The sequence below is a fragment of the Nyctibius grandis genome, chromosome 15 (genome assembly GCF_013368605.1).
Source record: "Nyctibius grandis isolate bNycGra1 chromosome 15, bNycGra1.pri, whole genome shotgun sequence".
Classification (NCBI taxonomy): Eukaryota; Metazoa; Chordata; class Aves; order Nyctibiiformes; family Nyctibiidae; genus Nyctibius; species Nyctibius grandis.
The window spans coordinates 6,501,715-6,781,231 of record NC_090672.1 but is presented as its reverse complement, the minus strand read 5'-3'; the positions used below and the strand labels follow the sequence as shown (position 1 = coordinate 6,781,231).

At 47.0% G+C, this 279,517-nt stretch overlaps 18 protein-coding genes and 5 non-coding genes across 25 annotated transcripts; 10 read left to right on the top strand and 13 right to left on the bottom strand.

Moving 5' to 3' along the window:
- Positions 1 to 5,716: 5,716 nt before the first annotated feature.
- On the top strand, positions 5,717 to 11,207 carry OTOP3 (otopetrin 3). Its single transcript, XM_068413442.1, has 6 exons — positions 5,717 to 6,107; positions 7,200 to 7,336; positions 8,092 to 8,150; positions 8,619 to 8,737; positions 9,372 to 10,300; positions 11,037 to 11,207. Exons 1-6 carry the CDS (start codon positions 5,717 to 5,719, stop codon positions 11,205 to 11,207), a joined length of 1,806 nt encoding a protein of 601 aa, XP_068269543.1.
- A 3,411-nt stretch (positions 11,208 to 14,618) lies between these two features.
- HID1 (HID1 domain containing) lies at positions 14,619 to 44,553 on the bottom strand. Its single transcript, XM_068413265.1, has 19 exons — positions 44,474 to 44,553; positions 35,209 to 35,358; positions 32,714 to 32,884; positions 29,900 to 30,013; positions 29,092 to 29,198; positions 28,498 to 28,614; positions 27,457 to 27,679; positions 26,999 to 27,055; positions 26,766 to 26,906; positions 26,261 to 26,351; positions 25,449 to 25,600; positions 24,255 to 24,333; positions 23,428 to 23,592; positions 21,991 to 22,218; positions 21,359 to 21,492; positions 18,172 to 18,252; positions 17,694 to 17,785; positions 17,203 to 17,361; positions 14,619 to 16,720 (listed from the first exon to the last, which is right to left on the bottom strand). The coding sequence occupies exons 1-19, from the start codon at positions 44,537 to 44,539 to the stop codon at positions 16,657 to 16,659; spliced, it is 2,391 nt and encodes a 796-aa protein (XP_068269366.1). The 5' UTR covers positions 44,540 to 44,553; the 3' UTR covers positions 14,619 to 16,656.
- A 2,691-nt stretch (positions 44,554 to 47,244) lies between these two features.
- Positions 47,245 to 67,178, top strand: CDR2L (cerebellar degeneration related protein 2 like). The gene is made up of 5 exons (XM_068413264.1): positions 47,245 to 47,658; positions 60,179 to 60,291; positions 61,554 to 61,702; positions 62,683 to 62,847; positions 64,418 to 67,178. The coding sequence occupies exons 1-5, from the start codon at positions 47,580 to 47,582 to the stop codon at positions 65,301 to 65,303; spliced, it is 1,392 nt and encodes a 463-aa protein (XP_068269365.1). The 5' UTR covers positions 47,245 to 47,579; the 3' UTR covers positions 65,304 to 67,178.
- A 3,435-nt stretch (positions 67,179 to 70,613) lies between these two features.
- Positions 70,614 to 72,889, top strand: MRPL58 (mitochondrial ribosomal protein L58). Its single transcript, XM_068413366.1, has 6 exons — positions 70,614 to 70,798; positions 71,042 to 71,078; positions 71,293 to 71,352; positions 71,998 to 72,080; positions 72,189 to 72,358; positions 72,657 to 72,889. Exons 1-6 carry the CDS (start codon positions 70,631 to 70,633, stop codon positions 72,739 to 72,741), a joined length of 603 nt encoding a protein of 200 aa, XP_068269467.1. The 5' UTR covers positions 70,614 to 70,630; the 3' UTR covers positions 72,742 to 72,889.
- A 585-nt stretch (positions 72,890 to 73,474) lies between these two features.
- On the top strand, positions 73,475 to 73,547 carry TRNAR-UCU (transfer RNA arginine (anticodon UCU)). Its single transcript has one exon. It is a non-coding gene; the product is annotated as a tRNA-Arg (tRNA).
- A 779-nt stretch (positions 73,548 to 74,326) lies between these two features.
- On the bottom strand, positions 74,327 to 74,399 carry TRNAR-CCU (transfer RNA arginine (anticodon CCU)). Its single transcript has one exon. It is a non-coding gene; the product is annotated as a tRNA-Arg (tRNA).
- A 956-nt stretch (positions 74,400 to 75,355) lies between these two features.
- Positions 75,356 to 75,428, bottom strand: TRNAR-UCG (transfer RNA arginine (anticodon UCG)). The gene has a single exon. It is a non-coding gene; the product is annotated as a tRNA-Arg (tRNA).
- A 2,443-nt stretch (positions 75,429 to 77,871) lies between these two features.
- On the bottom strand, positions 77,872 to 77,944 carry TRNAR-CCU (transfer RNA arginine (anticodon CCU)). Its single transcript has one exon. It is a non-coding gene; the product is annotated as a tRNA-Arg (tRNA).
- A 255-nt stretch (positions 77,945 to 78,199) lies between these two features.
- Positions 78,200 to 78,272, bottom strand: TRNAR-UCG (transfer RNA arginine (anticodon UCG)). The gene has a single exon. It is a non-coding gene; the product is annotated as a tRNA-Arg (tRNA).
- Positions 78,273 to 79,819: 1,547 nt separating this feature from the next.
- Positions 79,820 to 83,793, top strand: LOC137670631 (5-hydroxytryptamine receptor 3A-like). The gene is made up of 9 exons (XM_068413560.1): positions 79,820 to 79,865; positions 80,056 to 80,216; positions 80,709 to 80,753; positions 80,850 to 80,959; positions 81,624 to 81,796; positions 82,504 to 82,664; positions 82,816 to 83,026; positions 83,280 to 83,384; positions 83,549 to 83,793. Exons 1-9 carry the CDS (start codon positions 79,820 to 79,822, stop codon positions 83,791 to 83,793), a joined length of 1,257 nt encoding a protein of 418 aa, XP_068269661.1.
- Positions 83,794 to 84,798: 1,005 nt separating this feature from the next.
- Positions 84,799 to 87,873, bottom strand: ATP5PD (ATP synthase peripheral stalk subunit d). Of its 2 annotated transcripts, none has more exons than XM_068413330.1 (6): positions 87,779 to 87,873; positions 87,317 to 87,439; positions 86,534 to 86,630; positions 85,572 to 85,643; positions 85,167 to 85,229; positions 84,799 to 85,032 (listed from the first exon to the last, which is right to left on the bottom strand). In XM_068413330.1, exons 2-6 carry the CDS (start codon positions 87,436 to 87,438, stop codon positions 84,901 to 84,903), a joined length of 486 nt encoding a protein of 161 aa, XP_068269431.1. In that variant the 5' UTR covers position 87,439; positions 87,779 to 87,873; the 3' UTR covers positions 84,799 to 84,900. The 2 variants fall into 2 exon arrangements, with proteins under 2 accessions (XP_068269431.1, XP_068269432.1); XM_068413331.1 differs by having other exon boundaries at positions 87,317 to 87,471; positions 87,779 to 87,834.
- Positions 87,874 to 87,938: 65 nt separating this feature from the next.
- On the top strand, positions 87,939 to 97,894 carry KCTD2 (potassium channel tetramerization domain containing 2). Its single transcript, XM_068413178.1, has 6 exons — positions 87,939 to 88,280; positions 89,779 to 89,887; positions 90,566 to 90,657; positions 91,367 to 91,462; positions 93,728 to 93,853; positions 94,445 to 97,894. Exons 1-6 carry the CDS (start codon positions 87,990 to 87,992, stop codon positions 94,472 to 94,474), a joined length of 744 nt encoding a protein of 247 aa, XP_068269279.1. The 5' UTR covers positions 87,939 to 87,989; the 3' UTR covers positions 94,475 to 97,894.
- An 8,402-nt stretch (positions 97,895 to 106,296) lies between these two features.
- On the top strand, positions 106,297 to 114,217 carry SLC16A5 (solute carrier family 16 member 5). The gene is made up of 4 exons (XM_068413521.1): positions 106,297 to 106,516; positions 110,300 to 110,443; positions 111,446 to 112,312; positions 113,976 to 114,217. The coding sequence occupies exons 1-4, from the start codon at positions 106,297 to 106,299 to the stop codon at positions 114,215 to 114,217; spliced, it is 1,473 nt and encodes a 490-aa protein (XP_068269622.1).
- A 5,915-nt stretch (positions 114,218 to 120,132) lies between these two features.
- Positions 120,133 to 122,696, top strand: ARMC7 (armadillo repeat containing 7). Its single transcript, XM_068413386.1, has 3 exons — positions 120,133 to 120,422; positions 120,504 to 120,647; positions 121,642 to 122,696. Exons 1-3 carry the CDS (start codon positions 120,356 to 120,358, stop codon positions 121,977 to 121,979), a joined length of 549 nt encoding a protein of 182 aa, XP_068269487.1. The 5' UTR covers positions 120,133 to 120,355; the 3' UTR covers positions 121,980 to 122,696.
- Positions 122,697 to 123,090: 394 nt separating this feature from the next.
- Positions 123,091 to 129,468, bottom strand: NT5C (5', 3'-nucleotidase, cytosolic). The gene is made up of 5 exons (XM_068413456.1): positions 129,249 to 129,468; positions 124,636 to 124,736; positions 124,490 to 124,550; positions 123,557 to 123,671; positions 123,091 to 123,471 (listed from the first exon to the last, which is right to left on the bottom strand). Exons 1-5 carry the CDS (start codon positions 129,429 to 129,431, stop codon positions 123,329 to 123,331), a joined length of 603 nt encoding a protein of 200 aa, XP_068269557.1. The 5' UTR covers positions 129,432 to 129,468; the 3' UTR covers positions 123,091 to 123,328.
- Positions 129,469 to 131,040: 1,572 nt separating this feature from the next.
- On the bottom strand, positions 131,041 to 141,274 carry JPT1 (Jupiter microtubule associated homolog 1). The gene is made up of 5 exons (XM_068413365.1): positions 141,103 to 141,274; positions 138,343 to 138,485; positions 137,595 to 137,692; positions 135,616 to 135,643; positions 131,041 to 131,311 (listed from the first exon to the last, which is right to left on the bottom strand). Exons 1-5 carry the CDS (start codon positions 141,156 to 141,158, stop codon positions 131,169 to 131,171), a joined length of 468 nt encoding a protein of 155 aa, XP_068269466.1. The 5' UTR covers positions 141,159 to 141,274; the 3' UTR covers positions 131,041 to 131,168.
- Positions 141,275 to 148,753: 7,479 nt separating this feature from the next.
- On the bottom strand, positions 148,754 to 156,211 carry SUMO2 (small ubiquitin like modifier 2). Its single transcript, XM_068413162.1, has 4 exons — positions 156,005 to 156,211; positions 154,172 to 154,303; positions 150,980 to 151,051; positions 148,754 to 149,410 (listed from the first exon to the last, which is right to left on the bottom strand). The coding sequence occupies exons 1-4, from the start codon at positions 156,023 to 156,025 to the stop codon at positions 149,348 to 149,350; spliced, it is 288 nt and encodes a 95-aa protein (XP_068269263.1). The 5' UTR covers positions 156,026 to 156,211; the 3' UTR covers positions 148,754 to 149,347.
- Positions 156,212 to 162,792: 6,581 nt separating this feature from the next.
- NUP85 (nucleoporin 85) lies at positions 162,793 to 175,134 on the top strand. The gene is made up of 19 exons (XM_068413498.1): positions 162,793 to 162,877; positions 162,976 to 163,069; positions 163,150 to 163,312; positions 163,698 to 163,768; positions 164,294 to 164,337; positions 165,135 to 165,204; positions 166,059 to 166,180; positions 166,576 to 166,710; positions 167,224 to 167,346; positions 167,723 to 167,854; positions 168,256 to 168,362; positions 168,641 to 168,724; positions 169,345 to 169,410; positions 169,887 to 170,038; positions 170,131 to 170,248; positions 171,604 to 171,704; positions 173,473 to 173,624; positions 174,257 to 174,343; positions 174,946 to 175,134. Exons 1-19 carry the CDS (start codon positions 162,845 to 162,847, stop codon positions 175,042 to 175,044), a joined length of 1,953 nt encoding a protein of 650 aa, XP_068269599.1. The 5' UTR covers positions 162,793 to 162,844; the 3' UTR covers positions 175,045 to 175,134.
- Positions 175,135 to 175,478: 344 nt separating this feature from the next.
- Positions 175,479 to 196,363, bottom strand: GGA3 (golgi associated, gamma adaptin ear containing, ARF binding protein 3). The gene is made up of 17 exons (XM_068413415.1): positions 196,303 to 196,363; positions 190,734 to 190,818; positions 189,905 to 189,980; positions 189,288 to 189,386; positions 188,371 to 188,494; positions 187,333 to 187,436; positions 186,699 to 186,779; positions 185,396 to 185,533; positions 184,281 to 184,362; positions 183,667 to 183,783; positions 182,386 to 182,655; positions 181,666 to 181,733; positions 180,961 to 181,283; positions 180,176 to 180,441; positions 179,843 to 180,012; positions 179,010 to 179,120; positions 175,479 to 177,831 (listed from the first exon to the last, which is right to left on the bottom strand). The coding sequence occupies exons 1-17, from the start codon at positions 196,340 to 196,342 to the stop codon at positions 177,721 to 177,723; spliced, it is 2,265 nt and encodes a 754-aa protein (XP_068269516.1). The 5' UTR covers positions 196,343 to 196,363; the 3' UTR covers positions 175,479 to 177,720.
- Positions 196,364 to 196,446: 83 nt separating this feature from the next.
- Positions 196,447 to 201,055, top strand: MRPS7 (mitochondrial ribosomal protein S7). The gene is made up of 5 exons (XM_068413371.1): positions 196,447 to 196,531; positions 197,798 to 197,989; positions 198,303 to 198,366; positions 199,300 to 199,467; positions 200,286 to 201,055. Exons 1-5 carry the CDS (start codon positions 196,476 to 196,478, stop codon positions 200,505 to 200,507), a joined length of 702 nt encoding a protein of 233 aa, XP_068269472.1. The 5' UTR covers positions 196,447 to 196,475; the 3' UTR covers positions 200,508 to 201,055.
- Positions 201,056 to 201,166: 111 nt separating this feature from the next.
- MIF4GD (MIF4G domain containing) lies at positions 201,167 to 208,052 on the bottom strand. 2 transcript variants are annotated; one of them, XM_068413369.1, is made up of 6 exons: positions 207,961 to 208,052; positions 205,668 to 205,804; positions 204,772 to 204,881; positions 204,303 to 204,458; positions 203,471 to 203,563; positions 201,167 to 202,223 (listed from the first exon to the last, which is right to left on the bottom strand). In XM_068413369.1, exons 2-6 carry the CDS (start codon positions 205,747 to 205,749, stop codon positions 201,996 to 201,998), a joined length of 669 nt encoding a protein of 222 aa, XP_068269470.1. In that variant the 5' UTR covers positions 205,750 to 205,804; positions 207,961 to 208,052; the 3' UTR covers positions 201,167 to 201,995. The 2 variants fall into 2 exon arrangements, with proteins under 2 accessions (XP_068269470.1, XP_068269471.1); XM_068413370.1 differs by lacking the exon at positions 207,961 to 208,052 and adding an exon at positions 207,676 to 207,711.
- A 1,028-nt stretch (positions 208,053 to 209,080) lies between these two features.
- Positions 209,081 to 218,014, bottom strand: SLC25A19 (solute carrier family 25 member 19). Its single transcript, XM_068413468.1, has 7 exons — positions 217,868 to 218,014; positions 217,335 to 217,485; positions 216,671 to 216,826; positions 215,714 to 215,884; positions 214,576 to 214,759; positions 214,162 to 214,292; positions 209,081 to 212,945 (listed from the first exon to the last, which is right to left on the bottom strand). The coding sequence occupies exons 2-7, from the start codon at positions 217,461 to 217,463 to the stop codon at positions 212,745 to 212,747; spliced, it is 972 nt and encodes a 323-aa protein (XP_068269569.1). The 5' UTR covers positions 217,464 to 217,485; positions 217,868 to 218,014; the 3' UTR covers positions 209,081 to 212,744.
- A 1,359-nt stretch (positions 218,015 to 219,373) lies between these two features.
- On the bottom strand, positions 219,374 to 272,622 carry GRB2 (growth factor receptor bound protein 2). The gene is made up of 6 exons (XM_068413443.1): positions 272,533 to 272,622; positions 267,063 to 267,277; positions 231,643 to 231,740; positions 225,754 to 225,876; positions 223,076 to 223,244; positions 219,374 to 221,669 (listed from the first exon to the last, which is right to left on the bottom strand). Exons 2-6 carry the CDS (start codon positions 267,138 to 267,140, stop codon positions 221,484 to 221,486), a joined length of 654 nt encoding a protein of 217 aa, XP_068269544.1. The 5' UTR covers positions 267,141 to 267,277; positions 272,533 to 272,622; the 3' UTR covers positions 219,374 to 221,483.
- Positions 272,623 to 279,517: the final 6,895 nt, after the last annotated feature.

Here is a 279,517-nt window from a genome sequence, read left to right as displayed (position 1 = left end):
CCCACGATACAAGCAGCACTGATACAGGCAATAACCCCGAATCAACCTCTCCAGGGTGCTGGGTTAGCAGGAACTACAACATCCAACCACAAGCCATCACTTTGGGATAAACCAAACTGCTGTGGGGACACCACAAGTTCTGCAAGGACCCCTTACTAACCTGAGGCATCTCCACGCTGCAAGTACAGGGACAGCAGGGGTTTCCAGACGAGGGCTGCGGTGTTCTTCTGTCCTCCAGCCGCATACGTGCATCTTGGGAGAGGCAGCAGAGAGGGAAACGGCCATCATTGAACCCTATCTATATACCCAAGAAAGGGGACAGAGGGAAAGTGAGCACCCAGAAGTCCAAAAAGCAAAAAAACCTCCAAAACCCAAACCCTAAGAGAACTCCACTGTAACCACGGGCCCTGCTGTACGCTCAAGGATTGTCTCCTAGAAGGTATCAGCTCGTGGTCAGTTAATGTGCAAAGGGGTGATCTCCAAGGCCGATGGAGATCGGCCAAAGGTCCCTGGGCAGCTCCTTCGGTGCAGCCAGCATCCCAGGTGTGTCACCCAAACCCGGGTGCACCCCTGGAGAAGGTGCTGCCGCATCCTAGTCCCACAGATCCATGTCCTTCCCTGGGACCCCGCACTGCCAGGCGATGCAGCCGCCTGCTCCATCGCTACCCCATCACCACGGACCCGGGACACCCCTCCTCACAGCCCAGTTAAAGAGGGGGACGTCTCTCCCTGATGGAGAGTTTTATGTAAGGGGAGAATGTCCAAACACGGAGTACCTGAGTAACATGAAGGGGTCCCACTTGGTCCTTTGTACACACGTCCTCGTGACAGATCCCTGCAGACAAGCACTGCTGTTAGCTCCGTCTTCCACACCTGGAAGGAGGGAAACTGAGGCATGGGAGCTGGCTGAACAGAAAGCCTGTACTGGAGCAGAGAATGAGGCTGGTCCCCGAGGCCACCGGCAGCATGCTGCTGACTGCTCATGGCATTGCATCAGTCACGATCTGCTTTAGGGGATGAGGAATGGGGACAACAACGTGCCTCGGGGTGACAGTTTAAATGGCAGCCGTTGCAAATGAATGGCTACAGGAAAGCAAAGGGCTGCCCTGGGGCTCTCACATCTTGCCAGGGGCTTCCAGCCTTGCTGGCTTTGGTATAAAAGCCCCCTTGGCCTGGCAGGGAGCTGAGGACCTACTGTGCTGCGGGGGTTTGGTGGGAGCACTGATAAAAATCACTCATCAAGGGATGCCAGGGTTAAGAGCTCAGCTCTGGCTGAGCTCAAGGACCTGCAGATCCAGCGCCCGGACTTGAGCCACTGCATGAGTGCGAGAAGGTGCTGATGCAGACCCCGGCCTGAGGCATGCGGTGCCAGAGCCAGCAAGGGACAGCAGCAAGAAGGGGAAGAGACAAAGAGCAGGAGATCAGAAATCACTGCTCAGACAAAAGCAGGGAAGGCCACAGCCAAGGTCAGAACTGAGTCATCATCCCACTGCTACCAGGGTTTTGCATCCCTTCCTCTGCTTCTTAATCATCTGTTATTTGAGGGCGAGTTTTGTTTTATTAGGAAAAAAAAAAATAAGCCTTTTATCTGTGTGATTTGCTCTGAGGTGTGTCAGGGACAGGGGAGGAATCCAAGTTAATTATTACCTGCCAATGCAGCAGCTGGAAAGCTGATGCACTGAGGAGGTCACCAGGCTGGAGATGAGGGATGGGTTTGCAGGCCAAGGCAAGGCGCAGCCTAGGAGCAGGACTGGCTCTGGGGCGTGCTGGGAGCCAGGGACGGAGCTGGTGGTGGAGGAGGTGATTCCCAGCGACCAAGGCAGTGGTCCTTGCCAGCAAGGAGCAACTCAAGGCTGGCAGGAGGTCAAAGCAACCTGCCCCAAGGGCCAGCAGGGAAAAAGCAGAGCCGTGCTTCACAAGTGGAGCCAGCACACACCCACGGAGCCCACCCGCTCCCACAGCGAGGGGATGGAGCTGGGGCGGTACGGCACGGCCCACCCTCCCCCGTGTCGGTGACGCCGCTCTTTGCGGTCACCCCCAAAAGGCGCTCACTCACCAGCCGCACGGGAGACGTCACCGGCGCAGTTATCGGCAGAGGAGGAGGAAGGGTGTGGGTGAGCCGGGGAGTCGCAAGGCGCACGGCATTCCTGGGGCGGCCTTTAGGCAAACAGGGCAGCTGGGCACCAACCTCCTTCCTCCCCGGGTCCTGTTTACAGATCCGCTTAGCCCAGCCTGGGTGTTATTACTGCTAATGCACAGATAACGCCATTAATAAGCACACTGCTGATAGCAGGGGAGCAAACATCGCTCCTAACGTTCAGCAGCTTTCGCTCAGCCTCCGAGCAAAGGCAGCTTCTCCAGGGCAGTGATTTATGGGATCGATCCAGTCAGTTCAACTCATCCTCTCCCTTCCTGCCCCTCTCCTGCACGCTTGCTGACTTAATGACTTGGTTAAACTTGTGTCAATTCATTGCGGTTAAACAGCTGCTCTTCTTCAACATGAAGGCCGAATTAGGAGGATTAACTAGTCTCCCAGGGCTTTACAGCTCCTCTGGGTTCAATCTGAGCTCCAAAGCCAGGGGAGGGCAAGTCAGGCTGGGAAGGATGCCTCATCTTTGCAGCCCAGATGCACAGTCCCTTTGGCAAAACCCCTGGGGCACAGCAGGCCCCAGCATTTTATTTCAGGCCCATCTTTAAAGGAAAAACCTCCAGTTTCACTCAAACTTATTTACTCCAGGATATATTCAGACTCCTGGCCTCCATTTCCCAGTTCTGCTGTCACCCCAATTTAGGACCATGTGCACTGAAAACCAGCCAGGTTTGTTAATGTCTTGCACGTAAATTGTTGGCTTTGTTCAAGAAAGAGGCCGACCAAATAGCTCTTGGAATATCCCAGTTCCCTGCTGAGCTCTAGAATGGGGTCCAGAGAAAAGCCAGGCACCGCAAGGAGAGCCTGAGTGCACTCAGGGCATCCCAGAGCATCGAAGTGAGGAGCAAGGACATGGTCCTATGAGCAGGCTAGAGATGTGGATGCTTTGGGGGAAGGCAAAACAAATCTAGCCATGGGTATTCATCAAAACCTGCCCAGATCAAAGCGTCTGGGCTCCCCCACAGCAGTGCAAGGGTTTGGTCAGACATTAAACACGACTGTTTTACTGGCAGACATTAAACACAATGGCTGCACCAGCACACACTGGGTGTTCTCGCCCGGGACCAATGGGCCCCTTTCACTCTTGTTTTCCATCCCTTTCGTCACATCCTCACGCACGATAACCTGTGCTCCCTCACCCACTCCTACCCCTAATCAGCTTCTTGGGAAGTGTTTCATGGCTCTGAACTCCCAACTCACATATTTGCCAGCTGCAGGAACCCCAGGGTTTAGGGGGTTCATCCTGGGACACACGAACATCTCCTCTCCTTCCATGGAGAGGTCCATCCTCTCCTGATGGACCCTCTGGGCTCACCAGCTCCGGCAGAAATGCCAAATCCTCATTGCCAGCCACAAAACTAGAGGGATCGGCTCACCACAGGGTTCCGAGAGAGAAATCACTTTGCCCCGCAACAGGAGAGGGAACGGGGACAGCACAGCTTGGACCTAAAGCATCCCTGACCCCGCATGGCTGAGCCTGTGGGGTTTGCACGTGAGGGTCCGGTGCTGAAGTCAGCATTAACGGGTCATAGCCAGCACCCCCCAGAGAAGCAACCAAGAAGCGTCAAACTGGAGTAGTCCATGCACATGGGCTGGACTGTGAGTTTTGCCTTTTGGGTCAGTCCAAGTATCTGTGCGCTGGAAAAAGGCACAAAGTAATGGTACATTTGAGAAAAAAAACAATCTTAGGATCTACCTAAAAACAAGGGAGTGGGGAACTCCAGTGCATTTTAGCCAAAGCAGCATGGCTAAGCACTCCCAGCACAAGCCGGTGCCAGGAGATTAGCTCCACACTCGCCTGAGCCGTGGCACAAATTAGTCACCGCTGCTTGTGGTTTCACCAGTTTACCATCCTGTGCCAAGGCCTTTCACATGGGGCAACCCAGCAGGTGCATAAAGGAGCCAATCCCCATTGGCTGCCCTCGGCAGAGCCGGGAGCTTCTCACTGAGTAATTAATGTAATGACAATAATAGACCCAAAGTAAACAAGGCGGGAAAAAAAAAAATCAATGGTCTGGGAGCAGAGGCCGCATTCAGCGGGGAGCAGTCCTGACGGCCTCTGCCCGCGCCGTGGTCCCTCGGAGAGACTCACGCGCATCCTGGTGGCACTCCAGCAAGGGGCTTCGTCATCCGGCATCTGATCCCCCTCGTTAGGCAGCAGGAGGCTGCGGGCAGGTAAGGGCTGGGGCTCAGCTGCTCTCTGCAGCACACAGCTACGGGGTCGAGGGCTTGCGTCCGCGGCGGGAGCTGCTGCGTGCAGCCTCGTCCAGGCGCTCGGGTAACTCCTGACGCAGCATGTTTCCATCTGATCCTTCTGATTTTAGGGCCTCTCCCCTCCCTCCCCTGGCCCCGAAGCGGAGTAGTTACAGCCCTAGGTGAAGGGAGGGCATCTGCTCCTGCACTACTAAGTTAGGAGAGTTTTGGAGCCAAACGGGGAAGAGTTTGGGATCAGTCTCCACTCACAGAAGTGCACTGAATCCTGAGAGACTCCGGGGAGACAGAGCACCTCAGTGCACATGCAAAGGAAGAGGGAAGCACTGAAATTTCAACCCCTTCGCAGGCAACTTCTCCCCCAGAGCCCCAAGACAACTACGGATAATTACCCCCACCCTCAAGCACATCTCAGGGCTGTGCTTCCACTCCAGCCACCCCCACCGCAGCCGCACCCTGGAGTGAAAGCACTTTTCCATACACTGAATCTATAAAGAGGCTGATCTTGCCTGATTGCTGTACAGGGGCAAGGAGATTTCTCTCTCCTGGGAAATACAGTCCTACTGAGGGTTTCCAAAAAGCTCCCACTCTCTGAATGTCTATCTGGGCCAATCCCTCAAACTCCTCTGTCCGTGTGCTCACGGCTCTGTGCTTTGTCCTCTATGCTATAAGTAGAAAAAGAAAGAAAACCAGGTGTTAACGCTGTCCGTTCTCAGCCCTCCTGGGTGGGAAGCTGGATCTTTTCCCAGCAGCTTGGATCAAAACTTACAGACCCTCTTTTATTCTCTCCAGCTCTGCCACAACCGGTGTGACCGTACGAGGAGTTTGGTGCAACTCTCATAGCCCAAAAACACAAGGAAGAGATTGGACCCATCAACCAAAATCAAACAGCTCTGAATTTCAGAGCAGGTTTGAGCTTGCTCTGTATTTCCACCTAATCCTTACAGCAACAAAGGGAAAGGAGGAAACCTGAATCCAGGGCTGTACGCAGAGGAGGTGCGAAAGGTGAGGATGGGAAGGATTTGGTCACCGCTGGTCCCAGCAGCTCCAAGTACCAGTGGAGCAGGGCAGAGACATCAAATACCCGTTTTAATGCAGGTGTCTCTGGACAGCTTTGGGCAAAAGGTCCTTTTCCCAGTGTCCCACAATGTCTCTGTCCAATGGGGAAATTTAATGCCTAACCTGGGCTAAACACCAATCTCTTTTTGCCTTCATCCAGCTTCTGGAGAGGGAAGGGTAAGCTGCAAAGTGAGGGAGGTCACCACAGAGCACATCCCAGCATGCCTCCCCCCCATCCTTTTTACTTTTAACCTCCCCTTTGTTCAATGTGGCAGGTCACCCCCAGGCAGATGAGCCATGTCGGGCAATAAAGTCTCGAGGCAAAAGCCCTGCCACCACTGCAAGAGCAGGTTGGCCTCAGCCCCAACAGACACCTCCACGATCCACTATGAGAAGTTCTGGCTGTACCGTCACTGCTCTTCACTGCAGCAGAGCGACAGGCAAGCCCAGAAAGCTGGGCAGCTCTTCTCGGGGCTGCTGGCCATGAACGTGGTGTTTCTGGGCAGCGCCTTCATCAGCAGTATGATTTTCAACCATGTGGCCATCACGCTGGCAGACGTCTGGATCCTGCTCTCCATCCTCAAGGTCTTGTGCCTGTGCTGGATCATCTTCTACCTGGTGGGCACCAGCCGGCAGCCGCACGCAGTGCTGCACCGGGATGCCCACGCTGGGCCGATCTGGATTAGGGGTAAGTTCTGCTTTTACCTATCACCTCATGCCTTTCCCCTTCTTCCCACTGCTTGGATGATAAAGAAATTCTTCCCCTACTGCTGAAAGAGCTAGAAGGCACAGGAGATGTAGTTAGAGCATTAGGAATCTCCCAGTGCCCTGTCAGCTTGGGGCGTGAGGCTGGGGGAAGACAGAGCCATAGTAGATATCACAGAGAGGAACCAGAGCAGCCAGGAAAGCCTTGAACTTGGCTTCCCTTCAGCCTCCAGCCCAACCTCACTCTGTGGTCCCTTCCCAAAGCATAACACAGGCACCTCCCACCTGCAGCCCAGCAACTGAGCACGGTGGGAGAGATGTAGGAAAGGTTTTAGGCATGACCACTTTGCAAAGTGAGAGGAGAACTACCACGTTGACCCTCCAAGGGTGTCAGCAGCCCCATGCCACCTTCGTCCTTGTTTAACATCACAGCAGTCCTGTTTCCAGGGGAAGATTCCTGGCCAGTGAGTCACATCCCAGTGACACCCAGGCTTTCCTGGGAGATTTCCCATCGATAGTTGCCTCGCTTTGTGCAATGACAGTTCTCCAAGCAGCCCTGCCTCTGGTCTGTTATAGTTTCTAATTAGCACATGGTCTTGTTAACTAAGCATGGAGAATTAAAGGGAAGAAAGCTGCAAGATACCCGAGTATCTAAAGCTGCAGAGAGATGTCAAAGGCAAAAGGGAAAAGCAATTAAAGGGTCCTAACTTCTGCTAACTTTGGTGTTGCCAAAAGCCTCAGCAGACCTGTGTTCGTCTTAGGTTTTCTCCACAAGGCAGAAACCATCACCTGCCATTAGCTTACCTCTGTCACTCCAGATTGCAGAGAAAAGGCCAAAAACCCTGTTCCCACCTTGTCGCCAGGCACAATACCTTGCACTGTCTCAACACCTTAAATCAGCTGAAGCACGCAACCAGGTTCAGGAATCAGGCTCCTCTTTGTCCCCTTCTCTCAAAATCATGAGACTTCCAAACACCCAAACCCAAGAGGCACAAGGTCTCCAGTCCCCAGCTGGGCCCAGATGCTCCACAGACATGTCTTCATTTATTTACTGGTGCTTTTGCTGTTCGCCCAGGGTCAGTGCTGCTGTTCGGCAGTTTCAGCGTCCTCCTGAATGTGTTTCAGATCGGCTACAGCGCAATTCTCATCCACTGCAAATCCAGGGTGGATATTGTGTTCCCCAGCATTGAAATCCTTTTTATTTGTGCCCAGGTACTGCATGTTACCCTTCTGGAAGCTTGCTTGTCCTCTCTGTCCTATTCCCGGGAGCCCAAGGGGTGCGGGGAAGTGGGGAGACTTGGGAAAGTGGGTGCACGTGAGGCATTCTCATGAGCATTGCAGGCATTGAAGTATCACACACCATTTCAAATACCACCCACCCACACTCCTGATGTGCCAGATTGAGAGACAAAGTAGTAAGGTTTAGAAAGAAATCCCTCTAGCAATACCTGACATGCTGTAGGATCCAGAAGAGTTTGTTTTGAAGCATCAAAGCAGGGAGGGAGGAGAGGAAATGTCAGATTTTGTCAGCGAGGTGTCTGAGACAGCCTCTATTTGCTAATGCACCCCTCCAACAAAATCCTTCGTGCACAAAAGTATCTCGCACCCTTTGCAACTTGTTACTCTGATACCAAGCCTCTTCTTTCCAGACCCAAAGCTATATTTGAAAAGCAAACTAGCTCCCATCTCAGCAGCAAACACCCACATATACACAAGACAGAGAAGAGCAGATCTCCCAGACCTCCTCTGGCACTAGGTGCAGGCACACACATGCTGCGGTCACCTAAGGATGCCGGCACGTGCCTCAGCACCGAGATGCGGGTACACACATGCCCCTCCACCACTCGCATAGAAGCAGGTTTGTTCCTGCTCAGACATGTCTTCTTGCCTGCCTGTCCCTTTCCACCGTGTGTGGGGCAGGCTGCCAGCTGCACCCTGTTCAGGGCATTATTGTTATCCACTTGCAGGCTTTTCTGCTGTGGCATCACTCCAAGGACTGCATTCAAGTCCAGCACAACTTCACCAGGTACAAAAAGGGGGCCGGGGGGAAACTGCATTCCACTCCTCTAAAGAAACCCGTCCTTTCTGCTTACCATCTCCCTTATTCCTGCTAGAACTGTCTTCCTCTGGTCTCACACAGACTCTATATTCTGCATCACACAAGAACCAAGCTGTGGCTTGACCAGACCCATCCTCCTTCCATTGCTCCCTTCGGTTTTCACTTCTGCCTTGCACTACTGCAAAGCTGGTTTCTTCCTTCTAACCCCAAACACCTTCCCGCTGCATGGCTTAGGGACCAATTCATTGACTGCAGGATGAGGTGGGGTGGCCTCCCCATTCCTATCACTGGGAGATGTCTCAGCCTCCCCTCCCTCAACTGCACCCAGACCTAGGCCAGTCTCACCAGCAAGTCTGGCAGTGCCTGCCCTGCTCCTTTGCAAATGGCCAAACTCAGCCATATTCGTGTGTTCCAAGTCACATTCTCTTCTCCCAGGTGTGGGCTGATGCTGACCATAGCCACTAACCTCCTCCTCTGGCTCTTGGCCGTGACCAACGACACCATCCACATGGAGGTTGAGTCTCAGCTGCGCGAGGTGGAGCAGCGATTTTCAGGCAAGGCTCCTTTTCACGTCCCTCCTTGTGTTAGGCTGACACGGGTGACTTCTGGGGGGACAACAGTTCTTGATCTCAGCGATTCAGATATCACAACCAGTTCTCCCAAACACTGTGACTTCCCTATTATTAGAGGTTGTCTTGAGGAGACGGGCTGCAAGGGGAGGACCTGATATGAAACCCCAGAACTGAGGGCTAGGAAAGGAAAAGCCCACCGTAAATTAGCACTTTTACTCATATTTACCTGGCAATTGCAAGCGAAAGATTGCCAGACTAGAAGAGACTCACGTAATTGCTGTGCTTTTCTGTCTGAGGATATGGGGGGGAAAAAAAAAGGGGAGACTAATATTCCAAGGGTAGAGAGAGAGGCGGCTTCGCTGTGAAGGAAGGGGTGTCCCCCTTATCCAGCACCAACAGTGTTGACCAGAAGGAACGCTCTGTATTTGGGAAAAGACATTTACTAAACCCTGTTATTCTGAACCCTCACAGTGGTAATCACTTCACTTCCTACTGATCACTGTTTCTGAGATCCATAGAGACAGATGTTGTGCCTGCACACAAGAAACTCCCAAAGATAACCATGAATCCAGGCCATCTCCCTCTTAATTGTTGCCTTCCTCTTCTCATGCTCCAGGCAACGAGACTGTCTTGTGCACGTGCCCAAACACGACCGACTGCAAAGTCTTCCAGAAGGGCTACATCTTGCTCTACCCCTTCAACACTGAGTACTGCCTCATCTGCTGCTCCATGCTGTACGTCATGTGGAAGAACGTGGGGAGACGCATCAGCCACCACGTTCCCCACATTAAGCCCAAGTTCAAGCTCCAGGGGGTGGTCTTTGGGCCACTGCTGGGCACCATTGCCGTAATCATCGGGATCTGTGTCTTCATGATGTACCAGATCCAGGCCACTGGCTCAGCTCCCAACCACGGGGTCTTTGTGATGTATTACTGCTACTACATTGTGCTCCTGCCCCTGATGAGCGTGAGTGCAGTGATTGGGACAATCATCCACGCTTTGGAAAAAAAGGAGCTAGACACGCTAAAGAACCCGACCCGCAGCCTGGATGTGATCCTGTTGATGGGGGCAGCCCTTGGCCAAATTGGCATGGCCTACTTCTCCATTGTTGCCATTGTGGCCACTGACCCCAGGGACCTGTTGAACAGTCTCATCCTGTCCCATGCTGTCCTCCTCATCTTTCAGAACATCACCCAAAACGTCTTCATCATTGATGGGCTTCACCGGCAGCCCTTTGTAGCTGCAACTGAGGCCAGACGTACAGACCATGCTGGGCAGCGTGCAGCAGCTTCAGAGCTACCTGGTGAAGAGGAAGCCACAACAAGCAGCAAACAGGAGCACATACAGATCTCTCCCAGCAGAGAGGAAGAAATGAAAGAAGAACCGAATCATGAAGCCTACGACCAGAGACGAGTGAGCATGCTGGAGCTGGGACAAGAGATCCGGAAAGTTTCACTGTCCTATATCCATAGCTACTCTCACCTGAGTTGGAAGAGGAAGGCATTAAGAGAGATCTCATTCTTCTTGGTTTTGTGCAACATCATAGTAAGTATTGCTCTCTCTGCTACGTCACAGCTTGGCCGAGACATGATGACCTGTGATATAGACATGCTCTTGGTCTTTCTCTTGGGCCACTATTCCAGACAAGAAACCTTTGCTCACCAAGTTTCAACCCAGTGGTGAGGCAAGACAAGACTGCTTTTTCTGTTAATAGCCCACTCCCATAATAAGGTCTCTCTTTTAACCTAAGAGTCAAATATGGCTAGGCTTCCTGGGTGCAGGAAGGAGACAGCTAATAAATCCTTATGTGCCAAAATTTTAGCCTCTGAAAAGGTTATCAAACTCATTAAGGGTGTTTCATGAGATAGGTGGAGAAACATGAGGCACCAGCAGTGAGTCTTTGTAAATATGAGTCTCCAGGATTGAAACTCACCCAATAAAGTACACTGTGCTCTGGGATCTTGAATCAACATGGATCTTCACTGCAGCCTTAATCCAGTGCAAACAAATTGGCCGAGGAACCAGTGAGAGTCTGTAGAAAGAGGAAGCTGACTGGGGCAGAATGAGGCCATCACTGGGTTTCCAGGAATTCGACAGGATTTGGATTATAGCAGTGAGTCAGCAGCATAACTAAGGAATTTGCCTTCTCTTCCCTGGCAGTGAGACTCCTCTGATACTCTTGAAATATTCCTACAACCACTTGAGTCAGCACTGAGATTAGAGTGCAGGTAGGAGACAGTGTCATCCTCTGACTTCTGCTCTTTTTTCCTTACACCTCTAGCTGTGGATCATGCCCACATTTGGGGCTCACCCTGTCTTCGAGAACGGACTGGAAAGGTCATTTTACGGCTACTCCACCTGGTTTGCGATCGTGAACTTTGGCCTCCCCTTGAGCGTGTTCTACCGAATGCACTCCGTCGGGGGACTCCTGGAGGTCTACGTCACAGCCTGAACCAAGCTGACTCCCCTCCCCAGAGGCTGGGGTGAACCAGTGATGCTGAACAAAGACGCAGTAAACAGCAGATATGCACATGGAACCTTTTAAGCTTTTTTCCTCCAGCTTCTGCTTTGACTTCTCCTTGCACAACACCTCCGCAAGTTTCAGAAGAAAAGGAGGTTGTTTCATATTATCGTTTTTTTCTCCACAGAGAACAGACTCAAAGCCCATAAACAAACTGTCTTAGTGCTCTAAGGAAGGAAGCATGCCGGTACTTTTCAGTAGCCTTGCCAGGGGATGCTGTACGGTAGCAAGTAGGACTTTACCAGCTCCTATTGAAATCTTCCAGACAAAAGAACACAAGAGCAACCTTTAGCAAAAGCAACAAAGATTGACCTACACTCCACAGAACCTCAAAAATCCACAGTCTAGGACCCCCAGCCCCACCACTGCTCACCAACCCACCATCCTGCAGCACAGAAGAGACCTATCAGTACTAGTCACACTAGAAGCACAAACACCCACAGTCATTCAGAAACACACCAAACATACACTTTTTACATGTAATTTTCAAAAGTATCATTATGCTGGTAGCTGCTGTAATGGTCAAAACAGGGGCTATTTCTGTTTGTTCCTGGTGCTGACATGTGGCACATCAACTTGTGCGAGGCCCATAGGACCCAGCCCCACGGAAGCGCGAAGCTCTTGCAGCTCTCGGTACTGAAGCGCAGGGCAGGCCTTCAGGCTTGCACCGGCTCAGTGCACCTTTTCCCATTATCAAAACCAGAAGCTACAGCATTACCTTCCCTTACCGAGAATAAACACTGTTTCTCCTTACAGGCACTCACAGAGCCTCAAGTGAGAAGCACTAGAGAAGTACTATGGCTGATCATTACTTGACGTTACTCGTGCACGATGTTATCACCAGCGTGTACTAGCAAAGGTCCCACCCTTGCACACAGAGCTAGTTCAAGAAGGAGCTACTGCCAAATCTACTGTGAATCACAGACTGGTTTGGGTTGGAAGGGACCTTAAAGACCATCTAGTTCCAACCCCCCCGCCACAGGCAGGGACACCTTCCACTAGACCAGGTTGCTCCAAGGCCCATCCAACCTGGCCTTGAACACTGCCAGGGAGCGGGCAGCCACAGCTTCTCTGGGCAACCTGGGCCAGTGTCTCACTACCCTCACAGTAAAGAATTTCTTCCTAATATCTAATCTAAATCTCCCCTCTTTCAGTTTAAAACCATTCCCCCTCATCCTGTCACTACTTGCCCTTGTAAAAAGCCCCTCTCCCACTTTCCTGTAGCCCCTTCAGGTACTGGAAGGCTGCTATGAGGTCTCCCCGGAGCCTTCCCTTCTCCAGGCTGAAGAGAATCCCTCCCTACCCCAACACTTCAATCCTCACTGCTGCTTTGCACATCCACAAACATTTCGCAAGGTGCGCTGCGCACGAGGGAACACGGTTGCACAGTGTGCACTGCTCACAGACCCGTTAGTGCTTGTTCCGTAGGAGACGCGTGCTTTGAAAAAACAGGGGAGAGCAAGGGGCTTGCGGCTATGGGTCCCAAACACAGAGCCTGATGAATGGAAATAAAGAGATTGAATTTTCACGTGTATCTTGTGAAATCTCTGGGTCTGCTCTGCATTCACCACAGACCAGACTCAAAGTCAACTGACACTGACTTATTTGCGTTCAGAGGTTATATGAGATCTAAGGGCAGGCCTTGTTATACAATCAATCCATTTTTCACTATCAAAAGTTTTCATGACTCTTCACCAAGGCCAAACTAGCACGGTACAAAAGGTATCTACGTTATTGCTTCTGTTTCTCTATAAATCAATCCCAGCAGCAGTGTGGGTTTAGGAACAGAGCCTGTTTATGGGTTTTTTTTTTTTTGTGATCCCCTAGAAAACAAACTCCCCCAAGACAGTAACAGTGATGGGAGCTAGAAGCTCCTGACCACACACATCCCGCTCTCCTTAGGACTCAGCGTTGAGGCAATGACAGCACCTTTCTGTGAAACTAAAAGTGCGAATGACTGCACGAGCACGAACTTTGCCCAATAAGCCTTTTTACTTAGGCCTGTGTCAACAGAAATATGTCATGAGAAATAACAGCTGGATAAATTAGGCTCCAATAAAGTTAATTATTATTCTCATTTCACAGTTTGTACCAAGGGATGTACATGAGATCCATACCAAGGTCTGGCCCTTTCAAATGATGAACAGGATCTCAAACCTTCTTCCTAGTTACTGACAGCCTGGGGACAAGCAATGATGTACTTCATGGGCAAACCCATGACCTGGATTTTATCTGCGGTGTAATAGATAAAACACTGTTTAAATTACTGAGCCTCCACTGAGCAGGTGACTTTGGAGGTCTCCCACTGAGACAGAAATACTAAGTCACATACGTACTACACACAGGTAGGGACTGAAAGCAAAGACGGCTTGTGATTTCTTGCTGGTAAACAGTACGGACTACCTGAATACATGATTAGCATGAAGAGGAATGAAGCGCACCAGCTCCAACTCTTACACACAGCCACTGTAGATCAGGTAAGTAGTGAAGACCCTCTATGCCCTTTCCTAACAACACCCAGTTCTAACACTGCAAATGAAGGTAGGAAATCCCACAACAGGCAACAGTAAAAGCACTCTTCCAGGCCAAAGAGAAATGTGGGGTCCAAGGTTTCAGCCCTTTCACTTTGGAGGGTTCTAGTTCTACATGACTCAAGCTGTGGACTGATTTGTGTCTACCTCCAGGAGGGGTAAAACCATGAACACACAGTTTGCATGAAATTAAAACCGCCTTCAGCTCCTTCATGAGACTGACAGTAGGGCTGGGTGCAGTGATCTGAAAGCCTAGTGAGAAGTGAGGTAGCCATGACTCCTGAATCCGACACAGCCATGACATGTCAGTGGCCCACTTGCTCCTTTGTCATCTGCTTCACCATCCTTTGTCATCTGCCATCCATGAATGACTTCCAGAGCTCTCCCAGGGCCAGGGTGCCTGTTTTATGGGTCTCAACTGCACATAGGTTTTAGTACACGGTTCACAAAGTCAGGAGACTTGATCCTGTTTGACCTAGTTCCTTTTTGGTACCCTTTGAGGCAGTTACCTTGGGTGGTGTCTCATGCCATAAGCACAGAAATGGCCAAAAATGCAGAGTTCAGGTTCATTTTCCAGAGTTCAGTCTTCATTTCTGATTACAAAAAAGTCCACACACTGAAGAGGAAGCCAGCACATGGTCTCCTAGTAGCACAAATCACTCCAGCACAGGACAAACAAGATTATAAACCTCTCTCTGGGGAAAAAAAAATAAGCAACCAACTGCATGTTTCAGATAATCTTTATCTTTCTCTCTGTAAGTAAGCAAATAGTTTACAGTGCAAGTTGATTTCCACAAAACAAGGATCAGACTCCAAACACCAAGAAACAAACAAAAGTTTCCAGAGGAATTCACAAAGAAACAAAGCAGAAAAGAGAGGACAGAAGAGATCATGAGAACCAGCAGATCCATGGGAGGGAAGAGGCAAGTGCATGGGACACCAGATGCCCCATTGCAGCTGTGAGGTGTAAGTGCCATACAATCAGAGGCTGGCCCCACCAAATCACATTCTTATATACGAGAGAGATTCCAAGTAAAACAGAGACCTCACTCCGTTGACATCTGAACAGAGATGGGGTCAGGATGGGAGTAGTGCTAGATGGCAAAGTGGGTTGGAGATGGGGGTTGGGTGGGGAAATAAACCTCGCTCTATTTCACATATTTCTTATCCTTCAGAAAATCATCCAGGCTTTATTTCAGCTTTCAGCTGGCCTGGGACTCCAGTCCCCTTTCAGTGTCCAAAGGGGGAAAACCACCTGACTATAAGCCAGCAGTACACTAGAGCAGCACTCTCTCCAGGAGAGGATGGTCATGTTGCTATCACTCTAGCTTCAAAACTTAGCGAAGGGTTACAAGACACAGAAGCGTGTGCCATATCTGTCCCGTTACTCAAATATGTGAGACCAGCTTCCACAGAGTGATCTCACTGGTTCTAAACTGTGGCAAATAGCTCAGGGCCAGTGATCCTCCTGAGAGCCTGAATACCAGAGCACCAAGGACTAAGCTTTGTTAGAGAGGAAAAGGTCTTAGTTCACGACAGGACCCCTCACATTTCATTGTCTAAAGACCATGCAGGTCTAAGACAGCAGTCCCTCCCAGCAGAACACAAAATCTGACTCAAACCCCAGGATGTCTCCACCTACCAGTGTGCAACTCCATGCAGCTGAACCAAGCCAGCCACAGCAGGTCTCCCATCAATCCTAATTCTGGCTTCCCAGACTTCACATGCTTGGGACCCAATACATTCAAGATCTGATAACTTGGTCACCAGCGAAACGCCCTGAAGAACTGAACTTTGCCACAGCTCTCTCCACTCCCTAGTGACATGGAGATGCTTTTCCTCCTACAACTTCCGAATTCCTCCCGCAGCGTCCTGAGTGCCTCCCTCAATCCCCTGCCTTAGACAGTAGTGTGCAAAAGACTCTTCCACTCCCTGCATTGCATCAGCCTGCCAGGCGAAGATGGAAGGATATGGTTCCTTTCAAACCCAGGTGACACTGCCCTTTCAGTCAGTGGGAGAACACTAAAAGAGTTTAACAGCCACATCTCTTCTCCTTGCTCTCACTGAGCCAGTCCCTTCCTCCCCGTGTACTCACATGATTAAGCAGGGCTTTCCAAAGCAACACACACTCCATTGCAACAGCCCACCATGAAGGACAGGCTGCTGGGCCTGGAAGCCAAGGAAAAACTTCTCACGCCACACCAAAGCACCAGCTACTACAAAACTTCCTAAGCAGCTTTCCAGGAAAGGAGTAGAGAGATTCAGAACTGAGGCACAAAGTTTTCCTTCAGCAACTTCTCCTTTCATCTGGATGGGAAAGACTTCCCTACCAATGTGCAACTGAGACACCAGGGAGACACCTGCAGCCAGAAGGGATGCCCCAGAAACTTCATGGAGCCATATGAAAGTAACTGCAGTTTCCAAACCCCATCTCCTGCAGGAATAGCAGCTTCTCCCTTGCACCCAATTTACAGCTACTCTTTTTCAATTAAATGCTGACTCTGACAAGGGCAAGGACAGGGTCAGATTGGTTTCCAAACCACTTCCAGGAGCAAAAGAGTAACAGAAGAGCTAAGAACAGTCTGATTTCTAGTGCAACCACAACAATGGACAATCCCTTAGACATCTTTCACTCAAGGTTCATGGTGAAGGGTGAGGGAAGAGAAGTGAGCTGGAGGGAGGGATGTCCAAGCAGGTCCCAATTAAAGCTTTAAATGAGAGGGAGGTAAATGAAGTGATTGTCCTTTTGGTCTCTCAGCTGGATGTGAGACGCAGGAATAGCTGTGACAAAGCAGCACACAGCAGTCCTTAGATCCAGTGTATTTCTCTTAGTAGAGGTAAGTGCTTTCTTAGACCCGTTGAATTTCAAACAGCTTCACATCTGTGTCATACCAGATAGGGGGATCCACATTCCTGAGAGAGAAAGACAAGAGCCACTTTACTCTTTGTGGCCAGGTACATGGAATTCACATCTCACAGCCAAGATCACAGGAGCCGGCTACACAGAACGCCTTCAAAAAGAGGACACCTTCTTTGCAAAAGAGGAAACTGATGGTTGAGAGACAACGGGCCTTAAAGGCATGACAGTATCTGCAACATCCCCCAAAGCCAGAGCTTTGCGTGAACTCTCTGCACCAGCCCCTCTAAGCAGCAGCCGGGAATAGAAAAGCTGCCAGTTCCAAAACAAGCAGCACTCCCAGAACAACTCCCTTCACGTCACCTGCTCAAACAAAGTTTTGGAGCAGCTGATTCACCCTAGTCTCTTCCAAGGGAACACCACCTTTCTATCCTGTAAATACGAGACAATCCAGAGCTGGCCAAGTACTTGCAATTCTCTCTACCTGCCCCCCAAAAGTTTGGTAAAGACCAAGTTAGACCACACCCAGCTGATTTACCTCAAATAAATAACTCCCCACATGTAGGTCCGGAACCACATGGCAGTGCCCGAGTTAGCCTGGTACTTGCGAATGAGGATGGGGTGAGGGACAGGTAGCAGCCCCACCAGTGTGCCATGCTGCAGGAACTTGAGGATCTCTGATTCATCAGTGAGACCCCTGCAAAGAGACAGATCAGGAACATCCTTAGCATGTCCCACAGACACCCCCAAAACTGCTGCAGCACAAAGTATCAGTCTAAACAAACACAGACACAGAGCCAGCAACCGTGGCCACCAAGAACATGCACTCTCTCCACCGAAAAAAAGAGAAGGGACCAGACAAACAAGAAGCTTGGCAAGCAAAATAACATCTCCTCTGCCGAGACCATGATGCTTTCAATTATACTTCAGAAGGTTTCCCCCAGAGACCCTCCAAATTCATCAAACTCTGCCAGCCTCACAGAGCTCTCTACACACTGCACAGCCCTTTCTCTCCCCAAATGTACTTACTTGTCAATGCAGATCTTCTCCACCTGAGGGACCAGCACCTGTAAAAGCCGCATGATTGTCTGCAGGGGAAGCTTTGACTTCCAAGACATCACCTGTAAGTAGGAAAGCCCACAGGGAAATCAGTGCATGAGTAGTTTTTCTACAGTTATCTCCACTATCTCTACAACAAATGAGGTTTACAAAAACCACAAAGGTGGTGGATGAACTGAGTGCACAACAGCAATACAACAAATCCTGAAGCACTAGAATTATGAGCTACTCAATGAAACTAGCAGGGCACTGGTTTACAACAGGTAAACCAAAAATACTTCTTTGCAGATGGTAGTAAACTTCTGCAGCTCTGACCACAAGTCAAAGACATTCCCCACAGGGAAATCCTGCTCTGGAGGAGTCTCTCCTTTGGGGTGGGGGGTAAGGAAGGCATTTCTGCCACAACTCTTTTTCTCATTATTTATTTCCTCTGTCCACATTCCCTTACCCAATCAGGAGTTGGGGTCCACTGTCCAGTAGAGGATGCACTAGAGAGACGCCTTCGATCCCGTCGGGGATGTGATGCCTCCTATCAATAAACATTATTTTAAAAAAAACCCAACAGAACAATACAAAAAGCAAATCACACCACAGCAGAAATACAACCCATTTTCTGTTGACTTCCCCCCTAGGTTTTCCAGAGCACTGCCGGGAAAGACATCTCAGCCTGTTCCGAGAACAGATCAAACCCACCAGACCTTCATTCACTGAAACCATGTGCTTTGCCTCAGTGAGTGGCAATATTTGATGGTGTTAAGTTGTAGGACCTTGTGGCAAGGCCACAAGTCCAGCCACCACTGCTGACTCTGTTGGAACAATCCACAGTGGGAGAGTTAAAAGGAGACTGACAAAAGACTGTTTAGGCATGCTTCTTTCTCCTAGTACAGAGATTAAACAGCTAAAGGCCACAGCTTTTCAGGCCTCTGCCTACTGAGTATCTCTGGGATTTTTGGTGCCCATCTTGGAATATCTTAAAGAGCATTTTTTCAAGGGCGGGCTGTCAGCAACTTCTACCTAACAATCCCTGCCCCTTGAAGAACAATACACTCATGTGCCCAAACATGACCACCACCACTAGTCACTTGTTGGAAAGCTCTGGTCAAAAGTCCAAGACCCAATTCTCTCTTATTATTATTCTCACCATCACTCTGTTTTAATTTCTCTTATACTGCAGACATTACTATCACCCTGGCTTTCCAGGTCCACCAAGGAAAGCTCCAAATATTCATGGTGGGAAGGAAGGAAATAACCCTTTAAAATCACTATCAGTCTCTCCACGAGGCAAAAATGGAGAGGCTTTTTCCTTTTGCAATGCACCCTGACCATTCGTTACTACAGCCTAGAGCTGACTTCTCTACGAAAAAAACAGGAGCAGCACTTCCTTCCAACAGCCCTCCTGCACTTCCACGTGCACAGACCCAATTCACACATCACCTTTGCAACCAGAAACAGCAGGCTTGGGACAGAGCTGTGCTGCAATCCACTGGAACCTGACAGTGCTGTACCAGTCCTTTTCTGACTGGGGAACAGCACAAGCCAGCCACTGGACACAAATGTAATGACCCATGATTATGTTTCACTGATTGCTGGAAGAAGAAAACCTTTCTTCTGCAGGTTCTCAGCAAAGATCTCACTTAATGGCAACTTAATTGTGTGCTTAAGACATCCTGCTGACCACGGGCCTTCATGTCATACCAGGGAAGGCCAGGAAGGATAAGTAAAACTGGTCCTGGGATATTCAGGCATTCTATTCATTCCAGTTTGTTCAAAGACTAATCAGCAGTATTATTTTGCAATGTTGGCAGCTACAACCTTATCATTCAGCCTGTTCAGCTTCAGTGCCATATCCTCATCAAGCTTCTAAAAATAAAATTCATAAAAACATAAAACCCCCTGATTTCCTTCAGATGACTCCACCTTCTTCCTCTTTCCTCCCCACTCTCCCACAGCCCTTGCCCCCTCACAGCTGCCATCCAAACGCTGGCAGCCAGCTGACACATTTAGGAGAGGTGAGATGGAATTACACTGAAATGTGAAGGCTCTTTAACATTTCACGAGATACTTTTGAAAGGGTTATGACAGATAAGGGGAGAACATTACAACAGATAAAGGACGGAAATTAAATCAGTCATAAGGGTGGCTATGCTACAATTTACCTAGTAGGTCTTATTAACGTCTTAACTCAGCAGGTTGGAACCAGGTTGGTGCACAGAAAGAAGACAATGTTCAGATAGTCTAGAACACCACAACCCCTGGAGACAGGTGTGTGCTACCCCAAGCACCATGTGATAGCAGCGATGATTCTCCCCACAGCATATCCCACACCCAGTGCTTTACTGCCCTTCACCTCCTGTCTGCTTTTTGGCCCCCACCCCACAAACATTCAGACATGCAAATAGCATTGCTGGAGCCAGGTGGGGCAGCTAATGGGCAACTGTCTGGCTGAGACCAAAGGCCCACATGGGCACACACACAAGCAGAACCAGCAGAGAGGATCTGGACATAAGGGTAGAACATAGTAGTCTTCAGCCTGCTCTGTTAGATCGCGATGCCTTTGCAAACATCCCCCGTTGCACCCCGGTTGTGCAGTACTGTCTCAGCCAAAAGCATGTCGAGAGCAAACCAGACTGAAAGGCTCTTGTAGCACCACCACAGTCCATAGCAGCCCATGATAAAATGCATCGTCCCATCCCAACTCATCACCTCCTGCCCAGTTTGCTCCACACCTGGTGAGAGCTGGTGTGTCAATTTGGCCATTCCAGAGAAAACTAAGAGAGGAAAAAGCTGGGAAAGTTATGTCTTTCACCACGGGGCAGCCATGCCTCCCTGATGCAATGTCCTCACCGCAATGAAATGGCTCAGTGGACAGTGACCGCTCAGAGTGCGAGGCGGCGCGAGGTGTATAAATGTGGCCTTGCTGAAGGAGGAGAGGACGGGCAGGACAGCCCTCGTAACACACTTCCTACAAAACAGCCTGGAGGTTTTGATACTGGACAGGAAAGGACGTGGACTGAGGAGTTAACAGAGAACAATAAAAGACTACTGCTCCACTGAATTTGGAAGATAGCTGGGTTTTAGCTCTTGATGGGCAAAACTAGCAAATGCCACAAGGCTGACATTGCCACCAGAGCCGAGGAGGCCAGCGCAGCCTTGATTCATAGACCACAAAGCCTCTGTCTCATCTACATGGCCAAGCAGCCACCACAGTGAGGGCAGCATCTCAGCCAAGCCCTCATGGGAACACATTTTTCACAACACCAGCTAGCCAGAAGATTCTGGTAGAGCTTGCCATCGCAGAAAGGAGGGAGGAAAAAGAAGCAGCAGTCAGAAGCCTCTGGATCTGGAATACGTCCCTTTGCAATTACGCACTTGGTGCTCTATCAGTAGCTTTCAAGGTGGAGAAAGCTCACTCCTCTAGTGTCTTAGCTCTTGTGTCACTAGCACAAACATGAAACACCCAAGTTGACGCAACAGTACTTCTGAACCACAGCGTTTTCCAGCACAGCCTGCATGTGCATACTGCCTCTAATATGATGCCTTTCTTCAGGGGGGCAACCAGACCTCTCCTTCTAAGTCTCCCACTTTAGTTCACTTCACTCCCTAGACTTTCCCTACACATCAGTGTCTGGCCTTACCCCGCTCCAGGGCTCCCCATCACTCACAGCTGAGGGCGGGTTACCCTCTGGTGCAGGCTGTGATGACTCGGGTTCCAGCGAACGCATGGTCCCATCCTCTGACACCTGTGACTTCTCTGTGAGCTTGTCAATTCCTGTGTTCAAAAGAGAAAAAGCTCAGAAACACAAGTGAATTAAATATGCTTAAAAGCAGGGGGTTCTTCTCTGCCCTACCACGCAGACACACCCTATGCATCTGCTGACATCTAGAATGCTCTCCTTTCAACAGAAGAAGCAAGATCTAGCCTTGATTTCACCACCCCAAAGGAGTTTGTTTGTCTCTAGAAAAATGCTCCCTGATATAAGAGGAACACGGGTTCACATGGGTATAGTTAACTGAGGCAAAAGGTCAAGATTAGGACAAATGGCCACGTGGACACTAAGTCTGAGAGGAGAGAAACTCAAGGCAGTTTACTTTGACTTGTTTGTGATCAGGTTGGGCAAACTGATCTGCAACTGAGACTGAGAGGCAGTAAGTTATTCACAGATGTAAACTCCTAATCTCTCCCACGCCCAGTGAAAGGGTGAGTCCACACCATATCTCACAGAGAAAACAAACCTCTCTCCTGTTACAAAGGTAAACTAAAGCTGACCTGGAGTAGCCACCAAACTTGTCTTCAGCGTCCCCGGTTCAGCAGGGGCAGCAGGACGTGACCCCTCCATGGAGACTCCATCCTGGGAGTTGGTGCGAGAAATAGGCTCAGGCGTTTTCTTCTTGCGCTGCAGACCCTTCTGGATGGCCTGCGAGTCCGTGGGTAAGTTGGCCAGCTGGTGAAATACATTCCGCTTGCGGATAACAGCATAGACCAAATTTGAGTTCCCTGGGAATCACAGCAACAAAATGAGCAGAGAAGTAAGACTCAAAGAGCTCTGCCAACACAGTACAGCTCACTGGGTACACAAAGCACGGATCGTGGAGACCCCACGAGCTCACAGAACCATGCTTCCACCCACAGAGGCAATGGTACAAGGAAGAGCGAGCAGAATTTGGTATCATCTTATCCATTACAACACAGTACAGGAAATTCAGTGAAATCCTTTCCAGGCTGGAAGGCTGACAAGAAATGGCTTAGAGGCTGACATTCAAATGATTGAGAAGAAAAAGGACCATTTGAACCACATACTAGCACCTATTTTGGAGGAAAAGGTTTTTAGCCAAGATTCAACATTTCTCCATCTTCAGAAGAGCTCACAAAACAAATCAGGGGCATTCCATTTGGGGAGAAACAGGCTTGAAATAGGAAAGCCTAAAGGTCAGAATTCTTACTGTCTGCAAGGTGGCAGAGAACAGAATGAAACCATTCCCCAAAGCAAAAGACAAATCACAGCCACAAAGGCTGTTTTAGGATCTGGCAACCACCACTTGCGAGATTTCAGTTAGGTGAGCAGAATGGCCACTCGTGATTTGCAGTTTTAAAGGAAAACATCAGATTTTGAGCAGGGAGAAATAAGAGCTCCCAACAGGTTAAGGGATCTCACTGTATTATTTCCTTGAGGTAAAAGACTGTCACGCTTTTAAGAGGGAAAGGATAAGGCATTTCCTGGGAAGGCAGCAAGTGCCAGAACTTTATTTGGATGGGCCTGTTTGGTCTTCAGCTCCAGTGACCTGCCAGAGCAGAACTGAGAGGCAATTTTAGATGTTTAAGGAGATGGAAGTTGTTTTGTCCCCTCACCTCCATTGCTGAGCAACATGAGCAGTTTCACAGCAGCATCCAGACAGTCACAACTTAAGTGTTACACACTCACTTTCCCTTCTTCTTCCCCTCTACCCATCTCATCTTCTGGTCTGCAGGAGGCTGAGGTTGTGCTGATAATTAGCTGCCATCTCATTTTGCTCTAACCCAGCCTGTCTGGGTCACAACCCAACACTGATTACCTACTAACCCAACTTCTCAATCCTAGGCAACTCTCCATGTAGCTGGTTTCTACACTTCTCCCCTTCTCTCATCTGTTTGGACTTTCTCTGAACTTCCATCTCATGTTTTCTTGGACTAGTGTAAATCCACTAAATACAGCAGTCAGTCTCTCACCATCAAACTGGTACTGAATGATGTTGTTGAAAACTTCCAGCAAGAAGAAAACGAGATGGTGGTTCTGGACAGCGGAGAACAGGAACCAGGTGGTAGAAAAAGCCTCCAGGAGATGCAGTAACTTGTTAGCAGCCACCATGGAGAGAGACTTCAGATATGGAGACACTGTGGAAGGCAAACAAATGAAAACTGGAAAAAGAACCAAGGTGTATTTATTAACATAAATACACCACTAAAAATGTTGCTCTTACCACCTTCCCACCCTGTACTTCTGGGAAAGCCTCATGGAATAGCTGAGCCCAACAGGGTTCCACAGAAACATTTCCAAATATAAAAGAAGTTAAACAGAGATACTGCCTACTAAAAGTACACATTTCTGCTTTTAGAGAGTCTTGTGTAGTTTTACACTAATAACATCATCTCTGGCTCACCTCCTGGAAAGCTTACACAACTGGAGCCACCCAGACGCTCACTAAGCCCAAGGGAAGCCACTGCCACCGTGGGGAGGTGGCACTCCCTGCTGGAGAGGGACAGCACTGCCAACTACCCTCACCAGGCCCTCTGGCACATGCCCTTCTGCCACCTCAGAGGGACTTTGCTGTCCCTCCCTCTGCCCCATTTGACTGAGTCCAGGCAACAACCCTGCAGGCAGGTCTGATCTGCAGCAGGCACCTCCAGCACGGACTAGAAAAGATCAGTTTCCAGCAGCAGTCACTGACACTGGTCAGTGTTAGGGGGCACAGGCAGGTGCACAGGGAGAGGGGATTGGGAGCAGCCAGAGCTGTCCCCTCCACGGGCTGTGGTTTCACACCGTGCACAGCGCTTACCGTTCACAACGATGGTGAGCAGGCAGTCGAAGAGAGGCTGCAGCCGCTGATGCCCGCTGGTTATGATCTTGTGAAAGACCTATGGTAAGGAAGGAGTTCTTGAGCAAGGTAGTACCTTACTGAAAGTACCTTCTCAACCAAAACCAGTGCCACCCCCACACTAATCGCTTCCTGACACCATTCCTTCCTAGGCAGGGCCCTGCACACTCCACAATTACACAGGTGGGGAAGGCTGCTCTCACTGCAGACTTGCGCTCCAGGAGTACAAGCTTTTATTTACAAGGAATCCTTTGGGGACGTGATTAGGGCTCTACAACACTGCAAACAGAAACTGACTGTGAGCTGTTCCAAAATGCACAGGCAGCCCGAGACAAAAATAAACCACCAGGAAGTAAGAAATATCTTCACCTCCAATGGATTTTGACTCTGAACCCTAATGATAGCTGCTTGAAATGCCACAGAACTAACCATTTCACATTTGATTTCAGTGCAAACTTCTAACTCAAATGTTTGTCCTATTTTTCTGAACTATAGCCTCAGACATGGAAAGATTCAACTGCCTCGCAACCAGTTCAGACATTACCAATCTTGGCCTTCCCACCTCTAGCTGGCATACCTGTAGAGAAGACCTGAAGCATAATGAAAATACAGAGATGATCTAAAATTAATGGAATGTAATAGCAAAACACATAGCGTCAAGAACTGTTCTGGTGGGCACATTTTTTCCTAATTCTAACTGGAATCTCATTTTGGAGGTTTATCAGAAGCTGCTGAGAGATTCCTCTCTGGCAAACAAGCACTAACATGCCAGGAGGGTACCACAAAACACACAGCTGTTTGTAGGCAGTATTGCGGCCCTCAGCACTACAGACTGAAAGAGGAACGAAATCTTGCATTATCCCAAAGCTGTAGGGTTGAGCTTGGTATCACTGGTGTTCCCGTTATGACAGACATGCTCCACACAACTCTGGTTACTTGGGACAGAGTCAGCAATGCAGTCAGGTCTCCTGCCTTCCCCCCCACCTGCAATCAAGTCTGGTAGAGACCCTGCACCCACCCCACTCATGCCAGTCCCAGAGTCCTTCAGACACTAGTCCAGCGCCACCTGGGATCCTGTTCTTTGGGATCATCTCTTGTGGAGGTATGAAAGAGGAGTTAGGAGGGACAGAAAAGAACTGCTGGAGCTATACTCACTATGATGAGCAGATCTGCATGTGTCCCTGTGAAGACAGGGATGTCCATAGGCACTCGTACAGAATACGGCTTGTTCAGTCGAACCCCAAAGTTACGCTCCCCACTGAGAAGCAGGAGGATAAAGACCCCAATGTGCATCAAGCCCACTCGTGCTGCAGGAAAAAAAAAGGCAAAAAAACAAAACCAAAAAATCATACATCACAGTGAGGCCAGTAGACTCCTGAAGACAGAAGGGCAGTAAGGAGGGAAGAGAAACACCATGGGACTGAAAGAAAAACTGCACAGACCAGACCATCCTGATAAGGGACATCCCACACAGAGCTCCCTCCGTTGCCAGTACCAGTGTCCTTCCCAAGAACATCTATGGGGCCAGTACAAGGTTAAGTCTTGGATAGGTCATGCTTTTCTTCATTATGTTCTTCATGTAAACCCATCACTGTAGCAGAAAAGATCCAACTTCTTCTTTCCACTACCCAGTGATGGAGTTATGCCTGATTTACACCCAATGCAGGAGGAGACTGCTCATTTCTCCATCTTCATGGGATCAGTTTTCAACAAAAGGACTCAAAACAAGTTAACATATGCTAAGGACCAGCCTTCCCCGCGTTGCAGTATAGACCGTGTCCTGCTTCTAGTCAGTTAAAACCATTAACACCCAGCTAACTGAGCCACTCTACTCCATGCCTGCAGAAGGCTAGGAACAGCACTCGAGATGCTATAGCGTCTCAGTGGTAAGGAGGAAGCATCTTAAAAACATTCTAGCTCAACTGTCAAGCACAAATCATTCCACATATTGAAAATAACCAACTTACACTGGTCTGCTCTGGCATCATTGAGAAAATACAAGACTGGGACAAGGATGTCCAGAACATCGCTGCTCTTCAGCACAAAGAAGAGGAATTTCTGGAAGAAAGGGGAGGATTTCAGACAATCACAAGCATATTTGGTTTTCTGCACCATCTGAAGGACTTAGGCCAGGCAGCCTCAAGCTAATTGGTCCCTCAAGAACGTTAGAAAGGCTGGTGTATGCACCAGCTCTTCAAGTCCACCGTTATTTGCAGAGTTATTATAATACCTGCTCCTGCATTTACCTCAAGCACTGACCTTCTGAAGCTGCAGCCTCTCTCACAAGCTCTCCCTGGAGCCAGACCCCACCAACCCACCCAGCAGGGAGCAGTGCTTCTGACCAGAGCACTGCAGAGTCACTGCTAACTACCTGCCCACAGCTCTTCACCAGGGCTCAGTCCAGCCAGAGCCACACCAGGCTCTGGGCAACAGGCAAGGTGTGGCAAAGCTCAACAAGAAGCAGATCCACACCTTGTTGAAGTCACAGAGTTTCCAGAAGAGGACGAGGAGTTCCTGATGGAATTGGATCTTCTTGGCAGAGTTTGGCAGGTAGGTCTGGACCAGCGGGTTTGATAACAAGCGGGCCACTCCTTTCAGGATGAACTGGAAATCCTGCCAACACACCAGGAAAGAGACTGTGGTGGGCCCAGGGCTAGTGCAACCAGCATGAAATCAGGAAATAGTTCAGGATAGGAGCACATTACCTCCTCTCGGTGTATTCTTGAGAGGTAATTCACAAACAGATTGTCTGGTCCGGGAGGCTGTGTTCAAAGACAAGGAGTGAAATGCTTACTGGCAACAAGGTTTACTCAGGAAGTCAAAGCATAACCACTGGCTCTGGGGGCTAATGTCTCTCATTTCAGCTTTCCTCTCTGAATGATCCAGTTTTAAATGCTAGGAGACAGAGCACCTCAGGGAACAGTAAAGTCAGAGGCTTTTCACTTACATGGTCCTGATTCAAGTCAGTGACCAAAACCTAATGGTTTGGTCATCTACAGCTGTTTAGTGACCAACATGAAAGGAGCAGGACTGGGCCAGAGATAGCAGACTGCAAGGAGAGGAGTGGTGCTAGGCCCTGCAGGTCAACTTTCAATGTAAGCTGGTACAAGAGGACCACAGGGAGTTCAGGAGAGCAGCAAATACAGATCCCAGTATCACTCACATCCACATCATCCATGGCCGTGCCAGTGGTCGTGCCATCCACAGTGGGACTTGAACTGGTGGAGCTGTCATAGTCCAAAGTGACAATCAGCACCTGGGCTGCCTCCTCCACCAGTGGCTCACGGTAGTCAGAGAAAAGCAGGTGATTGTAAGGAATCCCATAACCCACCGGGTCGTAGGCACAAACGACGTTCAGGAGCGAGGTGAAGAGTGGGAGCGCGTGTCTGGGGAGGAGAAAACATTCTCAGAAGGCAGAATCAGGAGGTAAAAGGTGCTGCCTTGGAGAGGGACAGGCTTCTCTCTCCTCAAGGGTCTGGGGTCATGACAAAACACTAGCATCTTCTCTAACCTATGACAGTGGCCCATGACTGAACAGCCCAGAGACAAGAAAAGACTGGATATGGCACTTAGTGCCATGGTCTAGTTGACAGGGTGGTGTCAGGGCAACGGTTGGACTCGATGATCCCTGAGGTCTCTTCCAACCTGGTTGATTCTGTGATTCTGTGTGTGACACTCCAGCTCCCAGCTAGTCTCCTAGACCACAGCTGAGAAGGAAGGGGAGGTGAAAAAGGCATGTGGCCTCTCAGAGGAATCCTGTGCAGCAATGTGAAAAAGGGGACAGGACCTCAAAGCTCTCTAGACTAGAAAGACAAAACTGTCTGCCTCCAGCCAGGACTGAGACAACGTCACTAGAGGGCAGCATTCAGCCGCCACCAACACCACAAACCACCCGCTGCAGTGCCACCCCACCACACCCACCGGGGAACAGGGTCTACAGCAGGGAAGAGGAGCCATTTCCCACAGGACAGGGATCCGTCCTGCATCAGACTCCAACGAGCAGCATTCTGAGGCTCTCCTTTTGCTGCTGAGGAACAATTCTCACTAATTCTCACTAATACGTAAGACAGGGACAAAGGAAAATGACAACAGCCCCTAGATGTTGGAGGTAGCGAACCCTATGGTCTCCCATAATCAACACATTCCATGGAAAAGATAAGGTATTTCTCCCCCTGGCACCCAGTCCCTCACCCTTCACCCTCACCTGTTCTCCGTAGAGCAGAAGAACTGCACCCAGGGGTTGGCATTGCTGCTGTCCGAGGAGGGAGGCAGATACATGGCCTCAGAGAAACAGGTCAGCAGCAGCTTAAGCAGCTCTGTTCTGAAAGAAGGGAAGAAGCAGCCAAGGCCTGGAGCCATTCAGGAGCAGGGACCGGGCACAGGAGGCACAATCGCTTACCACAACACCACATAAGTCCCATCTAAAAAGTCCTCCCCACAGAGAACTAAGCCCGTTTCGTTTCATAAGCAACACTGGTGTCACTGGTGCAAAGCTCAGCAGAATTGCTGCCTTATGAAAAAGAAACACAGCCCAGAGCTCCTAGGTATTTTCAAAGCAGCAATGTTTTGCCAGCTCCTGTTGCAGACCCTCCGACTCCCGTATCATACTACAAAAAGCTGTTTGAAAGGACAGTTTGGTTTTTTCCTGTGTTGCCAATCCTGTTAGCTCAGAAAGGAGCAAGGAGAAAGCCCCTTGGGAATCAGAGACACCCAAGGAGGCAAGGAGAGCCCATCTCCCTCAGATCTCCCTCTCCTGAGCCCAGTTTCTTTCCATCCTGCCTTTGCAGACCCCTCTTACCTATTCAAGTCATGGATGTAGTTAGGCTGTGGAGAATGAGCAAAGCCCACTCCTGCCTCCCAGATGTACTCACAGCTGTCGATGGAGTGGATATCTTCTGCTGTGTCCTGTGGGAGAAATAAGAGGTTGGACCACAAAAGACAAGAGCCAGAGCTGACAGCACTAGTGGTATCCAAGAGAGTTCAGCTCCTCTCTAGCAGTAGCAAAGAAACCAGCAGAGAAACATCCAGAGAAGGAGGGAGACGCACTAGAATCTGTCCTTAGTACACCTGGGAGGAGATCTCTGCTTCAGGGAACTCCTCTGAAGCAAAGACAGTCACTATAAAGATAAGAACACATTTGTCTTTGCTGCAATGATACAAAGAGGGAGAGGAGGTGGAAAGACAAGAGAGACCATCTACTCATTCACACCACAGCACCTACGATCAGGCCAATAGCTGCTTCCTGCCCTGGACTGCACCAAACTGTCAGTGAAAGGAACAAGGGGCTAAAGGTCTCTGCTCTGACGGCAACAGAAGAGCAGTTGTTTGCCAGCACAACTACATTTTCCTGAGGGGCGAGCTGTAGCGGGGGAGTGCCAGCCACTCCAGCTGAAACTTACCCAGCTGTCTCAGAACATCTGGTTTAGAAGGCACAAACATCACAGTGAACCCAAAGTGTTCATCAATATTAGTCACTGTGTGTTCAAACTCAGTGACTCCATATTTTCCTGCCTGCAGGTTTGCAGAAAGCTGCTGGGGTCTTCCAGGGTACCCGCCAGCATGCAGCTAATCTACCTCTATGCAGATAATCTCATGAGTCAACTTACCACCGTGCTCCTCCGGTGGCTCTGCACAGTGAAATCAGGACAGAAGAGCAGATCTGCGACAGCAAGGAGCAACGACTCAGCCAGTGGCCGGGCGTTTTCATCATCTTCATCTCCCTAAAAGCGAGAAACATGGAAGAGTACTGTCAGCCTAGGGTTAGCAAAAAGCACGCAGTAACACTGGTGTAACACAGCAAGAGAAGATACACTCCCCAAGAACACGCAGGGAGGCAAGAAGTTGCAAAGGAACAAGAGGGAGAGACACACAAAACCCAGCCAGCAGAGGAAAGGAATTCCCCCCTCGAAGGTAATGACTAAATATGAACAAGCTCTTTAATGACACTAAACCGGGCAGACAAAGGCCTAGAGATGTTGGGGAGACACTGGACCTTGCCAGATGGAGATGCTTGACTTACTGAAGACAAAAGGAAAGGGGACTATTTACACAGAAAAGGGTTTTACAGTCACGGAGGGTGATTTGGATGGTGCACAGGGGCAGCAAGAGGAAGAAGCCAGCCAGCAGCGATACGGTGTAAAACCTCTCAAAGTCCTGCACGGGCTGCTCAGAACTGGAGGTGACAGAACTGCAAGAGGCTACACGCACCATGCTCAGCAAGGGGCCACCTCGGCCTGCCATGGCAGAGCAAGCATGACAGCAGAGAGGATTTTGCCGTCTTCAGCGTTCAAAGCAATCACTCGAATCACGCATGGCTGCTCCTCCGCAGCCGTTGCCACGGGAAACCTTGCCTGTCAAAGAGCATCCTGGATGGGAGGCCTTCCTCACCACACACCGGTGCTGAAGGGAAAGGCAGGGAGCAGGAATGGCAGGAGCTTATCTATCTCAGCCAGGCCTCCATCAGCCTGCGCACGACACACGGCTCTTAAATCACAGCAGGCAGCTAATGGAGATAATTGCCTTGTCTCAGCAACAGCAGGAAGACTGCTGTCAAACAGACCCCGGATGTACAGCAAAGATGCTTTTACCTGGGCTCACAGTCAGAGATGACATGACAAGCGTCAGGGTCCAAGGGGGTTTCTTTTCCAAGAATGATCTTTGCTAACATCACCTCAGCTGCCAGAAAAACTCCCTGTGGGCTCTGGGTACCAGCACATCCAAACTGGGTGCCACACAACAAACCAATGGATCTGTACACAATACAGACTCCCTTACAGGAGGGAGGCACCCATGCTGCAGGAGCTCTGCCATCCATCACTGCAGCATGCAGCAGGCAAAGCATAATCGCAGAGATATTTACTAATGGTCCAGGCATACCATCATCTTCCCTTTCAGTTCCCAGAGAGAAATCAGCCTTCAGACAGTAAAGCTGTTGCCCCTAGATTAGACATGACCCCAGCTTCCCTAACATCTCAGGGCTGTATCTGTTATCCCCTGCCAGGCAGCTCAGCCAGCCTTACAGCTGCTTCGGCACATGGTTAAATGGTGGAGCACAGGGAACCACAACAGCCCCACTGACATTCAGGAGGCACAACACAGCAGGAAGGCTCCCCAAACCAGCACACCTGCACCGGGCTGGATCGCCTTGGGTGACCCCACCACTCTAAGGCTGAGAAACTCTCTCCTCCAACTACTGAACAAGGTGAAAAAACAGTTGTAACAGCAGCCTGGCTGGATCAGGCCACCAGGCACCCCGCGTGTTCTTTCCCAAAGCAAGCTCCTCCATTGTTAAGCCTCTCCAGCACTCCCTGGCCCCTGCAGGGATGAAAGGATGGACAACCACCACCCTCCCAATCACACAGATCACAAAACAGAGCAGGGCTAGCAAAGACTTCCCTTTCCACCACCCAGAACTTCCCCTTGAAGTGGCCTCAGGTGAAACAGATTAGAGGTGACAGGCAGAGACAGCGCAAGGTGCAAGGTTGGTACTGTACCAACCACTGCCAATCCTTTATCACCTTCCCCAAAAACACTGCAGTACACTTAACGCTCAGGGGAAACCACACTCTTCAGCACAGCCATGCTGACCTGCAGGTTCAGCAACGCATAGGAGTGTGCTCTCTATGCACAGAGCAGGCAGCTGCTCAGGGAGCAAGCAGGCAAATTCCTGGCCTAATTCAACTGTGGTTTCAACACCATTTCTCCTATTGGCAGCAGATCCTAAAGCACTTTCACCCTGTTGCTCTGAGACACAGAAGAGCACTATTGTGCCCACTCTCCAGACAGAGAAATGTATGGAGGTTCAAAGACTCCCCTGAGATTATACACATCACTGACAGAGCCAGAAACAATACCTAATTCTTTAACCACTCTTGCTCAGCTGTGGGCTTCACCCACCAGGCTAGGCCCCTGGTTAAAGCTGCATCACTCAGCTCACAAGCGGTGTATTGAGTCATGATGCTGAGAGCTTCTCTGGCACTATTTGCTTTAAATGTGACATTGTAAAATCAGTGGAAATGACACCCTGTTTCAGTTTGACTTGAATCTTAAATCAACTTTAGTTAATGGAATAAGGTCATTTCAGTTTAAGAGAGTCATACAGCCTTCAGTACCGCTCTCATGTTCATTTCGATTCACACCTTCAGTTATACAGGAGGAGCCTTCCCTCACAGCTCTCTCCTACAGCTACACACCCAAGTGAAATATTCAGATGATGCAGCAACCAGTGCTAAACAAAGCAGCTGAGGGCAAGAGGAAGAGCAGCAAGAATTAAAGGAAGGAAAAGAACTTAGAAGGTACCATCTAATTTCTGACCAAATAGAAAAAACTGGAATAAAATTGCCCCCAAAAGTATACAGGGTGTCCTCACTGCAGCCTCCCCTTCACCCTCCAGAAAGAAGAATAAGTGCCAAGAGACAGACCCCTCCTCGGCCAGCCCCAGGGACAGTTGACCAGAAGAAACCTCTCCAGTCTGGGTCCTCGAAGATGTAAGGCAGGATACGGGTGAGGAGCCGGCAGCAGTTCAAGATGATTTGCCTCTCCTTCTCCGTGTGGCAGCCGCTCTCTGCTCCCTGCACCAGCTTCTCCACAGCCTGAAGGAAACAAACCCAAGGCAGGCAGCATTAGCCAGGACACAAGTTAGCGAGAGCTGGGCAGGTCTCTCCTGCTGGTGACGCCCTCGCATAGAGTTATAAGCAGTTCTTGGAGCCCATTTTCTCCAAGTTCAACGGTACAGGTACTGCTGCTGTTTGAAACACTGCAGAAATAGGGTTAATGATCTTAAACAGACTTTCTTGAATTGCTACTGTCCCACTGCAAGAGACCTCACATGCTAGGGCTTAATCCATGTAGCACACATGTTGTGCCACGTGAGACAGAGAGCCACAGCACCAGAAGGCTCCTTCCAGCACTGCTCCATGACAACACACACTGCAAAGAGCAGATCAGATTAATCAGCCGCATCAGGTACAGGAGACACAGGCAGAACCAAGGCAGCAGCACTGTGCTGCACGGTGTGAGGCACTGGCAGAGGGAGACTGCACAGAAACACATAAAGTCTGACAGATCTGTATGTGCTGTCGTGAATACAGCAGGGACCTCTCCTGACTCGGGAGGCGGGAGCTAAGCTGCTGCCTGTGACTATTAAGGGTACGGATACGGCCTCCAGCAGAGTCTGTCAAGGTCCTGCTGCAGAGGAGGGTGGTAGCCCAGGTTTCGCCCACTCACCCCATGAATAGGACAGCTGCTCTGTCCTATCCTGCAGTCCATCCACTCACTACTGAAACAGTCACACTGGGTTTTTCAGAATAGGATGTGGGTCTTGCCAGAGAGCAACCACAGCCCCAGATTTTACCCACGGACAGAAAAGGGTGGCTCCTTCCCCCAGCAGCTGCACCCACTTGCTCTTACTCCCTGATCCCAAGGGGAAACAGAGGGGGGACGAAAGCCAAAACATTTACCAAGGATTCACCTTGCTGCTTTTTAATTCATGAGGTCATGTGTCCCTGCTTATTTTCATCGCAGACTGTCTGGGTCACTGACTCTGCCAGCCTGCGTCATTGCCTTAATGGGTATTCAAATATTGTTTGTGCAGTCTCAGCCTGTCCACACGCTGCTCTGGGAGCTTAACTATTTTTTCAGGCACATTTATGACTCTGTACAGTCTGAGTCTCCCACCATGACTGCAAATGACATTTCAGCCATGCTGTTGTGCTCTCCACAAACACACGCAGCGTTGCTAAGTCCAGTGGCACACTGCATGTGGCACAGGTCAAGGCCCCCAGCCTGGCAAAAGCACCGCAGGAGTCTGCAGGCTCCTCTAGCCCTGATACCCCAAGATCTCAGGCTCCTGGATAAACAGCCCTGCAATGACCAAGTCTCCCAAGACATCTGTTTCCAGTAAGCAGAACAGCCCATATTTTAGTCTTAGTTTTAGGGGAAGAGGAGACAGAGTCCAAGGGGTTATGCAGTCAGTACAGGTCTCCTCTGTCTTTCTTGATTCCCAAGCTGCTGATTGCCAGGAGACAGCACTAGGGAAGAACCATTCAATTTTTCCTCATTTTTGTATTCTTTCTCAAGTATCCACTACAGGCATCTGTCTGAGGCACAATTCCCAGACAGAGGTACCTTCAGTATGATTCAGTAGGTCTCATTCACATTTTGTAGAGCAGGAAAGAAAAACAGGATGGCAACAACCATTTAAAACTGGGAAAATGTCATTCCAAATGTTTCCAATACTACAAATTCAAGGCTACTCTTGCATGGCTCAAATCAGGAGCATTATTAACACCTGCACTTTCCCAGGCAGAGTAAGTCTCAGGCTGTTGCTCACCAGCTTGACAATTTGCCAACCCTGGCAGGGTAGGAAACATGAGTCAATGTCCCCTGTGCTCCACACAAGGACATGGCAACACCAGAAGCAGCATCAGAGATGTTCTGATGTCACAGCAGAAGGAAGAAAAGTCTTAAGATCTCCCTCAAAATTCATCCAGGCACTCGTACAGTGACAATCTCCACATCCCTCTGGGATCTATCAGCTTGAAGCCAGACTGATGCATGGTGAGGAGCAATTAGATGCAGACAAAGATGTACCAGCCTCGCCACAAATATGCAGCCTTGGTACACAGTCCCCTAAGCAGGAAGCAGTTTATACAGCAGGCAACACCCAAGAGGGCAGAGTGAAACACAGGAAGGGGACAAGAGGAAAAAGGCTCCAAAGTGAGCAAATGCCAGCTGTGGTCTGTGCTAAACCAAGAGAGGAAGGGTTGAGAGTTACCATCAGGAGGAGACAGGGACAAGCAAGCACATCATGTGGTACAAGGAAATAATATGGTACCTGTCTCCTCCTGGGAGTCTATTGACTGAGGGACAGCCCATACTAGCACAGCACCGAGGAATAAGACAGCACCAACCTTACCTTATAACACAAAGTCGCCAAGTTTGAAGGTGATTCTTCTCTCACTGCTCGGATCTCTGCAGCTGGTACAAGGGCAAAGACATCCTGCACTGAAGTAGCCGTGTCTGCCCAGAACTGGTCCCAAAAGGCATCATCTGTTGCCTCCACAGGCTGTGGAGAGACAAACATGGTTACAGATGCAAAACTACCATTCTATGAGGTCCAAACATCAGCGATTATGCCTGGCTTGGGGGTGGGACCAAGCACAGAAGAGGTTCAACAAAACATACAGGCACTAGTTTTATACCTCAGCCTCTTTGGTTATCAGTGCTTGGGCCAATTTGATCTCCCAAATAGAGCATTCCCTCAGCAAGGGCGTGAGCAGCAACACATTTATGTGACAAACAGCATCAGACTGGGACTCCTCAAGTCTTTCATGGCGTCACAATATACATGAGGCCTCCTGCTTGCCTGCAACCTATGGCATGTATTACAAGATCTTTACCAAGGCACACAGGCCAGGCTGCTCTCATGCGTTCTGTCACCTTCAGAGCAAGCCAAGGGTGCCCTGAGCATGCACGGGTGTTACTTCTGTTGTAACCAAAGTCTCGAGGAAGCAATCAGGGACATCTCACACTAGAACCACGGAACTGACAGACCCACCTCAAAGCACTTACGGACACAACAGAATTGATCTTTCTGAATCAAATATTTATAGGGAACTGGACTCAGTGCAGCTGGCTGCTGCCAAGGCTGTGTTCTTAAAAAGCACTAAGTGTGCAGTTCAAAGAGGAAGATGGAAGGACAAGACTGATTTACCGAAAAAAACCAATCCATTTCAGACCTGTGGTTTGAGAAGCCCACCCCCCCACATTCCTGGGTACACACCTCTTCTCATGTTCTTTTCTGGCTCTGCAGGTGCAGACAACCTCCTCTTTTACCAGCACTGTTGTCCACTTTTCACAGTGAGAGAATAAATATTCTCCTTGAGCCCATCCTGAAAGCCCACTGCTGGGGATGCTGGCCATAAGGGTGGTCTGTTTGCCAGACCACAGCTGGAAAGGCAGCTCCTACAGCTGGCTGCAGTCCCAATACTATTTCCCCCAGCTTCTTCCTGACAGTGTGGCATCTACTTAGAAATCAAAACAACAATGATGACAACCTGGGTGTCGGGTTATGTGTGGCTGAACTAAGCAGGCTGGATCTTGTTTTGCCCTTTATGGCTTCGTAGAGCCAGAGAGCAGCGCTGGTGAAGTAGAGGCTCAGACACACAGGGCCAGTGGTGCCTCCAACCCTGCGGAAGCACAGCGATGACCTGCCACTCCCCAAAAGGTGAAAATGCCAGCACTGTTTGCTGAACAAGAAGGCATCTCCATTACACAACATCTCAGGCATCCAAAGCCTGGGAGCTCTGAATAATCAGGACTTAACTTTTCAGCCAGTCTAAAACTGAGCACAGCTCTTCCCATCTAAATGCTAATACTTGCCAAGAGATAGGCATCACCCAAACGAGGCTGGGAGCCCTCACCCAGCCTAAGGGGCCACCTACAGGCGTGGGATAAATACACGCCTATTTATGCCAAGCAGCGTGAAAGAGATGGATCCACGATTTCCATCAGAAGAGCAAAACTGAAGCTTTTCCAGAGGAGTTTCCCCAGCCATGCTGAGGTGTGGTGGCACACTCGGCAGGTCAAAAGAGCCACCCATCTGAGCACAGAATCACAGAATCAATCAGGTTGGAAGAGCCCTCTGGGATCATCGAGTCCAACCATTGCCCTGACACCACCATGTCAACTAGATCATGGCACTAAGTGCGATGTCCAGTCTTTTCTTAAACCCCTCCAGAGATGGTGACTCCACCACCTCCCTGGGCAGCCCCTTCCAATGTCTAATGACCCTTTCTGAGAAGAAATGCTTCCTAATGCCCAACCCGAACCTCCCCTGGTGAAGCTTGAGGCTGTGTCCTCTTGTCCTATCGCTAGTTGCCTGGGAGAAGAGGCTGACTCCCACTCAGCTACAACCTCTACAACAATGCTACAGAATATTTTTGTGTGATACTATGTTAAAGAGCAGCTGAGAACAGACTTCTAGAACAATTTCTATGTCCTGCAGCACTTTCTTTATCCACAACTCAGAGTGGACTGGGAAAAAGAAAAGCAGAGCAGTCTGGTGACTGAATGGATGGTTCAGATGGCCCAGACAGATCCTGCAAGACTTAGGGTCAGGGATTGTCTCTATTTTTTGCCCTGTAGAGCACTTAATACAGTGGAGTTGTAGTTTGTGATAGCTAATGGAGTATTATAAAAATAAAAATCTTCATACTATGAAACCTTTGTATATCACAAATACTTCCTTTCCTAATATATTACCTTTCAAAGGGCTTCTGCCAGACTTCTCCAGAAGCAGCAGAAATACTAACTTGTACCTTTGCAGGTGTAATTGCTTACTAAAGGTGCACAAAATTTTATATAATGTTACTAGGTCATGTAAGTCCAGCTATCCTAATTTTCCCTGCAACCCCATCCTCAGCTTGGGGCAAGGGGGAGCCTCCTGCCTGCGACATGCGCCGGCTCTAGAGCAAACAGCAGCTCTCCCTGACTGCGATAATCAGCACCGTGGGTGAGTCTACCATGTCAGATGGGAAAGGGGCAAAAATATGAATCTGTGTTTAACAACTCCTGCCCACCCCCAGCTCTGCGGTAGTAGGCAGAACACTTGCTCAGCTCTATGCTGTTTCTAAACGCAGCTAAGACACGACTCCGGGGAGAACAGCTCATTCACAGCTCTGACATTGAGAAGTGCTGCATTTCCCCTTTGCTATCACCTCCTGAATTAACAAGCCACAGTCTGGGAGCAGGTGATGTGTCCCTACCACCCAAAGGCATAAAAGCGAGAGGGGCAGGCAGGCCGGCCGCCCCCAAACTGGTATAGCAGGTTACTGCCCCGCAGCTCTCTGCCTTAACGCTCCAGTGCCGTAGAGGCTGCTTATGGCTTGTCCTGATCCTTCCAGCCATGCAATGACCAGCCCAAGTGACTCTCCAGTCTTTAAAAACAAACCCAGAAAAAAACCCACACGTGTTTAGGCATCTTAAACTCTGCTCTAGTGCTGAAACCCTCTTCATTTTATCACCTGGTCACCAAAGCAAGTTCCCACCAAACCTCTTCCCAAGGGAAGAGCAACTTTTTCCACATGGTTCAAGATCGCAGCTCCTCAGAGGGGATCTGTAGGAACAGCCAAGTGCTTACAGCCTGACTTTCAGCTTCCCAAGTGTGTGAAGGAGCTGTGCTCTTTGTAACCTGGGCGTGAAATGCTTAAATGGAAACAAAGCTATTTTGCAAAATCCCATCTCTAATTACACTCCTCGAAAAGAGCCAAATATTTGGAAATCCGATCTAGGTAACGCACGAAATATCCTACACTTCCTACCTCCCCTTTCAAACCACCTACCACAACCGCATGTACACTTGCCACACGTACCTACTGGCTGCCTGCCACAGCCACTCCCACCAACAACAGTGAGCAGCAATTGCTGCTAATTGGAGATCATGCATAAATAATGGCTTCGCTCTCATCTAGAGGGGAAGGAGAAAACCATTTCCCTCCAGTAGACACTGATCCCTTTACCTCCCACTAGCCTGAGGCCTCCTCAGAGGTTGAACACAGCCGCTGTTTTACAGATGGTAACACAACAGCTAAGACAGATTGAAGAGCACGGTCTCAGACTAAAATTACACGGAGACAGAGAAGCATAGCAGCAATTACGCACGCTGCAACACTGGGTGCTGCAGCCACATTAACGTCACGGCTGCCATCTTGGCAAGCAGATGATGCTAAAACACCATTTCTTTCATTTTTAATAGCTGCAAGTCAGCTCCTCATCCAACGGATGGTATCCCGTGTACAATCCTGGGACACGGATTCAGTACTGAGTCACTCACATCCCTGCAGCCCCCTGTTTTAATTAAGTCTGGCATCACGAAGCTACTCAATCCACAAAATATTCATCTCCTCGACAGAACATTACTGGATGTTTTTAAGCTGATTGTATTCTGCACACAGCATCTCTGGGGATCTAAATACCCATTTCCTCATGCTGAGCTCACCCAGCAACCTGTATCTAGGTCACAGAGAAGAGAAATACAGAGACCCAGAACAGTCTTATCCACCAGCCATGGATATCTTCATTTGGAAATGTTAAGATTTAGTTACAGGTGTTGGTACTGCACATGCCACAGTAACAAATCCCACAGCACCGCAGCCAGCCTTGACAGTGCTTTAACCAGAAGAGCTCATGCGGAGCTGAATCCTCGCCAGCAATGCTGTGAGCTGGGGCTACTTCGGATCCTCCAGATCAGCACAGATGTGTCCTCCCTTGGTGAGGAAGCTGCAGGACACAGGTAAGAAAGAGCCCAAGGCACCTCCAACACAGTGCAGACAACCAGCTCTGAACCAGCGGTGCAATGAGAACTTCATCGCTGCCGCAAGAATCAAGGGATCAGCAGCTCAGCTCTACTCTGGAAACACGACCAGCACATCTGGAGAGCAAAGGAAGCTCCTGATCCCCACGTACCCCACCACAGAGGCTACTGAAGTTACAGAGCTAACTGGCAGAGAGAGATGCTGCTGCCTGAACCAAGCTCTCCACACCAAAGGGAAGAGATGACTGTAGTGCAGAGTGGTTGCTGAGAACACACTGGGCAGAGCTCAGGTGATGTGACATCTCAGAGTGGGCAGGGAGGGAGACTTTAGCCTTCAGTTCACCTGGGCAAGGTGTAAAGCTCTCCCACCTGCATGCTGGTCACACAAAGGCAGAACTAGTCCTACTGGACACCTCCAGTCTTTATTTCCCAATAGTTATAAATGTTGTGTTTCAGGTTCTTTAACGCACACCACACACACGCTGTAGGAGTCAGAAAAGGAAGACGCTCGGTTTGCAAGCATCTTGCCAGTTACTGAGCAGAGAATCCCAGCCCTGAACAGGCAATCCCCAGGCAAACAGGATACATCACGGGAAACAGGAAAACAGAGTGGAGCTGACCACGTCCTACAAACAGGAAAAGGTCCCAAGGCACAGCCTCCCCCCGTTCCTTACTGTCCTCAGCCTGACGCTAGTACCACCTTCGCTTTCTCTTTCAGATACAATCCCTCACAAACTCAGGCAGGGCGAGTGTTTGCACCCTCCTCCCAACCAAGAGCTCTCCGCACTTGCACCTTCACATCGAATGCTTGTTCCCAACAAATGCTCCAACAGGCCCCTACCAGGGGACTGTCCTTAAATCAATTCTGAGGTTGCTGCAAATCGCCAGCAGAGAATCAATGAGGCAAGCTGTCCCTAGTCTTGCTCACTGTATTCTCCTTTGACTTCTTGCCCACACACCAAGTGAGCATCCCACCAGCCAAGGCAGCGAGGTGTTTGGGGCAGGGACTCTCCTTTTCCCAGGACTTGACAGCAGAGCAGGTCCCTTGTTCCTCACCAGGGTTTCTAGCCAGTACTACTTACTGCTCGTAACGGCAGTGTTCTCCTTTCCACCCCAAATGAGGCAGAACTGTGGAGTGTAATGATCACAGAGCCATTCATGCAGCACTTGATTGAGCTTCAGGAGATCAGGCAACCCTGCAAGGCCAGCAGCTTAGTTTGAGGCAATTCCCACACCTTCGTACCACCTGTTTGTGAGCCACCATGCAAAAAGGAAAGTCTGAGGACAGATTTTTCAAAACATTCATAACCAGCAAGATTTCACCCCTGCTGCCAAGGACAGCAGCTCCACACAGACTGCAGAGCAGATGTAAATTTTTCTATAGGATCTTTGCAGTCAGCAGTGCAGAGTCAAGGAGAGGCTCCACTTAAGTCTGTCACCAGTTCTCTGCTCCCACAGCAGAGACAGCATGGCAAAGCAAAGTGGAAAATGGGATTTGTGGAAGTCTGGCAGGGAAAGCCTAGGACAAAAGTCAGCTGGGTGAAGTGTTAGTTACAGCTTTGCTTTTAAGACAACAACTTTGCTTTTGATCAACCTGAGAGACTTGAATACTTGAATCAAGCTTGAATACTATTGGAAATAGGCTACCAGAAAGCAACCTCTCTCTAAGCACAAGATATGCTTTTATCATGTTCAAATTAATAGCTTGTTGTACTACTGCATTGCCACGTCAGGGAAAAACAAAGGACTGGAGTTTGTCCCTCACGTTTGACCCTTCCTGTTTCTTTAAAAGCAGAGGCACAGGTAACATTAAACTCTAACAAGCTTGTTCACAAGATCAAAATTTCTTATCTTCCAGTCAGTTGCTTGCAGAAACCATTTAATCGTCAACTGCCTGAGAACAGAAAGCCTGTCTCCCCAGCAGTTAAGACTGCCACTGATCAGTTGTCATACTCACAATCTATGTGTCCCTTCACCTGTTAAGTAGATAACATTTTTATGGGCAATTTGAGAGGGCTCACACAATCCCTATGATAAAAGCACACTTGTTTTATTATTAAAAGGGCGGGTCCTATCAATTTAAAGGTGTGCAGAGTAATGTAATACACATGTATCACATAAAAATCCTACAGCCCATTTCTCCATGTGTGATTATAAATATACATCTCTAGCATAAGCCAATTCATTCCTTTCTTCTGTACTACTGCCCTTTTTAATCACCGAAATCATTCTGAAGTGATTTTTCTTTTTTAATACTCTTACTTCATCAGACTTTCTCTTTGGCAATTAAAAAAAATTAATTAAGTCAATTTCATTTGTGTCCAGCCATGGTCTAGTTGACACAGTGGTGTTAGGTCAACGGTTGGACTCGATGATCCCAGAGGTCTCTTCCAAACTAGTTGATTCTGTGACTTTCCAGTTCTGGGCTCCACATGTGCTACAAGCATTCAAGTGTTATGTGCCTTACAGATTTTTTTTTTTTTTTTTAAATGTTCACATGGGAATGTTCATATTTTTTAATTAATGAAAGCCTGAAGATTATAAGAACTTATTTTTAAGAAAAATTTAACTTCATTGCCAACTCTGAACCTTCACTAGTGAGCGAACAGTGCTTTCTGCGCAGCCACTTCCTTCCATCAGAGCCTTAGGAAACGCCGCACAGTGCATTAACTAAGGTCGTGGTTTCATGTTACCAATGATTTGACGAAAATCTGTGTGTCCAGCTACCTAATGCCAGAGGAGAAGGCTGCAAAAAAGGAGACATGCTGCTGAGAAAGCAAAGCATATTTTGAGCTAACAGCTTTGAAGGATTTGACTCTGTTCATTATTGAAGCCCGGTTTTGAATCCAGGGTCTCATGGACTAGGAGGTTACATGGAGGTTGCTGCTGGTACGAGCTCAGAAGGCTCCCGGAGAGCCCAGTCACACATCCTGCACAAGCAAACACCAGTGCCCTTCTACGGTATGTAAATATGGGAGCGCCAACACCCCACCCTTTTTCCACATGGCAGTTAGTCTCACCTAGACCACAGAGACGTGAAACGAATCCAGCCAAGATTGAAGCTTTTTCGCCTTCCTTTATTCGGGGCCCCAGTGAACCTTCTTTCATTACACACATCAATAAACCAGGGGAGGGGAGCACTTTCTTCTTGGCTGGCGATCTAAGGATTGCCTCATACAGGATTTTCTTTGTGAACAGCAGACTGAGAAGATCCCTATAGGCTTGATTTCCCCCCCTGCAATCTCACTTTATAAGCATGTTTCTCAGTGGAGGAAAGTGAGTCCAAAGCTGAAGGCACTCTGAACTATTTGGCATCCAGAAGAGACTTTGGAAGAAACCTTAAAACATTAATTCACCCACTTCCCTTTTTGCCTAGGGATGTTGTGGAACATCCGCAATTGGAGGTTTTTAAGAACACGTTCACAGAAGCCATTCCTGAGCAACGCAGATAGAAGTGATACTGCTTTAGAAAGTATAAAGACGATTTCTCAAAGGCTCTTCCAGCCTTACTTTCTAAGATTCACTTCCCAGTCCTAGTCTTTGCCTCTAGAGTTTTCACAGATTTTCTCCTATTACCCTTTACATCCATACCCTTTTCTTCTGAATTCATTCCCCATTGTTAAATCTTTCTGCCATCATCCCCAAGTCTTCTTAGCAGCTGTTATTCCCTCACCACCAAAGGTGGATCACAACAGCAATTCTCCATTGTAGCTCAGAAGAACCCGAGATGCTATTTCTCAACAGAGCAAAATCTCTCTGCTCCTTAGACAAAAAGACAATCTACTTATTTTCTGCCCATGTGCTGCTGCTGCCGGGCTCCAAACTCAAGACAAGAACTAAACTAGCTCTGAGGACATAAGCAACATCTGTTAGACCTCTAGGCAGCCACCCTCCCTATACACAGCCTGACTTCCTTTTACTTTATTCCTTCTACTCTTCAGCCTGCAGAAATAAAGCATTATTTCACAGGTCACAGACGGAAGCTGCTTCTGTTGCAACAGCATGGTGGCCAACAGCCCTTTCAATCTGCTATTACCCAAAAACACGGCAAGATTCTCCACCAATTATTTTGGGGGAAAAAAATATACAGAGAAGGGGGCACTGCCAAACCTTACGGTGATGTAAACCTGCAGCTGAACACATTAGGAGCTGTGGACATCTCTTACGACAGCAGCATCTCGGTCTGGTAACACAGGACGCTGTTTAGCAAAGCGTAAGATGTCAGAGGATGCGAGCGCCGTGATACAGGCACGGCCCTGGTAGACCTGAGAGCTGCCCCCGGGAACTGGCCGGTGCCCTGAGGCAGAGCCCGGCCTCACCCCCGCTCCCTTCCGTAACCGCATCAGACCTCCGGAGACCACCGACACGGCAGATGGGCCCAGCTCGCCCGGATCCCCCATCGCCTCCCCAGCCTCAGGGCAAGGCCTCACCGCGACAGCCTGGAGCGGAGCCAGCCACGGCCGAAGCCCGCGGCCGCGCTGTCACCTCCACCCCGAGCCCGGCAGGTCCCCGGCAGCGCGCAGCCCCGGCCCCGCACACGAGGCACCGCGCCGGCCCCGCTCACCAGGGTCGGGGGAGAGGGGCTTGTCAGCCCGCCCGGTTGCCTCCGAGCATCCCCGGCCGCCTCACAGCCGGGGGAGGCCGCACCTCAGGGCAGGCGGGCGGCTCCCGACATGGCGGCCCCCCCCTCACCTCACCCACCTCGCGACATGGCGGCCCCCCTCTCACCTCACCCACCTCGCGACATGGCGCCCCCCCCCCCTCACCTCACCCACCTCGCGACATGGCGCCCCCCCCCCTCACCTCACCCACCTCGCGACATGGCGCCCCCCCCCCTCACCTCACCTCGCGACATGGCGGCCCTCACCTGGGTCTTGGTGGTGAGCTGGATCACCGCCTTCCTGAAGTTGAGCTTGGAGTCGGCGCTGCCCATGGTGCGGCCCGGCTCAGCGGGGCTGCCGCCTGCCAGCCGCAGCGGGCAGGGCCGGGCCGTCCCCTCACGCCGCCGATCCCGCCTCCCCTCCTGGGGCCGCCGCCATCCCCCTTCCCCGCGCCGGCGGCTCTCCCTGTCAAACCCGGCCCCGGAGCTCCCGGCCCTCCCTCCCCTCCTCCCGCATCCCTTCCTCCGCCCACGGCCGTGGCGGCTCCTCCTCCTCCAGCCCTCCCTCCCTCCCGCCGCCTCCCCCTGCCCCAATCTCTCCCCATCTCCATCTGCCATCCCTTACCCACTTCACCTCTTCCCTCTCATCCTCCTCCTGGCAGCCCCTTCCCTTCCTCCATCCCCTTTCGTTCCCCATGGCCGTGCTCCCCCTGCACCCCCCTCGTCTCCCCTCTCTATGAGGGCCCACGGCAGAGCTCGGCTTTCCTCATCTCACCCTTCTTTTCCAGCCCTTCCTCACTCTCCCCCCTGGCCCTTGCCTTCCCTGACAGCCCCTTCTCTTCTTCCCCCCATCAGCTCCCTCTCCCCCAGTCTTGCCCCCTTCTTTCACCCCTCTGCCCACACCTTTGTCCCCTGAAGCCCCTTTGCTCAGCTGCTCCCAGGCACAAGCCACACAACAGCTCTGACTAGCCACCACCGGAGAGCCCGGCCGCTCTCGGCAGCCTGGCCCCAACGGCCAGGAGATGCAGCGGGATGTGAGGGGAATGGCCAGCTCCAGACTCTGCTTAGTCCTGGGCTAAAAGAGGCCAGGCACAAGCAGGCTTATAACAAGTACCCTCTGCAAACACCTTGTAACAAGCTTGTTGCATGTGGTGGCCCATTAACCCTGATTAAATTCTACCCACCTGCAAGGAGAGGATGTTTTATAACCACCTGGACCGGGAATTCAGGAGCTGGCCCTCACCGAACGCCTCAAAGCAGCTGTTAGAGGTGATTCAGCATTGCCTTTGAAGCTATCGTCACCGTTCCCTGCACTGAGCAGCTCTGTGAACTGCAAGCAGGTCTCTTTGGTGTCGCCAAGTTCCATTTCACATGCTCAGCTCCTCACACCTCCTCTCTTCAGGGGAAATTAGATAATTCTAATCATTTTGCAAAAGAAAGCAATGTGCTGACTCCCCAGCTGGGGCAGACTGTGGGAATTCTCATTTATTGGCGTATAACCTGTACAGAAATCACCAATGTTTGATTATATTGAGTGACAGGTCAGATCTGAGACATTCTTGGAAAGCCTACAGGAAAAAAATATGTTCACAAAATCATGTCACCTGGCTTTTGCTGCCAAACAGCCTAGGGCTTTGCATCCAAGCACTCACTCACTCAGTATGGCTACACTATACAGATAAATGGTGATACTTTATTGTTAGGAACAGAATACTTTTCACACGCAATTATTTTTCACAATTAATAGAACTCTTTGCCGAGTTATAAACGCCAGGTTAAACGAGACTCCTCGATTCTGGTCTGTGACTGCATTAAGGCAGAAGGCTTTCCAGGCAGTCACTGAATTTTGGGAGTATGCAGATGTGTACGGAGGGCTGTGAGGAATCACCTACGATTTCGCTCTTATTCCCTGCTTTATTTCCCTCCTCTGCTGCTGTACACGAGGGCTGAGCACTAGCCATCACTTTAATCATCCAGGGGCTCTCAGCCACCCGTCACTGCTGGATGGGACAGAGTTTTCTGACACAGAGCCCATCTTTTCTGCATGCACAGTCTGCTGCTCTTGTGTAAACATCTTATATTGCCTTTTCTGTAGGCACCACTGCGAGGTAATGCAATCAAATATAAACCCAGGGAGTTCCATCACACAGAAGGCAAACAACAAAAAAAAATCATCCAAACCCACTGTCACATGAGTTAATTTGGACCTTAGAGTCTCTGATGGATTCCAGGACTGACAAGGACAAATAAACCCCCCTGGACCAAATTCCACACTAGCAAGTAGGAGAAAGGCCCCCTTCTCCAACCCTTATTCCCTTAAGCTGAAAAGCAAGTACCAAAATTCAAAGTCTTTTCTGAACTTACTTGTGTGTAACAGACACATTTCCTCCTCACAACTCCACCAATCCTCATTTCCCTCAATCTTAAGCTCCTTCCACTCATCAGAAAGACACAAGAGTTTGTCCTCAAAAATAAGCGAGAAGCCTGCATCAGAAGCACTGATTTCTCACCAGGGAGAAAACAGGGAGACCACAGAGGCAGGGGAAGAGCTAGGGACGAAGCAACGCTACGGTGATGCTATAGGGCTGTTTTTATGGGGTTTCCCCCTTCCCAGCCCACACTGGGGAGCTTAGAAACACCCCCACCTTGAAAAGCACCCCATCCAAACCCACCAAGGCACTGACATCCCCACTGAAGGGTCCCCAAGACTTGCCCAAAGTCACCGAGAAGCCCATAGCAAAGCCAGGACACCCTCCAGCATCCCAACCAGCGCTGGAGCCAGCCCTGCTCCTGCCTGACCTCCCCGGGGGTGCAGGGACCCAGCCGGAGGCATCATAGCAGAGGGGACTGCGGGGCAGCTCCCTGCAGCCCGGGTCACCTCCACCTTGCCAACCCCAAACCCCGGCAGGGCTGGGCGGAGAGAAGAAGGAAGAAGAGGAGGAGGAGAAGAAGGAGGAGAAGGAGGAGGAGGCCGGCTCGCCTCGCCTCCCCCTTCCCTCTCGCCGGGTTTCCTTGCAGCATTTCCATGCTAGAGGTCCCCACCGAGCTGCGGAGCGAGGATCTGCCTGCGCCGAGCCCTCTTCCTTTGTGCATCCCCCAGCCCCGGGCAAGCCGTGCCCCCCCCGCCCCGGCCGCCACGTCCCCGCTTCATCATCCTCCCCCGCTCCCCGGAGCCTTCCCCGTCCCTGGAGGCAGGAGGAAGCCGCCCCCCCGGGCAGGCAGAGCCGAGACACCGGCTGCCACGTCGTGCTACCCCCCGGCTCCTTCCCGGCCCGGGCACCGAGGCCGCATCCCCGCATCCATCCCCGCTCCGCGTTCGCCGCGGGGTCCCCTGTGGCGGATGCTGCGCGTCTCCCCGGGCCGCTGGTGCTAAATGCTGAGCGCCGACAGGATGGAGGAGTTTCAGAGCGAGGAAGAGGAGCCCTGGTACGACCAGCAAGACCTGGAGCAGGGTAAGGATGGGGGGGCACCCCGCAAGCTGCCGGGGATGGCTGGCCAGGGGGATGCGGGGGCAGAAGAAGGAGGAAATCTCGGGTACAGGAGGGTGGGATACCTTCTCCCAAGCCAGCGCCTCGTCCTGCGGCGGCACCGCCGTGGAAATCTCAGCTCTGCTGCTCCAAGCCACTGTCCTAGCTGTGGAAAGTTGAAACCCGATGGATGGAGACAGGGAGCCCAGATCTGTCCTGAGCACCAGGAGGGTAAAAAATTGAGTGTGTTACATCCACGAGGATGCTGGTTCCCCAGAAAAGTTGCTGCAGGCAGCATCAAACATGGGTAGTTATGAGATTTGCTTTCATCTCAGAGCAGTTGCAGGTAGAGTTAGCGGGTGCACTAGTTAGAAATTAATATATCAGAAATAATGTGTTGCTATGCTGAGGATGCTGACAGTGTTTCCCAAAAGCTCTTGCTTGTCCAAGCCTAAACCCAAATGGATCTTCAGCTTCTAAGTCACCTAATTTCTTCTGGAGAGTTTTCCAATCAGCCATAAAAGCAGGAGAAATTAGGAAGGAGGAAAAACAAAGTCAAGGCCAAGTTTCAAACAGCAAAAATAGCCTTGTTAGAGGACAAACATTCACTTGTGTAGTTTGTTTTGAAGTAACTATGCCTACGTTTGCCCTAGTTTATGTAATGTGTATCCTATGGCCGGACAGTTGGTGGCTGTGGGTATTTGGGTCTTCTTTTGGGGGTTTTGCTTTTTTTTTTTTTTTTGGCTCATCTAAATATTTTGAGTCAACACACACTAAGTAAATAACTGGAAGAAGTCCCATTTCAGGCCAGTGTCCCAGGAATGAACTGAGCTGATTTTTCAATGCATAGGGAAAAATCACTCCTACCTAAACCCAGCATCCCTATAGGTAAACTACAGTTATATATTTGCTTTAGCCAGCTGACTGTCAGCAGGGCCGGGCGGTCCAGCTGCAGTGCCTCTGCCCACCTTCGCTCCAGGACATTATGTCATGATTTAAAGTTTACACAACTTCAGCTGCGGGGCAGAGGCCCAGCAAAGAATGATAACCAGCCCCTCCAGGGATTGTTGCAGCTGCTTTATGAACCCAATTTCTCACTTAACAGGAAGTATCAATAGTGGGATACTGGGCCCTGTTCTTTGAAACACAACGCTCAAATTAAGCCAGGGCAGAGCAGGGAGATGGAGCTATCAGCTGAATAAACAGTGCAGCCTTTGAACGCTCAGAAATTCACATTTCTGGGTGACGTCTTCCCGTGGCTCACAAGGGAGCTGGGCACTGGTCCAGGGGCAGGATGCAGGCTGAGGAACAGCAGAACTACGGATGAATATAGGGAGCATTGAACAACACGGGACCAATTGAGGTTTTTTTAGCCTAACGCTGTCCCTGGTGTCAGGTTCATGAGTCAGCACTGGCACCGTACAACTGGCTTACAAAAATAAAAACCACCTTTCCGCTGCAGGCCAGGTTCCTGGTGTAAATGCAGAATAACTGCCTTCAGATGATGGATTGAGGCTGGGGATAGACTCCACCTTTGGGCACATACAGGAGTGGAGAAAACACAGACCCAAAACAAAGCCCAGCTGTGGGGTTTGTAGCCTCCTGTATGAATGGGGGCTGCGCAGGCACGCACAACTCAGGAGGAGAGATGGGGAAGGCTTTAACTGAAGTCAGCCAACTGGAAAAGTCCTACAGGGTAATTACAACAGTAATTAAATTGCATGGTGCACAAAGCATTATGAAGGACAGTGCTAGACTTTGTCCACATACCCTGCGCCTTTGCATTACAGCCGTGGCAGCATCCAGAGGTCTTTGGTGACGGCACAGCTGTGAAGCTGTTGGTTTGGAAATGGGGGGTGGAAGTACGGTGGAAGACGTCCAGCGTAGCACGATTACAAGGCAGTCGCGGGCCAGCATTACTAAGAGGATCAGCCTGCCAACAGCCCAGGGTCGCGCAGAAACCCACGCCTGGCAGCAGCACCAGGAAGGCAGAGGACAAAAGCATGGGCTTAAAGGGAGCAAGGGGTGGGAGAAACGAGAAGCAACCTAAGCTAGGAGAGCTGAGAAGGTTCTTCTGTGAACCAGTTGGTTGCTGGGCCTTTATCATCATTTCACAGCATCATCAAATATTTATTACATTTACATCCAAAACTGTTTGCTAAGCAACGGATGGCTTAACTGGGAGCTGTGTGATGATTATGTTAATTAACCATTTTAGCACCACAGAGGAAATCATGCCTCCAGCTCCACTCCAAGCACCTGTTACTTTCCTCCTCATCCTCCACAGAGCTTTGACTTGCTGAAATAACTCATTTTCTCCAGAAAATAAACCCAATTGCTCTTTTTTTTCCACTGAAGTGCCCACAGTGACTGACTGCATCCCCCACATGCCTTGGAGGCAGGAAGATCTGGTCCCCAGCTCAAGGCCCTTCCGGCCTCATTCAACTGAAGCTGGTGCCTTTCAGATTCCTTTACTGGTCCCTAGCACGCTGTAAGCCTGCGTGGTTCAAGGCATTACACCAAGATGCCTTAGCACATAGAAGCAGAGACTCAAATCCCAACCAGGAGACTTAATGACAGGGAAACAGTCCGAGGTGTTTCTTTTTTATGGTGTTCCCTCTAGGAAGGTTTTCTGATTTGAAGGAAGTGGTAAAAATGGAGCTCCGATTACTTGGTAGCGTAGCTTTGCTTATCGACAGGCTTTCTAAGCCTGAATAGATATCAAACCTGCTTTGGTTCGGCCACAGCCTTACTTTCCATGGGCTGGGGAAGTGTTAAAACCAGAACACAGTGATGGTGAACCTTTTTCCAGCCATTGAGAACTGATGATGTGGCTCCAGTTGCGTCATCCTCTGTGCATAGGATGTATGTGCAGCCAGACCCCGAGAGAATGAATGAGCTAAAATTAGAGTCTGAGCTGGGGATAAGTGGGGACACCTTTTCTGTTCATCAGAAGCATTTGTGTGCAGAACAGCCGCGTGCCAACTCAATTGCATCTGGATCCAAACAGAGCAGAGACCAGACCCCAGCAGCTATCTCTGTCAGCCGCTTCCAGCCTCCATCTCCCCTGCAGCAATCTCCTAAGACGAGTCCTCCTCGTAGTCACCCTCTGCATTCCCTGATCTTCCCAGCCTCCCTGTTCCCCTGCCAGCAGTCAGGTCTAAGCCAAAGAGCAGAGTGCAGCCCAAGAGGAGGGCTCTCAAAGCCACCCTTGCAGTCCCCGGAGCCTGAATACAGCCTAAGTGCTGGGGTGATTCCTCCCATGTAAATAAAAAAGCCTCGCACTGCTCCGAGTTAGCCAGCAGGACCAGAGATAGTACAAGAACAAGCACATCATCTCATTCCACTGCGAGACTGATAGTCCTCTCCTCCTGGGCAGCCACAGAAACTTTTGGGCCAAACCATCTGCAATGCAGGCTTAGGACTTTATGGCTGTAACCTCTAAAGGTCTCCAGGTTTAAGTATCTTATTTTAATTCCTCCTCTTCCTGCCAAGCATCTGATTGCTTGCATGCTAAGAAGGAAAATGACACAAGGTGCTGAGCTTGCACCATTCCCAACTCATCCGTATAAAGACACGGGGTCACCAGTGCTCCAGTGATAGTTGCCTGACGTCGGGATGAACCCAGGGGATCAGTGGTAGCACCCACTAGTGCCCACACCTGCCTGTTTCCTGCATCACCCAGCCCACGGGGGGTGGTCCATAGAGCTGCGATTCACTATCGGCTTGCCCAAAGGGTTCACTGCACTGGGGAGCAGGAGGTACCCCAAATTCTGTCCCTCGTGATGCAGTTACTCCAGCAGTCCAGCTCAGGGGACAAGCCATGCAGCTTGTCTGTCCTCCAGGAGTGCAGCAGTTAACTCGTTGTCCTTCCTCCCCAGTCGCAAGCCAGAAGGATGGAGTTTTTCCTGCAGTAGCTGAGACACTTACTTATTTAGCAGTGCAGTACAGTAGGTAGCTTATGAAAGTGGAAAGTTTTCAGTGACTAATTGCTGAGCTGCTTGGGAATGACAAGAGGGACTAGAGGAGTCCCAGGAGACAAGGAAATAAGATGACAGTTAGATTAGTCTGAGGAAGGGATGAGAACCTCCAGAACTGGGGGAAAAAAAAAATATATATATATATAGATATATTTTCCTAGAATAAAAATTCCCCTGTTATGTGAAGGTAGCGAGAAAATGGGGCATAAGAGAGGCCCCACACAGCAACTTCCAGGATCTCCCTCCTGATCTCACAGAAATTCCTTCCTACATCTGCTGAACCCCAGGCACATATTTCCAGCTGTGGGAGGGAGCAGAGTTAGAGGAACTGCTGGAAAGGAAAGAAGGAGAGGCAAAGGGGCAAAAGGAAAAAAGAAATCAGAGCTTTCCATATCTCCCATCCTGAGACAATCAGGTAACAGTGGCATTTCTCCTTGGCAAGGCCATGTGTGAAGGGTTTATAGTCCGAGTCTGGAAGGACATTCCCCCCACGGCAGCCGTGGGCACAAGAGACTGGGAGCCAAGGCAGCGGCCACTAACGCCCTGCACGTGGAGGCTGTCCCTCAGCCCTGCATTTTCCCGTGCTCTGTCTTTCCTCCAGTACCAGGCAGCGCTGGCTGGTGACAGGGCGGATGCACTAACTCAGTGTGACAGTCAGGAACCACTCTGAGCTGTGACAGCGCCAGGGTCCCATCCTGCTCCTGCTCAAAGCAGTGCCAGTGCTCAGGCTAACACACAGCTTGCTCGCTCCTGCACAGAGTCCATCTCCTCTGCTAAAAGGCCCTTCCCAGAGCAGCACGGTGGTATATTCCCACCTCATCTAACTAATACGTCTACGTGCTCACACCAGATGCATCATTACAGCTTCCAAAGCTTCTACTTAACGCGCTCAAAAACACATATGTGGGCCAAGAATTTAGGAAAATATCTCCAACGCAAAATACCCTGGAGGAATGAGACCAGACGTTACACAACTGCTGGTCTTTGCACAGCTGGGAATTTTAAAGTGATTTTACATTAGGGTTTGTTCTTTTTTTTCCCCATACACACTTAACAAACAGTTGGAAACCTTCTCTCCAAAAGGTGACAGTTCTTTTAATGGTTTAAACAGCCTGTTCCTCTGCAGCCTTCTGGGAACTCACTCTAGTTCATCCTGCGTGCAGTGCAGCTGCCCTGGCACAGCTCAGTTAACTTGTCTCCTCCCTGAAGATTTCAGTCCTTCGAGTGGGTAGTGTCCAAGTCCATGCTGATCCCTTCCAATTCTGCAGCTGCAGCAATGGCAGTTGGAACTAGGACATTATCATGCCATCTTCCAAGATTTTTTGGCCCGCAAGCAAGCATTGAGGACATGGGAGGTCACAGCTGAGCACTGGTCTCTGCAGGAGGAGGCAAAGCAAGGAGCAGCGCAGCACATCATCCCCCCGAGCATCAGGCCTTGTGGCAGAGCTGCTTCGGGGACACAGGTTTTGGTGTTGAGCTCCTGAAGGACGCATTGCCCTGCATCCTGCTCAGGGCTAGTGATGGGCATAAACAACACCATCCGGAGAGCACATCAAGAATGTCCTCAGCCCCTTCCCTAGCAAACTCAGACTGGAAGGCTACAGCACTGCGCTCCTCCTGCCTAGCTCCACAAAAGGCACCGATCACTCACCCGAGGTCAGGACCTCTTCCCAGATGGGTAGCATCCCCAGCCAGTACCAATGGCCATGCACAAGGCAGCTGGGCTGCGTGTGAGCTTAGCACCCGGAGGAAGAGGTCTTTGGAGCATTTCCCAGCAGTGGATGGGAAGGGAGCAGTAGCGGGGCAGCAGCGTGCAAGATGACACACTCTAAAGCCAAGCAGAGGGGCTGCTAGAGAAGAGGTGGGCAGGTTTTTGGTGTTGCTGCAGAGGGTCAGTCTGTTTTCTGCATTTAGCTGTAACACCTGTCTGTGGAAGAAGGATCTTCTCTGTACCTACGTGCCTCTGGCACATGAGAAGTAGCAGACAGGAGTAACCATCAGCCGCAGTGCTGGCAGTGGCCTTGGGGGCTGCTGCAGCTGCAAGTGGCAGTTGTGCTGAAACTTGGTCACCCCCTGAGACACCAAACCACCCAGGATCAGTGGTCCCACCTGCCTCCCCCCAGCAAGAGTGGCCGAGTTGGCTGGCAACAGCTCAGAGCAGGAGAATACGTTGTGTGAGCACGAGCAGGGCTGGAGAGCTGACATGGCCGTGGCAGCCCATCGCTGTGGGCACTGAGCTCTGCTGTGTGAGCACACCGACCTGTCCTTCGCAGGTTACCTTTGCTTGGGGCTCTGCACATGCACAGTATTGTGGTGCAGCAGCAGCAGCAGACATCACAAAGTCTCCCTGTAGCTAATCCTCCTTGTGCATCCAGGGTCAATTACAACCTCCTGCCCCCAAAACCCACTGGGGAGATGAGAGTCCCCCACGGCATCAATCCATGTGTCTGTGTCTTTAGCTTTAAAGGGGTAAAAGCCTCTATTCATGGTTCCCTGCATCCCAACATAATTAATTAGTTGGAGCTTTGCTGCCCAGAGGAGAGGTGCATGCAGGAAAGCACTGGCTGCCTTTCTCCCTCCTCTTTCCTCGCTTCTTCTCCCCGACAACTCCACTTGTATGTATTTATTTAGGACACTTTCTGATCCAGGTGCACTATTAGAGCCTCCAAGCCACCAATCACCGAGCTCTTTGAAACCATTTTATCCTACAAGGCAAACACAGGCACCGAGGTGGTTTAGATAAGAGAACAGCAGGGAAAGATGCAGATGGGGCCCCAAGCACGGTCTAATAACATACTCCGTGTTATCATGCTCTAACAACTTGGCAAAATGCACATTGATTGCCATGGGCACGGGGATGGGACTGCTGTGTATGTTTGTATAGACACATACAGCTTACACGCAGAGGTAACCATCCTAGGTCTCAAATGTTAACGTATAAGCAAGGCTTTGGGGCACAGAATAAGAGGGCAGAAAGAAAAGGCAAGTATCAATTAAATCAAAAAAGCCTGATGAGCATCTCAGAAGAGTAAAAAAAAAAAAAAAAAGCAGCTGATAGAAAGGAAATACCGAATAGGACTGAAGAATACAGAAGGCAAGGAAGGGAGCAGCAGGGGCTGAGAAGGCTGGAGGGCTTCCCTGCCACACAGCACAGTACAGACAGTGCACCCCTGAGCCCCTTGTCAGGGTTTTCCACTCCTCCGTGGCGCCACTTTTGCTCAGGGTACTAGAAGCAGCACAGAGGGAGCCGCTTTCATTGCGCTGTGCTTGCCTCGACCCTCTGCAAACCGCATCTCTCTGCCACTACCTCTACCAGGGAAGCTTGCAAAGCCAAAGGCAGCCCAGGGGTACACAACAGATTACATGAGAGAGAGAAAAGGGAAAGAAAAGGAAGAAAAAAAGCAAGCAGGAAATCCAGCCAATCTCATTAGGCTAACAGAAATGCCCGCGTACCCAACATCAGCTCAGCCCAGCTACAGCCACGGTTTGAAACGGGGAGGGGAAAAGGGAAGATGCGGCGGTGCTGCCAGGGGCTTCACGCACACCCTCTGCCTGCTCTCACCCAGCCCTGCCAGAGGCACCTTCCCCCTTGCTGCACTGGGCTGCTCTGCAAAGCAAACCCTGCCTTTGCAGTACACCTGAATACACCGAAAGGGCAGGTCCCCACGAAAACCACACGGAACGTCAAGTGCAAAGCTGATTTGGGTAGGAACGTCCAAGTTACACCAGTGTAAAAGGGATGGGGAATCCACCCCTCCGCAGCAACACCAGTGGCTCTCTGAAAGCTCTGCTTGGCCAAAGGAAATACTATAATCTGTGGAATGGGCACGTTAAAAAGGCTTTTCCACATCCAGCCATGCTTGCAGGTTGTTTGCAAGATGCTGTCAGATGGCTCTTGCTTCCCTGCACCCCAGCACGTTCCATTGCAAAGGCTTATGAGGGCTGAGTACACAGATTGCCTCCATCACCTGTCATGGAGCAGCAGTAAGCGATATACAAAAGCTGATCTTTATTGTAATATACCCAGACAGCACAATCCCTTGCAACTAAGAAGGAAAATAAACGAGTAGCAAGTACACCCTACCCTGGGGTAAACCACCATAGCGTCATTTATTCAGATTTTGAAAGGAATAATTGCACCTACCCTTGACGCTAAGTACCCGTGTGTAATGGAGCAGACAGCAAATGCAATTAAAATAAACGTCAACAGCATTAAACATCAGTTCTTAACTCTCAACCTACCCCATCCATCAGCTAACAAGCACCTGAACTTCCTCCAGAGCCCTCCACACCGGAGCTCTGCTAGCTGCTCCTCAGGAGGTGAATTCACCATCTGCAGCAGGAGAGGAGCAGCCCTTTTTGAAGACCCAGCCCGAACCCTTTAGGAAGGGACATGTAGCTCCTTAGTAGACGCTTAGCTGAAAAGAACCTGCAAAAACATGCTCCATAAAACCCTGCTTTTTAGCTCTGTGAGCCAAAGGACTTTAACACCCCCCTACAAGCCTGCCTGTCTCACGGGATGGGGAGAGGGTTGGGTTATTTAAAGGTGAGGAGCAAAGCGCAGCATCCCTCACCTGCCCTCGGAGCAGCGGGAATGTTCTCTCGCAGCCTAAACACATGAATCCATCGATGCAAGAGAGATGATGGAGGAAAGCCCAAAGCAGCTGCTCTAGATGGTGGCTTCCTCCAGAAAGCTGTGTTTACGTGGACCATCTGAATAACTACTGGGTCACCATCGTGCCGAGAGCAGCTGAAACCTCCCCTGCCCAGCACCAGGCTTATCCTCCCTCGAAGCCACAACCAAGAGATGCTGGGGGGAAAAAACCCTTCAGGGACTGGGCTGCAGTGAAGACTGCTCTGCCCAAACAGATGCAGGCCAGCACTGGAAACGTAGAAACGGCTCCAAACCCTCTTTGTGCCCGATTGTGAGCTGCTGCGGAGGCTGGGGCAGCCGGGAAGCGCTCAGCTCTGCAGCAGCCCCGTGCAGCGCACATCTGCCTGTGCCAGCATCACCATGGGATGCTGCAGCGGGGGAACACCCTGCGGTTTATTCCTCAGCCTCTTCCAGTCAAAGACAACCTGCTGCAGCTTTCAGATGAGGATTTTTTTTTCAAGTTTGCCAGTAGAATTATTGCTGGGCTGATGATGATCTCTCTAGCTTCAGAACAGCGACCTCCTGGATGCACTGCCCGGCCGTGCTCCCCTGTACCGAGCGCTGCTTGGATTCAGCTCCTGCTCCCTTCCCACCATATGGTCTCTCTGCTCTTCCCCTCCCTCCTTGCTCAGGCGCCTTTCCCGTGGAAGCTTGCAGGGAAACGCAGCCTCCGTCCCTCCCTCCGCTTTGCTCTGGAGGCACAGCTCTTTGTTTGGGGACGAGGGGGGTCTCCTTGGCTGGTGTTAATTAGAAGGGTCACGTCAGCGCTTGCGGTACTGAGAGCAAGAGGACACCAAGTTGTTGTCCCCGGCACATCAGGACAGTCTGCGTCCACGGTCCCCTCCCAAATCGGGTTTGGGCAGCACCGGGCCCCCGAGTTTTTAAGCTGAATGTTGGCCTTTCACCGCGGTGCCTTCCGTGCAGGCAGGCGGCAGAGGGGTCAGGTGCATCGAAAAGACACGCAGCACAGCCGCTCCCCACCACTTTATTTCTCCTTCTGCATGGAGAGGGGAGGGGGAAGGGAGGCATCAGCATATCTGCTAAATTAGGGCAAGTCATACAGCACTGGCTGGCTGATCTGACAGTGGAGAGGCAAAGAGGAATACAAAAAAATTGTGGGAAACCACAGCACTATGCAAAGAGAATCCCCAAATTCCTAAATAGTTCTTTCCCCCCACCCCAAACAACTTACTGAAATTCCACATTCAGCCTCAGGTTTCCGAGGTCTCCAAGGAGAGGAGCTGCGTGCTCCCCCAGCCTGTGCAGAGCCACAATTAGTGCAAAGATCAAGAGGGATCTGGCCTAAAGATGACATTAAAGCACTTCCATGCAGCATCCCCTCCCTCGCCATGGTCCCACAGCCCGGGGACACCAACAGGTGGGGAAGAGGACTCAGGCGCGAGGGGGGCGGATGGGATGGGATTGGATTACAGAGGATGCTTTGGCTGGCAGGCAGAGAGTGAGGGTGTGTGTGACAATGGCTGAGGCAGTTAAAAGATACTAACAGAACCAGCTCCCCCATGTCCTTCAAGCCTGGAGTCTCCCAGGCCCTTACACTCAAAATGGAAATGAAGAATCAATTTCCTCCCCGGAGCTCAGCCCCCTTCTTTCCTCTTTCCCACTCGTCCCCAAACGCTGCCCACTTCCCCCATTAAATTATTGCTGACAGAGCCCTTTAAATTACAATGCAGGATCTTGCACTGCCTAATCCACTTAACTCAACCCCAGCTGATTAAATTGGATGCCATATGGTGGGAGAGCACTGGTGTAATCCGCAGGGACAGCGACGCGCTTGACTCATTACCTGGAGCGCAGCACGGAGCCCTCTCGCTACCCGCCTCTGTGCCAGGGCCCCGCTTGCTGCGGAGGGATGCGATTGGCAAGGAGCTGGTCTCCAGCAACGACACTGGCTCTGGCAAGGTGCTGGTGCCATTAAACATAGCCCCAAGCAGCTTAAGGCACAAATCGTCCTCCATCTCTGCTGGCATCTGGCTGTTCCCCCGTCCCCAGCTGGTGTAGGAAACACTCGGTCTCCCATGGGCACTGTGGAAACTGGGAAAATTTAGTGCTTGGGAAAAAAAAGAGTAGGTGGAGGAGGTGTGTTCACGGGGAAACGTGCAATATCTTGATTGCACTGATAGCTGGGATTGCAGCCTCGGACCAGGTCACTGTGCAATGACGAGGATTATAATTTAAAAGGTCACAGCCTAGAATAACACCCTGCAAGGCAGGCCACAGCTGGAGAGCACATTCCCATGGTAAAGGGGAGATTCGAGGACACACTGAGCAGCTGTTGGCTGGAGCACATCTGGGGAGCCAGCCCTCTGGCACCACTGGAGCCGCATGGAAAGAAACACAGACTTCGCCCAAACTAATAACATAGTTTCCACCAGGAAAGCCCCATCCCAAGCCCTGACAGCACTCCTCCCAGCAAGCACCATGTCCGAGAGGTCGGTGTTAGTCCCATTTTGTGAAGGGCCATTTGAAGTGTGAGCAAGCCGTGATTTTCCCAGGCTCAGAATACATCCTAGGTGTCCTGGTTCCTCTTCTTCTTGTCTTAGTGACCAAGTATCCCTCTTTCCCAATCAACTGCATGGCCAAACTAACTGCTGGAAGAAATTAGAGCTGCTCTCAGCCCTGGCAGAGTCTTTGCAAAACACATCATTAGGTGCAGACTAGAGAGGAGCACTACAACAGGCTGAGAAAAAGGCAGGGCAGGAGACCCAGGTCCCCTCACACACTGCAGGACTGCCCATCCTTAATTATCTAAGACTACATGATAACCATACCGGGAAGAGAAAGAGCAATAACACACATCAGGAGCTGGTTCCTTACCTTTTGAAGGCTTAAGGTCAGGTTTTCAGTCTGCTACTGCAAGAGCTAGAAACTCCCCTCTAAAAGCACTGGGAAAAACAGGAACCCCCCTGATCCCAGGAGGTCAGGCTTTAAGAAGACAACCAATTTCTGTGAAAGCAAAGGGATGTTATGAGAGCCAGCTGTGCCATCCCCAGCCCCCAAACAGCATCACCTGAGGTGCTCAAGCTGTGGCCAATACAGGACTCACAGGGTCCTGGGGCTTTTTCTTTACCCGGGAGGCAGCAAACCCAGTATTTTAAGCCAACCTCACTATCAACATCTATTTTTCCCTGCACTTCTCCTAAAGTCCAACTATTTCAGTAGCTTCCTAAGGGTATTTAGAGGTGGCAGAGAATGAACACAAAGTGGTTTGTCCTCGCCCTGGAGCTGCCCCAAGGAAAGAGCCGCAGACCCGGGCAACATGGCGCTGGCCAGGCAGCAGATGCGGGAGGTGCTTCCAGCCCCCTCGGGCCACACGGGGTTTTATTGCTCGTGTCAGTCTATTAGTGGGTGATGGATGGAGGCTGATGGCGAAGGCACGGCACTCCCTTCGTTAGAGATAATAATATAATTTACAGCGCATCCCCAGGGCCCCGCAGGGCTTTACCAACCCTCACTCTCATTCTGATGGATGCTGAGCCCCTCTCACCCCTACGGGTCTCTGTGACAGGGATTGGAGGTGCTGAGCACCTGCCACAGCCAAGCCCCACGGGCCTGATCCTGGCGTGTAGCGCAGTGCAGGAGGGTTACGCAGCAAGCCAGGCACCGAATCCTCCTTGCATGGAGGAGCTGCAGTTGTTCTGAGCTAGGCCTCCCCTTGCTCCTGCAGCCCAGCAAGACAAAAGAGGCCAGATCCTGCATGCCCCATCAGCACACATCCACGCCAAAACCTGCCAATAAAACCAGCACCGTGAAAACATGCCACTGTGTTTGGTGTGGTGGCACTTGGGGACCCCACCACCTCCTCCCGCAGAGCCACGGGAACTGCAGCAGCTTTGTCCCATCTGCCTTTCAGACTTGCATTTGGCCGCAGAGCTGGGGAAGACGCTGCTGGAGCGCAACAAAGAGCTGGAGGACTCCCTGCAGCAGATGTACACCACCAACGAGGAGCAAGTGCAGGAAATCGAGGTAGGGACGCAGTCGGGCCAGGGCTGGGGACAGGAGCTGCTCCGTCACCAGCATCACCTAAGGGCAGTGGTGGGGAAGGGGCACTTCCACCAACACCAACAGCTCAGACACTAGGAGAAAGGAAGGGATGTGCCACGGGGATGGGGGGTTAAAGCCCATCCCAGCCCTAGAGAGGATCCCCTTTCCCCACTAACTGGGATTTTCCCCCCTTCTCGCATCCCCTGCCCAGATGTGCACGCCAGATTTCAGCACCAGGTTGCATCTGGGGCACGTTTGGCCTTTCCCTGCCCATCTGCCAGCCTCCACACTCACTTCTCTCTGCTCGGCTGCAGCTTTCCCTTGATTACAGTTATACATAATCACGTTTGTTCCCAGCTGGCCCCTCGGCACCCCTGCAACACAGCTCCCTTTGTTAGAGGCATAAAATAGCTCTTTCTCCAAGAGCTGCAATCTAAACCACTGTTTCAAGCATCCTTTGGGGTCGGGGTAGTATTTCTAAGAGCCCACCAAACTAAGCTCAGAGGTTAAACCTGCTATGCCAGGAGGGTTTTCATCCACTGGAAAACTTCTAGGGATCTGTGAACTAAAAAAGACTGGAAACGCCCTGATGTAAAAAGATGCTGGGCAGAGGAGGGCTGTGAGTTAACAAGAGCAGCACGTGATGGGTGCAGCCGTCCCACCCCAGCAGCCCATCAGGAGCACGTCCACCGTAGGATTTGGGATCTGGTCCCAGCTGAGGGTGAGTAGTTGGGTAGGTGCCCCTCTCCCAGTCTTTGCAGGATAAAATCTCACACTGACAGACTCACAGAAAGGAGTCTGCAAACACACAGGAACCGCAGGCCTCCTCACATTTCACGGACTCAGAGTTTCAGCCCAAATTCCCAAGGAAACGCAGCTTCTGCAATCGATCCGTCAGACGATTCAAGGCCAGTTTCAGTCAACTTTGGTGAAGGGTCACAGTCCCAGTGATATCAACTTTCTTTGGGTACTGGGAATAAAAAAGCAGCTGAATAGAGAGAGATTGAGGTTAGTGTTAGTGCCCTTCACAGAGGGCAGGGGAAGTTCAATCTTGTTTTAGACACAAAAGTATTTACAGTGGGCAGAGTTGTGAATATTTCACCCGTGCAAGAGGGTTCAACCAGGCAGAGGATAAATCATCCACAAAACACGTTATCAGGGGAAGCAAAGGCTGTAGGAATTTCTGCCTGTGAAACAAACTGGATTTTGGATGTGGAGTGTTTCCATTTCGCTTTTCCTTGCAGTACCTGACCAAGCAACTAGAGATGCTGCGGCAGATGAACGAACAGCATGCGAAAGTCTATGAGCAGCTGGACCTGACAGCACGGGACCTGGAGCTAGCTAACCAGAAGCTCGTGCTGGAAAGCAAGACATCCCAACAGAAAATACAGTGGTACAGCCTCCCCTCCTCCCACCGCAGCGATGCTGTACCCAGAGGACCTTCATTTCGCCTTTCCCCTGCCCCAAAGTGCGGCGGGGCTTTGCTCTTTAAGCCCTTCTTTTATCAGTCAGGTTTTGCAGCCATTTACATCAAGCTCACTGCACCAATGCTGGTTAGCAGAGGTCAGCCACAGCACAGACACCCCTGGGATGAGGGCTGCGTAAAGGAGTGTCCGTAGCTGCCAGGAGAGAGGCACAGCAGCCTCTCCTCCTCCTCCTCGGGTGTGTTTCCTTGAAGTAGAGGCACATAATCACACCAGGGAGGTCCCCAGCACGCAGCCCAGCAGGCACACCAGGCACAGATCCAGCATTTAGCAAAACCCTGGCTGGTCCATGCTGAAACACCAGTTTGTCGATAACTTTTTCTGACCTAAAACGCCCACGATCAAGGTCATCCCTGGAAACAACAGACTGAGCCATGTCCTTGCAACGTGGCATCTTTTGCAAACGGCTGTGCAGAGAGGGAGTTTCAGAGCAGAGAGTTCTACAAACTGTGTTTGCAGCCAGGACAAAACTAAATCTCTGCCCAGTCTTTCTGTGTTTATCTCTACAAAGAGAAACAAGAGGAGGAGTAAATCTCTCGCCTACTTGCTTGAGCCTTTTAGTGCAGAGACATTCCAGGACAGCACTTACGTCCCAGAGGTGACTGTTTTAGCCAACTGATTTGAGGACAGAGGGTCTCAAATCAGCATGATGCCTTGGCACTGCCTCAATCCCCCACCCTTTTCTACCAACACCCCCCATTCCAGAGTGACCATGCAGAGAAAGACCAACCTCTGCCATGAAAAGCAAGTGCTGTCACGCTCCCAGGGCCCACGCTAGAAACTGGAAGCACCTTCCATAGGCTGGCTCCCTCTATAGGGAAAAAACCCCTCACCTTTCAAAGACCTGTAGTGCCTGACTCCTCATCCATGCTCCCTCCTCTCTCCACAGCTTGACGGAAACGATCGAGGGGCTGCAGAACCAAGTGGAGGAGCTGCAGAAGCAGGTGGAGGAAATGCGGAGCTTGGAGCAGCTCCGAATTCGGCGGGAGAAGAGGGAGCGGCGCCGAACCATCCACACCTTCCCCTGCCTTAAGGAGCTGTGCTCCAGCCCCAGGTACTGAGCCTCACCTTTAGCAACCCCTCCAACCATCTCCCCCACCTCCTCTGCCCGTGAACAGGGGACAGGCATTGCCTGGAGGGGCTGTGAGTGTCCTGGCACATCGGCAGGGAGCTGTGCAGGAATCTCACCAGACAGGACGCATCACTTAAGCTCTAGATAGCTCAAACCAGCCTCTCCCAGTACAGCCCACCCAGTGACCCATCATGTGAAGAGGACCCTTACCTCGAGCTGCCTAAGCAGCTTCCCTTCCCCAACCAGCACAGACCATTTTCCCTTTGCAGCTGCCTCCCAGCACAGTTCCAGCATCTCTGGCACACTGAAACCAGCCAAGTGGTGCATTTTGTCCTGTATGACTCCAGTACCCCCCAGCCACGCACCAAGATACGCCACGTGCTGCCAAGTGCTGGACAAACACCTTCAGCTCTATCGCACACTTGATCCTCCTTAAAACCCAGCCACTGGGTTAATTCACTGACCTCATGAGGGCATTTCTTGCTCAGCTTTGTCCGTAACAGAAGCTTCTTTAAATAGATAAGCAATCGATAAACTTTGTTACTGAAAGCATCCCCTGCCAGAGGACATGAACAAAAGACACTTTTACTGCAGCAGCAACAGGGATGTTATGAGGGCATAACCTAACCCCCAGCAAAATCCACTTAATGTCTCTGTGGTTCTTTTCCCCCCCAGTGCCCCAGTCCCACTCTGCCCCCAGTGCCTCGGGACCTCAGTTCAGCTTGCGGCTCTGCAGTTGGCTCTGAAGGTCAGGCTGCCCTTCGGTAACTTGGAAATCTGTTCAATACCCCCCATCACCAGTCACGCCTCCCAGGGGAAGCCATGGCGCTTGCTTTTTTCCAATCTGTTCTAACCAGACAGGATGCCATGGGCACTGCATTGAGGATGAGGAAAATCTGATTTTTCAACAGCAACATGAGGGAAGGGGGAAGTGCGTGTTATCACGTCCCAGGTAGTGAGCAATGAAGAAGAGGTGACTGTCAGAAGCCTCTTTCTGTCCCCCTTGCTGTATATATCTTCTGCCCCTCTCTCTGGAGCACCTCCCAGACACAGGACAGCAGAGCCGGTGCTTCTGGTTTTTGGCTGGGTGGGCTTTGGGGCTGTTGGCTGGTGCAGCGAGTAGCTGATGAACTCCGTGATACAGGGATTATCTGACTAACTCCAGCAGGAAAAACTCAAAGCCTTCTACTTCCAGCTCTCGAACTGGTAGCACTTGAACATTCATCCTTGCTTCATGGCAATGCTGGTGGCTTGTCCATTAACTAGAGGAGATTTCTACCTTTTAGGGTTTCATTTCCCTCCTGTCTTTCATCACTGCTATCAAACAAGACTGCAGGTTCTCCGAGACAGAGCCTGGTCTCTGTCCAAAAGAGCCACAGCCACATCTTGTGCTCTCCTGGCACACAGGAAGAGGCATATCTCACTCCATGAGCTCAGGTTACCTCCCTTCTGGGCATCAGTGGAATTACTTACATGACGGTAAGGCACAATTTGAGTGTCTCATGGACTGACACTTGGTCAGACTCTCTCAAGGGTCCCTCTTCTCTTTCAGGTATGAGGACGCATTCCAGATCCACAGCTCTTCCACAGAGTTCAACCAGAAGCCACTGGAGAGGGAGAATGAGCGTCTCCAAGCCATGGTGAACTCCCTGAGGTCCCAAGTCAACCAGGAGAAGCAGCGGAAGGAGCGAGTTGAGCGAGAGTACACCTCCGTTATTCAGGAGTACTCGGACCTCGAGCAGCGGGTGTGCGAGATGGAGAACTGCAAACTACGCATCAAGGAGCTGGAAGCAGAGCTCCTAGAGCTCCAACAGATGAAACAAGTCAAGAAGTATCTGCTCAGCAGAGAAGACAACTTGTCTGAGGCCCTCCTTGAGCCGCTGAATAATGCCCCAGAAGCAGACTACATCGACCTCTCTGAGGAGGAGGGAGGGAAAAGTCACGGGCCGTCAATGACGCCTTCCCCAAACCACCCTGTCCGGAAAAGCTGCAGTGACACAGCCCTCAATGCCATCGTGACCAAGGATGCTGTGAGCCGGCACGAGGGCAATTACACGCTGCACGCTAACAACGTGCGCAAACGGGGCATGTCCATCCTGAGGGAAGTGGACGAGCAGTATCACGCCTTGCTGGAGAAGTACGAAGAGCTCCTGAGCAAATGCCGGCAGCACAAGGACAGCGTGCGCCACACGGGGGTCCAAACGTCCCGGCCCATCTCTCGTGACAGCTCCTTCAGAGACTTCCGAGGAGAAGGCCATGAGTTGGAAGAGAGGAAAACCATGGAGAAGACCATCAGCAAACACGTGGAGGCCGTGGACAAGCGGTTGGAGCAGAGCCAGCCCGAGTACAAGGCTCTTTTCAAGGAGATCTTCTCCCGCATCCAGAAAACAAAAGCAGACATCAACGCCACAAAGGTGAAAAACAAGAGCAGCAAATGAGTCCTGCCTCTCTGCAAACTCCCACGTGCAATCGCGACAGCCAAGTCTTCTCTTCAACCCCAGGAATCGCCACGTGGCCCCACTGCTTTGAAGGTTCAAGAGGTCTACGAGCAAGAAAACGTCACGGAGACTCAACTCACTTTTTTAAGCTTGAGCTCCGGACAACTCGTTGGGACGATTGTACATTGTAGTTAGAGGATTTCAGAAACTGTACCACAGATCTCTGCATGAGTTGCTGCCGCTGCCAGACATCACAACAGCAACATAAACCACACCACGAAAAAAGAAAACCGATCACCTCCTCCACCCTTTTCAGCTTGTCTTACAGCCCGATTATCTGCAAGCAAAAGCCTGGATGTCCTCCAGCATCCTGCCACAGCTGGAGCTCAGTGTTTCAAAGTAAAACAAAAAGCCGTCAGAACTTCAGGGGCGGCTCGAGCACACCAGCCCAACCCTCCGCTTTGGTTTTATGGCTAAGAACCTACGCTTGCACCCAAGAGACTTCCGTCTACGCCTCCCCCTTCCCCAAAGGGCAGTACGTTCTTGCTATTTAAGCCATTCTCTTATCAGTCAGGTTTTTCAGCTATTTACAATGCAAGTTCATTGCAACTGGAAAAACTTGAAGAGAAACATAAACTGGTTGTTCTGTCTTCATCAGCGTCCCTTAGTATTTCACTCCCTACTCTCCAGACTTTGTAGGCATATGGGATTTCCTCACTTTAAATCTGCCCCAGTATTTCAGCCCAGGTGAAGCACTGTGCCTGGTAGGAACTCGAAGACCAGGGCTTTCCCATAAGCTAGACAAGAAGTGCTATTACAGTATCAGAGATGTGCTTTCATCTCAAGGTCTGGGTACCAGCCCTGTGTGCTGTGCTCTTCAAGAGGTTGTCATTGCCCCATTGTAGCAAACTCCTCAAATACAGCTTCCATGGGCTTGCAAAACTGACTGCCAGTGACTCACATGCAAGCGGAAGGATAAAGCATCTTACGGGGTCAGGAGCTCTGGCCCTGGCAGTAGCACTGATCACACATTGCCCCACACTTTTGCCCTGAACAACCCCCCCAGTCTAGAGGACAGATTTCAGTTTTCTGCTGAAAATAATCTTTCTTGGCTGAGATACTGTCTCCAAAGGTTGTCACCTCTCACGTTCCACTTCACTTTCCAGCACTGGAACCTCCTCCCTTTTGCTTCCACAGACATGCAAACACACAGCCGAAAGGCCACTGCAGTCTCAGGAATCACCAGTTTCCATTTCTCATGAACTAGACGTTGACCTTGTACGGCCAGACACGTGTTTGAGGCAGAGAAGCAGCATTTCATTACAGCTTAGGCAACACCCTGAGCATTGAGCCACAAGAAACGAGCAGCTCGGTGTAAGCTACCTATTCTGTACCTGCCTGGAGACAAACTTCAGGCCAGATTTGGGTTCTATTTTCACCAGCTTACATCCCAAAATCTTGGGGAAATGGTTGGAATTTTTACAACATTGAGATAAATAAATGAGAATGTGGCTTTGGAGGAGGAAGACTGTTAAAATGTAATTGTCCTCCGAGTCTAGGGCCTTGATGCTATGAGGAGCTACCTTTCTTTCACTCACCATGGAATTAATGCAAAAACACCCCCCTAAATACCCTCTTTTGTTAAGCTGAGTACCACGGAGGTAAGTTGGCAGGAGTGCGATGCCCAAACCATACCCGCTCCAGAGGTCTCCTCCGCAAACCACCCACCACCAAACGCTCTGCTCTTCCATGCTCTGCATTTTCAGGTGCCCTATGGCCCCCAACTCGAAAAACATTAGGAGCCATATGCACGACTGTGGCTACCAGCTCTGTAACAGTATGGAGAACCTTCATGCCTTATTTATTTATAATGGAAAGCAGTTGTCTAATAAAATAAAAATAAATAAAAATGAACAACAGCAACAAAAGCGGCGTTGTGGTTTTTCTCACCACCCTGTTAGTTCAACATCTGTAGCAGGGGACAGCTGAAGCAATGTTGGTTTAAGTCAGCCAGTGTTTACTCTTGCAGTCATCTGGCTGCTGCAGAAGTGTGGGAAGAGATCACCTTCGCTTTCCGTTTTAAACAATCCTGTGTGAATCAGCACCACAGTTAAGTGTACAGCAAATTAAATATATTTTCAAATGCTTTATTCTCTTCTCAAACAAAAAGAAACACCAGCATTCTCAAAGCCGAGACCTCCTTTACAGCTCTTTTCAGTTTTAAGAACAGCAGAAGAGTTATTTCTTTGATTTTCACGTACGATTTGGGTCAAGAAAATGCTTCAGGCTCCTTTGCAGAAAGCAGAGAGAATACGCCGAACTACACTGCTGCATTATTTATATAACGTATATTTCATGCACTTGGACACTAACAGTTGCCACGCGATAAAAATCCCTTCTTTGGGGCACTCTGAAGTCTCTGTAAAACCACACAATTTCTAAGCTTGCAATTCAAATGCTATTTTTGTTTTGGCCTTTCTTGAAAAACCACACATCCAAAAACGATGGATGTAAGTAACAAGATATTAGTGTTTGGCTTAACAAAGGAACAGCTGTCGTGTATCAGCAGTTTGTTCAGCAAAGTGCTGAGGGCATTTTTTTTTCTGCATCCAAAAATATTAGTGGCCATACATACATGTCCTGATGACTGCATGAGTCAGAGTCACTTGATTCTTTCGTAAGTGAGGCTTTCAGCGATCAAAGGAGGAAAAAATTAGCATCTGCTGGCCTTTTATCCCACCTTCTATGAAAACTTTTCAAATCGCTTTGAAAACACCAAGGAAAAACTACACAACTCCATTACGAGGTAAGAAGAGAGCATTAAAGCAGCGCACGGCTCACCACAGAAACTGGTCTAATAGCAGCAGCTGTTTCTTGGCACATCCCCATGATTCAGGAGAGGAAGAAAAATAGTGCATGCAATTAAAATGGATGAGAAAAAGTACGATATAATAGGAAATAATGATTAATTTTGGAATTTGGCAAAACCAATGAGCCTATTCGTGTCGCACCATTAAGGTCAAAAAGGGCACAGCTTGTCAAGAATTCAGTTTTATGCTGAATTTGACAGATGACATTTAGACAAGTGCATTTCCATCAGATCTACTCTGGCTTCTTACTTTACCACCAGTTTGAATAACCCTTCAGAAAAGCACCCATCATCCCAAATAGGGATGGAACCCTTGAAGCATAAATTCAAGGGTTTTACAGAGCTTGAACTCTCACAGGGAAGATTTCCTGATTCAACAGTGTTCCCTCTCTTATAGGACCTGAGACGTTCTGGAAGGTCCCTCAAAGTCCCAATTTGCTCCTACATGAATGGCTTGTGCCCTCACTCACACAAGGAGTGACCGGCTCCTTGGACACGTCGGCTTTTGCATCACATTTCAGGGGTGGCTCCTTACAGCTCCTGCTCACCAGTGACCACCATCACCAAACGGGGTGAGCTTGCTCTCTACAGCAGCAGCAGTACTGAGGCAGTTCATTTCTCCATCTTCAATGTCAAAAGCTTGGCTCTCCTTGGGTCACACCAAGCTAAGACCTTGCCATCCCAAGCCCTGCCTGCCAGGGAGAGCTGTTTCCACCCATCCAAGCGGAGATCATTCTGCTTTTTACCAAGGCTCTTTGGACATCTGCATCCACCGATGCAGTGTGGGAATGAAGCAAAACCAAAGAAGGGTCCTTTTAGAGGGGTCTGGCTTCAACTGCGTGACCTTCAAGCTCCTTTCCCCCCCTCTATGCACTGTACAATGACACCGACCTTGGCGTGTGTTACCAGCACAATAACAACGCTGACATGTTCTACAGCAGTTGGTAAAATGAGTCATCCTGCTTTAGATATTTCACCCATCCCTCTGGCTACGAACATCTACCTGGTCCCTGTTAGAAATTAAGGTCACCAGATGGCACGGTTTATCTCTCACAGGTCTGGTTTTTTTTCCTTAATGCATTCCATTTTCAGCCAAGTTTGGACAGGGGAAGCAGAGCAGAAGAACCACAGGACACCAAGATTCAACTAAAACAAAGCGCAGAGCCCTCCTTGACCCCGAGCACTGCTCAGCCTCAGTCAGGGCAGACCGACCACCACCGTCTGGGACTTGCTCCTTTCCTGAGGACCGAGTTTCCTGATTTTGCGCTGATTATCAAGACAGGACCCAGCTCAGATCCCAAATCACACGCTGCCTTTATATCAGCTTCGAAACACCCATTTTGACTTCACCCACAGTTTTAAACAAAAGATCATCAGCTCCTGTCAAAACACCAGAGCAAATGACAGCCCCATCCCTGCCTGTGCATTTTCGTGCTGCCAGAAATAGCAATCCCTGCCCCTCTCCAACGCACACCCTTCTTGTCAAGCCAACCTGACAGCTCCAACAGGAGCAAGAGCTGAAAGATTTGCACAAGTGCTTCACTCCCCTGCATCCCCCTTCCACCTCGCTGTCTCTCTTACAGATGTATGTGCTGCTGTATCAACCTTCATTAAAAAAATATATAGACACACATATATATATACAACTATTTAAAACTCTTGAGCAGATAAAAATCTGAAAGCTGAAGCATCCCAGGTGCAAAAACTAGACAGTAAATGAAAGATGTTGGATGTCTTTTTCACTTTTACGCCCGTCCGTCAGCCGCTCAGCTTGTGAAGGCGCGGGGTGCAGGTGGAAGCATGCTGTCCCCGACCGCTGCCTGCGCACTGAGGAGCTGGAAACGACCTGCCCAAACCAGCCCCTGGTACCTGCCCTGGGGTCTCCCACACCCCACACCATGCCCCCCTCGGTCACACTGGGACACCACATGGCCACCTCACCCCAGCATCCTTGTCCTCAGCCATTCCACCACCTGCCACAGCAGGGCCTTCCTCAGCACCTCACAGACCCCATATACCCCCCAGACACCCCACATACCCCACTCGGCACCCCACAGAGACATATACCCGCCCAGACCTCCTACACCCCCCACGGTGCCCCACAGAACCCACAAACTCCCCCAGACCTTCCACATCCCCCCCACAGACCCCATAACCCCCCCAGACCTCCCACAGTGCCCCACAGACTTCATATACCCCCCCCCAAGCCTCCTACACCCCCCCACGGTGCCCCACAAACCCCATAAACCCCCTCAGACCTCCCACATCCCCCCCACACACCTCCTACACCCCCCACACCTCACGGACATCACACTCCCCACAGACCCACGCATCCCCACACAGCCCATATATTCCAACCCCTCCGGCCTCCCGCACTGCCGTGCCCCGCCCCGGAACGCGCCGCGCCGCCGCCGTTTCCGTGGGGACGCCGTGGCGGGGGCGCACCGCGGGAGCCAAGATGGCGGCGCACACGCTGCGGGGCTTGTGCCGGCCGCGGCTGGCGCTAGGGCTTCTCGCCGCCCGGTTCTCGCAGCGGGCCGCCGCCGGGACCGAGTACCGGAGCGCCTACAGCCTGGACAAGCTGTACCCGCCGCGGCAGGACCGCGACGCCGCCGCCAGCGCCCCGGTGAGTGCGGCGGGGGCGGGCGGGGCGGGGCAGGAAGCCGGGCGGGGGCGGGACTTAGCGCCTGAGTGACAGCGAGTGGGCGGGGGTTGTGTCACGGGGCGGTGCCAGCGGGTGGGCGGGGCCAGGCAGCCCCAGGCCCAGCTCTGTCCCCCGGGGGCGATCGGGGCCGGGCCCGCGGTGCGGCCCTGCCTGCCCCCAGCCTCGCCCCCGCGCCTCATGCGGGCACCCCGCGGTGTTTTGCAGGAGGAGCCGCCGCCAGCCACCCTCGACATCCCCATGGGTGAGTCCCCCCCCCAAACAGCCCTGGCCCCGCGTGCTCGGCTGGGCCTGCCCCGGGTTAAGCACCCAGAGGTGCGTTAGGCTCCGGTCTACGGAGTCCAGGCTCAACCCAGAACGAAGCCACCCCGGGGTCCCAGGCGTCCCTCAGGCCTGTGTCGTCCCCGCTCCCTGCTGCCGAAGCAGCGGGTCAGCACGCTGCTGCTCTTCCCTTCCAGCTCGCCTGACCGTGTCCTACAGCCGGAGCAGCGGCCCTGGAGGGCAGCACGTTAATAAAGGTGAGGAAGGGATTTTTGAACGAAAAATCCTCCTCTTTAAGTTGCTTCTTTATAGTTTGTGGTGAAATATTGGGAGCTTGAAATTAAAGACCATCTTTGTGCTCCCTTATGCTAATTTTCATTATCATCACCCTACGTTTTAACACAACTTCTAGGTCTTCACAGTGCTCAAGACCAGTGGTACCATATTGGTTTCTCCTAGAAACACTCTTACTGGGATTGTTGCTGCTGCACGTGTCACACAAAACACCACTTCTGCCTGTTTTCATTGATCAAACATACAACAAGCCGACTGGATTGTGAAACTTAAGAGTGCAATAAATTCTCAGCTTAATTCAAATAAACTAAAAATCCTTCCTGTTCTGCCATTGCCATTAAAAGTAAGGTAGTTAGTGACTGGTAATAGCAATAAATCCTGTAGCGTCTAGAAAGGCAAATACCATGACAGAGTCTCCATAAAAATTTAGGGTTTGTCTTGTAGAACAGTATGGAAAAATATAGCAAGGAAAAAAATTGTGATCTTTCAGGAGATTAATACTGGAATCATCCTGTGTTCAAAGCCAGCAGGAAACAGACTGAATTATCTCATAAAACTTACGAAGGTGAGCCATTACATTGAAAAAAAGATCCTGTTTTTCCTCCCAGTGAATTCCAAGGCAGAAGTTCGGTTCCACCTGGCGTCAGCAGACTGGATTCCAGAAGCTGTAAGACAAAAAATGGCATCGATGGTAACTACCCTCCCCCTTCCAGGCACCGTTTAAATATCACACTTTCAGCCAGAACAGGACAAGTCTAACGAGACTTCAGTGATTGCATCATGTTTTCCCCCTTTATAGCACAGGAATAAGATAAACCGAGCTGGGGAGCTGATTGTGAACTCCGAAGAGAGTCGCTACCAGATGAGGAATTTGGCGATTTGTCTAGAAAAAATCAGAACCATGGTCACGGAGGCTACTGAGACACCCAAGGTGGTGTCCAAGGAGACTACACAGAAACTCATAGAGAGGTATCTTTGTTGAAATGACATTTGAGATAGATCCAGGTTATGTCCCATGATTTAGTTTGCAGCCTCTTTAAACAAGCTTCTTCATACTCATTTGGATTTCTTTTTATTAAAAAAAAAAATCAATCCCTGGTCTGTTAGATCTTAGCTGCTTTCCTGGGTAGCATCCCAAGAACCAGGATTGATTTTTTTTTGTCTGTGGACATTTGTCAGCTCATTGAATCTACATTATAACTGTGCTCAAAGTTGAATATTTAAATGTTTTCTTTGTACACTAAAGGATCTTTTCATTTTGTTTTAGGGTGGAAAAAGTGAACCGTGAACGACTACGACAGAAGAAGATACACTCGAATATAAAACAGAGCAGGAAGGCAGACTTTGACTGAGAACAGCAGAGATCAAAGTCCTTGGCATACCGACTTTTTAAAGAAATGGTGTTGGCAGCTGTAGATGATGCTGAACTCGTGAGCTATATTGAATAAAAATGGTCTGAAAGTGTAAATAAAAATATTTAACATCTCCTTTTGAACCTAATGATACACTGTGACAGCCTGTCAGTCATTTTGCAGAAAAATTATTGTTCAAGAGAAACTAAACATTCAGATTTTTGTCAGCTACTTTTTTTTTTAATTCTTTGTCCCCACCCATCCAGCCCTCTGCTCTGTGAGGGCACCCCCTGCTGCCGAGCACGTAAGCAGCAGTAGTTTTTGGGGGAAAGGGAAGAGTAAAAGCAGTCTTAACTGCATATCTAAGTAGGAAATATTCACCATTTTAAGCAAATTATTTTCTCAAATTTTAGTTGATTTTTTTTTTTTGCTAACCAAAGTGTCATTTTGTTAAATTAACCTAAAGCCAGGGCAGGAATTTGACAGGAGGCAATTGCTCTCCATTCAAAAACCACCCTGTAGGTACAGGAGGCTTCTGGCCCTTGAGGTGGAACACCAAAAACCTTGGGCTGGGTCTTACAGGCTTCGGGCGTCGCTCATCAGCGGACCCTGTTCAAACAGGACAGAGTGCCGTGGTGCAGCGTGGTGGATACCAACACCGCCGGGTCAGTTCACTGCAGGGGAGGGGGTCTCAAATATACCAAAATTATGCTTTTTTTCATCATTTTGCAGGGCCCCAGTGGCCTAATGGATAAGGCACTGGCCTTCTAAGTCAGGGAGTGTGGGTTCGAGTCCCACCTGGGGTGAGGAGAGGTGGCTCTGTTTTAGGCATAGATCCAAATAAGAGGGGAAGGGCTCCCCACTGGGGCCCAGTGAGGTGTCTGGGGCTCTGCTGACACAGCCTGTGTCTGGTCCCCTTGGGTAGGGGTGTCCTTTGAGCTCTCCCCTCACACAGCCTGGATCAGCAAAAAGCAGAGAGCTCAAACCCTGCATCTTCCCCCAAATGGGCTGCCACCAACCCCTCCTGACATCCCTGCCAGGGGACCCTGCCCCAGGCCAGCTGCCTCCACCCCTGCCCAGCCAGGGGAGCAAAGACAATAAACTTTTCTCCTGCCTAAAGCGTTTCTTCGTGGGAGGGGGGTGGCTGCCAGCTCCCCCCCTCACAGGCAAAGGTGTCTGCAGCTCCCCGCTGTGCCCTGGCCCTTACAAGCACAGTAGGTGTCACCACTTGAGACACATTTCTGACACTGAAAGCCATCACACATCACTGGGGACAGCAACAACCTCAGCTGAGACCTCCCGGCCATGTCTCACCTGCTGCTCAGGTTTCCCTCCCCACATTTTACAGTAAGATTTGCAAAATGTTGCTGAAAGCCTCGGGGCCAGCCCGTGACACCGGGATTCGGAGGAGCTTAAAAAAAAGGAGATTCAAAGAGAAGCCCAAGATTGTGCCTGTTTTTATGCCAAGAAACCCCCTTGTCGTTCACATCAGCGAGCCCAGGGGTGCCCTGGGGGTGCGTCACCCCCAACCGCAGCACGGGCCCCCCAAACCGGGGCACCTCGGGATCCCCGAGAACAAAAAGCTCACCCCAGATGGGACTCGAACCCACAATCCCTGGCTTAGGAGGCCAGTGCCTTATCCATTAGGCCACTGGGGCTGCCCGAGCACGTATTTTGGGTGCCGTAACTTAACTCTCTGATGGCCAGAGGGCAGCGTGGTGGGAAGGGGGGGGTTCCACGGGGGATCCCCCAGGACTGAACACCCCCCGGAGCGAGGCAGCACCGTCCCCCTCAAGCCACGCAGCCCTCCTCCCTCCATCGCCCAGACAAGCTTCCCAGCGCAGCCCCCACCCCACAATAACACCGGCCGGGGGCGCTGGAGCCCCTCGCGAAGGGCTCCCACGGCGGGGGGCGGGAGGTGCCGGTGCCCGGTGCCGGTTTGCGGTTCAATAACCCCACCCACAACCAGCCCCGGGTGCGGGGGGGGGGTTTGCTCCAGACCCCCGCGGAAAAAGCGCGGGGGGGGGGGGGCGGGGGGGGGCGCGGCTTTTACGCGGCCGCAGTGGCCTAATGGATAAGGCACCGGCCTCCTAAGCCACGAATTGAGGGTTCGAGGCCCACCCGGGCTGACAGCCGCCCTTTTCCCAACTCTGGCTCCTTGCAGCAGGGAGGGGCGACATGGGGACTTGTCGCCTTACACACACACCCCCCTCACACACCCAGACCCCTCCAACTCGCCCCAGCACCGCCGTAGCTCACCAGGCGCTTCCTGCAGCCGTAAAAAGCCCCAGCCCAGGCAGCCGCTTCCCTTTTTATCCCCTCCCCGCGTGTGCCGGGAATCACCGGGAACCGGCATCACCTGGGGCCCGGCTCCGGTGCAGCCTCCACCCCCGGGACAGGCTGCTGGGGGCTGCCCCGCGGGCACGAATCTCCCCCCACCACCTCGAGATCCCCAGGGGTTAGCAGGGCAGCTCCCACCCTAAAGCTGCCCCCAGCACCGGGGCGTTCCCTCGAGCTTCGCCCCACCGCTGCCCCCGGGGGATGCTCTCACCGTCCCCCCAAGCCAGCGGCACGGGGCAATTAAACACCTCGAGGATCTCGCGTGGCTTTAAAACAACCACGAAGGGACTCGAACCCTCAATCTTCTGATCCGAAGTCAGACGCCTTATCCATTAGGCCACGTGGTCCCCCATAACTCTGCTCTGGGGACAGTGACACACACCGGGGGGGTCCCACGGGTGGCCCCGCCACCCCCTGAGCATCGCCCACACTCCCGTCCCTCCTGGGATTGCGGCTGTTCCTCCCGGCCCAGCACTGGCCATGGGGGTGAACGGGCGAGGGGTCCCTCCGCCCATGGGACCCCGTGTGCCAGCAGGTCATCGTAGACCCCCCCAGCCTCAGTTTACCCTCTGTGTGCTGATGGAGACTCCAGGAGATGCAAAGAAAACGCTGCCTGAAGGAAGCCAAGGGATCAAACACCCCCAAAAGCCACCTGACGCTATCCAGACTTGTAAGAATGATGCACAAAAATGTGCTCTGGCCACAGCCCTGAAGCTGGTCATCCAAAGAGGTGAAAGTCAACTGGTTCCAGGTAATACCAGCCTGGAGACACCCCTACAGCCCTTTCCCCAGCCCCCAAAGCAGGCAGGGTTTGCTGAGTAGCCCAGGGACCTGCAGGTCAGCTGCCTGGGGCTTCAGCAGGTTTGCTGCTTTCCAGGCAGCAGAGTCTTTTCCTCCCACACCTAACAGAGAAAAATTACTTAGAAATAAACTTCACTTTAGGTTTTACTAGTGTGATATCACCCTGACCGCAGCTGCCTTTTAAAATCCATTAACTCTGTAGGAAAAGACCCTCCAAGCAGCTTTTTAATGCAACGAACCTGAGAGGGCATTATCCTGAAGGCACTTACGTGGAGGACTCTGGTCCCAGGGCAGCACAACCAAACTGCGTGACGCCAACGACCAGCCCCTCGTGGAGATGCGGTTTCTGGCAGAGGAGTAAAGCTTCCTTCCCATTAGAGCTTGTCCTGCTCCGGGAAGAGGTTTGCATGACACCTGCAAGGTAGTCATCCCCCAGCATCAATAGGGGTTTTGTTGGGAGTCAGATGCAGCTGATGATACAGGGAGCACCCAGAGGGGGTAAAAAATGCAGCTGAAATTCTGTGCTCAGCCCTGACCCAACACAGACCCAGCCCTGCCCAGAAAAGGCTAAAAAAACAGCTTTAACTGCTCTGCTTTTGCACCTTCTAGGGCAACTTGAAAGGTGCCCGTGCTCCAGGCGGATGGGGCAGAGCCAGTGATGCACGCACTCTCCCCTCCAAAAACCACCCTTTCATTAATGCCTCTCCAAAAATCACCTTTTCATCAACAGGTCCCAAGGCAAAAGCTGGTTGTTATTCCCTCAGTACCAGCCTCACTCGAGTGCTGGGCGTGCAGGACCACACAACCAGCCGGATAAAGCACCCGCCTTTGCACTGCAACCTGGGGCAGTTTGTAGCTGCTCCTCGTTGCTTCTCTTTTGTGTGAGATCTAAACTGGGATGCTGGCAGGGAGCAGAGAACCACATCGTCCCAACAGCACCGCGCACAGCTCATGTACAGCAGCCTGTGGAGAGCAGTGGTGGTGCAGTGGGAAAGCCTGGAGCTGCCCTGGGGATCTCGCTGCCCCAAAACACACGTCGTGGATCACCCTGACCTCCCTCTTCACTCTCCCCCGCTGCAAGCTCTGTCTCTGGCGGCTGCGCCCAGACGCACATATTCAGCAGCACTGTTTGATTTGCACTTCTGGGTTCTCCCAGTGCATTAACCTCCTTAACTGACATCTGCCAGGGGAGACAGGGAACACAGAATCACAGAATCGTTTGGGTTGGAAAGGACCTTTAAGATCAAGTCCAACTGTTAACCCAGCACTGCCAAGGCCACCACTAACCCATGTCCCTCAGCACCACATCTACACAGCTTTTAAATCCCTCCAGGGATGGTGACTCCACCACTGCCCTGGGCAGCCTGTTCCAGCGCCTGACAACCCTTTCAGTGAAGAAATTGTCCCTGATCCCCAATCTAAACCTCCCCTGGTGCAACTTGAGGCTGTTTCCTCCCGTCCCATCACTTGTTACACGGGAGAAGAGACCGACCCCCACCTCACTACACCCTCCTTTCAGGTAGTTGTAGAGCAAGAAGGTCTCCCCTGAGCCTCCTTTTCTCCAGACTAAACACCCCCAGGTCCCTCAGCCGCTCCTCATCACACTTGTGCTCCAGACCCTTCACCAGCTCCATTGCCCTTCTCTGGACTCGCTCCAGCACCTCAGTGTCTTTCTTGGGGCCCAAAACTGAACCCAGGATTCAAGGTGCGGCCTCACCAGTGCTGAGTACAGTGGGACAATCACTGCCCTTGTCCTGCTGGCCACACTAGTGCTGATGCAAGCCAGGATGCTGGTGGCCTTCTTGGCCACCTGGGCACACTGCTGGCTCATGTTCAGCCGGCTGGTATCTTCCCACTGAGCAGCCAAAACCAGCGCCTGCTGAGCAGCACCAGCAGGAGCAGGATGGGGCCCAGCAGCGCTGCGCTGGCGGCACTAAAACTGGGAGAAAGAGCACAGAAACGGGGGCTGAGCACCGGCAAAAGGCTCCTCACCCCAGATGGGACTCGAACCCACAATCCCTGGCTTAGGAGGCCAGTGCCTTATCCATTAGGCCACTGGGGCTGCGCAGGGCGCGCGCCCCGGCCCGTTGGAACGGCCCGCCCCCGCCGCGGGGCCGCGATCGCGCGTGTCACCCACGGGGGAGGGGGGATCACCCCGGGGCTGCAGGGGAAGGGGGAGCGGAGCGGGGCTGTCCCGGGAGACGCGGGGCCAAACCCGGCTTCGCGTGTTCCCTCCACCGAAGGGGAAGAGGCGCGAAGGGAGACGTGGGAAAAGCTGGAGGGGCGGTAAAAATAGGGGGGCGAGGTGGGAAAGGGCCGACCACGAAGGGACTCGAACCCTCAATCTTCTGATCCGAAGTCAGACGCCTTATCCATTAGGCCACGCGGTCGCCGGTGCTGCAGCCCCCCCTCAGTGATGCTGCCGACCCCCAGCATCGCTCCCACCCCCGGGGCCCCCCGGAGCCCCCGGCACCGCCGCTGGAGCACCCCGGGGCACGGGGGGACCCCCGGAGACATGGCCGGGGAAGGACGATCCGAAACCAGGCGCGGGACTCGCTGTCTGCGCCGGAGCCGGGGGCAGTGCCGCAGCCAGGGCTCGGGGGCGTTGCTGGAGAGGGGCAGAGCAGGGTGCTGAGCAGGGAGGGCTCTCGCCGAGCATCCGAGTCGCCCCATCACCTCACCCAGCCTCGAAAGTGCCCCATGGATCCCACTTCCCTCCCTCCCTCCTCTGCCCCTCCCGGCGGCTGCTGCAGGAGGGACGCTGTGCGGGGTGCGTGGTGGAGGCAAGGGCCTGGCTGCAACAGGACCCAGTGGGTACCACAGGTTTGCAAAGCAACAGGATGGATTTGCACCTCCCGTGTACTCACATCCCACCAGCTGCTGGCAAGCGTAAGGCATCGCTGGAGGCCACCTCTAGCACCATTCTGGGGGCTCAACGTTGTCCCACCTCCAGTGACACTGTCACCCACCAGCGTAAGCTCCTACAACCAACACAGCCCTCAAGCCCCAGCACAGAGGTCACCCCTACTTCTTCTCGTGCCCCTTATGTCTGATTCAAACCCTGTCTCATGCCCATACATTTCCCACCTCCTATCTCTGACACAACCAGAAGCCACAGTAATAAGGTGCCATCTACGATGTCCCAGCGGGATGGGACTTTCCAAGCACACGTGAATTGGAGTCACTCCCCTGCAAGGGCACCATCGCTTCGAGCACACGAAGGTATCGCTGGAATCACAACAGGAAAAATAGGCAGTGATGGAGAGGAGGGTGGCTGAGGGAAAGACAGAGGGAGACGTAAAAAAAAAAGCATTGGAGTCTTTTATCTTAATCATGAAGACAGAGAAGCACCTCGAGAGCACGGGAGATCAGCAAGGAGGCAGAAACAGAAAATCAGCGGGTGTGTGAAAGGCTCAGTGCTTTGGGAAATGAGGATGTACTCTTAACGCCACAGCCTGGGCTGCTACGGAGCAGGAGCAGGCTCGAAGGAGAGCAGCCTCTCCTCCGCCTCCCCGGCACCTCTCACATCACACAACCACTAATTCGGATTCCATTTCAGTGGGGTTGCAGCAGACTTTCAGCCCTGTAAATGAGGCAAGATTTGCTTCTGAGTGGCTCTGGCTCCTCACCTTTTCTTTGTGGAGATGGGCCCTTTCTTTTCCTCTCCCTCAAATTGTCGGATTTTCTTTTTTAATGACCTTATTTCTCCTTTACCACAACAAAATGCTGCTCCCAAGAGCCAGCTGAGTGCATCAAACCATTAGCAAATTCTTCCTTCCAATGCAAATAGATACATAAAATGTCTAGCTTCTGTTTACAAAATATCTGTCCCTCATTAATAAATATCAAATCAGCTTCTACATAACAAATGACGTGTCCTGGAACCGTTCATAAGACACACAGTACCGTTTGGCTCCTTATTTGGAAGCAGAGGACGATGCAGCGAGCTTTTATAGCTATCCTCACCTTTTCTCTTGGGACAGGTAAGTTTAAGAGGGATAGAAAAGCTTGGAGGAATTCCGTTCTCATCTCTGTGATAGGGATTTGCCTGCATTAACAATGTTTTTCATATCCACAGCTCCATACCCTTTCTCTTTCAGTATCTCTCTCTCTCACAGGTTGAGATCTTGCCTGATCCTTTCCTGATTCAAGTGGAATTTTTTTTTTTTCTAGCAGGGGCTGGTCCAAGGTACGTCTGCACCTACTACGATGTTGTCGAGTACCTGAACATCTCCTCTTACAGCAGGCTGCACGCACACATACTGCCCAAGACAAACTTGAAGGAGCCTGTGGAAGTGAAGATGGATTTTCTGCTGATGGCTATTCTCTCGGTGGTAAGGACCCAAACCTCCTGTCGAGTCTTCACAGCAGAAACCTGAGCAGTTGCTAGATTGGGGTCTGAGTCTTCTGCCAGGCAGGGCTGGGCCAGCGAGGCCACGGGGATGAGAATCAGCCCCTTCCACTTCTTCAGCTTTCTGCTGTTTGAAAGTATTTTTGGAAGAATTGGAGTATTTTCTCCCACTTATTTCCAGGAAAAAGTTCAGAGGCAGGTTCAGACAAACAGCCTGCGGCGTGCCTGAACTGCGCAATGCATTTGCAGGGCACTGGCATCTAAATGGTAACAAGAATCTATTTTTTTTCCCAAACCATCAGACCGTACGCTCCCACCCTTCAGCCATAGGACCAAGGATCCCTGAGCTCTCCTATTGAGCTGAGTTCCTGCAATCTGTGCTGTCCACTGCAAGAGCAACAGGGGAGAGCTTCTGGGCTCTGCAATGGATGTACCCAATAAATTCAGCTAATTATCTTCCTTTTTGTTTCTCCAGGTCGAAAAGCTCCAGACGGTCACTTTTTACTTCGTGTTGAACCTGGTAGGTCCCTCAAGAGCGTTTCTCTCCTGTGATGCCCAGTACAATGGCTGGTGCCGAGCCCAGCACTCATTTCTCTCTTGCAACATCTTCCTCCAGGAGTGGAAGAACACTTTTGTAACCTGGGACCCGCAGGATTTCTGTAACATTTCCAAAATCATTCTGCCCATGGATACTTATTGGTCTCCCCCCATCTTCATTTTAGAGCGGTAGGTTTCTCTTTCATTTTTATCCACTGGCTTAAGAGAAATACAATGGATGCGAAATGCTGGTATTATTGTAGGAAATGGGATAAACTCATATGGTTAAAAGATGTTCCCATGCGCTCTCTGTAACCAAGAACCTCGTAATTTAGATTAATGGTGACCACAGTTTATACAAAGCACTTTGTGGCTCTGTAATACTGTAACATCCCCAGAAATGTCCCATCTGGGCTGTAGTTAAAGCTGAGGCAGCAGCAGAGACCAGCAATGTCGTGGCACTGAACGGCCCTTGGCAGTTCATTGTAGGACACAGGACAGAGTGCTGTGGGTCTGAGGGAGGGACGGGCACCACCGCTAGCTCTTGGGCTGGGGGGAAGGAGGGGGAGGCAGCTCAGCAGCACAGCAATGAGCCCCTGCCCCAGGGGAGAGTGGGAAGCAGAGGGGAGAAGAAGGAGTTTCCTTGGGAAGTGCAGAGCTTCTACAAACCTTAGTCCAGAGGCACCCACCAGCTCTTCTTCAAGCCCGGGTTTCCTCTCCTCACTGCTACATCCCGTTGCTGGGTGCTGGCACAGAGCCCCCCGAAGGGATGCTCACAGCCCAGGCTTCTGCAGGACCGAGGAGCACTGCAGCGTCTGGCAGCTCGGTCACTCTCCACTTTTGTTTCCTCCAGAGTGAACGGAAATGGACTAAACCCGAACTTGGACTACATGGCTGTCACGCACAACGGCAGCTTCAACTCCACCCAGCCCTTCCAGGTTACCTTAACGTGCAGCTTGATGATCCTCAAGTTTCCCTTTGACACCCAGACGTGCAACATGAGCATAGCTTCATTTCTCTACCCAGGTACAGCAGCGAGCTGAGTTCTACCACAGCTGGGCTAAATTTGCAGAAAGAAGAACAGATGAAAGGGACTCTGGCTAACTCGGGTTCCCTGAGCAGCACCACACGCTCACACTGGGTCAGCGGGGTTGAGGTCATGTAACACCAGGGGAAATGAGCTAAAACACTGTCATTCTGTTTTGGCACGTTTCCCAGCAACATCTCTGGAAGCATCTGGATGTTCTGTGGCAAGTCCCCCTCGGGACTGGTCTCTACAAACCAAGAGACTAGGAGGCTTCCTGCACCAAGGCTACTTGTTCACATACAATTCTGCAGGACTGATCTTTAAACATACCTGAAAGCCCTGGAAACGAGAGGAAATTAAGGACAGTCTCAGGGACCCAAACTGCAGGCAGAGTTTCATCCCAAGAGGAAGGGTTGAAAAATAAGCAGAGGTGACACAAAACCCTCCAGCTGCCATCCGCAAAGGACAACTGTCCTAATTCACTGGAGTTTTCTCCTCTGATCCACATTCCCAGAGGTCCAAGTCTCTTCACCAGAGTCCTTTTCAATTTCTCCCTAATGGGCTAAGAAACCCCAGCAGTGTGAGAAACTTTGCCTTTCCCCACCTGCACACAGCCTTGGTTGGGAGGGAAAGGGAGAGGAAATAACCGACCTCTAGTTACCTAAATTCTGTAACTTTTCTCCTCCTCTGCCTCCTGCCCAAACAGTAACAGACCTTGTCATGAATACGAGACAAAAACCAGCTGAGATCATGAAAGACAGCCAGAGTTACTTCCTAACTGATGGAGAATGGAAGTTCACCAACCTGAGCATCATTGAATACACAGTAGAGATGGAAGATGGAGAATTTTCTGTGGTGACCTACGTGGTATGGCAGTACTTTCATATTATATTGCATTGAATTGCCACCAAAACCAAAAAAGTATGAAACAATAATTTTCTACATTAGGGAACAAGCATTCACCCAACACAGTAAGTTCTCTCCTGCTCACCTAAATTTTGTCCGTCTTCTTCAACAGATTTCTATAGAGAGACGACCCACTCTGTATATTTTGAACCTGATCCTCCCAACGTGCGCCCTGTATCTGCTGGATATGGCTGTGCTGTTTGGACCCAGTTCTCTCCAGGAGAAAATTAATTTCCAGATTGCCATCATCCTCGGCAGCTCCATGTTAGCTGTGATTCTCAACAACATCCTCCCAACTTCCTCCAACAAACCACCCATAATAGGTACCCATCTTTATTGAATAAAAACTAACTGATTTTTACACAGGTACCAACCCTGAAGAAGGTCTTTGGGTGTTTATGGACACGTTCATGAACACCGAAGTCACAAACAGCTTTATCAGCTTGCTGGAGTTAGAAATTTCCCCTCTTCCCCACCAGGCAACTCAACACAGACAGGATTACATTCAAGAAAACTATGCCAATTACCAAGGGCTGTCTTTGTTTTCATATTGTTCTGCAGTGGTATTCTTCTTAGGCACCTTCCTGCTCATGATCATGGCTGTGTTAGACACCTTCTTCCTCTTGCACCAGCAGCTCAAATCTCTACACTTCGATGAGGTTCTCAGAAGCTTCCAGCCAGGTAAAGTGACCCATAACCTCTTAAAGTAGGTTCGGTGCATTTTACTGCAGGTTCCTTTGAGGGAGGGTGGGTTTCCTCAGGTCAAGCAGTGCCCCAGGCAGTATCAGTCGTGGCAGTCACCCACCAACCCCCCTATACTGACATGTGCCATTTGCTCTTTGCAGACGTGCAGGCCGAGCTGGCGATGGGAGCCATGAGCAACCAGCCCACGAAACACCTCGCCAAGGAAGGCACCCAGCTGCCGAGCCTTCCCAAGAAGCCCCAGGACAAAGGACAGCCAGCCGAGCTCCACTGGCAACCGCAGGAGCAGGACCCATTTCTGCCAGTTCTGGAGAAGGTGCTTCTCTACAGTCACTTCTTCCTGTCCCTGGCTTTTTTTGCTTTTATTTCTATCAAATGGAGCAGCTAGAGAGCAGTTCTGCACAGTGCTAGTTCAGCTGCTCTCCATTGTATTGCTTCTAACCCCTCCACTGTAATTTTTTCCTGCTTGATTCATAGAGCTGCAGTTGTTTCAGTTGCCTAAATAAAATTAAAAAACCAAACCCACAGGGCATGAGATCTGCATGCTTAGTGCTTTGTACTCTAGTTCAGTGGAACTACACACGTTCTTCAAGTATTCTGTGGGCTAGCAAGGTATTTGAATAAAACAACTGTGAAATCTGGGGATAATTCCTTCATTCTATCAGTCTATAATTCTTACCACAAACATGACCAATAAAAAAGGGAGTTAATGTCCTTATTCTCTTATGGAGATGTTTCCATTTAGGGGAAAGGTGTTTAACAATTCCACCTCAGATAATTAAATAAAACAACACAAGTCTGAAGTGTTTGTACTGCTTCTGTGAGTTTCAGCAAGTTCTGCATCATTCAGAAACCCAGGACAGAGAGGATAATAGGATCACCAGGATTAAAGGGGTGATACTTGGGATGTTTTAAAAAAAAAATTAAAAATAACTTTTTTTAAAATCTATCTCAACACATCTACACTCCTTCAACTCCTTTTGCAATCAGCTGCACCTAAACCACCACAACCAACCTAGAAAACAGCCCTAGACCTCTGCCTGTAGAACTACTGAGTCACATCTCCCACTGCACCGCACATCACTGAATACACTCCAGCATCTCAAAGAGCTTCATACCTTCAACTTCTGAGCAACAACTTGCCTGCAACGGCAGAACAACTACATTCCCTGCACCACGTGGTTACTCAGCTGAACAGATGGTTTCTTTGCACTAGAGAAGATGCAAGAGGACTCAGTCTGATCAACGGTTCTAGCTGGGATCTTGGCCCTCACTACACAAACAAGCTCGCAGGTGGAAAGACAAAATCCAGAAGTGGACTGTCAGCAAGTTAGTGTATGGCTCCACGTTTCTCAAAACCTTGCAACCTCGCTTCTAAGATCTAAGCCACAGACAGGAGGGAAAATACTTTATTTAAAAGATCAGAGTCTGACAGTCGTTAGACAAACTGCTCATAGAGTCTGACAGTCGTTAGACAAACTGCTCACAGCCAAGTTTACAGATCAGCAATTGGTTTGTGGGGCCAGTACGGATATTTCTCCTTGTCCAGTCTGGTTTCAGGGAAGGCTTCATTCAAGTCTTCAAGCGTCATCTGTTCAAAGGGAATCATGCTTCTGAGCTTCTGAAGCTTGAAGTGGGAGCAGAGACAAATAGGTTACACGTCACTTGTCAGCAAGAAAAAGCAAAGCACACTCAGGTATGAACAAGGTGTGTACCAGGCTGGGTTAAAGAGAACATTCACTAAACAAAGTCCAGACTTACTTGTTGCTCATACTGGGCAATACGAGCTTTGGAAGCCTGCACGTATTCAGCAGTGCTCTTTGCCTGCAGGAAAGCAGAGGACGTGGTGAATATGGTTATGATAAAGACAGCGACCTAGAGCAAACCTGCAACCCCTTGCTTAAGTTGGCATTAAAATCCATCATCATTACACTAGGTAAATGGACAGAATTTGGATCAAATCCCAGGCAGACAAACCCTTTCACATGCAGAGATCCTCTCGCTCAGCCAAAAGCCAGAGACATGCATGAAGACAGAGCCATGCTCTAGCTCTGTCTGCCCTGCCCGTGCAGATGCACGTACAAAACATCCCTTTCCTCTCACCCCTTCCCATCCTCACAGAAGTCAGAGACAAGCCCGGCATTAAGAAGCAGTTCAAACACTTACAGCTTCCTGCTCTTGGGCATCAATTTTGGCAGTTTGTGTATCCACTGGCTCAGGAACCTTTAGTGCACTGAACTGTAAATCGAAAAAGAAAATTTTTTATACAGTTTGTTTGATTGAAATAATCCTTCACACCAAGGCCACTTTCCCTGGCAGCAGGGGAGCGTTCCCTCCTTTCTCCCTAGGATATGTACAAGTTAACTGTTGAAGTTAACGAGCTTTCTAAAACTGATCACTGCAGCTTGACTGTGTCCTTCACACGCAGCACTGCTCACCTGTGAACTTAAAGCAATCTATTCTGTACTGCCTACCACCACCAGGACACGTAATACTACACGCACCCATCACAGCACTGTAAAGAGCAAAGCACAGCAGTGTAAGGAAGCAAGAAAGTCTAACACCAAAGACTTAATCGTATCACAGACTTCTTTCCCCCAAGACAAAGTTCCCAGACCCATCTGAGGTCAGTGGGTCCTCCCAGGCTTGGGAGGCCAATTTTCATAGCGCCAGTGACACCACGTGCCCTTCAGCAAAAGCCTCGCTCCTGCTTTTCAGTTCCTGCTTATAAAGAGGATGCCAACCCCTGCGGGCATGCGCCAGCTTCACACGTTTCACAGCATGCAGAGCCACACTCGCCACCTTCTTCTATTCAGTGAGTTAGAGAAATACTTTGAATGTTTGCTTCAGGAGCGGCACCACCCAAATATACTCCTGCATCCAAAATAATTTATCAAGTCTTCTTTCCCCAACTTTCTCACCCTATAGCGCCACAGGTTTCCTCCTGAAAGATGGTACCAAAGTGACCTCCTCGAGGTCAGTAACACTGATCTGCAGCATGGAAAGCTGTAGCACCTGCTAGCCAAAACTAACCTCCTCTGCCAGTTCTGGTGTTTTCCTCTCAACACCAAAGACATTCCCCCATTCAAACCTCCAAAGAGCAATACCCAGCTGACAAAGGGACTGACCTTCTTCTGAAACTCATCCACCATGCCAGCTTTAGCAACAGTAGCCTTGTAGAAAGCCCAGTCGATGGCCGGGGGTTTCTCTGGCAGGGCAGCCAACCTAAAGACACGGAGGATAGCAGTCACAACCAGAGCCAGAAGTAACCTTGCACTATCATTTGCTCTCTGCCACAGTTACGTTCCAGAGTGTCAACAGGGCCTGTGAAGTTTAGTTCAAACATTTTCAAGTCCATCATTAACAAGCAGTGATGAACCATTTCTGCCCTTGAAACAGAATCCTCTATACAGACAAGAAGAGTTCAGCCTGTGGCCCTGCTCCACTTCCAACTACTACATAGCATCTCTGGGTGCAGCCCTGTAAGAAAGGACTGTGCAGTTTTCACAATGCTGAGATAGTACTGTTAATGTCAGCAACATTAACTGCAACAGCCAACAACATTTGTATCGAGCAGCGGATGCTGAAGAATTTGAGAAGACTCGTGAATCTGTGCAGCATTTAGCAGAATAACAAAGCTTGCAAAATGTTTTGAACGTGCCAAAGCAAACTGCTCTCACAGAGCTGCTTTTTTACATTGCAGCTACTGCTTTACTCTGAGAAGAAATAAGTAACGATGATTTGCCAAAAAAAGCTGCCAGCTCTCTTGAAGGTGACCTGTTTTAATGCCTGTCAGGACACTTCTGCGAGACCACAGTTACCAACACCAGCTCAACCCAGTACCGCAAAGGCTGAATGGTTCAGCTGAGGGACTGACCTGCCCCACACACAGCACTGGGACAGACACTCACCGGGCCGACAGCGCGTCGCTGCGGGTCTTCAGGGCGTTGAACATGGCCCTCTGGTTGGTGGGCACCCTCTCGGCGAAGGCCGCCCAGTCAATGGCCTTGACGGCAGCTCTGCGGCCCGCCATGCTGCCAGGAGAGGTGACACCAGGCGGGTTACGCTGCGCGGGGGAGCGGGCAGGGCCCGTCAACCGCGGCGATGCGGAGGACGGCTCCGGCCCGGGAACGCCGGTGCGGGCTGCGGCGGGAGGGGAACACGGGGCACCGCTCCCCAGCCCAGCCCAGCCCCGCCGCCGCCTCACGCCCCCGGCCGCCCCCCCCCAGGCCTTCCCCGGCCCGCTCCCTCCGCCAGCCCCGGGAATCCCGGATCCCCCTCCCCGGTCCTCCGGCCGGTCCCCGCTCACAGAACCCCCGCCCAGGCCCGCCCGGCCCCGCTGCCCCCGGCCCGGCCCCGCTCCCCGCTCTCACCTTCACTGACCGCCACCGCCGTCCCCGATCGCGGAGGGGAGCAGCGCCGGAAGTCCCGCCCCCCGGCCCAATCAGAGCGCAGCCTCACCGGAAGGCGTCACCCACCTCCTTCCCGGTGACCGCCGCTGCTGCCCCGGAAGCGCTTTGCGGGCCGGAAGCGGCGGTGGAGCGGGGCGGTGATGGCAGCGCAGGGACCCTGAGCGGCACCGCCATGGCCGAGCTGGCGGCGGCAGCCGAGGGGCCACCGCGGGGCCGCACGCCCAGTCCGGGCCCTGGGGGGGCGCCGGGGCCGCCCAGCCCCCGCGCGGCCGGAGCGGCGGCGGGCTCCGGTGGGGCGCTGTCCCCTCCCGGCGCGGCCCGGCCGCCCGCCGCCTCCAAGTGGGTGCGCCTGAACGTGGGCGGCACGTACTTCGTGAGCACCCGGCAGACGCTGTGCCGGGAGCCCAAGTCCTTCCTGTGCCGCCTCTGCTGCCAGGAGGGGCCCGAGCTCGGCTCCGACAAGGTGAGGCCGCGGCGGGGGCCGGCCCCCACCCCACCCCGGGCGGTGACCACCCCTCCTTGAGCCGCCTTAGCCCCCACGGCAGCCGGTGTCACCGGGGAGCAGCGCCCTGTCTTGCTGTACGGGCAGGGTGGCAGCCCCGGCTGCCGGTGTCCCCAGGGCCAGCGCTGCCAGTGCTGCTTTACAGCCCCAGCAGCCCCAACGCTGCAGCGTGGACAGGCCGATCTCTGCAGCAGCCCCGCTCACACGGTTCCCGGGGCACGCATCGCTCTGACACACGCCCTCTCCTTGTCCCTCGTGTTCCATTACACAGCCACAGATTCAACTGTATCCCCAAGAACGGGGCTTAGAGTCTGCCCTGGTGCCTGTTACCCCCCGGTGCTGCAGACACCGCTGCCCTCCACCTCCTGCAGTGACGTGACTCCTCTCAAGGAGCAAACCAGCCCCTTCCTGCAGTGGTTAGAGCAGAGAGGGAACTAGAAAGCAACAGGAATTTCAATGATTTCTCACCTTGAGCGTGTTTGGGGTTTTTTTTTAATAATATATTTCACTTTTCTCTCATAAAAGATCACAGTGCACGTTCGTTACGTGGGTGGATAGTTTTGAAGTCATTGCAGTTGATCGTAAAGATTCAGCAGTTATTTTTGTAATTGCAGGTTTTTATAGGCACCGCTGCACCAGGTTTTGTAAATATTTTGTGGGTAGGTGAGAGTGAGAATTAGTCAGGTCTCTTGTCACTCTGTTCAGAGTTTAATCAAATGATAAATCCTGGTTGTGATCAAAATAGCAGTCACCAGCAGCAGGAAATAGAGGAGGTGATGTTTCAGAATGGTTTTTTGCGGTTTTTAATTGCTTTAGAGCAGATTGGCAGGACAAACACTGCTTTAAAGTCATATAAGGGAGTGATATGAAAGATTTCTGGCCAGGCTTTGTCAGCGCTTCAGAGCGGGCTTGGGAGATGCTTTTGGTTGTGACTTGGTGGTTATGTGGTGACAATAGTTATTGCATTGCTAGAGGCCCAGCTGGGGCATTGCAATGTGCATTTTCAGCAATAGAAAGAAGAAAGGGGGGGAAAAAAGAGCTACTTAAACCATCATATGCTGTTAGCTAGAACGGGAGGTCCAGTTTTCCTTTGGAGTCTCCTAGTAAAACTAGTCTGGAAAACAAATTTAGACAGAACACAGCTGCCAGCTTTTGATTTTTGTTGCTGCAGTGAAGAAAAACAGCCCTGCTTTTCTCTCTGGGTATATAAACTCTGTTTGTAGAAGTGCTTAATTTGAAGCATCTGCCAGCATTAGTGAGCTGCAGCATTTGTAGCTGAGTTCAGATATTGGAAAAAAAAAAATGTTGATTTAAGTGTGGTCGTTAGTACAGCTTTCACAGGCACATGAGTCCGGGTTCTCAGAGAAAAACCGTTCAGTTAATTGTTTTCAACAGAAATTATTTTTTTCCTGGTACCACTTAACCCTCTCTGCTTCATTCCTGTACGCATCCTCAACAGGATGAGACAGGGGCGTATCTCATCGATAGAGACCCCACGTATTTTGGTCCAATACTGAACTACCTCCGACACGGGAAGCTCATCATAAACAAGGAGCTCGCAGAAGAAGGTAAGAGAAAAATACAGGGAAAAATCTACAAGCGCTGTTTGATGGCAGGATCAGAGAGCCATCATGAGAAACTTGCCCGAGTACGCAGGGTTCCTGGTGTGGCGTAAGGGCGTGAGCGAGCCACATTTCCCAGTAGTGCTGTTTGTTAGTACCATTAGTTTCTCAGAAGGATGCTCATTAACAGGGATTAAATCATTAGATTCTGTATCTTCCTGAAATGAGAGGCCTGCAGCTTACAACCCACCCCACCACTTCTGCTTAGCTCAGAGGCTTCTGTTAGCAGAGAAAAGATCTGCGAGCACATCTCCTCTCCCCCCGCAGACAGCAGTTCTCTACAAGCAGGCAGCTTTGCCATACAGTTCCATTGGGGCTGTACGAACAACACAGAGATTGTACCATGAGGTTTCTGATAATCCCAGGGAAAGGGGAATAATCTTTTGTAAAGATCCTCTAAGTCACAAAAGGAGATGACAACTAGCTGGTAATTTTCTTCCAGCCTGGGAGCATGAGATGGGGGGCACAGCCCATTCTATGATTCTATTCAGCATTCAGCGATTTTCTCACATCTGGGCTAGATTTGGAGTCAGGAGCAGGTGTTGCATCCTTGTAGCAGAATCATCTTCATTCTGTCCTGTACAAAGTAACAGAATTTGTCTCAACTTTTGGTTCCTTTCTTAGGGGTACTGGAAGAAGCCGAGTTTTACAATATTGCGTCTCTTGTGCGGCTGGTGAAGGAGCGGATACGGGATAATGAGAACAGAACCTCTCAAGTAATGCACAGGAACATTTGCATTATGAAATCAGTCGTTTTCTGTAGCGCAGTAGAAGGACATGGGTGGCTGTAGACACTTCTCGGAGCAGTTCTTTGGTTTAGCAGTCGTCTTTAACAGGGGGAAATAAGTGCTGTTAGGTAGATCCAAGGCACAGCAAGGAAAGAGTATCCATTATGGTTTGATAAGGACAGACCACTGAGTCATCTTGTTAGCACTGCAGGGAAAGACAATGAACAGTTAAACAAGAGGGGCCAGGAGCAAAGATGGGTAGTTATAAACCAAAACATACTGCTTTGGTATGTAAAGAATAGTTCAAGCTCTTCCTTTTCTAAACCATTTTCTTCCCTTTATACCTGTCTCTCTGTGACAACTTGTCCCATTGCTACTCAGCTGATATTAACACATCCAATAGATTAAATTTCAGAAGAGAAGTGTTTTCAAAAAGCAGTAGATGGCTTTGAAAGCCAAAGAAGTTTTGCTTTCACTGGCCCTTAGACACCTAGAAGGCTTTTAAGAGAAGTGTGCCAACCATACGTACCTGTTTTAGAATCAGTTGGATGTCAGAAGGATGAAACCTCAGAAAGCCTGTGGGGCTCAGACTTTCAAATAACAAGATGACAGAGCAGGAGAGGCTTATTAATTTTCTAGCTTGATATTAGTGTAACAATTATTAAACTCACACTTATTTTTATTCTCCATGCTTTAGGGACCTGTGAAGCATGTGTACAGAGTCCTGCAGTGCCAAGAGGAAGAGCTCACACAGATGGTGTCCACTATGTCCGACGGGTGGAAATTCGAACAGGTACCGTTACCAAAGAATGGCAGAATCCCTTTGAAAGCTGCACAGGGAATGAAGAGAGTTTGCTATTGAATTGCACTTCACACTGCTCTGCTCTTCTGAATAAGCAGTCTGAACCGAGCAGCAGTCCGCTTATGTAAAATAACTGACAGGGAGAGGCAGAATTCACTCAAACTGGCAAGAGAGATTTCATTTTCTCTCAGGACTTCTTGTATTCTCATCAAATCCCAGAGCAATTCTTCCCTCTGTGTTTCATCACATATACCAGGCCCCAGTTTTATCCAGGAAAATTAAAGCCATGAAAAAAACCACAGCACAGCTTTTCTGGAAGCTCAAAGCCATGGCTCCTGCATTTGCTAAAGAGGTGCTGAGTGACATGAGAAACACACTTCCTGCAGATGCCTTTGTAATGCAGCTGGTTTCGGGGCCAGATGTCACTGCAGTTGCATACGGCATTAGTTCCAGATTTGGTTTCTAGAATCAAATACAGTCCTCTTACTTAGGAGGACAGAGAACTGGAAAGCAGCTGGCCTGCACGTTAATGCTATATTAAGAAAGTGCAGAACAGGCTCTGTGCATTACAGCTCTTCTGTCTTCCCAGTTAGCCCAGCTTCAGTACAAGTGGATGCTGTGGGAAATGTTCTGACGCAAAGTGAGGCATAGGATTAAGCAACAGCACTTTTCATCACTCGTTCATATAGGTTTGTTCTGTAATGCCTGAAAACTCCTATTGCATAGTGGAGAGGCAGGCAGAAACTCTTGCCCCTGTGAGCTGGTAGTGAAATCTTGTGACCAAGAGCCACCAGCTGCTTTATGGAAATGCAGTTCTCCAACAGCCAGGTTTTGCTGTCCAGAAATTTCCTTAACAGAATTTGCCTTTCACACATGGACATATACACCTCCCAAAACCAACAGGCAGTGCCCTACACAGGAATCTGCACCCTTACGTCTTTCCTGGCCTTGCTTTTCAAATCTATAATGATAGGGTCAAGATACAAGTAAATGTTAGTGTGTTCCAGTCACTTCACACCATCAAAAAGGCTGCAGGAAAGGCAGAAGTGGTAAAAGCTGTTGCAGCCTTGTCTGTCAGGCTTGGGTTCTCAGAGGAGCCTGTGGCCTTTCAGGTTCTCTGCCTTGTACCATTCAGTCCTGCTTAAATTAAGGATAGAACAGAAATTTGCTATTTTAAACAGAAATCCATTCTCCTATCCACCTACAGTTCAATAGTCTGGAAAATTGATATCTTTATCAAAAGATACTTTGTGTTTGTTGAGTAAATAGTGGTGTGTGGTATTGAAATATCCAAGAGCTTAAACAGTCAAGACAGGGAGCAGGGAAGCAAAAGAAAAAAAAAAAAATCATATTTTTTATCCTGTGTCTATCTTTTGCCCTCAGCACAAACATCAAAACCTATTGCAGCTGCGCTGTAACCATATAGTCATCTGTCTAGGAAAGCTGCTGACTGCATCTGTCTCAAATATAAATATGGAGCTCTCTCTTCTAAAATCCATTAGGGCGTGGAAGTTCGGGTGCACGCTGCATATTAAAGTTTCCTAGATATACACAGTTGATAAGATTCACGTTGCTTTCTTCAGATTATTTAGATTTCTTATCTGGAAAGCAGAACTGAGTTGTAAATGACAAATAAGCTCTGCACTCCAGGATGTCCTTTTAATGTAATAATGACAAATGAGACAGATGGGATTTCTTGGCTCGAGTCCAGACCCCTCATCACAACAGTAATAGAATATAATCCCATTTACACAGATATCAAACTCCATCTTGACAGCGTCTACATAAAGCGTGGTGCCAGTTTGCCGCATGCCCCCTGGTTAATCTAACATCTGTCTGTGATAAAGAGCTGCCTTCCCAGTTTTTACACATCAAAGTCAAATGTCAAGTTGAGAGCTGAGGTCAGCGTAGTCTGGACCAGGAAGCCTGCAGTGCCTGCCCCACGTCTGAATTAGCTGGATATTACATATGGCAAAATCTGATGTTTTCCCTTTTTCTGCCCTCAGTAACTGGAATACGTTCTGTTGTGTTCAACGTAACAGCTTCAGGCTGGAATTTCTTCCTGGGGCTCCAGGTGCCACTAGAGGGCCCTGGAGCTCAGCTGTGTCCCTGCCTTGCACACACCCAGCAAAGCCTGTGGCACAGGAGGTGACACTCCAGGTATCCCTGGACAGTCGTACCTCACAAAGCAATTGTAGGAACAAAGCAAAAGTCAAGACTTATTGATAGTTACCTTGGCTGTCTCCTGTTGCACAGCTGATCAGCATTGGATCTTCCTATAACTACGGGAACGAAGACCAGGCGGAATTCCTCTGCGTTGTGTCCAGGGAGCTCAACAATTCTACCAATGGCATTGTCAAGGAGCCCAGCGAGAAGGCAAAGGTAAGGCATCTGCTCAGATGTATTGACTTGAATTCCCCTATGCAAAGAAAAAGCCCTTCTTACACTAGCAGATCCATAATTCACAGTAGCAGTTCTGTGTACCAGCTTCTCTACTGCCTCCTGTATGCATGATCTCTCCCTCTTGGAAGATTTCATGGTTTACTGTAGGACAAGAGCTAAGGCTCTTTCTATGTTTCAAATTAAGACAAAAAAAAAAATGGAGAAAAGAGGTAGACTCGAAAAAGGAAGACAGCATAGCAAGGACCTTTGAGATTGGTCACATTTTGTGGTTGAAGGATGTTGCAGAGAGAGACAAGGGTTTGTTTTCCTCATTCAGTCTACTCTTTTTCCCCAGGATAGTGACAAAAGGCAACATTGTTAACTCCTGGCAGGCAGCCATGCAGGATCTCTAGGGCAGGGGTCAGTCAGCTTTAACCAGCCTGTCATTTGTTATGGTAGCACAGAAGCCAGTGAGCTATTTTCACGTTAGTCCATCTTTCCTTTTTCTGCAAAAAAAGCCAAGGACTCTGAACATGAACTTTTGCATCTAAACTTGTCCAAGGGATTTATAGAAGCTCTCTTCTTTTTCAGATTCTTCAAGAGCGAGGATCCCGGATGTAATTAAGCGTCCACTCCGTTAAAACTCCCAGATGTCACGAGGGCAGCCTACCTGGGCAGAGCATCTCTCCGCAGTGCAGCCTTGCCCTTGTACAGTAACCAAGCTAATGCAAAGCAAAGCCGAGCCTGTCCTGCCAATGGTGAATAATTCTGGTCATGACCAAAGGCTTCCCTCTTACCCTGGAAACCAAGGGAGGAAAAGACTCTTCCAGTTGGATAGTCCTTTCCACAAGTATTTGTTTTATTTTCTTGGCCAGCGCTGTATTGAATTTTTCCAGCAATGGCTGGGCCGGATTCCCAGTCGGAGCCTTTGCAAAGGTTGCTCAGGTCCACAGGTCCTTGTAATCAGTCCCACCTTCCACAGGCTTCTGTAGGTGGGAATAGCTGTATTTGAGCTGTGCTGTTTCTTGCACCCAGGTCTGCCACCAGAAAAGCACAGGGACCTTGCAATGCTCCCCCTCCTGATCAGCCAGCCCCCTTGAATCAGAAGAACAGGGCTTTAAAAGGAGGAACAAAACAACCACTCAAAAAAACCCACACAAACTTTTTCCATTCTTGTTTTGTATATGTTACTTGTTCAACTCCTAAGAGCTGAGTTTAGATACTAAGGGGAGGGGAGTTGTGTGTACATCTAACACAGGTCTCGCTGTTAACAGTATCACATACGGGCTCCTGGCATTTTCCAGATCCCATTACTTTGCATGCATAAACAGAGACCTGTGTTCACCCAGAATAGCGATAGAGTGACAGTTCTGTCCTTTACACTTCTCTGCTGAGGATGAGTGGTGACATCTTCCCCTCCAGTACCCTGCCATGGCCATATCTTAGCCTCGTGCAAAGTCACAAGGTTAGGGACTTGCTGCCAAGTTCAGCTTTGCCTTGTTTGTCTCCAGCAGCGTGGGCTCTGCCTCCTTCCTTCTCACCAAGGGAGGACTTCAGGCAGAATTCCTTTTGTACTGTAGCAAGCAGGTAGGTTTGTTTTAACCCATGAGATCCTTTGCGGAGGAGATCCCCTATTTACATGCCGTGATTTATCTGCAGCCCCCTCATGTCCCCACCTTTAAGAGATCACCTCATATTACAGAGGGGCATCACAGAGCTGGGGGCGGGGGGGGGTGAAAAGTTGCCAAACTGTTGTAATGTTTCTTGTCCAAAGTGATGTGTCGACTTCTGTGACTTTTTTTTTTTTGGAATGCCTTGGATGGATGTGCAAAATGTTCGTTTGTGCCTCTCTTGAACTCCAATCTTAGCCAAACTGCAGTCGCTGGTTCCCCTCTGTTAATCTGTGCCATCCCTCGCCAAGGGCGTGTCCCTCCTAGTCTGGTAAATGAAATTTCTTAGGAATTTGCTGCATGTTTTTCCCCTTTCATCCTGCCTTTGTTCTTTGAGCCAAGTCCCAAACTGACATTAAACGCAAAGCTTCAGAGATGCTGGAATTCAGAGACATTGACAAGCTCAGAGGAGATGTTTCTCAATAAGGTATCAGGAAATTCCTCACCTGGACTGAGGAGTTGGGCTCCTTTCTGGAGGAATTCAGCTGCCTGTGGTCTCAAAGTTTTGAGACAGAATTCGGCAAGTTTCCCATCTTATCACTTGTTGCTGACAGGGCCTTGCAGTAGCAGATTACCAATGGTCCAACAACCAGTTCAGCAAACAAGACGTGCAGCAAAGACACTGAGTGGCACCGCTGCACTCTGCCTCTTTTCAGTCCCTCTGTACGTAACCTTGCCTGTCTTCTCCCATCCTGCTTTGCCAACGTACCTCCTCCGGTGGAGACTTTGCCTCCTTCTCCAGAAAGGCTGGTTCATTAGCTGTGCTGGTTTAATCCTGGTAACAACAGACCGTGCCAAATGTCTTTGAATTCACGTCGTGTCAGTTACAGGCTGTTGAAACGCCGCTGGCTTGCCATCACGCTGAAGAACCTGGCTCTTCTTCCCTGGTTATAACGTGGTGTGATGGTATTGGTGTGATTAGACCGTACGCCTTGGCTGGGCCTAAATAACACTGTGATGTGTATAGATCTCTCTCCTCTGTCAGTATCTTGTAGCCTCAGTCATTGTCCATATGTGCTCAGAGCTAAGAAATCAAGAAGTGCATGTTAGCAGCCTAAAAAAAGCCCTTTAACGCTCTCTTCTGTCTCCTTTCCCTTCCTCAGAGGAGGGAGTTTCTGAGAACCGGTCAAGAAATATCAAACTAAAGGCAACAGGAACTGGTTGAGCTGCTTAGGTCACATTGATGCCAGCTGAGCACCTCACTGTTCAAACCGTGGAGCTCACAGCAACACTAGTTGCAAAGGGAAACTTTCTGGCCGGTACAGCTCAAGTAGATAAAAACAATACCTCGTTGCTTTTTTGTATTGCCAAAAATGCCGTATGTGGTGAAGCCCACCGGAGGATTGCCTGATGCAAGAGTGATGCTATCGCCCCCCCCTCTGAGCCACAGAGCGCCTAAAAATGACCGTTACCCATTCGGTGGAACAGCTATTTAACTCACGTGCACAAGCCAGACTATCAAAGTTGCATCTTGCTTTTCCCCTCCACACTGTTCTCTGCAGCGAGGACGTGCCAGGGGTTTGAAGACTCTTTGGGTTCAATTGCAGGGGCTTTAAGTTCAATAGAACAAGTTTATGGTAGGAAAACAATCGCTGGTACTGAACACTGGAGTTCTTGGGTGATATTTAGGACCAGGCATGCAGTCCATCCAGAGCAGGTACATTCCCAGGGGAGGATTTCTCCTCTCCTGACTGTGCTCCATCACATGTACCCCGAGACCAAGGCTGGTCTCAGCATTACGCACCAGTTGCATCCCATCTGTGCTCAAGACAGGGCTTTTCGTTCCATTGCCTTTCACTCAGTCACAACTATATCAAAACTAGCGCTGAATTAGGATGAAATTTGTCCCATTCACTCTAAAAAAGGTAGCATGGTGTGGTGAGTAGAGTAGGTGAGCAGAGGGAGATCTACGGGATATCCAAGAGTGCTTGTGCCTCCTGGGAAGGTTTACTTTGAAGCACTAATCCTGGGAATGGAGAGTAGGACACTGGTTTTTTTAAAACTTTCCCAGTGGCCTAAATTGTTCTGTTACGGCAAGACTGGAAATAACCTCTTAAAGTGTCTTTGTTTCTGCACATTTTTAAAAAAAATCGATTTTTCTCAGGGGTGACTGAGTGGGCTGAGGCAAAGGGGGCACGGTTCGCTGCGGGGCGATGGGACGGAGCAGCTCCCCAGTCCTGCAGCTGCGCCGTGGGCTGCTCCCCTCAGGTTTGCCTGCAAACCCGGAGGTTTTGTAGTTTGTCACATGTCAGTGCCCTTTGCTACTGTTTCTCTTTGTTTATTAAATGTGTTTGAATAACAATTGACATGCTGTGATTAATTTTGTTTTTTCAATAAAGATTCTGAAATGGGTTTGAAAAGTTTGGACAAAGCCTGCAGCCTGCTGCTTCCTCTGCATCCATTTGCCACCTCACCACACAAATACTGCGGTATGGGGAAAGAAATGTGAAAACTGGATACCTGCTTCTGGCTCCAATTCCTTTATAACAATGATTTGCCAAGAGGAGAATAGAATTAGATTTTTGGCGTCCTTGGGTATTTCCAGAGAAAAAGGCAAACTGAAGCATGTTTCTGATTTTCTGTTGTATGAAAGAATCTAAACTTCTATGTTTACTGTTCCTACTGACAACCACAAGCAAGTAAGAACATTAATACAGGCATTAAACATGAGTAACTAAGAGGAAGAGGATTGTTTGGCAACTTTTGTTTCTAATCCCCTACTCAACTCTGGACCGTTTCAGACAGCTTTGCCCCTTCCTCTGTCGCAACAGACCCGCGCTGAACACCTGCAGGAGCTTGCCAACAGCTCTCCGCTTCCCACGCAAGACCGAAGATACAAGGTTCTTGACATTACCGAGACAAATGGAACGAACATGAGAAAAACAAGTGGAGTTCCTTAAAGCCAGCTTCCTGTTTAGCCTGGAGAAGAGGAGGCTCCGAGGTGACCTTATTGCAGCCTACAACTACCTGAAGGGAGGTTGTAACGGAGTGGGAACTGGCCTCTTCTCCCAGGCAACTAGCGATAGGACAAGAGGACACAGCCTCAAGCTTCGCCAGGGGAGGTTCAGGTTGGGCATTAGGAAGCATTTCTTCTCAGAAAGGGTCATTAGACACTGGAAGGGGCTGTCCGGGGAGGTGGTGGAGTCACCATCTCTGGAGAGGTTTAAGAAAAGACTGGACATGGCACTTAGTGCCATGGTCTAGTTGACATGGTGGTGTCAGGGCAACGGTTGGACTCGATGATCCCAGAGGGCTCTTCCAACCTGACTGATTCTGTGATTCTGTGATTCCCTGCATGCTCTGAGCCTGCAACTGACTGCTGGGCGAGAGGCTGCCCTGGGCATGTGGCCATTAGCCCCGACACGCTGCAGGGTATTTTAAATAGTTGCTCTATTACCTCCACCCCAAAAGCCACCAGCTTTCCCCACGTTTGGTCTTCAGTGAGACGGGTGGATTAGCTGAGATTTAGTTTCTTTCCTGTTTACAGAGCATTGCAACTCAAAAATGCCTGAAACACAGAGGTACCAACAGATGGACAAGCAGCGGGGAGGCAAAGAGGCAAACCAGACCCTGGCTCTTGGCTGGGTTTGTCAGAGCATTCCAGGCTGCCCCAAGAAGATGTGGGATGCCCAGTGCAGGCACCTCCTCAGGGACAAGCAGGTCCTGTGGGTGAGGGGCTCCGTCCCTGGGGCTCTGCCACCGCCCAGGCAGGAGGTGGATGGCAGCACAAAAACACCCAAGGAAGTTAGTACCTGCCCGTGGCAGGGTTTGGTCCCTCTTACCCCCAGAGGCAACCAGGGGAAATAAATTCCCCAGGTGGCTTTGCCAGGTGCTTGGGAGGAAGGTGAGTAACAAAACATCGCTGAGATTTTCTGATAGCCACAGAGTAAAGTCAATAAGCAGCGTACGCATCCAAGCTGCGGCAGATGGACTTTGAAACCCTTTTATCAGCCTTTCCTGCATTAAAGGGCATAAAAGGAGCAATCTCACATCCCTCCTCTGGAAGGAAAGGCTCAGGCTCCCACCAGGGCTGAGCCCACCCCAGCCACCACGCTGTGTCCAGGGGCCACCTGGCTCGCTGGGGCTGGGGCTCAGCTCACCCCAACGCTGCAGATCTCCCATTAGTCACCCTGGCCGGCAGCTCCGCTTGCCCCTGCCAGTTTTGCCTGGAGCACAATTCATTTGTTTTTCTGGCCTGCCCGCTCATGTCTGTGGACAATGAGAAAACCCGAATTGACATTAAAGATAGGAAAAGGGTTTTAGCAGCGTCGGGGTGTCTGTCAGCATCTGACTTAGCCTGGGGCTCCAGCAAAAAGCAGTGGAAACTGCTGCTGCATTTCCCCTCTCCACACACATCTGGGAGGGTGAAACCCAGCGGTGCGGAGGTCTGGCCACAGCCATAAGTGCATCTGGCACAACACATACACTCTTCTGCTCTGCTTCAAGCTCTCACATAAAGACGAAGATCAGTTCGTCACTTACCCACCCACCTTCTCCCCCAACAAGGTAATCAAGCCAGATGTATTTGCAGACAGAAAACCTGCAGGTATTTTCAACACAGCTTACTAACTTGTTTGGGAAACAAGGACCTTAGCTATGTCCTTCCACCTAGATCTGGTTTTGAGACAGTCACTGAAGGTTTAACTCAGCTTTCATATGGGCAAATAACCCCCATGAACTCTCTCCCTTCCAAGGCTGGAGAAACATGTTGGTTTCTCCAAACCACAGTACAGAAGGAGCTGCAATCCCCCAGCAATGGCCTTCAGACAGTTGTGTAACAGGTGAGCAAAGGCTTCAATATTTGACCTTCTGGCAATATTCCCTGTTGGAGGCCTCCATCCCTCTTTGGGGTCCCCCAGACTTCAGCAGATGGGAGTCTGATGCAAGTCCATCGCCAGTCTGAAGTGCGAGGAGTCCTCAAGTTTCATGGGTCTCAAACAGATCCTCAGTGAGCTGAGAGCTCAGCTGATCTCTACGTCACCAAGAAAATCCTTGGGAAAGGGGAGAACCTTCCACCTGTGATTTAGCTCAGGGCAGTTTGGGCAGCAGGTCCTGCAGCATGGCCAGGAACACACGCACCATTGATCTTGATGAATTCAAATGACAGTGGCTAAAAATGAGGAAAACTGTTTGGGCAACCAAGCAAAGAGCCAGGCCCTTAACCCAGGCACTGAGTTCAAGATGTCTCAGAAAAGCAGGCAGATTAGTCACTAAAGGGCTAGGAAATACCTAAAAAACAGTCATCCTCATCCTAATACTGCAGTGGGTTTTCATCTAAAATTTGAATGCAGAGAAACACATAAGAAGGGGATGGTTATTTGCCACACCAAAGGGGTTTTGCCCATGAAACAAAGGCTCAAGGCCACATTTTGCTGTTTCCACACACACCGCTGACAACATGACCCTAATGCACACAGCAACCTGCGCTTCCCAGCAGGATGAAGAGCTCCTGTCTTCCCTTTTCCAGGAATCACAAGGCTGGACATCATGATCTCTCTGGGCACAGGCAGGAGGAGCCTAGGTGTCGGCATTAAGTTGTTGGATCTCCTTTCCTGCCCTGTTGTGACTTCTAGGCATCACCTGCACCTTCCTTGGAGCAACTGTCCTTGGACAAGAGACCTGAGCAGGACCTGGCTGGGATGGGAGAGCATCTGCTGAGAGTAGCACAGCCAAAGGTGCTTCTCTTGGCTAGCTGGAGCCCAAAAACCTGCTGGCTTCCTAAAAACCACAATCCACGAGTCCTGGCTGTGCACCTTCAATCCCCCACAACCTCCTCCACCTGCTCCAAGGATCCAGCAGGAAACACTTCTCTTGATCCTTCCCGCACTACATCCCTTACTCCTCATTAATCAAAGCTAAGGTGAATAACAATTCAGAGTTTGATAGATAAAATCTGCTAGACAACGTCACCCTCGCCACTGCTCATGGTCCCCAGATGACAGTCCATGGGAGAGAGGAGCTGCAGCAGGGTTAGGCTCTCACCCACAGCCGCAACACAGCCCACTGCCCCCTCCCTGTGCCACGTCCTTGCGCACTGGCTAGAGTTTTCATGCAGCTAATGATAAGGTAACTCCATTTCTTCAAAAGCCCCGCTTTTCAGAGAACACACCACCCTCCTTGCTTTCACAAATGCATGAAATTGATGGAAGAAAAGCACCACCAGCTTCCAGATATCCTCAATAACCTCAGCCAGGTTCCCAGCAAAGAGCTCCGTCCATTTGGGGTAGCCCTGTGCCAGCATCGCTCCCCGTCTCTGCCCTGCTCTCAGGGCAGCACAAACCCACAGCACAGGGTAACGTGTTGGGTCAGGGTGTCGCACAACCAAAGCCACCTCCAGGATGAATTTACACAAGCACATCTTTCTCAGACTTATCTCCAGCACCATCCCCGTCGCCCTGGGGAGAGCTGCCCTTCTTGGCACCAACCTGCCCACCTACTGCACAGGCTCTGGGGGGGACGGCAGCAGGCCAGGGGGCAAGGGCCAGATTGCACGCAAACCATTTGCAATCACCCACCAGCCGGAGATTTACCACCAGGGTAAAGAGCAGGGACAAGCCACATCTTGCTGGATTCCTGCGAGCTGATGGGAGCTGTCAGTGCATGCTCTGGTGCCAGCTGCCTCCTCACCCCCCATTCCCCATCTCCACGCCAAGCAGTATTATCCCCAGTACTGGCTAATGGTCATTAAACCTGGTCCCAAAAGTGGGATTTCTCACCTGGTGTTACACCCACGTTATAGGTGATTAACAAGCACAAAGCAGCCAGGCAGATCCAAAGTCAACCCAGGAGAGCAGAAAACAGTGGTGAGACAGATCAAAGACTGACCTAGTCAAGGAGCCAGGCTTAAATGCAGATGGGGAACAAATGGGGTGGAGGGGGTGTGGAAGGAGGCCCCAGATGAGGCTGGTCAGGTTAGTTAAGACTTATTAGTGCAGGCACGACCCTGATGCCCTTTGCAGGGGGAGGATGTGGGAGTAATGCTATGGGAACTGTTTGGGGAACTCACGCTAAACCAGCGCTTCCCCCATCCTTGGCACAGTCCCGTTTTCTCAGCACCAGCAGAGCTGGTCCATAGGGGTTTTGGCAGGGCTCTTCAGACCCTGTCTCTGCCTCAGTCTCAGGCCAGGAATCTGTTTTCTGGTGCTCCAAGAGCTCAGTTTCAGCTGGGTCTGTCTGGGTTCGAGGGAAGGATCAGAGCAGGGGTTTAATTTGGGACTGAACCTGGGGCAGGAATAGCTCCCTGCCCTGAACCACTCTGCAATCCCACAGCTGAAATGTCACTTATTTTCCCTTGCTTTAAAAAAACCCCAAACCAAAGAATCCCCCCCCCCCCCACTTCCTCTGCAAGAGTCAATCTGTCAGCCTGTGCTGATTTGCTAATCTGCATCTCTGGAACAAATTCAACCAGTCTTTCTCAAAAGCAATCTGCAAGCTCTGAGGCATTTGCACTTTGGTGTCCAGGCACGTGATCTGCCCCAAAACTGCTGCTGAGGCTCCCGAGCTCGGGACTGGCTGTCAGAGCCGTGACATGCACAGAGCAGGGGACTTGCAGCCACCTCCACCGTGCCCCAGGCATCTGCCTGACCCTTACAGGCTGTGCAAGCAACTGCTGGCAAGTGACACCCCGCAGACACAAGCCCGTAGCATTGGGCCAGGCTGCAGCACTTGGCCCCACGCTTTAATCAGAGCTATATCTGGATTCTCTGCTGTCACCTTACTGGGTGACCTTGGAAAACTCAGCTGGGGTATAATATAACCTACCTGGGGGAGGACAGCAAAGTGAGCCAAGAGCTCAGGATGCAAAGGTGCTTAAAAACCACTTATAAAGGTATTTACCAGGAGAAGTGCTTGGCTTTCCTACCCCCAACAGACACTGAGTGACCCCAAAAAACAGTTTACCACCCCGCTCAATTTACAGTAAACATCTCGCAGCCTATTTTATACATCCATAAACCACACGTCCAGCATGCACCGGGGCTGCGCTGGGGCGGCAGGAGGACACGGCTGCACACTATAGCGACCTAACATACCATGAACAAAAAACGTCCTTCTCCATTCCCACCCCTGCTCCCCAGCCACAGGCATCGTCCGGGCTTCGAACGCCCCTCCAAGCCCCATCGCTGGGGACAGCAGTTCTGCCCCCCTGTCCCAGCCACGCTCCTGGCTTCGCCTCTGGACCCTGCTGCTGGGTCTCCCTCCTGAGCGGCTGTAGGGGAGAAGTGGGCTGCTCTTCTCCCCACGGAGGTACCCACCAGCCGCAAGCTCTTACTGAGGACGATGTATAGATACCATCATCATTTGCAGGCTAAATATAAACCTCTTCCTGGGAGGTGAGCTACATAAATGTCCTTGTGTTTCTCAGCATGAAGGGCTGCCTGCCCTTGCAGGGAGCAGCCAGCAACCCTGCTGGGTGCCCTCATCCCAGCAATTGCTTGTCCCTGTCACAGCTGAGGGAAACTGAGGCACGGAAGAAGCAGGGAGAATCACTGTGTGAGCACTCCTGGGCTGCTGCCATAAACAACAACTACCAGGGCTGCTCCATCACAGCTGGGGAAATCCAAGAAGGTTTGAATACTGGTGTCCTGGGGGATCACTGGAAGAAGAAGAAACATTCAGACCTGAACGAGAGAGATTAGCTCATCAGGACAGACAGTGACTGGCAGAGAGGGGCCGGAAAGGAGGACTGAAACCAGCAGCGTGCTCCCCCATGTCCCATCCAGGACGCTCACCCGTCCCCAGGCATTGCACGGGCTGGTAGAGGGAAGCACCTTTGCACCAGTTCAGCTGCTCCCAAGAAAAGCTCACTGTTTGCAGTAGGCACCCAGGTGTGGCTATTGCTGCAAACTTCAGTCCTGTTCCCAACACCATCAGCACGGGACGATCGCGTGCATGTGACAATCTGCCTGTGCGTCACAGGTGTCCCTGGTCTCTCGTGTTCACGGCTCGACACCGGAGCAGGTTGCTGAGAACATCAAGCCCATAGGAGCCCGAAAGCACGCACTAGCCCGCCACGTCTGCACCGTCCATCCTATCTAGTTACCCTGGGAAGGGTTAAACCAAGGTTTTGTGCAGCTGCTGCTGCTGTTTGGTGTCGCCAGCACTGGAACAAACCCGTTCCTTTACCTTTACACAGCGAGGAGGCAGCAAGGAGGCCATGAGCAGGCAGCGAGGAGGCCATGCGGCGCTTGGCAGCACATCTCCAGGCTCCTCACAGCGACTGCGCAGGTTGGGCTGCCCAGGGTAAAAGGTGTCCTGCAGCCGGGGGCAGAAGGTGGACGCAAGCCTTGGGGTCTGCAGCCCCACGGGAGAGCCCTCCCCAGTGAGCAGTCACACAGGGAGATGCGAGGGGAGCCGGAAATCTGCTGGACAAACTCAAGGGTTGGACCGGGCGGCTGGGGACAGAGAGGAGCTGTGCTTCTGCCTTTTTTTGCAGGTTTGCTGTTGCCGGGGAGAGGTTTCAGGCTGTCATCCAGCTAATTCACACCAGAGAGACAAGCACTTGAATTAGTTGCATTATTTGCACCCAGCTAAAGCGGACAAAGGATTAAAGTGTGCTGAGCACCACCACCGTGATTTGCATCTCAGAGCCCCTTTCCCACGGGCCCCCTCCACTCCCGGCCCCTTTTTTTTCCGCTTTTGGCTGTGAGCCAGCCGGCGTAAGAGCCCTGTTTACAGAAGTGATGCCTAGGTTGACATTGCAAAAGGCTTCATCAAAGCTTTTGGTTGCTACTGAAGCAGAAGTATCCAACTGTGGGCCAGGAGCGGAGCGGGCTGCGCACACAGGGGATGAGCCACACACGCAGCCACGCACTCGCTGCCCTTCCTTGGACCAAGTCTGGTCTCAGCCTGAGGTATGAAACTAACTTTCTGAGCGTGCTGCCACGGCAAATTTCAAATAATGAGCGCGATCAAACTATTATTCATTTTTAAAGCTGCACACAGAACTCAAACGTAGCTGTACTTTTAGGGAAAAAAACACTATTTGAGTGCTAAATAAATACTGCGCTGTGCAGTGACCTTATGGGCACTTCTTTTGAGCTCATCCAGCTGCCAAAGATTTTCTTTTTAATGTGTGTTTATTGATGTGGAGAGGATGGGGAATGCTATTGCTGTATGTTCCGTGCTGCTGGTCTCAAAGAAATCCAAACTGGGATCTCTCAGAAGAAGCTCTAACTCTAAACAGAGGTAAAGCAAAAGCCTATCTGCTATCACCGGATCCTCATTAATTAACAGCTTTAAAAATGTTTTTTCACCACTAGCACTTTGTAGGTAGGTGCAGTTTTCCTGAGAGGGTCACACCGAGCTCTCCTGCAACATGTTTCTATTTTTCTTGGCATTTGTGGGGTTCTTCCTTCTCTCCTCAGCAGAACCGAGTGACCTTAGCAATTGCCAGCAAGGGGACTCCGTGTGATGAAAGCAGGTGAAAGGGAAAATAAGGGCGGGAGCTGGGTAAGGCCGATTCATACCTCAGAGGAGGTGTGGTCCTGTTCTGTACCTGGCTGTGGTCACGGTCTTGTGAAATATAAAAGGGGAAGGCAGTTGTTTCTCAAGAAATCTGTTGCCAGGATCCTGTAGCGAGAAGGAAGGGAGGTGCTAGAAGAAATGCAGGGCAAGAAGTCTAGCGTCAGCTGCAGAAGGTGCGGGATGCCCTGGTGCCCCTGAGCCTCGGGAATACCACCAGCCCTTCTCTGTAGGTCCGTTCTCCGGCTGAGGGCCGCGTGGTGGCTGCACTACCTCCTAAGCAGGCTAGCTTAGGAGGAAGAAGAAGCCATCATGTCCCAAGGAGGAGCAGCAGCACGCAAAGCTGCTGAGCCCCAGGACAGGGGATGGGCATGGATGGTGCTGCTCGCCGCAGTGCTGCTGCAGGGGCTGACACTGGGCTTCCCTGCCTGCATCGGTGTCTTCTTCACGGACCTCCAGCACGAGTTCCAGGCCAGCAATAGCGAGACATCGTGGTTCCCGTCCATCATGGTGGCCGTGCTGCACGGAGGCGGTAAGTAACGGCTGCAGGGAATGCCCTCCACCACCTCCTGCGGATGAGGGGCCGTAACGAGGGCACTTTTAGCATTACATTAAGGCAGACGGTGGAAGGGACTGGGAGGTCTGAGCAGACTGGCTGGTCAGCAGTGCACAGCATCTCCCAGCCACTTTGATCACACAGCCCAAAGCTGAGTGTCCACAGACACCAAGCTCCCTTTTGCCACTCTATGAGACAACCAAGACCCTTGGTCAAAGAAGGTGAACCCCTTTCTCAGCCCAGCTTCTCCAGACCAGCGAGAACTTAATTCATAGCAGCTCTTTGAATAAGCTGGCAGGTAGCGCTGGAGATTGGGTGCTTTCTTGACTCATCTTCTGTCCACGAGAGCACGTCTTCTTCCATATGCCACATGACAACTGTGTCCTTCATGGCTGAAAAGATGCCAAAAGCTGAGCTCCTCCAGGCTGCTAGCTGAGGCAGAGTGTTAAAAGCAATGCCTTGGGTGGTGGCACAGAGCGCACACCTCAGCGGGCATCAGGGTGGACATGAGCATAGCTGGATTAATGCCAAATGTGGGTCAGGCAGCACCCTCCAGGTGAAGGGGGATGGAAGGATGGTTGTGCTTTGCAGATAGTGGAGTGAGTCACTGTTTTTTCCCCCAAAGAAAATGTGAGAGCTCCACAGGACAGGTCCCCAGATCCCCCACCCAGACAGATATTTCTGCATAGAAAACAAAACCCCAGCAGCTCGAGGACTTCCCAATGAGTGATCTGTGTTGCTGCTGACCCCTCCACGTGCAACTCCTGTGCTTATTTGATAAACAGGCTACCCAAACCCCACCATGCAAAAGAAGGAAAGTATCCAGTGACGCCTACGTAGCTGAGCTGCTCCCTGAGTTCATACCTGCCCCCTTCCAATACTGGTGAAAGGTGACACTATAGTACAGAGTGAAAAAAAAAAAGCAGAGCCTTGAGTCATGCAGATGTGAAGGCTGTGGCAGGTTCAGTCTCTCCCGTGCAGGACTCGGCTGACAGCCACGTGACATGGGAGAGAGAGTTTGCACCTTAGCAAAAGCAGTTGGGTCCAGAACAGCAAGGTGCAGACGGAAAGAGACCTCAGGGGAAGCACCTACAGGAGGAATTATCACTGGAGGTCAGAAGAAATAGAGCAGTGTCCTTGGGGCTTTGAAATGGGAAACTGCTGGGCATTCCCTGTGCTGCCTTCCATCCCGTGGTCCTGCTGTGGTGAGTGGGAAGGAGCCAAATGGGACCTGCTGGCTCTGGGAAATGGTCTCAGAAGCAGCTCAGTCCCAGCATGTCCAGGAAGGACAAGTCTGGCGGTATCCGCAAGGAAATACCAATTATCCTATAGTCTTTAATGAAGTAATTGTTTTGTAGGAGGCTGGAACCACAGTAAAAGGTAATATTGAGACAGCAAATGAATAGATCCAAAAATTATAAATTAAACAAGGAAAGAATAGCCTCATGTTAATTATATTCACTAACAGAGTTTGTCAGGGCATAGCCAGTGAATTGCAAGAGAGTTGTGACTTTTTCCAACCTTGGCTCTTAAACCCGTTCCAAAATTGCATTCTGCTGTCACTAGTGTCTCTTAAAGGTGATTCTCTCTTTTCTTCTCCTTTATTCTTTTGAATTCAGAGGAACTGAAGGGGAAAAAGATATATTTGTTGCAAAAAATTGGTAAACAGGAAGGGGAATGGACAGAGCAGCCCAATCTCAGAGTGGTCAGTGCAGTGAGAAGGTCCCGTGAAGGAGAGCCAACCTCAGCTCAGCAGGGCTATGGAAGGCAACAGGGGAAGGCACAGGGCAAACGATAGCTCGTAACTTAGTAAGCCAAACATACCTCATTACCCATGCTATGTTCTTCGGTAAAAGCAATTAACAATTATTTCATTATAAGAATCATTTGAGAGACCCAGGATCCTATGGTCAGCTCCGAAAGGGGAGTTCAGGCTCTTACAGGTTCCTGCTCCTAGATTTTTCATGCACACGTAACTCTCTGGACTTGATCTCATACAAATGCAGCACTTTTGCTGGTATTATTTTTGCAAAGGAAAGCTCAAAAGCCCCAGGCAAGTGAGGAATAATGTTTGAAACCTAGAAAGCAAGTTAACAGGAACAAATAATGAAAAACCCTCATGATTTTTAGAGCCAATTTCATTATTTTGGAGTGCTCAATTTATGACTTCTGGCTACTTGGGCTGGTTAAACAGCAGTACCATCCTTAATGTCTTCAGCAGAAGGAAAAATAATCCAGTCACCAGTTTGATGAACAGTTTTTCAAAGGCCAGTTGAAGTCTGAGGTGAAAATCTCCTAAGCAGATCAAAATACAGACAGCTGCACTCTTAATTTTAATAATGTTCCACTGTTCACTTGACTACGTAGATTTTATTTCAAGCGAGACATTGATTTAGGTCACATGTATGCCACAGGTTATTTTCCCTACACTGATTGACTCCTAATTCTGAAGCTTACAGTTATTTTGCATTTGCTTATATAACCTTAAATGTTCAGAAGAGGGGAAAAAAAAATGATAAAACCTGGAAAGCCTTGAGGATCCTCAAAGGAACAGGAGAAGAAACGTTACCTTCAGATCCTCTTCTGCCAGAGCATGCAGAGAGAAGCATGTTTCCCACTGCTGGTCTGAACTAATCTTTTCCTACCCCAAAATGAAGATGCTAAATGACATTAACAAACTGGTAACTTACCACAATCTCATGGAATTCACCAAAAGTCCAGGAAAATTAGAGAATTAACTGACCTTAAACGCACACACCTCCGTGCCTATTTGTTCATTGCTTTTTCTGATGAAACAACATAACCCTTACCAGTACAGCCTGCCAGCAGTGTATGTACACAACAAACCCCAGGGTTCTGCCCCTCGGAAGCAGCCGGGTCTTGCTCCCGCCTCTGCGCTGTTTGTGCCAGAGGTGTGGGAGTGGGAGCCGGGATGGTGCACGGTCTGCTCCTCGGGTTGTGTCCTCTTGGAAGTGGACACAGTTACACCTACCCGCCCCTGCCAGGTATGCCAGGACAGGCACGTGCGAAGGCCTGTGCTGACAACATCTTATTATTTTTCCCAGGGAAGATGACTTGCAGGACAGCTGCAAGACTCCACAAGCTGCAGCTTGGGTGCTACTGCTTGGAGCTTAGATTGATTCCCATGCAGACATGAATGTACCTCTCCAGCCATTTTCAAATAATCCACCTCAATGACGTCTATTTTTCTCCCGTTCTTGATCTAGTTCAGAGTCGATCTGCCTTTTCTTGCACGGAGTTTCACCTAGGTAGCAGGACACCAAGGACAATTTGGGAGATTTTTGTGGCAGAATATTTGAGAAACACAGTGAAATGAGAGTGGAAATATGCAGAAATATCACCCTGCTTAGCATCTCTTACTCGGAGGCACAGAAATCCAAGCCCTCTCCTTTTTCAAATCATTCCCAGATTTTATATCATGTGAGAACAGAATTGCACTTGAAGGTCCTTCTTCCATTCCATTTCCATGAGTTTTAACTAAAATCCATCACAGGGAAGCTTAGAAATCCTACTTGATGGCCAAAAGCCAAGCAGATCACAGGAGCCTTCCCCTCAGCTAACAAGTTTACCACGTGCTTGGGAGGATCAGGGAATACATTTTCTCTTCCTGGCTCCCCTACTACATTACACTGCTGGGACAATCCTCAGGGTCTCTAGACTAAATCGTTCGAGAGTTGCAGCAGTCCAGCAGGTACAAAATATCTCCTTTTTCCCTAACTGCTTCTCTTTTGCTTCCAGGGCCCCTCTGCAGCATCTTGGTGAAGCGATTTGGCTGCAGGTTTGCTGTGATGCTGGGAGGTCTGCTCAGTGGAGTGGGCATGGTGTCCAGCTCCTTCTGCAAGTCTATCAGCCAGCTTTACTTAACAGCTGGCCTCATCACTGGTAAGTGCCAAAGAACAGCAGGAAAACCCAGCTGCTGTGCTTGACTTGAGAGAGGGGGAAATGGTGAGAGTCCCGACTAAGTGCTCACATTTTTCCATTCATCTGTGAAATAGGATAAATGAAAAGCCCCACAGTGCAGCAGAAATCATACAGCAACTAGACTCGCCCTTCACACCCCTTTAACACACACCTCATCCAGCCAAGCTCACTGGAAAGTGCTTCTCTCTGGAAAAAGCTACAGGTCTCCAGAGGGCGAAACGGAGAGCAAAGATGTCTGTTCTTTTTAGTAGCTTCTCAGCCTTTTGTCTTTGAAGAAGGGAGGGTTTTTTCAATCTTGGAACGTAATACGTTGGGTGGGACAACATCCTTTCCAAGTTCCCTGGGCTCGTACTTCACCACTCCCAATCCGGGGAAACGTGGAGATATCTTTTTCTAACAAAAGAACGTGTTGGTTTTGAACAGAAGTAACAGATGGGAACTTTTCCTTTCCAAATATTTATCCTATGTGACTGATGTTCAACTCTTGCTTTTTTCTAACACTGAGAAATTAATTTCTTTTGGGACCAATCCTGTTGGATCTTGCAAGCTAAGCTGTGTCCACTGCATAGAAAGAAAAACAAGAAATTCCCTAAGCCCCGACGAAAGTGTCAGGAAAGCAGCACTGCTTCTTGCATGTGGTATAAAAACCAAGTTTTTAACTAACAACTCCATAACAATCATAGGAATGGAAGCGTGCCCCAGACAAATGTCAGCTTAGATCAGTATATTTAGTATATGCAAGAACACAAGGAGTTTAATTTATGCACAACATCCTTCTTCAACCCTTGTGTGGGGTTTCTGAGTATTAATCACTCGGGGTTGTGCAGCCCGGCAGGCAAGGAAATGCTTCAGTAGCAGATGAAGTCATCTGTAGGTACACTCCAGATTTGGGCTCTTTTCACCCTTTAAGACAAGGCAGAAGGATCATGTGCTGTCATTTTTCTCTTTTATTCCTACCTTTAGGTCTGGGAACATGTTTCAGCTTCCAGGCAGGAGTGACTGTGCTGGGCTACTACTTTGTACGGTGGCAAACACTGGCCAATGCCATGGCATCCACTGGCGTCTCTCTCGGTTTCACGCTGTGGCCACTGCTTTCTCAATACTTACTGGATGAGATGGGCTGGAGAAACACTTTCCTTATCTTTGGAGGAATACTATTGAACTGTTGTGTTTGTGGAGCCATCATGAGACCAGTTCAGCTTGCATCAGGGTCACCACTACAGTCACCCAAGCCTGCAGAGGAGCCAGGGGGAAGAGCAGAAGGGGCACAACTGTCCAATGGAGCATCTTCTCCCCACCCCGAGCTCCAGCAGCAAACCAGAAGGACCGCATGCTTCCAGGTGCTGCAGAAGTACCTGGCTTTTGACATCTTCTGTCAAAACAAAGGCTACCAGATTTACACTATTGGAGTGACCTGGATGATGATGGGGTTTGCATTACCCCACGTCTACCTTGTGCCTTATGCCATCCAGAACGGGGTGGAGGAACGCAGGGCAGCCCTTCTCATCTCCGTTATCGGATTTATCAACATCTTCATGCGCCCTTTGACAGGGCTGCTCTCAGGACACAGAGTCTTCGCAGGGAGACGCATCTACCTGTTCAGCCTCGCTGCGCTCCTCTGCGGGCTGAGCAATTTCATTTGTGTCATTTCGGCTGAATTCAGCGCACTCATCATCTACTGCATCATCCTCAGTATAGCCATGAGTGGCATCGGGGCACTTGTCTTCCAGGTGCTGATGGATGTAGTGGAGCTAGACAGGTTTTCAAGTGCTCTAGGGCTCTTCACCATCCTGGAGAGTATCACGCTCCTCATCGGACCCCCTCTCACAGGTGAGAGAAGTTATTAAAGTTGGGGAAAAAATCTGTTGTTTAGACACCGGTGACAAGTGTTTGGGAGCATAAAGAAGAGAAATGAGGGAGTTTCCAAACCCATGCAGGCAGGGGAGTTATGCAAAGGGAGCAATACAAAGGGGAGAGTCAGAAAGGAATGATCAGCACCTTCTCATGGCCAAAGGAGGGTCATTTCTGCAGCTGCCCAAGTGTCACTGCAGCAACAGCACTGGTGAAAAAGTTACCCACTTGGCAGGCAGCTTTGATAGGCAGGGGAGTGCGGAGAGGTTTTTTCCAATGAGTGGCAAGACACAGAGAGGAATTACTGTAGTAGGATCTTGCTGTCTATGAACCGTTCCACTGCTTTGCTAGTTTGCTTTGTTTTATCTACGAAGTCTCAAGGAATTGTGAACATCCCATTAAACAAATTAACTGTGATCAGAATTATTACCAGTCCTGCATTATTCAAGAGCCTTATAGTAAAAGCATCTGTTCACTCTTCTTTCTGAGTTCTAGAGTGTATTAATTTTTCTCTAGAGACAAGAAAGGAGCTAGTTATGACCCTCAAACCAATAAATTATTCACAGATTTCACAGTTCACTCCAAATGCCACTAAGTGACCTGTCTAAGATGCACCTGCTCCTGCAGTACAACAGCAAATTCAAAAGACTAACAAACAAGAAACGTGAACCTGAGCATGAAGCTTCAAGTCAGGGTTTAGTTCTCTTCTCCAGATAATGAACTGTGTGCCTTTCAGCAGGAAAATAATGTCTGTTCTAAGAATGGGATGATAACTTGCACCGTATTTCATGGTATTCCCTGGCATTAGTGGGTCAGTCACTTTTCTCAAAGTGCAGAAAAGGTCTTTACTTGGACATCTCTGATAGGAGTGGCAGATGGGCAAAACAAAGTACAGTAAAAGCAGCTCCATTTCTATTTGTAGTCCTAAAATCTGCTAAAGAAACATGCACTATGAAAAGAAACATCACCAATCTTTACTGAAGAATACACACAAATAAACATTATTCCAGTATTTCCATATAAATAAGCAGCCTACAGAGAAGGCATCATATATTTGACCTGAACATCGCCTTTCCATCCCTAACATTAGTGTTAAATTACTGATTTGATAGATCACGCTTCTAAATGTTTTACACTGAGAGCACTTAATGTTATGCTTGCTGTGTTGTGAATTTTCCTCTCACAGATAACACACTATTAGAGATAAGGTTTCAGTTTAGAGACCCACCCTAACATGTCAATTTTTGAGAGATTTCTCTATTTATTTGTTCTGTTTTCTGACCTGGGATGTAACAGGGTCACTCATTCCAAAATCCAGTGAGTGGCAGTGGCACAGGGGTGCTCTGCTGAGCAAACAAAACGCATCAGCAGGTTGGGGAAAAGTTACAATCTCCTTTCTTTCCTGATTTTTCTGTGTATTGAGAAATACTTTATACAGAAGCAGAAACATCACCTGAGCGGTGACTACAAAAAAAACAAACAACCCTTAGAATCTACAGAAGAGAACTTAACTCCTCTGTGAATGCTTATCTTTTGTATATGGCAGTTTGATGAATGATTTAGGTTTAACATTTATGTAAATGTCACCCAGTTGCCTTCGGTATGCATCTTCTCTTCAGCTAAGCTACGGCTTCTATTTCAGGTCTCCTGGTGGACATAACTAGTGATTTCCGCTATGTCTTCTACAACTCCAGTTTCTTCCTGATATCAGCTGCATTTTTCATGGCGCTCAGCTTCTGCGCTCTGGACAAAAAAAACAAATTGAAAGAGACTTCAAAAATACCTTTGGATAATACCCCCAGATATCAATACACTGAAATGCCAACGGAACCACAGTCTGAGAGTCAGTGCCCTGCAGCAGTTGTGCATGTCACAAGCATATGAAGAGAAAGAAAAGGCAAAAAAATTAAAAAAAAAAAAAAGAGGAACACAATTATGGGGCCTGTACAAAGCTACCCAAGGGCCAGCACTGATGGCAGATGAGGAAACAAGCATCTGCTTTCCACAACTGTCATCAACCTTCTGCCCAGCACTCCCACTCCGTGGGGCTGTGTCAGACTCCACGTGATCCAGCCCGCAGGCTGAGCCCAGAGCCCAGCGCCAGCCAAAGAGCCGAAGGACAAAGAGAACTGCGCTTTCCTAAAGCAAACCATGGGATAACAGCCATGGTAACCGGCACTGAGAGACAAAGGCTGTGTCAGTCCAATTGCTTTAAGTCGGTGCCTTTAAGAAGTCACTGGAATTTCACATACACATTTCACCTGGTAGCACTGGACCAGATGTATTAATGGCTATGCACAACGGTAGTTCTTTCACAAAGAAGTATTATTGCCTTGTCTGAACATGCAATTTTGGTGCAGACTTGTATGAAGTTTCCTGGTTGCTTCCCACGTTGGGGGTGGCAAGACAAACACTTCTCATGGGAAGTGTGTTAGTATTTTCCACATCTCTAAATATCATATGGAGGCTGCTGCATGGTTTGCAGAACTCAGACAAGTCTCTAGTAAGACAAAGTGTTTTCTCCTGTGAGGTATATACATGAGCTCTTCATGCCAAGGACATTTTTAAAGCCTCAAAGGTTCAACTCCATAGCATCAAAAAGAAAAAAAAAACAAACCTTAGAGTGCCTGCTTTGTATAACTAGTGATATCTCAAGTGCTTCTTGATATATCATAGAATAAGACTCATGGCTTGTGTAAACACACTTCTTTCCAGCATTAACTGGGACCCACTTTTCAGGGGAGGGGGCAGGGAAGGTGTTACTAGACCTGAGAATAAGTGTATGCATCCTTATATAGGGCCAAATTCAAAGCCACTGTAGTTCCCCTTGAGTAAATGAATTCAGCTCTTTAGTCTTAGACTCTCAGACTTAATCACACCAGCATTGTCGTTACAGAGGACTATGCACAAGCATAACTGACATTTCTTATAAGCACAAGCATGACTTTTACAAAGAAATCTGTGGGGAAAAGTATGCTGAGAAGAGTCAGTGTTACTGACTTCCATATCCATACAGCCTTGACTGTAAGTGGCTTTTCTTGCTGCACTCCTGGGAGTTACACTTGTAAGTACTTAGATTAGAGCTGCATCAACCTCCAGCCTCCCTCAGCATCAGGTCGAGTTGCAAACTGTTTATATTCTGTATCATTCCTGACCTGACAGAAGCCAATAGCTCACAAAGCACTGAAGATGAAGATCACTCAACACATTAGAAGCGTCAGAAAGACAGAAGCATAAAATGGGAGTGAAATGGAAGAAGTAACAGCTTTCAACTCAGCCGCAGTGCTTATCTTGAGAACTGTTATATCAAATTCCTAGCAACAAAACCACAGTTTTCACTAGAGCTGTGGGCTCCCCAGACAAAACAAACCAACCAACCAAAAAAACCCACACTGGATGAAACCACTGGCAAACTGACTCCAAGGTCTTCCAATACTATAATGGCTTCACAGCTGGCTTTTACGGTTGAAGAGATCAGCCCTTCAGAAGGGTTCCTGCTCCCACCACTCAGTAGTATCTATATTTCAGTACTGCTCTAGGATTACTGAACCAGCATACTTTGTATTTCCTGATCAAACATATACTTAAATAAGATGACTAGTGGGAGACATACGTATCTTAATCTCTCATCACACGTGTTTATTATATTGTATAATGCTTACATGGTCCAAAACTGCAAAGTAAACAGGGACTGGTGCTCCTCAGCTTACCGAAAAAATGACTGCTGTACGTTCCTAGGAAAAACGTAGGGCTTTATCCCTCTCAAAAAAAAAAAAAAACAATGAAAACGGATCAAGTCCTGAACCTCTTCTAGCTACTGCAAATAAAACAGCTAAGCAGCTGAACAGATTGCCATTTTTTCCATGTGTAATTCTTACATTTTAAATTCTGTTCACCTTTCCACATTCCCTTGCTGTTTTCTTCCAGAAACACAGCGTCACGTTGTCCTAAATCTGCTACAAATGTCCTGGGCAAAACAGGCAAGATACGGTGTAAGTTACAACCCACTGAAATTTATCACAGGAAAACAAAGGTTAGTTGAAGGAGCAACAGAATGCATCTGCTTTGTGGAGCCAACTGCTCTACCTGCAATGATTTAGCTCTAGCTGGCTCAGGAGCAACCAAATGTATAGTCTAATGCATGCTTGCAAGATACAGGGGCAGGGAAAGAAAGGTACTCACCAACTGAAGCTGACACACAGAGATCAGCTCCTCCTACACCATGGCAAAGAAATCTCAATTTTGACTTCTTATCCGGGCACAGTGGTGCAAGATAATTTAGGACAGAAAGTTAGGAGAGTGCTTTATAGAATTGCTTTTTGATACTCCCAGACTCAACATCAGGGCCACTGGGACTTATTTGCAGAGGCAGAGAGATGTTTCTGGGAAGAAAAACAATGAATTCACAAACCCGTTATTTTAACTTTTGTCAACTTGTTGACTAAAAACTTTCTAGGAGCCTTACAGAATTTAAGCTGCCTGAAAACAGGGTTGTCTCCCCTGGTTACTTTCCACAGAACCTTTAGAAGTAATCCACAACCCACAGGTTGGAAACAAACCTTGGAGAGAGGAGAGGTAACATTTTAGGCTGTGTTTCCACAGGTAAACAAGATGTCTGAGCTCCCATAATAGAGAAAACTACCCCCCCCCCCCCTTTCCTGTTCCACAGCTCTCCTACCTCTCCTTTCAGCCTGAACTCCAAGCTGCCTTGAGCTTTGTAAAGCATAATTGAAGGGACCATGCATACTGAGCATGCTACAGCATAATAAATATTCCCCCTCAGAGCTATCGTACAGGAGCAGTAATACTCAGCCCTTAAGAATCCTGAGGCCTAGAAGAAAAATAAAGCAATAAAAGTTCCTTTCATTAGTTTAAGGTCATCCCATTACGCAAGGCAACCACAGCTTAATTACCACTACTCCCTGGAGCAGTTTTTTTTAACACGTACAGACAGTAAAATAACCCTGGCTTTAATTATGGACAAACACTAACACCTCAGCGAGGTCACAAACCTGTGAGAACCAGTAAGAAAAAACTGACCAGAAATAAATGTCCCTCGCTCCCCTAGTCCCCTCTTACCCTTCCCGCTCCCTTTATCTTTTAAGGTATCATTAACCTTGCAAGGTAAGCATTTTTACAACAAGCACCTTTCCTTACTGCAATGAAACATTCACCAGGAAGTTCACACTGAAATATTGCAAGATCGTGATCTTTAAAAGCCTTAGTCACTCTGCCAACGTAATTCTTGGAAAAGTTTAATAAAAAAAAACAAAGAAGGGTCACAGTAAACTTACACGTTCTAAAAGACCTCAGAAGTGCAAAATCACTTAAACGAAGAGCTCGGTGTGCTGTCTGCAGACCTGGCTAGTAACTGGAAGAAAAGAAGCAGAACTACTAGAGACAAAAAGTCACTGAATTATAAACTTTGGTGTGCTACCAGTGTCACTAGACTGGCTCCTGGAGCTGTGAATACCCCAGCTATACCAGCCCATTCTGTGCTAACTATTCTGGCAAACAGCAAGCACTTGGAGCATTCAGACTATTCAACAATATAGCCAATATCAGGTGAGTAACAGCCTGAGTAAGAGGGTTACGTACTGCAGCCAACTCTGCCTACTGCCAAGGGATCTTTCTAGATGATCAGGACAAACTCCCTGCTGTAAGTCAGCACAAAGACAAGCAGCACACAGCTGGTAACAAAGCAGGTCACATAAGAGGTACTAGCACGGTCTGCAACTCCTGCAGAAAATCTCTGAGGACTACAAACCCAGGGGATGTTATCAAAGCCTCCTCCAGGAGGCAGCTCCAACATAGCAAATTAAACGGAAAAGGTTTCTCCTGTCTCTTAATCAGCCTTGATTAAACTCAGTGCAAGACAAAGGCTAGGAGCACAGCTCGGGTTCCCAGGAAGACAAGTCCAGGTGTTCCTCTCCTCCTGGTTACTTCTTGTCATGCATTGAATAGTGTGACCTGGAGATGCATCACCTGAAACTCAGCCAGCACAGACACCAGCCTTTTCTAAACACTGCTCTGTGAAACCACTCCAGGGGAAAAAGTTTTGCATTTCTGTGCATGCAAAATTATACTGACCACAGATCTAGTACTGACAAACAGAAGTAATTTTTCCTCTCTAAATAGTTTTTCACCCCTTATTAGTCAATCCCAGCATCCTTAATCACTTCTCTTTGTATTGACTAGTTCCTCTGCCTTTGCTTTCTCTTGTCCTGCTTTCTCACATTAGTCATTCACTGTGTAATGACAGATGTGGCTTTAAAGTGTGTCAACGCTTACCACTTACAAAGGCATACCTTAAAAGAGATTTGTTAATACAGTTGCAAAGCATTCTAATATAATGAGTCTGTAGCACCTTTGCAGATCTTTTAATATATATACACATATGTATACACATACACACATACATACAGACTTTAGCTCTTAATTATGATAAGAGTTGAAGTTGCTGGCACAGGCCTAGCTTAAACTTTTATACCAGGTAGAAATAAATACCTTCGCTTTTACATTCTCTGTCTTCCCACACCATTGCAACGTTAAAAGATTTAGTGTTAACTGCATTCAGTGTAGCTTCTTTGCTCATCCTTCTATTTAATGTGGTCATGGGCAGATATTTTACTACACCCAGCTGTGTGGTAGGAGAGATTACCAGCCCAACATGCTCTTCACTGATGCCATGTATTTGGTGGATCAGTCCATGTTCAATTTGCTTTATATGAAAATGAACTGCAGTTGAGATAATACAAAAGACAATATCTGCTCACAGCCTGTTTCCTACCTTATCTACAGAACCTCCATGCATTTAATTGCTTCAATAAAAGCAACACAGATTTCTGCAGAGTCCACATCCCCCCAGTTTATGATATTTATGTACCTTTACCTTATATATTTACATGAACCAAAATTGAATCCACTTGCCATGCTTATAATCACAGTGGTTCCATTGGAACTGTGCTAGTTCAGAATCGTGTAATTTCTCTGCTTTGTGCTTAGACCAGGGCATTGTACAACCAGGGTGGAATTACCTGCCACTGTTTTAATTCACTCCTTCTTGGCATCACTTCATTTTTTTCCCCAGGTCATTTATCTTACCATGCATGTATGGTGCCCTCTTTTTACCTTTTCCCTCAGCTTCTAATCCTTTTGTCTTTTTAGAAAAGGCAAAAGATCTCATCACTTTACCATCTGCGTGTCCCACGTTTTACCACTGTGAACACCCACCACCCGGAGAGACGCCGAGGCCCAGCGAGCAGCTCGGTCCAGAACTGGTCCACCACTGCGCCGAGCCCCTCGGCCGGGACGCTGGTCAGCACAGCTGCGGCCTGGGCAGCGGCTCGGGGTTTATCCACCGCTACAGCCAGCGCTGGAGAACCTGGGGGGCCAGCGGCCTGGAAACTGAGCAGGAAAAAATAGATACATGTGAAAATTTGTTGAAAAAATAACTAGAGTGGGGAAAGGTTAGTGCTTTTCCAGAGCAAAGTGTTTAAATATCAAAGTTTTGCCATACACCAGAACACAGGGTGGGACACCACAACGCGTGTCGTTTATTTGCAGCCATCGGTAACGGGGGACACGGTGCGTGGGGAAGGGAACCCCCCCGCAAGGCGCTCGCCTGCCGCCCCACCCGGGGCACCGCGCTCGGCAGCCGGCTGCCTCTACGTCTGTAACCGCCTCACAGCCCCCGGCCCCCGGCCCCGCACCACGCCGGGAGCCGCCGCTAGAGGAGGAAAAGGAGGAGGAGGAGCCGCCACCGCCTCCCGCCCGAGGAGACCGGGGCTCCGCCACGCCCACAAGATGGCGGCCGCCGGGCCCTGCCCGCCCGGCCTTGCGCGCCCCGAGGCCGCCGGCCCCTCTCCGCCCCGCGGCCGTGGGGCAGCCCCACTGTGAGGGGGCACCGCCATACCGCGGGGTTCCCGGGGGAAGGGAGAGCCGAGCCGAGCGCGGGGTGTCTCACAGGCACCGGGGGGTTAGTCGCTGAGCTCGGGGCATCGCGTCGCTGCTGGCCCCGGGATGGAGCTGGGGCGGCTGGAGTACCTGCAGGCCCTCGTCACCGAGTTCCAGGCGACAGACAGCGCAGGTAACCCCCGCGCACCGCTGCTCGCTCGTACTCTTCACGTTGAGCCTGTTTCCTCACGCACCTGATGCTTCTCTGTCGCAGAGGCCAAGGAGCAGGTGCTGGCCAACCTGGCCAACTTCGCCTACGATCCCAGAAACTACGAGGACCTCCGGCAGCTTCAGGTGCTGGATCTGTTCCTCGATACACTCACTGAAGACAGCGAGACCCTGGTGGAGTTTGCAATTGGTAAGGACTGAACCTCAGCACCCCGGTAAGGGGCTGAGAGGCCAGGGGACACCAGGCCTGATGCTTCGGTTTGGTGGTTAATCATCTCCCCGACAGGCAGATCGCAGTTGTGCTGCAAGAACAGCCCCGTGCGGTGCTGATAAAGCTTTGCTGAGCTGATAAGGCATCGTTCAGTGGAGAACGAGGGGAATGGGCTGAGAGGTAGGAGGCAGGTATCTCCCCTTCATCCTAATATAGCTGCTGTGCTTAAAAAAGACGCTTTCTGGAAAGGATTTTTTTTTAAAGACTGTAAGTAAACCCTAGATGAATGACTTTAACAAAATCTCTCCTATAGAGAAGCAGTCATTAATACATAAATTGTTGCCCTGCATAATGTACAGGTCCAACGTTATCATTCTACTATTGACAACCAGTCTTCTAGAATACGTACTTGAAATCTTTTAATAAGGCCTCTGAGGAACTGCCTTATAATGATTCGTCGTGGTCTGAACATAAGTTAAGGGGCCAGATCCCAATTGTGAGTGATTCCATGAGATGACAATAAATATATTTGATTTTTGAGGTTCATGGCTGAGCTACAGCAGGGCATGGCTGCATCTTAAAAGCTTCAAGTACAAACATTCTGTGCCCCTTGGCTAGTAGTTATTTCTGTTCTCTGGTTTTCTAAAACACCTGCAATAAACTGCTGGCTTGTGGCCTCCATTAGGGTTAACTGATACTGGAATTCTTCATTCTGTGAAAGATGTTATGTCCAGCAGTACAGTGCCCTCTAATGACATACAGGAGGCGGAAAATCTCTGGAAAGAATCACAAAAACGTTGCCCAGGAAGCCATTAAGAGTTTTCCATCCAAATCACACAGAAAATCTGGATACTTATTTCTGTATTAGAAAAAAGGGATCAGCAGTGAATTTGAATCTTGGTATGAAAAAGATGAGGGTGTGGAGGGAAGAGTTTGTCGTGCATGTGTCGGGCATTTTCTTTTGCTGTTTCAGGCGGCCTCTGTAACCTGTGCCTGGATAAAACTAACAAAGACTACATCTTGGAGGCAAATGGGGTAGAGCCCATCATCAACTGCCTCTCCAGCTCCAACGAGGAGACGGTCATGTCGGCAGTCACAACGCTGATGTACCTGACAACGCCACGGTCGCGCCAGCAGACCACGGCTCTCCCGGTGGTGGAGTGCATGCTTCGCTTCGCGCTCTCAGCCAGCAGACGGCTAAGCAACCTGGCAACCGTCTTCCTGGAGGATTACTGCACGCCGCTGCAAGTGGAAGAGGCCAGGAATCTAAGCAAACACACAGCGGTGGGGATTCCTCTCCCCAAGGACTGAAGCTGTCAGAGCAGCATGGAGCTGTTCAGAGGGAGACCTCTCTCGGTTTTTCCCAGGCCTCCACTTTCTTGCTCAGCAGGTCAAGAGTGTGTCAAGAACAACATTAAAGAGGGAAATTGGTCATACCAGCACTGGATTTTAGTTATTAAAGAGGACGGTACAGCACTACCGTGTCAGTCAGGCCAAGCATGCACCTAAAACTGCAAGTAAATATTTAAAATAAAACAGACCATGGCTGTCGGAGAGCAGGTTGCCAGGTGCAGCCCAGCACCCACCTTACACAAATAACTCTTCCCAGCAATTAGGGGTTTTTCTGCTTGGGTTATTGGGCAGCTTATATCCCCTCCAGTTCCTGGCTGGTTTTGCTGCAGCTCTCTTCAGTGTCAACTCAAATGACATTGAAATGTCACATAAACTTTCTTCCTCCTGCAGAAGAAAGGCGGCGTTTCCCTGCCCTGGCAGTTTGTAATCTTACTGTGTCCCTTTGGTACTAAACGTGCCATCCTATCATCTTGGCATAGGCACCCAGCTAGTAAATCACTACACAGGGCAGGTTGTAGCTGTCCTATAAATCAGGAAGTGGAAAGTTGGTTTTCTTTCATTACCACTGGTGAGAAAGGTGAAGATTAAAAAAAGGGCTCATGGCACTCTGTCTCATAAGAACAGCTGTCTTGTAAAACGTCTCTTAATAAAACATTAACTTAAATGCTGTGTAAACAGTTTGGTGTAAGCTCATAAATATTTCTCTACTGCACTTGCAGCCCAGCCTTCACCCACTCTTACTCATGCACACGGGCCAGAAATTGAAGCCAGCTTGGTCTCCTTTCATTATCAGCCAATCGTACAAAAGGCAACCCAAAAGCCAGGGTGGCTAAATACATAAAATTTAAAAGGGTTTGGCACCTGAGCACAGTGCTCCCTGACAGACACCCACGCTCTGTCTGCTCAAGTTTCAGAGCTTTACTTCCTCTTTTTTTTTTCCCCTCTGCCCTCACTCAACCCAAACCAAACAGGAACGAGGTTAAAAGCACATGCACGCAAGAAAAAAAATGCCCAACAAACAACACACAACTGCTTGTATTTTACAGTTTCTCTCCACCAACAGCAAACATCCAAAACGACTCTACAGAGATTAACTAACCAAATGCAGAGCAATCTTCCAGAAACCTGGAGAGGAGTCTGCTCTGCAGCGTGTCTAACAGGGGCAGCTCGTTTCTCATTATATCTGACCCCTGTAGTGCCCCTGCCCAGTAACGGTGCTCGCTGTCTCCTGCAAATGGGATTCCTTGCAGGCGGCTGAGCTGGTTGTTGCCCTGGCAGTGGGAAGAGCAAAGCATCCCCTTTCTGCGTTACTGCCTGCGCTTGCTTTCCAAGATCGCCCTCCAATCATCCGCCCAGGAGAGGAGCCGCCTGCGCGGTGCCTGCAGCTGGACGTGTCTGTTGTGGCAGCAGGTAAACAGGACGTGCTCCCAGCTCGGGGTCAGCTCTGCACCTGGGGAGGGCGAGGGAGGAAAGCTGGAGTCAGCTGGGGGTTTTCTTCCCCAGCTAACAGCAAGCAATGCAGATGCTTTTCAAACCTTCGATGGTATCCTTGTCATCAAACAGCAAGTCAGCAGATACAACAGTCTTGTCTCGGGTTAGAATAATCCGTTCCACAAACTCAGGTCCCAGATGTTTTTCTACCCACTTATACTGCAAAGGCAAGACATAAAAAGAAAATTCTGCCGTACTTCCATTTTGCACATTGCTCGAGTCAGATCAGCCCTAGTACAGCCATCTTTTCCCCCATAAACCTACGTCCGTGTCTGCGAATCCCCGCCACAGAGGCTGGCTACGGCCCAGGACCCTGATTTAACCTGTACTTTTAACGGCCTTCAGTCAGCACCACATTTGCCGTGCCTAATCGTTGTCGAGTTTGCGAGCAGCGCTGGCTGCCTGCCCAGAGCACGTGGATTGTGCCTGTCTAAATCATTCCAGTGATTAAGGTCCCCCCGCTCTATTCTTGTGCCAAACAGGGCTAATTCCAACCCTACAGCCTCCTCTTAACTCAGCATTGGCCTCTTTCAGGAGAGCTGGATGTTTCAGGCTCCAGATTTAGACAGAATAAGGTTTTGTGGGTTGAGGAGCCTCCAGTGTGGAATCCCCTGGGAGCGTCCCATCCCTTTGGACCATGCTGACAGCCAGGCTTGCCTTACCCGGCCCTGCTGCAACAGCTCCTTTGCTATCGCCTGCTGACACAGCTGGAGCAGCAGTGTCACACGCCAGCTCCAACAGCACAGGGCTCACATGCCCCGCAAGAAGGCTGGCATCACGTGGCACTCCGGGATTCCTCGTCCTGCACTGTTAATCCATGTCTAGGCAGCTGCCCCTCAGACAGAGGGATCGCAGGGAAGCCTGGCAGCATGTGCCAGCTACTGTCTTTATAAACGAGTGACTCTGACTTGGGTGGTATGAAATAGCAAGGCCTTGCAAAAGCAGCATTAAAACCAGTAAAATAAATTCTCTCCCACCTTTTCCACGATGCAGTGCTCGTATTTCCGGAGAGGACTTGTGCAAATGAAGACTTCGGTGCTGAAAAGAAAACACCCTTCATTAGCAGTCAGGGGAAAGTGCGTAAGATAATAGAAAAGGGCTGCAGAGTGCAAAGGGTCCTTACTCCTGCATATGGACCATCTCCCGCATAGCTTCAAGGGCTCCTGGAACTGGATCCAACTCTAGAAAGAAGCCAGGCGATTCATAGACGCTGGCTACCTTAGCCTGCAAGAGACAGGAGGACCATTAGCAATGCCCATGCTTTTATCCGAGCTCTGCGCACAATGGTTGTCCAGTTACCCTGTGTGTAACAGCTGTCAAAGGGCCAGAGAGTGAGGTGATGCTTCATACCAAGAGTGGATTATAAAGTTTCTCACCTTTAGGGTTCCGGGAAAAATCCAGCTCAGGCACACAAGAATGACAAGTTACTCTCTGGTGGCTTGTTTGGAGTGACGAGGCAGAGCTGGTCCTGACCTGGCTTTGTTTCTACAAGCTGCTCACTGAGTAGCACCACAAACACAGCACTGATCTACAGCTCGACTTGCTGCTGTCCGATAGAGGCAGAGCTGACGCCTCACCCCTCCCCAGCAGGTCTCTCTCTACTCTTGTGAAAAATCAAAGGAACAAGTTTGAGGCTTCTGCTCCTCTGTCATGTTTGACTGAAATTTGCTCCTGGCTCAGGAATTTACCAGGGATGAGTGGGCGGACACATGTATTATCTAGTAGTGACCATGCTGATCACCATCCTCAGCGGAGGGGCCAGGTCAGCACACCCACACATTTGGGGTTAATCCTTTCAGACCAGAACAACTCAGCAAGAGGGAAGCAAGAGGACGGGAGAGCGAGGAAAGCTACGTTTCTTTGCTGCTTTCTATGATTTTCAATCACACAATAAAATAACAGTTGTTAAAGGAGCAGATCTTGACTTCAGTGTGGACAGCTGCTCCTCCATGGTAACGTGTCGGTGCAAAGCCTACTCAAGAGTGTGAGACTGCAGCAGGAAATTCAGATGTGGATCCCTGTGCTGCCCCGAGAACCTTTGGCTTTGTGACTGACCTGTGTACTCTGCGAGCCCCAGCTGGGCTGGGTTTGGTGGTGGTACCGGTGGGTCCCACCTACCGCTTTTCCCTCGTCTGGTGCAGAGCACACAAGCCTAGCAGTGGACTGAGCAGTGCGATGAAGGGGACCACAGCTTCATCCCTTTTCTCAGTGTTAAACCCATCTTTGATACATGCATGTGGGATGCAAAATGAATCAGACAAGTCATTGATGACAAACAGGTGGGAAAGGAGGTTCTCGCTAAAGTTACAATCATTTTTATGTGAGTGTAAGTAGGAAAGAAACAAAATTACTGGAGCAGCAATGTTTTCCCAGGCTAAAGTGGCCAAAAATGGTGCAAAAAGGTAAAAAGAATTTAATATGATACCATACAGTGGCATCTTTAATCTCTAAAAGGAAAAGTAGTGTTTCCAGGGCAATTCCTGTGCCTCTAGGTAGGACTGTCCTAGATTTACTGATAAGACATTCTCCTTTTACTATTAGGAAGTTCACTGGTTTGAATCCAGCTCTGGTTAGTTAATTTTAAAAATTGCTCCCTGGTGACTTTCAGTGGCCTGTGTTACATCAGAGCATTTCAGCACAGGTCACAGCAGACGGCTCCTCTTATCACACAACGCATCATGACAAAGGACCTGCAGCAGCAGCGTCCCAGCAGCGTTAAGGGCTGAGTCCACTTCTAGGCCTACGTTTCATTCTCGGAGAGGTTAAGCTTCCAATATCTCTTCTACCCTAAGACACATGAATCTTACCTTCCCTGGGGTCATACAGTGACCCATGCCACCAAATAATGTGGAAAACTTAGCTCTTGGTAAGTATTCTTCGAAGGCAGGCTGGCAGCCTTTGCTTAAAAATTGTGCAAGATTGTTTTATAGTCCAGCTGATGATCTCCTTGCTCTGTACCACCAGTGGAACATCAACATAAAAAGCATTTTAATTAAGCAGCAATGAGGAGTCAGCATTAAGCAAGTTTCCCAGATCACGGTGCTCACTCAGCTGTCATCATTTACAAATACTCCTAAATCAACAGCCAGAAATTTGGAAGCGCTTCCTGATTTCACATGCAAATCAGAAGAGGTTAAGGCATCTAGGTGAAGGCATGGCCATCAGATCTGCCCAGACCTCTGTTTCCACACAAAGCTTCACTGATGCCAGCAACAATTCCCTGGAGCTCTTCCCAAGGAGACTGAATTACAGAATCAGGGCTTGCGTCTGAAAGCTCTTTTATCCTACACCAAGACATCAGAAACAGGCAAGTTTCCACGTCGCAAAAAAGTCTGGCTTTGCTGGAAAAAGAAATTTGATTTGATGACTCTTAGAACCAAAAAGCCATTTGTCAAAAAAAAAAAAAAAAAGTTATTAGAAAAAAGAAAGCAAACCAATTTTCTTTCCTCATTCTCCTCCCATTGTTGCTGAACGTTTGCTTTTAACTTCCAGTAGCAAGGTAACAACTTAGATTCACAACCGGCGGAATTACATCTATCCCTAAGCTTTCTCATTTGCAATACTTGAAATAATTCTAGAAATTCTTGCCACTGCTGGAGATGTTGAATCCTTTTTTGAAGCTGTCTGGGGCCAGGTAACACATCCTAAACGCCTGGGAGATAAATCCCCATCAACAAAATTGCTACACACACAGGGGACCAGATAATCAAGTATAGTAAAGAAAGTCTTGAGCAAAATACTTTGTAAATGCAATGGATTTATAATGTGAAATTAATGATCAACTTAAGATCGAAAAAGAAAGAAAAAGCAAAGTAACGGTTCAAGTTTCAAGAAGCTGCTGAGCACTAACAAAGCATCAACACTTAGTAAGAGGGCAATGGGTAAATCATCATCACAGTACTTCCCACACCCCGTCGTAACAGACTCTTTGTGGACAGACACAGCAGCCACCTGCCCCAGAGAGCTCGGTGTCAGCCTCAGCCCCCTCCTTCCAACAGCTGACAAACTGCAGGTGGGGTCTCCCTGCATGGACCCCCCTGCACTGCCAGCACACGACGGACAAGCCGCTCTCGGTGTCTGGGCTGTTGGTTCCTATCAAAGCTTTTCCTGCAGCTGGGGGTAAAGGGAGACCTTCTCCTGCGGGGATTCTCCTGCACCACACACGCCCTGTACCTCCACGGCAGAACTAACAAGGTCTGTTCTAACCAGCTGTGGTATTTACATAAAACCTGAAGGAGCTTCAGATCTTTTTATTGTTCTGCCAAATGTACCTAAACCAGCCCAGAGGTGACTGAAGGAGACAGACACACAACACAACCACATTCCCCTCATTTCCTGAGGCAGGCAAGCTAATAACGAACAGTAAGATAAGAGCTTTCTGCCACTGCTGATCTGCGTGGGATTCAAACCAGTTGTCTGGTTATTCCACTGACACACCTAAGGTCTGGGAAGGGACAGGATGAGCATGAACCAAATTAGGGAATGGGAATGCCAGAAATAGAACAGAACTCAACCTTCAGGACAGAGCAGATCGCCGACCTTCCGAATCAGAACAAAAAGCCATGACCTCTTAAATAACTTGCAAATTTTTTGTCCCAGTATACCTAAACAGGATTCACTTAAGTAATACTCACTTAAGCAATAGCTCATGTTTGTTTATATAAAATGATAAACAAATCATGCCTACTCCCCAGATTTACAAGTTACTAGTAGTTCCAGGAAGTTTCGAGCATCAATAGTCATCGATTAGAGCTCAGCCAGTTTGGAGCCTGTGGAAATGCTGCCCAGACCCAGCACTCCCTTCCGTCACACTGGTGCAGGAGCCTGTACCTCGCTATGGAACAGAAGGGAAATGGACGTGAGTTGTCATTTCTCAGCAGTAAAAAAACCTACAGGCTCAGTACAGGATCTGAAAATTAGCAATGAACTACTCAGGGCAAGTGTACAGCACAGCCTGGTTAAGCATCCATTCTGTTTTCTTACAAAACCCCCAACTGTCTTGTGGTAGCCACAAGGAAGCATGAAGTCTAGATTCACAGTATTTTTAATTTTGCCTTGCAAATGTCTCCAATATTCATTCAGTCGTTAGCAAACATTAAAAATAACAATTTACACGGATGTAGGGTGTACCACAAGATTTTTACATAGGGTTCCAGATCACTTACCTCCCATGCACTTGCTTGTCAGAGCATGCAGAGAGAATGACATAGATACAGGGCTTTATTAGCTGCACAAAACCCATATGTAGTATTTATATTTCTTGTCCTGCTATGGAGCTACATTAACACTTGCAGAGTGCTCAGCGAGCTTTAGGCAGGTTACCACCACTACTGGCTGCACAGCAAGAGCAGTTCACAAGTAGGTAAAGAAGCAGCTGAAGATGGTTCAGCGAATAGTTTCATCCAGTTATTTTTATGATAGATTCACTCATTGCCAATTCCCGCACACACGCCTCTTTGTAAAAGGCTGGCACTCCTCCTGGAAGAAATCACTAATTATTACTATACAAGTTAAGGCTGCTAACATGAAACAACCCTTTGTAGCACCCTCTTAAAAAAAAAAACCACCAGCCCTCCCCTCTGCTTTGTGTATGGGTAGGAAGAGATTTCCTTCGCTCACAGCAGGGTGCAAGGCGAGAGAGGAAGGAGAGAGCTTTTTAACCAAGGAGCACCCTCCCCATTGTCCAGCCAGGCCGCAGCAAACCCTCCTCTGCACCGGCCGGGCCCCCGCGCTCACCCCCAGGTCCTCCCGCAGGCCGCGGTACTGCTCCCGCACCGAGAAGCCCCTCCGCGCCGCCAGCTCCACGCGCGGCTCCCCGGGGAAGCGGGCGCAGAAGCCCCGCAGCACCGCGCCCTCGAAGTCGGCCAGGACGCCGTCCATGTCCACCAGCACCCGCAGCGGGCCCGCTGCGCTGCCCATGCTGCCCGCGCCCGGCGGCCCTCCACGGCCTCTTCAATACACGCAAGAGCTGGGCGGACCTCGAGGTATGAATATGCATGAGCAGCTTAATACATGCACCTTTGCAGTGAGCGGTGGCTGCCGTGCCTCAATATGGCAGAGAAGGGCAGATGAAAGGCAGCTTCGCTTGGCCAAGGTCTCAGCAACTGTAAAGGAGCGTTAACAAGTTCACTGGTTGCGGGGCTTGCAAAGGAAATGTAATTCGATTATTTTCCTCCTCCTAGGCCCAGCAGACAGGTAGGCACGATTTACATGCCATACTGCGTATCCGCTATAAGGAACACCACACCCCCAGCTGAAGGAGAGGAAGGGCATGTTAGAGCAAATCCAGTTTTATAGGTTAAGCACCTAAGGCTAGGGCTTCCCCAAAACTTATCTGGAAAGCCAGGGTATTTTTAGGCACTGGTTCTTCCAGGAGGAAGGGGGAAAGGCACATCTCCCCAGCAGACACGCTAGTTCTGTACAAACCCACTGCGCTTTGGCTTATGGTGCAGCAGATCCCCTCCAGGACAGCAGAGAACTTCAGGGTTTGGTCTCCCCTCCCCACCCTCCCTTGTTAGGGTCTAATTGTTTTGTTTGTTTGTGAGGAGAATAAACTTTCCTCTACTTTCTTAAGATAAAAAAAATATTTTGGATAAAACAGACTATATATATCAAGCCATATTCCATGCTTCTCTCATCCAGAAGATAAAAATGAAGAGATAAGTCAGACACTTTCTTCAGGGGAAGATGGCACATGATGGTGCCCTCAAGCCAGGCATAACAACTCTTCTCTTCTGCTGCTGCATTCCACCTCTGTTAGAGGAGGGCAGGTTGGCCGAGACAAGGACAACAGAGAACAAAGCAAAACCAAACCCATGAAATAAAACCCACACAGGCAACACTGCTTCAAAATTTCTATATTATTTACTTTTAAGCAACAGTCCAGCTTTGTGAAATTACAACACACACTTTAAAGGATGAGATTTTCACCTCATGGTCAAGCACCAGCATGATCATGCACAGCATTGAGTCAGTTGTAAAAAAAATGCCCTGTAATTTTTATTTATTTATATGATCCACTCCACCTTTACTGAATAAAGTCTGAATAAATCCCCTCCTAGCATTAGGCCAGGCGGCTCTGGTCATCAGCCCTCTATTTGGCACATACCCTGCTTCATAGTAGTCCAGTATCAAGATTTTTTTTGTTTTAAAGGCAGCATGGTGTACACTAACCACTTCATGATTTATATGGCACAGCAGGGCTCAAGGCATTTACCACATGCAGTCAATGAAGCCTTTTACATCCCCAAATCCCACATGTGGAGGAAGGGACTGTCCTTGCTGATTGTTCGCTGGCCTGTTTAACCAGGATTCTAGACCCTTGTAAAGCTAAGGGGTTCTAAAAAAATCTCAGTACAAAAACCCTCTAAGCACATTTAGAACCAATCTACTCTCCTTTGAATTACATTACTATACTTCATAAAGCTTTCCCTCAAGTCTATCACTAGAAAACACTCATGTCACTTCCAGTAGATCTGGGGGAAACACAGGACAGAAGTGGGAAAAAACCCTTGATCTCAAAAAAAGATGGAGTACATAAAGTGCTTCTTTTTAATGAAAGAAATTCGAGATGTACAGTCAGGCTCAAGTTGTGTAGTTCACAAGCATAGGGGAAAGAAACAGACACGAGTTCAAAAGAGTCAGGAAGGGAAAGGTTTAACCGAGGACTAGGCTGGACTTGCCACCGGGTGGATTTCTCCTGGACGGTGCTGGTGCTACTGGGCTAGGAACAGGTGCAGCAGGCAGGGATTTTTCTTCATTCTGACCTGGGGCAGCTTCTACGTCAGCCTCAGTGCGTGCTAGAAAAAAAGAAGCTTTTAAAGTGTTTGATGTGGATGACGAAAGCCAGATGTTTCACCGGCTTAGACAGAAGATCAGCTCCTGTAAGTTTTCTCCAGGCTTACAGACATGCTCAAGAGTGCTGCTGTAACCTGCTGGCAAGACAGACTTCAGCCCTCTGAAGTGTGTTTCAGATGAACTCTGATGCCTTACAGTTCATTCACAGGCATCCAAGAGCCACATTCAACCAGCTACTATTAGGAGGACCCGGCAATTAAGATTTTTTTTTTTTTAAATGACAAGCAGCTTAAGTCTTGTACATAATTAGTCATTACTTGTACACATTAGTTAACGACTGTGACAATGGTAACTCAAGTCCGAGCAGGTGCTGGAAACCAAGTCACAGAAGCACCAGTACACGTCAGCAAGAGCTCAAACTACATTCCCACTTTCATAACTAGAGGGAAGAGTATCTGACACACACTTCTGAGGCTTCACACAAACAGGCTGGGGAACAGCCATGCACGGGTAGGCTCCGATCGCACTTTCCCTGGAAAGCACGTGATAGTTTCATCTATTTTAAATACTTCTGAACAACCACAAGTGAAGACAGGACACAGAAGGAATTCTTCACAGGAAGCACTTTAGATACTGTAGCAAATAACTAATGTATCTGCTTCATTGACAATTAATTCATAAGCACAGCCAGTACATCAGCACCTCACATTTTTATAGATTAGCACCATCAGTTATGAGCCAAAGGCCCAAATCAGCACCAAGCAGCCCCCTGATGGTGTGGAGAGGGGAGTAGAGCTTCACCACCAGCTCTGTGAAGATGTACTTCGTCTGTTTTTTTTTTTTAACAGACCTCTTAGTTTCACCTAACAATCGCTAGGGCTTGCTTTGGAGGATTCAGGGAACAGCTGCACATTCACCTCAACCCCCACCTTCATGGTTTAGTAAATCTTGATCATATTCCCTCTCCCCCAGCACAGCCATTTTGGTCTCCTAAGGCAGCTCCTGCACCTCCTTACCTTTCCCATCACCTTCCTCTGCCCCTTGTTTACCTCCCTGCAGCCTTCTGGCCTTTTCGTTTCAAGGACTGTATACACAATTCAAGACGTGGGCATATCATTGTTTACAGAGGTAAAACAATGTCTTGTTTCCCATTCTCTCCCTGATGAAATTCAACATTTTGCTGGCACCTCCAAACATTTCAGAGAACTTTCAGTAACAAGACTCAAGGCAGATCCTGGGAGTTAACTGCTGCACAGAACTGAACACAAGACTGGCATCGAGTAGGTGCCGGTTGGTTTTTCCCCCTAGATGCACTACTTTATACTTACTCATATAAAGATTATTATGCCACCTTTTTACCAATCTACCTTAAGTTGAGTCCTTCTGACAAGATTTTCTCACCATCAGCACATTTGTCTACTTGAAAGAGCCAATATCACCAACAAAATTGGAGCCTTCACTGTTCATTACCTTTTCCAGGTCATGGATGAAGGCACTGAATAAAACTAGTCCCAGCATCACTTCCCACGGCTCATTTTTCCAACCTGAAAAGCAATCACTAAGCCCTACCTTTTGCTTCCTATTCTTTAGCTACCTCCCTAGCCACAGGAGCAGCTGTCCTCCAATCCTGTGGCAATGCAGTTTTTTGTGGGTTTGGTTTGTTTGGGTTTTTGTTGTTGTTGTTGTTTTGTTTTCTTTTTAATAACCTTTGATGCAGAATTTTATCAGAAACACTGAACACCCACTCGTGTCACTGAACCCCCTGTATCCAGGCTTATAATAATAACAAAGAACTCCAGCAGCTTAGTAGTCTCCATGCAACCAGAAATAATCTACAATATAGCTTCTCTGCTGTGTTCTTTAACCCACAGGCACATCTGAACAAAACAGTTCACACGGAGTTTTGAGCCTGAAGCTTCTGTAGCTCATGCTACACTGCCTGCTTACTCAGCAAGCCGAGCACTGCAGCCGTGCCCGCTGTTCATACAGCGCTGAATGCGCCATTGTCTGTGCCTGCAGCAGACAGCCCGGGTACTGTGCAGTGCTCACGATGATGATCTGTCCACCAAATGCCAGAGTTCACCTTCCTGTGTATCGTGTAGTCAGTCATTGGTGACAGTCAATTGAGTGCTGCCTAGTTCTCCTTAGCTAGTCACATCATTAAGGGCACAGTGCTAACTGAATCACAAAAGAAACAAGAATTACCATCACAGGAGACTTTGGGGAAGTTCCTACAGCATTTCGAGGTTCATGCAGCCAGCTGATATACACGTTAGTACTTCCCACATAATCAAGATACAGATAAGTTTGCTAACCTAATAACTACAGTGGTAAATGCAACAGGATCAGATTAAATGTTGAAGTTTTTCCCTTATCAGAAAGTGTATAATCTCTGAAACAGTTTTCTACTGAGTATACTGTAAACCATTGGAAACTTTGATGCACAGAAAGGAACTACAGTTGCCAAACAGGAAGCAAGAACACTGCTGTAAAAGGAATAAGTTTTCTTCCCCTAGACAGACATGATTAAATAAATATGTGTACCCCACCTGACACCTACCTGGGGTTTTACTATCAGTTACATACAGAAAATAATTTCCAAATTTAAAAGAATAAATGTTTTTTTAATTACAGAAACCTATTAAGAATTTAGTTGTGCTGTGAACTTGTAAGCAGAGTTTTTACTTGGAGGTATATTCATTCGGCCCCTTTCAAACCCCAAAGACAGGTCTACAAATCACATGAGCAACAGGTGGGATGTTCACCAGCTCACATCTGCCATCTCACACAGCAGGAGTATCAAGAGGTGGAGTGACACAGCAAGCTCAACACAACTCTGCTCCATTAAGCTATGATACTCCAAAGCTATCAAACAGTAGAAATTAATTTAACAATCCATCAAGATTCTCAAGTATCTGCCACAGACACCATGTCCGGGAAGCATTAACTTTCTACTCCTTCCTAAGTACCACCAGTGGAAGTTTAACATTCAAATGTTTGCCTGTCATTTTTATTTCACCTTGACCACATTGAAAAATTTAATTTTTAGTCATGGCCACAACAGTGAACAACCCCAGTTACTTTCCAGTGCGACTTTTTTTTTTTAAACCACCTCCCAGCACACATGTACTTGGTACTTGATAAGAACGTCCTTCACTGTCACCTACCAGAAACAACCCAAAAGCCAACAGATACGAAAACTGTGAAAATGTGAACTTAGGTTCTAAGAGTCAGGAATACCATTTTGTACTCCAAGTTTCAGCCAGCTGTTGCTAACCCAGGCAGCCCTTTTTCTGCTTCCTCCCACCCCATCTCCTCTTGCCTCACCACTGCTTGCAGACTCATCTGACCCCACGGTGAGCTGGTTTAAACAAGCACCAGGAGAAGCAGCGGAGCCCTTAGATCAGTTTACTTGTATTATCAAACCACATCCTCCTACTCGAGGCATAAACTCTAAACCCTTACAGTGCTAACTAAGATCAGACAGACATGGGAAAGAAATACCAAAGCAGCCTGTATAGTTTGGTTAGAAGCAGACTGCTAAAGAAGCGAAAGATTTATTTTGGGAACAGATCCCACTACACAGAGGTAGTTAAAAACATCCTGGAAAAACTCTCGCCCTCTCAGCAGAAGTCTTGTCAGGCCATGGAACTGCTAATGGCTTTAGTGATCTCCCACAACTCTTAGGTGTTGAAAGTAGCACTTAGAAAGTACCCGGCCAACATCCACATTCCTCTCCTCAGGAAGTAAGCTATTCTTAGGGTCAGTCTTACAAAGGAGAGATTTCCAGCCTCAGAGCTAGAAAAAACACTTCAAGGTTTACATGCATGCTGCTGGGGGAAATGCCTCTGTTTACATGAAATTTGCAGTATGCATATGAACTTCCTTGGCAAAAATCAGCATTTTAAAAGCGACAGGAACTTAAAAGCTAGTTAATGCAGACACTTGCAGATGTAGAAGCTGGTTTTGATTATTTCTGTGAATGTAGTGTCTGCTGAGTGAGATGACAATAGGAAAGAAGTACATTGCTAAACTAAAACCCATTAAGTTGACTGTACTATTTAATTATAAGCTACTATAACAGCGGTATAGTCTTTCAATCACTGAGCTCTTTGCAAGATGGTCTCCACCTTGCCTTCTAGTACTTAAAACAAATCTTGACACCAGCTGCTGCTGGCAAAATAAATGAACAGCTCCAAGCTGCCTCTCTCCTAATACATGACCATTTATATATCCTACATCCTCCTCCATTTCAAAAGCACCCAACTGCAAAAGGCTTTTCCTAGAAGAGTCCGAAGTTACTCACCAGAAGTTTCACCATCACCATCTCCTCCCTAGAAGAGAGAGAAATACATTATATCTCACACTGCACAATGTACTTTCCCCCTCCATCAAAAGGGTGCCCAACACTCCATGTTCTGACCACGGTGGTTGGGCACGCTGCTCTATCTAGCAATGCTTTCTGAGTGACAGACCTGATGATGCACTTTTAGACCAGCAACAGGCTCTTAGGGACAGATATCAGAGTGACGAGGTGGGTTCTGCATGCATAATTATGCAGATTAATACTATGGGTTTGTAAGCACCAATTCGTATGGAATGACTAATATAATTTCATCAGCTATTTACCTAACATACTTCTAAAAGTTAAAACAAACAGATACTACTGAAGTAATCTGATGACATGTAGCATACTTGTTATTCCCACACTGTGAAGGACACAGTGAGCAAGAACACTTTATTATATACAGCATCCTTCACGAGGCAGCACTGACAGCAACGAGAACATTGAAACTGCCAAACAGTAGCAACAAGAAAGTTACACTGTTAACAATTAGCAATAGCTCAGCGTCCTCTTCTTTATACTAAGCAACTCTTTCCAACACCAAACACTTATCTGTTAGCAAGGCCAAGAGCATTTGTTCTATCCAGGATATTTAACTTCATTTGTGAAATACAGATGAGTTTTTTGCAATGTTACTGATAAAGTTTCCTCTGTTACATAAACAGCTGAACATTCTTTTCATACTGAATTTGTTCGGACTGCAACTTGACACAAAGATACAGAAAGTCTTCCAGCAGCAGCCAAGGCTCCTCAATGGCATGAGGTTTTATCAACTTTCACAGATTTCACATTGTTAATTACATAGTGAAACTGCAGTCACCAGCATATAAATGCACAGGAACTCATGCAAATATATTGCCTTAAGTCTCAGACTGGGCTGCAGTATATTAGCTCCAGCTTCTGCTGTTTGCAGCTGTAACTACTGCATAGAATTAAAGTATTCCACATTGGAAGAATCTGCTTACAAAGCTGCGAACCACAGTATTTAATACAATTAAGTAGAAAATAGAATTAGACTTAACAGTTTGGTTTTGTTTTCTGTGGCAGCAGCTATAAATTTAATCTCACTTATATTTGCTAAATTGGAACAAGACGTTTTCTGCAACAAAGAACAATTTTGTGGTTCAAAGTGCCTATTAATAACAAAAATGGGTTAAAGTGATGATTGATGCCAATTATCAAAATAAAACTTGCAGTTTATAACCCACAAGGCAAAAGGTATCCGCCACAACATTTGAGATCAACAATTTACCTACCCAGTTCTTTTCACAAAACCTAAAGCTGGAGAGGTTTAAAGAACAAGGTTTCTTTTTTTCCCCCCTCTAAAATTTGTTTATGCAAGTGCAATTTACCTAGGTTCCTGTTTTTCTAAATTCAGAGGAATTATTACTCTTCACCCTGTTTTTCCCATTAAATGTGATCATACATCAAGCAAAACCACGTTAACACTACAAATCATGCTCCATATTGCTACCAAGTAGACAAGTTTACATAAAAAGTGACACACTTGATGGTATTATTAAATACAGTAACAGACATAAAACAAGCACTCAGGCTACTGAGGTAAGTACTTGTTGGGATGTGAAACCAGGTCCTTTGTCAGCAGATCCACAGAGAGTTTGTTGTGGCTAACTATTGTTTGTAAAATCTTTTAAAACACACAATTACACACATGGCTGAAGCTAGATTTCACACCACTTCGTTTCTGTCTTATCAATAAGAAAAGTTAAGAGCTCTAGAAAGAGGTCCCTTTAGAAAAATCCAGCCCTTCATCAACATACTGTAAGACTATCACAGTCACAGTCTTGGAAAAGAAAACCTTCAGGAAAAGAACAGTCAAATCCTACAAAGTTTCCAACTGTGTAAACGTCAGCGATAAAGCAATCACACACAGAGCGTCAATTGTCCCATTATCAGGCTCTTTGTAGTTAAGTACTGACCTTGGGATCTACAAAGTTTCCACAGTTTGCATCAGCTGAGCTTCTTCTTTGTGGTCCAGACCGTTCAGAGTCTTCTCTGATTTCACCCGGTTTAGTCCCTACAAGCAGGGATTGATTTTAATCAGGTTGCAAGATAAACTTACTGGGAAAGCAGATCATAAATAGTCAGGGGTTTGGGGGGTTTTGTTTGTTTATTTTTAAATTAAAGCTGTACCATTCTAAGATGTCCTGGTCCTTTAGATTATGCCTCACAAATTACTATCTTACAACAGCATCTCGTGCAGTTGAGGGTGTCATTTAAACAGACAGAGACTAGGGTCCCAAGGCCACCATACTGGAAATGCTCTGCAGAAATGGAAGCTCAATCCCAGCTGCGAGTACAAGACAAAGCTGAACTTCCTCCTATTAATCAAGACCAATCAGTGCTGTTCCAAACACTAAGACACAAGTTTGCCTTACTCTGAACTTGATTAACTTGGAGAAATTGCATTCAAAATGCAATTCTCTCACCTCTTTGCTCGCAATATCTACGTCCAAGACTTGCATTTTTTTTAAAAAAAACCCACCACTCTGGAAGTAATTCAAAATGAGAAATAAAAAATCCCATGCAAACATGATTTATAGTCCTGAACTACCAAGCAGGACGCAAGTTTTGGTTTCCACACCGAGCCACCAGCAGCTGCAGGCTGACACAAAAAGTGAATTAATGCACATCAGTAGATCTGGAAACAAATCACTACGTTCTTACCCGACGATTTAGCCCGGGAAGGTGGGTTTCCTTCAGGAGTTCCAAAGATGCTGGATGCCATTTTGTTCCTTCGCACGGGTTGTTCTTTTGGTTCGTCAAAACCCAAGGAAAAGTTGGACCCACCACCTGGAGGACGCAGCACTCTGGAGAGAGAGGGAGAGAGTCAGCTTTACCACCTTGCCTGCACCATTACTAAGCTGCACTCCAACATATAAAACAAGACTAACAAGCCAAGAGATCATTGTTTCCTCTTGTAACAGGCATACAGGCTCCATACAAACCTCCAGATATATAACTTAAATCTAACAATCTATTAGACAGACACAAAAGCAGCCTGCCCAGTACTTCATCAGCTATATGATGGTCTGCTTTCCAATTTGCACAAATCAACCAAAATTAACAACAGGAAAATAAATCTTGAAATGTAAATTCCTTCAGATCTTATTTTCTTAAGCATGAGATCTTTTTAAGGCTGTTAGCTGGAGAAGCCAGACAAAAGCTAGGAGAATAAAAATGTACAAGGCCATATGAAAACTGTCACAACTCCCAGAGAGATGCAAGTACACCAACAGAACTGGGCTTTCAAGACACCCAGTGCTCGGAAATGAAGACCAGAGCAAGCTAGGAAAGGTGCACACTTATTTTCAAATAATTTAATAAATTAAAGTTAGAACTTTGCAACAGAAAACAGTACACAGGTTGTTAATGCCCCAAACCTTGGAATTCAACACAAAGAACAGGTCTGACTTTACACGTCATCACCATCAGTAACCATTAAGATCTTTAGAGACTTTCCACCTATTGCATTCCAGATGCAACACAAAAGCAATTCTATAGCCCACAGAACAGCACAGCGGAAAGAAAAATTCACCAAGGTGTTTGGCATGGATATTTAGTGTTACTCAAGCAGCCCACTACTCTTCCTTACAAAATTCTTCTCCAAAGTTCTAACTGCTAATGCTCAGCTGCTAATGGGAGGATCCCAGTAGACGGTACATTTTCATAATCCAAGAACATTTTTACTACTTGCTTTGTCTCCTTTCTGAATTAAGAGATATGGTATAATGGTCTTGAATCTTTTTTTTCCCCCAGAGGAAATCTTCTCGTGTAGAAGGTTTATTTTCTTAGTTACATCTGTTGCACTTACTAATCTAAAGAACAGTCTGTTCAAAAAAGGGCTTGTTCCCACATCTTAGATTACCTTTATTTTACCAGAGCAGTGAAACCAGTACTCTCTTAACAGCACAGTTTCCACTGACAGTCTTAATGAAATTAACAGAAGAGGCAAGTGAAGGGGAAAAAGTCATCACTCACACTGTTAAAGAGGAATAATCCCTCTTGCCAAGCTCAGCTAGAGGTTGACAGATTTTATTAGAAGCTTCTCACAGCCCTGAGATGTTGTAACATGCTTCATCAAAGCTACATTTAACACTTTAAGCAATGAACCGCTCTTAAAATTGCACCTGATACCCAGTGATGTATAGTGAAAATTCATCCATCCAGGAAGCACTCCTGTAAAGGGTTTGGGTTGTTTTTTTGTTTTGTTTTGTTTTTTTGCTTTGTTTTAAAATGCACCCAAAAAAGCAGAAAGCAAACAAGAAGCATCTGCTTTGTCAGGCCAAAACCTTACAGAAAAAAAAAAAAAGCCACGATGGCTTGAAAAAACGACGCGATCCTCCCAAGCCAGCTGTTACTCCTGCAGAAACGTGGATGCCCGACCAAGTGCCGAGCATCTCTTCCAGACGTACCTGCCAAGTTTTCTTTGTTTCGAGACAGGCTACGGCTTCCTCCCCCCCCCCCACCCTTCCCAGCCGCAGCTCCCCGGCCCCCGTTTGCCCCCCGGGAGCCCGGCCGAGGCCCCGCCGCAGGGTGGGAGCCGGGGGAAGGGGCGCCCGCCGCCCCCGAGCATGCTCCCTGCGAGCCCACGGGCAAAGCCACAGCAGCCGCCCGACAAAGCCCCCAGCCCGGCCGGGGCGAGGGGCCGCCCGCCCAGCAGCGGCCCGCGGGGACCGAGCTGCGGGCAGGGCGCGGCCCCGGCCGACCCGCGGGCTGCCGCCGCGGCGGGCAGGTGGGGAGGCCGGGGAGAGCAGACAATGGAGCCCGCTCGGCCCCACCCAGAACGCGGCAGCCTGCGGGGCTGCTCCGCCCGGCCGAGGGGTAAGGACAGCAGCCGCAGGGAGGGGAAGGCGGCGGGGAGCGGGGGTGCGGTGTCGTGTGCGTGCGTGTCCCCCCCCGCGATGTGGCTGCGCGGCCGCGCAGCGAGTCGCCTCCCTTCTTTGTTAGGAAGAGGCAGGGACGCACACGCACAACCGAGCAGCCCGGGGTGGGTCTCGCCAGCTCCCACCCCCGCAGCTCCCACACCCCCCTCCCCCGGGCAGCTGCGGCAGGGCACGGCCACGGACAGCCTCCCTCCTCCGCCCCCGCACCGCCACCCCCCCCCGGGCAGCGCAGCTGACTCGCCAAGCCGACCCGCAGCCCGCTGCCCCCGGGGGGGAGGGGGCGCGGCCGTCGCCTACCGCTAACCCGCCCGGGAACCGGCGAAGAGGAACCGCACACGCCGAGCCCCGACCCGGCCGGCGTCCACGGCGCCCCCGCCCCAGCACCACACCGAGCCTCGCGTCCCGCCACCCCCCGCTCACGGCCGCTCTGGGCAGCCCCCTCCGTTGCCCCCATGAGGTGAGGGGTAGTGACGGCCCCGCCGCGAACGCTCTCAGCTCCGCCGCCCTCATGGTCCCAACAGCCCCCGAGCCCCCGCCAGACCTGGAGCTGTTCCTGCCTCTGGGGTCCATGCCTGAAAAGGTGGTCGTGGTGGTCATGGCGGCAGGGAGGGAGATGGACGAAGGGGAACGGGCTCCGTTGAGATGCCAGCGGGGAGTGACGGTCCCGAGAACGGAGCACCCACACCCTCCGCTCCCTGCCGCGCCCTGCTGCTGCCGGTGACAACTGAAGCCGCCGCCCGCCCCGGCTGTCTTTTATACTCACCTTAAGGCCCGCCCCCCAGCGGCCTTCTCATTGGACGGTTCAAACCCAATCCCGAGCTCCTATTCGACCGCGCCCCGCCACTCTGCCCTTTGGCCCGCCTCACCGTCTATTCTGAGCCGCCTTGCCTCATCCGTAGAAGCTCATTGGTGAAGCAATACGTCTGCTCTGCGGTGATTGGCTGTACCTGGCAGCAGCACCTTTTGTTGATGATTGGCCGGAGGCCTGTCGCTCCTACCAGGCGAGCTGTGATTGGCTCAGCCACACATGAGGCGAGACAAAAAGTCTCGGTGGCGTTTCCCTTGTGACGGTGCTGAGGGCTCCGCCGTGAGGGGAGCCCGGGGGGGTCAGGCCCCACCGCCCCACCCATCGCCCTTCCTCGACAAACGCCCCTTCGCGCCTCGCCTGCCCCCAAAGCCACCCCTAAGGACATCACCTCCAGCACCATCGGGCCACCAACGCCCAGCCCAGGCCCCCCACTGGGCCACCCCTGCCCAGGCCCCGGTCCCTCACTCACCACCATGCTGGGAGGTGGCCCGGCCTGTACCTGCCTTGGAGTTGCCTCACACCATATCATGGTGCAACTCCGGGATACGTGAATGAACAATACAGAGGCTCTCAGGATGTGGGAGGTGTCCGTGCGAGGCTGCTGCGGCATTAGAGGTTGGCTCCGACGAGGATGGAGACACATCCAATGGTCTGCAGAGACACACGGGGCTGGCGTGAAATACTGTCACCTCAAAACATATAATGGAATAAAATAATTTGCAATATCAGAGGATTTTGGAGCAGTGGATTATTCCATGACAATTAGGTGAGTCCAAAAACATCTATGGTAGGTGGAGTAAAGCCCAGCAACACTGCTCACCTGTGTCTTAAAAGCACGAGGCTCCATGCTTTCATGCTCTGTATCTTCCACCAAGCGCCAGCTCAAAACTCATACAGCACCTGATTTAAACTACCAGATGTTGGCTGTTGACCTGTCAAACCCACCTTTGATTTGGTGCCTGGGAGCCTCCTGAACTCCCTTGCAGCTTTCAGACATACAGATGCTTCCTTGATCACCACTTTTACTCCAAAATTAATGCACCAGGACCTCCCACTGCAAACGTTATTTTCATTAGCACTTGCATAAAGGAGGGAGAAGGGGGAAAGAAAACCCCTCTCTCTTTTATCCATCCCTCCCAGTTTGCACTATTAACAGCCCTTAATACCCCCAAAAAACTTTTCTCCAGACAGTATTTCTTTTTGGTCTGAAAAACGCAAGCTTTGTTTGTGCTACTTCACTCTATGTACAACATGAGGTCTCAAGTGTCTGAATTACCACCAGCCTTAATACTAACACAACTCAGGAAAAAGCTCAACTGCTAAAACTACACAAGCAGGACCACAGTATTTTATTTTTTCTAATCTAGGATCTAGAAGAAGAATGTTTTTAAAAAAGCCCCAACCACTATTTAGGTCCCCAGGGAATTTTCTGTTGCATCACATCTTTCCAGAGGTAGATTAAAGGGAAATTTTAAGTAACATGACACAGTTTTAATTCTATTATCCCTTAGGCTTGGGCATTAAGAAGTCAAATGATACCTACTTGCATACAGGTAAGCAGCTGCTCTCTTGGGAACTTTCCAAAGTATTTTGTCATCTAAATGCTTTTTATTCAAACCCACAGGATTTGACTCTTAAATTTGTATCCCTGAGACATAGGCAGCCATTTTTTTAAAAGTAAAGATGAAGAAAAACCCGTTCCCTCTGACAAAGCTAGTTTTAACATACAGCTTTAAAATTCTCAACCCGCAGTATTTCCAAGGGACCCCACTGATCTCTGAAACAGTCCTGACTGCAGGACAGTCTTTATACAAAAGCTGCTTTGCTGATTATTTACCCATAACAAGATGAAGGGGTTTATGAAGATTGCTACAGCAAGTGGGCTTACCATCCTCCCCAGGATGATGACATTTGATCAGAACAATTCTCAGCAGCTGTTTGAAAAACTCACACACCAAACAATTCCACCTGTTGTTGAAATTCATCTGGCAATGAATGCAAAAAGCATCTGGAAGTCTGAACAAGACTCCAGGAAATGCAAGGGTTAGGCAAGGAGAGAGACCATTGGTTTGAGAAAAGCCTCAGCGTGGCCATCCTCCCATGACCAAGGGTTTCTTCTTCACACCAGTCTCTGCTACTTACAGCACAGTCACAAAGCACATTCTTTCTTTGTTCCAAGCACATCACACAAAAAAGAGGTTTTGATTTCAGTCTTGTCTTTTCTTCCTCCTCCTGTTCACTCATGGCTGAATGTAAAAAGTAAATATCAGCTAACAAATAATCCTTGTTACAGCTGGATTTGCAGCTGTCAAAGACTTCTGCATCTAAAGCAATGCATGGTGGAAGTTCAGTGGACAACTGGTATCCTACAGATTCAACGGTTTGTCCTACCGAGCAGATGCTGTATGTTGCAAGAGTTGTGAAAGTTGCTTTGGTGCCTCTCTACATCTCCAGGTGAAGTTCATAACAGTAAGTTACCGTTTGGGAAGGAGGCTTGAAGCACAATGTCCAGACTTCTCTCAAAGCTGCAGAGATGTAGTTCCAAACAACATGAAAAGCAGAGTGCGTGCTGCTGTTCTTGTCTGGGCATCCAACATTCCCAAGGCTGGCAGTGTACTCCAAAGCATTGCTCCTTAGTGGAAAAAAAAGACAAGCATCACTGGAAGGGGAAGTCATTGTCCTGACAAGAGTCCTCAAAGAGCTCCTTTCATCCCACTTTTGTCTGAGTTTGCTTAAACTGTGAAGTTTTCCTAACCAAGTGATCCTTCAAGAGCCCTTGGAGGATATCAGATGTGCTTTAATGAGATCTATGGACTGGATGCTGAAAGGGGGGGATCTAAGACACCAAAACCAGCACAAAATTCATCACAAAGGGTGTCCTTTGTATCCATGTGCCCCCAGAGAATATTCCTTTCCTAAGGAGCAACAATCTATTTACTATCTATTTGGGCTTCCAAAACCTTAGTCTTTTCCCCAGGGCTCCAAAGTCATCCTCATCATGATTAATTCTCAAAACCTTCAGCTCCTCCCATAGTCCCCATTCCCCCTGCAGCTCCTCACCAACTCATACACATCTGTTGTCTTTCTACAGCACCGCCCTGACCCTCACGACTTCTGGCATCTCTGCTGACAGCGAGCCACTTCTTTCATAGCACCACTGGCCCTACTTGATCCCTCCTGCACAAGCTGAAATTCTTCAGGAGGAGAGGAAAACTCTTCCCCTCAAATGGACTCAAACCATTTCATAAATACCAGCGGGACCTCCCAGCATCTCCATGTTGGAGGAAGACCATTAGACCCATGCTACTAGTGAAGAAACCAGGAAACCTCTGTAATTAAGCATCTTGAAGGCCAACGAAAAACTGCAAACAGGGATCAAAATCCAATCTTCCATCTCCCGTTTACCCTCACACTCCTGCCTCCTAACTACAGGGAGAAGTGCTGTACTACCAACCCATCCTGACACTAAGTACAAAAAAGCAAGATAAATTAGAGGATTAAATCAGTCACTATCAGAACACATTCAGTTTGGCAACTGTTTAACAGCCAGAATGAACAAACCTCAATAATCCAAAGAATGAAATGTCTTAATTACAGTGGTAACATAATTAAGAATAATTCAAGTTATTTAAATGCTTTTAGATTGTCTTTTATTACTCCACAACAGTCCATCACACCAGCTGATACAAGCATACTTAAAGTAGCCCCGATCTAAAATTCTAATAAAAATCCTTCAATTTATTGTTCGCTTTCAATTTAATAGATCATGATCAAGGAAGCATCTAGTTTTTTATTTTTAGCTTTGAAAACAAATTGCCTTTCCTTAGAAATTCAATTCTTTCCAACTGGCTGAAGCATAGAAAGTATTATTTCTTTGAGCCAGTCACATTATACCTTTTCATTAATGTTGCAGTAACGGTCACAACAGAACCAGTATCTGACAGACAAAATGACAGCACTTACATTACACTGTCTGCCTCAGAAGTAATGAAGTGAAGGTACTAGAAAGGAATATTCTTGCAAGAAAATAATCTGGCTTTGACCATAACCTTTGCAGAGATGCTCTGTTTTGATATTGTAGTTATCTTGAAGCAGCAATTATGTCAGTACTACCACAAGGCTTTTTCTTTTGTTGAGAACACCTCCATATGCCAGTACAAGAATCTCTCTCACATTACCACTCAGAGTATTTCCTTACACTCTTGGCAGTTTAGCATATTCCATCTCAGAACAGCCTTGCACTCTCAGAACCCCTTTTGAACGAGCATCTCAGGCTACTTAATATTGATCCCTACAAGAGCCCTTTAAGTGGGCATTATCCCCACTGTGCAGATAAACTAAGGCAGTGATTTTCAGAAGTTAACGCAGGGTCCCACCAAAACCACTTCTGCTTTCAATCGGTCATTATCCTCCCCATATGTGAATAAAAATGCCTAACTTTAGGTGCCCAAAACAAACTTTGTTACACCTTTTTAAATAACTGGAAAGCCAAACAATGCTTAAGGTTGTGTCCATTCCACAACTGAAACTGTCCAAGGGACTAACGACCCAGTACATACGCTAAAGGCAAGTTCTTATCATCCACAAGAACTCTCTACAGTATGGTAGCCAATTATGACTTACTCCATTCTTTTTCATTTAAAAACCATGAGAGGAGTATTAACTAAATTGCATGGCAATCACTTTAGAATACATTATTTGAAAATTGTGGGTAATAATACAATTTGCCAAGGCTCTTGAAAGATCCGAGCTGTTTAATAAACATGAAAAACTTACCTCCCAACTAGCATGACAAGACTTCTTTGCCCAGTTTTCCTTCATCCTCCAACATGTGGACTTCCAGTAGTCCATTAGGCTACCAGTGTGAACATGAGAATGGTTACAAATTAAGCCAGGCCGAACAGTTAAGTGAACTGCAAATAATTTGATCCAAATTGTTTATATCCCTGTACTTCATACCACTTCTGAATCGTCACCCCTAGCAGTAGCTTTCTTAGTGAAGAGGTAGTCACAGCAAAACCATTTGGGTCCCAGCAAACAGGAATCAACAGGTAAATTCTCTAAGCAGCAGAGGAGCAGTACCAACAAGCAACAAGTTCTGTCATAAGGGGAATATTTGCAAGATCACGCAAGGAGAGTTCTAAAACAATAGTTTTTTAAAAAAAAAAAGGTTAGTATCTCCACATTGCCGTGTACACAAATACATATCAGAATGTGCCAGCCCACAATTTGCTAGACTAATGGGAATTAAATGTTTGAAGCTCTTTAGGAACTAAGTCACTTAAGATCTTTGAGAGTTTCTTGATTTTTATCTAATCAAGGAAACATCTCTCAGAAAAGACCATTGATTGCAGACACCATCTTACACAAACACCGTTCAGCACTGTTAAGAGGAATTATTTCAGAAATATAAGGAGCAAACTCAGGTGAATAGAGAAAAGATGTGAGAAATGGAAAAAATTTAGATGATCAATGCCTCTCCCTTTTTTTTAATAGTCTGTTGCTAAATACTAGAGAAAATTTCAATTTATGCTGAATTAAGGACTATTTCCAAAGCTGCCACATCAATTCAAATGTACAAAAGCCAAAGTTTTTCATCTGTGCACAGTGGAATTTTGGTAAGCTAATCAACATTCACATTAAATGGTCTCGTTTTATTAATGGAACATCATGTTACAAGAATCCTGCACATAAGTTCACAACAGATTAAGTACCACTCTACTAAGGCGGGAAATTAAGACATTGTTTTTGAAAGCATGCTGTTCAGTACCTGTCACTTGCCTTATATTGCCTCAGGAAATAAAAAACAGTAGGCAAGATACAACAAGGAGTTTTGAGCTTCACAGTCTTAAGTTGGGCTGAAAAAAGACTGTATTTAAGGAGACCTCACCCTTTCTTCAGAAACTAAAGCAAGTCCAAACATCTTTTTTGGCCAAACAAGATAAAGACAGCTTTCTCCTGGGAGAAGTCTTGGCATGACATCAAGTTGAAAGAATTTTATACACTGTTATCAGAAGTCTAGCCAGGTTGAAAGCCAGAGACTCTAAAGCCAAAGAAGAATGTATGCCAATTCTAACCTATGAGAGGTGTTGAAGTATATTCACCACCACCACCCTTTTTTTTTCCTCCCAAAAAAGTTTTTTCCAGGCCTTTGCAGGTTTGGATATGAAAATATTTGTTCACAAGAGGGAATTCCAATCTTGCAATATACCACAGAAGTCTACAAGATACATAGCAGAATAAGAAATTATCTACTTAGCAGTAGAATATCCCAAAATTAAAACAGTGGCATACAGTACATTACATCCTTCAGCTACACAGTCAAAAACAACTGCAAAAACAGATGCTTTTTTCCTCGTATCTCCATTAGATGCAATTAATATCAAACGTGTTAAAATTGTGACAGAAGTCAAATAGGTCATTGTCCATCAGCTAAATGCACAGACTCATCGTTTGCCACAAAGTTAAAGAATTTCCAGATCCAGCAGGCACAGGCCTAGCGTATAATAACCACTTCTTGAATTAACTATTACAAAAACTACCACCAAAAAGTGAGCTCTGCTAACAAGTTAATACCTAAAAGAGCATTAACTTACTGCAAACACCACAAAATATTAGAACATTCCTAGGACATCAGAGAATGCTTTGGAGCTGCTGAGTAGATCGGTGTATCTTTCATGAATGTCCATGGGTTTCACAACAACCTCTGAACCTCCCCATGAGAAAACTCAAGAACAGCAGCCTTGTGGAAAAGACTCATGAAAAACATCATTATCACTGGCTCCCTTCAGTACTTCAAGCATCTTCCCCTTTCAAGCAGGAACACCACAATGGTAAAGCAGAGCTTGGAATCTATACCACCATAGCTAAATACACCCAAAAACAGAACTCAATTTTTTATTTTTGCTTTACATTTCCAAGCATCTCCCATTTGATACCATGGTAAACTGAATGGTTAACGAAATTATTTGCTTGTTTTAACTTAATGTTTACATCAAAAAGCATTCAAATACAGAGTTTTAAATAAGCTACCGTAACAATACTGATGTTTCTATTAAAGACTGACAAAAAGAGCTCAACCCAAAGGCATAAGTAGTCCCATATTTTGCAGTTTGCCTAATCAAACATTTTTGGCTTAGCAGAACATACACCAAAAAAAAAAAAATCAAAGTAAGACAAAACTGACTTCTATTTCCAGTTCAACTACTGACTGACTGAGAGGTCTCAAGGAAGCCTTTCATTTTCCAACAGTCTTCTGACTGTAAAAGAGGGATTATGCTTACTTACCACATAGAAAGCTGAGAACTGAGAAGCATAAAGTGCTGCAGAGAAAGAAATACAAGTGCTGAGTACTATTACTCCACAGAAAAATAAAGAAAACTGGTTATTTTAAACAAGAAGTTTATTTAAACAACAAGACGCTTTACTTGAAGGGAAAACTATCTAGGATTTTTTTTAAAGAGTAATTTACCCCTACTTAGACAGAAATTGCTCTACATGTAACAGCTACGTACAAAAAAGTTATAAAATTGTCCTTGGTTTTACAATGATAAAAGAAAAACATTGAAATTATCCAATCAAACAAGGTATGTAAGGTTTTTGTTTTTAAACAGTGAGAGCAAAATAACTTACTGGAATATAAAGATAAAAGTAGAAGGAGCATGCCACTAATGGAGAAAGGGGCATTTTCACAGAACCAGTTTGTTTTCCCACCCCATCTCCATTAAATGTTGATCAAAACATACCATTGGCCATTTAGTTAAAAAAAATATGCATTATGTCTGTGCACATACACCAGTTACCTTATGTACAATAGAAGGAATAGGAAAAAAAATCAGAGAGAGAAGAGAGAAAACTATACTGCAGTAGTCAGGATGTGGCTGAACCAAGTCTCATTCTTCTAATTGTGAATGTGTCGCCTGTGGGAGCACAGTTCTGGAGAGGAAAGTAGCAGGTTCTTTTTTTGTGTGTTTGTTTTTTAGTAAACTCCTCCTGTTTGCTGCTGGAACACATCAATTGTATCTTCATCCTCCATTTCCAACTATAGCAGAAAAGAGAAAAAAAAGGCTTTCAACTCTTCTCAGGTATCTACTATAGGTTGGGTTGTTCTTACATTTCCTATCTTCATGTTTACTTTTTATGCAGCTGAACCAGACCAGCCCCGCTCACCTCCATCATCATCACTTTGTACATTTAACCTACTGCACCATAACTCAAAAGCAAAGAAATTGCATGGAAAAAAATGCCAGTTGATAACTATTGCCCTAGAATGAATTCAAGTATGTAACTTCAGGGTGCACTGTATGACTCCTACGGAAAAGATTGGCATTCATAATATTTTAGTTCTGTTGCCTACTTTGCCATTCCATTGTCTTTCTCCTATTTATTTCCTCAGTTTACCTTAGAACATTGCCACAATTCCACTTTGCTGCTGCTGTTCAAATGTGCAAGGGGCTTCAGCTACAGCACTAAAGAAAGCAGACTATAATTAAGGCCCCTAGCCCAACCAAGCAGTAAAACAGCATCAGCAAGCACAAAAATATTAGAAACACTTTATATGGTCAACGATGTAACAAACTGCCAGCGAGGAACAGCAATACTTTATTAATATAATTCTCCTTTTTCACCGTAAGTTTTACGGTTGATATTCCTGGGATGTTAATACTACCTACTGACAAAATCTGTACCAAGACCGAAGGAGTTGCTCCAACTAATGTAAGTTATATTTCTAAACAGTCTCAATTTCTGCTCCAGGAAATCAAACTGGTCTATGGCATTTACCGCAGCTATAAATAGACTGATCCTTAGCTTCAGCATAACATGGATAGAGAGAAAAGCACCCTATTGCCTCAATTATCAGTATTACAGGTTAAAAAGTTGCATAGATTGTGGCCATAAGAGGCACATTCTTTGGAGCAACTGCTTAGAAAATACAGATCTACTATAAACCTTCTAAAAACAAGGGTCCTTTATTTTCTAACAAGTGGTTCTGGAAAGCATATAAAACCGTATCACTTGGGAAGGCTGATGAAACAGCTACGTGGAGCAGTACAGCAAAGTACCCAAGAGCCACAGCAAACCACTCTGCTCTTGGCATGGCCTTCGTTTTGACCAATTACAAACAGATAGCCCAAACTTCATATTACTCATTAATTTTATGCCATTGAAACAGAGCTTCAAATTACAAATAACAGAAAGTGACTTTTGTATTACAAATGCTAGTTCGCAAACAGGATCTCTGCTAACATCCTGGCAAGGTTTTATAAAAAAATAAAGCCACTGCTTCAGGAAAAACTCAACTCTTAACTTACCAATTCTTATCTCAGAGCTGTGACTCAATAACATGACAGTTTTACAAGACTCACCATCTGTACACTGTACTTCACGTTCATGTTTTATTCCTAAGGTGATACAGACTTATTATTCAAAACACTAAAGTCTTAGATTCCATTTCCAATAATTCTAAACTAGTTATACCAAACTAGTGGTAAAAAAGATCAAGTTCTATCACTAATATACACAATTACACAAGTGTTCTATATGAAACAGAAGCATCAACTCCTGCAGCAAATTTCCAATGCAGTTCTTTAGTCTTGCTTCTGTTGTTTACCTGTGCAGGTGTGTCTGTTTCATTAATTGGCTGCCCATCGAACCGGAATCTGATTTGCCTCATTGACAACCCCTGGACAAAGAGAAGTAACACAAAGGGAAGTAAGTCTGGTGTAAAAGTACTCCCTAGTTTTCTCTTGAACTGTCACTGGAATTGTAGCATGATCATTAAAAGCCACCACTCACAATGCAGATATAGTCTTTGTATTCCCCTCATGCACTGACTTTAAGGCATTTCACTACAAATCCTTGCAACCTGTTTTGTATTAAAATCTGCATTGTGTCCAACAGCTAAGGGAAGCAACAGTGCCCCCACTGACTGTAAGTTACAATAAAACAATTTCTAGTACACAAGTCTCACTCCAAAAGCCAGGGTTTTTATAGCGCTTTTTAATAATAACTCACTTAAAAATTAGATGCAACACTTTGGGTAACAAATGTCAAACAGCAATATTCAACACTCCTTTTTGATCTTCCCCAAAAGCAAAGGTATTCTAAAATATTTTTCCAGAAATGCAACCACCATCTCTTAGCCTGCAGCAGCAAAGAGTAGCCAATGGTAACTTTTTGACCTTGAATTCTTATTAACAAGAAATCAACAGAACAACGCTTTTCCATTCAGAACTGGAACTTTCAGAAAAACTAAAGGAATCTCCTACTTCCAAAAACTACTGAATAGTATTTCGAATTAACATTTCTACCACACAATAGTAACTTTGCTGACCTCTTCCATCCCCAGAAGACTACTTCTCATTCTCGCTTAAGCCAACAGATTCAAAAAGATAATTAAAAAGCAACAATCCCTTCTACTCATAACATAAGCTTCAAATTCACAAGTTAGTTTTCAAAGATATTCTACAGCACACTACATTCTGCAAAGGAAGATGAATAAGTTTGACGAAACAACCAGAACCAAGAACCTTGGTGTCTACTTCTTTACCACTTCTATCTACTCTCTCTACAGAGTATCTAAAAATACAGTAAGTCTAGTTGGTTTTGAAGTAAAGCCAATGTCCTGCATGGTACTGCTTTGGCACCTCTGATTTAGAAAAGCAGCCTTCATTTAGCCAGGCAAGAGCAGATGTACCACACAAATGAAAACTTTAATTATTTTTGAGTTGATTTGTCAGGAAAAATATTTTAATAAAGAATATAAATAAACTTCTTTATAAAGAAGTTACTTCTCTATCAAGACTTTACAGTTCACAGCAAAATGCCTTCTCTAGCACGACTGAGATTCTGCAGTGCTCACTGGGAACACCATCTTGTTTAAGAAAACCATGTGGCTAAGTGTCATGGCAGCAACACGTTTTTGCACAGCAACATTTGGCTTGAGCCGTTTTCTCCTACATTGTGTTTCTTAAAATATATATTTTCTATTCCAGAAGTGTTGTTTTTTTGCAGGTTCCTGACAACTCTATGAGCTGAATAAATGCTAGCTGAAAACATACTGAAAAACTGTACCTTGGTGAGATTAGTATCCACAAAAAATTCAGTACGTTCCATGGATGATTTTTTACCCACTTAGAATAATTGCAAATAGTCTTGATCTTCTAAACATATGATTCTAGGTTAGTTACTTCCATTTTAGGTCTACTACATGCAATACATGATTTTCATTCTTTAAAGCTGCTAAACTCTCTACTATACACAGTGTCCACCTCTCCAAAATTAAATCTGAAGTACACAACTTAAGGATTTTAAGATTGGGTATGCCTAGTTAAGAACACGAACAAAATCTGTCAGAGACATGTGGAACAAATGCTTTTAAACAAAACACCTAAGAAACAAAATTCAAAGACAAGTCCATCTCCACAGAAATATCCTTTGGATACCTACTGGCTTAAAATCAAAATCAGAAAAAATATTTCCCATTCTAAAGATTTCTTTTTTTTTCCCTCCAATTGGCACCTGTTTGGTTTTTTTTAAAGCAGAGTAGAAATTTTGGTGAAAAGTTTTAGAATCTTACTTTTGTTTGTTTCCAAGTAACTGAAGTATGAATGGTACTTCTAAAATCACCTTTCCCAGGACTTTACAGACAATTAACCAATCCTCAAACTCAAAAAAAGAGACAGATATAACTGCACTTTGTTTTTTCAAAAAGCAATACACAGTGATTTGCATAATATGAGTCTGTTGACAGAAGTAGGAAAAAATGAGCTCACAGCTTCCAATATTCACTAATTTATCCCCAAAACACCCATACAAGAACACAGTCACCTGTGCAGCAAGGGCTGATTTTCCCTGTCTTTATTCTTATTGCTATCCTATTGCAGCAAAGGGTAAATGAAAGAGGTTTTACCACTCTGTATGTGAATTAGAGTTTGTTTTTCTTGGTAGTGAAATAGTTACCTCAATATTTTATATTGATTTTATTCAATGATATTACTGAAATTTGTGTTGAAAAAAACCCACCTTCCCCAATTCCAAACACTTTTGTAGAGATGGAACTTTTTAAAAGGCAGACATTCATTAAAAAATCATGGACAGCAGAGACAAAATTTTCCTAATCAAAAGCTTCAGAAGAAAGCATTAAAAAGCACTACTCTTATATAGGTGTTTTTAAAACTTGCAATAGCTGCCTGCAACCTAGTAGGTTGGCTGCAGTTGCCACTACACTAGCAAAACATTATTTTTGTCCCTCAGAGGATTAATTTGACAACTAGGCCACAAGAGAAAAAACAAAGCCCATCATTAACTGTACAAGTTCCTTCTCCAGCTAGACATTAGACACCTTTAAACCCTGAAATACTCATTGATATTCTCTCATCTCGATACAATACTACTAAGCTAATAAATCAGACCAAGAAGTTACTCAGTTACAAGAATACCTCGGATTATCACTCAACTCTCTATCCTAAGTACATACCACATGTTCCTAACCCACCCTTTCCATACTGATGTTTTTGAGCAGCAGAGTAACAGTTGCCTCCCAACAGCCTACACCTATAATGCAGATTTCACAAAGATAACAACAGTCTTTATTTTACCCCTTTCCTGTCACAACCCTGTCAGTCCACTCTATAACAGAACCTAAGAGCAATACACTTTCCACAACACAATTAGTTTCTGTTAAGTCTTTATCATTTTGCACATTTACATAGTTTTAAGACTTTACTGTCTTCATGTATCTCTATGAAGTTCACCTCTCCCCCAGACACCAGTTCTCCTGATGATCATACAAGAACCATACCTGTCGTTCACAATAGGCTTTCATTAGTTTACTAAGTGGTGTATGCCTCTTAATCTTAAACTGCACCACAGACCCATCTTGCCCTGCCACCTTCAGATTAATGTGGTCATTGTTTTCAGTCTTCACTCCTTCCTGTTGAGGAAATGGAAAAAAAAAAAAAAACAAACACACAACACTTTTTTAAAAGGTATGAAACAAGAAGTTAACATTTTACCGAAGTGCAACAGGTCATTAAAAAGGAGGAAATAAAGATATCATAGCTGTTTACCAACTTGAAACTTTGAATTAGGAAATAAAGGTCAATACTTTTTATTTTAAACAAAAAAAAAAGCCACACACATACAAAAAACCCCACCTCAAACCCTGCTAATATTAGTTGACATTCTGGAGATCGGTTAACATGTGAAGTAGCAATGAAGAGTTACCAGGCCAGTTGTTTTACAAGAAATTTTAAAAAAAAGTTATTTCTACCAAGGGCACAACAATATGCAACGCTACTGTTCTAAATCAAAGGAATAAAGTTATTTATGTTATAACTATGATCTCAACCACTAGCAAGTCTCTTCCTTGCTATATCTTAAACTTTTTCATATCAGTTGAGGTACTTCTGAAGAAAACTTTAAGATAAAGGACTGTATTTGAAAAGGTGACAAAATCTGAGAAGAACCAAACTTTCTCCTTCAGAAAACGTTTAAGAAAAAACCCTCCTTAACAAGCAGTCCCATCCTCTCGCTTCCATTAGAAGCCACACGCAGAAACTGCAGCGAACCAACTTCCAGCTCCGTTGCTCTTGTTCTGATCCAGAGTATCACGGGAGAGGCAAATAGAAGATTCAACGCTACTCAGATCCCGGGCAGCGCCCGCTCCGGAGGTGCCCAGCAGCATTTTCACCTTTATTTTCTTTAGGAGAAGCAGCGAGGGTGTGGGATGGCCCCGGCCGGGGTGCGGGTCCCCGCCATGTGACAGATCCCCGCACGCCGCGCTCTGGGCCACGGCCCCGACACACCGGCCCGCCGCAGTTCATCATTTTCTGGCACCATCAAACTCAGTTTAAAAAGGGGTGGAGGGTTTAAAAAAAATAAAATTTAAAAAAAAAAAAAAAAACCAACGGCGGCAGCGCGGCGCTGGCTGGTTGTGGGTTTTTTTTTTTCGCCGTGGTTGTTTTTTAATTCCTGCCGTGAAGAGCGAAGCCCCACGCGGCCCCTCTCCGCCCCGCAGAGCCCCCCCCGCGGCCGGGGGAGCCGGGCCGAGAGGCAGCACAAAAGGGGCAGGGAGCGATGCCCGCCCCTCCCGCGGCGGAAAGGCCCCGGCGCGCTCCTGCCAGCGCCGTATGGGAAGGGGCTGGCAAGTGCCCCAGCCAAAGGCTGGCTACGAGCGGGGATGCTGCGCCCGAGCCACCAACAGCCGCGCAGGGGAGGCCGGATCCGGCCCCGCAAGGAGGAGGAGGAGAAGGAGGAGGAGGAGGAGGAGGAAGGCAACAGCAGCAACCGCCTCCGGACCTGCCTCTCTCCCTGAGGAGGGCGGGAAGGGAGCCCGGATTCGCCCCCCTCGGCCCCCCCCTTTCCCCGCCGCCCTCCCCGGGGATCCTCCGCCCGCCCCGGGAGGCTGCGGCCCCGGCCCCCCTCCCCCGGCGGGGCGGGAAGGCGGCCGCGGCCTGGGTGCGCAGGAAAATGGCGCGCAAAGCCGGCGCGGCGGAGCCCAGGCCGTTGCGCTGGCCGGGCCGGGGCCGGGCCCGAGGCCGGGGCCTGGCCTCCCGCCGCCACCGCCTGAGGGGCGAAGTGAGGCGGCGAGGGCGGGAGGGAGGCGGAGGGGGCGGGAGAGCGCCTGCCTCACCTTGGGCTTCTCGTCGGCCATGGCGAGTCAGCGATGTCCGGGCCACTCCGAGCGCCTCACAAAGGGGGGGAAGAAACGACCGAGCGCGGCGGAGAAGAGAGAGGAGAGAGAGAGAGGGGAAGGCGGGGGGGGGCAGGGAGCGCGCACGCACTGCCGCGGGGCCGCGCCTTGCCCCCGTGCGTGCGCGCGCCCGCCGGGCTCTCCCCCGCCCCCTCCCCGGCGCGGCCCCGCCGCCCATTGGGCCCCGGCGGAGGGGAGGGGGCGGGGCCAGGGCGGAGGGAGGCGGGGGAGGGAGGGAGCGCGCGCGCGCCCCGGCCGTTACATAACGCGGCGGCGGGAGGCGGAGCGTGCGCGCGCCCCGGCCGCTGCCCGCGCTGCGTGCGCGCGCCCCGCCCCGCCCGCCGGGCGCAGCGGGCCCCGCCGAGCGGCGGGTATTGTCCTCCGCAAAATGGCCGCCGGGCCGCGGCGCCCCGCGCCCCTCCCCGCCGCCCGGCCAGGGACCTCCACCGCCCGCCGCGGCCTCCTCAGGGCCCCCTCAGCACCTCACCCGAGGCCGCCCTCGCTCTGGGGCCTGCTGCGCTCTCCCCACCAGCACCTCTCCCTGATGCTCCCCCAGGGGTGACCCCTCCGTGTAGTCCTCAGAGCTGAGGCATTTCCCCCCCTCCTCATGGCCCATAAATTTATGGATTATACCGATACAGGGCACGAGGTGTGACAGCCACCCCCTGCGCTGCCAAGATCCCCAGCCTTCCCCCCAAGGAAGGTGAGGTGTGAGTTTGCCCTAAAATACATGTAGTTTCTGCAGAGGGAACCAAGACCCGCTGTGCCTCTGCTGCATCTGAAAAATGCATCTTGAATATAATTAAAACAATTGCGGTCAAGGTTTGCTTCTATTCTTCAACAGGCTAAGGACGTGATGCAGCACCTCAAAAATTATAATACATAAATAAGAGGATATACTACTAACGATGTGATTCCTTCAAGTTCGTTCCAATGGAGTGAAGGAAGAAATTCTCAATAGCTCCAAGGATTTCAGTGAACAGGTTCCCCCAAAACAGTTTCTGAGCCTTTTTCCATCAGCATTGCACCTGCCACTATCATTTGTCAACTGTTTCTCTACAGCACAGAGGTAGAAAAAAACACCACAAAAATGTCCCTTGTAAACACTTCAGGGACGGATTTACCAGGTGGGCATCAGTCCACCCTGGCACCACTCCGTGTGGTGAGTACGCTCTGGATCACGACGTGGAGGTGGCCACATGGTCACACACACCCTCTGCTCCTGGCGGGACAAAACCCAGGCCTGCGTATAACGCACCTCCTGCACCATTTTGGAGAAGTTACAAGACAGGATTTGTCCAGAATAAACTACCCAAGCAGTGAAATATCAACTGAAGAGAAACTTCACTTACGAGCAAATACAGACTGCTTCACTCTGCGGATTCTGATCCCCCTCCTCTGCCTTTTGTCACATTAGTTCACATTCCAGGACCTCCCTTCTGAGTGCAGACTCACAGGGGGGTTTTGTTTGATGGCAATTGCCTGGAAATTGAAGACGACGACAGGAAGCTGAAGCTGAACCTTTACTGAGTCCACAGCTGAGAAAATAACACAGCCGCATCCCTACCTGAGGCAGTGAAGACGGCCCGCGCAGCCAGCTGAGCTTCCACAAAACACAGGCGGTGAAGTCTTTCACCATCTCCTTGTAGACTAGGCTCCCACATATTGTAAAATTTTCCCTCTGCTTCAGTATTCTGAAAGATCAAATCTCATCTAAAATTTCATAAAAACTAAACAGTTGACAAGTGATGTCGGTGGGTGCAATTCTGATGAAAATAGGCTCAGAAACTGTTTTGGGGGGAACCTGTTCAGTGAAATTCTTGGGAGTTATTGAGCATTTCCTCCTCCCCTCCATTGGAATAAACTTGAAGGACTCACTTTCACTTTTAGTTTTAGTATTTTACTCCTTCTCAAGAGTCTCTATGAATCAATTCTGGAAAAATCAGAGGCACTGGAAGAGCTCAGTCTGACCCAGGAAGGCAACTGAGATACTGCTTTAAATTGTAACTGTGACAAACTGACACTCCTTTGAGCTGCAGTTCCCACTCCTACCTGTGTCATTTTCCTTGATTTATCATCAAAAGACTGTTCCAATCAGTCTATCCTGCCTGTTTGCCCTGCATCTCATTACTCATTATTTTTCTATTTATTTAAGCTACTGGGAGGCAAGAAGCACCTGGGGCGAGAGAAAACAGCACGCATCTGTACAAATCCCCCTTGTGCACTCTGACGGTGTATCAGTCTCCTGCATTCCCCCTTCACCTTTGATTTTAGCTCTGAAGAGCAAGAGGCAATGCCATTTGGACCTTCTGAAGTCCATCATCACCACTAAGAACCAGGCCTATGTGCAAGAACAAGGAAATAAAGCATCTCAAACCCTACTCTATTCTACTACATCCATGGCTTATTTTAAGCAATACTCAACACACACGGGGTACTTTCCAGAACAAAAGACAAGTGCCATTTCCCCAAGGACCTTAAGTTCTATTTTTAGAAATGATGCAACATCACAGAGAAGCCACTGCTGTGAGGAAGGGCGTCACAAGACTGATGTTGCTCGATAGTCCTGTTTTATTTTGCTCTCGCCCCTTCTTCCCCCTCCTTCTTTGAGGATCTCTGTGCTGCAGGTCCAGGAGGAGGATTTCTTTGGGAGGTGGGGTGAAACTTGTCAGGGCCTGAGAGCGGCATGAAAGAACTGAATGCAGGAATGGCGTTAAGTGAGACATACATTAAGGCCACCATCAGAAATAGAACAAATGTGCTTAAAAGGAGATGGGAAAATACACTAGACTTTGAGAACGTACGGGATTTCGCTACCACTGCAGACGTTAGATGTGCTCAAAAAACCTGAAAACTGTTTCAGCTGTACCACCATTGGTCTCACCACCAATTACACAGGTTCCCAATCACAGAGCAGGTTTCTAAAAAACTCTCATTTATATGGCTTTGCTGCTTATATAGCAACAGAGGCAACTCACATTGTACAGGAGATCCAGTGGAGCTAACAATAAACACTGTTAAAAACCGCAAAGATAACTGGCCAGACAGCAGCACTCAGAGCGAGCTGCAGGGGAGAAGCCACACTGGGAACTACAAAGGACCCAGTCCTGCAGGGACCGGGCTGAAGCAGAGGGGGGTAAAGGCAAAGGTTTTTGTCTCTCTGAGCTCCTCCTCTTCAATGCACGGAGAGACGAAGGGAAGTGAATGGGGAAGCATCACAGTGAGCATTCCAGAGAAATTCCATCTCTGGGAAGAAAATTCCACGTGTTGTTTCCTAAAGTTATTTCCATGCCTTGTTTCATTCTTGTACAGCAGTTTTATAAGGAAGAAATACGACATATCTACATCTTGCAGATCTGTTGGGCTTAATTCTCCACCCTCTTCTGAAGAGGGCAGGGAATATGGGCATTCAGCATACGTTCTCTTTCACACTGAGATTTTAAAGCATAAGCCTACAAAAGCAACTCCAGCCCCTTCAAACGTGTGCATTGCTTTGCAGTTAGTTCAATGCAAGAACAGAAAGCAGTTATTTGAAGGTGTAAGCGAGTAGGGCTCAAGCTGCCTTCTCAGCCTGGACTCTGAAGGTCTGAGTGGTTGATTCAGGCTTTGCTCTTCATTAATACTACTTTAGCACCAGGAATAGAAAATACATTTTGCCTGGGGCACTGCCTGTTCCGTGCCTTCCCTGTTCATGATGCTGATCATTCCCTTTGTTCCCGAAGTCATGAAATAGCTTCCAAACATCCTATTTTGCAATTCAGTAACTCCCCTCCTCATCAGGCCTTGATTTTTTTACCTTTTTCTTTTTCTTTTCTTTTTCCCCTGACAGGAAAACAGTAACACAGTTTCTCTTTGCCTTTGCCTTCCTTGCTGGACCCAGAACCTGTACTCCAAAGCCTCTTTGAGCAATATGAAGTTCCATGCTGACATGGCGGTTCCCAATTCTGCTTAATTACATGGACTGGACAGGCACAGAAGCCTTTTTGCAAGGTGTGCAGGAAGGTCTCCCTTCCAGATAGGTGCAGACCTCCAGCCAATGTTCAAAGGAGGACTAAGAAATTTCAAGGTTTCATACTGAAACTCACCTTTCCCAAGATGACTCCCCCAAGAACCAGACACCTTCCTTATCAGTTCAAGAGCATCAGATGCTGCACATATGAAAAGCCACTTACACTTCTAGTGAGTGAGCAAAGTGAACCGTACGTGCCAAGAGACGGCAGGAGAGGATCAAAGAGTTCCTGGACTGGCTTTTAGTGTCTCCCTACACAGAATGGGAACCTGGAGCAGAAGAGGACACTGTCCCACTCCTAGATCCACCACCTCAGTCATCAACACTTGTCTCCATGCTGATGAAGAGAAAATGAGACCAGCGAGACCGATGGGCACTCTCCAGGGTTGCCAGGCCTTGCAGTATCAGTAAAGGCTGATCACCTGCCTTTTGGCTGCCTCTCCCTGCAGGTTGGGCTGTGTTTCCCTACAGAATTGTCCAGAGACAAGCATTACATTTGGAGAAGGATAAAAGGAAAGCAAGAGAAACACCCGTGGCACAGTGAAAGAACACAGGGATGCTCCAGGCACTCGAGTGTCCCTTGGAAAGCCTCAGGTGGCAAGTTCTGCTCTCATGGTTGATACTCAAATGAGCTCACGTGGAGAAAACTCCCTAGCTTCACTACATGGAAAACAGAGACTCCCATCCTTCTAACAAGGATCTTGCTCAGTAGGCAAGTCTCAGAACTCCATGGAGAGAGTTAGCCAGCTCTATAGTTATTATGCATTTTAGTTCATTAGTAGCTTTTAATTACGATGCCCATACAATCAGCGGGCTCTGTATTTTTCTCCAGTGCACTGTCTGATAGCAGAAGCCATTAGAAGTCTCCTACCAGTCACAAGAAACTGATGCAGTGATAGAAGCAGCACCTTACCCTTGAAGAATGGTGGCAGAGGGCCTCTTACTGCTGGGTTTTCAGACATCCAGTTTTGATTTGTAACCAGAACCGTTTTAGTAATGTGTTGAGTGATATTTTAGATCTAGATATCAGCACTAATATCCTCAGAATAGAGCATAGAGCAGCACCATTTTGTGACAGTACACGAATTTGACTTTGTATAAGAGAGATTCGAATACATGCCTATCCCCAAATTCCCCCAAAATACAGGACTCTTACCCACAATAAAAGATGAGCTTTCTTAAAACTGATAATCTTAGTTTCTCAAGCAGGTTTCTGAAGATTTATTTTAAGTTCTTTTACCCTGCAACAAGCCTGACTGACCTGAATAGACACCACTTCACTTTCTCAGTATGACTGGTGTCACAACATGCTCTTACCAAAGATAACTGCTAGCTTTATTTTTATTGGAAATTATAGATACAGTAGCCAATAAAGTTAAAAAAGGCAATTCAGCAGTGGAGTGTTGCAGCATTTGTCACACGAGGACAGCGAATGATTTAAGCTATCTTGAAAAATTAATTCCTAGTGAGCTTTGAAAGCACCAGCCTGAGAGAGATCAGCTGCTTCTAGCTGTTGAGTTCAGCAAGACAGCATTATTAGTATTTTTTTTAAAAGTGTATCACTGAACAAATTTGTTCCTTAGAGGAATAGGCAAAAAGTGAGAGGTATACAGAGATGGGAAGGAAAGCAGAATGGAAGGAAAGGAGCAGTGTGTGGTTAGTGTTTTATCACACCAAGTTATTAATGGATACTCAAAAGTTCAATTCCATCAGCACATGAGCTCCCAGAGTTAGCAGAAAGTTGCTCAGGCAGCCTGCAGCAGTCTCAGCAGGCAAACTCTGCCCAGTCTCTAGGGGGTCTCTCACCCTGATCCCTGCCAGGAAGAGACGGGAAAAGATCTCATGATCCCAAGTGAATAAGGCACATATGCACAGCAGAGTTCTTCCTGACACCTGCCAGCACTGCTCCCTGACCTGCTGTGATTGATCTAATGCTTCGTTACGAGCCCTTCTCCAATCTACTGAAGTCATAATGCATATAATTTGATTAGTCAGCTTTATCAAAGAGCTCACCTGAGAGCTCCAGCAACTCTACTCCAGAGAATGCCACCTTCAACAACCTGGAGGCTCATCTATCTGCACCTCTTTCAAGTGCATAAAGAAATAAGAGAAACCAGTTATTACAAGGCAATCAAGTCAATGGAGTGAACCCAAAGGCAATGCTGACTGACCAACTAGATCACCGTGCACCCGGAGCCAGCACCGCATCCACGCCGCACTGAAACCGCCGGGACAAGAAAATGAAGTGGATCGAGATGGGGCGACCTCCCTCCTTCCCCTCCCGCCCGTCCCGGGCCCTGCGAGCCGGGTACGAGGTGCCCTGAGGCACCTGCTGCCTCCCCTCTGCGGGGCCGGGCCCTGCCCGAGAGCCGGCGCTCAGAAACCCGCGGGCAGCACCAGCCCTCCCGGGGCAGCCTCCGCCTGACCGGGCTCGGCCAGCCCGGCTCGGCCCGGCCCCTCACCCGCGGTCAGCCTCAGCGAAGCGCCCGAGGCAGCTCCAGGCGGGAGCGCAGCAGGGCCCAGCCCGACCCGGCGGGGCCTTTGGGGCCGGCGGCGCTTCCGGGGCGAGCTGCCGCCGCCTGCCCCAAACCGGCGGGGACCCGCCGGGGCCCTTCCCCCGGCCCCGGGCCAGCGTCTCAGCTCAGGCCGGCAGCTCCGCGGGGAAGCGCCGGAGCGCGGCGGGGCTCCGCGGCGGCGCAGGCAGCAGCGCGGGCAGCCGCGGCGGGGCCTCCCGGCACGGCGGGAGGTGTTAGGGGAGCGTTGCCGCCGCCATGGAGGAGCTGGACGTGGAGCCAGCGCTGATGGTGAGGGCCGGGCCGGGCCGGGCCAGGCCGGGCCGGGCCGGGCGGGCGGGGCGGCACGGGGCCGCGGGCGCCTCTGACGGGCCGCCGTCCCCTCACAGGTGGTGCCGGGCGCGGACCCGTCTGCCAGGCAGCTGTGCTTCGCCTGGGGCCCCGCGGAGGTGCTGGTGTGCGAGACCCTCTTCGGCCGCAGAGGTGGGTCCCCGTCGCGGGGCGAGGGCAGGGCGGGCCGGGCCGGGGGAGTCTGCCCGGGGCGCTGACGGGGTGTGTTGCAGGCACCGGGGAGGGAGGGCCGAGCTCCTCCCGCGTCTTCGTGGTCCGCAGCGATCAGGACATCTACATCCAGACCTTGCGGAAACTCTTCAACGAGTCCCATGCGATCTTCATCGGGCTCCAGCGGGGCGAGGAGGAGCTGGCGGGGAAGTCGAGGAAAGCGCAGTGAGTGCACGGGGTGCGGGAGGGTCGCACACGCCCGCGGTCGCTGCTGCTTCTCCAGCCTGGCAAATGCCATTGACCTTATACATCCAGATCGCTTAGAGCTGCTGTAAGCAGCAGCAGCGCAGAAAAAGTGACTGTTTTGGGGTAATTTTACAAAACAAGGCCCTGATCCTTCCAGTAACGGTGCTGACCAACGCCTTTGCCTGCGTATAGCAGGTGTGTGCACAGCCACCGCGCACAGCCTCATCCAGTGAATCCCCCTGGATTCACCCAAGTACTGGGAGTGTCCACTGCTGCAGAGAAACTTGAAGGCTTCAGTGGACAACAGGCATGAGGTGAAAACTCAAACAGCTCGCTCTAACCGAAGCCTTTTTGTGTTTGGCAGATTGGTTCAAGTGAGTAAAAACTACCGATCGGTGATAAGAGCCTGTATGGAGGACATGCACCAGGCAGCTAGTAAGTTTGTTTTCTTACTGCAATAAAAGGGAATGCTATTTGTGACTATAAAAGTAGCATTTCAATTGTGTGTTACTGCAACTACTGTAAAATAGGATGCGTAGATTTCAGTAATTATCAAGACTCCATTCCCAGCTGGGAGATTTCCAAGTTGGTTTGTAAATCTGGTCAGAGATTTTTTGTTTCCCCCCACCATGTTTTAACTGATTTTCTGGGGACTTGCAGTCTTTTCATATCTCGCATTGCAGTTTTATGGGAAACTGAGTCCAAATTAACAGCTTGCTCCCCTCAAAAAGCAGGAGATTTTACTTTTCCCTTCCATCCTTGCCCTATAGCCATACCCAGGTTTGCACAGGATTTATAAAAATGTTATAAAGTTTTATATAAAGTTGGCTTTGCCATGTGTGTACTCATTTAGGTTTGTGCTCAATGAGTGATCAGGTATAGTTGTCATTATTTATGAGCCCAGAAAGGGCTGTGAAAGGTAAATATGTTGCTCTTTGACTTTCCTTATTCTTCCCTCAGTTTCAGCCCGGGACCCTGCCCTGCACAGCCAGTACAGCACTCAGGTAATGTGCAGTCGTGTCCTGTAGTCACAATTGAACGTGAATCGCTGGCTGGTAAATTCATCAAGGCCAACAGGGTGGCAGTAGGGCAGTTTAGAATTAACTCTGGCTTAGTATATTGGATGCAGTTAGTGACTAAGAATAAATGGGAATAAACAGTTAGCTTCTGTATTTCCAAAACAATAAAAAGGTGCCCAATATCCCGATTCACTACCATTTCTTAAACATATATTCAGTGTTATAGGTGTGATGTTTTCTTGTTACCTTAAAGCTGTGGGCCAGTACTGGCCTGTCTGAAACTTCACCTCAAACACTCAAGTTCTGATCAACTGCATCCGAGCCTCATAGCAAGCTCCAGGTGTTCACTGCAAATGTCAGACACTAGAAGAGTGTTACGGGAAGAGCAGAGCGCTCACAACAGTTTTGTCTTACTAGCTGCACTGACGTTGCTTCATTGGCCTTTCCTTCTTCCTTCGCTGTTTGTATTGTTAAATCCTAGGAGTGCAAAAAGGCTGAAAAGAACACTTTCTGTACTATTTGGTATTGCCCACTGATGACACATTATCTTTGCATTTCAGTACACAAACAGCGTCAATATTTTCTAAGCTGAATGTGCATAGAGAGGTTGGGGCCTGTTTCTGTCTTTTAATTTGTATCTCTGAAATGTCACTCTGACATTTCTTTTGTCTGGAAGAACTGAGCTTAACGGATTGCTCTGGACAGCAGATGCCTTTGTGTGGTTAAAAAAAACCCTAACTGAAATAATTACTAACTCTGAAACATGGCCCTGCTTTTTTCAGGTTTCTGTTCTTTCTGCAATGGAGCTGATCTGGAACCTGTGTGAGATTCTGTTTGTTGAAGCAGCTGCAGGTGAGCAGTGAACTATCCTGATGTTAAGGCTGAAGGGCTTTTTGTTTGCATATTTACTTGTTTAAAATGTATATAGCATCCATTGTGTCATATTTTAATACATCTTAGAGATATGATGAGTGTCTTTTAATACCTCTTCTGCCTCAGTAAATTGCCTTCTTCATATTGGATTATGCCAAGCTATTAGATTTGCCTTCTACTTTTTCCCCTCATGTGTTGTTCACTACAATTTAAATTGTCTTTTTGACAGAAAGGTAGCGAAGAAGCATTCTTTGGTGCAACTCCTTTAACTTTAGGATGCTATTTTTGAAGTCAGTTTGTTTACACGAGCATTTTAAAGTAGTAAATATTTTTTTTAAGGAAATTGGATTGTGCAAACAAATATGCTACTTGCACAGTCCCAGAATTCAGAACAGAGATTCACAAATTGTAGATTATTTCATCTGAAGAAAAGTCAGTCACCTACTGCCAGATTTGTTCCTCATATTCAGTTAATAATAATGGATTAATGCTAAATTAAACAGAAACATTCTATGTGTCTTTTGGCATTCCAAGATTTATGATCTGAATCACTCACCTTTTATTTCTTCAGGTAACTGGTTAGGGTTTTCTGCTGGATTGTGTTGCTCTTCTGTGTAAAATCTGCCACATGGAAATCTGTCAGCAGCCTGGTGCTCCCACAGCCTGGCTACTTAAGGAACTCTGTTCCTTTGTAATTTGAGTGTGGCAGACAGAAATACAACCAGTAAACCTCATCTAATGATTGGCAAACCATTAAGGTTAGAAGCGTGTAAAATAGCAGTTTGGGAACAAACACTGGGGAACTAACACAATGAAATCTTCTCTGCATAAAGCTGGCCCCCTTCTGCTTCGCCTCCTTGACTGGGTTCGACTTCATGTCTGCGATGTGGACACCATGATCCGTGAAGTTCTGAGCAGTGAAAACCCATCGAAACACGAGCAATTCTGGAACGTGGTGAGTATGGTCACCTATAAGGTTCTTAAACAAAGAGAATTCATGCCTGTGTGTTTTGCCTTCCTCTTCCTTACTCGACTACATCTCTAGACTACATCTCTAGACTACATCTCAGAAACTGATACCTAGGACACTGCTGCTGTCTGCCTGTATATGCTTCAAGATGAAGCCGTTCTGAAGATCATCCTACCCCTCATTCCCATCCTGGTCTTTCACTTCCATGATCCATAGAGGTCAAGCCTTACACTGTGTATTTGAATTAGCAGGGCCTACAGTTTATGCATTTTAACTCCACTTAACTTGCCTAAATCACCAGTTAAAAGTCCCCTGATACCTTTCCTGGGTATTTTGTAGCCTTGCACAGTGTGGTGCTCACAGACAGGTGGTTTTTGCAGGTGAATGTCTTTGTGCTGCAAGGCCGAATGGACGATGCACGGCACTTGCTCTCCAAGGAAGCCAGTGCCAATCCCGCGTCTGCGAACATGTACGAAATCTTGGATGACTTGATGAAGAAGATGCCTGTGCCCAGTGTATGTACCAAGTGGATTTTTTTTCATGCAGTTCCATTGAGAAAAGAGAGCCACCTCTGATGTTGGCTCCTGTAACATTACAATTTGTTCACCATTAAAACATCTCAGTCTTAATCCTTCACAGTAATCATATTTGTGTTCTTGAATTGCCCAAAAGACCCACCATTCAGGTAAAAGCCTGTTAGGTGACAAACCAACATAGTTAGAAAGATACAGGATACGTTATCCAGTTGTTCCTGTTGGGAACTATTCTCTCAACTCAATAGTTCCTGTTGGGAGCTATTTCCTTGTGGAGGAAAATCTGCAACTGCATCACGCTAATCTCTCATAGGCTCTCCTTTGCCTTATTTAGATGGGCAAAGTAAGACACTTCAAATGCAACTGCAGGAAAGGAGAAGTTTGGTGCCAGCCCCATGGTTAGCTTTTTATCATGAATGACTGAGTTCAGCCCGAGTGCCTGTTGCGATTTGACTTGGCGTTTCCTTTATTTTATGTATCTTGTCCTCTGTTCAGCTTGGCAACACCCAGACACTGACCGAGATGGAGCTGAAATGGCAGCACTGGCATGAAGAATGTCAGCGGCACCTGCAGGGTGGAACTTTTGCCTCCAATTCCCACTTGGAATCCATCTGCAAGGTGTGTTTTTGCTGGGAAGGAAGGAAACCGTAGACAAGTATTGGATCCATCCTTGTGTGTTTCAGGAGCCCTGTGTAGCCATAAGTAACTTTAATATGCTGGATGATCTGTTCATTAAATCAGAAGGTTTCAGGCCAGTCTTCTGTACTGTGTTCTTTGTTTTGCAACAGTCTCTGCAAGCCTGGGCAGATCTTCCTGTCCAAGGCCATAAAGCTGGTTAGGAAACTGGGTTCTGAGAAGGATCTTTGTCCTTCGTTATCTAATTTTGATTAAATCCTCAACTTTGCAAAATGGGAGTGATGCCTTTGAAGAGTTATGATGCAGCTGTGTACACTGCTGAATTTGCAGAATTACTCCTATGTTTTTTTCCCGTTAGATCCTGCTGGGAGATGATGATGCCATACTGGAGAAGAAGGAACTCATGTCTACTTGGTACCACTTTCTGGTTACCCGACTCCTGTATTCCCATCCAACTGTGAAGCCAATGGAACTGTGGCTTTATGCACAGGCATGAAATAGAATTATTTTTATATTCTCCACTGTTTCATGCACACAAGGGTTACTGTACTTAAAAGAAAAACTTTGGGAGGGTTGACTCTTAACAGCAACTACATACCTGTAAGACGTTTCCTAGAATTTGTAAGTGGACTAGGAGGCTGATACAGTGGACAAAACTGTTGAAGACCCAGTCTCTTCAGTGTCTGATGTTACCAGTCTTGTTCCTGCAAATTGTTTTCCCAGTTTCCTGATGCCAAATTAAGGAAAAATCTTTTTTTTGTTAATGTGTGCAGTGTCTATGACATATCCTTTCCCATAAAATAACCTAAATGAGGCTGCTACATCCAAACATCTTCCTTTTACCATCTCACAACTTCAGCATTTATCATGTCTTCTAATCTCATTCCACAGTCTAGTATGGACCTGTTCCTGGGTGGAGAAGGCAGCCCTGAGCCTCTAGACACCATTTTAATGGCAGCCTTTGAATTTGAGATGCATCGAGTGATCAAGGAATGCAGGTTGAGTTTTAAGGTTTTTACTTCTGTGTGCATTCACTCCAGTAGTATTTGGGGTAGAGGATACGGGTACTGCCCACCTGATGATCCTTGCAAAGAATTTAGCAAGAGTATGAAGCAGGCGGGATTTAAAAGTATTCCGTTAGGTCTGGGACGTTGCAACCAGACATTGTGCTGTAATATAGCTTCTGCATTGGTGAGAAAAGCCTGTGGAAAACGTGACACATTCCTTGGCAGTGGTAAGCTTAGTTTTTTCTTTCTTTTGCTCGCTTCAAATCCAGCATTGCCCTGAGCAACTGGTGGTTTGTGGCTCATCTGACTGATCTACTGGATCACTGTAAACTCCTGCAATCTCACAATCTCTAGTAAGTACTTATTTGCATTGGTTATTCAGACACCCAGAGGCAAGGATGACTGAAACAGCATGTGGATTTTGGTTGAAAAGGAGCATCTTGGGCATTTACAGAAGGTGGAGAATAATGGTGCTGCGTGTGCCTCTGAAGTTACAGGCAGCCCAGATGCTCTGAGAAGCCGGAGCGGTTGCTGACCTGATGAACTTGACATGCTGTTCAGCAGTGCCTCAGTACAATGTTAGCATTTTTTTAAAATATAATTTTATCTGACATACAGTCAAGGGCCCAAATGTTTGTGATTATTTGGAATGGTGAGAAACTCATCTAAAAAGAGTTTCCATACTTATGCTTTGAATAAATTTAAGTTTGAGCTGTTTAATTTTGCTATCTGAATTTCCTTGGAGTTTTAGTTTCTTGAAGCACTTCCTCTAAGTTATATTTGCTAAGTAAGTGCTGTAAATATTTGGCAGGTCTCCTCAAGGAGAAAGCTGACCAGCGTGTTTAGGCCTGAGGGTTAAGATAGCCTGTGAAAAAACGTGCTGCATAAATGAAAAGTACTCATGAAATAAAATCAGCAGGTTTTTCCAATGAGGTGCAAATAATACCTGTTTCTTTTCTCTCTTTGCCCCCAGTTTCGGTTCAAATATGCGCGAATTCCTTCTACTAGAGTATGCCTCAGGACTCTTCTCCCATCACAGGTAGCAACTTTTTTTTTTTTTTTTCACTCAAAGGACAGACTAAAATCAAGGCAGCCAAAGCAAATAACATGTTAATAAAGTAAAAAGGCAAAACTTACAGAAGCCCCTGTTAGGATTTCAGCAGGGGTGTCCCTAAGGATCACACAACACTAGCATGTTTCCTTTCCTGAATGAAAGACAAAAGCTGTCTATTAGAACCCATCAGGCGTAGTGACCAGGACAGAATTGCTCCTGCCACTGTGGCTTTTTGGTACAGAGCAACTTGCACCAAAGCACTTGTGAGATGCAGGTATTGCAAAGTTGTATAATAGGCAGCTGGTATTTGGTAGAAGGTAAAAGCCATTTTAGGTCTGAATACCAAGTTAATCATCAGAGCTGTTACTAACGCAGACTCAGATTCTCCTTGTGGCTTTACTGTTGTGCTTATTTAAGCTTTATGTGATTGGAATGCTTGATGATTTTTTTTCCTCTCTCAGCCTGTGGCAGCTGGGTGTGGATTACTTTGACCACTGTCCAGAATACGGCAGGGTATATTTGGAGCTTCATATTGAGCGAATACCCCTTAACACAGAGCAGAAGGCCCTCAAAGTGCTGAGGATCTGTGAGCAGAGACAGATGCATGAACAAGGTGATTGATTCTTAAATCTCATTGTTTTGTAGTGATGCAAATGAAACTACTGAAACTAATTCTTCCCCTCTTCTCTTATGTTTTCTCCTAAGTTCGTAGCATCTGTAAAATCATGGCCATGAAAGCTCTGCGGAATAATCGCTTGGGCTCTGCCCTGTCGTGGAGCATCAGAGCGAAGGATGCGGCTTTTGCTACACTGATATCCGATCGGTGAGTCGGAGTCAGCAGCTCTCGGACGACTGATGCTATGGTGGGGTGGTAGGAATGGGAGAAGGCAGCCACCCTGCGATGGACCAGAAAAGGTCCTGCTGCAGGCAGACTGGGATTGTCTTTCCCTCAGACCAAGTACCTGCTTCTGGACTAGAAAATTACATCCTTGGGTACTCTTCTCATCTGCAACACCCTAGCTGTTTCTTTTCTGCACTGTTTTACTTCATGAGACCTAGAGAGGAAACAGATTGGCATTATCTAACGCTCGAGTCCTCTTAGACCTTGCTTTGATAAATGTTTCTTTTAGCAATATCTCTGTCTTATGCACTGCCCTTTCACTTGCTCTGATACCACTGTTTGATGGACCGTACAGTGAACCAGGGAACTGATTTGGGTGGAGGATAATCCCCTTCTGTGCTTTATTCAGCAGATTATTTTTAACCAGTCTGGTTCACCATGCAGTCCCCAAACAAGTCAGTGGGAGCCACAATTTCTGCAAAAGATCTCAAGCCACAATTATAACATATGTAACAAAAAGTTTTATCACATCCTTGGTTTTGCATGAGCTTGTCACAATATCTGACCTTGCGGGGGTGGGAAGGTTGGGATAAAATTGAAGAGGATGCTGACACTTAGCTTAGGCCTCGACAAAAGATATGGCAACTCTCCTTGTGCTTTTTAATCTCTAGCAATCTGTGTTGTGTATTTTTTTTTTCTAATTGGAAATAGGCAGGTACCGATCTCTTCACATAGAGTATGATTTTGAAATTACACTCTGGGTAGGTGGCCAGGCAATACGCTATCTTCAGCAGTGGAAAAAGGGAGTAGGAAGAGATTGCTGTGGTTTTTTCCTTTGTTCTTTGAGGGAGTGGGAATCATTATATTTCTTTCAACAGAAGGTGAAAGAAAACCATCACAGGAAGCAGCTCTGAAGAAAGCAGCATAATGACAGCTGTGACAAAACAGATGAAAAGCTTTTAGAATTGTTTTGTTCCTGCTGCTTATCAACTTTTTTTTTACACAGCAGAAAAATAGTTTTTGTTATGATCTGGGAGTGTTATTTATGCACCCACCAGCCTCAGCTTCCTGTGCTCCTTCCTTCACTGATTCCTTTTAAAGACTAGATCTCAACTACCACAAAATCTAGAAGAATAAATAGTGTCTGTTAAATGCACATCACACCAGTTCCTTGGCCACTCCCAGGAAACGTTTTGATGTCTTCTGAAACCCTCACAGGAGGTTGATTAAGGTGGAACTCAGTTGTAACATTTTCTAGGAAGGGATTAGGAAATACAAAATGAATGTGGATTATGTTCTCCCCCCTAAGCTTTCATTATGTTTTACTTTCTCCCTAGATTCCTTAAGGACTACTGTGAAAGGGGGAGCTTCTCCGACTTAGACCTCATTGACAATCTGGGACCATCCATGCTGCTTAGTGACCGGCTGACATTTCTGGGTAAGAAGTTTTCATTCTGGTCTGTTATTTAGAACATAGTTAACTCCACGGAATTATTTGGATTTGTCTCTTCCTCCATCTGGCTACATCCTGTTTTAGTGATGAGGGGAAAGCAAATGACTGAAGGTGATTTGGGATGCAGCCTGCTTGCTACCAGGAGACTGCACTTCCAACTGCACTCACTGCATCTGTTCTGCACTGCTTTGAGCAGGATAGTCTTGAATTCTGACACTGGTATGCTTCCCCTTCCTTAGTCTTTTTCCAGACTGTATCACTACCTAGAGAGACTTTGAAATATTAGCAAACACAATCTAGAACCTTAGGGGGCTTCCTTAGAAGAGTAAACCACTGGTTTAAATTATTTTGGCAATCTGATAATTCTACTAACTTTATAAAGGTCTCCAAAATCTCAACATCTTTTGTCTGTTCAGCGTGCCAATTTCAAGCTCGCTCAAACAAAAGATCTCTCCTACCCTTTCACTGTAGCAATTGTGCCAAGTAACAGTGGAGGGCCTCCAGCTAGTTTCCTTTGCATACCACAGCTTCCTTCTCCTGGCTGGCACAAGTGTGGGCTCCAGTAACCTGCCTGGCTGGCTGCAGCTGCTCTGCGGCCTTTGATTAATGGACTGAGACAGGAAATTGAGCTAAAATGCACCTTTCTCTGGAGCCGCAGCAGTTAGCAAGCCTATTACCGAGGCCAAAATCTAACAGGGATCTGGAACAGCTGTTGGCAGTTGGACTGTCACCCTTCTGGCTGACACCAGCATTACAGTGAGCGTGATCCTGAATTTGATCTGTTCCCATTTGGCCCAAGCTTGCAAAACTGGAACTGTATTTCCTTCATTTAAACCTTATCCTGAATTAAGCGTAGAAGCTAAGTGTGATTTACCAAACTGGTAACCCCTTGTATCTCTGTATGCCCTGTGTCACCCAGTGACCCTTGCATCAGCCCCAAAGATTTAGTTTAGTAGCGTGACTGTGTTTATAGAGAAATTACCTCCCTTTCTGCTTTTTATAACAAAACCTGAAAGGCCTGAAAATATTTCTGCTTGGTTTTCCTTTGGAGGTCTTAGAAACATCAGGTGTATTTTTGCTGTACAACTTTCACACGTCTCTACCTTGAGCTCAAGCATTAGTCAAAGGGGCACCTGAATGGGAATCGTTACTTCCAGTATTTTGACAGTTTAGTGGATACAAACAAAGCCACAGAATAAAACTCAGTTTCATCCTCAGCCAGTTCTCACGTGCTGGATATTGATCTAACTAATTCTTAGCCAAAGCAGAACTTTCCACATTAGCAAAGATCTCAGTCTCCATTTAAACAATCAGGAAGACAGCGAAGCCTTTCACACCTCCTGATATTCTGCGATATCAAAAAGAACATTCACCCCCTGCCTCTCCCCTCCCATTCCTGGTTTTTGCAGATGCCACCAGACTCTCTAAGCTGCTCATGCTGTTGTTGCTCACCCTGCAAACACGGCACCAGAAAGTATCAGTTAGTGAACGTGTTGATTCCGACACTAAACCAAACCAAGAACGGTAACAGGTTTTTGGCTGCCTTTTCAGCCAGCCTCTATTTTAACCTTTCTTCATGCCCAAGATTCCCATTCCCCCAGACTCAGCTGCTTCGGAGACTCATTTCAGGTGGGGAGTTGTTCTACCACAGCCTTCATGAGAGCAAACAGACCTCCCAACATCCAGTAGCCCAGGCCCAAGCAGGTCTGACAGACACTGACACCTTTGACCCTTCACCACCACCCATGTGCAGGCAAGTACCGTGAATTCCACCGGCTGTACGGCGAGAAGCGGTTCTCTGAAGCTGCCAAGCTGCTTTTGATGTTGATGACGGCTCACATTGCTCCTTGCTCCTTCTGGATGACCCTGCTGACAGACGCCCTGCCCCTGCTGGAGCAGGAGGAGGTGAGCAAGCTGGGCACACATGGCAAAGCCTCCACACCCTTTTCTTCCTCACAAGGTATCTCGAAGTGGTGACCCCCCCTTTCTGCCCCCAGGCTGGGACCTGCACTTCCAGTGCAAAAGAACTGTTCGGGGCAGCTTGGGATGGCACAGCTATCCAGGTGTCCTATCAGTGGGAGCACACAGGGCTCAGTGCAGGATGATCAGCTCTTACCTTGGTTCCCTGCTTTTAGAACCCAGCAGGGGAACACATCTATGCTGATAAATTCAGTACACGCTGCATCCAGTTCCTTCTGCTACTGGGCTTGAAGATTTTTCTAGTGTGCTTCCTTCTAAGCACAATGTTTGCTTTAAGATCCATCAAGGAAATGGCAATTTAGCAATTACAGACCCACGACTGGATAAAGCCCAGAGCCCCCTCTCTGACCTCATCGCTGAGCCTGCTTTGCGCAGGAGGTGGCACTAGAGCCCTCCCAAAGTCACTTCCAGCCTGAATTATCCTCTGATGCTGTGATTTAAAGGGTCAGAATGGATCTGTGGGAGTGTGACAGTGTTCCCTTCCTCTCAATTATCTTCTCAGGCTGTGTGATGTCCTTACACTTGATCATTTTCAGCAAATACTTTCATTTCCACAGGTTATATTTTCAGCAGAGCAGACTTACGAGTTGATGCGATGCCTGGAAGACCTGACAGCAGGGAAGTCGGATAAGCAGAAATTCCAGGTAGCTCCTGTTTTGAGGACAAATGGATGGTGAATCGGTGGGGCTGTGGGGAGGGTTGGGGAAAGCAGGGTCTAAATGTATGTTCCTACATGGGGGCAGAGAAGAGGGAAAGCCCGAGTTACCGAGGCTGGTATGTGGTGGTTTTAAAGGCAGCCAAACGGGGCATCAAGAGATATTTAAGTATACGCAAACCCAGTACAGGAGTACTTCCACTCCTTACTGTTCTGCTGATTTGGATTGGACTGTGATGCTTTTCCAAGATAAATAATTCTAAATTACTCAGGCAATGAAAAGCTGAGATGCTGCCATCTAACAGCTCAAGCTATGAAGCGTTCCAGGTGCAGAACAGGGAGCCATGTGCTCCATGTGCAAACCTCTGCAGCTGCCAGGAAAAGAAAAAGCTTGGCAATGCTGTCTTGTGTTGATCTAAAGAGTAGGAAATGCAGCTTTTACTCTTCTCAGGAGGCCCCTGTGACAGGTAAATATACAGGTACTCTTCCTCTTAATGACCTGCAGCCTTACTTTCCAAAACTCCGAAAAAGAATCCATGACCAGCTCATTCCTGCCTGTACCAGTCTAACCCGAACTCTGCTCGCTCTTAGGATGACAACGAGACTACGAAAGTGGAAATGCTGAGACTTGCTCTTGCACGGAATCTTGCACGAGTCATCGTCAAAGAAGGCACGTTGGATGGATCCTGAAGACAGCAGTATGTGGTTTTACTCCTCCTCTGTGGCTCGCTGTACATAAACCTGACTGCTTTTCTACGAATAAATGTCTTGTTTTGCATATGTTTGGGGATTTGTTCTTGTCTTCCATAAACATAACTTGTAAGAAGGAGCTGCATCAAAACGTTAAGGCTGCATGTTCCAGCGTGGTCTGGCAACCCTCCCCTGGCAAAGTGAACCTCATTACCAACGGCAGCACTACCTTGGCTTTTTCAGTTGCTTTACCCCTAATGCCCAGAGCTGAAATTAAACCCACCTTTTAAACCACTGGCGTTTTAGAAAACAGCAACGTCTTGGTTTTCACTTGGTTTGGATGGTCTTGAGATGAGGGGATGAGTTTTGGGATTCCCAGAAACAGCCCTGTACTCCACGAGCAGTCATGAGTAAGGGCTATCCACAGAGCCGAGTAGGGAAAACAATTTATTGAACATGCAGCAGAACAAACGCGTTTGAGCTATATATACAGTCACGGCTGTTCAGTATGAAGCAGGAACCTCACCCTACAGACAAGGAACATTCATAGTTAAATTTCCAAAGCTTTTAACAAGGCATTTCCACGCAGCAAGACTACGGCATCTTTCCCTTTGGCTGTCCAGCGCGCTGCCGTTAACACTGAGAACAAAGCCATTCTGCAGAAAGCACTTGTGCTCTTCTGGCTTCCTCAAAGTCACAGTGAGATTCACGTGTAGGCACCTAAGGCAGTGAAACCTGCTCCTGAGGACACACTATTGTGACCTAAGCACTACCCCCATGCCTACTGTGTGTAAAGTGCTGGCAAGAACATGTCTGAGCAGAAAGAATTCTCTCCTTGTCCCCTATCCTACTCCATCGATTTAAAACTGCTTTCTTTAAGGATCCAAACAATGCACCCATCCCTCTCGCCTGCCTCCTGCGTCAGGGAGCTGACGAGGTTGGGGTCTTCATGAGCTTCAGACCAGAAGTTCCTTGGCCAAGCTTTGATTCCACCTTCAGGGGCTTCTACAACTGCCTGGTGCCTCTGGCTGGGACCTCAGGCCTTCGAATCCGCTGAGTTTTTCACCTCTAGTGATTTTTACTTCGCAACACAGTAAAGAAAATTCAACTACAAATAACTCCGAGCTGCATTTGCAGTAATGGCTTTTACAGCCACCATTAATTCCAGTAGCACGTTCTCCTCTGGAGTTTTCTTCCTACAACAGGCAGGAGTCTCCTCCTGCTGATTTTCTCAGCACTTGCGCTGAGTGCTCCCGCTTGTAGCTCGACAGCACTGCTAGAAATGCTGAGCTTAGTGTCCGAGGACCCGCCCTATCTGTGCTTTTGTCAATGGATGTTAAAAAAAAACCTGTTAATTTAAAACAGTGTCTCAAAGCTCATTGAGGCACTGCTCGAGATTGGAAATCGAGAGGTGGAAGGAAGGGACTGCTGGAATAAAGTTCAAGTGATTTAAACCTAGTTTCTGTGAGACTGTAGCTAGAGGAGTCAGCTCTTCTGCCCCGTTAGCACAGAACACTGACCTCCAGCGAAACTGCTTTTCCCCTTGGGGACAATTGCACTTAGCCACTTAATACAGGGAACAAATAAAACAGGGCATTAAACCCAGCACATGCATTGTCACAGCCCAGTGGCGCCTCCTTCCCTTTCACTGTCTGCTTGTTCCTATTTAGATATCCTATAGCTCTATTATTTACATCTCGTATTTCATTGTACTCATCTCAATAAAACACAGTATTCAACTACAATAATAATACTGCCTGCATGAGGGGACACGAGAGGCATCTCTCCTTACCTCTGGATTCAGTCACTGCACCTGACTGGTGACTGTAAAGACATTTCTGCACTCCAGGTGCTGTCCTCCACCCAAACCGACTGCTCCTTTCCAGCCCCGTTTACCTCCTCGCTCCACACTTCCTCTTTTCCCCACCCTATGGAATGCAACGAAGGCAGAAAAATAACCAGTGTAACCACGTGCAGACAAAACTCGGCCCCAGCTGCCCAAACTGGATCCAACAGGGAGGCAGCTAGCAGGATAAAATAAATATAACTAAAGATCCAGCAGCGTCGCACAGCACAGAGCGAGGGTTTGGCCCTCGGGAGTGAAGCAGCGGAGGGGAAGGAAGGGAGCCAAGTGCCATTTCAGTGTAAGAAATAAGCATTCCCTCGAGGAGCCAGCATTATTGCTCGACGTGCTTAGCGGGCCCGGTCTGGCACTGAGGAGGTAAAGGTCCAAGGGAGGGCATGTGTAAGGGCTCTGCACTGAGGAAGCTCACGGTGGCATCATCACCCCACCAGCCTGTAGGTATCTCTGGACAGCAGTTCAGGAACAAGCCAACCAAATCCCCTTCTGCTGACAAGTCTCCCCTCAAAATACGATGATAACTTCAAGTTTAATAGAGTGGAAGATAGAACCAGATTCACCCAGAGGTCAAGATAAAAGCAGCCAGCACTGCCTGGTACTGGCTGCCACTCAGTTCATGCTTGGCATAAATGTCCCAGGACCCCTTCAACGTGGGGCAAAACATTCTGGACTAAAGCTACAAGCAGAGTGGTCAGGACATGTAAACAAAGCTGAACATCACCAGTGGATAGCATGTGTGTCCCTCCTCACGTTCATTCCAGTCTTGCGGGATCCTTTCCTGGTCCTGTCACAGAGTCTCTGGCAGTGTCCTAAGGTCATAGATTCCCCCACTGCTCTACGGGGGGAAACTGATCCACTTCGCCAACCTCTGTGCTGGGCTGGTCTCCCAGTGTGAAGGTCAGTCTGTATCTCAGCCTCACTTTCTCCTGCAGGGAAAACAAAACCCAAAAGCAACATGAGAACAGCTCCTGAACAAAAAACTTCCTTGTGTAACAGCTCTGCAGAGAGCACAAGGCTTCTGTTGCACATAGCAGGGGGCAGAGGGCCAAGGGAAGTTCATGGAGTAGTTCAGATTTTTAGCAAACCTGAGGTATTTACCTTACAGTTCTTATGTCACGAAAGCTTTATTGCTCAGCATGGAACAGTAGGAGAAAAGCATGAATAACCTGTGATAATAGTTTGCACGTATGTGGCCAGCACCCATTGCTCAGCTGCTCTCCAGCGAGCCTGAACGCTGCTGGAATAGTTGAGTATTATCAAAATTTAATTCCTCATCACATGGAGGAAGATAAAACAGTTCCTGCTCTGCAAAATTCCTAGTAAAACAGTAAGCAGGAGATGGAACCAGTCCTTCAATGAGGGGATCTCCGTATACCTCACAAAGTTTTTCAACAATCCACCAAACCCCTCTGACAGTGATCCTTTTGGATCTCAGAGCTTTCAGCTGACACTTTAAGGGCCCTTTTGCTGTAATTCTCAAGTAGTAACATCAAATAGATTCATCAGATAATTAGAAACTGCTTCAGCATAGAGCTTTGAGCTTTATGGAGCAGGCTACTTAAATGAGTAACCACAGCAAGGAAAAACAGCTACTCGGAAAAGAAAGCGTTAACCACGTTGTTTCACTGGTCACAGGTACATCCTCAAAGAATAAGGGAACAGACATGATCTCACATCTGTCTGTTGCTTCAGGTCTGTCAGGCTATAGCCCCAATACAGCAAATTTCTACAGCACCAGCTAATTTGACATCAATCTAATTATCACCAAAGCCAGGCACTTCCAGGGCACAAGGGAGTCAGACAAACTCCTGATACAGCTCTGACTGCAACTCTTTAAAGCTGAGCCCTGTAAGACCGTTGCCCTTTTGCTGGGAGAAGCGTACAGGTGCTTCTCATACCTGTCCTTGCTGACAAAGTCTGTTGAGGATGAGCCTCCCTGTAGCCCTGAACTGAAACCCCAGCGTTATGTAGTAACCACCTCCGGAGGGCAAGTTAGGAACAAACAGCTGTATCTGCTCAGACGTTTGGTCCAACCTCCCTGTAGAATTCAGCTTACATCAAATTTGTCTGACAAGGACAGGATAAATCCCACTGCCGCTCTCACCTTCGTAGGATTTGCCAGAAGCATGACTTGGGTGATGGCAGCCGGCGGCTGGATGGGATTGAACGGAGACAGCTCTGTGCCAGAGGGTGGTTGTAACTTCACTTTCATGGACTGCAAATGAAAAAGAAAGCGGAACCTCAAGGATTATCTCTGACTTTGGGGACAATGAAAGCTCCACGCACAGGCTGGGGAGATAATACCACACCTCCAAGCTGAAGAGAGTCTATCCACATGCAAGGATGAGGAAACGAGAGCCAGCCCAGCTTGCACAACATGGTAGGAACAGGTAGACTGACAAGTCAGCCCAGAGTAAAAGCATTGGTCAGGTGAACACCAACACCACCTTCCTAGCTGAGTGCTCTTGTGTCAGAGGTTTTAATGTGAACGCCTTTACGGCAGCAGGCAGATCGCAGCTGAGACTGGGCCAGTTTTCAAAACGCAAGCTGGCCACCCAAAATTATCTAGGTGCAGTAAGACCAGAATGGAAGACGTTGTCAGATTTAGGATGTCTTTTAGCAGTTCTGATTCCCAAAGACTTCAAGGGTGGCTCTACCCATGTAGCAGTCCTGTCATTGTGCTATCTGAGCCACCTTCATGAACAGACACAGCGGGACTGACCTTAGATAGCAAGAAAGAGAACACTAACTACCTGCAGTTCTTGACTTATCCTGTTCAGTGTTTCCTGCCTCTGACAACCACATTTATGCTTTGGGAACAGGCACAACGCAGCCTATAAAACGGTAGAACCAGGCTGTCCCACGTCCCCGAGTTCACACCCAGGCCTTCCCGAATGCAGTGTCACACCACCGCACGCCTGAGCCACGCAGCCCTACCTTCGGCACGGCCGCCTGCAGCACGATGTTCTTCACAGGGAGCGGTGCCGTGTTCAGCATCGAGACGACCACAACCAGCACGTCCGGCCTTCCCGGCGGGCACTCCCTGGCAAAGTGCAAGAGGATCCGGAAGCCGTTCTTGTCGTAGGCCGTCACCGGGAGGGCACTGCCTGCCGCACAGAGAGGAAGGCAGGTTTATGATCTACAGCAGCATTAGGCAATCTGACTGTTTGGGTGGGACATCTCACCCTTCCTCTCTACTTCATAAACTTCGTCAAGAAGCTTTGCTTTTAAAAAATGCTCAGAGAAAGGTGAAAAACCTGAGATACTTACTGGGTTTAATGGATTCCAAGGGAACATGGACATTGGCCAGAGAAATTTCGGGTGCTTTCATGGGACTGCCTTGCTGCTGGAATGATGCCGGCTGGAAGAGAGGACTTCCTGAGCCAGCAGTGCAGCTGCTTGGGAAAGGAACAGGAGGGGCTCCAGGGGCAGTGGCTGGCAGCCCTGCAGGTGCTATTAACGGGGCAGAGGTGACAGTGGTTGGCAAAGTAACCCCAGGGAACACCGAGGGTGTCGCCATGCCTTGGGTGGCAGTCCTGGAAGAGAGACAGAAAAAACATGGGAAATGGAGCTGAAAGTGAAGCAGGCATTTCAGCACAAACCCAGAGAGAACAGCAGATCACGAGGACAAAGCAGTGGCCTGGAGCTGGATTAGAGTCTGTGACTCGTTATGGTCTCATGTAAGAAGGAGAACTACAAGGAAAGCGGTGGTGGTAGGGTTAGGCATCACTTCACTAAGTCAAGAAGAAAGCAAGAGTCCCACCCTGGCAAAGGTGGGCAAGGCCTCTGTACCTCAGCAGCCTGATCAACTTACAAATGTGTGGTGTATTGGGCAACAGTACAGCTGTTGTGCTCTACCAACTAGTGCCTGCCTTTCCCTCCCGGAGGTGGGACCCTCGTATTAGTTTGTAAACTGAAACTCTCTGAGAAGAAAAATCCCAATCACACATTTCTACCAAACGAGATAGTTGAAAGCCTGCCTCTGAACCGGGCGCTGCAGCAAGCTTGGCTTTCTAACTGCAGAGACAAAAGCAAAGACCAGGACTTGTAGTTACCCTTTGGCTTCTTCAAGGAGTTGTCCCAGTGCATCCATCTTATGTGACATATTGCTCCCCACAGATGAGCTGAAGTACCCAGGAGCAGCTGGAATAGTCTTAGGAGGCCCTGCAGGGGCAGCCAGTCCAGCAGAGAACACAAATGGTGCTGAGTTTGGTGCTGGGATGCTGGGAACAGTCTGAGAGGCTGTGAAAGCAGAAGGCAGCGTCACTGATGTTCCACACGTGGTCTGTGATGTGTGATGGAGAAGAGGGTTCCCTGCAGAGTTGCAAGCAACAGTCACCATCTTCGGATTAAAGAAATCCAGGTCCAGCTGGTCATTCTGAAAGAGAGGACAAGTAGATGCTCTAACTCACTGCTACCCCCTGTTGTGGAGACGGCACTGTTACAGAGGGAGAGAGATTTACCGCAAAAACAGGTGCTGGGTGGCAAGCAGCAAAGTCTGTGGCCTATGTCAGGACTACATCTGATCTGTAATTTAAGCAAAGGAAGTGCTAACATCATGGGGGACAGATGGGAAACTGAGAAAGCCAGGTTCAGGGATATCTACTCTATTTAGACAGCTATCCCAGATTTTAGAGCCAAGCTAGACTGTCCCTCTGCCTGTATGTACGATCACGTTTCTCCAAGGTGACAGAGTGTGTCCTGAGACCTCCCACAATGACAACCACTCCCTCCCCTTCCCCCAAGACCCTCCTTTGTACCTCAAACATGCTCCACTGGTTGTTTTCTGAGGTGTCCTTCACTGCTGCAGGGGCTGGGTCATTCAGGCCTGAAAGGAAAAATAACAAGTAGGTGACCAAAGGAGAAAATGAGTTAGGTGACATTCCTTGGCAAGTGTTTCAGTACCATCAAACTACCTGATTCAGCTCTGCCAGAGCACAAGAATCTGCTGAAAGACTGAAATGGGCTGCAAGTCTACGATGAGGAAAAGAGACTGACAGCACCAGTAGCTGACAGTCACCCCCTGCACACAGCTCTTCTAACCCCTCCTGATTTGCAGTGTCTTCTGCTGTTCGTATCTGGGCTCCACAGGCAGCATTCTGCAGGCTCCTATACACAACCCCTCTAAGGCACCTTGCTCTTTAGCACAGCTGCAAAGTCAGGGGTGAAATCAGTACCGAACTGCAGCCTGCATGTCCAAGCACCTACAGAGATCAGACTGCAACTGCACTCAACTGTTATTTCACTTGCAGCCTGCTCTGGGAAGATCAGAGTTTTTAATGCTGACTCACTGACCAGGTCTTATATTCAGGATGATGCAAGGCAGTGTCCCCTGGACTTCTCTAGAAATCAAAGGAATCCCATGCTCCTTTTAGGCACGCCACATGCACAGCCAGCCCTCACATTCACACCGAAGGAAGAAAGCAGTCTTTGTTAGGCATGGACTGAGTAGCCCTTTTCTGGGTCCGTCAGTCTCTTACCTAAGCACAGAAGCTCCTCGTCCAGCAAGGAGAGGGAGTTGGCCGCGCTGCTCTGCTGAGCGGGTGCGGCTTCCACTTGACTAGAGGAACTGCTCCGCAACTGTGCCAACGTCTGGGGAGGAGGCGGGAGGATGGGGATTTCTGCTGGGGCTGGGGCTACTGTGGGGGCTGGTGTCAGGCTGGTGGGTGGCATTGGAGGTGGCGGCGTGCTGGTGATGTCCAGTCCAGCAAGGTCAATGAGGGTGTTGAGATTACTTGTGGAGTTACTCCCTGCAGCGGACAGGAGAAGAGCACTACTAGGAAAGAAGGCAAAAGGCTCAGAGCAAAACCAATGTACAAAAGAAATTATCAGAGAGATGGTTTAGGTAACATAATTCCTCATTTAATCACGGCTTATGGCTCTTTATAACACAGAAAGCCCACATGCTTTCCACCTAACCATTTGCTGTCCACAAGCTACTTAAATCAACCCAGACAGTTAGAAAATTTCTATCTGGAAAGCAACATCTGCTCCAATCACTGCTCTTTCCCCAGTGCTTCTTGTAGCATAATTCACAGTCTTTTCAAAATCTTTTGAGCTCAGATGAGGCTTTGGGAGATCCTACAGAATTACAATAAACAAAGGCTACCAGAGAGCTAAAGAGCTGAGGAAAATTCATACTGTCTGGATATAGAATTCCCTTCATGTTTAGGACAGTCTTGTCCCAATGAGATGGTGTCAGGCAGCATTGTGCATTCCTCTACTGCTCTCCACGCAGAAATGTAGAAGTGACTCCCAAATGGTAGTTCTGCCACGCACATGTCCACAGCGTTCACTGCTGAAACTGAAGCATGAAGTGGGCGACTGGCCTAAATTCACAAATGGAATTGCTGGCAAAGCCAGGACCCCTGGCCTGACTCCCACTCTCCTGCTCTTGTCCTTTTGATAAAATTGTCCTCTTCTTGCATGTCACCATTAAGAAACAGGACAAACGTGGAGAGGAAATTGTATGAGAACTTCCAGCCGCACAAACTGTTCAGATGCAGGTTTGCTACTGATGTTATCAAAGGTTTCAATAATATGGAAAGAGCAGTGGAAAATGCAAAGCTGCAGCACTGTTGCTCATGTCCAGAACTGACTATCCACTGCTTAGGGGCTGTCTTGTGCCCCTCTGATTCACAAACCATTGCCCACAAGAACCACCAATAGCCTACTTCACCACAATTAATAGGAAACCCCATCCAAAAGACTTGGAGAATTGCAGGATTCAAAATGAAACAGTTGGCTTCCCAGGAACTCACCTTCCGCTACAGACATCACAGGGAGATCCACTTCACCATTGATCACTTGCCCCTCTATTATTTTTTTATAGGAATTTATCACACGGGATAAATTGTCACTGGCCTGCAGAATGTCCCCTACATGTAAGAGAGACAAAAACAACCTCCAAGACTTTAGTAACTCTGCTCCCACTAATGCTGAGTCTCCTCAGTTATCAAGTAAATAATCAGCAAGAAAAAGCATAACTCTTTGGCTATGAGCTCCATTACTCTCTGTCTTTGCCATGCTTCTCTAAGCAATACCTTGATCTCTCTAGGTCGATGCACATTACAGTAATAATAAAAAAATGAGTCCAAGGCTTTGTTCCCCACAGCAACTCCTTTCCCCTTCCAAAGGAGCAGCTGTCCCCCATTACTGCCCCCAGCCTCCCTAACCACCAACTCTAATGTCAAGTCCTTGCCTGAATTTAAATGATAAGCACAAAGAGGCAAGGATCTTGTCTTTTATCTGCTTGCTCAAAGCAAAGTGCATTCACAGGGAAGAGGCATCTTCACAGCAGCCATTCCCTTGCTGAACCCTTGCACAGTCACAGGTGAAAAAAGCAATTAAAAAGGGAGAAGTGAGCTTCGTTTACCCAAGCTGCTGTCATTATCCTCTGTCTCACTGGCCAGCTTGAATAGTGTCCGTCGTTTGGTTTCACACCTTTCATAGAGCTCCTAGGAAGACAGATTAGGACAAAGGGTTCCATCAGCCAGAAGCCAGTGTCAGCAATACCAGTCAGCACAGAATGACTCCCCAGGCATGCACTGGAAAGCCCAGAACAGAGAAACCAGTCTCCCTGTGCTGAACGTGCCAGTGTGGCTGGACAACCAAGGTCCCCTGTCCTTGCCCTATTGACAGAGCTGTGAAACATTACATTAGCCTGGGAGTCTAAACGCAACCTGCATTTTCAACACAACCTCTCTCAGTCCTCCCTCACATCAGCACTTATGGCCAGCTCTAGTCCAGAAGAGACATTTGTTCCCGGTATTACAGTAGTCCCTAAATGCCTGAGGAAGAGCAGAATTGTGCTTCACCAATTATGCTTCAATTGTGCTGCAGCCACTGCTCAGAGAGTCTGCAACCACACAGAAGAAAGGTGGTAAGAAGGAAATGTTTCACAGAAACAAACTGGTTTCTTAAGCTTCTTACCATCGTTTCAGGACCTTGTTGTTAAAAATGAGTAGTTTTAACTTTTTTAATTAGATAAGTGCAACTTTCCAAGGCCCTGGGCCTACCCAACCATCCCTGGTGGCTGTTTTGATTTTTACCTTCTTGATGTTTTCCCAACCTTGTAACACCAGCTAAAACTCTTCTTTTGAAGGGGAGGACATATTTTCTGTCCCATTCAGCCTTTAGTTTATCTATCCATAGCGCTGTAAGGGACAGTTACAATCTGCAATCAGTGTGTCCTCATAGGAGCAAGAATTACAAACTCTAGCTTCTTGATTCTGCCATGCTGCATCTTTGGAGAACAGCTGTACCTCACTTCAAGCATGTGCAAAACCGAGCTATTACCCACTGAGTCCTTTGGTGAAAGGCATTAAAAACATGGTTATTTTCTTTCCTGCTGTTTCCAACAACTGCTCTTGTTTCTGGCCATTGCTCTCCATTGTACTGCAGAGTTTGTAATTCTCTGCAAAACTCAAGTCTGTAAGAAGGACCGACTGACTGCAGGATTTCTGGGATGAAGGAGCAGCTCAGACCCACCTTCATGAGCTCCCTATCAGCCTCTGAAGAGTCCTCTTTGCTGTAATGAACCAGCATCTCATTCAGCAGCTTCACGTTGTTATTCACTTCCTCCAGCGTGTGCATGCGCTTTGTCACTTTTTGAATCCGAGCCTCATCCTTCAGGGTGTAAAACACAGAGATAAAAAGTGAGTTTCCCTGTACAGGCCCACGGTATCACAACAGGATGTAAATCCTGTCAAGTAATGTCTATTTAAGGTTAAGTCAGAAAAAAAAACAAAACCCAAAAACCTCTCCATTCACATATAGCTTATTTTATCATCTTTTCACCACGATTCTGAAATGATAGAAAACCCCATATTTCCAAAAAGTCTCATTAAATGAACTTTAATGGATAATTTCACCACTAAAAATAGAAAAGTTCCCAAAAGTTCCTTTCTGACATTTTCAGAAGATTGGGGTTTTTTTCTGGTCATTTGATGCCATTTTACGAAAAAGATGCGTTTAAAACAAAACATTTACCAGGAACAACAAGCACTCTGTGGTAGAAAATGTCCACCCATTTGAGATTCCAACTAAAGATGTAGAAGAGTCTGCCCTGGGGACAAGAGAAGCTTGAATGGGAACACTGCAGCAACCTATACACCTCTTCGGTCTAAAAGCTATCTTTTTTTTGCCAGAATCACAGTGAGTCATTTCCTGGACTCCAGTTTCTAATGACTGGCATGGGTGGATGCATCACAGCTCTACAAAGAGGAAGGTGTTTCCATGAAGCCTGCTTGTGAGAAGACCCAGTCCCATGACTCAGTCCTCAGTATCCAGGGGTGGTACTGCGATGCTCCCACCAAACCCTGACGTGAAACACCATCTTGAGTGATGAGAACATAGTTAATTACAAGAAAGGGCATTCAATCCTTGCCCCTTCTTGCCCTGTCCTCCACCAGAGACACCAACTGTAGACAATTTTGTGATACCTACATCTTCCAGTTGTAAGCTAGAGTAAAAATTACAACAATTCGTATCACACAGAGCCCTCCTAAGTCATCAGATGGCACCCCTTTATGCTGGTAACCACGGGGACTAGATGCAAGTTAGCACTGTTAGAGGTTTTAAAAAATAATAAAAGGCTGGATGTTGCTGATGCTCAGTCTCATTCAGTCCCCACAACTTAACTAAGGAATGTACTAACACAATGCTCCCAGAGCCTGAAAAACCCTGGTGCTGCCATTCACGTGACCCTAAAGCTCCACTATTTTGAAGTCAAATTCCTTAAAGCCTGGAAAGCAGACTGCTGACTGGGACCAATCCTACAGGAGTTTCTTACCTCTTTTACCATGGATTTTATAAGCTTGTTGGCCTCTTGTAAATCATCCGGGTTTTTGCTTTTCAGCAGTTTGGCTAGAAGCTGTAAGACGAGAAGAAGATATTCAGGAAACAAATAAAGACCCTTTGGCAAAGGGAAGCAGCAAAAGGAATCTAAGTGAACGATTCAGGGGAAAAGAGATACAGCCCACTACTACAAAGCTCACACTGCTTTCATAGCTACAGCAACTCCAGTGGGAGTCATTTATGGTTTATTATTTTATACAAGTTGCTGCATTCTTGCTTCTACACAGAACATATAGTCTGAAATCTCAAGAGACTTCTGACACTAGATGATTATTCCTCCCATACATAATTTTTGGTCCTGTGCGTGAAACATTCTCTGCCTTCTAGTACTACAGCAGGATGGCACTTTAACCAGGAATAACCTCATAATGGTAACACAGACAAGGCCTTAACTGGAACTTCAGGTGAGGCAGGTGGACAAAGCAGTCATATTCAACCAGTGAGCTCTGTGAGAGTACACACCACCACCCCAAAATAAAACCTGAATTCGTAAACTTTCCTTCCTTGTTCTACATGTGCATGAAGTAATCACTTTTCATTAGTGATTATGATACAAGTCTTCACTATACCTTGGATTTCTCCTCATCATCAAACACAGGGTTTTTGGGACGAGGCGGTGGAGAAGGAATCAGGGTTCTGTCTGCAGGAATCACAGGATCAAACATAACGATCCCTGAAAGCAGAAAGGGAACCCACATGGGTTTGCATATGCAGTCACACCAGGCAGTGCACCCAGTTAATCACAGGCTGCTATCAAAGCAATCACACAGCCAATCTGGCCATTGTTCTAATGAACAACATAGGATCAAAATCACTGAGCATACTAGCTGGAAAATAAAGTTAGTTTTCTTTGATAAAGGCCAAAACCCAGCAACTGTGTTGCCACGTCCATACTGCTCCTCTAATAGCTCAGAACAATCAATAACTCTCCAGTATTTGTCTTTCCCCCTTTCACATCAGCTGTTGAACCACTAAGAGAAGTCCCAGACAACCCAGCTTTGTGCAAACTCAAGGGCATGACATCTGTTAGCATAAATACGCTGAGCAGGAAAGCAGACAGCAATGCAAAATGGAGTGATGAACAGACTCCCAACCACGAGTGGGGAAAGAGCCAAGCTTCCTGCTTGTTCCATTGTCAAATCCTTAGATTTGTGCTCTACCTCAAGAGCTTTCCTGGAACCAATTTTTCTTGTGTTGAAGCTGCATGCTTCTCAGCTGAGCTTTTTTCACGGTGCCTACAGAATAAATTTCTATCAGTTGAACTAAAGGTACAATTGTAAAGTGAAAGAACACAAAAGGCTACATGTAGGCTCTTATTTCACTTTAAATTAGACTCGTTCAAATAATTTAATTACTAGTTCCAGAAAAACTCAAAAAAGGCCCTGCAAACCAAAACAAAAGTACTTCCAAGGTGTTTAACAAATCTAGATAAAAAAGCCAAGCCAACCCAGCCCAAGGCATTTAAATATAATGAGAAGCTATAATGAGGTTCTACCTCCCCTCAGAGCTTGCCTTGGCCCCATGTAATTAGAGGCTGTATATTTTGTGACACTCCTACTTAAAGCACAGGCTGGAGGAAATGCATGAACGAGCAGCTGACTTCCTACCTTGTCGCTTCAGCATGTAGTAGGCATCCTTGATTTTGGATTCTTCTGGCAATGCCACTGTCCAGCTATAGAGCAATTCAATGACTTTGGTCTTCACCTTCTCCGAGACTCGGTCTCCCAGGTACTAAGAGTGGAAAAAAAGATGTAAATTCTCCACATTCTTCATTTCTTTTTAAAAATAATGCCCAAACTCAGAGAATGGAAGTTCAGTGATACGCATTAAAAGGTGTATAATCCAAGTTCCAAGATGATCTAAGATACATCTTACTAAGAGGAAAAAATGCCCCTCTAATGTATTTGAAATAACAGTGAAGAGAAGCTTTATGATTATCTTCAGCAAAAGAAAAAGCAGCTATTCTGTTGCTTTCAGGATTTTGCTATTTAAAAATTAACCACCCCCTCCCTTGTCTTATGGGAAAGAATCTGGGAACACTTTGCTGCATCAATCATGCCATGGGGCGCCTCTGCCTATTTTGCGCCATGTTAAACCGATCATGACTGTTGAGGGACTTTGCCAGGCAGGCTTTGCACAGCAAGTTGGCAGCAGAGTGAGGATTAGAACTCTATGGTGTGCTGCCAAGTCTCTTGTTTTAACCTCTGCATCACACCTCTCTTCCACTGACGCTGGAGTTTGGTTTGTTTTTAAAAAAATACAGCCTAAGTTTTAGAAGCCCTTGAGTTATGTGAAGGATTAGAACAGTACAGAGACTATATACTGATGGTAAATAAGTACAACTTACTGAGAAAACAGTAAGCAGAACATAAAAAAAAACCCAAATCTTAGCTAACAAATGCTATTGAATATAGGCTAATAAATGCAATGAGCCAGACAGAGCACTGCAAACATTTTGGATGTTGCCTACAGCTTACAGAGGACAAACAAACAGTAAACACAGCAGCAAGGCTCACGGACTAACCTTTGGAGACACAACTTTTATTAACTCGTTTAAAAAGCGAAACTTCCCTACTTCATTATGAAATCTTCTCCCACAATTCTTCATACAAGCTTCCAGCACCTGCATTCAAGTAACAAAAACAGGGGCTGAAATGAACACCAAAACCCTTCAGTAACAGCGTAGCTGTGTTCTGTTTCTAGGGGAACTGAAGGACCCACGTCAGTGAGACACGTATCCCTGCTCTGCGACACAGGCATGAATCTCCCATCTTTAGGGGTGACACACCAAGACAGACTGGTCTCCCACCCTCAACTATGTATACCTGGGTCAGTTATCTCACCACTAGGTCTCATAACAACAAACACAAATCTTACCTGAAGATAACAAACGAAAGCAGCTGAAACTAAACCAGAGTTCTTTCTGACTGTTCTACTGCTAATGAGCGATCTGGACACTTCAGTTATGTCACTGCTCCGTCTCACTGTCCACTCCCCCGCAGCAGAGGGGAATCAGGGCATTCAGCCCCAGAACTAGCCCCAGCCAACCCCACTGACACACACTGTGCCCCCTTATACTCTGCCCAGATGATGTCAAATGACATATAACTGGATTTAAGAGGAGGGGTAAGGACTACCTACTGTCAAGGCTTGGACTGCCTCCCATTCCTGTGGTGACTGGATTTTATGAGCCAGGAGTCTCACAGCTATCTGTGGCCTGAAACAAAGCAGATCCCCATTACAAACAAAGCAGCTGAACATGGTGAAGGATTTTCAGACTTTCACAAATTCTACTGTTTAAACGAGATGCCTTTCACATAATTAAAAGGAAATGCCATTTAGTACTTTTCATCTTTCCATCAGTGTTCAAAGGCTAACAAGAAACGTTCAGGGCATCTTTGTAAGCCTGGGTGTTTGCACATATGAAAGGAAGCAAGGGCTGGTAGTCTGAGCCAGCAATTCCAGATTCCTCCTTGGGAGTGGCCAAACAACTCCCAGTACAGTCCCCAGCCCAGGAAATCACTTCATTTCTCTTGCATTAGTTTCCTTTTTCCAGAAGAAAACACTTCTTCCTTAGCTCACAGGAATGCTGTGACCCAGGGGCTTTCTTCAGCTAAACCCTGTGAAGATTTTAAAGTCACGAAGCCCCATCAGGAACTAAGAGTTATAACCCCATTTTACAGACCAGCAAACAGGCTGAGTTTGGCTAGATGAGAACCCTGCAGCTGCAGAAGGTGACATTAGAGGCAGATTCAGAATTCCCTTTGCCCTAGTGCTCAGTCTGTGTATAAGCCATGCTACCCTTCACAAAAGAGAAACCACACTTTGCAGCATCTTGTTTCTTTTGTAGACAGATCTTCCTTGCAGTATCAGTATATATAAAAGAAAACATGCAAGTTTGATGATCAAATTATATATTTTAAACTGCGAATGTTAACTTATTAAGTCTAGAGCGGCTTGGGACACCCACCCTTCAAGTTCTTTGTTGATCTGGTCACAGAATCCGATGATGTATTCCCAGTCTTCTTGCCTGTTAGATGGGTTAGTGGCTTTATCTTTGGTAAGAGAAAGAGAACGTATTACCAATCAAGCAAAAGAAACAGTATAAAAGGTCACGCATTTCCTAGAGAAAAGCATTTGACAGCTGTTGCCAACTATAAAAAAAGGAGAAAGAAGTTCACACATGGTATGTCTGTTCAGGGAAAAGGATGTGTCCAAGTTGAGACATCCAAATACCCAGCAAGAATCACTGCTTTCAAAAAAAAAAAACAGGTGCCAAATCTGAAGTACTTATAAACATGCTATTTCCATGCTCTAAATGAGAGTACAAGATAAACTATTTGAGCTCACACAGTTTCCCTCTGCCTGAAATGCTATCTCTTTCTATTTGGCTGTAACATTAAACTCCTTAAAGGCTCAACCCTCACACTTTCTACACAGGAAATTATTTTTGTATTCCCTGGGAGTTCTGTAGAAGTAAGAGCTGGAACATCAGATGTTTAATACAAGTCATTCAGCATTAACACTTGTTTTTAGAGCACCAGCTGATTTATTAGATGCCTTAGCATTTCTCCGGGGAATTATGAACTGAAATTTATTATTATACATTGAGTTGTTCTAAACACCACAGCCTGTACCAGATCACGAATTCAAATCCTATATGCTCAAACTGAGAGACTGATGCTTTACTGCCTGGGCTCTTTCAGGCTCCTGAAGGATCCTCCCTCGGGTACCAGGGCCTCGCTTATTGTAGTGATTGCAGAATAGTGAGGCTATCAGCATCTTTTTTTGTTACGAATGCATCTTCTCCATGTATTCTACTTAGCTCTGACAGAGCACTGAAATTGCAGTAGACAAGATTCCTTCTTTAACCTAATTTTCCAGCCGAGATGACTGGACATGATAATTTTTCTTTTTTGTAAGTGAAGAAACACCACCCTGTAGCTATGTATCTAAGGGCTGGCATTTAAGAAGCCTTCCTCAAAGTTGTAATACAATGGAAATAGATACAGAAAAGAAAATACTGCTTAGCCAGACAGTATAGAGCAGGGGATGAAGGACAGGAAAAAAACCAGCACACATCCCTGTACTTTCATCATGAAGGGAAGCATAATGAAATAAACACATGCTATACCACAAAGTGTCATTTTTTAATCATCATTAAAACATATCACCTTTCCACAGGCAGATAAAAACAGCTATTAAACATCTGCTCTGAAACCTCACTTTCACAGTGCACCTTAGTCCGCCTACTGTGGCAGTCCTAGAAGGTTTGCTCACATTTTCCTCCTCACCAAAGGATAGTTGTAAAGCAATTTTGCAAATCCATGGATTGCATCTGTAAAATAGTCCACAGAGGTGAATCTCCGTGCCTGCTGCTGACTTTCATGGGACCCTAGATAAGCAAAAGGCGGCAGCCAGGAAGGGCTAACTGCAGGATCACATCTTGTTGCACTAGCTAAGCTACCAAGCTATTTTTTGAACTCAAGAGATTTAAGGGAGGCTTAGTTTAAAACACAGCTGCTGGAGAGCCAAGCAACTGTTCAAAACATATGTGGCACTTCAACCTTATTACCACGCTCACAACTGCTGAACACCCTGGAAGCGTCATGAAACCACGGACTAACAACAGCCTAAAGTCTTGTCATGCAAGTCAAATGGCATTGTGCATGGTTCGGTGCTTCAAAGCACCTCTGCTGCAGGCCTAGACGAAATAAATATGGTTCTTGGCTGGAGTTAATGGAATTTATTTAATAAATACAGGAAGAGCACAAACAAGTAATGACACTCAACAAAATGAACTCTTTGTTGGTTGCACATCCTGAAATTAGGAGAGAGATCTGGTACAAACAGGAAAACGTCACCAACATTTCCTTGTCAAATGTTATTTTTAAAGCTCTTCCAAATATCTCCAAAGATTTCTTGGAATGACACTGGGTTATTTCACACTCTTGGATTGGGTTCAGATTCATCTAATTTTTTGCACCAAAAGCTCTCATATAAAGATAGTAAAGCCTCAGAGGGAGAGAGAGTTTACTGAAGGGAAGTTATGTTCCACACGAAGAAACTCTAACATTCATAAAATCTCCATATGAAAGCCTAGTTCATAACAGTTAATAAGCTTGATCAGAAGCCCTGCCCTGGCTCTGGAGATTGAAGTGTTTGCATGACACAACACAACGGTGCGTAGGGAAACTTATTACCAACCTCAGTACAGCCACATGAACACAGCATCCCAGGTGAGCTAACTTACCTTCCTTAACCTTTTCAGGACATCCCTACTTGAAGCTGCATCACGTCTATCAAGGAATAACTTAAAATCCTCTATTTTTATGCAGAAGGCTTAAAATGTGGGCAGGGAGCTCCTCCACACTGCCTTATAAATATGCTTCAACCCCTCTATGAAAGGATTCACTCCAGGACGGAGAGTTTGGTGCTCTGGAATCCTTGGCTTCTCTGTTGAAAGTGCCACCAAAGGCCCATTTGGTACCGGTTATAAAGTTTGCTTTCAGAGACATTTGTTCACCAGGTCCCATCCTGAAAAATCCCATTTCACACTGGCAACCAAGTGAATCTAAATTAGCAACCTGGAAACCAAAGTCTCAGCACTCCCCCAGTCCTGCCTTAGCTTTCAGACACCGCTGCGCTCAGGACGTATAAAGTTGCTTCATACTTGACCCAAGCGTCAGAGCCGTGCAGCCCTCAGTTGCTCTGCTAAACCCTGAAACACTAATGAGTCAACATTCAGATGCATCATTAGATATGAAACAAAGGTGCTTATTTTCTCCATAGAGAAATGATGTTGGAATGCAGAGAACCACAGACCATTAATTGACTGGTAATGAATGCTCATATTTTCCTGGGTTTACTTCTCTACTGAAAGGAGACAAAAGCCATCCCAACAAAGGGTTTCCCCAGGTCAGGCTTAACATATGAATTGGGAATCCCTCGCCCAAGCAGGTCGAGTCTCACAGTCAGATTCTGTTTGTATCCCCAGGAGGAGAAGGAGAATGCTGACCCATGACAATATAAGGAAAAAAAGAAATAAAGAAAATCATAATATTTTATCCATCTGCATCTACTGCATAGCTGGATGTTGCCTAAGCCTGACATGACTGTGATACAATAAACTTCCTTTTGGATGCAGTAGAAAAGGCAGCGCTAAAGTCAAAGGATCCAGCTGTGTTTGTATAACTGACACTATTTTCTAACCTCCTATTTCAGCAGAAGAAGAGACGGACAGCAAGGAGAGAACAGAAAGGATCACCTTGTCTCATCCCAGCTGCCTGAAATGAGGCAGGAGACATGAAGATGCCAGATCATCACTGGCTGAAGTGCAGATCTTGCTGCAGTATTAGAACATGAGGGTGATGTTACTTCGTGGGTCTGTGACTCCACCTGATGACAGAGACAAGGGCAGTGTGGAAGGCTGCACATCCCTAGTACAGGAAAAAAAACGCTGGCAAGAAGAAATTTTCCATCTTGCCATGACTGGGAAGTTGGCTGTGGTGCTGAGCAGTTCTGGCCCTTCCCTTTAGTGAGGCACAGCAGGCGCACACCCGCAAGGTCAGCATTAGGCACAGCACAGCTTCGTGATGGTTACCAGAAAAAAAACCTCAGGAGGCCTGGTGAAAGCACTCAGAGGCACCAGCCTTTGCACTCTGCCTTCCTGGTCTGCACAACTCCTCCAGTAATTCACGTAGACTAAATGCTCTGTGCTCCCCTACAATGGGAGGAGCGATATAATCACACCAGCACAGCTCGCTGTAGCAGTGACCAGGCATAAATACATCCTCTGAAACGAGAGCGCAATACTCAAGCCTTGAAAAATGTGAAGACCTCAGCAATCAGGTGCACTGCGATATTTCTTACAGTGAGTAAGGCCTTTGCAACACTACCCTTTAGCATATGTTCTCCAGTGCAGAATATCCTACTGCTTGGCCAAGGGAGATAATATCTCTCTTAACTTCCACAAATAAAAAATAATCCCACAAAACAAACAGCCAGGAAGCTTTCCAGGCTATACAACCTAAAATATCCTTTCTACTAGAGATATTTTCACACACAAACTGAATTTGGTGAGTCAGTTCTCCTCAGAGAAGGATTAAAAGGAAGAGATGTGGGTGTTCCTTCGTGTGTCTCACCAGCTACAATAAAAGATATTGACAAACTGTGGGAGTTCAGAGGAGGAGCAAAAATGGTAAGGGGACAGAAGGGATCGATCTAAACCGAAAAGTAAGAGCTGAAAGTATCATTTAGCCAGTAACTCCTGTAAGAGATGATGATACCATGTATGCATTTGAATTTTATATAAAAATACCAAGAAAGAACAAGAATTATTTAATCTTGTTTACAGAAGGATAACTCCAAAAGGGTAACAAAGTTTCTACTGTGAGGTATTTAGGGTAATGACCACCTTCTGCTGTTTGCTTAGTGCCCTACTACTTAGGAACTTCACTCACTGCTGTAATCAAATAATTATTAAAAAAAGAAGGAAATCTAGGCAACAAGCTAGTGATGTGTAGGATGGCCTCCCAAGGACAGCAGCAGGAGCCCCTCTGTGTGGAATATGTGGAAAACAATTACTGTTATGACTGATTCATTCAAGAATCACCTCCCAATCCTCCGGCCCCAGGTTGGGAACCAGCCAACAGCCCAAAAGCCAGCCAACGCACGGGCAGACACACAACGAGGAGATACTCAGCAAGGGCTGTGGAGGAGCAAGCTAAGGGGTTTTTTCCCCCGTCTCTAACGTTTAAGAATCTATGATAAAAAAATACCTTATCTTGACAAAGGATTTTTGAATCTTCCAGTCCGTATGGAACAGACATCCACAGCTCCTACCCTGAAACTGCAGCTAGGCATAAAGCAGAATGTCTGCTTGCAAAGCGTGGTTGTATAACACATGAATACAATTTATTTGGGAAACCCCTACATTTCTCAACCTCGCGAGCAGCATTAAGCCTCTACACTTAGCTAACCAAAACCCGGGCGAGGGAAGAAGAGAAAGCAGGGCCAGACACGTACCACGAGCCTTTATGATTAAAAAAAAAAAGCAACAGCCTTACAGGTGCTGAGCAATGTGAGCTACAAACCTGCCCGTTCCCCACACCTCCCAACAAGCAAATCGATAATTAACAGACCCAAACCGCCCCCGTGCCCCTACACCCGCAGCTCTGCATCTCTCCTTCACTGAGCCCAGGGCGCCGGACACCACAGCGCCGGCGGTGACCACCGGGAAGGGGGGAGGCCTCAGCCCCTTCCCCCCGCTCCCCGGGGGCACATCCCCGCGCAGGCGGAGGTCTCTGCTCCGGGGGGTGCTCACAACCCCCTCACCCTCCCCTGGACGGCACCGCCACGGCCCCGGCCAGCCCAGGGGCCGCCGCCTCGCTGAGGGGAAGGGCGGGAGGAGGGCTGCCGCGGAGGGGCCGGGGCTGAGGGGGGCCCGGGCCGAGGGCAGCGGGGCCGGGGAGGCTGAGGGGCCGCGGGGCTGAGGGGAGCGGTGCTGGGGCCGGGGAGGGGGGGCCGCGGGTACTCACTGAGCCACGACTCCAGGCTCTCCCCTTCCGCCTCCGCCATGTTGCCGGCCCGGCCCCAGGCCCCGCCCAGGCCGCGCGAGAGCCGAGCGACGGGCGGGGCCGAGCCGAGCACCGCCCCCCCTCACCGGGGCCGGCCCCGCCCCGCCCCGCCGCGCCCTGCGCGCGGAGGGAAGATGGCGGCGCCCAGCGCGGCGGGGCTGGGCCGGCGGCTGCGGGCCTGGCTGCCCCGGTAAGCGGGGCCGAGGGAGCGGGAGGGCGAGCGAGGGGTGCGCCTCACCGGGAGAGCCCCGGAGAAGCGGTGGGGCGTTCCCCGGGCCGGGCCGCGCACGGCTCAGCTGTTTTCTGGGCTCGCCCGTGTCGCCGCCGTGGTCTCGCGTGGGCGTGTGTGCGAGGAGCGGCGCGGGCTGTGTGCGGGGCGCGGGGACCCGGCCCCCGCGCCTGGGGCCCCTCACGGGTGCGTGTGCTGACCCGCCGTGTCGGAGGGGTGCCGGGGTCCCGGTGCATCCCTTGCTCCTCTCCAAAACACACCCAAATGCCGCGTCCTGCGTTGAAAATAAATAAAATTCCAGTTTAAGACCCTTGTCCCGCTCCCACGAGCCCAGAATAACATTTATTCAAGCCACCCGCAACCTGGGAGCTGACGGTGTCAGGCCTGTGGGCTGTTGGGCCCTGGGGAGGCCCGTGCCATGGGTGCAGGCAGGGTCTCAGCCTGCAGCACCTGGGACCCCCCTTCCCCCTCCCTTTGGGGCAGGGATTACCCCATAGTTTTGCAGCAGAACCGGGGGCCTTGTTGGTTTGTGCCTCTCGCTCTACTGCAGTAGAGGAGCAGCAATGAAGGGAAAGGCGGAGATGCCTTTCATGTCCAACGTGTCCTTCTGAGATGTGTTCACATCTGTCCACATCCCTGTCACGACATATCATAGAATCGTTTTGGTTGGAAAGTACCTTTAAGATCATCGAGTCCAACCACTAACCTAACACTGCCGAGCCCACCGCTAACCCATGTCCCTCAGCACCACATCTACACGGCTTTTAAATCCCTCCAGGGATGGTAACACCACTTCCCTGGGCAGCCTCTTCCAGTGCCTGACAACCCTTTCGGTGAAGAAATTGTTCCTGATCTCCAATCTAAACCTCCCCTGGTGCAACTTGAGGCTGTTTCCTCTTATCCCATCACTTGTTACCTGGGAGAAGAGACTGACCCCCACCTCACTACACTCTCAGGTAGTTGTAGAGAGCAATAAGGTCTCCCCTGAACCTCCTTTTCTCCAGGCTAAACACCCCCAGTTCCTTGAGCTGCTCCTCATCACACTTGTGCTCTAGACCCTTCACCACCTTCGTTGCCCTTCTCTGGACTCGCTCCAGCACCTCAGTGTCTGTCTTGTAGTGAGGAGCCCAAAACTGAACCCAGGATTCAAGGTGCAGCCTCGCCAGTGCAGAGTATTGCACTGCGTGCATCAGTTTACAGCCCTCCTCCTCCTCTTGTTCTTTGCAGGCTGACACAGGTGAGATGGAGTCGCTACAACCCCAGTTACTTAGAGCCAGAAGTGAACAAGGAATTGTATCAGAAGCCTTGGGAGGAGCTGTCTAAGGAGGAAAAGGAAAAACTGGAGCTTAAGGCTGTTCGACCCATAAAAGCTGCTCCTCCCACTCTCTCCAGCTCTGTGTTCAGCGACCCTATGATCAGGTCAGAGAAAGCATCATCTCCTCTGTTACAGCTGGGTCGCATGGAGCCAAAATGCTTGGGAGCTGCACTGTTCTCCTCAGCCTTCACTTGCTGTGCTGCACGTTGCCTTCTGTTACAGCACAATCCCTTTATTTGGGTTAATCTTTTCACACAAAGCCAGTCCGCTGACTGACAGTGATTAGAGATAATTACAGCAGATCTAGCAGCACCCAGACTTAACCATGGGAACCACACAGAGCAGGGGGGGGGGCTTATTTCTACAGGTGATAAAATCAGAATTTAAATCAGATTGCATTTGGCTTTGTGTTTACAGTAAATTCACCAATATGATGATGAAGGATGGAAATAAAGTGCTGGCCAGAAGCCTCATGACTCAGGTGAGGACTCATGTTTCTTCTCACTGTTATGTTAAAACAATACACAGTGGAAGGCAGGGACGTCAAGCCCACTGGAATTAGGAATTACCAGAACTCAGGTCGTCTCTGCGGTCCTAGCACATTTCTCTCTGTACACACAACACTCTCACTGTTATTTACCTGATCAGACGTACATTTTGTACAAGCCCCAACCTCATTCACTTCACAGACCAGGTGGTGATAGCTTAATGGAGAACGTTCTCTTTCCACTCTTCAGTGTCTCTTGGGCCTTGTGTAGAATCATAGAATCATTTAGGTTGGAAAAGATCCTTAAGGTCATCGAGTCCAACTGTTAACCTGGCACTAGCAAGTCCACCACTAAACTATAAACTCAGAATATACACTTAAAAGCATAATTTTCTGAAAAGATCTTCCTCCCAGCTCTCTTTCATGCCTTATCTATAAATGTGTCACCTGTATGACACATCTTTGACCCCTGCTTTGATGTAAAGTATCTGGTATTAGCTGGTGGTCCCATCTGGTGTGTTCCAGCCCTTCAAACGGGGACACATTACCCAAGCATTCCCCACGTAACTGCTGATTCCTTGTGACAGAAAAACAGGTAGGCTCTGGGCTCTCAAGTCCACGCTTTGGAGGGGAGGATGCTTAGTGCACACAGACCTGTATTCCTGTCTCCGCTTTGTCCCTGCCCTCCCCTGGCTCTCTGTGCTGCTTGGCCTCCTTGCCCCAAATGCAGTGTCCAATAAAGAGACTGAAGACCTGGAAGAGGGTGAAGTAAAACTTAAGAGAATCCCTGACTGGCCTGTTGCCTACAGGGCTAGAAAACCAGCTGCAGGCTCAAGTGAAAATGGGGTGCTTGTAAAAGTGATGTAACTTCATGGAGTGGGATAATCCATCTGCTCTGCACATCTCCTTTCTTGTCTTTGTCCCAAGACTCTAGAGGCCATTAAGAGGAAGCAGCTGGAGAAGTACCACAAAGCTCCCGAAGATGAGAAGGAGACAATTGAATGCAACCCTTATGTCATTTTTCACCAGGCTCTGAAAAACTGCCAGCCCATCATTGGGCTCAGCAGCATCACAAAAGGAGGCAAAACCTACCAGGTGAAAGGGGAGAGGGGGCTGGGAGCGCATCTGGTCAGGAGAGAATTAGCTAGGGAAGCAGATGAACTGGTTTCCACTCCTTCAGCTCAAGCATTCCTCTCCTTGGAAGGAGAACCACTTTGCAATCAGGATTAAAACAGCACCTAAGAAACTGTCCAAGATCAGGCCCCCACCCTGTGAGCATGGCAGTTCCCCTGTCAGCAGCAGTCTCTCCTTCTGTGACTAGATAAGAGGAGGAGTATGCAGCAAATGTTGTCCAAGGAGACAGAGATCAGTGATGGGCAGCAAAAGAATTGGTAGTCCCGGGACTACCAGTCCCATGCTCTCTGCTGCATCATATTGCTTAGGGAGAGGCCCCAAAGCTCTGGGGAGGGTCAGCGTAGCAGAAAAGGTCAATCCGATACAGTGGGATATTTGAAACTCGAGCAGAACCTGTCTCTGAGTATGGGCTCTGCAACACTCGAGACCTGATGGTGGAGAAAGGAGATGTGGAGGCATGTCTCTGTCGTTCAGTGCAGGGTAGTGGTCCAGGTCCAGTTCCCAAACAGGCCAGAAGTCCTTACAAAGGCCAGTGTCTGCCGGCAGTGCCCAAGGCTGATCAGAATTTCCATTTTGGTAGCAATGGCCAGTTTCTGCCGACAGGCGAGGTGAATTGGCACAGATCAGCTGTTGGAAGCTGGTCTTACTGCAGAGAGCAGCATCTGCCACTGGAGTCACAGCACGGTGTAAATCTGCACGTGTCCAGCTGGACCCGTAGGACCGCTGGAGAAGAGCAGGGTACCGCACCCTCGCAGGGCGATAACTTAAACCTTTCCCAGGTCCCAGTGCCTCTGAAGGACAATCGGAAGCGCTTCCTGGCCATGAAGTGGTTAATTACGGAGTGCAGGGAGAACAAGAACCGTCGGACGATGATGCCTGAGAAGCTCTCCCAGGAGCTGCTCCAGGCCTTCAACAACGAAGGGCCCATCATCAAGAAGAAGCACACGCTGCACAAGATGGCAGAGGCCAACCGGGCTTACGCCCACTTCCGCTGGTGGTAGGGACTCTGTGCACGGGACACGATGCCACCAGCCCCGGGGCCTGGTGAGCAGAGCCCCAGGGCCGCCTGCCTCGGAGAAGAGGGAAAGGTGGAAGATCCCTTCCAGACAGCTTCTCAACTAAGCCAGGCAAAGCTCATCCGATCCCCACAAAGTTAATTCCCTTTGTGCTTGTTTGGATGGGGGAAAGGGGACTCTGAAAGGGTTACCGACCCCTGCACGGAGGCTTTGGTTATTTCATAATCACTTTCCTGTGAAGAGAAGCCTTAGATGTTTTTCTTAGAGCAATGCTGTACGAAATAATCTTTCACTTACCTGTCTCCTGGGGACTTGTAAGTCTCTCTGCTCCTGTAATCAGCAATGTTTTTGGCTGCACAGCTAAGAGCAGAGCTGGATATTTTTTTTTCCACACCATAACCAGCCTTAGCGTGATTGGTACAAAAGGCAATAAAAGGCCCTTTTTGATTTTTGGTTCTGGTCATCACAGAGTTGATGGGAATGTTAACAGAAAAAATAAAACCTGTTTTATGGGGAAGGTTGTCAATTCCAAACCTTTGTCTCTGTTGCTTGAATCTCACACTGTTCTTTCCAGCTACCCTGGTTGTGTAAAGCCACACTGACACGCTACATCGGAGGAGAAAATGATTATCACAGCCTTAAGGTTTCAGTCAGGAACAACTTTTAAGTATTGTTCATAGCTCAGCAGCTGCACAGAGAAAGCAGGGCACGTGTTAGTGGAAAACTTTTATTAGAAAAAAATCCTTCAATAGACTATTTAGTTTCCTTTCTTCCTCTCCCATTCTTGTAAGAAACATACCGTAGTTGAAACTCGCTAAATTTGGAAAAAATGTGACAGTTATTGTATAAAACTTATAAAACCTGTTCCTAGCTACATGTGCTCAGGGACCTGTCCTGCTGCAGGCTGCCCTGTGGCAGGTACTGGTGGCTTGTGACCCATGGGGGAGTCTGCGTTGCATGCAGGTGCAGCCAGTGTGCTGGAAGGAGCCTGGGAAAAACAGCACTTGGTCGAGCTGTTTGTGAGGCCACAGTGTTTTCTGTGACTTGTCCCAGAGAACCAGGTACAACTTGAGCTGTGTGAGATTTCCCCTCTGCCTCCCGCAGCTCCTCTGGCTCTTGGGTGAAACCAAAATGCTCTCAGCCTAAACTGTGCTTGCCTTAACACCCATATAAAACGCTGGTTTGAGCTAGAAGCCTTCCTTGCCCTTTGCTGGCAGCAGCCCAATATTAGACAAAATCAGGGGAAGAACTTGCTGGGTTAAACGTGCCCTGCCCTTCCCACCACTCCAAACTTCCAAAGTCAGGCTAGCACCAGTTGCAGCCTGGCAGTGACATGCCCAGAGGCTCTAGCCAGTATAAATCCTATTTACAGGAAGTGCTAGAAAAACATCAACGTGAAAAGAAATTCAAACTTGGTATGAAGCCTGCTGGTGAAAGTGGTGGGGACATCCCTCCACCTCTGCCATAGAGAGGTTAATCCATTACTTCGCTGTAATAGTATTTCTGGGCAGCGTCCGTCATCTTCCAGTCGGCAGCCCGAAACTCGATGATCTCCAGGAGCAGGAGCTGGGACAGGGAGCTGAGCCCCTCCTGCAGAAGGAAGCCATCTCGGAGGAGGGAGAAGAGCTCATCCATCCGCTGAGTGTTCATCTTTTCCAGCTGCTCGCCGATGCGGTGGAGCTGTAGGACCAGGCAGTCCACCTTCAGAAGGAAGAGAAGAAGATGGCTGAGTACAAAGGAGTGGGGAGGTTTCGCACGTCTCTGTGGAGGTCCCCATCAGTCACTTATGGACCAACTCATCCTCTTCCCTCTGTTGTGGATTTCCAACAGGTGACAGTTCTGCTTCCCCCAAGTCACTGTGATCCAGGAGGCAGGAGAGGCTGAATCTGTTCTAGTCTGTTCTACTAAAAGCGCTGGAAAAGCACATCCTGAGCTCCCCTGCCTCTCGGACAAAACTGCCGGAGAAATGCACCCACAACAGGTGGAAAAACGTTAATTTTCTGCAGGATGTCAGCGAGGAGATGGCAACGCTAAAGCCGATGCTGGAGCAAGGAGGTGCCTCCAAGAACAGAGACAAGTAGTTGGAACCTGCACTAAAGCTCTTAGAAAGTCCGGTGATGTGCAGGAAACAGGGGCACTAAGCGGGTCTTTGGAGAAGAGGGGGAAGTCGGTGGGCTGCAGGGGTGGGAGGGTTGTGCTAAGATGGAAAAAACCCCAAAGGGCCCATGCAAGGGCCCCTACATTTTACAGGAACCCCTCGCCTGAGGGGCGGCTCGGCCGTGCCCCTCGCAGGTTGCTGCACACCCGGACGTGTGAAGCCCCAGCTCCAGAAGAGCCTCCTCCAGCCCCCTGGGACATGAATGCTGCAGGCCCGGGCAGGTGGGCGGCAGCTACACGCAGCATTGCACAGCACGTCCCAGGACCTGCGGGGACATGCAGCCGCTGTGCACGCCTACGGTCACTGCAGCTGCCTGCCGTCCTCTCCCACAGCCGTGGTGCCTCAGCAGGTCACTGTGACACCTGCTTGTCCTGATGTCCGGCAGCCAGGGCTGCTGGAAAAGCAGCAGGTTTCTGTGAAAATGGGAGAGTCGTCGTCTGCGTTTTTCTCACGTGACGGGAGGTGACCCTGCGTAACACCGGACAGCCCCTGCTTCGAGGGACGGCCGGGCTGCTGGGGCTCCAGTGATGACGCCTGGGCAATAGGGAGAGAAGCTGCCCCGAGGGAGGACGTGCAGCCTGGGCCAGGGAGTCACAACCAGCACCTCCATCCTGCTTCCTTCTGGGCTGCAAACACTCCTGCCCAGCGGGTCTCCTTCAGCACACACTGGGGAGGCAGCTCCCCCTCCTCTGCACCAGGATGTGGAGACGGCATCCCCCCCCGAGCTGTGCTTTCTGCTGGTCCTTGGCAGGACAACAGGCGCATGAGCAGCCTTCTTCCCTCCACTCACCTCTTCCTCCTTCCGCAGGCTGTCGGGCTGTGCCAGCCGGAACAGACAGTCGTAAACGGGGTTCACCAGAGCCATCATGGGCATGTTGTTCACCTGTAAGGAGGTAAGAGCCATGGTGAGCTTGGGGCCAGACAGGGTGGAGTCCGCAGCTATTTTAAATAGTTGCTCCCTTGCTGCTCTTCAAAGAAGGGAGCAGAATTTAGTTGTGCTGCCAAATGCTGTATTAGAGGGATTTATGTAGGAGACAAGATGTTTGAGTCTCCAGGAGCCAGAGAAGCTGAACAAATGATGTAAAAAACATCTATTTTTAAATGTAAGCAGATAGTCATGGGAAATACACTTGTTGCAACAGCATTTTTCCTGCCTGCAGCTCTCCTTGCACCATTTTTACATCTACTCCACGCAGGCATCCAAGTACACACACTGCAGCGAAGGCTTGCGGACAAACTGCCAGTACGTGGGCTAGAAATGATGTGAGCACCCACTGGTTCCCCCTGGGACCTCACAGCAACTAAACTAGTTCAATCTGGGACATTTGGGAGCAGGCAAATCAGGGGATTTCAAACACCAGGTACAAAATGAGGAAGCTCAGACTTTGTGACTGTTCCCAGAGGCAGCTCTGCCTCTCCAAGCCTGTTCGCCTGCCTGTCGGTAGCACCAACCCCAGCAGCATCCTCATGCTGAGAACCAGCTCTGGACCCTGCTGCCAAGCCACAGCCCTGGGGCTCCGTACAACACCCATCTGACACCCCTGCCCTGGTGTCTTTGGATGCCCAGGCCCTTCTGGCACCCCTAGGCACAGCAGCCAGGTGCTTCTGCTCCAGCTCCTCACCCGCAGGTAGTCGAAGATGTTGCAGATGAAGGTGACGTAGCAGATCCAGGCCTGGAGCGAGCGGGTGCGCAGCTCCTCCCTGTCCTTGTACTCCTGCTGCAGCCGGTTCAGCAGGCTCCTCCGGAACACGCTCTGGCCGGCTTGTTTGGTCTCTGCCTACAAGCCCACAAAAGCAGGATGGAGGGATGAAACGGGGGTGTGAGAGGGGTGGGGGGGATGCTGCTACTTGGGCAATGCAGGACCATGCCGATACCCTCCTGTGGTTGCCCAGAGAGGCAGGAAAGCTGCAACTAACTGTGCTCGCCAGCTGCTCGTCTGGATGCTGCCAGTGCACGGGGCAAGCAGCAGAAGAGGAAAGCTGGCTGAGGGGTCAGAGCGCAGGGCTGGGGCGAAGCCTTTCCCAGCCCAGCCTAGGGACAACCTGCACAGCTGAAGTGTTTCACTGTCCAGACACGAGGACGCATCTCACCTGGATGATGGTGTAGCAGATGCGCCCTGCCTCCTTGCTGAACACAGAGTCTTTGAGGGACTGGTCCACTATGATATTGGCCACTTTCTCCAAGTCCACGTTGCTGGGGTCTGCAGAGAGGAGAAACACTGTCAGGACCCAGCACCCTTTGTGCCCTGCTTGCTTTGGGGTACCTGGAAAGCAACCAAGGTCGGCGCAGGGCCTGGTACAACCCATGTTACATGGTGCAAAACCTCATGCTCGCTCCCACATCAAGAGTCATAGCCCCTCTCACACACCAGCTTTTTTGGAGATACCATCTCCAATGGAGCATGGTCCTCCGAGGCTGGAGACACAGCTATCACAATGGGAAAGTGATGGAGGAAAGCAGATAATACAGGAAGCAAGAAGTTGATCTGAATCTGAAATCACAGCTCTGCCTCAAAGTTGGGTTAGTGAGGGCCAGATGTACAAACTCCTGCTGGGCTTCAAACAGAGCCGTGAAGAGCAGGAAACCCCGGGGGCTGGGAGGATGAGACGGCCCCGCAGCGCAGAGGGGCAGAGAGCAGGATCTAGGCACTGGGGAGGAGCAAGAGGCCAAAGCTGGGGAGAGATGCTGGGTTAGAGCAGGAGAGAAGGGTACCCCGAAATCAGGGAAAACCCCACCGATGAGAACCCAGGGCTCAGTTTGAACAGCTGCACCATTAAACATCGGGGAGAAGGTGAGAGGGGACAAGAAGAGGCAGGGAGCAAAGACCTTCCTGGAGAAGATTCACTGATGGGACCCAGTCAGCGTTGAACAGCGTTTATGAAACAGCTTTCCTACACTTAGCAAGGGAAGAAAGGGGTCCGAGCACCCAGGCTCAGCTGCCAGCCAAGCTGCGCGGGGCAGAGGAGCTGGTAAAACACGTGCTGACCTTTGAGGGCTGTTTTCAGCAGCTTCTGAGTCTCGCTGTCGAACGACTGTATTTTATACTCTTCTTTGCCCGTTTCCCCCATGACTGGCTTCCTCCAAGGGCAAGAGTCACGGCAACGGATGGGCTAGTGACAGTCCCTGGGGAAAGAGCACACAGAGCTTTGTTGGACAGAGAGGCAGACCCTCGCCCAGCTGTTTGGCAAATCCCGTCTAGTGCTGGAGCACGGGCTGTTATCCTGACAGCCCCCACCCCAAGGAAACTCCTCTGTTATTAGGGCACCCAGATCCAGCCCTAGATCTGAGCAAAGCCTCACTCCCACACCTTTTTAAGACTTGCTTCCTACCAGCCTATGACAGAACTCCATCTTCAGAGCCTTTACATTTTTCTGAGATGAAAAATGTGTTTCAGTCTGTTGATCTGCAGGTTCAAAGCGGACAGCACACCAAGGCAGCCCCAAAATATACACCTCTCCCCTCAGAAGCTTCCCCGTGGCTGTATCACAGGGAAGCACACGCAGGAGCACCCCACGCAGCTGCTCCCTTGTGCTTTGAAACACCCATTCAGCTGGTTTCATGCAAAAGCCTGGGAAGAATCAAAGCCAGCACCTAAGCATCCAACGCGCCCTTGCCAGAGAGCAGAGAGCACCTCTCCTGCGCCGGAGCCAGGCTCCCTCAGCTCCCAGCGAGACACAGCAAGCTCTGCAGCCAAACCCCCAACAGCAACAGCTCCCCTCTCATCCCCCTGCAGCAAGCACAGCTCTCTGCGGTACCAACGGTGCTCCTAAATAGTCTCTAGATTCATTTTCTTCTGCTTCGTGGTACAGCAAAGACAGCAAGAGGGTACGCACGGCACAGAGAGGAAGGGCCTTCTTTGACATGCACACGGGATGATCTGCTGGATGCAGAATGCCGCGCTGGCCAGACCCGCAGCACAAACAGGAGAAGGCAATTGGCCAAATGAGTTTTGCCAGCTCGTCGAAATTCCTGGGCCGTTACTCACCCCTCTCTGCAAACAGGTCCCTGCCCGGATTAAAGCCGAAGCGCCCATCGCCCTTCAGAGGCATGGGACACCGCAGGCAGCCCGACCCCTCGGGCACACCGCTTGCCATGAAGCTGTGGCACAACACATGGTAACTCAGAGCAGAGAGCGGAGCTTGCTGGTGGGCAGGGGTCTGTCTCTGCCCTCCCCGCGAGGCCCAGGGCAGACCTTGTCCCCCGGGGGTGACAACCTGCTCACGCTGCTCTCACACCCACAGCTCTCACCTGCGCAGGGTTACCTGCCCCGAGACCTACACGGAGGTTTCTGTCCCAGATGGATTCACAAGCAGCTGGGTGCCCTCCGTGCCGCGTCTGGTTGGCAAACGCCTTCCCGTCCGACCTCTCCTCCTCCTGCACCGTCTCTCTCCCTCTGCATCCACACTCACACCATTCTGCGCTGCCAGCGGAGCACCCCGAGCCCACCAGCAGCCCCACGTCCCACCAGCACCATCACAGCGTAGAAGGAGCCTGGCGAGAGCTCAGCGCCGCACGCAGCAAAGCAAGAAGCACCCGAGCTCGTCTGGCAGCATCTCCGCTGCCGCCACCCAGCGCCTCTCCCGCAGCATCCTTCCCCCCGGCTCCCTGGGGACGGGCACGGCTGCTTTGAACTGCTCTGCCAATAACCCTGCCCAGAGCAAACCACAGCGTGTGGGTGTAAAACCAGTCAGGCCCCTCCTGCGCTGGAGATCCCGCTGCCAAGACCACCTTGCCTGAAGGGCTGGTGGCAGTGGGTGACACCGGGCACAGCATCACCCGTGGGTACCGATTCCTCCTCTGCCAGTGGTCCGCACTAGACGAGCTGTCCCGGGGACTGGCACGGTCGGGGTGACCGTCCTGGATCTGCCGGGGATCGGCCAGCCCGTGTGCCAGGGCCCGACCCCACGGGGGTCACACCCGGTGGGACGTGCCCCGGCCATCGCAAGGGCCGGGAGAAGAGCAGCGCGTCTCCTCCGCCGCCCCTGAGCACCCACCCGCGGCTGCTCCAGGGACGCTACCAGCCGCCCGGGACCCCCGTCCCATCCCCGCCGAGCCGCAGGTGGAGCCCCCCGCACCGGGCAGATCCTTCCCAGGGCACCGGGGCCACGGGCGGCCCCGGGACCCCCCGCTGCTGCCTCGCCTCGCCCCAGCCCCGCGGAGGAGCCGCTCCGCCGGCGGCACAAGCCCAGGGGCCCCCCGGGACGGAGGGAGCGGCGGATCCCGGAGAAACCAGCCCCGCCCCGGGCAGGGCAGGGGGAGCCGGCCGCAGCCCCACCGACCTGCCGGCCGCCCCCGCCGGGTCCTCTGGCCGCCGGGGCATCGCCGGAGCGTCCCGGGCCCCGCCGCCCCGGCCCCGGTTTCCTCTTAGGTCATTTCCTCGCCCGAGCCGGGGGAGGGACGGGCCGGGACAGGGGAGCAGCGGCGGCCGCAGCGCCACCGCCTGCGAGCCACGGGCCACGGCGGCCGCGGGCCGGTCCCCGGGGCCCCCCCTCCTGCTCCCCCGCTCCCCTGGGCAGCCCCCCCCGGCACGGCCGGCTGCCTCCCGGCTCCCCGGGGCATCCCCACCTGCACCCCGGGCGCTCCCCGGCACGGCCGGCCGCTCCCCGGTCCCCCCCGCCGGCGGTTTGGCGGCAGCACGTACCCCTGGGCCCCGGTGCCCCTCGGGGCTCCCCCGCCGAGCACCGGCCCGGCTCTCCCGGCAAGAGCTGCACCGCGCTGCCGCTCTCCGGACAGGGCAGGCTGCAGCCGAGCGGCATAAAAAAAATCGGTAGAAAAAACATCAGGAAAGGGGAGATGCGTTAAACCAAATCACTGCAACAAGAGCTGGGTGAGGTACAACGTACTTCGCGGTTTTCCTCTAAACTCCCAAACATTTCACAAGGGAAGACCCCTCGGGGGTCGAAGCCTTCGCAGCAGTCAGAGGACAGCAGAGCAGCCACGCTGCTGAAACCAGAGAACAGCCTCATGAAACGCAGACCGAGCAGTTTGGGAACATTTTCTGCAGCACCGTGTGGCCTGGCTGGACACAAACAAAGCCTGGACTCACCCCCCGCGGGCGTGCGGCTCTGGTCCAGCCGCCGTGGCTCTGACAGTCCCTCAGGGCACAGCGGTGGGACCGGGCTGCACAAACCCCCTTGGCCGATCCCCCTTGGTGCGGTTCTCTCCGGTGATACCCAAAGCGTCACCCAGTATGGCAGAGGGGATGGGACGGCCCTGCCTGCTGGTGGCGAGCACCCAGGAGCCAGCAATGGGAAGGGAAAACCAGATGCCTCCTGCCACCCCACAATCCGGGCTCCAATTATCCTCCCCTTCGGGCAGCAGGAGGGCCACAGCAGCCCTGCGGCACCCAGCTGAGCGTACACACTAGGAGGAAAGGAATAAACAAACTGCAGCCAGACCTGAGCATAACAAAATATTTACTGCACCTTCTCCCAAAGGCAGGCACGCGTTGTGCGCGTTGTGCTCAGATGCTTCCAGACAACAGCAGCTGCAAAAGATCCACTCAGGCAACACAGCAAAATGCCGCGAGAATTACAGTTCTACATCACAAGAGAAACTTAAACCCAAACTAAATACAATCCATTCCAAGCCTGACTGTAAAACATTCAGTTCTTTTCAAAAATGATGCTTTGCAGCTCTGGAGGAGCATCCCGAGACTAACAGGACTGTCCCAGGAACTCGTCGAGCCAGCCTGTGCTGCAGGAAACCGTGTGTTCATCACAGAACTTGTGCGTCAAGGTTTTCCTGTCTGAAGCCAGCCGAGAGCGGTGGTGGATCCCCCAACTACCACAGTGCCCCTCATCTCGAACGCTTTGCCTGCTAAAGTGCTTTTGGACATTCTGATGGTAAAAGGCACTAGAAGAAAATGAACGCAATTGCTGAGCAGCTTGTGAGGTGAATTTCAGGCAATGCAAATCCCTGCTGATAAGATTACATCGAAGTGAAATCCCAGCCACCCCGACGGGCAAACTCCAGCACACTCTCACAGAGTCACTTGAAACCGAGCCGATGCACACAGTTTCCCAGAGCAAATCTGTCCCTACAGGAGAACAAGGTGACTATAGATCTCTCCCATCTCCTGCTCCTCTTATCCTAGGAAATTTAGCTTCAAATGGCGTGTTTTGCCAGAGCAGCATCAGAAATTAGACCTGCCCTCCTAGTGCTTTGCACTAAACCAGTCTCATTTCCAAAGAGAAAACAATATTCCTGTTACAGCCCTTCCCCAGCAGCAACTCCCAGTCAGCAAAGTGCACATTGGAAATTTCTGAGAGACAGATGCTGCTGACCAGAGGCGAGGGACGAAGCGACTGTTAGATGCAACTTCCAATATTGTATTGCTGAGGTTGTCACTTCTTTCTCCTTCACTCACTAGAAGACCAGGTGCCTTTATGGGCCGACAACATTTACAACTAACCGCCCAAAGGGATATATAAACCAGGCTGCGTGCCAAAGCCCTGCGACCAGGGAGTGCCTCTTCCCCAGCCTGGGCCAGGCTGGCACAACAGAAACGCCGACTTTGCCATCCTTTGGACTGAGGCAAGCTGCTCATTTAATGCCGAGTGGAGGAAAAAACTACCCCAGGGAGGAAAAGCTGCTCTATAGTCTCCATTGCTGCCCTCTCTGCAGAGCAGCCAAGTTGCACGCCCTAAAGCTGTACGCCTGAATCACCTCAAGCTCCACAGCACACGCCAGGAACATCATCTTAGCAGAGCACAGTTTTCTGTTCTTTATTCTTTACTCCTGTGAGAAACAAAGCAACTCACCCCCTATTGCAGAGGTTGCAATTCCCACTGCCAAGTTCCTAACCAGTTTCCCCCTATTCTGTGCAGTTTAACAGCAGCTCTTTGACATAAAGTGGAAAACAGGAGTCTTGTAATGTTTAGGCAGAATGGATGAGTGCCGGTTTCCTATGGAAGCTTAGGTCAGCACAGGAAGTTTTCTCCTGTGGCCAGTCCTTCCCTGCTAACCATGGCAGCGTTCATCTCTACCAACAGCCAAAAGACAGTAACAATCCCAACCTGTTTGTGTCTGTTTCAAAATGAGGTATTTCCCTCCCTCAGAAGGATGCCACGAGGCTAAGTTCATTACTGGTGATGATGCCTTTCCAAGAACAACAGATGGGAAATAAACAAAGGCAAAGTATTCTTACAAAGATTTTGGGGGAATCTCAGAAGAGGCTGAACAACACAGGAAAATGCCAACAGGATTGAGGCACTTAGAGAAACTTTACTCCACATTCTTTGCATTTTCTCCTCTAAGAAAAACTGCCCATTTTTAGAGTACATGCAGCTAACACTCCCTCTTCAAGGCTCATACATTAGCCTTCTGCCTGACACTGCTCAGTAGATTTAATTTTACATAGCTCTCAAAGTCACCTGCAGTGAAATAGCCACTTTGCATGCCAAGATCTCAAACCACAGCAGACATAAAGTTACTTGGCCTGGGCTTGCAAGGAATCTCTAGATATCTCAGCCACCAGTGAAACAGCTGCTCTTCAAAAACAGCCTCTCACAATAGTTCAGGATAAGTGAGCAATGCTGATATGCTCAAAACCGCCAGGAGAAGTTGCGTCAACAGAATGGAATTGGTCACGCTGGAATTTGGCCAGACCATTTGGGATTAACACCCTGAAAACTGCAAAAGAGCCATGAAAAGCTCTGCGTTAAGAGAAGAACCATCAAACCATCCTCCAAATAACTGCAGTGCTCTGCCCTATCCACCGCTCACCAGATGACGAACATGCTTTTGTATCACAGCGGCTCTTCCTCCCAAGTCTGCCTTCCACACGCTGGTCCAACCACACCCTGCTCAGCTTGAAATAACAGAGAATAAAAGAGGAGGAAGAAAGTAATTTTCCTCTTTTCCCCTGTTACGTAAATCAGAGTTGCTGGTTGGTGTGGTTTTTTTTTTAACCACTCATAAAACCTTTGAAACTCCAGAGAAGCACTTCTCCAGCTCAAATTCAATCCTCCTTTTCTTGTCAAACACCATGCTAAGCCAACCGATTCCGATTTGATGTTCAGTCCTCTCACTTCAGCTAATCTTGTCAAAACACCCTCATCTGTTATCACTGTAGGACTGAGGTTCAGAAATGTTTTGAGGCCACTACAGAAATACTTGCTAGAAACACTGCAAGGTGGTATTAAAAAAAGAAAAAAAGACATTTACTAGTTTCCACAGGACTTTTTCTTCATTATTCCAACTTAGACTAAATATTTCTAAAAATCTATACAGCATTTGTTTATCACTGCATTGAAGCAAAGAACCCTGAAGTAAGAATTGGGCTTGTGCGTTGAATCCCCTTAGAGCGGGGGTCTACTTGTAAAAAGCATGACTGAGGCAATGTAAAACCCTAAGAGATGTATGGCAAAACGCACAGGAAGAGAAATGGGCACTTAGGATACAATCAAACTCACCAGAGTTAAAGGAAGAGCAAGTTTGGGTCAGCATGACCCACTAGAAGATTGTGTTTAAGGTGGCTGAGAATGTGCAGCCAGCGAGTGGTAATCAAGAAGCAGCAGCTGGCAGCAAAGGAAACCGGAGAGTCTGTGCACATCAAAGAGGTTTTAACTGACTTCACAACCGAGCTACCTGTGCAACATGGAGAAAAGAATATGGTGCAAACAGCAGGTCACAGAGGAAGGAAATAAAGCTGTGCAGATGCAGTGATATGAAGTGACGTACGTTGGTTAAGCAGCACTAGCTAGGCCAGGACCTCTCTCTGTGATCCGGGGCAAGCACACGAATTCACCCAGTTTATCGGGTGCCTTTTCAGAGCACAGTCGCTGCTACGTAGTTGTCTGCTCGGTTCCTTGCTCCCCCCACTAAATGTGTGCAGATATTAGAGGAGACAGAGCAAAAAAGCGCTCAGCTGAACAGCTTCCAGCAAAGCAGTTCAGTGACTTCAGCAGAACTGCAGTCGCTTTCTCCTTCTGCGTGGTCCCAGGAGGTGATTTCCTACAGGCTGCTGGAGCTCTGACATTTCCAACGTGCTCATGACAGAGCAAAGCTGTCACTTTCCCCTCCTCCAGGAGAACGCCAGGAAGCCATATACATGCCCCTTTCAGCCTTCCTTCCTCATAGCGCTGTCAGTGCTCTTCAGGGCACACAGGAGGCTGCAGAACAGCTCATACCAAAAGAAGATAAGGCCAGTAGAGGCAGCAGCCTTCAGCAAGCTGGGCGAAAGGCCCTTAAAGAATCCACGTGGGCCCTCCTCTCGCATGATCTGCCTTACGCAGTCCAGGAGACCCCTATAACTCCGTACCTGTGAGAGAAATGGCAAAAAGGTTAAACAAGAAAAATCCAGGACAACTCACCTGGAAAAGAACACAGAGAGCCCCAGACTGTACCACTGAAACACAACCTAGACGTGCAGCCTGGAGATGCCTTTCTGGCTGTTATTATAACTGAAAGTTTCAGAGAGTCAGTTTGTAGAGAGTGGGGTAGAGGAAAAGCCATCAGCAATGGCTTATGCAAATCACTCTAATCGAATGCCCATAAAATCTTTATGCTACAACAGCATGTATTATTTATGGCACAAGTTTGTGAAGTAATTATTTCAGATTGTGCTGCTACTGTTTTCCATCCCCTTCACTTTCTAAGGAGGGACAACTTTTCATTTTTCTGACAGAAAGAAAACGAAGCTACAGCACTTAGAAGTCTCTAAATTAGCTATCTGCATGTCATCGTGTCACACTGTGAAGGTTTAACATCTTGTGACACATCAATATTAAAAACAAATTCTGTACCTCACTGGAAGAGGAGAAACATCCAATGCAATGGGTTAAGACTTCAAATTCCTACCCCTGAGTTTCTTGAGGTACTGACTGATTTGCTTCTCAGATCCAAGGAATTTGAAGGAAAAAAGAAAATTTCCACATTTCATGGGAAAAAAGATAATTCCTTGAAAGATCTGTATTTCTCCTACAGTGTACTTCGAGGTAGTAAGGATGGTGCTGAAGAACACCAGAAGTATTTAATTTGCTTTGAATTTCAGGATGTTCCGTACATAAGACATACGCTGAACACTTGGTGCCCGTTCCTTGTATCAAAATATTAATTGCAGAAAAGGATCCTGACAGACAGGCGACCCCTGCCTAAAGCTAGTGCCATCCTCTGCTAGTAATTTGGTCCTGAATCACAAATACCGAGCTGCAACTAGAAAAGTAAAGTAAAGCGAAACCCCTTCGCCTGCCTAACTCATCCCCAGCTCCGAAACAGCCAACCTGATGGAGATGGATGAGAAGGCAGAGCACAGGTATGTTGGACAATGTCATAAAATGAACCCAGTATATTAATGCAGTTATTCCCATTATTAAGCGAGACCAATGCTCAGCTCCCAGAAGTTCCCTGGGAGCTCCCAACCCAAACACGACAGGTACCACTGGTGAATCATCACCGCATTCTGGTGCTGACTGGCTCTGGGTTGTCTTGATGCAAATCCATAATAATGAAAATCAGTCAATTCCAACATTTCTCACCTGCCCAAAGGCTGCCCGGGCATGCTCAAAGCCACCCACTTGCAGTCGTTTTTTGATCAGGTCAAAAGGGTAAGTGAGGGTTTTGCTGATGATTCCGGCGCAGCTGCCACAAACAAGGTTTTTAATATTGCCTGAGAAGCAGAACAGGGAGAGGATAGTGAGGAGGGAAAAAAAGATTAGCAGGGAGTTCTGATCAAAGATCATAAAAGGTAAGTTAAAAATCACTTTTCACAAGAAGTAAGGTCAAAAAGGCCCTTTAAAGTTACACCACCTCTTCTGCACAGTTTGGGCCACAGAACCTCAATCTGTATTTTCTGCACTAGGCTCGCAATGTCCGTTGGAGCCAGTCTCCCAAAATAGCACTCATCCTCTCTTACTCTCCAGACAGCAGCCGTCACTCTCCCAGGTGCCTACCTCCTTTCTTCTCTTCAGCTGGAATTGCCCATTCAGAAAACTGTTGCAGGATGTTGTAGAAGGAGAACTGGAGACCAGCGTACGGAAAGACAGCGACGACCGTGGGGGTCAGACCTCTATAGAAGGCCCGGGGCCCTTCTGTCTGGTACATGGTCACCACTGCATGGCGAAGGTTGCGATAGATCTAGACAGGAGAGGGTGACTCTCTAGTGAAACACACTTAAAACCAGCAAACCAAAGGTCAGGTTATTTCCCAGTGATGAGGATAGGAATCGCTCACTGCCCAAAATACAACTGACTGATTTTCAGCACAAAGCGATGAACAAAGTGATTTTGCACATCTCCACACAGTATTCTCAGCTAAGCCCTTGTGACTCTTACAAGCTGACAGCCTAAACCTACCTCTGAGCCACAAGAGACTTACGGAACGTACGATCATTAGCTCTGCACTGAAAGGCCTGGGCTGACATTGTATCCCACACCCAAGCTGTGCTTCTGAGGGGAAGAAACAAGGCACAGAGCTGAGAGCTGTGGCCTGAGACCACTTGCATCACAGACATGATTATTTATTTTTCTCTTAATAGCTCTGCTGGCTCGTGCAACAGAATTCATATAATCTATATTGTGGTTCTGCTGCAGGCTAAGTCAAAAACCAGAAGTGGCTCTGATAAAAAACCATATTAGTCTAGTTATTACAGACCTAATTAGCATAGAGACAATTCTTGCATAAATAAGAACATGAAACACAGGTGAAAGGTGGTTGGTTTCAAGTATCACCCCATCATTATCTAAACATGACCCTGTGCAAGTGGAAAGTTTCAAACATGCAACATTCAACAGACTGGGGGGTGCATTCTAAATGGCCAACAGCTGAAATGAAAAATGAGTTATCCTGTTATGGACAGTTTCTCCTTTCTGGATCACCTGTCAGGAGTCAAACACAATCAGAGGCAGCAAACCATAATTAAAGCTGTGTCAACAGCACAGAGGATAACTTGGCAACGGCGCAAACGCTGCCCAGTAACAGCACCTGTTCATTTATGCTAACCCACACACTGTTACGTACTTTTCAAACCTCTTGTATTCATACACATGAAATATATGAATAATAATTCCAAACATTAATCCTCAACCATACCTTAGGCTCACCCTGAGCAGCAAAGCGGGTGCGTAGCGTGTCAACAGGCTGAACTGCAACCGTGGCTGTGCAAGCAGCCAGTCCACCGCAGATGAAGTGCACAAAGGAATCGCGGGCATCGTAGGAGGTGACGTTGTGCACCAGTTTTGTCAAGCTTTCAAACGCCATGAACTTACAGAAACAAACACACACAGGTCGAGAAGTCAATCCTTATCGCTGACATGGATCTCCCACTCCTCTCTCATTTCACCAAAAGCTCCACCCACGGCTTGTAATCACCTGCTCACTCTGTCCTTGAAAAGTCCTCCCCAACTTACAACCCGCTGGAGCATATGCTCAAAAAATCCCTTGTAAAAATCCCTGAGCAGCCCGGGGAATGCTTGGGATATTCTGATCTCTTGACTCTTCTGTTAGATACTGCATTTAGAATTGTGAAAGACTCATTTTAAGGCTCTACATGTCCTGAAGAGTATTTGCTATATTACAGATACACTGCCCATTACTCTTTCAACCATTGCTCATAAACTATGTTGTTAATATTTACAAACTAAGCATAACAATGCTGTGTAAAACACCATCATCAGCTTCACTGTTTTTTTCCTAACAAGCGGTTAGGGTGACAGCGTGAACAAAAGCAAAAAACTACCCAGGCTTGGAACATGAACAGCTAAGCCAAGTGTCAGGAACAAACAGGGCTCGTCTACGACACCAGATACAGACAGAACTCAGTTTGCTCTAGCTGTGCTCCACGCTGGCCGTCCAGCAAGCTCAGGAATATTAACTTAGAAATTCTACAGCAGCATTATACAACTACACATCTTTGAGACTGGAGCTGGCTTGCATCAGTACAGTTTAAACCTGGACCTTTCTGCACCTGCCCATGCAGCCAGTCTGAAGAGGAGCAAAGCAGAGTCCTGTGTATGTACACTGGGCCTGGTTGATGTCTGGTCACCTTACCTGAACAGCTCCGTAGCCAACTGAAAGGAACTGAGCAGGAACATGGCCCTTCCAGAAGGCTGCCAACCCCTCTTCCTGGAAGATGCGCTGTACAGCTTGCAAGATGCCATGATACTTAGCCCCTGGGTTTCTAGAGGAGAGCTGCTCGATCTGAAGCTGGAGGAAAATAGAGAAAATATTTTCAATTCCACATGACATTTCAACATGGTACAAGTGTCCAGTTCAGGAATTCACAACCCTAACAGCCAACCAACGCTACGAGATGACATTCTGCCTTCCCACAGAATCACATCTAGAACTGACTAGGGTGTTATTTATGTAGGGCTCTAAAAGAATAAAAACATGCCTGCAACACAAGGGAATTAATAGGAATGATGGCGGAATTCAGTGAGACAGGAGAGATCATTCACAAAAACAAGAGAAAGAGAACTATGAAAAACACAAGATCCCATTCAAACACACAAGTTAAGTAATATAAACAGAAGTGGTGGACACAAGATAGCCCTGCTACCTTGCATAACCTGTATACAATGTAGGTGAGGGCTGATGAGCAGATTTAGTGCGCTCTGGTTGCACAAGTGACCTGTTCATCCAGGCCAAGGCAGCTCTTCTCTGTAACGGGCTCTTTCCCCCCCTGTCCCCAAGCGTGCCATGAGGAAGGTACCTGAAAGCGGATCTTGATGACATCCAAGGGGCTGATAAAGACCCGAGTGACCAAGCCGGATGCTGACCCTGCTACAGCCGCTTCTGCCGTGGAGACGCACTTGGCCTCGGGGTCATAGCCGACGACCATGCCTGCCTGGTGCCCCCGCAGCCTGGGTGGAGGGACAGGGGCCCCAGTGAGCCCTCCCCAGCCAAGAGGCTCCTTCCCACACCGAGAGTCTATACCCTCACCCCTCTGACCTCACAGACCCCCCCATCCCAAAGTTCCCCTCACCCCAAGGGACACACAGACCCCCCCTCACCTCACAGACCCCTCCCCATCCCAAAGTTCCCCTCACCTCAAAGGCCCACAGCCCCCTCCCTCGCCCCAAGGGCCACATAGACCCCCCTCACCACAACTCCCCCATCACCCCACAGACCTCTCCCCATCCCACAGTTCCCCTCAGACCAAAGGCCCACAGCCCCCTCCCTCGCCCCAAGGGCCACACAGACCCCCTTCACCACAACCCCCCCTTCGCCCCACAACCCCCTTACCCCACAGCAGCCTCCCCTCTCTCCACAGCCCCCTCCGCCCCGCGGCAGGTCCCCGGGGAGGATACAGAGGCAGGCCCCGGGCGGGGCCGCCGGAGGGTGGCTGCCCGCGGCTCAGGGCCGCCTCGCCTCACCCGCCCGCCCGCTGCCGCCGGCGCCTCCGCGCCGCACTGCGCCTGCGCGCCGCGGGGGCCGCTGGGCAGTGTAGTCCCGCCGCCCCGCCCGGGCCGGCACCGGTTCCGCAGCGGAGCGGGCCCGGCCCCGAGGTGTTTGTGCTCCGGGAGCCTGCAGAGAGGCCCCCACACTCCCTCCTGCTGACCGTAAAACAAGGTGGGATGGAGGCTGTTCCTGCAGCCCCCCCAGCTCTGCTGAGCCACGTGCCATGGCTGGCAAGCGGGAAACGAAAACGCCCATAACGACATGACTGGTGTGCGGTTCTTCCACCACGGCCTCGGCATTGTACCGCCACAGGAGCAACAAACATTTTTCTTTTCTCTATAAAGCACAAGGAAAGGAAGATTTTTCTAGCCTTTTCAGTAGATATAGAAGCACACAATTTTGAGGAACGTGTTCTGTTAACAGCATTACAAAACAGCCAAAGAGCTCCAAACCACACTGCAAATTGTTTCTGTATTGACTTTGTTGGCACAAATGACAAATAAAGAACTAATCACAGGAATATCCAGGCATTTGTGAGCAACCACAAACTCCCTGGCTATATCTGTATTTGAGCATAATAACTAAAAGCAACTGTTAAAAAACAACCCAAACCCTGCCGTGGACCTTTTCCTATCATCTATTAAAATCGACTACAAAATCCACAGGCACTTTCTGAACGTAAGCAAGGGCTGGGGAAAAGCTGCAGACCCAACAGACCAGCAGCTCCTGACAGGTAACCTGCAGAGCTGCCCTCACACCTTGCTAGCACAACTGAGACGTTCTCTTTCTTCAGGCAACAAAAGAGAAAAGCACCTGCAAGGCACTGATCAACCAGAGCAAAAGCTCCTGCGACAGTCTGAGCCATGGCTGCTCTGCTTACACAAGTCATACACCCATCTTCCCCCTCTGCCCGTCAGCAAGACACTCCAGAAATAACTGGTGTATCAGTCTCAACTTCTGGCTCCTTATGACACTTCAGTCCATACCACAGGGGCACATAAGCGGTTAAGAAAAAAAAACTCAAAACCAACCCCCAAAGCAAGTGCCATCCTCCCGTCCAGCTGACAGATACATGGTCTTCAACCCTGGAAGAGACACGATCATTCCTTTTCCCCCTCCTCGCTATCCATAATGCCACATGTGCCAAGTGACATGGCTCTCCGTTGACTTAGCTTGAAAGAGTAATGAATTCACCCGAGCATGCCGAGATCCAACTACAATGCTGAAGAGTCTGAGCACTTCAGGCCAGAGCACACCTTACAGTTTTTCCCTCCCACAGCAATTTAATATCCTATAAATTAGCTCAGTCAGTCGTATTTTGGTCAGTTAACTGAAATAACAGACAGATGCTCAAGTGAAGAATTCAACGTGTATTTATTATTCACAGTTAATTACTATCTACGAAATGCTGCTGCAGAGTTAAGTATTAAGTACATAGGCCTTTTTTATTTAAACACTGATTTTTTTTTTTAATATATATACACACACAAGACATGCCTGCAAGGCTGCATGATATACACCAATTCCAAAATAAGGAAACAATCAAATGGTCCAGGTGTAAAATGCCATAGATTCCTTTTCCAATCACTTTACAAAGAAGGAAGAAAAGTAAGTGACAGCTAGCAAGGAGAGGGGGAGAAAGTAATACTCTACAGGATAGCTCTCTCTTTCATCTGCTGGAAAATTAAAGTGTAAGGCAGAGTCCATCTCAGGAATAAAACATTTGTAACACTTAGTACAAAAAAGGCACCCTCCAACAGAAGATTGCCCGTGCTACGGCAGGGCGGGAGGAGATCTCCACTGCAGTTTTTGGATTCGTTGGTGGGGTGAAGGGATCCAGCCAAACGGCCATCAAAAGGAAAAATAACGCAACTGAAGATTGGCACAGAGAGCGGGGTGGCTTGATTGCTTTCCTTTCCCTCCAATTTAACGTCACACTGCTCTGGTGGAGGAGCAAATGGCCACAACTAATGCCATTATGGTGCGGGGTGGGGATTACAGTCATCACACAGCCTGCTGTGAATGTGGAGCGGGGTGGAAGGGGGGGATCTACTTCAACAGTAACACTGACCTGAGGAGGGAAGAGAAACTGGAGAACAGTGATGCCAACCCAACTTTTCAAGAGCAACACGACTGCAAATATTCCCTATCCAGGCCAAAGAGACAGGCTGATTACATGCATCACACAGAAACATTCACTAAGAGCATAAAGTTTTTTCAAGCACTATTTCTTGAGGTTTCTCTGCATTATGAAGTCTTCCATCAAAGGAATGTACATTTTATAGGACATCTCAGGGCTATTATTTCTCAAATTCCCCCCTTAACCCTCCCTCCCCAAAATATTCTTCCTCATTTTCCCTGGTCATAACTTCCCCCTTTCTCTTACTTCTTTTGAGGCTCCTGGTTGCAGCTCCCCACCTCTGAGCAGCCAAAGCTGCCACTTGAATGCCTTGATTTTATTTCCTTGGAATAAGGAAAGTTGAACAGTAAGACAAATCTTAAGATTAAAGCTCCATCTCTGTAGATTTTTCTCAAATGTCCATTGATAAAACCACCCTCCTTTACACCCTTCCCCCAAAAGTGTTTATTTACACATAGGCAGAAAAAAACCCTCTGAAAAGCTCTGGACTGTCCTTTTAACTTAAGAAATAATAAAAAAAGAAAATCAGGGAAAGGCACTATGGAAAAAATTACAGAATGTGCTCAACCGTACACCTTTAAGAAAAAATTAAAAAGCTGTCAGCACAGCATTAACAGACTTCAGTTGTAGGTTGGAGTTTCTCAAAGCAGCTCTGTGACTCAAAAGAAAACAAAACAAAACAAAAAGCCACACAACTCTTCTCCCTTCCCCTGCTTGGAAGCTGCTGAGCTTCAGAAGAAAGTGCCAAAGGAGATGAGACAATCAAAATTAGATTAAAGCCTCATCTTTCCCAGGCAAGAAGAGCTGAATGCTGAAGGCAAAAGCAGAGATTGATGATTTTTTTTTTTTTTTTTAAAGGCAGGACTGTGGATTTGGTTCTTCTCTCATGTCCCTTCATGTAAATGAAGACCGTTTGCAGAGAGAGAAAATACCAGCAGAGTTTCTCCCTTTTCCTTTAACTGCATGGCTAGGACTTTATATGGCATTAAAACTTCATGCACTGATGGACAGAGGAGGAGGGGGAAACAAGAAGAGTGAATGAAAGGGGGTAACCCAGGAGCAGCTGAGGAAATTTGTTATTTTCATTTTTCTTTTTTTTTTTTTCTTTTTTTTTTAAAGATAAGTTTTGGTGTGTAAGTTGAACTCTTTCTTCCCCCCCCCCACCCCTGAAGTTCCGTACTGAGTGAAGGAGGATCACCTCACGGAGAAAGGTGACTCCGGTTTTACCGCCGTGTGATTTTAGGTCACTGGCTGCAGTTAGGCTCTGTATGTGTATTTACTGTTTCTCTGGTTTCTTTAAATAATCTCTAATATTTATCTCTAGATGTTCCGGTTCACTGGGGTCACATAGTTGCGTGGAAACATGCCCGTCTGTCCGTGGCAGGCTCCCTTCCACCAGTTGGGGTCGGAATTGTCAAGGACTTGGATAAAGTCTCCGCGACGGAAGCCCAGCTCTCCTTCCTCCTGGGGATCAAAATCAAACAGGGCCTGAACGTATGTTGGTTGCTGAAAGGGGAAAGAAAAAGATACACAAAGTGAGAATCATCCACAGCACTCAAGGCACCTGCTCCCTCAGGCAGGAGCTGAACTTACACCAGCGTTTAACAATAAACATTTGGGCTGTTTCATTTCCCTGCAAGCCAGCTTCCAACATCTGTAACAAGATGATTGAACAGGAAAGCACAGTCTATAGAAGACTTCAGAAAAAAGTCAAGTTTCTGTGAAAGAGCCGAAACAAAGATAGCAGATAACTCAGATGTTTTCCTAGTATTTTCCAGTCTTCATGACCTACTGTAAATCTGTACTCCGTTGCAATACAATGGTCTTGTTGCTTATTCATTCTGTTTTCACCAACAGCATGAATATTACTAATCTACCTAGCACTGTCATACACAAAGCTCCCCCTAAAAACTGGATGACGGCATTTTACACGTTTTCCTTAAAACTCTCCAATATCAAGCAATTCTGTCACAGAGCATTTTGCCTGGTCAGTGAATGCTTCCATTCTTATAGAAACATTAACAGTTAATTTAAAATGCATTTGCATTCTTAAAATAAGGAGGCTAGGAAGGTATCTTCATGCTTTGTCATTTTTAGCCAGCTGTTTTCTCATCTTCTTTATCACTGACCCAACAGCGCAGAGCCAGATGTTAATTCAGACAAACTGTGGCAATGGGTGCCTGCGGCACCTGTAGAGCAGTACAAGTTCCACACCCCTTGTCTTCGAGCTAGAACTAGAGTGCTGTACATAGAGGCAAAAGGATTTATCCAAAAATTGACAAAAGATCCAGTTACATCCAACAAAACATTTTGATTGCCCTGGGAAATCGAACAAAACAAAGAGCTAGATATAATCAAGCTGCTCTGCTGGCACTTCACAGTAGATTTTAGTTTCTCTTAACACTGGCTAGATCCAAACGAGCAGGCTAGAGATGTTCCATATGCCACTACCTGTAGCCATCTCTTCAGGAAAGACCAGTACCAAAACTTCACCGGCTACAGAGGGGTACAGTTCTGGCCATGAACCAGTACTAGTAGAACTATCCTTTCTTACTATGTCCTAAAAAAGGAGTAAATCCATTTTTAAATCACAGGAATCAGATGACCTTCCTGCAACTGTATCCATAAACATTAAGACAAGCCAAGTGTTTGAGCAGCAACAACAACACCTCACCAGACCTGAAGGGGAGACTAGGAGTTAGCAGGCAGGCTTTGCACAAACACCCAGCTTACTTCCCAGTATAATTCTGACTGTGGGATCTAAAGATCCGCTTCCACAGACAAGAAAAATGTCAGTCAGCTTCTCTCCATCCCTACCTGTTTACAATGCAATTGCACCGTAGAGTTGTGGTGAAACCACTGGCTGTGGTTTCAACACTGAACAGCGTACTCTGCAAGGACACTCCTCTTACCTGTGGCACCTGTTCAATGTCCCGGAGAAATATTTGCTGGTTCCTGGAGACAGATGTGGATCTGTGATAATCTACCAGCTCGTTCAAAGAATTGAACTTCACCACCCAGAGGAAATACTTGCCAGCCCCATCTCTAAGCACCTTAAAGTGCTGCACATCATTTCCAAACCTGTGTGGAAAGAAGGAAGAACACAAACCCACACATAATTAGTCACTGGGTACTCCTCTTGGGATCACCAGCACAGAGTTTGGAACAAAAAGGTCCTTCAGGGCACAGTGAAAACTATCAATGACACTGGTAATACAGATACCAATTGGTTGCTGTAAAAAAAAATGTCCAAAACCCACTTGTCAATTGTATTTTACAGAAATCAGTGATCAGAGAGATAGAATCCAAATACTGAATTTATTTTGAGAAAAAAATCCTGCAAGCTTCACATGCGCTTTCCTTATAATAGGACTTCAGTTTAAAACCAGCTTTTCAAACCACTCTGAGTCTGCCAAAGTTTGAGGTCTTTTCATAAAGCATTTCTGGTGTCACAAGACCCTTTATCCTGCGTGACATGCAGTATTTCAGCTTTTTATTTTACACTACATTGCCACGTAGCTGGCATCCAGTACATGTACTGCTTGATGTATGCATGCAGTCACCTGAGTCACTGAAGATGGTGCACAGAATCCCTCAGACACATGCCATGGACTTTACAGTACAAGTGTAAGGTCACACTAAAGTAGCTGCACCATGATGCCCTCCACTCCACACTCCAAAAGTGCTTTGGTTTGGCTCTTCACACACAGCAATGTCGCAACTGACTCGAGCCAATTCAGGTTTTTGCTACTCTCGCTATGGTCCTGTACTTCTCACCATCTCAGTCCCTCCCTCACACAACACCACTGGGTGTATGTGATAATGCATACACAAGCACCAGTCCCATTATAAGTAAATTGCTGGGAAAACACTGCCACAAGCAGGGTAGGATTGTCTTTTTTGGCAGCCAGTCTGAACTTAGGCAAAAGACCGTCTTGCAAAAGAAAAGGATCTCTCTGGTCCTTCAAAAACAAAGAACAGAAAATGCTCAAAAGGTGATGCTGCACATGGAACACAGGAACTGCAATTCTGTGTTAACAATTCTTTCTGACAAATGATGGAATTCAGTTGAAGCTACTTTTCCTACAATTTTACTTTGAATAAAGGGGAACTCCAAAGAGTCCATCGGGATTTTCCAAAGGAATGGCACGTCAGTATTTTTCCTTCAGTCTAAAACACTGAAAACAGGAGACAACTGCTCCCCACTTGGCACTCACAGCTTCTATACGTTGGCTGAAAACGTAGACACTATCTTGGCTACAAAGCTAACACGAGACAACTCAAGAGTACTGCCTCTGCTCTCCCTTCCTCAACTGGGGAGCTTCTCACCATTTCAAATGCTACAGATTACTGTTTAGGAAAAAGATTTTTCTAAATTAAACAAATAGGGAAAAAAGAAAAATCAACTGAGACATTACCACCAGATGGCAACACTAAGCTAACAGGCAGGCAGCGCTATGCTATTATAACTTTACGTTTCTTAAAGGAATGCACTTTCTGGAATGAAACTTCCATTCATATCTAGTATTCCAGCTCAGATGATTGTATCCAAGACAGAAATATAAACATCTCTTAAAATCAGTGGCTTTAATCCAGTTTGTTGGCATGACTCAGTACTGCTGTCCAGGAGGACAAAAATTTGGTTACAGCCCAAAGATGACCAGAAAAAAAAATACTGCTGAAACAGAGCACTAATAGCCACAGAAAATAGAGCAAACTAGGTATTGTGCACGAATAATCAAAAATTGTTAGGATTCTAAAGAAAATTTTGTTCATTTCTGGTAGGAAAGGAGAAGATAACATACAGAAAAAGGCAAAAATCAACTGCTGAGGACAGAATCCCTCCCACCGCCAACCCATGTTAAATTACATCACACACCCTTTCAGGTTTCTAATACCTCTATTGTACAGTGAATTCAGATGGGCAAGATAGGTAGCATGGCATTTGTGTGCCGTGGCTAACTAGCAGGAACTCCTGCTGGTTAACAGCCAGTACTCCTAGTAAGGTTATTCAAGGATGAGAACTGCTCCTCCTCACTTTACTGTTATTAGACTGAGCTTCTCTACCAACGTGGAACGTGGCTGTGAGAGATGGAAGAGGCCTCTGTTTTCACAGTTCCATGTCCCAGCACTAGACAACATTAATATTGCCAAAGCACGTGCCAAGCAGACATGAAAAACATATTTGGAAGTGTACCACACAAAGAGAGAACAGAGTAATAACTTGTACTGCAGAAGAGGAATGAAGGAGGATGGGAGAAAACAGGCACGCTCTGGGCACTTTGTGGCTGTAAGGAGGAGGAATGGGATCCACAACCAAACCAACAGATAGTGCCTGCAACTACATGAGCTAGACAGCAGCACGCCACCAGCTCAGCCCTATAGGCTCATTAAAAACCAGAGCATATATATATTTGTTCTATTAAAGAGGGAATAAATAAGTATCACTGGAAGAACAGGAATGCTCTATGGCATCTGGAAGATTATTCCTGCTCCTCAGCATTGACAATCACCCGTCCTTTATCCGAGAGTCCAAATGAGCAGCAGACGGCCTGATTACCACACATAGCTGCTTCTGGGCATTACTTACTTGACTGAGAGGGAAAAGTCCCCAGGAGCACTCTCACTCTCCCTGATGAGGAAGGCACCATCGTGTCTCTGTTTGCCTAACATCTCTTCAGCCTTCGCCCGGGGAATCTTTCCAAAAAACCACCTGTAGAGTGAGGAAAAGAAAACAACAGGGAAAAGTTAAGAATTTTAATCCCTTCTTGGAAGAGCCAGATGTAGATATTCACACAGAGATTAAATGATCCCTAACTGAAATAACTACACTGCACCTCACTGCCACTCCAATACAGGCCACTGAACCATGCAGTTTTTCACAATGTTTCATCATGGCAATGAAGCAACCACGACTCGATAAGCAGGTGCACGCAATAGCCCTATTTCACCCAGTTTAGCAAAGCAGAGATGCGGTAAGAGCAAAATCCTCAAATTACAGGATTTATTTTCAGAGGTGGAAAAAAAGCTGCTCAAAATTTAATGCATTATTCACACTGTTTTGCACCCTACTGTATCTGCAGTTTACCCTGTAAAACATCACAACGAGAACCTAATGTACACAATTGCTTCACACCAAAGTCCTGCTTTGTGAGACTAAGACGACTACCCTGGGAAACGGCTACAACCTTGGACAAAGTTAAACTGTCTACTGTGGTCTGCACTGATATCTTGGTACTCAGGCCTCATAACCTAAAGTCAAACAGATTAAATGCCTAGCTCAAGCAAGAAGCTCAAGTCCCTTCCTCTATCCCTAAGGAATAAAGTCTCATGTCTCTACATGCAAAGTTTTAATTGTCCAAACTGTATGATGCCATCAACTCAGAGACAACAAAGAAATCCTGCACAGGCAGCTGGTCTCTATTGAACTTCCCTATGATATAGCAGCATTTATTTCACTATTAGTACCCAAAGACAATCAGTGGAGACTAATTACAGAGCCTCCTTTATTACTTATGCCTCGTAAGAAGAAGCCACCCATGCCTTAGCCATGATTTGCGGAGCAAACAATATAGAAAATTTAAGGTATTAAGGATTAAGCACAGAAATATCACTATTTTAGCAGGGAGAAATCTTTAAAAAAAATGTAGTATTTGCAAAATGCAAGGGAAACACTGGGCGTTCACTCAGGTTTCTCTTCGGAATCATCACAGCTCTAGAAACAAGATCCTATCTATGGACTGACCCATCCTGCACAACTGGAAAGTGCATTTTGTATCTAAACCGATTTCTAGTCTCTTTTAGATTAGACACGACTACTTCAGCGGAGAGAATGAGTAGCTTCATTCAGCAGCTGGTTGTTCCTGCAGCCCGGAATCCAATCTTTCTGACCCCTACCACAGCACTGTGGTCAAAGACAGGTATTCTATGTCAGAAAGCTAAGGCAGGTACCAGGAGTGGAGTTACATGCAGACCAAGTGAGAAAAGTTCCCTCAAGGTCTCGCTGCTTCATTGCAGAGGAGTGCTGAGCTGGGCATGCAATTCGGTTCCAGGAAAGATGCTGATAATACTTGTTTCAGTAGCCTGTTTTCTTGCTTCCTCCTACAGTCAGGACAATCTAGCAGCTTTCATGTAAGCAGTCACATGAAATAGCTGTACCATGGAAGCCACATCTGAAGTTCTTCACAGCTGTGCAGAAGTCAAAGCCACAGGCTGACCACCTCCATGACACCAAGGGTGAACCCACCTCAGGCAACCAGATTGTCAGCACTGACCAACAGCCCCTGGTCATGGGATTCTTACCCACATTTACATTTTTATTTCCAGACTAATCCAAGATTAAAGGCAAACAAGGGCTGAGTGGTAGGTCCCATGGCGTGAGAAAAGCAGAACCATCTTCACAATGAAAAAAGTACAGCTTTCAGTTCTGAGTAACAGGTCACCCAGGCTAGAAGCACTCACCACAGCCTATAACCACGCACACCGACCTTAGAGGAGAGCATTTAATAACAAGAGCTCCACTCACAAAGTTTACTTTCTACAGTGAAGGTTCTGGTGCAGCAAAAAGACAGAAGTTGCAGAACTCTCCCTGAAACAGAGTTGTTCTTAAGAGAAGTTGGAGCTTTAATGAAGTCGCAAAGTCACCAGATCTTCCTCTCTACGATGAAGCTATCTCTAGAGGGGAAGGAGTACCGATTACTTGAATATTGGACTCTCCAGCTACTAGAAGCTCTCATTCCTCTCCCTGGCTGTCTTCAGTATCTGCTCACCATAGAAGGCTACACGAAAACACATCCCTATATTATATCAAGTTTGATTACTCCACATGTTTTTCTACTATATGCAACATATTCAATACAACCACCCTAGGACATCCCCCTTGTAAAAGGAGTATTCACTCCATTTAGCTATGCAGCTCCATTATGAAAAGCATTTTGGCACTGAAAATGATACATCTTGTTTATAAACTTGGTTTCCATGACCACCCAGACATGTTTTACTTGCTTGCAAGTCTTGTTCTGTACTTTTTATCCCCTGGAATGGGAAGGAAAAGCTTTCTCCCACAACCATCCTATTTCCAGTGATAAAGAACTTCATGGCATTCAGTACCTTCCAGGTGGTTTAGCATCTGTGCCACTTCTCGGTACCTGAGGTGGTGGCAGAGACAGAAGAAGGAGTGTCTAGCTGTCTCACTGCATTCTGCTGCCTTCAAAAATCAACCAAGAGGAACCATTATGTGAAACTCCTTCAGAATTCAAAAGTAGTATTCTGTTTCCTGGGCTTTTGGCACAATTGTCAGAAAGATAAAGTCTCTATCAAATGTTCCATAAAGCAAGCTTTATATTATGATTTTAGGTATCTTGCCATAGTTCTTGTTAACAAAGTGTTTTAATTCTGTTTAGTTCTCAAATAATTCTCAATTACTCACATGTGACTTGGAAACAAAAGCCCAACCTTATTAAAAAACAAAACACCTCACCCATCTCTCTAAAATAGAATGAAAGCCTGAAAGAGCTCAACAGAACTTCTATAATCCTCCCTGAAGCCGCAGAGGTATACCCTATTTTCCCCCCTAAATTTTACTGAATCACTACAAACTAGAAGTGTACAATTTGGTTAAAGGAAGTAACACTTCCAAAGTAACAATATCAAATTCTTAAAGTTTTCTGCCAGCTGTTTCTAAGGCCCTTTACTTTAAATAGAAAGACTAAAAATCCTTCACGATTCTTGAACTCCCTTGAAGGTACTTATGACTTCATTACCACTTTAGCCATTCAAAGTAAAAGCAGCTTGAATTCTAAATGTAAAAAAGATAAAAGAAAAGCCCATAGATGAAAGAAAACCCCATAGATGAAAGAAACAAAGCAAGCTATTTTGAAGGACTACTGTCAACTTAAGAACACACTTGTAAAGCATCAGAAGTGTTGTGCACAGAGGAATCTTTGCTACAGAATGACTGAAAAAATTAACAAAAATCACAGCATGTCCAAGAGAATTAGGCCAAAGAAACTGACCACAACACTCCCACAGCTTCCCTGCTAAAGGGCTAAGCTTGATAACACTTGTCGCCAACTAGCTCTGGTAACAGGTGAAACTCATCCAGTCAGCACTGCAAAACCAAATCCAGGCACTACCGCTGATGCTGCGCAGCTAGAGGGAGATGCACTGATTGCTACAACCCAAAGTTCACATCGCGTTCAGACTCATTTTGATCGGCAGTTTGGCAATTCCTTTGGTTTTACTGAGCACAACCACACAAGGTTCCCTCCACATGTTACAGTACTGCAAAGTGAGACTTCAGCAATATCTTCAAGAAAAGCTGACGACAAACAGTTGAGATACACACACCATGAGTCTGATCCAGGCCGTTGCATAAACAGCAAATTCTTCCCTGCCTCCTTAAAGACAGAAGGTAGTCTTGCTGAACTGCATTGTTGTGCCTTCACAGGAAGCCTCCCGGCCCAGAGTTTCCTGCAGCTCTTCTGAGTATCATGCCTATGTCTACCTTCTTCTTTGCTTTGTTAATTGATGGGGCAATTCAGATTAACCCTTCAGAACCCAGGTGACTCAGCTGGTGACCGAGAGGTGCCACATTTTCCTTTCAGCTTCATTTACTAGTAGTTACAAAGCAAACTAAGATTTGCAAAATACAAGCAAGAAGAAACACTGTATTTAAGACTAGCTGTAGGGCTGGAGGGTTTAAGTCTCAGATCCTAGCACAGGATCTAGGACAGCCACTTTCAGTTGCTTTCTTTCCAAATCCTCTTGAAAAGCCCTTGTGCCACCTTCCCACAATATGATTTGATACTAGTCTGAGAAAAGGAACATTCTTTCTCACACCTGCTCAGCTGCCTGCAATTTGCTTTTTGTATGACCTGTATGACTACTTAGAGAGCTCTGCCTTACAGCTAAGCAAACATTGTGCTATAAAAACTTTCACATAATTTCCCAGGGTTGTTAATGCACTAGTTAAGACTCCCAGCATTGCTGACACATGGAGCTAACTCCATCCAGCTGCCATCAGCAGTTTAAACATCTTCAGAAAAGGTCAAATTAACTATGCTTAAAACACACTACCAAATCCACCCACTTGCAGGCTCAGATATTGTTCATTCCCTTTTGATACCCAATAGTGAAAAACTGACAGCTCTATCCCTCTAAAACAAAATACCACGGATGATGACAGAACAAACTGATCACCATCATCACAGGAGACATCGCCGCAGTATAACTGCAAAACTGTTATGAGAAGAGGTGTGATGATTCAAATCAATGAGAGAGAGAAACTGCAATGTACATTTGATCTCCAGTGGACTAGCACAATCAGGATAAACTAGACATCTTATTGCAGCAGACAAGGCTTTAAACAATGTCAGAATTTTCTGGTGCATCCTTGCTTTACTTCCCACTTGGCTGCACTAAAGCAGTTTATCTCCTCTCCTTCTTGGGACAGGGTCCCTCAGAAGCTTCCTTCTGCTATTTCGAAAGAGCCCTTAGAAAAATAATTCTTGATTGGATTTAACTGCAATTTCTTCATAATATAACTACAGCCAACAATTAACAAATCAATCACCAGTTTTTGCGGGCAACTAAAACTGCAGCTCCTTGTAAAAACCCTGATTACAGGTTTTGCTGCTCCTTCCTAAACCTTTTCTCCCCTTTGAATCTGTTACCCAGAGCTTGCTGTTTTCTTGTTCAGATGTTGAAGGATCTCAAAGGGTGGCAGAACCAGAGTTTAGTAGAAGACAGCAGGAATACACAAACTGACACAAAGAAAATACCCAGTCATGAAATGCCACTGTTTTCATATGTCAGATTCTTTGTATTTAAGAGGAAACGTTCAAAGTAGTTACTGAAACACAGTTCTCTGGAGCTGCAAATCAATGCAACTGTACGTGTGTAACAGTACACACTCTTTGAGGCTGGCCTGTTTTGAGAAGGTGGTGTTGGACCAGATGAATGTTAGAGGTCCTGTCTGACCTAATTATTCTGTGATTCTATACTCAGGATGTGACATGGACATACTAAGAGTAGAGTTCCAAATATCCTTAAATATTTTTTCTGGTGAGCTCTCAATGCCACAATTTTTACTCTTATCTGCTACGCTAAGTAAAATAGAGAATCATCACAGGACAGTCACTCTTTTTCCTGGGGCAGTGGTGGTGACAACTCTCTGCTAAAGAGTTTTCTGCTGGTTTATGCCTGCTACCCCCAAGGTCAGTCTGTCTGACCCTACAGCAAAACACCAGAGCAACCACCAGAAAAGCTTCCAAAAACACCCTGCTATATAGCTAGCTGTGAAATGAGTTACACTAAACACTACAGCCAGAGATACAACTCAACAGCCCTCCTTCATCTATCCACACACTTTGGCAGATCTGGTAAGGTACACTTTGCAAAGTGTTCAGCAGAAAACCTTCCTTCTGTTTGAGAGGGTGTGCAAAAGATCAAGGGAGCCCATCACCAAAGCTCTACTTACGGATGTGGTTTCATTTCTATGTAGTTCTTGGGAATGAAGCCGTCTTTTCCGCTGAGTTCTGCCTTGTACCAATTCTGATCGCATTCTTCATTCAAAACCTGAAGGAAGCAAACAAAAAAATAAGCTTACCACATTTCAAGATACAGCAAAACCGATGACGGAACTAGCTTATTCTTCCCATTCTTGTTTCAAAGACTGCTCTTGTAAGATGAACACATAAAAAATGGTGCTACTCATCCTGCTCCACTGCACGTCACATGCGTTCAGAACTGTGGTGAACAAAAAGCTGGATGAGTAATTTAAAATAGCCAAAGGATTTAGTGCCGAAATCCCGTGCTTCAGTAAGAAAGTCACTGTAAGTCCAGAGGTACTTTTAACAACATAACTAGACAGAGATCTGTGCCAAAGATTAAGTTGGCTGTCATCACTGAAAAGTTCTATCCAAAATCTGCAAACCAAGAACTTCTTTATCACTTCTAATGTTCACTTTTTCCTAAATTCAGCTGACAAACCTGATGTTCTCAGCATAAACATTATTTTGTCCAGCTCTTCTGCATTTGCACTGGTTGCACGCTGGATACGTTAAAGATTCTAGGCAACGTCTATATTACAGAGAATTTTACAAAAAACCTGCCTTGTGACAACATCAGCACAGGCCCAGCTGCAGACAGAACTGGCAGCTTCAGCTGGTTGTGCTGATACAAGTCAAAATAAGTTTAAATCAGATGGCAGAAACAGTGACTTGCCTGTTGAGCATTTTTAACTTGCTTTATTAACATAAAACACATACAAACAGTAAATATAGATAAACAAAGTTTATCTTTTTTTTTAAAGGGATACTTTTCTTACCATAACTTTATTCTAAAATGAATGAAAGATCAGGAGTCACAAGAGAGGAGCCACGTGAATAGGTAGCTTTAAAAAGCACAAATTGATACTTGAAAGGATACTTGTGCTAAAAACTTTTGTGCTTTATTTTTCATTGAACTTCTGTCAAGTGGCACAGCGCAATAGATAAGCCTGGTGCGCTGACTGAAAGTAGCCTCTCAAATAAAGTAGTATTATGTTCTGTAAATAAAACCATGCTATAGTTTGAAACTACCTCTCCTCAAAAAGATTTTATTTTGATGCTGGAAGTAAACATCGCACAGAACCTGCCCTCCCTTTAAAGTTAAGCACCACACCACCACTCTTCGCTGAGCACTTTCATTCTTTCCCAGCTTTCGGAGGTTCTTTAACTTTGCGACAATGGCCAACAAAAAGCTGGATCTGATTTAAAAAAAAAAAAAAAAATAGAAGGAAGATATACTTAAAGCCTCAAGTCACAGAAGTATCACATGATTAGCATTGCCTGAATGTGGGAAGATGAGGAAATGCAAAGAGAAAGACAACACGAATGCAGATCCAGATCACGTACTACATACACACGCAGTTATGGTGAAGATATCCACCAAACCCACAAAATCTTCATATGCCATTATTGCCATTTCTGACTTGTTTTTTGTAATCTCACTATGTTTCTTTTTTGGAAGGGTGATGAGAGGAAATTAAAAAAAAAAAAAAAGGAAAAGGAGACAAGAATTTGCAAGTGCGGGCCTTAAAATTCTTATAGCTGACGGGAGTGCTTCAGAAAATTAAACTCTAAAGATCAATTTTTGCTGCCTTTCAAAAACATGTGACATATCAACACACTAATCTGCCTCATTACTGACTGCTACATATAAAAGAGAAGAACCTCAACACGCACTGAAATGAAGGCTGGTAAAACAAAAAGAGAACAGAATCTGAATCTCCTCAGTGAATGACAGTGGGTAACAGTTACATGAGAGTTAACTCCCAGTGAAGAGGCTGATGGTAGCGATGTCAGCACTTCCACCAGGGAACCAGCACAGCAGCAGGGTCACAGCTACAGAACTTTAGCTGAGCAAAGATATGCACCTTTACAGCCCATTTCAGGATATTTTCAGTTGAAGAGACTTTAATACTTAAAAGATCCCACGTACTTTTATATGGATAAAAATATTCAAGCTCTTTTGTGCAGTTACTACTGTGGGCTTCCATTCATTTATTTACAAGCATTGCTTTAGCATGCATTACAGTTCAATCATTTAGCAAGGATAGTCTGACCACAGGTCATGAGCAGTTCAAGTGTGGCTCTGTTACAGGCTCTGAGGTAAAAGCTTGCACATGGAGAGTTGACACAGATCAGCTGATGTCTGCTGAACTGTCTTTGAGCAAGAAAACGGTGCACATCTCACAATCACTGTGCTCATTGCGAGACAGCGTTCTGTGCACAAACTGATTCAACTCCAGAATAGGAAATACAGGTAGATGACACCAGCAGGCAGCTCCGCAATACTGAGGAGGTAAGATGGGGATTAAAAACAGCTATGTAAAAAAGTGAATTGCACAGAGACGAGGGAGACAGAGGCCACAGGTTGAAGCCCAGTTCTACATCTCAGTCATGCAAAGAGTTTGGCACATAGCTTGAATGACCAGGAAGTCTGGTTGTTATATACCTCAGCTGCCATCACTAGAGTAATTTACAATACAATAGAACACAAATGTGATGCATTTTGATTTGATTCCTAATAAGCCAAATCTTAGGCAACAGCGGGCATTCCTTTATCAAAGACAGCACGATCAAACCTTTGATAAGATTGTGTACTACAAACCCATTCCATTACCATCAGAGAGCAGTTAAGGGATATGGCAATCTGTTCTTTTTCCAAGAATAAAAAAAAACAGGTAAATTGTAGCTTCACATGAAGGACATTACCACATATTTGTGCTTTGGGCAGTAGGTATTAAAAATTATCAGAAATTCTAATGCTCAAATGCAAATTATTTTAATGAGTTTTATCTTGCTCTGAAGATATGCTAAGAGATTTGGAGAAGCCAAATCACATAGGGCTTGGGGTACTCATTAATGCTTGGCCTCAAGCCAAATGCCAGTGAGGGAGCATTGCTGAGGCATGCATTAAGCTTTGTGACCAGAAAAAAAATAGCTGGATGAAAGGCATAGTAAGGTGAACTGCCTACCCATGTGCATGTACAACCTGTTCAGGGGACTTCTGCTGTGATAATGAATCCTCCACAGCTCCCCTCTTCAGTGGCTTTGTTTGCTCCAAGGACTTTTTCCTGCTTCACACCCAGGCTGACGTATCTTCACAGACAATTGTCCTTTCTAGGATCATTTTAACTAGCTGTCACAGCTCCATTCACACCCTGGCAGACAGCCAAACTCTCCATGCCCTATATTATATACCAGAGTGCTTATACACACACAGTCACCCTGTAAACACCCCTGTTTTCCCCTTTCTGGGTCTTTCAGCGTGCACTCTTCCAGAGGTAACAGTACTTACTGTTTCCTTCACAAAGCTCCACGTTCACATATCAAGAGGAGTCACCTCCACAACACAGATATCTACAAAATAATTTTTTCTGACAGTGTCTCAAGTAGACACTGGAGCTGCTCAAGCAGAACTGACTTGTACTGAAGTACCTTAAATTCAGGACAACTTTGCAGTCAGATGCACAAGGCTGGAATTCTGGTGGCTGCTATGACATTATGTAGCTATTATTATGACAACTGCAGAATAGTCACGTAAAATTTCAGCTTTCAAAAAACTTATGCCACTGACATCCATCAGTGAAATACAAGTAAAAAGTAAGTCAGGAACACACATAAAACTCTGTGCACTGGTGTATCTGGCTTGGACATTCATACCTGACACTGTTCTCTTTTCTTTTAAACCATAAATCCACTGAAATTAAAGAACTGACTTTATGTAATTAAACCATTTTGCTGCGAAACATTTTAAGAAAAGCACCCAGTAAATCCATCTATCCCATACCTCCAACTGGCCTCCAAGTGATTTCGAGATAATAATTAAAATTTAGCATCTGGATACTTAAAAACAGTGCTATGCCTCTAAAACAGTGCTATGCCTCTAAGAAGAACAAAGATTCTTAACTGAACTATAGTAAGATTTTCCCAGACTTACCAAAGCTACAAAATTTAGTCTAAGTACTGCATGTATCACTGGATTTTGCTTTGAAAATTTCATCATGTACAAATAAATACAGATAAATTAAGCAACACAGCGAAACTTAAAGATTCACTGCTCCAAACTGACAGCCTTCAGAGTCTGCAAAAAAATCTAAAAGGCACAAACACGTATTTATCTCAACAGTTGTTAAAAACTGCTGCCCTTTGTATAGGTCAAAACATAAAGCATTCCTTTGCAGCCAATCCCCATGTCTGCTATAGATCTAATCAAGACTATGCCAGAGTGACTCTTCCTTTCACACTGGGGCATCTGTGCCTGTGAGGAGGAAGAAGGAAGGATATTTTTAGCCCCTACGTTTGAACACACACCATCATGTGATGTCCTCGGTCTGCAGTCAGCCCTGTTTTACAGTAATAGTGGCTCAACTGCTGCCTGGCAGTTTCCTAGTTTGATAATGGATCTCTTATCAACAAAAGCCCATCTGTTCCCATGGAAATAGAAAAGAAGCAACGCTGAAGAGGCCGCACAAGGCAGTCACCAAGTTTTAGCTGGAACAGCTCACACACAACGAGCGTTCCCGGCCATTTTCAATCCCATACCTGGCGAGTGTTTCTAAGCACAGCTTTTGCACCCTTGTGAATTGTTGCACACCAGTCTTGATCCTCTCAAAACCAAACAACTTTCAGCAACATGCAAGCCCTAAGCCGGAATATAGCAAGCAAATCTGGCATCTCAACTCTCCAGCTGACTCCCATATGCAAACATGAAACTAACATAAGGCCTCAAACGTACTTACGTACTTGCAAATTTAGCCAAATTCATCAGAAATGAGACAAAACCCAAGAAACTTGTGGTCTGAGTTTTGGCTGAGCCCTCTCTTTTCCCTGAACTGTAAGGTTTCAGGATTCTTGCTGCGCTAACTGAAACAGAAAGTAACACAACTGCTCAAGTACAACCTGTTAGCTGCCAATGTGGTTTTCCTCCTTGACAAAGTTGCACTGACACTGCCACAAAGAAAACAATGCAGTGTAATTAAAAACACTCCCTAAGTCTCAGGAATCCAAGGAAAACCCTCACGACACTCCAACTAGGGCAGGAATTACAATTTTAAAAGTGAACAAATGATTCAAAGGCAGCAATGCTGCAACTGAATTTTTAAGCCCAGAAATTACTTGTCCCATGGTGGAATGGTGGTTGGGAGGATGGTTCTTACCCTCTGCAGAGGTACTTTAACACAGCTTTTCATTTCAGAGAAAAATGGCTCCTCTCCTGCTCCAAGAAGAGAGGTACGAACTCGCTACAAAACCAGTAAGCACCCACTGCCTCAAGGGAAGCTACACCTGGATTCAACAGAGCAAGTTCAACACAGTCCATTATATAGCATTTTCCTTCCCCACAAACTCACTGCAAATGGCACCACACGATATTCAAATTTATCTTTTCAGGGTTTTGTAGAAGACAACCCAAGACACTGCCTGGTAACCTGCAGCTCCCTGCCTCATCCTCAACTTGCATGAAATCCCCTCAACAAAGGAATCCTCCTCACTCTGGCTGCCTAACACCATCAACAAGGCAGCTGCATGCGGAAATGGCATCTTAAGGAAACCGAGGGTAACCTGCACATCAAAATGGCATTGTAATTCAGGTCAAGCTAAATCAGAATTTTTCTTTTCTTAGCTTACTTGTCATGACACAGTACAGTTAATTTTAACTTCAAACATTCAATGCAAAAAGATACTTTAGACAATTAAGGTGGCTAGCTCAAGAACACACAACTGCTAAAGTATTTTAGGCTTTTCCTTAAATTCAATTTATCTTAATCACACATAGGAAATGCAAAATATCCACATTTTTCAGATCAAAACCTAAAGCACCATGTTTAGACATGCTTTAAGATTGTGAATATTCGCTCTCTGGGCGGATATAAAAAGCTGTGAAAACACTTAACAACCACTAAACAAGTGCTACTGGAAACAGCCGGAGAAAGACTGTTTCTTAAACTGTACTCAACTACCAAGTATTACACTATAATACCTAAATAATGCATGTAGATTGTAATATAATGCAATAAGGTGTTATGGATACAGGTTTTCATTCTTACCCTCACCTCAATTCTCGCCATCACTGTAGAGACATTTCTTCCACCCTTATCTTTTTAAAGGCATTAAAAGAGCACAAAATACAAACTCAAAAAAATTCATTTCAGAAAGTCTTCCCACCACAACAAACACGAAGTACAAGGGCCTTTCTTCCCCACTCCTCAAGCAGTGCTTTTGTCAGAAGCCTTATCTGAAGCGACGACTGTAACTTCAACACGGCGCACACACTGACTTCTCACATCGACAGCATTTTCAGCAGGCCAAGAAGCTGCAAGCAAGAATTAAGTAGAGCAAATTTTGAAGCTGTCCAAACCAAAAGGCTAGCGCCTGCGTTACACAGTGCTGTCTTTAGACGTATTTTCTTCTTAAAGAAACTAAGTTATTTCTATTCATCTTGAAGGAACCTGGAAATCTACTCCAAATTAAAATACAAGACAACACTGAAACACCAACAAACCAAAAATGACAATGAGAGGCACAGGATACAGCCACTCTAGTATCTTAGCTTCTCCTTCTAAACTGCAAATAATATTGTCCTCAAAGTCTACTGCAGAAATCTACTCATCACTGGAGGCTTCTTCCATATAAACATTTACAGGTAAATCCAGTATTCCTCTAACCTTCAGAAAGGGTTGGTGGGGAGGAGTAGATGTGTGAGATTACAGGAAAGGATGTTACTTTTAACTACGTGAAATAAAGTCAAGTTGCAATGACAATTTCATGCAATATTTCACCATGCAAAACTCCAGATAGAGAGAGATAGAGGTCAAGAAATTAACAAAGGAAAGTCCAAAGAGACAAATGTGTCTATGAATTAGCATTCAAGCTTTCACTTCAAAACCACCTTGATTTTTTTGTATATAACACAGGAATACTTGAGGCAACTTTAAGTTAGCTGAGGTACAATCAAGTCTAGCCACAAGGACAGAACTCGGCACAGACTAACTTACCCTCCCTCTCAGGCCTTGCAAGTCTTGTACTACTACTTCTCCTCCGGCAAAAGCCTTCAATTGTGAAGACTTATTTATTTATTTAGGATAATAGGAGAAAGAGAGAGAAGTAAAAAAAGAACTATCTAGACAACAATTCTCTTTCCCTATGGCTTATCTTTTTAGGTTTACGTGGCACAAAGAGATGGAGGAAAAAACCCAGTATTTTAAAGTATATTGTAGTGACCTCCAAAATGTCTAATAATGGAGATCCTAGAAAGAGTCAATAAAGCTCAAGGAACTCTGCCACAAGTCTTGGCTTCAATGAATTTTCCTTTTGTGTAGGAAGTTTCCACTAGCACAAACACCTAGAGGTAAAATGATAACAAATTCACCAGTTCTGCCTACATTGCTTGTGAAGGATACCTAGATGTCAGCCTCAGCGACTACAGAATTCTCTTCAAATTAGTCCTCTCACTGTTACCACTTGTATAAAGGTTAAGCTACAGATACCACAAACCGTGTACTTTCAAGAAGGTTGATGCAAAACCTCCATTACAGAAAGAATGGTAGCCTGCAGTAAAAATCAGGATTGGTGATTTCATAACCCAAACAAGAATAGCTTTACAGAGCTAGAAGTAGCTACAGCTAGTGTTCTAATTAGGCTTCCCTCACCTAAAAGACCCCCAAGTGTTTCAGTAACAGCTGGGACTCTCAGAAGTGAGATTCATTTTATGTTCAGCAACTTTTATGGTGCTTAAGCGAACACTAATTCTGACGAACCTCATAATGTAAGGGTGACTGTTCAATATTTGGATGTTGCAGTGAATGCACTGTCTCATTTCAGTGCTTGATCAGAACAGAGTGCAAAAAAGGGAAAAGATTGTTGTCACAGCCTGAGCTCCCCAGCTTGGCTTGCACATGTGCTATGGGATTCACAAGAACATTTTCTTAAAAAGAGGAAGGGGAGTGTTGTTTTTCCCTAACAGACCAAGGGTTAGTTTACAGTGACTAAAGACCAGGACCAGCCGCCTTTTATAACTAGCTGTAGTGCTCAGGATGTTATCACGGAAACAGAAGACAAAACATCCTTCCTTAATCTCAAACCCAATCCACATCGACTTTGGAAGCATTGAAGAGCACAGTATTTTGTCAGTTTTCTGTTGTGCAGTGTGGATTAGTTTACTCTGGTACTAGTGGGGATGGTCATTTGCTTGCAAATGAGTGTCTTTCCTCATTAAGTTTTTATTTAAAAAGTAAACAGATTAGCAGTGTTTAATTTGGGTTTAAGCAGGGTCTTAAAAGAAGAACCATCAGTGAAACACAAACTGCAGAACAGGTCAAGCTCTGGAGCCTAGAGAGCTCTAGGCTATCCTCTCCTCTTTTTTTTTTTTTATTAAGGAAAGAAAACAACCTTGAATTCTGAGTAAAAACCTGCTCTATTTGGGAAAGGTTCAAAGTCTAAAACCACACTCCAAAATAACCCAAACGCATATATGCACATCTGTATATAGAGACCAGAGTACACACTGCCTGAAGCATTTAAATAAATCCTCAATTTTGAGAAGAAAAATTTTGAAAGAACTACTTTTACCTAGTGGTCAGAGTAAAGGTTCCTGGTTTCTATTCCTGTATCTGCTGCTAACGCAAATGCTATAAATTCCAGGCCCTGGTGAAAGAGGAGCTGTTTCTAGCCATCCCTTCAGGTTTAGCAGCAGGGACACCAAGCATAAAAGAGATCTGTTATCATATGCTCCAGACTATTTATCCAAGTACAACCAACTGCAACTTTTCAGGCCTTTAATGAAATTGTAAGGCTTTTGTAAGAGCTCTTGGCACAGGCTCTGAGGGATAAAGGTCAAAAGTCACTCTACCAGAAAATGATAATAAAAAAAGCTATTAAGCATTCCAATGAGAGGGTTTCAGAGTTGCTTTCAAGCTTAACAAAGAAACATTGCAGAAATACCAGCACCGGTCTTGTGGCAGTTTGCAAACATATCAAAATCATACGTTTCTCATGCAACTTCTCTCATCTTGCCAGCTCTGTTGTAAACCATTACTTGACGGTGTGTATCAAACAGAACAACCAAAAAAAGGTAACGAAGGGCAAGCAATCGTAACATGCTTGTCATTCCAGCTGTGGTTGCCCTTTTAGAGCTTTACAATACCAATGAAGCTGGTCACATATAATAAAAGTGAAAAATACCCTGGGGAAATACACATGCATGATCGTCCATAAATCAGACTACACTTATAGCTTGTGAAATCCATTCTTAATCTGCTTTGCATAACAATTTTACTTGAAGACCATATAGTTCCTATTTCTATTTGCATGTGTCCTAGTTTGTCCCAATATCTCTTACTAAAATGCACTGCTGAAGAATGTACGTTTCACCATCTCCACCGAAGCTGATACACCCGTCTCACAGCGACAAGGACAATTCCTCTGCAATTATAGAACAGAGCTAGGACCAGAAAGCAGAATTCCTTGCTGACTGTCCCACATGTTGCCTTTAAACACAGAACAGGAGTCACCCAACTAAACCATTCACCAGAGGACAAAGCTTGCATTTCATTGACTAACAGGATATTGCAACAGTTACAACTAGCCTTTAATCTCATCCTTGGTACCCCAAATCTCTACAGATACAAACACCCCAAAAACTCCTCTATCAAGAATTAAAGAAATGCCAAAATTAAGGCAGTTGTGCTTTCTACTCCAAATGGATGTGTAGTGTTATCTCTGCTATACCTCATTGCTCAAGAAACCATGAGTCCAACTTCCCACTCCGGTACTTGCATTCTTAATTACTGCTTTTCCTCACACACAAACTCAAACAATTTACCTCTCACTTTTAACCAGATAGGAACAGTTATTTGTGGAGTGACATTGAGCAACTGCTCCATGTAAAAGGTTCTCTATTACAACCATTCTACTGTTTGTACACAATAAATTTACTATGATGTACATAAGTAGTAGCTGGCTGAAGTCTAAAAGGATGTGTTAAGGAAGACAAACTGCTTACGAACAGCTGCACAATGCAAACCTTCTCAGGTGACTGAGCCACTGAAGCCGAATACTGCTCAGTACACTTCGCATCCTGCAAAAGTACCACTCCATGTAAGGCACCTCTACTCCAGTGCTGGAAAAGCTGGGCAGGAAGAAAGATGATTACTAGTGGAACAACCTGAACTTCATCTTTGATCAGAAATTTAGGGTATGTGTCTAGAGGGCAGTTTTATAGGAGTCTTGTGGACTTCAAACTACAGTGCTCCACAGCCAAGGCCTTACATGCAGAGTGGTAGAATTTCTTTGCATGTTGTCTAGGTGTTACAGCCCTGTCTATATATCTCACTGTGAGTTTTGCTTGTCTTAAGAGCATGACACCACCTCGATTTCAACCAGTTTTCCACAGTAATGTTTGGGGTATTTTCAGAGGAACTGATACCTAGCTCGTTATTCCCCATCCTCTATTGATGCAGTTGATTATTTCTGCCTACGTGTACGACAGTACATCAGTCCTTGTTGAACATCTTCCTGTTTTTATAATGTATTTCTTCAAACAATCAAGATAGTTTAAAATTGTATCTTCAGCATGCATAAGCCCAACAAAACTAATCATCACCACAAATATTACAAGCACACTCTTATTTCATCACTCAGTTCATTAATACAATATTATCACACCCAAGATAATATGGTAGAAAGACACGCAGTGCCTTCAAGTGCAACAGTGAACCACCACCACCTCAGCTTGATTGTGCTTTTCTAAATATCTTTACAACCCCTCCTAGAGTAGGTTTCTGCTAAATGAGGTCTCCCAGGTTGCTTATAAAAAACAGGCCACCAATGTCAGTGGACTACTAGGCTTGATACCCCAGGATGCACTGGCAAGTTTAAGTGACTAACAACATATCTAAAGACATTATAAAAACAGTCTTGATGTACTTCATTGAAAACCTAGAAAATGTTAAAGAAAAAATGCACATGCCTTGCACTGACAACCAGACTGGTGAGAAGCAAGACTGATACTAAAGTTAACTGCCTGCTACAAAGGAAGCCAGAAGGAAAAAAATTAAAGGTTGCCCTAAACCACTACCAAAACCCAACTGCATTTCAGTGGGAAATACAATTAGAAACACTATCTCCTACACTTTAAAGCACACTAAGTAAAGATACAAACTGTAAAGGCCGTAAAGAAAAATTTCAGAAGTGTTCAAAACAGACTTTAATTTTTTTGCTTTTAAAGGAAGTAAATCAACTTGGTCTGCAGCTGCTCTAGCTGTTTTTTCCAGTGAAAAAGCTATCACAACCACATGAGCAAAAGGTCCAACATGCTTCTAAAGATCAAGACAAGAGGCAAATTCCTCTTGAGTACTAGCAACATTACGGGGGAAAAAATGCTTTCAGTGCAATTGGCATGTATTCACAAGATAGATAATCTTCAATTTTTTTTTCTTGTAAAGCATGGTTTTGTTTAAACTGTTTTATTACAGTATTTATTAAGCATTCATTTTACAGTGTGGACAAGTTAACAGAGCAATAAAACCTTAACTTTGCTTCATCTGGTTCTTAAATTTAAAGGCTTTAGGATTCTACTAGCATAGATTCTTGCATTTAATGTCCATTGCTTAATATTTTATAGCATTGTAAATTTTACAGAAATGTGAAATGGTCTTGTCAGCTCTTTGCCAGAAAGATATCAGGAATAATATTTGACAATTAATTATCTATAGAACAAATTTCCCTAGTCAATTATACCTGCTACGCCATATTAAAAATATATATATTTGAAAAGCTATGCAAGACTTTAGTTGTTCTGATATTACCAAACTTTTGTACATTTCCAGTCTCTTATTGATGGTCCTCAAAGAACACAGTTGTTAAGTTACACTTTGAAAGGTGGAACACTTATTCAACTGGACACAGAGCTATAAACCAAAATCCAGGTGACTTAAGCCTGCTTCCAGGAATTAGGATGTTTGCAGACATCTCTCAAAACAGTCAGCAATGAAATTGTTAATACTGATATTGCACACATCTTGACCTCAGAATTAACAATCTTACTAGTTAATTCATACTTCTGACCGTGAATTCCTACCCAGCTACAAACTCAGAGGCTACACTATCAGTTTGTAGATGGGTAGATGTCTGGCAGCAGTCCTGTTTGAGTCACTACTGTGTGGCTGCACCCTCCCACAGGCACTTCGTGCAGCGGTTAACAGGTACTGGTGTAGTTAACAGATTGGGGAACTGATCTGGCTGCAAACAGTTTAGGGAGGTGGTGTATTTTTCACCTCAGTTGACTCACTGGCTACACAGATACTTATACCAGCAAGTGCAGGGTACATTCTGGAACTGAAGCAAGCAGCTGAGGAGACGGGAAGGAAAGGAATAGGGCAGGACTGCTTGAGCAGGCACTGCCATGAAGGAAACACCCTTCGTTCCAGTTTCAAAAGACACAAAAAAGGCCTGCTCTACAATTCTTGCAATAAACAACCCCAAAACTTACATATACAAGAATTAATAGTTTCACTTACTTAAAGTTTTATCTACGCAGAGTTAAACAGAGCAGATTATGGCAAGAGGTGGACGAGAGTTCAAGAAGGAGCACATGGGTGGTCCTGCAAAGGGGCAGCAAAAACCCAGACTCAACTGACCACGAGTGGAAATGGGGAAGCAGGAGTGAGGGAACTCAGCTGAGGCTTACAGAGGTATTTGTACCTTCTGATGATAGGCTTAATTTGGGTAAGCTTTTTTTCAAGCTGTATACAAGTTGAAGCTGGGAGCTTTAGTGGGTAAGATGGAAAGAAAAGTTACCGTCAGGTCAGCCAGCCAGGTTAAGCTAAGCCTCATACTGATCCTGGCAAGAGACATCTGAAGATTTTTGCAGCATAGACAGAAAAACCACAGACTTCATGCATGAAACAGCTATCAAGTTCACAGACACTTACAAGAAATACTGATGGGCGGATCAAGCCTTTTTTCTGCTCTGTACTTTCAACAATGACAGCTGTTGATCCTTTTGACAAGTTTAATTCTTTACAGGTTACATCACTGACATGCATGGCAGAAGTCATGCCTTCCAACTACACACTGTGAAACTGCACACATGGGAAAGAGCAGGGCTTTATGACTAGATGTTTAAAAATTACATGTTGATATCAGCGCATAAAAATCAAACCTTTTAGATGTAGGATGTCAAGTAAGTGTTAACTGCAATATCCTTTCTGCAGCAGTTGAACAATCAATATTTAATAATTTCTTACACATCTAAAACGCACATGTACTTTTCTGCCAGTCCCTAGAGCGTACTCTGCAATTTGCATTTGAAAGTACAGAAGAAGGAAAAGCCCAAGTTCCACTACCTTGAGACAGCTGCCCCAAATGTCACCACGATTCAGTTCAGACCCCAGCTGCAAAGGCTGATCCCTTTGGCCAGTGAAGCTGAAGTCTGCCATTTCCTGTTAGCACCAAAAAGGTTTTACAGCCTTAGTGATCTAAGAATAGTAGTATCACCAGCTATTTGAACTGCATTTTCCCCAACTTAAAATGCGTCTGTAAGTCCCCCACCCCTGCATTTCAATCCCTATCCTACTGAAAAAGTGAAGCAAATGGTGTTGAAATCTCATTTTGAGACGAAAAATGAAAATTACTTTTAAAAAGTCCGCACAGAATTTAATGAGCAATTGCTGCAAAACAACATCCGTGCTCTGGACAGGATCTGAAAATCCCCTCCACAAAACAACTGTCAGTCCATGCAAAGAAGCCGTACTTCCTACTGTTGTTAGGATGGGAACACCAGTTGCATCTGCACCTTTGGGAAAGCATAATTTGGCTTCGGCCATAAAATTTACCAGGCATACTGACGGAGAACAAAATTATATAAATGCTTGTCAGTCAGAAGATAGAGATCTTTATTAAGCAGACTTCACACACTGGCAGAATGGAAAAGACTAACTAGTGATAATTAGAACAGAAAATAGAACTTAAAATACTGCAGAAAGCCCCTCCGCTTTTCTACTGTGTTACCAAAAAAAAAAAAATCAGTCTCAAGGCTACGTGAATCTTTGAGATGTAAGGCTTACTGCAATGGCCTTAAACCAACAGATACCACAAATTAAAGACTTGCCTCATCAATGCAGAGCTTCCACAACTGTTTGCTGTAATTTTACGCACGAGTCTTACGGTTCTTGTTTATAGAGACAACCCTTTACTCAGACTGGCTACAACCTAACTCCTGCTTTGTCAAGAATGAAGTTCAGAGGGGAAAAAAGTTTTGCATTTGCTACAGCAAGGGTTCACTGTGCTCATTTGAATTATCCTCCTCTTACAACAGACAAGATATGACTCATAACAAGCGTCAAAGTCAACGCATCCTCAACATCTTTATTTTTCCTTCAACCCTTTTCAGCTCGTCACAGAAGTTATTACTGGGGTAGTGTCACAGCAGCAGCCCTTACATCACCATCTATTCCCTCTTCCTCCTCCACTGCCCCAAATGGAACAGGCATGCTATCACTAAGCCAGCTCATGCAATTCTTTATTCTTTGCAGTTTCCTACCTCTCATTTGAAAAAACAAATACTTCACTGTTATCTAAAAATATATTAAAACATTGCCAGCAACTCAGCACTCAAAGCAAAACAACCATCACCACCCAGTGTGAATGCACAATAGCAGCAGCATTTTTGGTAAGGAGTTCTTGAGAACAGCAAGAAAAATAACTCAAGTTACAAAAAGAAAGGGCTGCTCTATAATCGCCAGGAGAACGCTGCTCTGCCATCATGAGACTCAGCTAAATCTATAGCCCAAGGGCAGGAATGAAGACTGCAGTTTGACAGCAGCAAGAGCACTCAGCAGCAATGCCAGCTGAGTTGGATTAGCCCATGCTGATCCAACTCTCATGCCAAAGCTGGTCTCCCCCCAGTGCAGCCAGCACAACTACTTTAAACCAAAGACGACCTTAGCTAAAAAAAACCCAACCAAACAAAAACCACCCCAAACCAAAAAAAAAATAACAAACCCCTCTCCACTGCTGGCTCTCTTCCCTGCCCAGTTCACAGTGCAACTCTACAAATGCCTGCACTAGCACAAGTAAGAGTGACACACAAAACAGAATATCCTGTTTGTAAAGCAAAGACATGTCCCCAAGGCAGTGATTCCACAAAGGAAGTTTGTCACAGAGCTAAGTTAACCTTCTCCTAGTACCTTCTTCCCTCCAGACATTCATTCTCATCTCTGCACTCCCCATATCCCCACCCTGGGCTGGCCCAAGTGTCTGAGAAGTTAGTCAAGACTGAACAGGGTGAAGAAAAAAAACACACTATAATTTGCAAAGGCTCCATTTTTTCCCCAACTTGCTCAGTCCCAATGGAGCTTGGTCATTTATGTGACTTTTATATCAACAGAGCACAGGAATTGGCAATTAAAGGAAAAGCTCAAGTGGCCCCTGTACAAAACAATGAAGCCTAATTAAGAGTTATACACTCAATGTACTCTAGGTAGCTGAGGCAGCAACTTAAGTGATGTTCCTGCATTGCATGCTTCTCTCTAAACAAAACCAGGTGTAACAATACATATCATTCTACAAGAAGCTCCAACTTAGATGACCTATAAAAATGGCTGAACAAACAGAGGAGAAGGAACTTGCTTCCTTCTATCCCAGCTTTGTTTCACGTACTAACACATCTCTTCCCCTTCCTTTCCAATCTTCGCTGTTCTCCAAATGCAGCTTCAGGATGGGAACTGGCAAACGTGCTTGATGTTCAAAGATGAGTAAACAGTCAGAGCAATATTCAAACGCTTTAAAAAGAGTTCCCTGCAGTATCTAATCTAGAAGTTCATCAGTGTAGTACAAGAAAATCTCAAATATCTTATGAATCTGTTTGAACAGGAGTTACAATAAAATACAAACCTCTTAAAGGCAGGGAATCATATTTGCTTTTTAACTCCCACAATCAGCAGCTGTCATTTTGCTTTCTTTTCATTTACAGGCCTGAAGAAGCAATAACACTTATTTCACAATTGGTGCCTGAAATGGTGCAGAAAGGACACAGCTTCCTCCACAAGTTTAAGACAAAGACCTCTTGTAATCCCCAGAGTCCACCTGACAACATTTGCATTAGTGTCCTCAGTAAAATGTATGAGCCCAGTGCAGAGGAGAGTCCCTGTCTCCATCACAGACTAGAAAGTTAACCCTTTGCAATCCATTAAAGTTGACCTCCCAGTAACAACAGCGAAGCTGTGCTGTAGATACTGAAAAGCCAGGGAATTCAGTGTTCCAATTCATTTGTCCCTTCTTTTAAAATACACAGCTACATATTTTCCAGCATCTTGCATTAACTTCCCTGTAATTGTAATGAGATTGAGAGACACTCCATTAGGTTTTATATTTTTGTGTTTCAAACATTGGGACAAAGCTCTGGAAAATCCCATTTCTTTTCAGAAAAGCTAGGAAAAAAAAAAAAGCCCTGACCTATCATGAACTAAGGATCTCCAGAAGGTCCTCTTATTTTAGATTCCCCAGAGTAAACAGTATTAAACTGAAAATGGAATTCTTAATAACCATTACTTCTATTTGTTGTCATATATGGAGGAATTTCATCCTTTATAACTCAAATGAGTTTATTTACTCCTCATTTTATCTAAGTGTATTACTCTAATTAGGAGAGTCTGAGAGCTCTATTATTTCAGGATGATATAAAGATTTTAATCCAATGTTTGCAGAACATGCCTTAACTACCTTTTCACTACATTTTTTGTAGCTGTTGAAGAAAGGGTTAAAACCAGGGCATTTTCAAATCTAGAGACTAAGTGTAATGAGATCAGAATAATAAGATTACCATAATCTGCCTCACACACATAGCTAGGATCAGCTCTAATCTCTTCATTTTGAGACAGATGGAAAAAGCATGAAATCAGAGATAACAGGAGGCCAATTTCCTAGAATAGGCAGCTTTTCAGGGTTCACCATAGCTGTAAGTCAATATTTTGCTAGATTTGTATCTATTTAACCAATTCTAATATAACATATTGGTAGGGAGAATCAGGCATCTCCAAATCCATACTACAGAAACAGTAAGAAAAAGTAATATATCAATGTAATTGTAGTATGTTGCAGAATATTAAAGACTAAGAGACTAATTTACTGAGACTCTAGACAATGCCATTCCCAGATGCTTTAATTGGAAACACAGCGAGCAAAGAGCCAATCATTTGAAATACAACAGATCTCAAAACTGTAGATGATTAGAGATTGCTTATTGATTTTTACTATAAGGTGGATAAACACTTAAGATAGCAATTTGCATCTGCAACCAGTTTGACACAAAGTAGTCGCAGGAAAGGACAGTTTTACTCGTGGTTTAAGACAGCATATTAAAGAGATGCAGCATGAAATGACCCCTTAACTCTTCTATTCTGCAGGATATGAATACTGGCGGGGGGGAGAGGGGAAGCACGAAATAGCCTCAGATATACAAGATAGCAGAGGATGATTATGGTGGCCACTATCCAGCTACCTCAGTGGAACGTGGCCAAGACTCAGCAATAGGGAAACTCAGAGAAAAGAAAAAAAAAAGCATGCTATATTTTAGCACTAAACAGGATCAGGAAGGTGCCCTGAGATTAAATAAAACTGTTAAGGGAAACAGAGGTAAGCAAGAAATCATCCAAGGAATTAAAACCACACTGGTAGCTCTAAGATAAATGGAAAATTATTTTTCAAGCCGCTAACAGCTCCTAACTTTTTCCAGAAAAAAAGGCCCTACACTGTAGGTCAGCAAAAGCCTCAGGCTCTCTAAATCAAAGCCTGCAACATGAGACCTTTGAGGTGCGATGTGAAGTTTAGCAGTATTGTAAGCTAGTTATGCAAAGACCTGAGAAAGGCAAGGGGAAAAAAAAAAAAGCACCACAAGATCCAATCTCTTACCAAGCAGGTTCACCTGTCAGTTCAGACTAATTGCTCTCATAACTCTTAGAGCACATTAGCAGTTTGCATGCATCTGCTCTCAGCCAATAATTTTACACCATGTCTTAATTCATCCCACAAAAAGCCTGGTCACACTCTCACGGCCCTCATGATTTTGTAACTTATTATATAGACATAGCCACAATTAATAATTTGGTTGGTATCCACACAAAGCTCTACTGCCTCAACCCTGTTTGTACATATGCATAACTTGCTGCCTCACCTCTTATCTGTGCATTTAAAATGTTAAATGTAACTCTCCCTCCTGGAGAAGACACGCAGATCTGCAAAAAGAACTTATTTCATTTTGGGATGGTTCACTGATGAAAGCTAGAAGAAGAGATTCGATCACATCAGTTCCGCAGGGCTGGTCAGACAATCCCATCCACATAAAAAGAACAGCAAAACCAACACTAGTGTTAACTTTAGCCTCCTGGCAGGGATGATTTTTTGCTCCCTATCAGAATCTTAATTCAACTCCATGCAAACAAACCCTTGCTTAAAACACACCACCTTCATAACTAAATTATTAATTCAGTTATAAATCAGCATTGACTAAAGTAAAGAGAAATTAATGAAGCTTATCTTCCCCTGTACAAATCAAGGCAATTTCAGTGCACGCAACTAACAACATGTTGGCTTAGCATGACATCAGAGCTCAGTTTTCCACAATATAAAAAACACCATATAAGGCACCTAAAACACTAATTTACCACTAAAGAACTGCAACTACATCCATCAGAGATTTGTCAGCTTCAGAGTGATATTTTTAATCTAGCATATTTTTGATTGATATAGTTTATTTAATGTGGTTTTACTGACTTATGCCTAGCAACATCTTGAATTGGAGAGGAAATGTACAGGTACTTGGTCTGGCTGATCTTCAGAGAGCGAGAATATTTAAGAGAGACGGGAACTCTTCTTGTTTTCCAGTAACTGCAAAGCTGCTCAGACTTCCTCTCTAGTGGGACACGCACACACAAGAGGAAGACACTTGCAAATGGTTTCTGATCAGAACGCTGAATATCATCTGACTCATTCCTGTCACATTTGCATAATGCAAAGCACACCAAGAGATCCTGCAAACCTTTGTAAGTGTACGTACGTATCTAAGTAAACCGAAGGCAGTTTGCACAATCGGCTCTAGAACGTTATACTCACTTAAAAACATTTCACAGAATGTCTCCAATCTCATAAAACGGAGCCAAACAAGAAGAAATGTGATGCAGTTTTACTGTACAACACTACATTAGCACTGGTGATTTTCCTGCCCACATAACACTGAATGAGGGAGAAAGAGAGGACAATAAAGAGGCCCTTTAACGGAACAAGATCTTTAGGGGACTTGCTTTTAAAGGCCTGAGACAGCACATTGCCATTTTCTTGCGCCCATGTTTCAATGGACAGGCACAGCTCCCGGCAGGTCAACAGCCACACTTTAACAAAACCCAACCAAACCAATGCAAACACACACCAACCAGGATCATGCTGGTGTTGCACTAACAACCTGAAGTTCAAAGACAGTTCAAACAGTCTGTTCTTACAGACTGTTCAAGTCACCACTGGAGGTTTTTATGAGATACAACAGAGCTTTCACTCAGCAATGTTGGTCATCTCCACTTGGCCAGGTTCTGCTAAGAGAAAAAGATTACAAATAAGAGATGTACTGAAAGACCCTTGTTAGCCAAAGACATCAGGTATACTCCAAATTCAAACTTTGGGCATGCAGGAAGCAAGCTTAAGTTTCAAAAAAACAGTCAACAAGGCAAAGACGTTAGATTAAAAAAAAATGGATTTGAGTGGATTTTGTAGCTAAATAACCTCTGGCAAAATATAATCAATCACAACTCTGCTTCACAGGTTGTTTTGAGAAACATTTCTAACAATTTTAAGAGCCAGTAAAACCAAATTGCACCAAACGCTCATTTATCTTTCTAAATCTACAAAGTGACCAAAACAACTTGTTTCAGATATAAACCCTTCATTTCTTTTCCAGGTTTCCTTAGCAATTTGATCATGAGGGATACAACTTGTATGTCAATATTCTTAACATTGTATCCTCAGTTATTTTATGAGGAAGACTTGGGCAATACACTTACTCAACACCAGCTTTTACACAATTGCCAAAAACACCAGCCTTTTCGGCATAAAGCTTCTTCAGTGCTTTCACAGCGACTCGTGCCTTTAGCACATGTAAACCTCAGCAGGGCAAATGCATCGAATTCTATAAAAACAGAAAGTAGGGTTGGTGTACTGATGTCTTGTGTTGATCTTTAATTCATGATAACTTTAAGAAGAAATGTATGATTGTTTTCAGTCTGCTGTGGAATAACGAACTATTATATCCCAGAAATCTTTTAATGACATTTTAGCCTGTTTTTGCATCACAACAGGCCTTAGTTGTAAGTGTTGATTCACTCCAACACTAATTCATTTTTCTTTCTTCTCCAAACTCATCATTAGATTATGGTTCAATTTCTGGAGAACCAATAGCAGACAGAATGAAACACCCACAATTCTGTACTCACAAAGCTGGAATAACAAAATTCAGAATTACAATGGCCTTGATTTAACCATAAAAAGCCCAACAATTTCTGGCAAAACACGGAAGATTAGCCTTTCAAAAAGAAAAGGAAAACACATACCCCACTAGAGCCTGTAAAAATATGCACTCCTCGGCAGACTGAAAAGAGAACGTGCTTTGATAACTAATGATAGACTAAGGAGTTGGAGAGAAGGACATCTGAATCATAAACAAGGAATTAGATATTGAAGAACAAGGATCATTCCTTTAAAACAAGAAAAGCTATGAAAAATAAATGGTCTATATCTAACCCCAAAAAGAAGCCCACACAGAATGCCAGAAGCCATGATGAATGGCAAAAAGTGGAAAGATACCAATAACCTCCTCTTTTGAAAAAGAAGGAGGAAAGACAACCACCATATGGTAAAAACCACACGCATGCCAGAGAGCTGCCTGATGGTGTGTAACATACACTCATTTCAGTGTCAGAACAGTGTTCCTACTCTGACTTATACTGGGAAAGTGCAAGGCCCAAGAACTCCAAAGCAAGTTTAACTTGCACTCTACCTCAGAAAAAGTCCAAAGTCACAGCTGTGGGGGCTTACTGAAAGCAAACTTCTGAATTACGCACTGTAGGGGACAGGAGAGGGGAAAATGAGGAGTCCCCCACAAAAAAAATGGGGGAGGCAACATCTGCATGTCAAAGCAATGCTTTAAAAAAATTCCCCTCCTGTTATGAAGTTCCTCTTTCACTTCAGAGCTAATAAATTAGCACTAGTTCATGTCCAATTCTCTCCATAAAAGGAAAATAAAACATTTAAATGGAATTTGCTCACACGAAGTTAGAGTAGGACAACTTTGCATATTTTTGCATATTTGAGAGACTGAGCCTACAATCACTGTAGCTCACTACCACATGGATTGGGAAAAGAAACACTCATCCGCAGTTACTCAGGGTTAGGAAGAAAAACAGTGTACTAATACAGGAGTCATTTTTTTAATTTAAAAAGATGCACTACCTACAATATCTCAGAGGAACACAGAAATATAAAACTGGTAAGTGATAAATAAGTACTGATATGTGCTTTTTTCTTTTCTTTTCTTTTTTTTTTTAAATGTAACATACTATTAGAAACACCAGCGATCTCTACAAGAAAAGTCTATTGCTGCTTTCTTGGCTTATGGGCAAAAAAGAAAATCAAAGTGTCTTTACATGAATAATGCAGAAATGCAGATACTAAATGCTAAAAGCAGTAACTTGCTCCAGAATCCTGAAGTCAAGACAGCTGAGGCACCAAATTCTTTACAGAAAAGATCAGAGATAACTAAAAACCATCTCCTAATTAGTGTCTCAAATTAGAAGAACTGTTCCAGGTCAAGAACAAATTATAACAAGAATAGAACTCGTTAGGCTCCACTGCAATAACCTGGAAGGGATATCATAATGCAGGTCACTGACACCCTAGGGTATATTATTTGACCACAGACTAATTTTAAGCTCCCAAGTACATTATAGTAGCACAATATCTCCATTGTAAGTCTCAGTAAAAGCTAAGGCACTAAAAGACTCCCTCAGTGGCAGATTCCAATCAGGAGATCAATGCTTTGACCACAAAAAACTCCCCCAGGGCCCTGAACAGGGGTCAGTCATTCCTACACAACAAAATAGGATTTTTAGACCATGCGTTAGCGTCGATGCATTCAAAAAGTATCACAAAAGTGGAGTTCTGGGAAGAACTCAATATGTGGTAATGTACTCCCAAACCAGGCTCAGGCCTTATCTGAAGATATTAAACACATATCTTGCACCATGACAGATGCCAGTTGGTCCCTGCTGGTTTGCAGCATTATTGCTAGTACGCAGCCATAAAACCTCCCTGGAAATACAGCTATCCAATTAAGTTGACTTTCAAGCAGCTGTTTGGAAGCTGGACTCTTCTGGAAAGCTATAAAAGCAAAAAGCAATCTTCACCTCAGACCTCCATTTAATCAGTGGCAAGAGAGAACAAAAACAAAACTCCATATAGAAGACAGATGAATCACTAATTGAGATAAACTAGAATAGTTGCAGGGCCAAGACTCAGGCTTTTCTAGGTTTTATTTGGGTTGCTTCATTTTTAAAAAAAACACTCATGTTTTCAGCTACTCATCTCCACAAATGTACTCATTAATGACCCAGAAACCCCCCCTCCTCAGTAGCTTAATAGAAGGTTAACAGGGAAACCGAAGGGGCAGTGTCCGCAGTGGAGGGATGCTGTGCCGCAGGGATCCCAGGAGGGGCTGCACTGTTCAACAGCTTCACGAGTGATCTGAGAGGGCGACAGAGGGGTGAAGTGGCAAAGTTCACTAAAACAGTTATTAAGCATACTCAAACCTTAAAATTGATCAGTTACACAGATAACTTTTAATACTAAAAGACTAAAGTGATAAATGTCAGATTAAATACAATATGCAAGATAACACACATGAGGAAAAACACAACCAAAAACCCCAAAGAACCGTAACTCTATGAAGCCATAGGTTTTAAACAAACTATTACTCCTCAGCAAATACCCTGGAATCATGGGGGTAGTAATCTGAAAACAAATTGGAAATATGACCTAATATTCTGTTAAGAAAGAACTAAAACAAATATTTTGACACTGTAAATCTGTTCTGTGTCAGCCCTGAATACTCTAAGTACCTACACTCAACCCATCTCAAAAAATACTAAAATACACTAAAAAAATTGAGAAAGGAACAAGGATAAATCAAAGTACGGAATAGTTTTTGCACTATAGGAGATCAGACTCCGCAACTTCCTTCTCAGAAAGAAAGCGACAAAGACAAAAGGACATTTGCTAATCTGTTCTCCCCATGAGAAGCACAGGGAGAGATGTTTTCCTACTATCTCTTCCAAGGGGAGGGAGGACCGATGCGGAACAAAAAAAAAAGTCAATGAAATTCCCAGGTAGCACGTTCCAAACCAACAGAGGGAATAACTTTTTTCCAGACAGTACGTGTTTACATTAAGGGAATTTAAAGCTATAATGTACAGATGGACTCAAAATGGGTTTGGAAAGATGCACAGGTGTGGCCATCAGTGGCTGCTAAAACACAATAGTCCAGATACAGCCTCCAGCTGAGAAAGTCAATAAAGCTTCATTATGGGAATCCAAGACCTTATACAAGGAGGAAGATGATGTCCAGTGCTAAATGTCTCACCCAATACAGCCAGCACTCAAGGGGTCCATCTAGCCCAGTCTCTAATGGCAAATAGTAGAGATATTCAGAGAAGAATAAAGGAACATTATATGTGTAAAGAGTTTTCTATTACTTTTAATCATGAAAATTGCATATAATTCACTTCAGATGGGAACTGCTCCCAGAATGATACAGAAGAGTATTTTAACATTATGAAGGGTAGAATTTACGTCCATAGGAGAAAGTCTAAAGCATAATCCATTATAAAGGTATAATAAACTCAGTGTTATTTGTGGCAACGAACAGTGAGTAGAGAAAGCTGACTAATACAGGTAGTTGGCAACATGGTATAAGGGCTGTGTAAAAGGTCAGCTCCAATCTGTCTATGATAGTGCTGAAAAACCTTGTCAAACCCAAGTGCACCCCATTACTTGTTCCCTGCATCAGGACACGAGAGCTAGCTCCACTCATTTGGATCATGCCCCCTCCCCCTGCAATTAGTAAATCAGGAGTTTTGGGACCATGACTGAGGAAAAATAGGTGGTTTTACAAAAGTTTGATTAGGTATGGCCAGACTTCTCATTTTGGACAGCAATCCTGAACAAAACCAGCTAAATCCAGTTAGATTCAAAGCAAACTAAGAAAATGGTATAACCTTATTTGCTTTGTGAGGACTTCAAACTAGGGAGCCCAAAAGAGTTTAGAACCATACTCTCGTGGGGTAGCTCAGACACTTCCACAGAATGCTAATCTGCAACTCACGTAAGTCACCCACGGGTAGATTTCAGCAGCTGACCAGACTGTAAAGCAGCTCTTTCAACATATTGCCTTATGTTTAATAACTTCAGCTTCTTTGAAAGTTAAAAATAATTTTTCTTCTCAACAAATAAGCTTTACAGGGAACTTAATACTCGTAACACAAACATCATCAACAGTGTCTCTAATCATGTACATGTTTGTAATCGAAACAGAGATAGGTGGAATGAAACACAAGCTTTTCAAGGAAAAGAAAGCTCAAGAAAGTTTATAGAAACATCAGAAGCCTCTTTTTACCTATGCTCTTCCTTTTTTACATTACCTAAATAAAGTGAGTGAAGGTAACAGCTTGCAAGATTTCCAGACATCATAAGCTGCAAAGGAAGGGGTGGAAGCCAGAAAAGCTGGGTCAACTATAATCACTTTGGTTATCTCTATTTTCTGTGACCCTGTAAAAAGAGTTGTTAGTTTCAATCTAGGTCTTCCTAGGTAGAGTCACAACCGTCTTCATCTATCCATCCTGGCAGAGAGCAAGTTACACTCAACCTAAAAGGCAGTTTTCAGGAAAAAAATAAGTAATGTATCACTTCCTGCTAAGGAGTAAGGAAGCGTCACGACAGCTTGATGCTGGAAGAAAGTTTAAGCACCCTGGTACAAATGGTCAAAACAGAGAAATCCACACATTAGTTTTTGACAAACTATAGTTTCGTTAGAGATAGGGGGCAACTTCTGCTTCCTCCATTCCAGTGTTCAGAAGAAAACCTGAATTGCCACTCCATGTTTTACCGCTTCCAGGGCTAAGGATACGTCTTGACAAAGTATTCTTCAAGGACATGCAAAACACTACAGAAACATAAAATTTAGCTGTGGAATATATGCACAACAGGTTTTCCTGATATTGCCTCAACAAGGCACGTTTGTCAAGCTGATGTTCATCTCACCAAAACTCAAGTACTATTTGAAAGCAAGCTTGGGAAAAGCAATGTTTTAAGCGCCAAATTTAAAAGTTTTCATCTCACTTGTCTCCATTACAGCTGCCACTTCCTTCTCCTTTTTCTTCCTTGCATTTGTTTCTTCCCCTCCTCTGCAACTGTAGGACACACTTCGAGCACTTGTTTGCTTTCCCCCTCCCAAAGAATTTGGACGTGTTCCCTAATTAGTTATGCCCTCAGTAGTAGTAAAGGTTAGCGCACAAGACCTGAACAACACAGGAGCTCAGGGAAATATCTCTTAAGTAAAAGTGGCAAAATTTCCAGAGGAACTAGCGAAAGATGCACACTTCTGCAGCTTAAAATCCTTCCTAGTATTCTGAAAGAAATTCACTTAAACTTGGAATCTAAGCATAGCTCTTTCCAAGGAGACCATAATCTACTGTTAAGAGTAGAAAGTAAAAGCCAGATCAAATGGTTAAAATATCAATTCCATATTTATGCTAAAGAAGTGTAGATAACAAAAGAATAGTCAAAATTTGACTGCACATAAGGATTTATAATGGAAAAACCTACTCAAGCTCAGCAAGAGTTGCATGGTTTAAAATTTTGTGTCAATTTCTCACAAACCAGAGGGCTGACTTGCTCAGACCACAAGTCTTCTGCACCAGCAGAGCTGCTATGATTAGTGGAACCTGCTGGCTCATACATAACTCATGAAGAATTCCCCCCTTTCCTCCCAAGGGAAACAATTTTGCATAACAGCAGCACTTTTTTTTTTTTCCCCCTCCACATGTAAACCTGTAGAGTTTTAGCACAAGTTAGAGCAAGAAGTAGGTTGGCTCAATGCAGAAAGCACGAATTCCAGAGACAAATTATTTAAATAAGAGGTTTTAGAGACTAACAGTATAATTACAGTTCAGCTGAACTTAAAAAAAATGCTTTCTGCTCTCTGCCTGAGGTCCAGCTGTAGTGGAGCCAACACGCAGCTCACAACAAAGCGTGCATGCTGACACGAACGCATGCAAAGAAGCTAAATTCAGCAGGTACAAACAGAATAAATCTACTCTGTTAAGTCTTCTCTCTCAGTTTTTTATTTATAAAGGTCAGTAATGTTTGAACATCACAATTATAAATTAATTACTCTACAGAGGCTGACAATCTACTTCCTAGACAAAAATAGCTGTCCTAACTTTTGCCTTATTCCAGTCACCATCCTGACCTGCCCCCACAGGATCAAAAACCCAACTGATTTGATGAATCCTCAGGAACAGGAATGTCTATCTGCTTTTACAACCTCAAACAATTGGAGACAAAAGGATCCAAGATCAGGTACAGAAACTCAAGTGAGCAATCACTCCTTAAGGGGAGAAAAAGCCTCTTAGGCTCTTCCAGACATTTAAGACATTTTTAAAACAGGGTTTTATTTAGTATCTACAGAAGAACACTATTCTTTTAGTAAAGAGAGAAATACAGGCTGAGAAAAATTATGAACACAACCATTTAAAATGCAAATTTCAGATGCATCTAGTAACTAATCAGGAAGTATTGTAGAGTAGCATCTGGGTTTCAGGAATATAATAAATATCCTAAAAAAAATTATCATGAGCAGTTTTGGAGACTGTCAGTTCACTTTTTGCTCTATTAGAGCTCAGCTGTACAACCCCATGTGTTTAGCACATGTCACCATGAAAAAACACATTCTTAAGTTTGTTAAACCAATTCTCACTTGAGTTGTCAGATGGTGGCACCAATCATGCATACAAGACATGGGAACAAGTTCAGGCTCCACCGCAGACAGTCTGCTTCACAACCGTTTTTCTTATTCCATTTGAACACCTACTCTAATGAGGTGTTACAAGATGACTTCAAAGTTGAAGGCATGTGCCACTCATGAGCTGTGCTTTAAATACTCAGTGACAGAGCATGAGCCTAGAATGTGACAAACAAAGTACAGTTTGAAGCTTGACAGATTGAGATCAACAATGCTGCTGTTCCATCTAAAAAGATATGGATATTTGAGGGAAAGGAACAACTCTATACAGCATTCCCCATGCTGTAGATAATACAAAAAAAAAAAACCCCTACAATCATAGAAAGTATTCTCCTATCCTATTTTCTCTCCCAAGGCCCACCACATCTAAAACCACTTTCTCATTTCCTTGTGTATATACTAGTCACTGATGTTTGCCCAGCTTGGGAGATAACGTTAACTGGCACTGCAGGGCCAGCAAAGGAAATGAAAGAGCAAGAACTGCTGTAGGATAAAGCTGCAGATAAGAACTTGTGTATCGAACTACTGCAGTATCAGTTTGCCAATCTGTGTAGAAATGCAGAATGCATACAAGTCACCTACTCATTTGCATTTTGAATTTAACAGAATTTTCAGAGAAAACTGGAAATGATAGAGACCAAAGGCAGCTTTCCTAACAAAATGCTAAATAAAGGGAGTAAAAAATAAAAAAACATTGAGACCTAGTGCCTCTTTTCACTACTGTCCCAATGAAATGACTTATTACACAAAAGCTCCATTTCTAAGTCCACAAGATTAGGCATCAGAGGAAGAACAAATGCATTTCCTTGGTCACTTTTCTACCTAAACATTAGATTCACAAGTTACAGCTTCATCTCTCTGGCTAGCAACTATCCCAGCAGCACTGAAAGAAGGGAGTGAGGGCAGAGGGGAAAAGGGAAATAGGCTTATCCTTTGCTACACATCTTGCTAATTAAGACCTCCAGCGTAGCCAGCTCAGACATTAATGTGTCACACACCTTGTAACACAGAACTAAGCACAGGCTAAGTATTCACCCAGCATCCCGTGTAAGTTTTGTACATCATGCTGAATCCCATAATGTGGTTACCATTGCTCCAGCTACCTGAAAGTTAGCTCAGACACAGCTACAGAAGATACAGTCCCATCTCTTGAGTATGCAGTGCAGACATACCTGTAATCCTCCATGCAGAGGGGTGTGACAGACTCCTCTCAGTTCAGCTCATTGCTTTAACAACACTCTGCTGTCAAACCTGGAAAGGACATTCTGCAACTCAACACCACAGACCAGAAGAAATGTGATGCTGCATACACAGTCACACAGGAAAAACTCAAACAAAACTCACCTCAACTAGTTCAAATCCTTTGCTGATGCCCATTATGTGAACGGCTTTAAATGTGCTTTTTTTGGGGGTAGGTGTGTTTCTTTGGATTTTTTTTTTAAGTCGTTTATTGTTATGGTTCTAGAACTAGCTTTGATTTTTCAAACCTTTCAAAACCTAGTAAAATTATTAACAATTTAGCAAAGGTTTTAATTCAGAGGTAACCAGCAAGTTAAGTATGGAAATCTGGCATCATCAGTATAATAGCCTTAAATTAATACAACAGTTCAGTCTCACAGTAATTGTGAACATGTCCTAATGTTATCTTTAGTAGTTCTTCCGGTTTAGATATACATTGTAAAATTCATCATGTTTGGGAAATTACATTCCCTTTTTGCTCAATGTGAGATTATAAGATTTTTGGCTCCATTGTTAAGGGACTAATGCTTAATTTTCTTTCATGTTCAAAGAAATCGAATTAGTTTTGCCCAGTGCATTTCTTCCTGAGCTTTAGGCTTTAGTTATTGATTTCTAGTACAGAGCCACTGGCAACTTTAAAGCATGAGGGATTTTATCAAGGGGTCATATAGTTCACTGCTTATGTTAGGCTGAGCTGTACACAGACAAATCGGATTCCTTATCTCCCCTCGCTTAGCTGGATCCTTATTAATATAGTGAGAAATCAGAAAACCCTGAACTTCACTACAAACAGGATCCCTCCTCCTCCCCCAATTAGCAGGGCTCTGCACAGAAACTGAAGAACTATGACTACTACATTTACAGCACTCTCAATCCTTTACACAGGCCATTAAAAGCCATAATCCCTATTTCTTCCCCCAACCGTGATCAAGCTTTTACTATTATCATTTAAAAAAAAACCTAAATCAAAGTTAATCCATTAACACCTGGGAAGTCCCTCAGAATAACAGATTTTATTGATCTGAGATTCTCAGACATTCCCTCCTCAGTTATCACAAGAGAAATGTCACTGAACCAAGGAGGAGAGACAACACTTTTGTGTTGCCAGCAAATAAAAACAAAACCGCGTCACACTGGTTCCAGTTTGACACGCACGTTGAACAAAGCAGATAAATAATTTAGCAAGCCAAAAATTGACTTGCTGCTACGTCTATGCTAACACTTTGGAGAAGTCTGTCACACCAATCAGATCAAAAGCTGGACCTTGCAGAGAAGCTGTAACAACAGCACTGCCGTTACATTGGCAAAAGGCAGCTGGAGCTTCAAATTAGCATCATGTCCCCTGGTTATAATGGAATGCAATACATGCTAAGTCAATATAATAAAATTAGCTGAGCTGACCACTAGCTTTAATTGGTGTCTCATTTGACATTCAAAACTCCAGCAGGCTTCACATAGCACACAGCTCACAAGACCTAATTTTTCTCCGCTTTCAGAGACAAGTTTAAATAATCACCACAAACAGCTACTAAATAATCATCACAAACAGCTACTAAATAAAACAAAGATGCCATTTTTAAGGAGGATTGTGTTTACTCCTTGCTTGCAAAGACCACTTTACAGCTTCAGTCTGGAATACTCCATATTTATGTCTTCTGCACAGAGACACCTTCAGCAATGCAATGTTGCTCTAAGCAGGGCCAAGCTCTTTTACAAATACAGAACATGAGCGGTTTTTTTTGGGCATACACACCTTGTGGAGGTGAGGTCGTTTCCCACAACCCTTCCCCTTGGTGCCGAGAGAAGTTGGTTAATAAAACACATCCCACCTTCAGATTACTATCGTACATAAGAGGAACAATATTTGAGAAGTTCATACTAAAACCATAGGCATTGAATAGTTGGGTAGAGCAGAAGAATGCAACCTCTTCTAGCAGCATCTTTTTGTAACACAGATCTCCAACTGCCAGGATGCCAAATCAATTACATTTAAGATAATTGTATTTGTCTTTATGAGTCTCTAATTTTCTGACAGTTTTGTCTTCTTTGACTGCAATATTGATCACATATTGATGACAAATACAATCTTCATTCAAGGCCACCAGCCAAGGAACGTGACCTAAGTGCACCTTTATAAATCAACCATCACATACAACAGCTTTGCCACTCACAGCTAAGTCACAGAATAACACAGGTTGGAAGGGCCTCTGGAAGTCACCCAATCCGCCCTCCTGCTCAAAACAAGTCTAATTAGATCAGAGTGCTCAGGGACTTGTCTGGGCATCTCCAAGGATGGGGATTCCACAACTTCTCTGGGCAACCTGTTCTAATATTTGATCTATTTCACTATAAAGCACACAGTGCTTGCAATTTGGCTGAATCATTAATTCAGAAAACTGTTTCTCACATATTAAAATAATCAAGAGCACTCTGAGTCCATCCCCTTACAAAAAATGGGGAAAGATGAAGGGAGAGGAAGGATGAGAGTGAAGACAATTTCACCCAAAACAGAGGAAAAGTCTTTGCACTACTCTTCAGCAAGCCATGAATTTCTGTTCTCTAGCACCTAACAGCCAATGCAGGTGAGGTCAAAGACAAGGGATGAGGGAGAAGAGAAGGGAGACCATGCTCCCCTTGTTTATCATACTCCTCCCTCTATTCAAAACTGTTTCACTGTATCCAGACACAGAAAAATGTTTTTCATGCAGGAACTGAAAATGCCGTCTCAGCATCAACTGTTTGCAAACACTCAGTCCTCTTAAAGGCTGACATGAAGAAAACAAGTCCGATGGCAAACAATTCTGTGAATAGAACCTGTGGTGATGTCAAGTGTATGTTCAAAGTAGGAAAAAAAATCTTGACTCTGCTGAACAAAACTGTCAAATGATCCAAATCCTATCAAGGAATTTTTTCTTTTGGCATACAGGGAAGCTGGATTGTGTGTCATGCAAAAGTGAAAACCCCATAGTTAAAGATAATGAAGGCCCTCTTATTTAAAACACCACCTGAACAATTCTACTCAGAAAAACTATCTGTAAGTGCCCCTGTATTAATTATGCTGACAGCTACTGGGAACAGGAACTTATTCAGATCTTCAGAAGATCACTTTCCACCTATGCCCCAACTCTACAGCAGAAGAAGGAGAAAGAGGAAATGGAGCAGTGGTCTGTATTTAAAACAAAAAACAAAACACAATTCTAACATTCAAGATATTCATGAATATGTTTAGTGCTTCTGCAGTTATCAGAGCACCATGGTATTAACTGTACAGTTCAGATTAGGTGTAGGAGGAACAGAGAAAAGAAATGATGATGAGATGAGAAAAAAAATGATGATTTTTCTTCCCTCCCCTTGCTCCTGCCAAACCACCGGCAAGTATTAGCAAACTTCAGGTCTGGATACCTGCCAGTTAGCACAAAGGCCAACAAAACCAGAAGCTGCTAGAAATACAATAGGTTTTGGGGACATAAAACCTGAATAACAAATATAGACAGAGCTTGAAGTTAACTACTCCCAACTTCAATAAACACAGCAAGTGAAAGGGGAAAAGACTGAAAAAGCATCATGACAACCGTCAACTATTCGAAGTGAAAAACAGTAAATCAAAATTTCAAGTAGGAATCCCTCAGTTTCCTTTTTTTACTTTTTTAAATAACAGGACAGGCTATCTTCACCCCCCCAATAGGATGCCAGTCACCAACAAGTTTTTTTGAAGCATCCACCAGCATGTGAAAAGAACGGTGATCTTGAGAGCTTCAGCACTGTAATCAGAAGACACAGAAGGAAGCAGCAACCCTTCCTTTCTTTGGAAAAGGCTCGGCAAGTAGTATTTAGTGTATTTAAAAAGCGTCAAGAAAGCTGTCAGTTGCAACTCCCGAGTGCCAATACCACACACTGCTACAGAACCACCAGACAAAAGGGTAAGGGGATCCCGTGTACTGCCAGGGTTACAAAAATCATAGAAGCAGCTTTTACCATATAGTGCCCACAAAAGAGAAGGCCAAGCGCTTTTCCTCTTCACTCAGCTGTTTTACAATTGCAAGCCAAAGGTCAACTATCTTCACTCACTTTTGGAAACCAGCCACAAGATTACTAACCATCAGCTTAATGGCTACAGTTCAAATGCTATTCAATCAAGTCCCGAACGTGTGGGTATGCGGCAGTAATGGCACCATGACATCATAGGCAAGTTATCTGCTGAAATCAGAGGGAGTCAGACAGTGTGCATCTTTGCCTTCTCTCCCCACAAAGAGAAACATGAACTTTTAAGGAGTGGGAATTAAACTGTTACAGATTTTGTTCTTTCCTTAGTGTGGCCAAGGCATAGCATCTCTGTGAAACAATTTTTTGCCATCATCACACATGCCATCGAACTCGAATTTCCAGAGCTGTATCAAGAGAGGTGTCTAATAGCTAGATGTAAAGAGGTCTTCACTACACGTCAAGTTACATGTGCGCCTCAGCAAGGGATCTAAAGAGCGAAGCACGCAGGTGCATTCAACGTGTTACAAGTTTACTTCTCTTCCCAATTCATTCCAGGGCAGCAGGACTGACCTGATTAATAAGCCAGACCACATGAGGCACATGAATGGGATGCCCTGAGATTTCTCAGTCATGAGCAAAGTACTAACAAAACAGATCTGGCATGTCTGACAGAAATTAATTTCCACAACCTGAAACACATTAGAAGTGAACCAGACTTTCAAACTGACAACATGCCACTGAAGTTTGTCAGTTCGAACAAAGTGAACTGTAACAATAGTTCTAATTGTTGTTGGCTTATTTGTCTGAAATTTGCCAGCTTTAGACAGTGAACCTGACCATGCTGCACAGAACTCAGCTCTGTGCTGAAGAAGGATTCCTGAAACTCTTCGAGTTTCCACTAACTTTAGTGATCATCTTGAGCAATTTACCATTTCTATGACTCAGTTTTCTCATCTATGAAGTAAATACGTAAAATTTCTAAACATTTTCAGAATATGAGCTGAAAAGGAAATACAGTTTGAAGAACTATTGACATCACTTCTTTGAGGAAGTGTTCAGCCTAGGTTTTGTGTAAAGTAGGAAAATCCGTGTCTGTATTCTAGGAAAAATACAATGATTGCTGCAGTGTAACAGAATACATACCACCATGTTTCTATTTTTGTGACAAAATTTATATCTATGGGATGACATCAAGTGGATAGGCCTCAATAACATCCTACTATCAGCAACTGTGCCATTGTATGCAGTTGTAAGAGCTTCAGCACAGACTAAACTTTCAAAAGTCTTAAGTTATTTTTCTTTGATTCTTAGAGAAGAAAATATTTTTAAATGAATGCAAGACATTTTTTCATCTACTTCAGCAATCTTCCATACCAAACTAGATGAAAATAATTAAGAATACACTTTAAAATAAACCATATTTCATTATACTTAATTTTTCCTTCCTGTTCAGCATTTTCTACAAGCTTACTTCCGCTGTGCTCTAGTTCAAATACACTATAAAAGCTGAGGGCAGCTAGCAGTAACCCAGAATAGCAGAACAGGGCTCAGGTTAGGAAAAATAAATGGAAGGTTACGGAAAACACAGAAGACTTCTAAATGGAAAGTCACAGAAGACTTCTAAAATTCTGTCAGTCTCAAATGTTTAAAAACAGCAAAAGGAAATATTCTGGTAATTTACATGTACACCTCAATTCCAGTGTTTCAGTCTAACAGGCATTTTTAAGCCAATTAGGGGCCAGGGATGTGTAGGATACCTACAGATGCAATTAGTTTAACAGTTAACAATCTCAAAGCAGGATACATTTTTGCAACCTTTATCTGTTGATGGCCACACAGTATTTACTGCACTTTTAACAAAGCCACAGTTATCTTATTGAAATATCAGCTATAGAAGACACATATTAAGTTTACATGTAGAGGTTGTTTTTTCCAACTTATTTTAAAATAGTAGTTAAAATCAACTCCTTCCCTGGCAAAAATTCTGAGCAGATGAGTAATCCCATTGAGGTCTGCAGGACTTGATTTGTCAGCATACACAAAGTTACAGCCTTGCATCTGCAGGATAGGCACCTCTCAAAACAGTTTCTACTCAAAAGAATTTTAGAAAGAAGCAGTTTAAAATACTTTAGTACTAAATACATCACTCTAGGAAGGTAAAGTCCATCTTATACGTTTATAGAGAGATACTGACTCCAAATAAAACTCCATTAAAATATTCCGCAATACGGTTCGTGTTACTTGCAAGCAACAAAGCTCAGAGCTATCCTTCACTGAGGCCAAATCACTACGGATTTTTATATTTTATGCCCCACCAAAATAAAATTTTGTGCTTGGGCTTGTGCGTCTGGGTTTTTTGTTTTTTTTTTTAGAAATTCAAATATTTTTTCAAATTTAATATAGCCAACATGAAGCCTAAAAAGCCTCTGATACATTGACAGAACTATAGACCAAAATTCCTCTAATGCACTCCAACATCCATTTACATCTGCACAGATCTATTAACTATTCAGCCACAAGCTTATCACTCGAGTTCATCAGGATTGAAGATAAAACTCAGCACCAATATTCGACAGCCTGATGCTAAAAGATTATCTACTGAGAAATAATCTAATCACTGTTCTTTGATATTGGAAACCTTGGCAGGAGGCAAAGGAAAGGAATACCAAATTGATCTTGATTACTTTAAGGGATTTCCTCTTGTAGAGGGGAATTCAGCACAGAGATTGTCTTGTACTTCTGCTTATTTGCTGCCATGTTTACAACCAAGTTTTCAAATATTCCAGTCTCAGAAGAGAGAGAGACTTTGGGATACACGCTTAACACAGAAATGAAACAGCCTCTCCTGCTCTTAAAAAGGTCAGATTGGGATTGGGGAAACCTTGAGGTACCCTATTAAAAGGAGATGACGTTCGCTGGGGACGCAAAAGAGGGTCCGGTCTGAGGGACAGGAAGAGACCCAGGAGAGAAGCCAAAAAGCCGAGGGCGAAAGAAGGCACTCCCTCACCCTCCACTTACCTTAAGGATATCCCCCCGTTTGAAGCTCAGCTCGTCATCCGCGGTGGCTTTGAAGTCGTACTTGGCGATGGCTTCCATGCTGCGGCTGCCGCGCACGGCGGTGCGGGCGCTGGGCAGGAAGCGCTCCCCGAAGCCTCCGCTCCTCCCGCGGCCCGGCTCCCTCCGAGGCGCCGGCCCCGTCTCTCACATACAGGGAGGCCGGGGGACGATCCGCCCTAGGGGAGGGGGAGGAGGAGGAAGAGACGGGCCATTAGGGGAAGTGGCACGGATCGATGGGCCGGGGCCGCGCCCAGAGCCGCTCCCTCCGCCCGGCGCGGCCGCCGCTTCCTCCCGCCGCCGCTGCTCGCCCAGGCCCGGCTCGCCCGAGTGACACGTCCCGCGGCCAATGGCCGCCCCGACGGCCCCGGGAGGCGGCACCGCGGCCGGCACCGGCCCGCCGGGAGGAGCTGCCTGGGCCTGGCCCCGGGGCGGCGGCAGCGTCCCGCTGCCCTCAGGGGAGCCGGGCAGGCAGGGCCCGCCGCCGGCGCCGCTTCGCCGGCCCCGCGCAGGCTGCCCAGCCCCGGGGGGGCAGGTCCTGCGCTCTCCCGCCTGGCAGCGGCACCGCCTCTCACGGGAAGCCACCCGCTCCTCGCGATTCTAATTACAGCGAGATCGCACAGGCGGGAGGACACGGCGAGACAGCCCCGAGCCCTACCGACGGGGGCAGGCGGCGAGCAGCGGGCCGGGCCGGGCCGAGCCGAGCCGAGCGGCAGGCGCTGCCAGCCCCAGCACGGGCAGGGCTGGACACCTCCGCTCCCGGGACACACAACCGAACCCCAAAAGCTCCAGCCCGCGGTGGGGCTGTGAAAGGGCGATGCACTCCTCTCCCCCACACACTGCACTAGGGAAGACCGGTCTGGAGATGCAGCTGACATCAATAATTTGTTTTTTTCTTCCATTCATACAGTTTATATCAATTTAAATACATAAGTTAGACAAAGCAGAGAATACTTCTGTGGGTTCTCTATAACAGGACTTTCTAGGAATTGGAATGCCCATAAAAGTGTCCTAAAATACTATTACAGAGAAACAGAAGTTTGGGCTCACTCTTAACGTAAAAGCAACCATCCTGAAATTCCAGTGTCTTGGGCAGCAAAACATGTTAAAAAAGATCTTCACAAGCACAGCATGAAAATCAGAAAGTTTGCGTCTCTCATGGGTCCAGAGAAGAAATGACAACAAACCTGGCGAGGCATCTATAGACACTCTGAAACCATTGAAAAGGCTTAAATCTTGACCTCAGGTTAGATTAGGAAGATTTCATCCAACTCCAGCTACATTTGATAGCAGAGAAGGTAAGGGATCAGAAAAAAGTCAAGTAAGATAGTCTATAAGTTAAAAACCATCATGAATACCATTCTGAAGAGCCAGCAGAGAGCTGGTACTTGTCAGTGACAATTTCAGACAGAAGAGATCTGACAAACACCAGTGAACCCACGCACCTGCTAATTCAGTCGGTGGTTATGGCCCAGAAAGAGCCCTGCTATATGCAAAGGCAGCAGATGGCAATAGTATTTTCTCATTTCAGAGAAAAACCTGCCTTACATAAATGCAGCTCAGCAGTTAACATGTTTATATTCCATGAGTCCCGTGTTTGCCCAGCCTTCAGATCCCCATAAAGAATAATGAAGCTCGAGGCAAACACCTGAACGAAGATTTCTATCACAGGAAACTGGCAGGATGAGAAGAGGTATTTACAGGATTTACCTTGATCAAAAAAAGACCAGCTTAGTGAAGTCCCCACGTGGACAGGGTTTGGGGTTTTCTTTGGTACTCCTACACAGCATTACCGAAACGTCAGCAAGACTGACAAAGCTGTCAACGGCCACGAAGATCCCAACTGAACAATCTGCCTGTGCTGCTGCAACTACAATTAACATCCTGGATCCAGGCTTTGACCCACACACATAATTAAAACCAAGAAGTGTATCATCTTAGCTACATTCCAATGATTCTAAAATACTTAATTTCAGTTTCAATGCTGATGAAAAAGCATCTGTCTTTCTGAGGTCAGCCTTCCACACTGAACTAGCATACTCATAGAAACAGCAACAATAACTTTCCTTCGCCAGGAACACTTTCCCTTTGCCGCCTCTATTGTGCTCGGTTCACCACCTCCTCATCTTTCTAACCTGGCCTCTCTGTTTTTTTTAACTGATGGTATTTATAACTTTCTGCTATTATAGCAATATTAAGGAGCAATATGAATGATTGTGTACAAAGCAATGGAAAACACAACCATTTGTTCAAGCATACTGTCTACACGTCCTGTACCTTTCATGGTAAACATGATCGGTTTCTGTTCCTTCTTAAAGGAAAAATACTGCTGGCAGCAACGTTTCAGTACTTCAAACAGCACAATGCTACACTGGAAGATGTGTATCATTACATGGGCAAGCAAACACCATCAGCTAAGGGATCACTGCTTGGAACCCCAGAGTTCCACACCTAAGAATGTAACAGCAAGTTGCACAACTTAAAGAATACGTTATAGGCTCAAGGCACATTTAAAGAAAGAAGTTACTGCCAATTGGTAAATGTTCCTTTCTTTGGGGTATACCAGTATCTCCACCTAGTACTGCATTAAGTACTAAGAATTTTTTTTTAACTGAAGGATTTAATACACATCTTTCTTAGAGAAACTGATGCAGCATTTCCAAGAACTATACTGGCAGTTCCCTGAGCTTAGCAATAGTACAATGTTGGGAAATTTTCCAGCACAATTCAAGATGAAAGAGATTCATCATGCAATTTTCTTTAAACATGCATTCATATTACTACCACCATGATATATACTGTCAGCATATAAAGGAGTGATGTTTCTAGGTAACGATACTAACAGCTGCAATGTAAAACAAAACTTTAACCATCATGACTTTAGGCAAAAGTGGAGCTAAAGTTTAGGCACGAAAGTTACATGTAAATTAGGGAAAAGCTTTGAAAATATTAAACCAAGATATTTACACAGCAAATGTCAGAAAAAGCAAACTTAGAACATCAATTCCCTTAGAATTCCTTAGAAAGCATCTGCTGTTCACTAATCTTATTAAATAAATGCTTACATACAGTTAGCCACATAATTATTAAAACACAAACAAACCCACTGCACAACAAGGGAAAAAATAAGCTTACTGGGGAAGTGGCTTGTGCCAGGTCTCTGCTCACTGAGAGCACAGCTGTAGGTGTCTGCTTTAGGCAGACAGCACTGAAACAGGACATGCTGCAAATACCAGAGTGTACCCCAGCTCCACAGACTTCCAACGGAGTAAGATCAGTATGAATAAGTCAAAATATGAATACAATGAATACACATCACAAGAATTATCAGATGGTCTGACTATAGAAATGACTAAGATTTCTCAGAATATCAATACGTTTTTCACCTCTTGCCTTACTGTGATTTGGGGCAAGATACTTCTGCTGCTCTTAAAATATCTGGGAGGGGGGAGAGGAAGAAAAGGCAGCACATGCAGCTAACAGTAAATTCTTATTAGCAATACAGTGCTGCAGCTCAGGATGGAATATAAGTAATCATAAATACAAACCTCCCTGTTGTAGCCAACAGGAAACAGTTCTCATGTTTTCAACAGATATTTCAAAAAACACACAGGCAAGGGTAGGCTTTTTATACTGCTCTTACAAACAGCATTTTTTCTAGCAAGTGGGAGCTTTCTCATTGTTCTCTTTCCACTGTTTTATTGTTCTTCTGGAAAGTGATATGGGCAGGAATAGAAGAACAGACAGTTTAGAAAAGTCAAAGCGAGCGAAGAAAGAAGATACATTCAGTGGAAAATTTTGCAAAGAATCAGATCCTAAGCTTCATCAGCTGTTACGGGACAAAACATTGCTGAGGGTGGTGGAAAGAAAAATGTGTGGATACATCATCTGGAAGACATGTAGAAATGTTAAGTGTCAGGCTCTAGACAATAGAAAGAAAAAAAATCATAATGGCAGAGCACTAATTCTAATTAGCCAAATAAGGAAGTATAACATAATAAATGAATGAGGTAAAATATAAATTAAATTATCGACATATAAAAGCTAGAACATTCAGGGTCATAAATGATACTCATGATCTACTAGCTTAATACCTTTCAACTTCCTTAAGCACATCTTGTCAGAGGACAAGTCAAGATATTGCTTAAAAAATAAGCTACAGCACAAAGTACAGATAATATTTATCAGATCAAATCATTTTATCAGGTAATAGAAAACTTCACCTCTGCCAAAATTTATTTATTGCCACTTTTTTTTCTTCTTATTTTAAACTGTACAAAGCAGCTTTATATGTTACAAGCTTGCCTGGTATTATGAAATACTTCAAACGCTACATGACTTCATCATCGTAAGAAATGATAATAATTGAAACATTGTCTTTTGGCACAAATTCTCAATAGCCAAAGTTTGCACAGAAATGGATTACAAACAACACTGTGTTTGAAGAAGATTAACAATCTGTGACCCTTCAAATTTTGGCCCTTGACCACAGGCATTTAATAATTTTTAAAACAAGGAATGAACTTCCCTAAACACTATATTTACCTACGAATTGCTCTCCCAGTTATTAACTGTGCTACACAGTATTTTTCTCTTTAGGTTATAAAAGAGATGTCTGAGTCAGATATTGTGGGAGTTAACAAGACTGCATCCTTGTCTTCTACAGATTATTTGAAACTATATTGGCAAGTCAAACCTTATCCCACAAAACCAACACTGAATCTCAAGCAGGAAGTTCAGAAGAGGCTCAGAGAAAAATGTCTCTCTCTCTCATAGCAACTCACATTTGAAGCATGACCTGAAAGGTCTTCAGAGAAAGAAAGGCATGGATGTTAACCTGCCTACAGGGTATTCACCACCTTTTAACCTTTGGAAGTGGCCTGAAGTTACGGAACTCTTCCGGGGAATATTAAAAACAAGCCCCAAGAACTACCACCAGCCAACACTCCACAGACATACGGCAAAGAGGAAAATGACCCAAGACTAAAACCCGTCTGGGGGACGGAAGCACGGCGAGCAGCCCGACAGGGGCTCTTGCCTAGCAGATAACGCCTCTACAGCCCAGGACCTTATTCCAACCCCTCCCCGCCCCGCGGCCAGCCCTACTCCCCAGAGCCCGCACCCCCGAGAAGCGCCCAGCGCCCCAGGAAGGTCGGGGCCCGCCGGGGCGCAGGCCCACAGCCGCGGGGCGCAGGGACGGCGCTGAGGCGACTCCTGCGGAGCGCAGCGGCGAGAGGCGGAACACCCCAGGGGCCCAGGCCGCAGCACCGGGAGGGGCCCACCGCCGGGACTCAGCGTGTCCCCCCCCCCCGCCCCGGCAAGGCCCGCGCTAGGCAGGGGAGCCGGGCCCCGCCGGGAAGGGCCTTCCCCGCGCCGCACCGGGGCGGGGGTTCGGCGGCCCGACGCCCGCCCTCCACACACCCCCCTGACTCACCGCGCAGCGCTGGGGGGCGCCTCCCCGCCCGAGGGTCCTCGCCGCCTGCCCGCCCCGGCCCGGCCGCCCCTCCAGCGCCGCCTCGGCTGCCGCTCCGGCCCCGTCCCGCGGCGCCCCCCCCCGCCCTCCGCACCGCCGCCTGCTCCGCCGCCGCCGTTCCCGCAGCAACTCTCGCGAGAGCGGCCCTGTCAGCCGCCCTCCGCGATCGCGCCGCGCCCCGCCCACCGCGGGAACAGCGCCTGCGCACTGGCCTTTCCCGGCGGAGGGCGGACACTCCCGCGCATGTGCGCAGCGGCCGGGGCGGGCGCCGCGGGATTTGTATAGAAACGAGCGGGGCGGAGAGGCAGGAGGCGCGGTACCGAGCCCTCCCGAGCACGGCAGCAACACGGGCCGTGACATATTGGACTATATTAATCGCCCGGAGGAGGAGGCCATGAGTACAGGCTTCTGGAAACCACTCCGGGTTCGTGCAAAGTATTGACCTAAGTTATCTGTGCCTCCACTCGTCTGTAAGACAGGGCAGTTCTACCGCACCATGGAACCAGCAAGGAGAAAGTAATTCTCCTGTAACTATGAGGGAAAACACACCGGCATGAAAGCCGAGCTTGTCCACGCAGTGTTCGAGCAGGCACTGAGGGGTGTGGAACCACTCACCGGACGCAGAGCAAAGAACACACCTGGCAGAGCCATTACTGACAACTATCATCCCTTGGAGCACTAATTAAGGCACCCATGCTGTAGGAAAAAAACCACAACAGTGTGATCACACATTACAATTAAAATACGCACAGAGGGCAAAATTCAGATTGCACAGGCAGCTAATTCCAGGGTTTAACCATATGACCCTCCTAATGTTCTTTTAGCTTGAAAAGACTAATTACAACATACAGTAAAAACAGTCGCTTAGGTAAACACCAGGGCTCAATTCCTTGATAAAGCAACTGAACAAAAAAAGCTTTACTCTGGCTCTGGAGAGGAAACTAGCCAACTATAGGGGTTACTTCCCCCCTGATAGGTTGCTCCCCACTTCCCCACCCCCAAAAAGATGCTGAGATTGGGAATGTGGGGTCTAGGCACAGCACATACCACAGTATCAAGACATAAGCTGCAGAGTTCACATCTGGGCTCATGTAAATTTAGGATTATTCTGGACCAAGGTCTGGGTTCCAGACTACATCTAATGTAGGCATAGATAACAGATTTTGTTTTGAGAGATGCATACTTTTAGCCTCCAGTTAAATCCACTTTCTTTTTTTTTTTTTTTTTCACATAAACCACCACCCTGGTTGATCTCCCCAGTTGTACTCCGCAGGGGGGGTGTCATGGTTTCAGCCATACCAAAATTAGAATAACATCAGAATATATACTGCTATCTCATACAATTTGGCTTACAAACCATGTTCCGCAAACATTGCCTGCTGACATTCTCCTTCTAAATGCTTAAGCAGCTTGATAAAGATTCCTGAGACGTTATTTTTAAATTAAATTTGTGGTTTAAACCCTTAGCAAGATCATTTTCTCCTCCTAATAGCATTGTACTTAAAGGGTTTTAACTTATTCCCAGGTTCGGGTGTTGGGGGAAGGTGTGAATTCTCCAAATACTTCATTCAAAAATTGAAAAGGGTGGAGAAAAAGAGCTATAGGAGTTGAGGATGCTACAAATGTTTCGGACTTTCAGAGGATGCAGCAGTGATTCATCTAGGATGACACAAAGATTGATGAAATCAGAGCTAGATACCAAGATGCCTCAAGCCCCCAGTACTTGTTCCTAGAACAGGCTTACAGAATCTCTGGTTTCATGTATGACCTCAAAAAGAGGATTTAGAAGTTCTTAGTAAGCCTTCTATAAGTTAAATAACATCTTCTCAGAAAAGTTACAGCAGCTACTTTTAGCTGGACTTGAAAAGTCAGATATGGCTAACAGCTGCCAGTTGGATGATAGCTACTTTAAGAGGCTGCAGCTGCCCAACTTTAAAAGGGCAGTCTAGAAAAATCTATCAAGCAACAAATTTTAGAAATAGCAGAGATCCAAGTGTTATAGAAAGATATTCCTGATAAAGGAGCTGCTGAGATATACTTGCTTGCAAACCAATTAATGTAGAATGTTTCCTCAGCTTGCAAACAAGTTAATGCTTTAGAAAAACATAAAACTTTCTGGGCAAATACCACGCAGCTTCACTACAGCAAAAGCTGAAATCCTGGCATAGCTGTAAGCCAGGATGAAAAAGGCAGACATTGTTTTGCTAGAGGATCAATTTCAAATGTTTTTTGTAGTCTACGAATAGCTTGAATTTTCTATGACCATTTGTGGTGATAAAATATAATCTAAGATTAGCTCTGAGTATTTTAAGAAGTACTAAGGGTAAAAAATCTTGGTGTCTGACATTTCTTTTGAATACCTTTTTAAACATCTCAGAGCAGTCTGGGGAAATAAATGTATGTGTTTTGCTATGAATAGAACAGAGGAGTATTTGTTAAAAACTGTATTTTTGTGAAAGGAGCCACTCAAGGTTTAAAACTGCTACTTAGAATATTCATATTAATACCATGTTACCGACTAAAGACGATAGTTACTGATGACATGAAATGTAACATTAGTAACAGCAGTTAGTGCAAATGTTACTGAAGACAAACCATAGCGATAATATGTGCCTTATCTTGACACAGTCTTTAAACTATGCTCCATTAATGTCTGTGTCCTTGCAATGGAATTTAATTACTGTAGAAACTTTTACATTATCAGGATTCAGAACACCCACTGTATGTCATCTAAAGATGAACTTTTTCTAGTGTTGTCACAGCAAATACACGAACTTATCGTATGTTGTCATAACATACTGCTTCTCCAGACAAGCAACTCTGGCATGTATTAAGAGATACTATGTACATCTTCCTAATATTTGTCACCATCTTAGTGCTGCTCTATGCAGTAAATGTACTTCCTTGTAGGGCTGATGCAAGAAGCTAAATGCTAACCAGGAAGATATTCTAGACTGTTTCTTTTCATTCAAAGGAATAAAGAAGTGACCTCTCACTCCCACTTGCTGAGAGCATCAACACATGCAACTTCAAAGGTGGTTTTGAAAACTAAGCGTCAGAGCTTAAATTGGAGCCCAGGGGCCTCTGCCTCAAACAAAAGAGCAACTGGGAACTATTGGGAGAGCTATTGAACTTAGACAGGGTTCATAGTCAGAAAATATTTGCTCTAGCTTTGATTCATATCTGCTCTCTCTATTGGCAAACACAAGTTAAAAGCTTGTGAACTGACACAATAATGAAAGAATGAGCTAGTGTGGTCTCTATGTTCCATGTGCATCGTGAGGGAATTTACCTACAGCAGAATCCTTCTGGTGATAGTGCAAGACAGAAAGAGCCCAGGAAGCAAGCATATCTGAGGTGGAGCAGAGGCTGCAACACAAAAAATACAAGCTCGAGTGCAGAACAAAAGTGATCCTTAATTTGTAGATATTAACATGATGCAAAGTTGCATGAGGCCAAATTCTTTAAGGCTTCTAATCAATCGAGGAAAAATCTAACATCGGAGTACTTTAGATACTGTCAAAGATAAAACAGGGTGGGTGTCATTCCCTTGAGCATGACTAGAAACCACTTGATGGTTGCTAGAATCTGACATCACATCCCAGCTCTAACAGAGGGACTCTCTGGCCTCGAGTAAGTCCCTGCTTCATCAGCACTGGTGTTCCCCAAGCAGCTCACCTTGACAAACTTCTGAAATGTAAGCAACTTCTGTGCAATGATGTGGCTTAACCCTACATTCCACATGCTTCTGCTGGAGGGCTACGAGGTCCAACAGAGGGCTATGAGGATGATGAAGAGACTGGAATACCTGCCTTATGAGGAAAGGTTGAGAGACCTGGGGCTTTTTAGTCTGGAGAAGAGAAGATCGAGAGCAGATCCGATTAATGTGTACAGATATATGAGGGCTGGGTGTCAAGAGGAAAGGGGCAACCTCTTTTCACTTGTGCCCTGTGATAGGACAAGGGGCAATGGATGCAAGCTAGAGCACAGGAAGTTCAACCTCAACATGAGGAAGAACTTCTTTACTGTAAGGGTTACAGAGCACTGGAACAAGCTCCCCAGAGAGGTTGTGGAGTCTCCTTCTCTGGAGACTTTCAAGACCCATCTGGATGCATTCCCGTGTAACCCACCCTAGATTGGTCCTGCTCTGGCAGGGGGGTTGGACTCGATCTCCAGAGGTCCCTTCCAACCCTTAACATTCTATGATTCAGCCTGTGTCTTCTGAACCACAGGCTTTCCCAAAAAGAAGCTTTCCCACTAGATCTCTCCGAGATGTCTCACTTCATCCTTTCGGTAGTCTTCACATTTGTTCCTAAGCCCATTCTCCTCAGAAGCGTGAATCTGCAATCATCATGAACTACAATGCACAACTGCTAATTTAAGGAACTTTGTGTCTGTTGCAATGATTTTTTTTTTTTAATGGCATCTGGCACAATAATTATAATAAAATACATTGCTAATATGCACCTTTCTTCCTCTGATGTATTTCCTCATTTCAAAGAACTGTAGTGATCTGTTCTTTTTTTTAAAGCAAAACCCTGACTGGATCAACACATCTGAAGATGCTCAAAATTTCACATTGTGATTCTACATTATATTGCTGCAGTTCACATAGCATAACATTATATGTGTTATCATAGTTGTGTATAAGCAGCCTGATGTACGAACCAAGACAAAAAGCCTCCTCCCATAGAAAACAATTCAGACAATCTGCTATGGGGAATGTAGAATAGATGTAGATAACTCAAGATAGCCCTGATCAATTTTCTTGCAAGCTGAAAATTTAATGCCATAAGACTGTTCTGACAGCTGTAAGGGAACTGACCTGCTCTATACCTCTGAGATGAGCAGGAATAAAGTGGGTGTGGCAAATAGGGGAATGCCAGGAATGTGGGCACAGCAAGGCAGGAATGCTGGGAATGGGGCTGTTGATATTTGTTGCATGAACATTACCTTCTTGCCTTTTTCTTCTCACATCAAGCCATGCTGGCCTCAGTGTAATAATTAAGCTAGGGACATTAGCCATAAAATCCAAAACTATTCCATTTCCTAGATGTTTGAGTCTCTCTTGGAGCAGAAGTTGCTTCACCAAACACACCTGATGCAACAAAGCAATGAGTATGAGCTGCTCTAGAAAGATGCTAAATACCTTGAGAAAACTTAGCATCTAGGTTCTAGTCTTAAAGTCAAGCCACTGCAGCAGACCTGCAGATACTACTTACAGATAGAAAAGGCAACGAATCCCCTTTATTCATAATTAAGTATTAAACTAGTCACCAAACAAGCTTGGCCCATTGATGGAGTCTACAAGGCTTAACTGGTATTACCAGGGTTTCTCTAAAACCTTAACTCAAGAACTAGGTTTCTGGTCTAGATAGAGGATTTCCTCACATGCCTGTACCTGGAACATTGTGTGACAGTATAATTAGAGAATCAGACAGCAAAACTAAGGAAAAAAACTCAAAATTTGTATCTATTCTTTAGAGAGCAGGATAATGAAAGGATTGGGTAACTATTTTGCTGTATATTGACTACTTACTTTCATTTTAGTTTGTAGATTTGTGTTTGTGATAAAGGCAACAATATCAAAGGAATACAATAGATGTATACACATATACACAATATAAATACCCATATTCTGCATGTGGGGAAACAGAGGCATAGGGGGCTTGCCCAATGCCATACAATAAACTAACATCACAATGTTCAACAGCATTAGGAACAGAATTTATGGTTCTTGACTTCTGAGCCTTGCTGTAATCATCAGCCAGCTCTCCCTGTTCAGAAACGCTCATGCTCTGCTCTGGCTTTCTCACATACATACTGAAATGTTATCACAAACGTCTGTTTCTGTGAATTTGTCCAAGTGCAGTAAATAAGTGTTGGTGCTTGTGACCCAGACAGAACAGCTGATCTGCCAAAACAGCTTCACAATTTTACTCATTACAGATCTCAAGAGCACTTGTGAAGCAGCTTAATCACCATGCAAGACAAACGGGGACTGTTCTGACTTTTATAGACCAGGAGACAAGAAAAGTTAGCTTAGCCTCAAAACTAGCAGAAAAAAGGTCCAAAACAAAACCACCCCTGAGTCTTACAGTAAAGCTGAGTGAACTAGGAAGAACATAATAAAAGCAGATTCTCTTCCATACCACACATGTTAATATGGTCACAAAGAGAAGAAAGGACAAGACTGTTATAAAAATGAGTATGTAGGAAATGCTGCTCTACCTGTGAACTCTAATAGCCATTGCTGACATTAAGAAATTAAACAATAGTTGCCTAGGCTCACCCAGAGCTGCTTAAGCCCTGAAAGAAATCTGTAAAAGGGAACCAGATCCCACTATAGTGTGCCATCTCCCTTTCTTCAGTACAAAAGGGCTTCTGCTTTCTTCCTACTCCCAATTCAGTCATCTGTCATTTTCAGGACAGCTTGCAATTTTCAGTTCAATTACCTTTCAGTTCGGAGAAAAACAAAGCAGATGCTGTTTATTACTAAAAGGCAGAATCTCTCTCTTTTGAGGAACATATCTCACTCATTTTTTATAATTAGACATTGAGTTATGTGCATCTCATTTATTAAACAATACACAGGAGCTGGGAAGCAATATCATTCGGCTAAAATGAAACACTATCTTCCCTTCAGCTTTGGTAGAGGTGTTGGTCAACTCAACTACTGCTTTTAATTTTTAAGACTCAGACAAGCTTTTGTATCAATCTTACCCTTTTAATTCCTCTTATCACTACACACATATTAGAAATATGGTCAATTCCTAGCATCTGTCATGAAATGTGCAAAGGGTGGGGGAATCAGACATACAGCAATTGCCTTCTCTAAACAATACAAGATTTTCTCACCTATTTAATTAATTTTTAAATTATTTTGCACTACTGTTCATAAATGCTACTCATCAAATATTGATTAAAAATGCAACTTCAACATCTT

Coding starts and splice junctions, on each gene's coding strand:
- ARMC7 (XM_068413386.1), top strand. CDS start 120,356: ATGGAGCTGGGGCGGCTGGAGTACCTGCAGGCCCTCGTCACCGAGTTC. Junction 120,423..120,503: donor CCAGGCGACAGACAGCGCAG/GTAACCCCCGCG, acceptor TCTCTGTCGCAG/AGGCCAAGGAGCAGGTGCTG. Junction 120,648..121,641: donor CCTGGTGGAGTTTGCAATTG/GTAAGGACTGAA, acceptor TTGCTGTTTCAG/GCGGCCTCTGTAACCTGTGC.
- JPT1 (XM_068413365.1), bottom strand. CDS start 141,158: ATGACCACCACGACCACCTTTTCAGGCATGGACCCCAGAGGCAGGAAC. Junction 135,644..137,594: donor GAAACTTTGTAGATCCCAAG/GTCAGTACTTAA, acceptor TCTCTCTTCTAG/GGAGGAGATGGTGATGGTGA. Junction 131,312..135,615: donor TGGTGATGGTGAAACTTCTG/GTGAGTAACTTC, acceptor CTTTTTTTCTAG/CACGCACTGAGGCTGACGTA.
- SLC25A19 (XM_068413468.1), bottom strand. CDS start 217,463: ATGGTCGTCGGCTATGACCCCGAGGCCAAGTGCGTCTCCACGGCAGAA. Junction 216,827..217,334: donor TCATCAAGATCCGCTTTCAG/GTACCTTCCTCA, acceptor ATTTTCCTCCAG/CTTCAGATCGAGCAGCTCTC. Junction 214,760..215,713: donor CTGCTCAGGGTGAGCCTAAG/GTATGGTTGAGG, acceptor TCTCCTGTCTAG/ATCTATCGCAACCTTCGCCA.
- GGA3 (XM_068413415.1), bottom strand. CDS start 196,342: ATGGCGGAGGCGGAAGGGGAGAGCCTGGAGTCGTGGCTCA. Junction 188,495..189,287: donor TAAAAGTTGTGTCTCCAAAG/GTTAGTCCGTGA, acceptor TTCCACTCTTAG/TACCTGGGAGACCGAGTCTC. Junction 179,121..179,842: donor TGCAGGCGGCCGTGCCGAAG/GTAGGGCTGCGT, acceptor TTTCATTTGCAG/TCCATGAAAGTGAAGTTACA.
- MRPL58 (XM_068413366.1), top strand. CDS start 70,631: ATGGCGGCGCACACGCTGCGGGGCTTGTGCCGGCCGCGGCTGGCGCTA. Junction 71,079..71,292: donor CACCCTCGACATCCCCATGG/GTGAGTCCCCCC, acceptor CTTCCCTTCCAG/CTCGCCTGACCGTGTCCTAC. Junction 72,081..72,188: donor GACAAAAAATGGCATCGATG/GTAACTACCCTC, acceptor CCCCCTTTATAG/CACAGGAATAAGATAAACCG.
- GRB2 (XM_068413443.1), bottom strand. CDS start 267,140: ATGGAAGCCATCGCCAAGTACGACTTCAAAGCCACCGCGGATGACGAG. Junction 225,877..231,642: donor ATAGAAATGAAACCACATCC/GTAAGTAGAGCT, acceptor CTCACTCTACAG/GTGGTTTTTTGGAAAGATTC. Junction 221,670..223,075: donor ACATTGAACAGGTGCCACAG/GTAAGAGGAGTG, acceptor TTCCCCTTTCAG/CAACCAACATACGTTCAGGC.
- CDR2L (XM_068413264.1), top strand. CDS start 47,580: ATGCTGAGCGCCGACAGGATGGAGGAGTTTCAGAGCGAGGAAGAGGAG. Junction 47,659..60,178: donor CCAGCAAGACCTGGAGCAGG/GTAAGGATGGGG, acceptor TCTGCCTTTCAG/ACTTGCATTTGGCCGCAGAG. Junction 62,848..64,417: donor GAGCTGTGCTCCAGCCCCAG/GTACTGAGCCTC, acceptor CTTCTCTTTCAG/GTATGAGGACGCATTCCAGA.
- OTOP3 (XM_068413442.1), top strand. CDS start 5,717: ATGTCGGGCAATAAAGTCTCGAGGCAAAAGCCCTGCCACCACTGCAAG. Junction 6,108..7,199: donor TGGGCCGATCTGGATTAGGG/GTAAGTTCTGCT, acceptor CTGTTCGCCCAG/GGTCAGTGCTGCTGTTCGGC. Junction 8,738..9,371: donor GGTGGAGCAGCGATTTTCAG/GCAAGGCTCCTT, acceptor CTCATGCTCCAG/GCAACGAGACTGTCTTGTGC.
- NT5C (XM_068413456.1), bottom strand. CDS start 129,431: ATGGGCAGCGCAGCGGGCCCGCTGCGGGTGCTGGTGGACATGGACGGC. Junction 123,672..124,489: donor AGCACTGCATCGTGGAAAAG/GTGGGAGAGAAT, acceptor TTGCCTTTGCAG/TATAAGTGGGTAGAAAAACA. Junction 123,472..123,556: donor TGACAAGGATACCATCGAAG/GTTTGAAAAGCA, acceptor CGCCCTCCCCAG/GTGCAGAGCTGACCCCGAGC.
- NUP85 (XM_068413498.1), top strand. CDS start 162,845: ATGGAGGAGCTGGACGTGGAGCCAGCGCTGATG. Junction 167,347..167,722: donor ACTTGGAATCCATCTGCAAG/GTGTGTTTTTGC, acceptor TTTTCCCGTTAG/ATCCTGCTGGGAGATGATGA. Junction 169,411..169,886: donor GGACTCTTCTCCCATCACAG/GTAGCAACTTTT, acceptor TTCCTCTCTCAG/CCTGTGGCAGCTGGGTGTGG.
- MRPS7 (XM_068413371.1), top strand. CDS start 196,476: ATGGCGGCGCCCAGCGCGGCGGGGCTGGGCCGGCGGCTGCGGGCCTGG. Junction 198,367..199,299: donor CCAGAAGCCTCATGACTCAG/GTGAGGACTCAT, acceptor CTTTGTCCCAAG/ACTCTAGAGGCCATTAAGAG. Junction 199,468..200,285: donor AAGGAGGCAAAACCTACCAG/GTGAAAGGGGAG, acceptor AACCTTTCCCAG/GTCCCAGTGCCTCTGAAGGA.
- LOC137670631 (XM_068413560.1), top strand. CDS start 79,820: ATGCAGCGAGCTTTTATAGCTATCCTCACCTTTTCTCTTGGGACAG. Junction 80,754..80,849: donor TTTACTTCGTGTTGAACCTG/GTAGGTCCCTCA, acceptor ATCTTCCTCCAG/GAGTGGAAGAACACTTTTGT. Junction 83,385..83,548: donor TCTCAGAAGCTTCCAGCCAG/GTAAAGTGACCC, acceptor TGCTCTTTGCAG/ACGTGCAGGCCGAGCTGGCG.
- HID1 (XM_068413265.1), bottom strand. CDS start 44,539: ATGGGCAGCGCCGACTCCAAGCTCAACTTCAGGAAGGCGGTGATCCAG. Junction 27,056..27,456: donor CGGCCATGGATGATGTGGAT/GTGAGTGATACT, acceptor CTTTGAACACAG/CCTCCCGGACCAGACAATCT. Junction 17,362..17,693: donor GAGAAGATCTGCATTGACAA/GTAAGTACATTT, acceptor GTCTCTTTGCAG/GGGTCTCACTGATGAATCAG.
- ATP5PD (XM_068413330.1), bottom strand. CDS start 87,438: ATGGCGGGCCGCAGAGCTGCCGTCAAGGCCATTGACTGGGCGGCCTTC. Junction 85,644..86,533: donor TGGATGAGTTTCAGAAGAAG/GTCAGTCCCTTT, acceptor TTCGATTTACAG/TTCAGTGCACTAAAGGTTCC. Junction 85,230..85,571: donor ATGCCCAAGAGCAGGAAGCT/GTAAGTGTTTGA, acceptor GCTTTCCTGCAG/GCAAAGAGCACTGCTGAATA.
- KCTD2 (XM_068413178.1), top strand. CDS start 87,990: ATGGCCGAGCTGGCGGCGGCAGCCGAGGGGCCACCGCGGGGCCGCACG. Junction 88,281..89,778: donor CCGAGCTCGGCTCCGACAAG/GTGAGGCCGCGG, acceptor CATCCTCAACAG/GATGAGACAGGGGCGTATCT. Junction 89,888..90,565: donor CAAGGAGCTCGCAGAAGAAG/GTAAGAGAAAAA, acceptor TTCCTTTCTTAG/GGGTACTGGAAGAAGCCGAG.
- SUMO2 (XM_068413162.1), bottom strand. CDS start 156,025: ATGGCCGACGAGAAGCCCAAG. Junction 154,304..156,004: donor TGGCCGACGAGAAGCCCAAG/GTGAGGCAGGCG, acceptor TTTCCTCAACAG/GAAGGAGTGAAGACTGAAAA. Junction 151,052..154,171: donor AAGCCTATTGTGAACGACAG/GTATGGTTCTTG, acceptor CTCTTTGTCCAG/GGGTTGTCAATGAGGCAAAT.
- SLC16A5 (XM_068413521.1), top strand. CDS start 106,297: ATGTCCCAAGGAGGAGCAGCAGCACGCAAAGCTGCTGAGCCCCAGGAC. Junction 106,517..110,299: donor GGCCGTGCTGCACGGAGGCG/GTAAGTAACGGC, acceptor TTTTGCTTCCAG/GGCCCCTCTGCAGCATCTTG. Junction 110,444..111,445: donor AACAGCTGGCCTCATCACTG/GTAAGTGCCAAA, acceptor TCCTACCTTTAG/GTCTGGGAACATGTTTCAGC.
- MIF4GD (XM_068413369.1), bottom strand. CDS start 205,749: ATGGGGGAAACGGGCAAAGAAGAGTATAAAATACAGTCGTTCGACAGC. Junction 204,882..205,667: donor GCTGAAAACAGCCCTCAAAG/GTCAGCACGTGT, acceptor TCCTCTCTGCAG/ACCCCAGCAACGTGGACTTG. Junction 204,459..204,771: donor TCTGCTACACCATCATCCAG/GTGAGATGCGTC, acceptor GTGGGCTTGTAG/GCAGAGACCAAACAAGCCGG.